This window comes from Lutra lutra, chromosome 8 (genome assembly GCF_902655055.1).
Source record: "Lutra lutra chromosome 8, mLutLut1.2, whole genome shotgun sequence".
NCBI classification, from domain to species: Eukaryota; Metazoa; Chordata; class Mammalia; order Carnivora; family Mustelidae; genus Lutra; species Lutra lutra.
Genome location: NC_062285.1, coordinates 127,763,775 through 128,010,923, shown reverse-complemented (window position 1 = coordinate 128,010,923; position 247,149 = coordinate 127,763,775). Strand labels below are relative to the sequence as shown.

The window sequence follows — 247,149 nt, the reverse complement described above, 5'->3', positions numbered from 1 at the left end:
CTAGATTCTCCAGTTTCCAGGATCCTGGAAGCACGTGTGGAAGAATTGCAGCTCCCATCAGCTTGGATCCCTAAGTCATACCAGCTTGGATCCCTAAGTCACATCCCTAAGTCACACCAAAGCATAAGGAAAAAAGGAAGTTTTGTTACGTTAAGCCACTGAGATGTTGTTGTGCTTAAGCACCAAGATGTGTCGTCCTAACATCATAACATACCATAACACCTCAACTCATTTTATGCTGGAGTCAGTTTCACAGTGGATCCTAACACAGAGGTGACAGCCACCTATGTCTGCGACGACAGACATCTTTCATGTTCATTTAATTTCAAATGCCATAAAATTAACCACTGTATTTTCTCAGAGTGATTTTTATCTCTTTCATATCTGTGGTTGTGTCCCCTTCTGCCTTCCTATACTGTTTATTTCCATATTTTCTTTCTTGTTTAGCTGTGCTATAGAGTTATCCATTTTATTGGAGTTTTGGAATCCATTTTTAATTTTTTGACCATCTTTTTGTTTTATGTTCTATTTGTTTATTTTCAGTCCTTATCTTTATTATTTTCTTCCTTCTAATTTCATTGAAATTACTCTCTTACTTATATAATTTCTTAAGTTAAACACCAAAATCATTTAAGTCCTTTCTTTCCTTCTCTCTTTCCTTCTTTCTTTTTTCCTTTCTTTCTTCCCTCCTTCCTTCCTTTATTTCCTTCTCAATACAGTTTATATTACATCCAAAATTTTGATATTTCACTAACTTCACTGTTGATCAGTGAAATTCTTTGCAACTTCTGTTACCTGTTAATCCATGAATCATTGAGAACTTTCTTGTTACCAAGTGAATTTCTTTTTTAAATGTATCCATATTTTTACCATTGATGTTGATTGTTCTTAGAGAGAGTTACCCTGAAATTAATGCTCTGAGATGTATTGGGACTTCCCCTGCCATTCTGCATGTTTAACATTTGAACATGTTTCAACACATTTTCTTCTGGCACATGCTATTATTCAGCCCACAAATGACGTTTTTCAACAGACAACATTGAATACACATAAGTTGTGTATCTCTGATTGAACTGTTAGCTCCTTGAGGACAGGGATGGTGTCCTAAACTCCCCTTCCTTACTGCACTAGGAGAGCAAGTAAATGTCTTTGTGTGTGTATAAACAGAGAGAAGTAAGAGACAGAATCATAAAAACATTTCTTAGCTCAACAACCATTATTAATCCCAGGGCTGGTTTTTCAGGACAATTTGCATCATCTTTCTGAAAACAAGAATAATGAATGTTTTGAGCTCTTCCCATGAGTCAGGCACAATGCTGACTCCTTCGATGAATTATCTCATTTAATCCTCATAAAACTTCCAGGGCTTCAGTTCTGTTGCGTGGTTTGTAGACTTACTATGAAGGCTGGGAACCACACCTGTGAGGCGGTCAGGAAGCAGGGAGACTCAGCACTGGGGACAAAGCAGCCACAATGCATGGTGCCTGTCCACCAATGCCACTGCTCCTGCCTCTACCTCTACCTGCCACTGCTGCTGTCCCAAACCCAACCCCGTCCTCACTGAACCATGGGTCCCTCTGTCAAGATCCAAAGCCCCAGGAGGAAAGATCCAAGGTCAAATGCTACGTAGGGTCAGAGATAGAAAGAAGCTGTCCTCCCTTCAGCTGAGCAAGAAGTGGGGAACTCTGCTTCCCATCATGACTAAAACAGCAGGGGATCTCCCCAAAACTTGAGAGAGGGTTCACTTCCTGGGTCATTTAAAGGCAGTTATCCACTGTAAAATGTTAAGCATTTGATTTAAGGATCCAATCAAATCCAATGCTTTCGTTAGAGAGTGAGGAAACAGGGCAGACAGACCTAGCTCCCCACTCCATTATTAGTTATCAGAGTAAGAATTTAAACCCACAGCTTTTCATTTCCTGTTCCACTCTCTCGATGAGAGTCCTGAAAGACACACTGAGCCAAGGGCATCTTCCTGACTCTCCTCCTCCCTTGCGGATTCTCCTCTTCCTTTGGGAGAAGGAGAGATTGTGGAAAGCCAATCTTTAGATGTCAAATAACCATCTAGTTTGGGAGAAGGCTTTGCCTCTGAAAATCTAGAGAGTTGGTTGAGAAGCCCAGAGTCCTGGCTGGGGAGGCAGTGGTGAAAGGTACTTAGCAGGGTGCCCCCATCCTGGGTGGGAGAGAAGGATGATCACATCTTTCCCCGGGCATGGCCTCAGGCACGTCTCCCTGGAGAGGAAGACTGGCTTCCATGGCTGCCACACCCCTGCTTTTCCATCCCGCAGCTTCCATGGCTGCCACACCCCTGCTTTTCCATCCTGCAGCTTCCATGGCTTTCTGACCTTTCTGGTTCCCTGACTCCCTCCCTTTCCCCTTCACATCAGCCAGAGTAGACCCAAGCTTCCAAAAGGAACCTTACTAGGAACCCTAGAGACAAAAGTACCTTTTCGAGCCCCGGGAAGGGTAAATTCACACCAACTCTCCTAACTAGATTAGAATTTCAGATCCCCAAAAGTACACCTTCCCAGGCAGTGGGGACCATTTCTCTCCCGCTCCACTTCAGATGCCCGCTCTGCTTGGCAGGAGTAGTTGAATCAGGAGTTCCTGTCTCTCCCACAGTCCTAAAGCAGCAGGTGGGCCTGCCCACATGGAGACTGCTTTCATGCTCCCCTAACTGCCCATCGGCCATCACCTCTTTGGGGTGTGCAAAAGCAAAACAGGAAACATTGGCTCATGCAATCAGAAAGTACATAAGCAAGGACAACTGTAGCCATGCTTTGATTAGATACAGAAAGCCAGCAGGACTCAGGTTTGCACCGTCTCTTGGCGTGGCCTCATTCTCAGGTCCCATACATCGGCCCTGGTAGCAGCCGACTGACTCTTCACTTCATGGTGGTGAGACAGTAGCAGCTGTTCCTGTGTGCTGAGGTTCAAGGCCAAAGAGAAAGCCCATCATAATTCCTGCTAAATGCCCCACAGTCACGCTGACTGAGCCAGGGTTCCCTCACCTCTCCTCCAGGAACCAGTCATTGAGGGGGATTTTCAGTAAATTTCCTAGGATTTCAGAACAAGAATGGACCCCCAGGAAATGTGGTCCAGTGCCCTTCTGGTGGGACCCAATGCTAGGACTCACACAATGTATCCACTCCCTTTTCTCTGGACTGACATCTAGTTAGTTTGCTGTTTGTTGTTTTTTTTTTTAAGATTTTTTTATTTATTAATTTGACAGACAGATCACAAGTAGGCAGAAAGGCAGGCAGAGAGAGAGGGGGAGCAGGCTCCCTGCTGAGCAGAGAGCCGGACACTGATCCTAGGACCCTGAGATCATGACCCCAGCAGAAGGCAGAGGCTCAACCCACTGAGCCACCCAGACGCCCCTAGTTTGCTGTTTTTAAAGGGAGGTGGAGGGACGGGAAGCCAAAAGTAAGCGTGTGACTTCAATTTCCTTGTGAAGCACCCTTTCCCTCACCACTCATCACTGCCAACTCTCACAACTTGATGTTATTACATTTAAAAAAAAAATGGTTTAAAATTCGCTTAGCACAAATAAACCATTTTAAACGGTTCAATTCAGTGGCATTTAGCCTTTTTATCCCCACAATCTCGTTCCAAGCTGTTCTCCTCACCCCAAAAAGAAACCTTGCACTGGTGAGCAGTGCCTCCCAGTTCCCTACCCTCACGCCCAGCCCCTGGCAACAGCTAATCTGCTTCCTGTCTCTGCGCATTTGCCTTTTCGGGATATTTCATACAAATGGAGAGGTTACTGCATTTTAAACTGGGGCTGATTCCAGAGTATTCTTACATTAGCAAAGCTTGTACCTTGTTTCGTGCTCCCGTGAACTTAGAGACGAGCTAGTTGTAACTGAGATCTAGGATAAAAGGCTTTATTCAGAAGTCAGTGGCTATTTACAATAATGAGGGGGAACAAGGAAGAGATTTACAGCAGGCAAGTGACAAACCTGTTGCTTGGTACCTAATCAGCCCTATGATGAAAGTCTAACATGTATGTGAAAAAAATAATGTCATGTCCTTTTCTCCGAAGCAAACTATTAAAATGGCCTCATTTCCTTGGGGGCAACAGAGAGCATTTTCCTTGGCTATAATAACATTCAGAATGTGAAAGACATCTATTGGCCTGTGTGGAGTGGATGATGGATTGGTGAGAGCTCAATTGGGAATTCAAACCATGAGCAGGAAATGATTTGCCTGAAATTGTCTTTTTGTATTTTTAAACAAGATTTTATTTATTTATTTGCAAGAGTGAGAGAGAGAGCGAGAGGGAAAACAGGAGCAGGGGGAGCCGTAGGCAGAGGGAGAAGCAGACTCCCCACTGAGCAGGGAGCCCAACGAGGGGCTCGATCCCAGGACCCTGGAATCATGACCTGAGCCAAAGGCAGACACTTAACTGACTGCGCCACCCAGGGGCCTCTTTGTATGTTTTTAACATATTATTTTTGAAAATTCAAAACATGGCTGAATAATCTTTGATGGCTTGAAAGAGTCTTGTAATATTACATATTCATTTACAAATTTAATGTTAAACTTGTAAATGCTCCTTCACTTGAATTATGCTGAAGATCACACATTTTAAATTATGAAATACAATCAAGTCTTAGGGAAAACCAGGAGTGATGGTTTAGATGTTTATATACGAAGTCTTCATTGCAACAGACTGTTATTTTATAAATTCAATTTTAAAAATGGGATTTTAACAATTTCATATTTGTTTCCCTCAACAGGAAAAGAAAAGGAAGCTTGATATTGAAATTCTGAAATCCACATCTTTCCTGAAAAGTTCTTTTCTTCCAAAGGAATTCCTCTCCTCTCTCGATTATTTTTTTCATAAACTGCTTTCACCGAAACCAGATGAGCTACATTTCATCCCTGTGATTGCCTTTGCCTTATACTTATATTTGAAAGCCAAAATGATGTATTCTCACACTTCAAAGAAACTTCTTTGGTTACCACACTATCATTTCCAAGTGCATTGTCAATTCATAAAGATCAGTTAAACCCTTACACTAGGATCTCAAAACTGTGGCCAACACAGCTGGACTGTCAGTATCGTGTCTAAATTTAGTTATTAATTTGTCGATCAAACAGCTTCGTTGCCATGACTAACTAAACAATACACAAGAACGGTTAAGATTAAATTGCCTGGAAAAGAGGGAGGGAACTGAAAGGTAAAAAAGGCAGCATTTAATCATTAGCTAAAGCACATGGAATTTGGACTCCTGTGTCTGGCTGGACTCAAAGGGATTTCTAAAGGAAGTGATTTCCAGAGTCAAGCTCCTTTAGTAGAGAAAATCCGCCAGGAGTCAGAGAGATAATGAGGACATCACTTTCTGATCTTAAATGCTTCAACAGATGACAAAAATTTCTTTTTATTAAACTCATATACTTGTTCCTAGCTTAAAGATCTTAAACCGTGATTTCAGACACAGTGCCTCATGCTGGAAACTTCCTAGATCCAAGCTGCATTCTGAATCCCAATTTCTTACTGACTCTCCATCCACCCACCTCGAGTCTGCCCAGCCGCCCCCACAAGTGGCTGCTTCTAATCCCACCATGAATCAGACATCTCCCTACAATGCTGTGTTTAATTCTGCAGACACTCAGTTTTCTAGGTGTCTTAGTAATGACCCCGGTGAGCACTCATATTATCTTTGCCCTGGAAGAAGGCAGAGAATTGGAGCTTTAGGACTCAGGAACCAGAGAGAGATGGGGTAATTTCCCAATGTTTATCACTGAATAGCCTGGAGCTCTCCGACTTCTTCAAACCTATGCTCTGTATGCAATCCAATCAACAGACAGCACCCAGATTCTAAAGCCAGACTTCCTGGGTCCAAATCTAATTCATCACTTACTAGCCAGTTACTTATTCACTCTCTGTCTCAGTATCCTTATTTGTAAAACAAAACAAAACAAAAACAAGGGCGGGGGGGGGGGGGGGATGGTCCCTGTATCAGAAGGTTGCTGTGAGAATCAAATGAGCTAATATATGTAACTCATAGCAGTATCTGGTATGTGGTAAGAGCCATACGTGATTTCAGCAGTAGTTGTTGTTGTTGTAGTGGTGATAAAATTAGTAGTAATAGAAATGTTATTGTCACTGTCATCAAATAATTGTATGGGAACTGAAGGAGATCACAAAATGCCTCATAAAGAGGAAGTATTCGATCAGTTGTATTTACTGTCTCTCACTGCTTCAGAAATTACCAAGGCTGGGATGCTCATTCTCCTTCATGGGACAATAAATATTTCTAGCATGCAACTGTGAGCGGCTGGGGACTGGGCTGGGTGCGGACTACACGGAGAAGCAGAGGCCGGAGGCCACTTCCCAACGACGTACAGGGGAGCAGGGAAATGAATGTGCAGTGATTCGGTGCCTCAAGTCCTGTGATCCGTGTTCCCTCCAGAGCAGGAAGATCAGGGAGGGCTCCCTGCAGGAGAGGACCCTGGAGCTGAATCCTTAAACAGGAGCAGTGCCAGCAGGATGGAGAAGTCCAGGGGCTTTCTAGGGGAGGAAGCAGCCACACCCACGGGGCCGCCAGGGGGTCTATCTGTCCCAACACACCTGACCCTGTCACTCCCTCCTTTGCATTCCATCTTGGCCCCTCACTGACAAGGAGACAAAGGGTAAGCTCTCCAGTGGGCATTTGAACAAAGCCTTTTTTATCATCTGACCCTACCTGCTTTGTTAAAGCATCTGCAGCCCCTCCTTTTCATGAGCACTGTGTTCTGAGCACTCCACTCTGGCTTTCAGCAGCTGCCCCTATATGGCACTTCTTCCTCCCTCCTCTATCCCCTGTCTTGCACCTTCGCACCCCAACTTCAAGGCCCATCAAATGTCCCCTCCTTGGCAAATCTTCTCTCTTCCCAGGAAGAAATAATTCCTCCTCCCTCTGTACCTTAGCTGCACTCTTTAACACATTGTATCATTATGTCTTGTTTATTCCCCTCCCCCCATGCCCCCACTAAAATACAAATTTGGCAAGGTCAAGGTTTTATTTGGCTTTGCATTCCCAGGGCTTAGCCAAGCACACGGTGAGCTCCTGATAAACTGGAGCTATTATTTCTCCGATGGATGCAGAGCAAATACTCACTGAGTCAGAGTTAGTTTAAGCAGCGCTTGCTGAGGAAGGAACCAGTCTACCAGACCAGAGATTGTTCACAGCAGTTTTGTGTGGGGAAGATCAGGCACCATTTCTGACCTTCTTTCTCCTTAGTCTCCCAAGTGCTTGCTTTTGAAATGTACAGCCGATAGGAAAAAAGGAATTGGAAGAAATTACCCCTCGGGAGTCTCGTGTCCCCATGAAATGTATAGTCCTCGTATCTGAGCCTCTGTGGCCATCCAGTGAGCTCTCATCAGCTGTTAGAGATCATGGTCTCGATTTCCTGCACAATAAGTTGGAAGCGATTTCCATCTATTCTTACCCTCCACAGCTTGCCAGGAACATACATGAGATCAGTTCAGACTCTACAATTAGAAGCAGGGACCTGGGGGCTCCTGGGGGGCTCAGTCAGTTAAGTGGCTGCCTTTGGCTCAGGTCATGATCCCAGGGTCCTGGAATCAAGCCCCACATTGGGCTCCCTGCTCAGGGGAAGCCTGCTTCTCCCCTACCTGCCACTTTCCCTGCTGGCGCTTGCTCTCTCCCTCTCTCTCTTTCTGTGTGTCAAATAAATAAAATCTTATTTAAAAAGAAGGAAGGGAGGAAGGGAGGGAAGAAGGGAGGAAGGGAAAGAAGAAGGAAAGGAGGAAAGAAGAAAGAACGTGAAAAAGAGGAAGGAAGGGAGGGAGGGAGGGAGGAAGGAAGGAAGGAAAGAAGGGAGAGAGGAAGGAAGGAAGAAAGGAAGGAAGCAAGCGGGGACCTGGCCCTCAGATCACACACTGCATGGTGCTGAGAGGTGGCCATGACCATGAAAAATTGAAATGGGCATTGTCAATCCCATCCCACCTTTTTTTTGCAAGTGGGTATCCCACTACCTGAATCTTAGACTCCACCCCATAGTATCAAAAAAAGACAATTCACTTTTATTCCTCTAATATCTCCCACAAGGAACATCAGTTTTCACCTCTTCTCTGGCTTTGAGAATGTAAAGATCTCTCCCAATTATAGAAATAAATTCTACTTTTTGATTCTCTCCCTGCTGCTCCTTCTAGTTGCTCTCACTTCCCCAGTGTATGGTCTGCTTCTTATCTTTCCACGATCTCCCTGTCTGTTTATCATGAGTATTTGTTGAGTATGTGTTGAGGATCTTCTGGGACCACCAACCTCTAGACTTCTTGGAAGGTGGTGAGACACCTTATACTTGTCTCACTCCTGGTCTCCCGATCACAATACTGTTAGGTTTTGCTACTTGCCACTGAACTCATCCTAACCAATACGCAGATGACAGCGGTGAACTGCTCTAGTTTTTGTTTGCTTAGCATTTCTTCCCTCTTCTTCTTGTCATAAGAATCTGACTTTCCTTTGATTACTCTCTATTTCCTATTTTATGTGGCCCTGATGGGACTGTGAGCCATGAGAGTTCATCAAGCATAAGGATTGGTGGAGAAGTAGACTTCGGCCCAAGCTGGGCCAATCCAACCCTCTCTCAGAACTCTGACCCTTGAGCAGAGTGACACAATGTAAAAAGCAGTTGAATCTGTCACCCTAATGGCAATGTCCAAAAGAGTTTGTTCATGGAATCTCCAAAGCTCTTCTGGTTACTCTTTTCCTAAGACTTACTGCTAACTAAAATATTAACTGCTATTACAGCAATTCACAAAGACCCAAGTTCAAAATAAAGATGATTTTGAAAGAAGATAATATTTCTAACCTTAAAAAAAGTTTAATTTTAATTACTTTGCCATTATTTATCTATTCATATGACAAACTCCTCCTTTGATTTTGTAGAACTATACCATCTCCTCTCAATACCTCCCATTTTTCTTAGGTTAACCTGACTTGGTTTGTGTCTATAACCAAAGGAATGTAACTGATAGAGTGACGAAGAAAAATATTAATCGATGAATGCTCCTTTGGAAATCATCTTAAAAGTACGAGCTCAAAGGTATAATATGCATTCAAATGCAGTTTGATTTCTTAAGGTGATAGTTTCCAAAAGGACAGTCCCATAGCTGATAAAATCCAAATTGGAATCTCTAACTTTGAAAGCATTTAGCTTTGGGGCACCTGGGTGACTCAGTTATTTGGGTGAGCACCTCACAGTCTCTTTCCATTCAGGTCATGATCTCATAGGCATAAGATCAAGCCCTGTGTCCCGGTCTGCATTCAACGTGAGCCTTCTTGAGATTCTCTCCTTCTCTATTTGCCCCTCCATACTCACACATGCTTTTTCTCTCTAAAATAAATAAATCTTTTAAAAAATCAACTTCTTTTCCAGTTGTTACTATATATGTGTGGCAAATTTTATATATATATATATATATATATATATATATATATATATATATATGCCTAAAAGGTCTTATGAGTTTTATTTGATTCTGTTTTTCATTTGGGAAATAGAATGTGGTTAAAATAAAGTTGAATCTTCACAAGCTAGGGAGATGTTCAAGTTGGAGGGGCAGGTCCCTTCCTCTAAGCTAAAGAATTTAATAGACCCATTGTGTCAAGTCCCCTCCCCCACACCATTTGTAATCTTTCCTAAGGGATAAAATAAACTCTAACTTGTATTACTTTAATTAGTGTTCTTGGCAAGTTTCATTTGACCAGCCAAGATTCATCCTACAGAAAAACACAGTTTACTGCTGGGGGATGACAAGCTGCTAATGCTGAGAGGCCCAGGAGAAGCTCCCTGGCAGGTTGATTGACTTGTCATTGTTTCCTAGAAGACTATTCAAAACCTCCCCCTCTCTCCCCCCATGGTTTTGGATAGCATTTTCCAAAAATGAGGTCTTTATCCCTTGATAGGGAAAAAAAAATGGTTAAGATAATTCACCAGGACTCAAGTTCAAAGTAAAGTTGATTTTGACAGAAGATAAATACTTCTAGCTTGAAAGGAGAGGGAGGGGTATTTAATTTTAACAACTTTGCCATTTTTCATCTCTTTATCTATGAGCATCAGGTGTTTATTCTGGCTCTTCCTGCAGACCTGTAAGTACCATGTTTAGGTGACTTCTTTCCGACACTCTCCCAGTAGAATTGTTGCCTTATTCTTATGATAAGTTTCACACGTTATCTTCCATACTTGCCACCAGTTACCAATGGGACTTTCCTGCCTTGTGCATAAAAGAGAATTTTATCATCTTTTAAAAAAAAATTTGTGGGCAATTGTTTATTTCTCATTCTTATCAGACAGTGGGAAGGAAAACACAGTTTCTAATCCTAATAAAGAAAAGTTCCAGCCAAACATGGAAATGGTAATTCTTAAAACATATTCTGCCACATGAGCTAAGACAGTGGTTTCTAAATGCGAGTTCAGGGACTAACTTACATCAGAAATAATGGAGGAGCTTCCTTAAAAAAGCACAAATCTCTGGGCTTCACCTGATCCAATGAATTAGTCATTTTAACGGAAAACATGTCCATTTGAAAGACTGAAGTGTAGTTGCACTTTTTACATATGAAGGTGTCCAAGAGACTGCAGCCAGGAAAAGCAAGCAATAGATCCGTAGATACAGAAATGATCACATCTGCGAAAAATAGATATAAGCATCCATATGATTGTACTACATATAAAAGGATTTGGAAGGCAATACACAAAATATGTTGATGGTGGGATTATTCTAGGAAATACAAAGAGGAGGAGACGGGATTTACTTTCCACTTTTACCCTTCGGCACACTTCTTTGAATTATTATCACACTAACGAAGAGCACGAACAACTCTTAAATTCTGAAATTAATTAATCAACAGTGAAAATATATTAAAAGCTTTCCAGAGCATTCTGATCATCAACAGTTTCAGGGACCACTGCACCAGGCAAATGAGATAAAAGTCCATTAGTTTAATTTCTCATTAAAGAAATTCCGCATTCCCTCAAGACGCAAATTCTTCCAATTATCCCGTAAATACCAGGCCTCCGAGCAATGTTGACACCTGCTAGCATTTTAGCTGCTCAGAAAGTAATAATGGAGAATAAATGATGAGGAAATAAACAACTCACATTGAAATGGGAGCGGAAACATTATAGCTCTGGGAGAAAAAAAGTCTTATGACTGCTTTTACTGGGAAGACAGACGGAGAAACTAAGCTCCTACTCATCATCGTGTATGTCCCATACATAGAATACTTCATCTCACTGCTTTCAGGGAAAAGATCCATAAGTCAAGCTAAAATTTTTACTGCTTTGTTTCCCTCCTGAAAACGTTTGATTGTCAGTGGCCAACATATTGAGTGTTATGGTTAAGAATTGTAATCATTTCAGGGGCGCCTGGGTGGCTCAGTGGGTTAAGCCTCTGCCTTCAGCTCAGATCATGATCTCAGGGTCCTGGGACCAAGCCCCGCATCGGGCTCTCTGCTCAGCAGGGACCCTGCTTCCTCCTCTCTCTCTCTCTCTTTCTCTCTGCCTGCCTCTCTGCCTACTTGTGATCTCTGTCAAATAAATAAATAAAATCTTAAAAAAAAAAAAAAGAATTGTAATCATTTCAACACAGGTCTTTTTTTTTCTAGTTAGACAATGACTTTATTGCTTAAGGATATAGACAAATTTATGCAACCAGGACAGAGACTGTCGATGACTCATATTTCCAGCTGAAGGAGAAGACTCTTTGGTCTTATAATATCAAGCCAATGGCTAATACAGTTCTCGGCCAGCATCAGTCAGATTTAGCATCCTTTCTGTTCTTCTTAGGATGCATTTCAACAGCAGCAGCTTTCTTCATCCGATGGTAGAGATCCTCGGGAAGAGCAAAGTAAGGCCTTTGGTCTTAAGAATCCTCAAGATTAGATTGCCTGTCACAAAACAGTTTTGAACAACACCATATGAGTCTCTCAGAATCACACCAGTTTTTGAGGGAGTCAGGCCCTTCCTGGCCAGTTTGTAGATCTGCTCCTTATGTCATCAGATGTCAGCTTCAGCCAGGTGGGGCAGCTGCAGTGGTAAGGTAGAGCCCACAGGGACAGGCCTTTCCCAGCAGTGTGCATGCGACCTATGATGTTACAGGTCAGGAAGCAGAAAACCATTCTGATATAGGTCTTAATGAAATAGGTTGGGTCAGCCCCAAATGGAACATTCCTTAACATTCCTCGCTAGTAATATTCCACTGCCACCGAAAGAGCAAGAATCTTCTACTGTTCAGATTATCACCTTGGGATACTAGCTCTGACACATTTTACTCTTTCTCATCCTCCTCCATGCCATTGTCTTGGCCCAACACCTTGCCATCAGCCATTTGGAGATGAAAGCAACTCAGCGGACGTGTAGATCAAATCTCAGGACAGAAAGTCCTGCAGGTTGTGAGGAAGGCATACATGATTCTCACCTCGGGTCCTCCATCAGAGCATTACTCCAGGCCAGGTCAGCCTTCAGATTCCCAGCAGCCACACCTGGAAATAAGGATTCAATAAGTTGGGTACTGGACGCAGGAATCTGAATTTTAGCCAGTGGCCCAAGTGATTTTGCTGCTCCCCGTAGGAGACCCAGTATAGAGAAGATAGTTTTGAACAAGGAGTTCAAAGTACTTAGACTCTATAGGCTGAGGTCTGGTGCTGTCTGGGTTATTTTGAAGAAGTCACATCACCTTAATCTGATTCGTTTTCTCCCTGTTGAACGAAGGATTACATTACAATGACCTCTGAGGTCTCTTCTACCTCTGAATTTCTGTGATACTATGAATTAACACAGCGATCAGGGCTTTATGGAAATTCTCCATGTTACTTCCTAGCTATCCAGTTGTAACTTCTGTCATCATTTAACGCAAGACCATTCTTTATGGGCTTTCCTGGGAAGCAAAGAGCAGGTTCCTTTGCCTTGGGTATCTCCAAGTGTTATTTTCAGGGCCAGACCAGGCTAGACCACAGCCTCGCTCCAGAGGGCGGGTCAGTAATTCTCAGTGGGCCTCCCAGCTGTGGATGTCTCCCTGAACTAATTCTCTCCTCTGGCCTCGATTGGTCACTCGGGTACATTCCAGTTATCAGCTTCTCCAACCAGGTTGCTCAAACCATCTAATCACGCTTTGACAGATGAAAGCTGTTTCACAGACATTGATCTCCACCCTTGTCCTTACCAGAAGAAACTCAGTTTTATTCAGGGCAGCTGAAAATATTTGAGTTCCCAGTTTACTTTGCAGCTGGGATGGTCATATGATATGGTTCTGTCCAATGAGATACAGGCAGAAGTTCCCAGGGTCACCGCCCCTTCCTCAATAAAAAGGCAAATGTCTTTGTCCCTTCAATCTTCACTGCCCACACCCTACTCCTCCCTTTTTGGCTTAGAATTTGAATGTGAGGACTGGAGATGCAGCAAACATATTGCAACCCCAAGATGAGAGATATGAGGATGAAGGGTTATGTGGAAGGAGAATGGAATGTTGAGAAATGCTGGGCCCCTGATGGTGCTCCTGAGCCACCATCCCAGACCTGCCCTTGCTCCCCCAGCACATGAGACAAATCAGCTTCTGGACTTAAGTGACCCAGTGGAATTTCCGGTTATTTGTAGAGTCCACTAAAATGCACATGGTAGCAGGTCAATGCGGTCCCTCCCCATCATTGAAGTGCCATGTCTGCTGGTCACCCACAAAAGCTTCTTGGGCTCCTGGGTGGCGCAGTTGGTTAAACACCTGCCTTTGGCTCAGATCATGATCCTGGGGTCCTGGGATCGAACCCCGCATTGGGCTCCCTGCTCAGTGGAGATCCTGCTTCTTCCTCTCTCTCTGCTGCTCCCCCTGCTTGTGCATAGTCTCTCCTTCTGTCAAATAAACAAAATCTTTAAATAAAATAAAATAAAATAAATGAATAAATGAAAAGCTTCTTTTTCTTTTTTTCCACCCTTGTTCCCAAAGACTCTTCACATTTTTTACTTGGGAGATCCAGCCTCTCCTAGTCCAAGAAGTTTGTCCTGCCTCTTTCCTGTCATGAATAGTTGCAAGATGTAAAGATGCCTAAACATGAGACGCCTACTTAAAGACTACTTTATTGTAAAACAAATTATAAGTTAATTCATAGTAAATCGAAACAGTTGACAGATAAACTCAAGACAGTCACTCTCATAGCAGTCATTAATTCATCCATTTATTCAATCACTTGGCAAACGCTCATTGCATATATGTTATCTGTGGGCTAATGTACTAAGCACTGAAGGATATTCAAAGAGAATAAAATCCACCTTCTCCCCTGGAACTAGGGAGCAAAACATACACAAGCCTAACACAGCTCTGTAATAATGCAAAGACAGCAAGTGACCAAGTGGTAAAAGAGAGGTTTTGCCAAAAATTTATTATCATTTTAGAGAGGATGGAAATTGGCTGAAACCATTTTCTAGACAACCTTTTTTTTCTAAATAACCTTTTTGATTCAGTGAATCAAACTTTTCTGACAATTTTTCCCCAAGGGCAAATAGTCTATTTTGGAACCAGGGGGGTTATTTATAAAAAAAGAGAAAGAGTCAGAAAGTATTTGTAGAAGAAAGCAAATGTTTCCAAGTCCAGCCCTTAGTTCTAAATATCTCCTCTTAATTTTTCCCAAGGGATCCATTAAACCCTCAAGGAAATATGAAATATAAAAATGATTCCAGATGATTCCTGTGAACTAGAATTCCGCAAGGGTGATGCAGAGGATTTCCTTGAGTACCCTGTTAGTGCACGGATGATGGAGCCCCACCTCAGAGTCTACAATCAGACGCACGCTTCCTCTACCAGATCCCCCTGGTGTGAGCCTGGTGCCTCCTCAAACATGGGGTGGCAGAAAACCTTTTGAATTAAATTATGAAGGGATCATGTATGATGTATGAAGCCATGTTAAAGGCAGAGAAATTAATGTAGAGACAAATTTGTGTAAGAGGGTAATCAAGCAGATACAGCCACTCTGGAAAACAGCATGGAGTTTCCTCAAGAAGCTAAAAATAGAGCTACTCCATGACCCAGTGGGTATTTACCACAAAGATACAGATGTAGTGATCCGAAGGGGCACCTGTGACTCAATGTTCGTAACAGCAAGTTCACAATAGCCACACTGTGGAAGGAGCCAAGATGTCCTTCAAAAGACGAATGGATAAAAAAGATATGGTTCATTTATACAATGGAACATTACTCGGCCATCAGAAAGGATGAATACTTACCATTTAAATCAACATGGATGGAAATGAAGGGTATTATACTAAGTGAAATAAGTCAGTCAGAGAAAGACAATTATCATATGGTTTCACTCATATGTGGAATTTAAGAAACAGTGCAGAGGATCATAAGAGAAGGGAGGGAAAACTGAATGGGAAGAAATCAGAGAGGGAGAGAAACCATGAGGGACTCTTAACCATGGGAAACAAACTGATGGTTGCTGAAGGGGAGGTGGGTGTAGGGATGGGGTAATTTGGTGATGGGCATTAAGGAGGACATGTGATGTGATGAGCAGTTAGTGTTATAGGGAACTGACAAATTGTTGAATACTACATCTGAAACTAATGATGTGCTGTGTGTCAGCTAACTGAATTTTAATTTTAAAAAAAGGGAGACAAATTTGTGCGATCGTTGTCAGACAAATGCAGAAATAGAACCTAATGACGTTTTTTGCCCTCTTTGTTTCACTACACGCTCTTGTATTCCCTTCAGTGTGCTGTGCAAACCAAACCTAGAAGCTGTAGGTTTAGAGTAATGGAAATGGGAAGTAATCAAGTATCAAAAAGCTACACTTTGCAAAAGGTCACTTCCCTTGAGTAGTGGAAAATATGTTGTCTATTGTTAAGTAAATGCATAAACATATATTTTTAAAAACGTATTAGCTTTACCAGATGCACTATATCATTTATCAGCCATATTTCTATCATAAAAGGATTTGGCTTGTCCCTGAAAATTTAAATCAATAAAAATGTCTATGTTGTAGGTATAATTGACAGCTTCTAGTCTTGTGCAAATGCCAATAATAAATATCCTTGAGAGCAGAAAGGCAAGGATGTTGTACCGATTTGTTTAAGGCATCTTCTGGACTTTCCAGAGCATTCCAATGTCAAATATTTTACACCATGTCTCTGTATATATTCTTGGATGCAAACCAAGTGTCTTTGTAATGGGGATCTACTGTGTTTTCTACTGACCTCTCCAGTCTCGCGAGAACTGCCCCTACCTTCACCACTTGCTGGTGGCTCCCTCCCAATTAGAATATCAGGGATAGACCCATGACCCTTAAAAATATCTAAGATTATTATATCCTCTTGAGTCGTTGACCTCTTTATCATTACGAATGACCTTTAGCCTTCTTTATCTCTGGTAATATAATCTATGCTCAGAAATCTACTTAGTAGGCTAATCATAATAATAAGCTTATAGGAAGTTTTGCACATCAGAGCTTTTCTCATTTAATGATTTCAGCATTTTGATGGAGAGTCATGTTAAGGAACAAATGCTAGATCTTTTTTTGCCTTCTATATCCTAAAACTGTGATCAATATCAAACAGCGTTTTCATGAACAATGACCAGGAATATTTTCACTGGCTCTTTTCCCCTCATTGAGAAATATAAAGGTCTCAATTTTCAGATGATCATGATATTTCAGAGCCAGACCACATATACTTACTAAACATTTGCAAGGGTTTTTATCTGGATCTTGGCTACATTCCATCAGTGAATTAAATTCTGTCTCTCAGGGGCGCCTGGGAGGCTCAGTCGGTTAAGCATCTGCCTTCAGCTTGGATCATGATCTCAGGGTTCTGGGATTGAGCCCCATGTCTCTCTGGCTCCCTGTTCAGTGGGGAGTGTGCTTCTCCCTTATCCCCTCCCTGCCCCCCACTTGTGCTCGCTCTCTCTCTCTCTCTCTCTCTGTCAAATAAATAAAAGCTTTTAAAAGAAATAAATAAATTTGCATCTTGAATTGTTAAAAAAAATCTCTTTACCTTTTTTTAACAGTGTGATAAAATACACATAACATACAATTTACCATCTTAACCATTATTAAGTGTACAGTTCAGTAGTGTTAAATATCTTCACATGTCTGTCCAACCAATATTCAAAACTTTTTTATCTTGAAAACTCTATACCCATTAAACAGTCTCCCACTTCCCCCTCCTAACCCCTAGATTTCATTCTACTTCCTGTCTCTATGAATTTATCTTCCCTTTGCTTTTTTAAGCACACTTTACCTCATCAGGATCAAAGTACTAATTTTTTTTTGCAAAAAAAAATAGACAATCTGGAAATGTACACAAGTAGAAATTGAATTTGAAATTGAGTTCTTCCCATTTCCAATCCCATAGGCCAGAGGTAACAACTATTAATAGTTCTGTACAGACAAAGCTGCATTTTTCTTCTGTGTATCTGTTGAGGAAGGGGGGGTGTGGAGGGTGGAATCACATCCCCTCTTCAGCAATCTGCCGAGCCCTGCACCTGTGCATTTCACAGTCCTCCAGCTGATCATCACGCACTGTGGCTCCACGCTCATTTTGTGCTTTTCACAGATCCTAATTCATGGACTACAACCCCTGCCTCTCCCAATCATCGGCGACTGCCATGTCCACAATCCACTCCCCTTGCAGAGACCATCAAATGCATATGAACATGGAGTTTCCCACTGGGACCTTACCATTTACTTCCCTTCTCAGTACTAACTCAGAGAAAGTAGCCGGCTTTACTAAAGGGAAGCATGAAACATTGAAAATAGCTAATAATGAATTCTGAAGACTAATCTGGCAATATCAAAGTTACAAATCCCCCTAGCCTTTGATCTAGTCGTCTTCTAAAGATTCTACAGATGTACTCATATATGTGCAAAATAACTAATGCAGAGAATTATTCATTACAAAATTGTTGGTCACTGCAAAAGACTGAGAACAGCCTGAAAGCCTATTAATAGGAATCTGGCTAAACTGGTTCTCCATGCAGTAGTATCCTACAGTTTGTTTGTTTAAGATTTTTATTTATTTATTTGACAAAGAGAGACACAGCGAGAGAGAGAGAGAGAGAGAGACTGAGCACGCGCACAAGCAGGGGAAGTGGGAGAGGGAGAAGCAGGCTTCCCACTGAGCAGGGAGCCTGACATGGGGCTCTATCCCAGGACCCTGGGATCATGACCTGAGCCGAAGGCAGACACCTAACGACTGAGCCACCCAGGCACCTCTACAGTTTGTTTTTTTTTTAAAGAATGAAGAAGAGTTTTACATATTGACCTGAAATGATTTTCAAGTTGTACTCCTAAATGTAGAAAAACAAGATGCTGAATAGAATGAATAATATACTATAATAGTAATATAATATGATGTGTTATTATAACATGATATAATAACATATAATATTCTATATGTAATATAGAATAATATAACATAATATGCTATTACATGAAAACAGAAAGTGTCAAAACAAATGGATAGAATAAGGTTGCATCAGGGTTGTTTGGCAGCATTATACCAACGATCTTAATGTCACATTCCTTGGTGTGGAGTGTGCATTACACTGAAGCCTTATCATTGCGGGAGCTGAGTGAAGTATACACAGGAGCTCTCTGTACTATTTTTGCAGCTTCTTGTGATTCATAAACTAGTTAAAAATATAAAGTTTTTCAAAGCCACTGATGTACACACCCATGTGTATACACCTTTGCGTGAGAACACATAAAGTATCCAGAGGGAAGGATACGTGACCAACTAAACACATCAGTTGACACCAGGAAAGGTAATTAAGTGGCTGAGAAGCTAAAGAAGGGTATTTGTTTACCCTTTTGTTCTTTATGAATTAAAAATCTTATTTAAAAAATTACAACTTTTCAAATAAGATTTTGAGCTGTGAAGGTACAGGATGAAAATGAAGGAAGAGAAGGAGAACTCACAAGTTGAATGTTAGGTTTCAACTGGCTTTCTCAGAAAGTGATCCCCAGCACTGAGAATAACGTTCTGCTCCCTGTTAGATGTCGGAAAAGAAACGCGCACTTTCTCTAGTGTTTGCTTTGCTCTTTCATTAAAATTGATTTCCTGAAATGAGCATTTTTACCACAATTTAGTATAAGGAAGGAGTCCGTAGAAGCAGAATAAATGTTAGAGAAATCTGCAGTCGATCGTCAGGAAAATCTAAAAATAAATTTTCTTCCTTTCCAGGAACAGTGATTTTTAAAAATTTTTCTTTTGATTTTGTCACATTATTGCAGGGAAAGCACTGATGATTATTTTAAAACTCTTTTCTAGTTTTTAAACGGAGTAAATTTCTATTCATTTCCTTTATTATATAGACTAACACATTTCAAAAGCAAAGCCTCTGTAAGTAGTTAGCAACAGGAGACACTCTTGAAATGGGCAACTTAATCTCAAGAATTTAGCGGGGGAGACCTTCTTCATATGGAAATATTTTTCAAATCAAAAATTATCATAGAGGGGCGCCTGGGTGGCTCAGCGGGTTGAGCCGCTGCCTTCAGCTCAGGTCATGATCTCAGGGTCCTGGGATCGAGCCCCGCATCGGGCTCTCTGCTCGGCGGAGAGCCTGCTTCCTCCTCTCTCTCTCTCTGCCGGCCTCTCTGCCTGCTTGTGATCTCTCTCTGTCAAATAAGTAAATAAAAAATCTTTAAAAAAAATTATCATAGAGGCTAATTTTTCCTGTTTCCGGCTGAACCTTAAAAAAACCAACTTTTATTTCATGCCTCAACTATCTTTAATAACTTAGAGAAAGTAGGTATTCCCAGGATAATTCCCACAACTGAGTCTATACATTGAAGCTAATTCATTCAAACGACTGAAAGCAGCATACGCTGATTGTTATTCTCTAAAGCAAATTAAAAGAAAGCCACTGGTAGTAGAGAGCATTTCTTAAGAAATACAAAACTGCTGCTCAAGAAGCCAGAAGTGGTACAGGACAGCCAACTTGAAAGCTAACGTTTGCTTTTCCAGATTTTAAAGACACCCCCAACTAAAACCCTGTATGGAAATTATTGGGCACTTGCATGAATTTCTTGCGAAATTCATTCATTCATTCATTCATTCATTCATTCATTCATGACCAAGTACGTTAGCCCAAGGAAGGGTTTCTTCCGTTCACACAAACTCCAAACGGTACCGTTAAGAACAAAGTGACAACACAGATGGAATTTGACCTGCGGGTTAAGCACTCTGCCTCATGCTTCATAGAAGGTTACTGCAAATTAATGCTCACAACTTCCCTGAGGGGTTGGTACCATTTTTTTAAATTGTGATGGAATATGTATAACATTGACTCTATCACTTTTAACATTTTTAACTGTACAGGTCAGTGGCATGGTGTATGTTTACTCTGTTGTACAACCATCACCACGGTCCATCTCCAGAACTTCAACTTCCCAGACTGAAACTCCATACCCATTAAACATTAACTGTCTGTGTCTCTATAAATTTCACTCTTCTGGGTACCTCACATAAGTGAAATCATAAAATATTTGTCCTTTTCTGTCTGGCGCGTTTCACTTATCATATTTTCAAGGTTTGCCCATGTCGTAGCCTATATTAGAATTTCCTTTTCGACGATGAGTAACATTTCGTTGTATGGATAGAGCCCATTCTGTTGATCCATTCATCTGTCGATAGACGCTTGGGTTTTTCCTTCCTTTTGGCGATTGTGACTAATACTGCTATGAACACGGGTGTGCAAACATCTTTTTGCCTCCTTTTTATCCTTTCAGTTCTTTTGGGTATATACCAGCTGTCAAAAATCATTTGCGTATATGAGAGTTTATTTCTGGGCTCTCTATTCTATTCCTTTGGGCTGTATGTCTGTCTTTATGCCAACACCACACTGTTTTGATAGCTGTGTCTTTGTAGTAAGTTTTGGAATGAGGAAGTGTGAGAACTTCAACTTCATTCTTCTTTTAACAATTGTTTTGGCTATTTGGGATCCCCTGAGATTGATATGAATTTTGGGATGAGTTTTCCTCCTTCTGAAAAAAAAAAAAAAATGGCATCGGTCAGGATTGCTTTGAATCAGTAGAGTACTTTGGGTAATATTGACATCTTTGCAATATTAAATCTTTTGATCCACAAATGCAGGATTTCTTTCCATTTATTTAGGTCTTCTTTAATTTCTCTCAGGAATGTCAGTGTACAAGTCTTTCACCTCCTTGGTTAAGTTTATTTTTAAGTATTTTATTCCTTTTGGTGCAATCGTAAATGAAATCATTTTCTTAAGTTCTTTTTCAGGGTGTTCATTGTTAGTGCAAAGAAACACAACTAATTTTTGTGTGTTGACTCTGGGTCCTGCAACTTTGCTGAATTTGCTATTAATTCTAACAAGGCTATTTTTGTGGACTCTCTAGGGTTTTCTACACACAAGACCATGTTATATGAAAACAGATCATTTACTTCTTTCTTTTCTGTTGGTACTATTTTTATTCTCAGTTTATAAATTAGAAACACTGAGTACATCAGATAAGAATAGATTCCACCAGGAGTAACAATATTTACTGGGGTTTGACAAATGAATTGTTTATTTTTCTCACTGAATGAAAAGTCCAAAGTTCAGAACTGAGGCAGAGGCTCCTCAAAACAGTTAAATGACTGAGCTTTTTCTCTTTCCTTCCTAAGATAGCGTGCTGACTTTCCTTTTCAAGCCCGTAAGATAGACACTACACCTTTGGGATTATGTCAGCCATCCAGGCAGGAAGAATGAGGAAGTTTCTCCTTTCAAGGATTCATCTCATATTTGGGATGGATTCTCCCCTCGACCTCACCCATCAGCCAATTTGCCCTGACATCTCTCTAGCCATAACAAGCCTACCTTTAGACCACTTCCTGGCCAAAGGGGCAGAGATTTCTATGACTATTTTGACCAACCATTATTTACATCCTGTGACTGGAATAAGATGTAGGGCCACCTGAGGTCAGGAGAGATATTGACAATATCTAAACAGATCCATGTTCCATTAGCAGGGAGCAAGGAAAAGATGGCTGTTGACAGCCAGTGGAGTTAGTGGAACAGTAACACAGAGGTTACGTGACGAGCCAAGATTCCAATCCAGGCAACCCGGCCTGGAAGCCTGTTTGCTCCTAACCAGATCAACAGGGGAACAGAAGGCCCAGTGGCCAACAAGCCAAATTGAGTCAATGATTGAGTAGGCCTTATAATTTTAGGACACTGAAAGAAATGAGAACATAAAGAGTTAGATATCAGAATGTCCTGAAGGACTTTCTCTAAACAATAGCTCTCCCCATTCATCCTGCTGTGACCTTCTAGGACATGTGGTCAAGGCCAATCCCTATTGGACTCTGTGTGTTTATGAGCCTCTGTTCCCAATGGTTTTGCTGAATTAGGGGGAAAGGTTGAGAACCTCTGTGATAAGGAATATCCAAATCATACGTATGTTCACTTTTATGCCTTTTAATTGATTTTGAGGGAACTGCTTTTATTTTTTTTACTTCGTGTTCCAATGACATCTTTTTTTTTAAGATTTTATTTATTCATTTGACAGAAAGAGAGACACGGCAAGAGAGGGAACACAAGCAGGGGGAGTAGGAAAGGGAGAAGCAGGCTGCCCACTGAGCAGGGAGCCCGATAGTAGGGCTCCATCCTAGGACCCTGGGACCATGACCTGAGCCGAATGCAGATGCTTAACGACTGAGCCACCCAGGTGCCCCTCCCATGATATTTCTTTTACAAAATTCTGAATCCTTGTTGAGTTAAGTGAGAAGGGGATTTGCTCTTACTGAGGCCAAGGTCCTGAGAAAGATTCTTTAAAGATGCAAGTTCTGAATATTAACCACTTGAAGCTATTTTTTTTGAAAAAAGATAAAGGAAAAAAATCCATTTCTACACTGAAGATGAAGTTGTGATTTGGTCTGTGTAATTCAATTCCACAAATATTTACTGTGTGCCCCATCTGAGATACAGTACTATGTACAAAATGAGTAATTCTGCAAAAAAAAACTTCAAGGAAGTCTGAAAACCCCTAAAACTTATTGCAAAACTTCAAGATGCTTATTTGAATGATATGTACATTTATAAACAGATCTTTTAAACTTTCAGTGGATTCTCAAGTGTATCAGCACGTGTTCACAACACAAAATGTTGACTCGCTGATCAGAGTGGCCCATACCCATAGGCTGGAGGAGGGATGGCCACAGTGGTTTTTAGGCGGCAAAGAGATGCATCTCAAGGTGGTGGCATTATTTTGTTTCCAGGAGGAACTTCACCAGAGATGAAGGGAAATTCCAGCCAGTGGACAAAAAAGAGAGGATGGTTCAGCAGCATCCCCCCAACCCCAGGAAAAGCATGGCAGGAGTTCTAGTCACAGGAGTCATGAGTTAGCTCGGCCTGTCAGACCAGACACACAGTGTTAGTGAAAAAGGAAGTCTCGAGTCGGTGACTGCTGTGGTACCAGGTTCAATAAATACCCATCCAGGAGAACAACAGAAAATTCCAATTCCTACTCACCATGCAAATGACATAACCATCAGAAGAGGGCAGTAGTTAAGGCATTGGAAGTATGATAACCACCAGCAGGTACTCAAGCAAGACTGCCTAGGTTCGAATCGTGACTCTGCCACCTACTGGCAGTTTGACCTTAGGCAAGTTACTTAACTACTCCGAACCTCAGCTCTTCACTTGTAAAATGAGGGCATAACAGTCCTTAGCTCATAGAATTGTTGTGATGGTTAACTGGGCTAATCATTGGAAAGAGCTGAGCACCATGTCTGACAAAACAGAGTAAAAGTAAAAGACCATCCGCTGAGTCAGGGCTGAGAACCGCCAGAAGGTCAAGGAGGGGAGTGGATTTAGGGATCTGGTGAATTAATAGATTAATAGAATTAATAGATTAATAGAATTAATATGTCCCAAGGTAGAAAGGGAAGAAGATAAAACGAGCCTTGAGGAAGGAGACGGATTTGAAGGATAAGGAAAAGGGAAAGAGGGAAAGATAGAGGAGCATAAGAAAGAGGTAGACCAACACGATGCTTTGGTAAGAGGGAAATTTCAGAATTTTAATCTTTAGAGATGGCACATTGGGAGAAATGGCAGGTCCCAAGGTGTGATAGGGACAAGTAGAGGTGGCCAAATGGACTGGAGAGAAATACTATTGGAGCATAATTGCTGGGGGTCCAGATGTGCGTGGATGGGGATGGTAGGTGACTGATCTAAGGCATGTTGAAGGTCCCAGAGACTGTAAAGGCAGGGAAACCAAAAGTCAGATGCCAAGGTTCCATGGTCCAGTTGCTTCCCCCCCACACACATGCCCTCTGTGCTTCCCCCATTTCTCAGGCACCCAAGCTTCACACATAAGATATGCTCATAGTGTGTGGGCTTTGGAGTCAGTCTCCATCCATCCCGACTCTGCCCGCCACTTACTTGCTGTTAACATTAATTTCTTCACAGCTCTCTTTTCTCACTTGTGAAATGGGACTCAGAATATCTCCCTCATAGAACTAAAGGAACTAAATGAAATAATTTGTGGGAAGCACTTAGCACATAGTTAGGGCTGAGAAAGCAGCCTTTAGTGTCTGGGCGCTGGTCTGACGCCTTCAGCCAGGCCACGTGGCTCTCCTATTGAACACTCATAATCTCACAGCACAGGCAGAGAGACAAGGTGACCCTGAGACCATGATAAAGTGAGACAAAACAAGGTTTCTGTGCAGCCCACAAAATACCAGACATGCCTCTCTCTCTGTGAAAGTGAATGACCACTACTTTACCATTAACAGCCTTTCCCTGACTCTAGTCTGCTCTCCCTGGAGGTAAGATTTACTGATATGCCCAATCTTGGGGTTGTCCTTGCTTTCTGACGATGCCCAGTGTTGATGGGCCCTTGCTTCATTAGACCCTTCCCCAAATTACCCAACCAATGCCCAAATCCTGTAAGTTTTTTCCAACACCCTCTGATTGAGATGCCACATGGTTCCCCATGGTGTGTCTTCTTCATGGCTGCAGTGAGAAATAAAGGCAGCCTGGTCAACCACAGGTGTGTTCCTAGGGTTTGAACAAGTTTCTCTGGATGAAGCACATTGATGGTGTTCAAGCAATGATGGTTTTACTTTTTACTTTAAATTCTTCTCCTCTGGAGAGATTGGAACATGCTCACAAAATATAAACATTGTATTTTTTCCTTGGTGTGAAGCTGGAAAATCTGAGATAATCCTAGCTCTGTGGTTCTGAAAGTCTGTGATTTTAAATTTGACCCCCCCCCCCATGAATGGGACTGATTCACTTACTCTGTATTATTTCATTTACAATTATATTTTAAAAATATATCATTCCTATGCCAGTTTCAGCACAGTTTTTAGATTTTTCTGTAATAAAAATAAGCTTGAGAAAAATGGCCAAAGTCATGTGTTCTCCATTAAACTGATGACGTGGCGGGTTAGTTTCATGAAAAGAAGTTTTGGTGGTATTTTTAATCTCTTCTAGGATTGCTGAGTGCTAGCTAAAAAGGAATCTTGAGGTATTACAGAATACTTTTCTCTTTATCATGCTCACTCGGCTTTTGTTAGTTCAGTATGTCCCAGATTTGAAATGATACAAAGTTTTAGCCTTGTTTGTGTAAAGAACCATTCTTGATCCAAGTACAGTGAGGCCCCGCAGGAGTATGGGGACATGTTGGTCCCTTGGAGGAGCGAGGGAGCCAGTGACCTTGGCTTTATGAAGGGACATCAGAAATGACTGTTGGTCACTGCTACCACTCCCACCTTATTTCTCCTCTCATCATAGCCCCTAGAAGATGGTTATGGTTCCTTGTAATTATGAAGTTCCAGCAGACTAATACTATATTTTAAGACCCTTGTTCTCTAACTGGCTGCCATTTTATTTTTCTTCACCCTACAATATGAAGTAAAGTCCAAAAACATTTTCTGAGCTCCCACTGTATGCAAGGCACAATTTTAGGCACTGTGGAGACTAGAAAGATGAAAAAAACATTATCTCTGTCTAAGCAAGCCAGAGAGTGGGCGATGGGGTGGGGTGATACAAGGATACAACCAAACAGGTTCATGCAGAATGTGAAAAATGAGTCTGTGAACTTCTTCTACATGGAGGTGCCTGGTTAGAAGGAACTCAAGGGAGAGAAGCTGCCCTTTAAGAGTTGCCAGATCCTTTTAAAAATGGAAATAGCAACTCATCTTGGTGCAGTTTTTCTGTTCTGGGAAGAATTATGTAGGTGGTTTCCCTTGATGCTGTAAATGGGACAAAGGTTGGTACCCATTGTCCTGGGGGAGGTCATAACAGGACTGTGATCAGACTATTTGTTGGAGGATCAAAAATATTAAATCTCTTAAAGAATATGCTCATCCACTCTCATTTACATGTAAAACAAACATTTGTCAAAAAATTTATTTAACTCATTAATTAATGAGGGACCCAGAAGAGGCTGCAATCTGTTCAAAAGAACAGTCAAAGTACCACATTTGTGGGGTGCCTGGGTGACTCAGCCAGTTAAGCATCTGCCTTAGGCTCAGGTCATGATCCCAGGGTCCTGGGATAGAGCCCCATGTTGGGCTCCCTGCTCAGCGGCAAGCTTGCTTCTTCCTTTCCCTCTATACTCCCCCTGCTTGTGTTCTCTCTCTCTCTCTCTCTCTGTCTCAATCTCTCTCTCCCTCTCTTTAAATAAATAGAATCTTAAATTTTAAAAAATAAAATACCACACTTGCATAGATCAGTCATGAGTGCTAAAGTGAATTTACCAATAAATGCAGCCCTAGAAGTGGGAAGAGAAGACACAGGCTCAACACCAGGGTCTGGGGGCTCAACACCAGGGTCTGGGGGCTCATCCCAGCATGTGGCCGAGGCCGTCCCTTTGCTCCTGACCCCCATACACAGCCCATATGCTGCAGGAGCTATGACAGACTACATGAGTACAAGCCCAGGACCAGGAATATTGGAGGCCACAAAAGAGGCATGCAGGGTTACGTAGGCAACAAGGGCGTCTTACAGAAGAGGACAAGAATTCAGTTACTGTACCAGTTGGATCATCAGTGGGTGCACTAGTAGTACTGAAAAGTGGACCCCCAGACTTCCAGTCCTTTCAGCTCTGTGAGGCATTTGGAAATAGACCCCCATAGTCTGAACATTTCAGAGGAAGCAGAACTCTGAAAAACCTTAATGTTTAAAGAGCAAATAGAGAATTGAGGTTGGCAATTTCTTAGTTACAAGTTTCAGGGGACCAACAGGTACAGAAGCCGGATTGTAAATGGCTGGGAGGTAAATAGGATATTAAAAAGTAATGGTAATGAGTAGAGATAATGTATAGGAAGTATAAGTATAGGAAGCATAGGAAGGTTATAGTAATCAGCAGATGCCATTTTCTATCTATTAAAGCAATTGAGACTAGTTATTGTGTAGTTAATTTTAAAAAAACCAGCTAGAGCATGGATTCATAAAAAAAATCCATAATACCTTAGGCATTATTTGAATTTAAAATTTAAAACATATAATTATATATACAGTCACCAATCAATTGATGCACTATAGTCAGACTTTTACTTGGGTATGGGTCTGTGATTAGAGTCCTGTTTCATGTTTCCTGAATAAACCACACTGATAAAAAGCATTTGCAGGCAGAATCCTTCTAGAGCTTTACTATTTTCCCCCAATCTTTTACATTAGCTGTGCTCATATTGTATTTTGTAATAATCCTTTTTAGCAATTCCCTTTTAACCAAGTCTTCCAAAATATCCACAGAGCACCCAAAAGAGGTCTCCACAGAAAAAACTTTCTTTTCACATTTATATGATCTTGGCTTAGTACTAATGAATATGTGTTTCTAGAGAGCACAACTGGAATAAACAGGTCTTGGACCACTTGCAAATCAGAAGGTGAGAACAAAAGTGTCCAGATAGCATACCGTAGACGTGCTGTGGGTGTCTATCTGTATGTTCCAAGAGAGCATGAAGAATGAAGTTTAATCAGATGGATGGTTTAAATGAATGGTAGTTAAAAGAGCTTCTATGGAATATAAAGCTCATTATACTCTTACTAGGCCCAAGCATCCAAATGTTGCTTTGGCTTATCTCACTTAATCTTCTCAGCAACAAATGAAATAAATGCTGTTATTATCTTTATTTTAGGCAAAGAAAACACTGAAGCACAAAGAGGTTCAGTCATTGGTCCAAGGACTCACTAAGTTAGTAAGTGGCAGTAACAGAATTTCAACACAGAATGTCTTATTCCAAAGCTGGTGCCTCTGTCAGCTTCTTTACAATATTCTCTTTTGAGAATTTTCAGAGTGAACGAGAGGAGAAAGGAGAGGGTAGCCTCAAGGGTATAAGATATATCAATTATTTTCCCCGTTGAGAATAGCATCTTGATTTTCCTTCTTTGCACTCAAGTTCACGTACATCCCTTCTTTGCACTCAAGTTCACGTACATCAAATAGGATTTACTTTCTCACCCAAGCTCCAAGAGTGAGCATGTGACCCAGAAATGTCTTATGAGAGTACTTTGTCCTGCTAACCACAGTGATTGACTGAGAGATGGGCACATGACTCAACTCTTGTTAATGGAAATCAACCCTAGAACTGTTCCCAGTAATATCAGAAGAGTATTTTTCCACACCTTAATTCTCTAACCCCAGGATCACTAGCTAAGGACCACAGAGCAGCAGGCACCACTCCTATTGGCAAAATCCTGCCTTAACACGAAGTCAAAGGACAGCAGAACCTAAAGATGGAAAGAAAGACACCAGTAACTAATCAGTCTTTGAGCTTCTGGATTCAGCCGTACCTGAATTCTGCAAGATCAGTTCCTAATGATGTTCAAAACCTAGTTCCTATCCTCAAGGAGCTAGCTGGTGGTTGAACTCAGATCTCACGGATACGTTAAACTTACATCAACCAAAGGATGTTTAAACCTGTGCTCCTTTGTTTAAATGTGCCTTGTCTGTCTGTCCTTATTCACCTCACTTTTTTCCTTATGCTTCTCATCATTCCTCCATTACATCTCTGACGCACTACAACTGGCTAATTAGATTTTTTTCCTGTTTGTAAATATATCTCTTGTGTATAAAAGCACAAACATCTTAGCTGTGGATCATTTTTGCAAGTGAAATCTTACTTGCAATTCCAGAATAAAAAATTGTAGCTACTCAGGTTGAAGGTGAAGCAGGGGCCTGAGGAGACTGACTGACAAGTCGGGCTGTAACAAAACTTCTATCTGACAAATCCTTAGATTTGTAGTATGTGATGGTAGGTCTTGACAAAGTACAGGATGGAATTTTGACAAGCTTAATGGTTTTTGAAGACTTTGTCAAATCTTGTCATATGTGACGATGCTGCATTAAAATGACAATCTGCACATTCCGCCAGCATCCTCATTTCTTTTTTTTTTTTTTTACTTTTTTAAAATTTTTTATCTTTTTTTATTAACATATAATGTATTATTAGCCCCAGGTGTACAGGTCTGTGAATCGCCAGGTTTGCACACTTCACAGCACTCACCATAGCGTATACCCTCCCCAATGTCCATAACCCAACCACCCTCTCCCTACACCCCTCCGCCCGGCAACCCTCAGTTTGTTTTATGAGATTAGGAGTCTCTTATGGTTTGTCTCCCTCCCGATCCCATCTTGTTTCATTTATTCCTTTCCTACCCCCCATGCCCCTCACTTTGCCCCTCAACTTCCTCATGTCAGGGAGCCCATATGATAATTGTCTTTCTCTGATTGACTTATTTCGCTAAGCATAATACCCTCTAGTTAGCATCCTGATTTCTTTAAGAAAAAAAAGCAGAAAACTCATTACATTAAATGAAAAAACAAAAAGTAGAAAGATACTGTCTGACTTCATCTCTCTTTCCCTTTCTCTCTGTTTAAACAATTATGTGGCTTATAAAAGAGAAGATAGATATGCAACTAACGCTGTAATTCAACTGAGCAACAGTTTCAAAAGGATTATATTAGAAAATAGAGAAGGGAATATCTTTGGAGAGCTCAGGTCATATTTTAAACCCCTGTGGCTACAGTAGCAGCAGCAACTTGAAAAACAAAATGAACAGCTGTGATACTTAAGGGCAGATAATTCTAAGCAGTAAATTAGCAAAATCACCATCATCACCATCATCATCACCACCATCATCACCGTCATCATAACCACCAGCAATCACCATAATCACCATCACCATTAATACCATAATTATCATCACTACTATCCTCACCATCATCACATCACCATCACCATCATCAGCATCACTATCATCAGCATCGCCATTATCATCACCACCACCATCACCAGCACCATCATCACTATCATTATCACCATACTGCCATCATCATCCTCATCCTCATCATCATCATCATCATTGTCTCTAATGTTCTGAGCACTGAGCCTGTGCTAAGTGTGCTGTGTATAACATCTCATTTCATCCTCACCATGGGCATCTGAAGGAAACACTGCTCTTGTCCACGAACAATTAAGTGACTTGCTCAAGGTCACATAGCTAGAAAGTGGCACAGCTGGGATCAGATCTTGAATTAATTTGTATCCAGAGTTCCTCAATGCAACCAAAGCTTGTAAGCATGGTGTGAGGAACCCAATCATTCCAAGGCAAATCCACAGCCAATGGCTGCGGAACCCTCTCTCATTTGTCCTATCTCTCTCTTATTTGCCGAAGAAGAATGAGTATATACATGAAGTTGCACAAGTCTGAGGTTCATGGCCTGACGTGTGGCATTGTTTAGTTGAAAGACCTTGAGCAAAGAGTCTCACTTTCACAGCAGCTCTGTGAGTTAAAGCTTGGCAGGTTTTTGAACTCGTAGAAACAGCAGAATGATGGTTGCCAGGGGCTGGGGTGGGGCAAATAGGAAGATGTTGGTGAAGGGCTACAAACTTTGAATTACAAGACAAATGAGTTCTGGGGATCTAATGTGCAACATGGTTAACAACTCTGTATTTTATACTTGAAAGTTGCTAAGAGAGTACATCTTAAATGTTACTACCACTTAAAAAATGGTAATTATGTGAGGTGATGGAGGTGCTAACTAACCTTATTATAGAAATCATTTCTCAATATACCTATGTATCAAATCACTACAATATATATATATATCAAACTTATACAATGTTACATGTCAATGATAGCTCAATAAAGCTGGAGGAAAAAAAAGAGAGGCGGGTTTTATTATATTTACACCTATCCTTAAAAAAAAAAAAGATTGTGACATTTTCGAGGGTCATACAAAGAATCCTTAACTAATGAGATCTCTGTTATAAACCACTGGGTATTGGGCTAGAAAGGACTTTTGGCCTGAGCCCTATCTTTCTAGTTCTAACTTGTGTAGTCCAGGGTCTAAAGGTGACTTTAGGAATATGATCATAATAGCTAGGATTTGTTGAGCTTTTACTATGTGCTTTTCATACATTATACCATTCATAACTCCTGGCAGCCCTCTACAGTGGGTAACTCGTATTTTCCCCCACATTAGAAAAGAGGAAATAGGGGCGCCTGGGTGGCTCAGTGGGTTAAGCCGCTGCCTTCGGCTCAGGTCATGATCCCAGGTCCTGGGTTCGGGCCCCACATCGGGCTCTCTGCTCGGCAGGGAGCCTGCTTCCTCCTCTCTCTCTCTGCCTGCCTCTCCGTCTACTTGTGATCTCTCTCTGTCAAATAAATAAATAAAATCTTTAAAAAAAAAAAAAAAACAATTTCTAAGGGATAGGGCCCCCGGACAGACCATAGAGGCCTGTTTATGACTGATTTTGCTCAAATTCTAGCTATTTGTAGGAAAAATTGTAGGAACAAGATGTTTCAATGATGGTAATGAAAGCAAATATAAAAGCAAATACAATAAATAAGGAATGTTTGTTTTTTAATCTTAAATATCCATGCTGGGGAACTCAAAAATGACTGGAAAAGGTAAAGGAAATAAATTTTAAAAATTTAAGATTATGAAAATATTTCCTAACCAATTTCAAGCACTTTAGAGGTGATTACTTTTGGCTGTTTATTATGAATTTCCTATTTCTTGGTCCTAACGTATAAGCAGTACTAGTCACATGCTTATAAAAAAATATAAAGATCTTTTTCCTTTTCCTTCCTCCCTCCCTTCCTTCCTTTCTTTTCTTTTCTGTTCTTCTCTTTTTCTCTTCTTTACTTTTTTTTTTCAGTTTTGCACTCAACTAGGGAGATGTGTGATACATAAAAGAAAATGCATGAACTCTGGAACCAAACGGATAAGGATTTTAAAAACTCAAAGCTCTGCCAAATAGAAAAGAAAGTAAGAAATCTCAGTCCCAATTTGGGGCTTAAATGAATTTGTAAGTGCAAAGCATTATATTTTGGGTTTTCTGGTCATTTCTCTGAACAGAATAGAATATGAAACCTTGAGTATCATATGTAATAGTTTAAGTAATCAGGTGACTAAGTAAAAAGGCCGAAATTAAGGAAAGTTAAAATTTATCGTGAGACACAGAACATGAAGCCGAAGTAAGGAGAAATTAGCGTCTAAACAAAACAAAATAAAACCAACAACTCTTTTACGAGGCTTCAAAGAAATCAGTCTATGAACAAAATGACGATACTGAAGAATGCCTAAAGGAGACCCAGGGAGCTAGTAACTTTCCAAGATGGTCTTTGCTGCCCCCAGGCCACGTGAGCACAGGCTAGGAAGAGATTGTGGAAAGTGAACCAGTGACGTTTGCTGGTTGTGGTTCAAACTGCTCTTACCTCAAACCAGAAAGCAAATCGTGTCCCAGTGCCTGAAAACATCCATAAAAGGGGCACCTGGGTGGCTCTGCTAGTTAAGTGTCCCACTGACTTTGGCTCAGGTCATGATCTCAGGGTCCTGAGCTTGAGCCCCACATTGGCTTCTGTGCTCAGCGGGGAGTCTGCTTGAAACACTGCAAAGCCTTTCTTGACAACAATTGCTAGAAATATAAAAATTTTCTATTTTTATCAAATAGTTTGTTTCTTTAGCTTATGGTCTTGCAAAGTGTGTTTTGTCTGTTGGGATATCTGTTTGACTTTAAGTACAAATCAAGTTCTCATCTTGGTGGTCTTGAGCCATCCAAATGCAGGGACTCCCTTTTTTTAATATAAAAAATATTTTAAATGCAACGGGACTTTTCTCAGCATGTCAATAATATAATAAAAAAAATCAAGATAACCCTGTAAAATATCAGTATCTTTTGTAAGACAGGCAATTTTTTTTTTTATTTATTTGACAGAGAGAGATCACAAGTAGACAGAGAGGCAAGCAGAGAGAGAGAGGAGGAAGCAGGCTCCCTGCTGAGCAGAGAGCCCGATGCGGGACTCGATCCCAGGACCCTGAGATCATGACCTGAGCCGAAGGCAGCGGCTTAACCCACTGAGCCACCCAGGCGCCCAAGACAGGCAATTTTTTAAAATATATTTATTTTTCCCTTTGAAAAATAATAAGCATACAGGTAAATCAACAATTTTTATCTGGTTCCTTTCAGAGGTTTTGCAAACAATGAAGATTTTCTCTTTGGCAGCATTCTTTCCATAAAAGAACTATTGTCTGGGCAGATTTCACTGTTTAGGAGCAGAATGACCCATGACCAAAAATTGAGATGAGTACAGTGGGGTCTTTCAGGTATCCTGAAAGACATGATTCCCTTGAACCCTGCAACACCCTCTCCAGTTTCCTTATGTTTGCTGCTTAGGGGAGGAGGCTCACATACCCAGTGGCTCAAAGACTTGAACTGGGACTTGCTTCTGGGACTAAACCACAGACTGAGGGCAGAGAGAGCCATGAAGTCATCTGCTAGGCCACAAAAGTTCTCTCATGGCACTTTTTCAAAAGTTGCTGAAAGTTCTGGGAGTAGCAATCTAGATCCCGTTTGTGTCGTATAGGCTCACTAATGGGGTGATGATCTGGGGCAACTGGGTGGCCTTGTTGGTGAAGCATTTGACACTTGATTTTGGCTCAGGTCAGGATCTTTTTTTTTTTTTTATAAAAGATTTTATTTATTTGAGAGAGAGAGCATGAAAGGGGCGAGGGGCAGAGGGAGAAGCCAGCTCCCTGATGAGCAGAGGGCCTGATGTGGGACTTGATCCTGGGACTCCAGGATCATGACCTGAGCCAAAGGCAGTTGCTTAACCAACTGAGCCACCCAAGTGCCCCAGGTCAGCATCTTATGGGTCATGAGATGGAACCCCACGTCAGGCCTCTCACTCAGTGGGGAGTCTGCTGGAGTCTCTCTCTTCCTCTTCCTCTGTCCCTCCTCCGCCAACTCTCTCTCTCTCTCAAATAAATAAGTCTTTTAAAAAGGGGGGGGAGGGGCACCTGGGTGGCTCAGTTGGTTGAGTGACCAGCTCTTGATTTCCTTTCAGTTCATGATTTTGGGGTCCTGAGATTGGGCCCCACAACAGGCTCTGTGCTCAGCACAGAGTCTACCTGAGATTCTTTGTCCCTTCCTCTACTTGCTTTGTGCTCTCTCTCTCTCTCTCAAATAAAGAATCTTAAAAATATATAATAGGATGATGACCTGACATACAAAAGAGTCTTTCCTGTCCCAACGTGGTTGGTAATACATGGCACCCCCAGATCAAACTAAGCCTTGTTAAAATCTACATTTCAGTAAGAGGGTGATTTACCCAGTGTTCCTACCCCAGAACTTCACAGATACATAAAATGTATTGAGCACCTGCTATGTGCCAGGGTTTACTTGACATGCATGTTTTTAATGCTTTCAGCAACCTCATAAGGATGGTGATAATTTTTAGGATTAAATACCGAGGCTTAAGGAAGGTGAAAATTTTGCACAGATCTTACAGTTAATGATGATAGGGCTGGGAGATGAACCAAATTAGCCTGCTTTGACTGCATGGATTACAATGGTTAATACAGCAGCTGCTACTGATGTGGGGAACAAAGGCAGAAGGAAATGTAGATAAAATTAAATTTCCTTATAACCTGCAGCCCACTGACAAATACTTGAGACAGGCAGAGTATAATATTTCTCCAGAAAATTCCCAGCTGTCTTAATGTTAACACTTTGCTAGAGGGAAAAACCACCTTAGCTTAATAATAGCTGGGACCACAGAATCCGGAGAGTCTTCTTTAACATATGAAAGTCATTTTGGAAACTTCCCTTTGTCCTTACCTCTCCCAACTCCATAGTATATAATCAGTTATTCCTCACAATCTGGAGCAGAAGCTCTTTCTGCCCATAGGTCATGTCCTTGTGCCTTAAAAAAAAAAACACCTTCTTGCACCAAAGACATTTCAAGAACTCTTTCTTGGCCATTGGCTCTGAAACCCAACACTCCAAACCACATACTACTTGTGTCCCACCTACTGCCCTCACCCAGCTCTGTAGTCAGGCTGATGGAGCTCCCAGCAAGGGCATATAGGGACCTGAAGGCTCTTTCTTGAACTATTGAAGGCATCTTAATTGGCATGGGCTTGCAGCAGGCAAGAAACACTAGGACATTATTACAGCCATGTGCCCAAGTCCCTTGTCCCTCATGAGGTGTTTGGTAAATTACACCAGTGAAGTCATCCTGTCCTGGGCCTTTTCTTCATTGTGAGGTTTTTTGGGTTTTGTTTTAGTAATCTCTATGCCCTATGAGGGGCTCAAACTCAAAATCCCAAGATCAAGAATCACATGCTCTAACAACTGAGCCAGCCAGGTGCCCCTGTGGTGATGTTTTTGTTTACTGATTTGATTTCCTTACTGGTTACAAGTCTGTTCAGATTTTATATTTCTTCATGAGTTGGTCTTGGTAAGTTGTATGTTCCTAGGAATCTGTTTGTTTCATTTAGGCTATCAAATTTGTTAGTATACAATTGTCCATAGTACTCTTTTATAATCCTTTTTCTGTAAGATCTGTAGTAATGTCTACTTTTTCTAATTTTAGTTATTTGAGCCTTCTGTTTTCTTTCTAAGTCAACAGAGCTAAAAATTTGTCTATTTTGTGGAACTTTTTGAGGAACCCGCTCTTGGTTCTGTTGATTTTTCTTGTCCTTTTCCTATTCTCTATTTTTTTTTTAATCCCTGCACTAGCCTTTATTATTTTTTTCCTTCTACTAGCTTTGGGTATATGGACTATTTGTTCTTGATGTCTACTGTGCTCTTCCAACTGAGCCAGCCAGGTGTCCCACAACCACTTATTTTTTATTACTAAGCAAATGGCTTCTCTTTCTGTTTACTTGAAGACACATCTTTGGTATTTCCCCTGAGGAGGAGAAGGGATCTAATTCCATTATGTCTGGTGGACAGTGTAACTTTCTTGGTGGGATTCAGCAAAGATTCCTCTCTGGGACCTAATTTCATGATGCCTTCAGATAATAGGATCAGCTACAGCCTGGGACCACAGGAGTTACTGCTCAGGGATTTCTTCTCATTTCATTTGCAATCCTTTCCTTGATCAATATGCCATGAAGCCCGTGGCTCTCAATTTCATTTGTCTTGGTCAATGATTTACATTTTTATAGTTGATTTTCTAATGAATTACATTTTTGTTTCTAAGTTTGAAAAAATTCAAGGTATCCTTCTAATAACTACACTTTCACTTGTCTTCTGAAGTGTTTTCCTCAGTAAGTGAAAAAGGAACAGAATGAAAGTTAAACCCAAGGCACCTAGAAATTTCTTTAGCACAGGGAGTGTCATAAGGAGACTTTGAGAACTGGGGCAAGTGCCAGTCTTCCTGGGCAATGTCAGGCATTTGGGAAAGCTGACTATGACTATGACTATGACTGACTATGACTATGACTGAGTATGAGGTGGGAGCAGGAGGTGGACATGGAAGCAGAGGCTTAAAGTTGACCAAACAACTGCTCAGTAATAATAATTTATCATGGCCAATCACTATCTTAAGAGCATTGTCTGCATTATCCCTCTGAACACTCAAAACAGGAAAAGGTAATTTTACCATCATGCCCATTTTGCAGAGTTTAAAGAACGTACCAGATGTCACACAGCAGCAGAGGTGGGAATTGAACTCAGCAAATCTGACTCCTGATTCCATGGACCTCACTACACCACATCAGTTTGATGTGGAGACTATTCTCAGAGTTTCTCAGTATAAAACACTCATTCCTGAAACCACTTCTTCCGTTAATGGCATGAAGTTAGAATGGGAGAGGAGACAGGTTTCTGTACCATTATCCTTATTTATTTATCCATTTATTCATTCATGTATTTAATTGCAAACTTTTTTATTGAGCACCAACTAATGGACCAGGTATCCTACTCAACTTGATAATATAGCAGGGAACAAAATGGATTAAGATCCCCTTCAGTATCATGGGATTCCATCCTTTGGGTTCAGAATTAACAATAAACATACAAAGAAATAAGGAAACTGTGACAGTGACACATGCTGGGAATAGATTAAATATAATCAATAGAGAGAGAATGGGAGATCTTTTAGATTCGGAGAGCAGTGGTCCTGGGCTGAGACCTGAATGGCAAGAAGAGGCTCACGAGATGATCTGGGATAAGGGAATTCCAAGCAACAGACGCCAGTTTCATGAGCCTGAAACGGGACAATAGGGTCACATTGTTGGAATGAAGTGAGTGAGGGGCAGGGGTGTAGGGAGGCAGGGTCCAAATAAAGTAGAACCTTGCAGGCTATAGGAAAGACTTTGAATTTTCCAGTGAGTGTGATGAGGAAACATCTAAGAGTTTGAACGGGTGAATAAGAGGATCTATTTCACATTTTTAAAAGATTTTCATTCCCTGATTTTTCTGCCTATAGGAGTCCCCAAGTGGTTATTGGAGACGTTCCCAGCAGTGTTAGTGTTTTCTCCAGTGGCCCCTCAAACAGGTAGATGACACTACGTTCCTTTCCCAACTGATTCTTGGAATTCCCAATCAGAGAGAATCTTAGTGGTACAACTCCCCAGTCTGTGACTTACTTTTAAGGGGCCCAGAGATCCCACAAATGGACCCCCAATTGTCAGTCCCTGAGGTTATACCCAAACTCTGGCCTGTATGTACATCAGTGTGTGGAGAGACCCCTCCACATCCACCAGTTTCTCAAAGAGACCCCTAAAACCATGGGAACATTAAATGTCACACATTTGCAATGTGGCAATGCTGAGCTTCAAACCGAGATCTTTTGACCTCAGTAACTGGAACTTCCACTGCAATAGGCATATAGGAAAGAAACTGTTAAAGAAGCATTTTCAAGAAACATTAATATCTTGTTGGGGTTTTTGACCCCAAAATGATAATAGCTAACATCTTTTTAAAAAAGATTTATCTACTTACTTTAGAGAGTGAGAGGAAAAGAGAGAGAGGGTGGGGGAGGAGGGAGGGACAGAGGGAGAGGGAGAGAGAATCTCAAGCAGATTCCTGCAGAACATGGAGGCCATCGCAGGGCTGATCCCATGACCCATGAGTTCGTGACCTGAGCAGAAATCATGAGTTGGACACTTAACTGACTGAGCCACCCAAGCGCCCCATAGCTAACATTTATTTAAGTACTCACTATGTGCTTATGTTAAAGACATGACAACTGTCCCAAAATGGAGCCACTTATGCTAAGCCCCACACTGCCAAACCAAAAGTTAATTACAGTTTCAGCCTTCTAGGAAATGGAACCTAAAGCCAGTTGATCAGGAATCACTTGACCAGCATTAGCTTGGTGATCTGCCTGATAAGACCTCTGCCATCCCTTTTAAGGAAGGTAACTTTACAATAATCAACCTGCTTTATTGTCTAGTACAACTTCCTTGTTCTAGCTTCCTTCTGCCTATAACAATCCTTGCCTTGATCAGCCCTTCAGAACTCCTTTCAACCAACAAGACTGGCTGCTGCCCAATTCATGAACCACTGAATAAAACCAATGAGGTCTTTAAAATGTACTCAGTTGAGGGGCGCCTGGGTGGCTCAGTGGGTTAAGCCGCTGCCTTCGGCTCAGGTCATGATCTCAGGGTCCTGGGATCGAGCCCCACATCGGGCTCTCTGCTCGGCAGGGGGCCTGCTTCCCTCTCTCTCTGTCTCTGCCTGCCTCTCTGTCTACTTGTGATCTCTCTCTGTCAAATAAATAAATAAATAAATAACCTTAAAAAAATTTTTTTAAAAATAAAATAAAATGTACTCAGTTGAATTGTGGGGTTTGTTTTGTTTTGTTTTGTTTTGTCTTTGTAACAGTAGGTACCGTTTAATCCTCTCAGCAACATTATGAGGTAGGAACTCTCAAGAGTCCTATTTTACAAGGAGGCAACTAAGACACAGAGAGGTTAGGCAAGCTGTCCAAAGTCACACAGCTAGACAGTGGCAGCATTCAAACCAGAAAACTGCATGCTTAACATCACACAGCCTCTCGCTCTTTGTTACCTTGCAGACAAGGTAGAGGAAAGCCCTGGTCAGGAAGTTGATGGGTTCTTAGGAATTAAAAACAGAAGTTACCAGAACACGAAGATCCAAAACAAGTGAGAGCAAAACTCCATCGTCCTCATGAAAGCCCTTCTCTCAAAAAATACAAAAACAGAAGAGAATCAAAAGTTTAAAAGTGGAAAAAACAGAATTAAGGTACCTAGAATACAAAACCACTAGGCAACAAGGAATTTTACAAGTTGAAGATGACACGTATTTATTGTCTGTGAAACTTTTATTGCATTTCCTGGACAATTATGTCATGAAATTACTTCAAAATGGGCCATTCAAATTGATTAGCATTTTAAAAAACTTCCCTAAAATGGGACAGAACAGCTTAAAGTGATTGCTATTGCTTTGTCCTTATTTTTCCTGCTGAGAGTGGCATATTTTGCTCACAGACTTCTGTCTTTCTCTTGGTTGTACTTGGATTTCTCAACGCTCTGAATGTGACCCCAGGAAGGTCTATGTCACGCTCAGTGGTGCTTTGGATGGCTAGATGTGTTTCCCTTTCTTCTCCTAGATTCTGAGGAACTTGAGTTACTCTGTGTTCTTTTAGAGAGAAGAATCTTCACATTATTTTGAATCCAGTTTTGACATGAGGTGGTCTCTACATTTATAATGGTGGCTTTGTAGCCTCAGTATCTATGCTGTTTAATTTGTTCTCTACATGCATGATGAAAGCCTTAGCAAGACATTTTTCATAGTCAACTGCAAATTTTTTCGGGTTGTACCTATGAGCTTATATTAGAATGTGTCATGCTGCAGCAAAATAGAAAGCAAACTATAATTTGAAATGTTCCGTGTATGCATCATAGAAAATAACTCGATGTCCTCAGTCAAAGTGGCTTTAGTAACAGGGGGAACCAAACATCTCGAAGAATGAGAAATTCTGAGTTCCTCCCACAATAATGCCCCATGATTTGGGAAAGCTAGTTAATAGTACACTCCATTTCTCCACTTGAGGAGATTGCTTTTACTGGAATGATTAAAGCTTTTTTCCCAGACCTCTGATCACTCTCTCAATGAGATTATTTTCTATCATTTTAGTGGAAATTTTATATCATGGATACATCAGCTAATTCTACAACATGATACTCTTAATCTGTCTCTTAAAAGGGGCTCTCTGCTCCATTCACATATTCACATATACTATATTTGTTCTTCAGCATGAAAAGTATTCAATATTTCAGGGGAAAGAACTTGGACTGAAGTAATAAGTGGTCTAGCCAAGTTTCATCATTGAAAGGAAAAAAAACAATCATTGTATCTCATGTATTTCTTTCTTCTGGTCCCTTAGGGTACACAGATTGGAGAGGGAGAGGGTTCCCCATCTCTCCCCAATTCTTTAGTTGAATCCATTTATTTGAGCCAAGAGTCTCTTGCCTACAGCTGAGAATGCTCCTGGCAGTTGATTTTTGGCTTGTGTCTGCTCATTTCTAGAAAGGTTCTCTTTATCTGCCAACATCCCAAACAAAAGCTGTTCTCTGTGAGGTGTCCTCAGACCATCCCCTATGATCTTCACTAGAAGCTTTTATCATTTCTTCCTCCCTATCTAGAAACACTTTGTAACCACCACTGGTACAGCACACAAAACATTGTAGTAATTTCATTGGAGGAGAAACTTTTTTCTTATTTATCTTTACATCCCCAGTGCCTAGATTTATGGCATGTGCATTGGTGCCAAGTATGCTGGCCTATTTATTGAATGTATTATAAAGAATCCAGTGAAGTTTTAGTAAGTTTGTTCAAAGTCCCTAAATATATGATTGTGATGAGGAGAAATGAATGGGGTCTTGTGGCAAAGACTGTTTCTAGTATTTACCTTCCCTTTTCCTCCTTTGCAATAGAGCCCCTGACATGGGGTGGGGCCCATGGCAATGCAGAAGAAAGATTGGATTTCTCAGCCTCCTTTGCAGCTAAGTAAGGCCACGTGATTCAATTCTGGCTGGACAGATATAAGTCAAAGTGTCATGTGGCAGCCTTCAGGAGTCTCCCTTAAAGAGAACTGACATGTACCACTTACTTTTTCTTCTTTGCCCCTTTTTACTTGTTATGGTCTGGAATTTAGATGTGATGGCTGGAGCCCAGCAGCCCTCTTCTATACATCACATAAAAATGAATGAAATCCTGCCATTTGTGATAGCATGGATGAACCTAGAGGATATTACGTGAAATGAAATAAGCCAGACAAAGACAAATATGGTATATTCCACTTGTTTGTGGAATCTTAAAAGAAAAAAAATCAAACTCATAGCCAAAAGAGAACAGAATGATGGTTGCCAGGGACTGGGAGGTGGGAGAAATGGGGAGATGTTGGTCCAACAGTACAAACTTATAAGACAAAGAAGTTCTGAGGATCTAATGTACAACACAGGGAGTACAGTTAATAATAATGTATTATATACTTGAAATTTACTAAGTAAGTAGAACTCAAGTATTCTTACAAAAAGAAAAGAGGTAACTGTAAGATAATGGATGCATTAATTAACTTGATTGTGGCGATTTCACAATGTATCAACCATTGAGTTGTATACTTTAAATATATGACATTTTATTTGTCAATTTTGCCTCATTAAAGCTAAGGAGGAAAAAAAAAAATCAGACACAGCCTGGCTCTCTGAGCACCTGATAGAGTAAAGCTACCATCCCAGCCCTCGCCTACCAATTCTAGATATGTAAGGAAAGACAAACTCTATATTGTTTGAAGCCTGGTTCCTCAAAGTCCCTGTTACTCCCAGCTGAACCTAATCCTGATCTTGTGTTGCTTTTCCTTGCTTCCTGGTTGACGAGTTATGTAATAGCTCATATTTAATTTAAAAAAAAAAACTTGCCCAAGAGCTTTGGATGAGTCATATCTGAAATCTCTAGACTGGAAAATTAAATTTGTTAATATCATCAGTTCTGCACACACAGACACACACACACATACCACGCACACACATTTTGGGCATCAGCTAGTAGCTTTTGTTATTGAGTGCTTACTGTCGGCCGGTAAGGAAGGAGGAAATATGCTATACATTATATGCAGTATTTTACTGAATCCTCATAAAAACCTTTTGATGTAGGGGCTTTTATTATCTTCACCTTATCAGTGAGGTAGCTGCAGATCAGAGAAGCTAAGTAAACCACCAGTAGCCAAGGCTGGCCCAAAGCCAGGGCAGTCTTCCCTCCAAGCCCATGAGTTCATCGATGCTGGAGACTTTGTGTTAATCGCTGCTGGAGACTTGTTGCAGGAGAGGTTCCGGGGAACCCTTCCTCAGCCTACCAGTGAGCTTCACTTTGCAAATCTAGTGAGTGCCAGTGCTACAAATGGCAAGTTATCCAGGAGTGGAATTGTGCTACCAGCAAAGTGACCACTGGATACACCCCAGGAAGAGATCCAGAGAACACTGGAAAATAAGGCACTCCCGAGCTGACTTCCCTGTAGAGAGCCAGGGGCCAGAGAAACTCGCCTCTTCAGGAGTCCATTGGTGATGGGGGTGGTGTGAATATAGGCATGGAATTGAATGGGGTCTTGCTGCACAGGCCAAGCCATGAACCCGAAGTCTGAAGTCACACATCATGACACAGGCACGTGGAAATCATCAAATCTGATTCACATGTAAAGACCAGAGGGTCAAACTTCTGAAATTCATATTTAGCAAGAAAAGCATTCAGAAAAAAAAATGTATACATTTTGATACTCGGATCTCAATGATAACACCCCAAACATACTGAAAGGGTAATTCATTTCCTTTCATCATCCAAGGCATGCATGCTTCTTCATGCTCATTCATCCAAGAAACACGCATTGAGGGACTGCTATGTGTCGGGGCTGTGTTCTGCAGGGACTAGGGCACACAGTGGGACACAGCTCTCCAGGATGGCTCAGTCAGGTGAGAAAACACACCTGGAAACAGAACTGTACAGTATGGGGTGTCACGTACTTTAATAGAGGTAGGTACACAGCTGTGTGGAATTGAAATGAGAAGGATCCCACCCAAGCGAAGGTTTCCCCGGGGTTTGAAGGAATGACTAGGGTATAACCCAAGAGAATGGGGATGAGGAGGGCAGGGCATGTTTCTAAGGAAGGGAGGAGCAAGTGCAAGGGCTCAAGAAAACCTGTCACCTTCCAGGAAGTATGTAAGACTAGAGCCCAGAGATAAGGAAAGCCCAGCAAGAAGAGGGTGGTTTTTAAAGTGGTCAGTTAAATGATAAGCTATAGCAAGTTGATATTTATATACATAAAGAGCCAGCTTTCACAGTCCTTCTCTTGGCTTTCATGGTAGTTGAAGAAAGGTTGTGGTTTTTAAATTCCACTCCTCCAAGGGGCAATGAGGTAAACCATTGTCAGCTACTAGCATCCCCCTTCCTTCCTCACAGGACTCATTTCCTAGTTCTTCACAGATGTCCACTCCCACCCCACCTGACTCTTCAGACGCTGATTCATCTCCAGGGTCAGGGGCAGATCCTTGTTAGTCTAGGTCAGAGGTCAGTCCGTGGCCCTATTACCTGTTTTTGTAAATAAGGTTTATTTGAAAATAACCACACCCATTATTTCTTCCAGCTGCTTTGGTGATAGGACAGTAAAGTTGAGAGGTGTGGCAAAGACTGTGTGGATCCCAAAACTGAAACCTTTCCTGCCTGGTCCTCTTTGGAAAACACTTGCTGACTTTGGGTCTAGGCCAATCCCAGCACTGAATTCCCCTGGCAGATGTTATTGGTCCAGAGATGGGCTTCTTGCTTCAACTGGCCAATCAGATTAAAGAGAAGAATTTACCTTTCATGCCTGTTGCAATGATTCTTTCATTTCCATCAGGTGATGCCTCAGTTGCTGCTAACAGCCACCTTATAACCGTGAGCGCTTCTAGAAATGGCAGAACTAAGAGATAGAAAGATGTGGGTCTCTGATAACATTGTGCTGTCATTAAATCAAGCAACCATGAAGCCTGCCTTATCTGGACCGAGCGCCCCATGAGATAATACATTTCCTTACTATATCTAAGTCATTTGGGGTAAGGCTGTCTCTTCTTTGCAAGTAAAAGCATCTATTATTGCTATGTAAGTAATGACATCTTGTCCAAAGGCCGGACTCACTGCAGGCTGAAGTACCTAAAACATGGTCACAAAACCAGAATAAAACAAAGGACATAGTGTTAAGAATAGGCAGCATCATAAGCCTGTACGCATTGCCTGCAGGAAGACCCTAGAGGCAACCACACAACCTGACCCACAGTGATGGAAGTTCTTTGAAAAATAAAGTTCCTGGGGCACCTGGGTGGCTCAGTGGGTTAAGCCGCTGCCTTCGGCTCAGGTCATGATCCCAGGTCCTGGGTTCGAGCCCCGCATTGGGCTTTCTGCTCAGCAGGGAGCCTGCTTCCTCCTCTCTCTCTGCCTGCCTCTCTGCTTACTTGTGATTTCTCTCTGTCAAATAAATAAATAAAATCTTAAAAAAAAAAAAGAAAGAAAAAGAAAGTTCCTAATTCAGTAAACTCAAGACAGCTCTCAAAGAAGAGCAGATGAGATACAGTAAATTGAGAACTGGAGAGGTACCACCAGAAGAAATTCATTGATGACACTATCTTAGACGATCGCAACTCATGCTTATGAAAAGTGGTCTTGACACACCACCAAGAGAATTAGCTACATCCACTGCACTTGCTTTCGCAAGGAAAAAAAGAAGGGAGGTTCTTTTTTCACAAGATTTTCCGACTCTCCTCAAAAAAGGTTTTCTTTTAATAACAAACTGACAAATGAGTGCTGGGGGAAACACCCCTTGTTCCTGAGTCGCCGGATGGAAGGAATCTGCAAGAGGAGGCCGGCTTCACGATGCATTTTCATGGTTCCCGGGACCAACGGGGCTGTACTTCTCTAACGTCAATTATTAATTGTGTAATATCCCAGAAAGAAGGATGCAGGTGCAAAAACACTTTTTGGATGCAAGGAGCAGTGCAGTGTAGTGAGCAAAGCACAGGCTTTGGAGTCAGATCCAAATCCCAGTTCCCCCTCCACCCTCCAAGCTAGCTTTGTAGGTCTCTATTTCCCAACACATAAGACAAAAATAATCACACACACACACACACACACACACACACACACACACACACAACCTAGCACAACATCTGGCGTGCATTAGACCTCCATTTGTGCAAGATATCTCTGTCTATTATAGTTTCTGCTATTATGATTCTCATTCTGTCCCAAGCAAAATGTTACATTTGATTAGCCAAGTTGCTATAGAACAATTCAAGCTAGAGATGGACTATCCCACCTGCCTTGTTTAAATCCTCAATGACCTCCTGCTGGTCTGCAAATTGGCCCCCATCCGTGGAGGGCAAGGAGAGATGGGAGAAAGAGAGAGACCACTCCAGGGGGGCAGATAAGCAAGAAAAGTTACTTATGAGGCTTGTTGGGGCAGCCAGGAAAGAGCAAATCCCTGTACCTGCCCACTAGCATTTATATATATGTGTGTGTGTGTGTGTGTGTGTGTGTGTGTGTGTGTGTATACACATATACATATGGCATATCTATATAAAGTGTGTGTGTATGTATATATATATATATATATATATATATATATATGCCTTAACTGGGTCCAGTCACTTATACGATCCCGCTGGTCTCGACAACACCTTAACTCTCTCAAGGCTGTGTCCTTGAACAGCTCCCACCTCCTCCAACACCTTCTGCAGAGTGAACCAAAATGCTGTGACTCACAGCTAAGTTCTCCATAACAATGCTTTCTCTAGGAACAAGAATTCTGTGAAAACCTATTCATGTATTGGGAATGATTTCAAGCAGTCATTGGATCCAGCAACCCATTGTCATTTCCCATGTGTCAGAGCTCAGCTGGAGTCATCATTTAAATCCATAATGTGCCCTGAGTGGCTGCAGCATTTGATGTGATCAGTCTAGCCCCTGACGTGCCCTGGAGGGACTTAAACTATTCGACAGTGACCAGCTCTGAATAGAGGTGTGTGGAAATTAATTATGACCTCTGGAGGCTGGGAAGTCCAAGGTCAACGTGCTGACTGATTCCGTTCCTGGTCAGAGCCTTCTTGCTGGCTTGCAGATGGACACCTCCACTGTCTCCTCACATGGGGGAAAGGGAGCATCTCTTTCTCTTCCTCTTCCTTTAATGCCACACATGAGAGACCTGCCCTGGAGACCCAGCTCACTCTAATTACTTCCCAAAGGACGCATCTCCAGACACCCTCACATTGGGGTTAGGGTTTCAGTGTATTAATTTGGGGCAGCGGAGACACAATCCGGTCCGCAGTATGACCCTTCTACCACTTCTTCACCTGAAACGTTTCTGCAATTGAATTCTCTAAGGCATAAACAGTTTCTGAAGTAAGCTTTCTCAGACTTCTCAAAATATTTCTTCTTTTAGCCATGATAAAGAATGAAAAATTCCATCTCCGCTGGGACAACACTGGGGAACATAAACTCTGTATGAGTAAGGGTGCTTTTATAAAGAAGGCTCTCATAACATTTTTCTCCACTGAACAACACTCAGAAATTACAGGATGCTAGAAGGTCAAGGGAGGGTCAGGGAGAAGCGAAGGGAGGAGGGAAAATAGCCTATGTCAGCAAGAACTCAAGCATCTGGGCCACAGTTCTGTTCCCTCTCTCTGGTTAGCCTGAGCTGAGCTCTGATGCCAACTGCATTCCAACTGAGACACATGCTGCTTTTGTGACCAGATATGGTATGTGTTACAAGGAAATACATCTCAAATTTGTGAGAGGAACACTTAGGTGAGAGGAAGAGATTGAAAACAGTCATTGGCAGGCAGAGACTTTGTTGAGCCTCAGGGAAATAACCTCTGGAATAATTTGGTGACCCCAGCTAGTATAGGGGCTACAGGGCTGGCTTCCTGTTCATTCTACAGTAACCTCTGCCGGGGCTGAAAACAAAAAAACAAAAACAAAAACAAACAGCTCTGGCATGATCAAGCATCCATCTCTTGGTACACGAGAATGTCGCAGAGAAAGGGAATCCCGAGCTGAAGGTGGAAGCTGAGAAAGTCTTAAAATATGTATGACTGATTTGGTTACCTCTTGGGAGGTGGAGGGAAGGGGTGCAATGACATTTGCGGAGAGCCAACAAGAGTATAAGGTCTTAGAAGGAAGAGGACCTGCCTGTCATGTGACCCCAGCTCCTAACGTCAATCCTGATGCGCAGGAGACACTCACTGTTTGTTGAAGGAAAGACAGATGTGAACCAGAGCCCATTATATCATGGGCACTCAGTAGACATTTTTGAATGAAACATTTCATGAATGAAGGGCTACAGTACACCAGGCGTTGTTTCATTCTTTCATTCCATTTGTAAGTGTTCTGTTGAGTGAACTCCTGCCATTTGCCAGACACCCTGCTGAACACTGAGACCTCAAGAAAAGAGACAGTTCCTGCTCCAAACAGCTTCCAGTCTTGGCAATGGCGATACCACATATCATGACCACAGCTGTGTCAGAGCACAGGGAGCTGCATGAGAAGAGCTCTGTCTTCCTGGGAGAGTCGAGGCAGTCTTCACAGAGGAGACAGCCTTTGAACAGAGACTTACGATGAGCAGAGGATCTAAGACATTTCAGGCAATCAGGATGGTGGGAGAGAAAATACTAAGCCATTCATCCTTGCAGGAGAAAACTTTCTGTGGGGCAGAGAAAGCAGGTGACAGGATAAAGAAAGGAGATGAGACTCAGTTCTCATCCTAAAAGGGCTGGCATTTCCTCTGAAACAGTTGGAACCTGCCCTATGGAAAATAGGTAGCAGAACTGCTTCGTGGGGTGTGTGACCTTGTACAGCCTGCCAGGGTCCCCCGCTCAGATGGACCCCATGCTTGGTTGACTGTTCTGCTGGAGGCCATCTTGGAATTCATAATAATGCTTTCTTTCGGCTTGTGCTTTGTAAGTGAAGTCCAGTGGGACAAAGGGGCAGGCATGTGTTTGGAGGAGAGAGATGCGGGAGGCCCGTCAGTCCTGTCTTGCTCCTTCATTCACATGTAACGTTCAGGACACTCCAAGAGCCCAAAACTCCAGAGGACCTACTCTGCATGGGAGTTCAGCAACTCAAAGCAAAGACAAGTCAAACATGTTTCTGAAGCCACAGCCTTCCACTGAGTGTTGATAGAATGTGTCCATATTAAGAAGTGAGATAAAAACAGATGGGTTAGGGTGGCTCAGCTGGTTAAGCGTCTGACTCTTGATTTTGGCTCAGAGTATGATGTCAGGGTCTTGGGTTCAAGCCCTGCGTGGGCCTCTGTGCTCAGTAGGGAATCTGCTTCAGGATTCTCCCTCTTCCTCTGCCCCTGCCCCACCAAATAAATAAATAAATCTTTTTTTTTTTTTTTAAAGCAGTTGGGTTAATTTTGTGCACTGGGCCACAAAATATGAATTGTGTCCCTTCAGTGATTCCACAAATGAGTTAAAGGCTCTTATATTTGTCTTTAAAACTGGGGCACCTGGGTGGCTCAGTGGGTTAAGCCGCTGCCTTCGGCTCAGGTCATGATCTCAGGGTCCTGGGATCGAGTCCCACATCGGGCTCTCTGCTCAGCAAGAAGCCTGCTTCCCTCTCTCTCTCTCTCTGCCTTCCTCTCCGTCTACTTGTGATCTCTCTCTGTCAAATAAATAAATAAAATCTTTAAAAAAAAACTGGCATTGTACGATATAAACATGAATAGTAAATCCCTGCTAAGAATTTATAATACGAATATTTGTTTACATAGAATAATGTTAATGGCAAATAAAAACACCATGAAAAATTGAGACAGACTACTAAAAAAAAAAAGAAGGAAAAGGAAAAATCTTCATATTTTAATACATTCAATGGCATTCCCCCCCTTGTTTTCTGAACATTTGGCACCTGGCACCAGAAATTATGGCACTGGCCTTAATGTGGGGTCATTTAAAAAAAAAAAAAACTGAGCAGGGAAGAGACACAGCAAGTGTCTCTTTTATCACTTGTATCATTTTGGAAAAATAACTGTCCCCAGAGTGTGGAAATTAGGACAGAGGGAGATACAACAAGGAGAAAGAAAACCCATTATCAATGCAGCACAGACAAAGGTGGTGAATTCTTTGCGAGAACAAGGGCAGGGGGCGGAAAGAAAAGGGTAAAAGCGTGAGGAGTTCATGGGCACAGCATGAGGGCTGGGTGATTCATTCCAACAGGAGGTAAGCAAGGGAGGAATACAGCCCGACTTCCAGATTTCCAGTCCCAGCCACGGAAGGATGCCATCCACTGAGATGTGGATTAGGAGAAAGAGTGAGTGTGACAGGTGAGGAAAATGGGATGAGTTGAAGGTGAAGCTGGGTCTGGGACATGGGCTAGACTTCTTGTGCCTGGATCTCTGCAGTATGTCCCCCTCCACCACCCTTCACCATCTCCTCCAGTCTCAGGGGCATGGCCCTGAAATGGGGCGGGGCCCACCCTTGTACCTTGTAGCCTGTGCACCTATGCGCGCCCAGCCACAGCTACTGGTCTGAGGAGGAGGATGGTAGGGGTCTGTCCTCAACCAAGACAATCAGAGTCTTTAACTAGGATTTTTCAGACTAAATCTGGGAATCAGTCCGTTCATTTCTAGTGCTACATGGGAGTCTGCGAGAGACTTGGTTCTAGCACCCTGGAGACTCAGGTCTGAGACAATGAAGCCAACAGAGACAGGATGCATGGTGGAGAGAAAGCCCAAAGGGCTTTGAGGTGCCAGCTGAGGAGGTTCCGACTCAATTTTCCCCTTCCTGGTATCACAGTCTAAGAAATGCCTTCCCTCAAACTCCTAACCAATCACTCCAGCTTTTCATGTCTTCCTTAAGCTAGATGGACTTAGGTTTCTGCCATTTGCGACTGAGTCCTGACGAATACAGGACATGTGGCGAGGTGCCCAGGGAAACAGCTTGTGATAGATGTCATTCCCATATCACAGAGAGGCAAACTGAGGCTCAGAAAGGTTAGATAGAACCTCACGGCTGGTAAACCACAATGCCAGCACTTGGATGCCGGACCAAATTCAAAGTCAGGGATGTTTTATGATGTCATGCTTTCCTTCAAATCTATTCATTATTCTTAGCATTCTTTTTTTTTTTAAGATTTTATTTATTTATTTGAGGGAGAACATGGGGAGGGGAAGGGGGCATGGAGAAACAGACTCTCCGCTGAGCAGGGAGCCTGACACCAGGCTCAATCCCAGGACTCCAGGATCCTGACCTGGGCCGAAGGCAGACACTTAACTGACTGAGCCACCCAGGAACCCCCCCTTAGCATTCTTTTCTATACATTTCCATAAATTGGAAGCAGAGCTGGAAATGACAGAGTCAGTGACATTCATGCTACTGAACTTCCAAGTTTCTTGATTAATGACCAAAATCCTCATAGGCCAATGGTTTTTCTGGAACCATTCCCAGGCTCTGACTATTCCCACTTTAAAAGTTACTGGTAGCAGAGGGCCCAGTTGCTAATTTTGCAGGAATCCAAAGTCAGTGACCTTACGAGTGAAACATTTTTTTAAACTTCATCTTCTGTTATGAGTTCAAATGGCAAGTCAAGTCCTAATTCCCAGTGAGAATCACAAGAAGGTGACAACAAACTGAGCCTGAGGCTTTGAAAATTAAGAACATCTCTCTGTGGGGGCACCTGGGTGACTCAGTGGGTTAACCCTCTGTCTTCAGCTCAGGTCATGGTGTCAGGGTCCTGGGAATCAAGCCCTGAATCGGGCTCCCTGCTTAGCAGGGAGCCTGCTTCCCTCCCTCTCTCTGCCTGCTTGTGATCTCTCTCTCTCTCTCTCTCAAATAAATAAATAAAATGTTTAAAAAAGAAGAAGAAGAAGAAGAAGAACATCTCTCTGTGACCTTTTCTCAAGACTGTTTCTCTGTTTATTGTCCCATTCTCTTCTTTATAGAACCTTATTTTCCTACTATTCCATTAGCCCAAACCTAGTCTAAAGAGAATCTCATCTGATTAACTCCTTCTACAGAATTGCGGCAGAGACTGTTGTCCCCAAATTGTTATTTTTCCTCTTTTCTTTCAATAATAGAATCCCTGATTTTTAAAAAATTATTTATTATTTTTAATTAAGATATAATTCACATATCATAGAACTCACCATTTTTAAGTGTACAATTCAATGGTTTTTTTTTTAGCACACTCACAAGTTTGTATGATTATCATTACTAAGTCCTGATCATTTCATTATTCCAAAATAAACCCCATACCTACTAGCAGTTGCTCCCCGTCCCCTCCTCCCTCCTGCTTCTCAGGCTACCATGCAACTACTTTCGATTTCTGGATTTTTGTCTTCTGAAAATTTCATGTAGTTGGAGTCATACAACATGTGGCCTTTTGTGTCTGGCCTTTTTTATTTAGTATAGTGTTTTCAAGATTCAACCACATTGTAGCATGTATAAGAACTTTATTCTTTTTACTGCCAAATTATAATGATAGCATTCCATTGGAGGGTGGCTCAGTCAGTTAGGTGTCTGACTTCAACTCAGGTCATGATCCCAGGGTCCAGTGGGGAACCTGCTTCTCCCTCGCCTTCTGCTCTCCTGCTCCTGCTCTCTCTCGTGCTCTTTATCTCAAATAAATAAAATATTAAAACAAATAATGTTCCATTGTATGAGGATATACCATAAACAGTATTTTGTTTATCTATCTATAGCTTACAGATTTCGGGTTGTTTCGATTTTTGGCTGTTATGAAGAGTGCTACTGTGAACATCCCTGTACAAGTTTTGGTGTGGACAGATGTTTTCCATCTCTTGGGTGGACACTAGGAGGGCCTTGCTGGGTCTTATGATAACTTTGTTTCCCATCTTGAGGAGCTGCCTATTTTCTGCAGATACATTCCCATCAGCAGACTCTGAGGAGAACCCTTGGTTTTTAGTTGTGCAAACGGAGCCTGGGAAAAGCTGGACTTTCCAGCTTCCCTTTGTAGCTATGTGTGGCCATATTATGACTAAGTCCTGGCTTATGGGACGGAATGTAAGCAGACGTGGTATGTGCAGTTTCTGGTGGAAACACGTCCTCTCTTGCCTTCTCCAAGTTGCTACTTGGAAAGCTGACTTAGTGACGGGAGGACCAGAAGCTGTCCTGAGCCATGGAATGACTTTGTGAAAGGAAGCCAGGACAATGATAGGACAAATCTGTGACTGGCACTCTGGAAGGCCATGTTAGGCCTGGACTGACCACCTCTTGGCTACTTATATACAGAAGAGAAATAAACTTCAGTTGTGCTTTACACACTATAATTTTTTTCTAATTAGTTATAGGCAAATCGAACTCTAGCTGAATTCCTTCACTCACTGAACAAATTCTCCCTGAAAGCCAATTGAAAGCCAGGTTCTGAGCTTGGAACTAAAGAAATAAAGATGTGTGGAACAAACCTGGTTGTTTAGGGTCTCACATTTGAGTCACATTAATAAATAAGATGTTAGCATGAGCGCTAGTAAGGGTGGGTACCAAGTCTCATAGGCAGCTGGAGGAAATCAGGGAGAACTGGCCTAAAGCAAGAAAGTCTCGGTTTAGCCTACAGGCCCCCACTCCTGTTTCCAAATTCCAGAAATCACGAATTCTTGGGAAATCTCAGAGATTCCTGATATCTTAAGCTATTCTTAAAATACTTCCAAGATTATGTACTCTTTATTGATTATTATGGTTATCTAAAATTGTTTAACAAATAGGAAAAATGAAGTTTGGTGGCATTAATAAAGAACCATTGCTTCTAGTCAATATTCAAACACTGGAGGAGAACTACCAATCAATGTTATTGGCTGATACTTGAATAATTAACATTGGCCCCTTCTAACACTGCTAATAGCACTACACTCTGTCTTTTTTTTTTTTTAAAGATTTATTTATTTGAGAGAGGGAGAGAAAGAGAGAGAACTTGAACAGGAGGAGGGGCAGAGGAGGAGGGAAAGAAACAGACTCCCTTCTCAATGGGGAGCCCAACACAGGGCTCGATCTCATGAACCTGAGATCATGACCTGAGCTGAGACCAAGAGTCAGATGCTTAACTGACTGAGCCACCCAGATGCTCCTACACTGTAACTTGTGTCCAAATTGTTAATTCTAGGATCCATTTTTCCCCCCAAAATTTGATATTTCTTGGAACACTGCTCAAAGATTTATATAAAACATACTACACAAATAAGCTTACTAATATTTAAACTTAATATTAAACTTACTAATATGTATTTTACTCACAAGAATGACTTATCGTTAGCAGCAGACAGGGCCACAAACACAGACATGGCAAAGCTACAAGCAAAAGATGGACTATACATGGTGGTCACTTTTCTGGTCCACGCTCCTCTCCTGATTCCCAGAAATGTCAACCTTAGCCTCCTACCATGTGCTCCCTTGCAGTCTGTGCCTCATCTATCAGAATGCTCATCTCTTGGGGTACTGGGCTGGCTCAGTCGGTTGGGTGCCTAACTCTTGATTTCGGCTCAGGTCATGATCTCAGGGGTTATGGGATCCAGCCCTGAGTCAAGCTCTCTGCTCAACAGGGACTCTGCGTGGGATTCTCTCTCTCTCCTTGCCCCCTGTTCTTGCTCTCTCTCTCTCAAATAAATAATAAATCTTTAAAAAAGATAAAAGGAAGGTCACATCTTAAACTACCTGCCATCAGTAGACTGAAGGTCTCTTGAAGGCAGGAAGTCTTTTTTAGAGGAAATCTCCAATATCTTGCTTGGAGTTTGGAACTAAGTACACGCTTAATTAATGGGCATTGAACTGAATTTTACTGAACACAGAACTTATATTGAAGCTGAAGTTTAGAAGGTGCATTTGTTAAGTGGTTTATGGATGGAAGGGCATTTGAGGCTGAGAGAAACACTCTTTGCAGAGACACAAGCATACTAAACTCTATTTTCAAGGACTGCAATGATCTTCCCTTGACATCTGTGCCAAGGATCATGGTAGGAGATGAAATCAGCATGGGAATCAGAGACTAGGTCATACAGGGGCCTGGGTACCTGTTAAGGACGACAGATGTGACCCTGTAGGCACAGGCTCCCCTGTAGCTGGGAGCCAACTGTTGAAGGAGGCCTCCAAGAGACTTATGCTGGAGACAGATGGCCTGAGTTTGAATCCCACTTCTGAAATTACGTACTGTGGGCAGGTTCCTTAAACTTCCTAGACCTCAGTTTCTTCATCTTTAAAATGGAGATTATAACAGCAAATACTCAAGGAGAATTTGGATGAGATGCCCCAGAAGATAATGCAGGTAGGTAATAGTACGTGGCACATACTAATAGCTCAATAAAGTGCCTTTTGGTATTATTATTATTATTGCTCGTACTATCACCAAAGGGTTTTAAATAGCAGAGTGACATGATCTGATTTGTATCTTGAGCAAAAGTCAAAGGTCAATCCCCACCATGAGATAATACTCAGAACCGATGAGGGTCTTCCCTCTTCTTTCCCCTTAATTTTTTTTTTATTTGAGAGAGGGAGAGTGTGCACACGAGCAAGAGGGGCAGAGGGAGAGGGAGAGAGAGAATCTCAAGCAGACTCTGTTGAGTACGGAGCTCGACATGGGGCTGGATCTCATGACCTGAGATCACAACCTGAGCCGAAAGCAAGATCGGTCGCTCAACTGAATGAGCCACCCAGGTGCCCCTCTTCCCCCACCTTTTCATTGTTTTCCACGGTAGTCCCTAAGACCTAAAGGACTCCAAACATCCTTGGGGTTCCTCAGATTCCTCTCCTAGCTTCCACAGACTGGTTGTCGGAAGGTAAAGCAAATGAAATCCTGAGGTCATGGGAGTCTTGGTGGAGAAAACAGGAATAGTCATTCATTCAACAACCATTTGAAAAGGATTTGCTGTATGTCAGGACACTGTGTGCGCACCTGGAAGGGAAGGGGAGAGGGATCCTGGGGCCAACTAGCCTTAGGCTTCCCGCCAAGAAGGCTTCCTTCTTTTTGGGGTATAGTGGGCAGAATCCTGGCCTTTAGAACCTCAGCTCTGTCATGTCATTTGTTTGAGCCTCAGTTGTAGTATCTGTAAAATGGGGGTATTGATACTTATGTCTCATCTTTTCATGCCCCAAGATGACTTTATCATACCCTTGCTTCTTATTCTACTGAGAAAATAAAAGCAACCAAAAACGAGTTCCTTCACCCTCCCCATTTAATCTACCAACCTACTGTCGCACGTATCAGTCTGAACACACTATCCCTGTTTCTATCCCCATCACATGTGATTTGGATCTCACTCCTTTTTTCTACTCGAGGACCATGCTCCTGCAATTGTCATAACACTTTTCATATCTTCAGTTTCCCCCACTCTTCCAGGGCATTCTCCTCAGCATACAAATAACCAAAGCAATATGGTCTCTTTCTCAGTCTCTCCCAGAGTTTTATGTTTTCTTTCAGCTAATTGGAGTTCAATTTCTGTCTTTCCAATGAAAAAAGCCCTGCTTAATACAGGAGACATAGATAGGTGTCAATGGAAACAACCAATGTCTTTTTCCCCATTCATCTTCAATGGGTAAAAGGTTTCAGCTCTGTAGAGTTCATTCTTGCTCTCCCCAGAGGATGTGGAAACTCTAAATTGTCCATCTTTGTATGTCATGTCACCAACCTCACAGCTCTCCAGGGATTTCAGACACAGTGGGAAGATGTTTGAAATTCACCTTCACAGTAGTTTAATAGGGACAGACAATTTTACATCAAACATTTAAAATTTTTCTCATGTTTGCATAAAAATTCCTCTTACATAGTTTTTCACAGATTATCTGTTGAAGAGGAGGATATTTGGCTTCAGAATTCAAATGAGAGGCATAGTAAAGACAGTAAAATATGTGGGAGGCAGAGTGCTTAATACTGAGCAGTCTATATTTAATTAAACGATTACATGAACTAATGAAGGACATAAATTAACAATTTGCAAATGTGTTGTATTCCCAGAGTTGGTTTTGTAACTCAGTTGTTTTGGATTTGGGATGCATTCTCCCAAAGAAACAATGTTATAAATGATACTTCAGTGCCAAGAAATCCCACTAGGCTGTTTACCCATGTAGCAATAGAATGTAGAAAAGTAATGGCATTGTGTAAGAACACTTAATTTTGAATAAAGGTGTTTGAGGAAAAGTAACTTTAATTAGGAGATAAGGTGGCACATGAAAAATGTTGTGGTGATTTCCAAGGAGACTTCTGAGCTCTTTCAAGGATCGTGGAGGGCACTGCATCTTTTTTAACATCTATTTTCATTTTAAAATGTATGCACTTTTTCCCCTTGGTACAATCTTACACTATTCTTATCACCACCATGATCTTTATTGTTTGGCAGGCAATAAATAACTGTTTGCTTCCCACTGGCTAGAAGGATTGGAGGGGGGGAACTTCTCTTAATTGGAAAAGGGTTGTAAGAGTGTCATAAACAGCAAACAAGTATTTGTTACTACATCTCAGTATCGAGATAAAAGGAAGATGATGTGCTATGCTCTTGAGAGGCTTACTATTTACACAGGGAGTTAGATCTACACAGAGAAGGAAAAAGCACTACCTGGTAAGCCACCTTGGGTATTAATCAAGGATCTAGCTGTTCACCGTGGGTGGTAATCTCTGGGGCCAGAGAGGGGGAAGGAAGAGCTTAAGTCTGACCTTTGGAGGAGGATTTCAGTGAGGAGAGTTGGGGGAGTTTATGAAGTGAAATTAACTGAACAGTACTCATGAAAGAGATGATAGGAAACACAGGAAAAGGAAGAAACATTGTGTAGGCATGATTCTACCCAAGAAGCATATGGCAGGGAAAAAGGATGCCTAATGATTTCCCCATGGAGGTCATACAATGGTTCAGGAAAGGTTGGTGCTGGCTACAGCCAACTGGGAATAATGCTGGCCTTGGAGTTTCCAAGTGCCCAGGAAGCCTGCCATCCTATAGCTCTGATTTCCACATTGGCTACCTCTAAGTAACACAGATGATTGTTTCTTTTTTTTTTTTTAAAGATTTTATTTATTTATTTGACAGAGAGAGATCACAAGTAGACAGAGAGGCAAGCAGAGAGAGAGAGGGAAGCAGGCCTCTTGCCGAGCAGAGAGCCCGATGCGGGACTCGATCCCAGGACCCTGAGATCATGACCTGAGCCAAAGGCAGCGGCTTAACCCACTGAGCCACCCAGGCGCCCCCAGATGATTGTTTCTATAAGTCGGTGACCTCTGCGCTCAGAGCTGTCACGGGGGCACTGGGATTTATCTGGAACGAGTGGTATGTCAAGTGTAGGCTCTTCCCTCCGTTAAAGCAGTGGCACGGGACCCAGGGGCAAAATCTGTTCGCTCCCATCCCCTTCGATTCTAAAGTCTTCTGGGCAGGCGCCAAATAGATAAAACCTTATCGTTCCCCGTTTGGGGCCTCGACCAGCATTGAGTACCCAGCTGCCTAACCGCAGACCTCGAACCCCCCCCGCGCGCACGGAGCCGCGGGACCGCTTAGACGTGCTGGGGGTATCCCCGAGGCTAGACGAGGGGAGGCGCGGCGGAAGCGGGGCCGCCACACTTCCGGTGGCCGGGCTGCACGAGCTCGCCACACTTCCTGTTGATCCGGTTCCGCGGAGGGCTGGGCTAGGAGGAGGGCTGGGCTGGGAGGAGGGCTGGGCTGGGAGGAGGGCCGGCGGGCGGGAGGCTGCGGGGGAGGCGGTCACTGGCTAGACGTGGGCGCGCTGGGGCTGCGGCAGGCACAGAGCGTTCGCCTCGTCGCTTAAGCCCGAAGCACTCTCGGCGGCCGCGCCTCCCGCCCTCCGTCCTTCTCTCCGGACCCGCGCCACTATGCCCGCGGTGGACAAGCTCCTGTTGGAGGAGGCGTTGCAGGACAGCCCCCAGGTACCTCCCGCCGCTTCGGTCCCCCCTCCCGGGGGTCTGGAGGCTGGGGTGGCCCCTCGAGCTCCGGGGGTGGAGGCCGGGTGCCCGTAGGGGCCGGGAAGGGGCACCCCTCTGGCGGGGCTGGAGCACCCGAGAAAGCCCCCCGCGGCCAGAGTCTTTGTGTCGTGACCCCTTTTCCAGAGTCAGCTGAAACTGACGCTGCCCGGCCTAAAGTCGGGCTCCACAGCTTCGCTGAGTTCCTCGGACAAATAGCCTTTCTCTGCTGCAGTTTTGTCATCTGGGAACACAGGGATAATAATTGTTCCCGCCTCACAGAGTTGTCAGAATTAAATAAGGGAACGCCTGTAAAGTTGTTAGCGGCAACGTCTGGTACAGAAGAAGTAGTCTATCTTAGTTATTAATACTGCTGCTGCTGATGATGATGCGATGGGTCCTGGCGGGTTTAGGGCCAAGATGGGAGGCGGAGAGCCCAGCTCTCTTTCCCAGCGGTACCCTTTGGCACGGTTTTCCCATTTTGTCAAGCGAAAATTACAACACCTGCCCCATTTGTCGCACGGAGGGACTTCTTTAGCACGCTCGAGATGAAAGTTAAGTCCTTGGAGCTCTGCAGATGAAAGCTGCTGTGTAAATAGAACAGATGAGTGCAGAGTGACAGGAGCTCATAATTCAGTGTCCTTTTCTTCAAGGAACTTTTTTGCTCCGCATTAGCGTTGCCCGGGCTTCGTATCTACTCTCCGGGTTCTGCATCTTCCTGAGTTTATTTGAATTAGTCTTTTTATCCCCCCCGGGTGTCTCAAGTCCTCAAAAATTCGAGTAAGATTAACCTGTTTTCCTTCTCTTTTTTTTTCCCTATCCTTTTTCTTCTTAGAACATTACACTCTGGGGGATGATCTCTTGATGGACTCTGCATCTTGCCAGTTCAGAATCAGCAGTCAAACGGCAGTGTGCTTAGTTGCCTTGTGTCCATTTCTTTGTGCTCTTCCTTAGGTAGACAAGTAAGAAACTTGAGCAAGCTGTGACTTTTTTTTTTTTTAATTGGCATCTGCTGCTCTGATGGACTTTTCAAAGACCCCTTTGAAAGCTCTAGACCTGTGGCATTTTAATGGGACTAGAGCCCATTGGAGAAGTCATTTTGTCCGTCCTCACACATAATGTGAGACATGAAGATAATAATCTAGAATTTCTAAGGATACCGTTTGGAACAGGGATTTCCGTTTGCTTTCTTGTCCGGAAGTGCAAAGCTATATTGCTTTCCTAACTGATCATGGTGATGGCTGAGCCGGGTCAGAGAGGTTGCACTAACTGATTGTCCTATGTTTCCCTCACTGAGAAGTCACATTCTGCATTTCCGACTGTCACATGAGTGAATATGCACCATTTCTGAGTGGTTTACAGGGTTTGCTCAGCTGGGAGGAAGCAGAGGGAGGACTGGCAAGCAAGCTGGGAAAACTGGATCCTAATTCTTGCTCTGCCACTGACTTATCATGTGACTGGGGCAAGTCACTTACTTATCCGCACCCTGTGGCTGGCTCAGTTTTCTCATCGGCAGAATGAGGCGTGTGGAGCAGTTGATCTTTAAGGGGCTTTAGAAGCTTAAAATTATATTGCATGGTTTTTAACTTTGAGCTTGTATGTGGAAGAGGAGGTCTGGTGGCACTGGCATTCCCATGTAATGTTCCTCTTAATGTAGGGAATTGTTACTGCTCTGGGGACTTAGGTGTCACCCGACCGGGATTCTTCATGAGGTTGGTGCAGTGGAAGCTAACTTTCAAGGTCTTTGATAAACATCAGAATATATTTATTTAGCAGTCTTATATGGGGTGTGTCCCTAAAGCGACCTTATTCTTTTTTTTTTTTTTAAAGATTTTATTTTATTTATTTGAGAGAGAGACAGTGAGAGAGAGCATGAGCGAGGAGAAGGTCAGAGAGAGAAGCGGACTCCCCGCGGAGCGGGGAGCCCGATGCGGGACTCGATCCCGGGACTCCAGGATCATGACCTGAGCCGAAGGCAGTCGTCCAACCAACTGAGCCACCCAGGCGTCCCAAAGCGACCTTATTCTTGAAGAAACCCATAGATTTGGAACTGGAGGAAAGCAAATCTGATTCCTTTCATGTGTAGAGAATAAAAACAATAGCAATCACCTATATCACATGTACATTTTCTGCACCAGACATTATTCTAAATCCTTTACCTATAATAATTCACTTTATATTTCCAACAGTCTTCTGAAGTAGGTCTCCTATGAAAATTACCAAGGAGCAGAGAAGTTAAATAACTTGCCCAATGGCAATGGCAGAGCCAGGATAGGAACCCAGCAGGCTAGCCTGTGTTGTTCAGGTACTACCTAGCACCTGGCATTTCTATCATTGGTGACCTACAGTGTTTCACTGAAAAGAAAAGATCCTAAGAAACCATCTATTGTTTGTTTCTTCTGGTTTTTTGAAGAGAACTTATGAGGGTTGCCGCAGCAACCTGCACATGATTCAGTAAGTGAACACAAACGCTTTTGTAACTGAACTCAGTGACCCAAGAAGAGCTGAATAGCGGTTGACCGCCCTTAGACACATCTATTCATTTTGTCCTTTTTTAGCACTGCACGGTGTGTGGAAGACTGGTGTGTGCGTACACATATCATTTCTGGTTACACATTTCTGGTATGTGAGAGGCAGAATGTTTTGGGGACGAGGCTACTGACTGGTCTCCGTTGCCGTTCGCGGGCCTCCGCTCCTTGCCAGGCGCCGCTAGATGCTGGGAATATTGTGACAAGGTAGGAGTGCCTGCCCTCCACGGGGCACAGTCTGTCCCGGGAGACAGATAAGGAAAGCAGTGCCAGGGCCGTGTGAATGGGCTGTGGTAGGAACACAAACGCAGCATTGAGCAGCTGCCGCGCCGACTTCTTCAGGGGCTCAGTGGCTTTTGTGTAAGTAGTCCGCTTTTGAGATAAGATGAAGACAAAAGCGGTATTGCTGACTGTTTTCTTGATCTTTGTGTGTGTGTGTTTCCTTTGCAGTTGGCATAACTGAAGCCCAGAGAAATGAAAGACTTAGTTCTGAGATCATGCAGTGAGTGGTCCAACTGGGAACGGCGCTCCTTGACCAAACCAGGCTTTCTTTACCCAAACAAGGTGCCTCAGAACAACCTGGGGTTAGGTCTTGTGGAGGATAATATGTGTATTTTATAATCAGAGTTACTAAAATTGTGCCATTATATGGTCAGATGCTATTCTGGAGAATAAAAAATGTCTAGGACTATTTTATTAGGGAACACCCCGTTTCTTTAAGATGGAGGGACGATGTGGAGCTGAGGCTGTAGCCCTAGTGTGTTTGTTTCTTCTGGCTAGGCATACTCTTAAAAGTATAGGGTAGTAGGAAAAGGATGGAGCTGAAATCCTGATTCTGCCATTGTTGCCTTAGGCAAGTTACTTGACCTCTCTGAGCTTGAGTTTCAACATGTGTACAATTAGAATAAAAATAGTTACTTAATGGGATTCTTATGAAGAATGAATAATGTGTGTAAAGTGTCTTCATGCCTGCACATCATAACAACTCCATAAATGATTGCTGTTACCTGCAAATGATAGGCAGCAGGGTCTTTCGGACTTTTAAGTAGAATCTTTGATGTCTGGTGTACCTTCAGCTGGTCTTGGTCTCATTCCTTACATTCCAGATATAGAACATTCCTGTTGTTTCAGATATAAATTCAAGCAGATATGGAGCTGATAACATAGGTATCAAAAACAGTGCCTAAGATAGCCGGGTAGGTTTATTTCAGTGGTGATCCTGGCCTACTTAGAAAGACTGGATTTTTCTTGCCAGTGTTCACAGCAGTGGGTGGTCACGGTAAATATGTCCAGAGTGTGAGCAAATGAAATACTGGTGATAAAGATTTGGCAGCTAATAGGCAAGAGCGTGACAGGATGACCGAAGGGAAGCCGGCTCCAGGCAGGACTTGGGCTGGGGGCCACAGCGCATGCCCACTGATAAAGCTCGGCCAGCTGGGTGACAGGTGCAGCCTCTTGCAGGGGAGGAAGCGTGGCCATTGGTGCCCATCAGACCGGGATTGACATCCCAGCCCTACTGCTTCCCAGCCGTGGGAGCTTAAGCAGCTTTCTTGACCTTGATGAGCCTCAGTTTTATTATCTGTAACATAGGATTAAATATCCATGTATCTACCTCATAAAGTTGTTGGAAGGATTAAATGAAGTAAATATTTAGTGCTCAGCACAGTGTCTCATAGGAGGTACAGAGTAAAAGGGAGGGTTCATTTTCTTTTCTCTTTCTGGAAGACCTTTACATAAGCCTTCTCTTTTCCTCTTCTCATTTTCCATCCTACTTTATTCCTGAGAGTTCTAAAAGCAATTAATAGGACTCGACTAAATGGAGATCAGTAGTAGTTAGAAAAATGAAATCTCAATCCAGTTGTATCATTCTTTCCTTCTCATTTTCCTAGACATGTTAGTTATAGCAAAGGAAGATACCAGAATCATAAAAACGTGAGCTCCTCCAGCACTGACACCATGAATACAAAGAGACAAAAGGTCCTTGCCTATTAGATAACATTTATAGATAACTGTACAGATAAGTTTTGCTGTGGTGTTAAAGTGAAATCATACAGAGATTCATGCTCCTTTCCTTTCTGAGTCTCCGAGAGGCCCCGTCCATATCTGCTCTCTCTGTATCTTCAGGAAGCTCTGCTCTCAGAAAAAATGAGATCATACATGTAAAGCCCTTAGTGTCCAGCATATTATAAGGAATCAGAATTCATTATTTTCATAATTAGTTTCATCTGCTACCACTGTACATCACACACTGGGAGGGACTTTGTGTTTGTTATCTTAGTAACCCTGCACATCAGCGTTAGAGCCTGAATTTGGACCCAGGACTGATATGGTCCCATGGGGATCCCAGATGCTTTGAGAGGCGCAGCGGGCTCTAAGCTCCTGGAGAGCAGAGTTGGGTCTAATCACCTCTGAATCCCAGTTCCCAGCACATTGTTTCGACAGATACTGGATGAAGGCAGAGATGTGTGCATCTGTGAATGGTTACAATCTTTTTTCTCCCCCCAAATAAAAAGTCTGTTTTAAAAAGATAGAACGAAGAGTTCGGAACTGATGTTTTCCACCTACTAGTTGACATCCATGCATCCATTATGAGAGCCAGTGGGTCACAGTCATGATTTTTGTTTACAAGTGGAAGGGAACAGAATAGAACAGGAAAAAATTGGAGTGTATACGCATACTAAAGACAAATATTGTTTGGTAACGTGTTTCGTACCATTGTTTTTAATTTTAGAAGGTTTGAAGAACTCCGCTCTGGCACACGAATGACATACTGGATGAGCTCTGATATTTTGCTGTGGTTGAGAGCTCTTGAAAACCTGTCTTATGTTTTCCATATTCATTGCATCTGGTCCCTCTGTTGATAAGGATTGATAGTGAAGAGAGTACCCTGGTCTCACAGAAGGTATTTTTAGCCTTGAAGGCCTCAGCAAAGCCAGGACAAGTGTGTTCTGCTGCAAAGTACACTGGAGTTTGGGGGACAAAATCCAGGGGAGACAGAATGATCCAAACCCCCAGGTGATTGAGGGCACTATGAAGTCCATCCCTGCTCTCTGACCTGAGATTAGAAAAAGAAAGAAGGAATTGAAATGCATATGCAGGGAGATAATGAGCCTTAACAGATTGTTTTCTGTAAAGTGCTTTGATATTATCTTATTAAAAGCATTTCTATAATTTACTATCCATTCTATGCCTAATGGGTTATTTTTGGAGACTCCATTATCACTGACATAATATTTTAATTTCCCACTGTGCTGAACACGTTAAGTAAAGTCCCTTGAGTAGATATGGTCACTTATGTGACACCTTCATACTTACTTAGACACCATCTCCCATGTAAATATTTCTTCAGTGTTCCACGTGTCCAGCTCTGTGCACAAGAGCGACAGGAAACACCTTCCCTCTAATGACCTTGCTCAGCTACTCTGGGGAACTGAGTAGATAGCCTTCCTGAAGGGACAGAGCTAGCATTCTTGTTAAGTTGCGATTTCAGTTTTGTGCCCAGACCCACTGCTGGTGGACCCAGGGTATACGAAATTTCCTGGCCACGAGCTTAAAATTAGTTGAATAAAAGATGACGAAAGTTGTGGAAATTGACTGTAGTATCTTAAGAGGAAAGAGTGACGCATTCCTCCAAGATGTCCAAGTTTGCAGAAAACCAGACCAGCAGTTAGCTGTTGGGGTGATGCACTGCTGGGCGTCCACACCCCAGGTAAACACACAGATCTGGCATCGTGTTCAGTTTATGGGCCAGAAGGAGAGGCTGTCTTTTTAACTTTTTTTTTTTTTCCAATTGGATGGACTCTCCTGGTGCTTAGGTAGGGGCTAAATCGAAACAGATAATAGCCCTCAAGTCTTACTCTTTAGAAATTGGCTTTCCTTCTCTGGCCCCAACATTCGAATTGTATTCGGTTTGCCCCTGAGTTGTAGTCTGAAGGATGAGGAAAGTAGTTTTAAATTAAAGCTTCAGAAATCAACCCTCCCTTAGTATTATCAGTAAAAGAATAAAGCCGGAGAATAGGCATCTCCCTTCCCCATTTTAGAGAGGGGTGTGTGCGCGCGCGTGTGTGTTTCTACCTCCTCTGTAACTTTTCCACTTAGGAATAAATGGACTTCTCTTCTTTCCTTGTAGACTCGCTCTTTACTGAGCGTGTTTGAAGAAGATGCTGGCACCCTCACGGATTACACCAACCAGCTTCTCCAGGCGATGCAGCGCGTCTATGGAGCCCAGGTAGCCTGCCCTGCCCTCTCCCGGGGAGGAGGGGAGTAGGCACCCCCTGCCCTCACCTTGAACTTGTCTCAAGGGACAGAGGATTTTGGGTCAGAACAATGCCACTGAAAATTTGTAAGTAAAACCAGAATCGATTCCCTCACTTCCGTTCACCTTAAAAAACTGAGGACAGTCTGTTTTCTCTGCTAAAGAAAATGGGTCATTTTCCTGTAGCTAGTAAAACCAGTAGAGAAGGACCATATCACTGGTTTTAATTCTTAAAAAAATTCGGCCCCAGAAGGGAACATTTGTGAATGAGCAGGGGTCAGTATCCTGAGACATGCTCTTTGTCTTTCTCGTAAATGGGAATCTTAGATGTCAGTGTGGGAGGGTAGAGAGGGTTTTCCACATGCTTCCTCTGAGAGGGCTTGAGTCACACTTCTGAAACTATTGGGTGGCTTCTTTGTTTTGAGGAACAAATATCTCTGACTTGCAAAACAATGGAAAATAAATTGCTGAGTAGCAAAAGTGAATTTTTTTTTTATCGAGAAGTGCCTGTGTATGTTGTTAACATTCTAAAGGAAGACTTATAAGTTACTTAAAATTCATTATGTTGCGCATTAAAATTTATGGCGGCTGGTGCTTTTGATTATTGATTCCTTGCTGACTTAAATCTGTATGTGTCAATGTTTCTTTCTCTCATTGATGATCTCTAAGGAAATACCACATTCAGTATATAATATATACTAATAATTATGTGTGTCATTTCTCATATAACTCTTAATATTCATATGTGATCATTTATTGTTATCATTGTTTTATTAGTCATTTATTCATATCGTCTATGGGACGAAGACTCAGTCCTTTCCATTAGAGTGCTTATGTTTGAGTGGGGAGACAGAGAAAACATTTATCTAGGAATGTTAGTACCGCTAAGAGAAGAGGTTGCCTAACCCAGAGAAATTGTGCTCAGCACCCAAAGGGAGGAGGATTGTGACAGTCGAGATCAACTGAATATTGCATAGCTTCTGGACATGATTTCAGGACTTTTACATCGATTTTTTTTCATTTAAATTTCCCAGAATGTGAGGTGGGCATTGTTGACACCATCCACATTTTATGGGTTAGGAGACTTAAGGATTCCAATGACAAGTGACTTGTCCAAGTCCACCCCATTACTATATGGCAGAGCAAGTCAGCTGGAACCGGAAGCCCAAACTCTCAGCTACTAAACCTGGAGCAGCTTGAACTAGGAAAGTGGCAGTAGAAATGGAAAGAAGGGGATGAATTTCAGAGGTGTTCAGGAGGCAGATTGTGACTGATTGGACCTGAAGGGGTCAGATGTGTGAAGGATGAGTCCAGAATAATGTCCAGGTCTTTGTGTTGAATGACAGGGTAGAGAGTCAGGAGCACATAGGAAGAGATGGAGGGTGTGTGTGTGTGTGTGTGTGTGTGTGTGTGTGTGATGGCAAGGATGCCAATTATAATTCTTTCTTGAAAGGCTGATTTCGAGGTGTCCACGGGACATCAAAGTGGAGAAAGAGCTTTTTAAAGGTTCAGATCTGAAGTTCAGGCTGGAGATACAGATTTGAAATCTCTAATGTATTATACAAGTGGAACTTAATTGGGACTGGTGTTAAAACCCAAACAAATGTGCTCATGTGTGATAGTTTTGGTAAGACATTCAGAAACTAGGGCCATATTATGTTGATTTTTTTAACCCTATTTATATTATATTTTTTATATTCCCTACATATTCAAAATTTAAGAAAATAAAAATTTTTTTCACTGGACTTGGACCTGAACTTACTTGCTGTTCAGTGATTTGAATATTGTCATTAAATGATTTGTCTCCCATTTAAGGTTTAGGAGACCCAAGACTTAAGGGACAGTGTCTCTGTTACTCTCAAAAGTTTCTGTTCTGCCTCTCCATGTCTGTCAGAATCATTTACTTGGAGATGTCCAGATGCGTTCTTACACGTTTTTTTCTTTTGAGCCAGAAAACTACATTTTGCCAAAATTAAGTGGGTCGTGCATTCCAAGAGTCTGTAAACTGGCTTTTTAAATTCACACCACATGATTATCACATGGGTTCTCTACTGGCCAGAAGCCCTTCCTCCTGCTTCGGCATTTCTTACAGCAGGGGCTGGCGGGAAGGGCTGCTTAGGCTGCCAGACTCAGCAACAGATTCGAGCAGTGGCCAGCAGCATCCAAATCGGCTGGGTCAGGGTCAGTTGGTCTTCAGGTTTATGTGAAGGCTTAGGTGTCTTCTTTTGTTTCTTTGTAATTAAAAAAAACAAAACAAAACTTCTTTGACTCCTCTTTGATGAATTTGTTTATATACATGTATTTATGGGTGTGTATATACTTATGTATAGTAATACTTCACCAGTGTTTTCACTCAACTTTTTCCCTCTAAGTTATTTCTTGGTTTATTTAACATTATTCCTTGAATATTTTACACCTAGACCTGTTGAATTAAATTAGTAGGGTTTTATAATCTCATTTTTAAAAACACAGGCACTTGGCAAGATGTTTTTGCATTATTGTATTTTAAAAATCAGGTATATACTGCTGGTAAGTAAGAAATGATTCACTTTGAATCAGACCGCATGGTAAATTTCTGTATTCTGATAGGGCGAAAACCATTGAACCTCAGTTTTAGAAAGAGGAAGAGTGAGGACAACTAGAGGAAAGTTCTGTGAGCAGTTTTGCTGATTGTAGCTGATTTGGGGGAAATTTTAAATTTTATTTCACATATATGCTAGAATGAAGCTACAGTCCATGAGCTGTTTTTCACATTTTACCGCGGTCCCAGAAGTCATGTCTGGTCTTTTGATTGTCACATGTGCCTTTGCAGGACATGGGAACTGAGTGCCTTGTTAGGGGTCACTTGAACGAAGGAGGCAGTACACGTTTCTCATGCACTAACGGCAGAGATGGGTTACATAAAAAGGTCTGCTGTTTTGAGGATGATTGGCTAGATAAGGTTAAAATCTCCTTAGTGTCTGAATAGATGCATCTGTGTCTATATTCGGTTAAATCTCAGATTTTGCATTTCATAGATTTTACAGAATCCCATAAATAATCAAAACATCTGCCATAATTTTGTTTCTTTCTTGGAGAGGTTAAAAAATTTTAAAAATTTAAAGAATGGTTTTATTAGGATCTTACAATGAAGTTTACTGAGTAATCTCCTTGTGAGTATTGTGGTGAGAAAACAGGGACCAGTGAAATGTCCCCAGCAATTTTAGCGAAACCCAGCAATTCTTGGAATCTGTCTCCTCCAGCAGATAATGAACTTCTATAGTCCGTGCTTTCAGTCTGGATAGAATTTTTTTCTTTTTTTTTCTTTAAGTAGATTTTGGATGGATTCTTTTGAGGTGAGAACCATTGTTAAGCCTCTTTCATTTTCCTTCAGCAAAACAGACTTACTCACCCATAGTTCTGTCTCTACAACTGTTTTTCAACCTTCTGGAATACAGAACTACACATTCTAAAAACTAAAAGCCCAAACTGGAGGTGGGAATGGTATCTTTTCAAATTGTAGGAGGTGATAGGAGTAAAATATTTTGAAGAGAAGATACACAGAAATTTGGTATTATAAAGAAAAAATTTTTCTTCTTAAGAAATGTTGATGTACAGTTGACACTTGAACAACATGACTTTGAATGGCACAGGTCCATTTATACGTGGATTTTTTTATAAATACGGTACTGTAAATGTATTTTCTCTTAAGATTTTCTTTCTTTTTTCTTTCTTCTTTTTTTGTAAAGATTTAGAGAGAGTGTGCATGCGCACAAGTTTGGGGAGGGGCAGAAAGACAAGATTCCAAGCAGACACCCCGCTGAGCCCAGAGCCCAAAGGGGCTTGATTGCACGACCCTGAGATCGTGACCTGAACCAAAACCAAGAGTGGGATGCTGAGCCAGCTGAGCTACCCAGGGACCCCTCTCTTAAGATTTTCATAATAACATTTTCTGTTCTCTGGCTTACTTTATTGTAAGAATAAAGTATATGATACATATACAGAATTTGTGTTGACTGTTGATGTTATTAGTAAGGCTTCTGGTCAACAGTATGCTGTTAAGTTCGGGGGCAGTTCAAAATTATGTACAGATTTTTGGCTGCACAAGGCAGGGCTTGCCGCCTAACCCCTGCATTGTTTAGGGGGCACCTGTATAGAGATCTCAAGCTACACAAGCTAATGCACCTATTGGGAAACAAAATGGGAGGAGTGGGCTTCCAGGAGTGGGAGCTTATAATAGGGCCGGGGGAGGATTTGGAAAGCAGATAGGGTCAGAACTGCTTACTGTAATAACAGAAATAATGGTCTCCATTTACTGGGCACAGAAACATACCACACACTAAGCTCGGCATCTCCTTTGTAGAATCTCATTTAGCTTTCACAAGAAAGGAGAGGTACTCCCATAGCACATGTTTGCAGATCAGTAAACTAAGACTCAGGTGATGTATTTTGCCTAATATCATAGTGACAGAACTAGAATTTGCACTCAGGTCTTTGACTCCAAGACCTTCACTCTCACCCTGAACCAGTACGCTCTACTCTTTTGACATACTGGCCTCCAGACGTGGCAGCAGAGGGGGTGCCTGGGTGGCAGAGTCAGTTAAGTTTCTGCCTCCGGCTCAGGTCATGATCCCAGGGTCCTGGGATCGAGCCCCACATCGGGCTCCCTACTCAGCGGGAAGCCTGCTTCTCCCTCTCCCACTCCACCTACTGTGTTTCCTCTCTCTCTGTGTTTCTCCCTATCAAATAAATAAAATCTAAAAAAAAAAAAGAAGTGGCAGCAGAGGCTGAGGAAGTAGGAGCTTTCCAAGGTTGTTCTTGTCCCTCTAGAACAATCCCCACTATTAGACAGCCAAACAGCTGTGTAGCGCAACGGTTCCACTGTGGAACTCAGTGGGCTCACTGTGGGCTCACTTTCCGACGTTCCCGTTACCCACAGCCAACTGTGGTCTAGAAGCAAGTGCTCCTTCTTCCGCTATATCTGCAGAAAGTCAGTAGTAGCCTAGAGCTGTGTCGTTCCCCTCACTTCATCTCACCACATGGGCATCTTATGGTCTCACATCATCACAAGAAGAGGGGTGAGTACAGCACAATGAGATATTTGAGACAGAGACCACATTCACATAGCTTTTATTATAGTTACAGTTGGCCCTTGAACAATGGAGGGGTTGGGACGCTGACCCCCGCACAGCTGAAAATCCTCATACAACTTTTAACTCCCCCAGAGCTTAACTAGTAATGGCCTACTGTTGACCAGAAGCCTTCCAGTAACATAGAGTTGATTAACACATATTTTGGGTGTTGTACATACTATATTCTGTACTCTTACCATAAAGTAAGCTGGAGAAAAGGTGTTATTAAGAAAATCACAAGGAGGAATACATTTACAGCTCTGTATGTATTTACTGAAAAAACTTGGCATATAAGTTGACCTTTAAACCCATGTTGTTCAAGGGTCAACTGTATTGTTGTAATTTTTCCATTTGGTTATTGTGAATCTCTCACTGTACCTAATTTATAAATTAAATTTTATCATAGGTATGTATGTGTAGGAAAAAACAGTATATGTAGAATTCCGCACTAGCTGTGATGTTGGGCATCCACTGGGGGTCTGAGAATGTGTCCCCAGGGAAGCAGGGACCCACTGTATGTGAGGGGGGGAGCCAGTTCCTTTTTGTATCCCAGAGTGACTTTCCTTGTTGAATTAGTTTTTATGCATAATTGTTTTAGTCAGTGCATTTCAGTAGCCCTGAAAACCAGCCATATTGAGGTTGATATGACAGGGACTGAGGAGAAATATGAAGCTTCAGTGAGAGCAGAGAGCCTGAGTGGTTTCTAGAAACTGCTTCAGAGACTGGGATTCCTGCTCTTGTTCTGCGTGCTGCAGGACCTACAGCTTTTCCTCACCATGGCTTTGGTGGCGTTCAGATTAGTATGGAAGAGGATTCTGGGTGAGGCTTACTCGCTTAGGTTCAGGGCTTAAGTGTATGGCCTTGAACTCACAGATCTGAGTTCCAGTGCTGGCTTTGGCCACTTGCTGTGTGGTGTTGGGAGGGTCACTTGTTTGCCTGAATTACCTTGGCAGGTAACAGAGACCGTAATCATGGCCGCCTCACTGATTGTTGCGAAGGTTAATAGAGTTTACCTGTGAAGGGTGAAGATCAGTTCCTGCACGAAGGGCTCTGGGTGTTAATCATCTTCTAAGCCTTATAATAACAATAGTTAAGATAGCACATTGTACTGGGACTGTTATTTCCGTTCAGTAGAAGCTTGGTCCTCTGATCCTGACTTTGTTGACGGAGGAGTCTGTCCTTGCTCTCTTCAATTCCTCACTGGGTGTTTGATGCCTCTCCTCAGGCCACCTCAGTCTGGCCTCCCTCCTCCATTTCACAGGGGGACAGTTTAGTTCCTGAGTCATAGCCTCTCCATCTCGGGCCCTGGGCCAGCACCTGATCCTTTAATGACACCCCCCTTGAAGCGGTCTTGCTTTGGTTCCTGTGACAAGGTCCCTTCCGGTCCCCTCCTAGTTTTCTGCCCATCCTTCTAGATCTTTCTCCTTTCTTGGCACCCTGTTGCTGCCTGCCCCTTTTAAGTCTTGGTGTTCTCCAAAACCGCACTAGAATCCTCTGCTTCATATTTTGCTTCTAGGGTTCAGATCCCTTGAGCAAGTCGGGTGGTTTCAGAATCTGTTTCTAGCCCTTGTCCCTGGGTCTTTATTCAAGACATTTTCCTCTTGGTGCTGTGTGGAGTGAGTGCTCAGCTCTTACCCGATCCAGCAGTCCCCTGATCCATCCATCGTCCTGCCTTCAGGAGGTGTCTTCCCCTTTCAATGCCTCCTCCATCCAAACCTCCCTCCCTCCCTGTCTTCACATGCTTCCCTGGCTCCCTGTGCAGTTGAGTTTGAACTCCTCAGCAAGGTACGCAAGCTCTTCATGAACTATCAGCCTGATCCTCTACCCTCTTGTTTGGCTGGTCCAGAATGTGCCAGGCCCTCCCCATGTCTTGAGACTGTGCTCTGCCGTTCCTGCTGCCAGTGATCCCCGTCAACCCCTTCCCTTGACAAATCACCTTCCCGGTGTTAAGACCTCACCTCCGAGGTGTCTCTGGCACCTTTCCTTCCTTCCTCCCCTCCCTTCCCAGCCGAAGCGCGCCCGTGTGCCCGGATGCGCCGTACACTTGTGGCTCCCAGCACTTCCGGTGCAGGAGTGCGGTTTCCCTGTCCCTTTGGGCCGGGAGATGCAGAGCAGACTCTCCGCCTCCAGTGCCCGCACCAGGCCTGGCCCCTCTGAGTGTTAGAGCTGTAGGTGTTGCAGGTGTGGGGTGAAGGACCAAGCTGGGGACATCTGCAGCTGAACGCCAGCACAGCCCAGCTGTGTGCTTTGTCGTCGTTCCCGAATCCCCGCGGGTCCTCTGCGTCCTCGCTGGGGTGCCGTCTTCCCTCAGTCATCTGACCGGAGGTCGGTTTTCCTTGATTTCTCCTCCTCGCTCACGCACTGCATGCTGTTTTTGCCTCAGAAATTCGTCACAGGTCCCCACCGCCTTCTGCGCTTTCTGCGTCAGGCTCCGACTGCTCTCTCCCCTCACCCGACCTCTCCAGGTGGTCCCGCCACCCTCCTGCCCTGGCCCCTGCAGCGCGCCTCTCCACCACAGCCGCTCTTGAGCTTTCCTCTGCTCCTGTCAGGTCTTGTCACTCTCCTGCCCACGTTGCTCAGGGCTTCCCCATTGCCTCCTGGGTAACGTCCCCGTCCCCAGTGGGCACCCCTCATGGCCACCCCTCACCCAGCACCGCATCCTGCTTCTGTTCTTCGCGCCCCTCGCTACTCCTGTGCGCGGCCCAGCCTGCGGGCTCCTGGACCCTGGCTTTGTGGTAAGCACATGGTGACTGAGACTTTCCACGATGGGCTTGAGGTGACATTGCTGGGATGGAAGCAAGCGCTTGGTGACTTTGACCCCCGGGGGGTTTCCTCTGCCCCTGCTCCCAGCCTCACCGTAGCCATCCGGCATGGATGTGCCGCCAGCAGGGGCGTTTGGGTGGTTTGGGGTGACAGTGACAGTGCCGTGGGCTCTCTGTGCCACCCCGAGATAAACAGTCCTGCTAAAACCTTGGTTTTCCTTTCGGGTTTGCTGACCACTGATGTTGCTGCCTTGGCAGGAGCCACGGAGGGGCTGTGGGATACAGGAGATGCTGTCCGCGAACACTTCATGAAGTGGTCTTTTTTAAGGATTCTTAGGAGACATTGAATAGCGTCGTTAATAGCCAGAGCGGTTCCAGAATGTCACAGAAAATCTTACTCGTGGAACTCCATTTAGAGTCGGAATTTTAGGCCACTTCTGTTGTTGAACCACAGCTAAAAAAAAGTGTGGGATTTATGTTCCTGTCCCTGGGCCCCGCGAGACATGCCCACTGAGTGCCAGCCAGATAACAGGTTTGCCCTTTAGATTGGAAATAGCATGGTGTTAAAAACGCGGTGTGTAGATTTTAGGTGCAGCAGATCTGCATTGGGTCTTTGCCTTGCTGGATATTGGTTGTGATTTTAGAAAGTTACTACCCCCTTTTTTTTTTTTTAAGATTTTATTTATTTATTTGACAGAGATCACAAGTAGGCAGAGAGGCAGGCAGAGAGAGAGGAGGAAGCAGGCTCCCTGCTGAGCAGAGAGCCCAATGCGGGGCTGGATCCCAGAAACCTGGGATCATGACCTGAGCCGAAGGCAGAGGCTTTAACCCACTGAGCCACCCAGGCGCCCCAAGTTACTACCCTTTCTGAGTCTTTGTCTCCTCATCTGTAAAATGAGGATGGCGATAGTCCTCACCTGTAGGAGCATTGAAAGGATTAAATGTGATAATATACGACAAGCACTTAACAGCTCCATCAAGTACCTAGAAAAGACTCACTGCACGTTTGCGGGTGTCTGTGTTACTGGTATTTCTTACTCTGCACCCCAGCTCCAGGGCTGCAAGCCTTGCCACAGAGATAATCGTGTGGGCCGACCTCACAGGGTGTGGGGTAATTGGCTGATGTTGGCAAAGCGTTTCATAAAACCTCTGTGTACAATAGATTAAGTGTGAGTAAGATTAGAATTGGTCTAGTTCAAAAGATTTTTCACGGCATGTACTCCGCCCAGAAGTTCACTTCTTTTCAGGGCAGGTGACAGGTCGTTTTGGACCTGTCGTTTGTTCCCAGTGAGATCACACTGGCAGAGCAGAATTGTGCAGCCGGAAATCACACACATGTGAAAAAGGCGCAGCATTTTCACAAGGGCTTTCTGGGTGAGACCTGGCAGAGTCCAGCTGTACGCAGTAGTTGCGGAAAGCAGTGGTGAATGTTGTGCCCCCTTCTTTGCTTTGAGCAGGGAGCCCCGGAGCGCCCCCCTGGGAGCCAGGGTGCAGTTCTACCCAGGCAGTGCTCTGACAGGTTTTTTTTCCATTCCATTTGGGACATTTGCCCCTAAGTGGTCAAGAAGAATTCAGGTAGCTGGTGCTTCTTGCTTAGTTTGAAGGTATGCATGGTAGGTGTCATGCCTGTTAACCAATTGCTAAAGGATACAGATATAGGGCAGTAATATTTTAGGTTTAGCTAAGATAAAGAATGACTTAACAGAGTAGAAAACAGGGGACCTCGGTGCCTCAGTTGGTTAAGTGTCTGCCTTTGGCTTAGGTCACGATCCCGGGGTCCTAGGACTGAGCCCCACATCACGCTGTTTACTCAGCTGGAGCCTGCTCTCCCTCTGCCTATGCCCACCCCTCCCCCACTTGTGCTTTCTCTCTCTCAAATAAATAAATAAAATCTTTAAAAAAATAGAATATGTTCCTTGAATTTGAAATACTGTGGCTTAATGGAGAGCATCCCGAGGGTGGGTTTCTAGAGACATTTAGTGTCTAAAGCAGGATCAACAATTTACACCCTTGGGCTGGCTTCCTGTTTTTGTAAATAATGTTTAAACAAGGAAGGCACACTCATTCATTTCTGTCTTGTTATGGCTGTTTCATGTTCCAGCAGCAGAGTGAGTAGTTGTGACAGACAATGTCCAAAAGTAATGTCTGTCCCGGCCCTTAGAGGAAAAGTTTGTCAACTTCAGGCTAAAGCATAGGCGGCCTCAGCTCTTAGCAAGACGTGGGATCCTGGAGGGTAGTGTTTAAGTGTGTAGATCTTAGAATGAAACAGACTTGGGCTCATATCCCAACCCTGCTATGAACTAGCTGTGTGACCTTCGGCAAGTGTCTTAACCTCTCTGTGCCACAGTTACTTCATCTGTAAAATTGAGTTAGTAATCAGAACCTAACCTACAGGGTTGTCAGAACTAAATGAGGTAATGCATGGAGTACACTTGGTGTGGCATCTGTCGTGGATTAAATGCTCTCCGTGTTAGCGGCTACTGTTAGGGTAAGTCTGTAGGTCTGCAAATCACAGTCCACATGGCGCTGCCCCAGGCAAAGCCAAAGTAGCTTGAGCAAATCCACCTTAAACCCTCCGTCACTAACTCTGAGAAGAGGAGCAAGGGATTTTCTGACACAACAGGCCATCAGCCCAGTGAGTGGGCCAAGACCCTCGTGCCCGTGCACTCTGTCTGACCTTCCAAAGGCGCTGCTGGAGATGATCGACAGGCACTGTCTCTTGGCAGATTGTTTCATGCGTGTCCATTCTTGGTATTTTATTGTACCTGCCCCCCCCCCATTGTGATGTCACCTTATGGGGTTAGGAGGTATTTTCCCCTGACCTCTGATTCCAAGTGTTGTGTTAAACCGGGAATTTCGATGAGTCCTCTGACCTTGTTTGCTCACTCACTCATCAACGCATTTGTTGAGAGGCTGCCATGTGCTGGGAGCCATCGCATCCCCTCCCCTGCTGTGGGGCTAGTGCTTGTGCATCTGTTCACCTGCTTCCTCTTGGCTCTGTGGCCACCAGGTCTGGTTTGTTTTGAAAGGAGGGGCACCCTGGTAGGATGCCAAAGCCGGGAACTTTTATTATATGTGCTTGTTTTATTCTGGGGAAAAAGGGAGATAGCCATGTTTCGGGGCCCATTAGTGCCTATTCCTTGGGGCCAGTGAAGGAAGCTGGGGAACAGGTTGGCTGGTTGTCAGCAAAGAAGGCTGAAAAAAGTAGGATTAGGACTCCGATGGGTCTTGCAAAGCAAAACCAAGGTAAAGAAAACAAGCCCCTGCAGAGTTCGGGCCTTGCCCCTAAAGGAACAGCAAGCCTAGAATTAGAAAGTAAGTGGGGGCGCCTGGGTGGCTCAGTGGTTAAAGCCTCTGCCTTCGGCTCAGGTCATGATCTCAGGGTCCTGGGATCAAGTCCTGCATCGGGCTCTCTGCTCAGCAGGGAGCCTGCCTCCTCCTCCTGTCTCTCTCTGCCTGCCTCTCTGCCTACTTGTGATCTGTCTGTCAAATAAATAAAAAAAAAAATCTTAAAAAAAAAAAGTAAGTGAAGGCCAAGGCCAAGGCCAGCCAGTGCCCTCCCCTCCTCTCCAGTCAGACCCTGTGGCTCTCTCCTCTGCTAGGAGTGAGTCCTGAATCTGAAGAGAAGCTTTCAGTGAGCTTTAGAGATGGAAAACACGTGTTCTAGACGGAGGGCATTGACTGTGGGAGGCTAATGGTGGAAAACTGCCCCACAGTCAGAGATTAGAGGGATAAATCGGAGAAGAGGAAGATGAACAATATGGGCCAGTGAAAAGTGGCACAAAACGGGCCTCCCAGGACAGGGCAGCTGTGCTTCTGTGTTCTATCCAGCAAGACTGACCTAGCCCTCTTGGGTGTGCTGGATCTGATCAGGTCCCAGTGCTGCTGAAATTCCCACTGCACTTAGAATCCAGGCCAGATGTGGACCCTGGAATTTGTGTGCCCTCTGCCCGCACAGCCAGCCTCGTCTCTCCTGCACACCTGCACCCCCTGCTCCAGCTACACTCTGCTCTGTCGCCGTTCAGACAGCCTGTGCTGCTTTCCACACGCGAGTCCCTCCTTCTGGAAAGCTGGTTCTCATGGCTAAGTCCTCGTCTGTCTTCAGGGGTCCACTTAGAACCTCTTCCTTAGAGACCATCTGCGTGCTCCTACCAGAGCCCTAACATGTCTGCGATTTCCTTTGCAGTTCTCATCATGCTTGTAACCATTTTTTGATGTCTGCTTCCCCAGTAAATCCTGTGAGAACAGGGACAGCGTCTTTCTTGGATGTTGGGCACAGCGTAATTGCTCACTACATTTTTGTACTGACTGACCAGAGGGAGCAGTAATTTGTAAATTGTGGTGGGGGGGTTTGCGGGGAAACAAGCTTTACCCCTTTTAATTTGTTTTGCTCTTGTTTTCCAAATAATTTCTGAACAAACTATTATTTCACAGACACACACATACATTTTTTTAGGGTGACGTTTCTCTGGTGCCTCTGTGTGTGTTGGACACATCTTACCTGCTTTTGTCCTCTCCCTGCAGAATGAGATGTGCCTGGCCACCCACCAGCTCTCGAAGCAGCTGCTGGCATACGAGAGACAGGTAACTGGGGATTCACCTGGCACGTGAGGCTGTGCTCGGGGCCCTCGTGAGTTGACGGTCTTGTAAGGAATCCTCCAAGGGCATCCTTGAGAGGCTTTGATTTCCTTCTTTCTTTTTGTTCGTGGTCCACTCCTGTTTTTTTCTCTTGTCTTGCCTTTTCCTTTCCCCTGATAAATTCTAATTGGTGATTATCCCAAAGTCTTTATGGTATATTCTAATTAGCCTACAGAAGTCACCCACTGCCTTGAGGGTTCGTGATCTGCGGAATCAAATTCCAGGAAATAACCCAGTTCCAGGAACTAAACTCAAAGATGACGTTATGTCCAGACAGAAGAAGGGCGATGGCCAACAAAGGGATAGTCAGGGAGGGGCGGCTGAGAGCATTGCGGGGCAGGACGAGGCTAGCGCACTCATTTTCTGCAGCCAGACACTGTGACACCCTGTGCGCTCGGGAGCAGAGTGGGGACTGGTGTGGAGGGCAGTGGGACGTGGGTGGGGTGGTAGCGCTGACTCCCCAAGCCTTGACACCCGGGTCTTTTATTCTCTGGTCTTAGAATTTTGCTCTTGGCAAAGGCGATGAAGAAGTAATTTCTACACTCCACTATTTTGCCAAAGTGGTAGATGAGGTAAGATCACAACATGGCAAAATTTGATTTTATTCCTTCTTGAACTTTATTTCATCTTTGTGTTGGCCCACTTTCCATTTTAGATATCTCCTTAAATATCTCAGAGTATATCTCAACTTGCTGCTCTTCCAAGGCTCATTTCATAAGACAGGTTGTATGCAATTATGTCTGTTCCTGGTGTGAGGAGAAAGGCTTTGTTATACGTGAACAATGGACCAAGAGAGATTTCTGAGAATTCAATTTCCTAAGAAGGGTGTACTGGTTTCTCTAACTGCTTGTAATAAATTACAAGTAGGTGGCTTAAAACAGTAGACATTTATTTTCTCCCAGTTCTGGAGGCCAGAAGTATGAAATCAAGTTGTTGGCAAGGCCAGGCTCCCTCCAGAGGCCCGAGGGGGAATCTTTCGTGGCCTCTTCCGGCTTCTGTTGCCCCTGACTGTCCCATGGCATGTGGCTGCATCCCTCCAGTCTCCACCTTGCCATGGCCTCCTCCCAACCCCACTTCACTCCTTCCCTCTGTGTCTTCTCTTCATATAAGGACACTTGTCATTGAATTAAGGCCTACCTGGATAACTGAGGATGGTCTCATTTGGAGGTCCGTCATCACATCTGTGAAGATCTTGTTTCTAAAGATTCACATGTTCTGCTTGGACTTTTCTTTGGGGAGGATGAGGGCGGGCAGGGTTCACCCCACCACAGAGGGTTTCATGCAACCGTTGTTGTAGCTGTACTGCATAATACATTGGGAACATTTGTGAAAAATGGGTAATTGTTAGAAGTACATAAATCCCAGTTTGTGATAAACACTGCAGCTCAGATGCTCCTGGTGCTGAGCAGAACCCTCTGCAGAACTGGGTCAGTACGAAATCGTATTTCATCGTTCAAGGAGCTTGTAGTTCTCACAGCAGAAAATGATGATGAAGCAGCAAAAGAATATGCAGGTGCCGTTTCACTGTCCAGGCGCTAGTGTAGAAGAGATACCGTCTTCAGTTTATAGAATGTGAAACTAACATTGCAGGGTCATTCAGTCAATAAGTTAACCCAACAAGCTGATACTCGTTCAGCAAACACGCACTGACCACCTGTACTGTTGTAGGCACTGGGGATATAACATATAAAAGGTTGTAAAGGGAGATATAACAGGATATAAAAGAACTATCGTCCAGTTCTTTTTCAGCTTCATACTTTCTCCACGACTCTGACTCTTTTCACAGTGTATGTTTAAAATGGATACATGTCTTTTCCAGAAGAGGAGGAGCATGAATGGAAAAAAGTAACTAGAGAGGAGTAAAAAGTAATTTTTTTGGAAGTGAGGAGACAAATGTTTCCTAATTAGCCATGAATAAGGAGCCCAGGGGGAGAAGCAGCGGACTACACCCTCTGAAGTCAGGTCTTTTCTTGACCAGAGCCAGTTGCTAAGGAAATGTGGTTAGTTGTCAGACACCCAGAACCGATATTTCCAGTTTAAGATATTTACTTAAAACCCTCCTTTCATGGGCAGGAATGATGATGCTTTTGGTGGGGAGTGAATCATTCCCAAAGGCTGGACGGCTGGGAACGTGATGTTACAGGTGGTATGACGGCGTCCCAGAAGCTTGGCCCTGTCGGGGCTTCTCAAACAAGCCTCTTGGTGTGGAGACCTATGTGCATGAAAGCCATTAGCTCAGGTGGGAGGCTTCTGAGTAGATTTTCAGGTTGTTTTCTCTACCAGGGCCTGTATCAGGTTGGAAAATTTTCAAGACAAGTAACTTGACTCAGAAAAAAACTAAAAGTAGAGATTTTGTGTGGCTTATATTTTTAATGGAATCCCTAGGAACCAGACACTCCCATGTTGTATGCATATAGAAATTTCTGTCCTTGTTGATTTCCCCAAAGGCAGGGTTCCTAGATCACTTCTGCTGAGTGCACCCGAAATAGGAATTCACCATCATTATGGATATGCCAACGAGTGTGCGTCGGGCCCTCTACTCTGAGTGTTTTCTATTCAGGTTACTGTTTTGTCGTCACAGTAACCATGCAGGGAAGGTGGTATTCTCCTTATTTTCAGGATGACAATATTGAAGTGCCAAGAGGTAATCTCTTTCCACTCTCTTGAGCTAAGGCACGGTGTTTAGAAGTGATTGTCCCATACCTCTCAAAACCCCAGGGAAAAAAGTTGGTGCCAAACCCCTTAATCCTTAAGAAATAAGGAAGACAATGAGTAGATAGGAAATTTACCATTCCAAAAGTGAATGATGCCTGGAAAGCCACCTAATCACCCTGATTTTTGATGTCTTCATCTGTAAGTGGCAGCAGCGAGAAAGCTCACCTAACTGGGCTATTGTAGAGATTAAATGAGATAATGTGTATCAGGGCATTGAACACACAGCCAGACACATAGTAGGTACACTGGTTGACTTTCATTCACTTAACTGTTAGTAAAAAAACAGTACATTTCTCACTGAAGTTATTCAGGAAAAGTAGTTAACACATTCTGTCTTGGTGTCATTTATTGGCATGTCTGTCCTCCTGTGTTCTCAGCAGAACAAAGCTGCCGTGCTTTGTCTTGATGATTGAAAGATGGGACATTAACTGCTTGGCCTCCAGCTCCCCTGCCTGGCAAATGATAGTCTGTAAGCTTTTCAGAGCAGTTCTGGAAGTACAGCCCTGAAGGACCAGATCTGTTGGTAGGAGAGCTGTGGGTACAGAGGGGCCTCGTATGTGACTGCTGTCATCGCTGAAAGAAGCTTGGCCAGATGCACACTGCCAAAAAGACTGCTGGGTGATTTCCCTTTGTTCCCCAAGCAGGAATCCCAAAACATCTTTAGTAATATGTTTTCGTTGCTGTGTCTAGACTACCAGACATTTGAAGTTTGAGCAACTTCGTGAGCATAAGACTCTCTATCCAACACGGTATAAGGGGAAAAACCTGGAGTTCGGATTCCAGTAGCCCAGGATGAAAATCCCAACCGTTCTGCCTCTTTGCTGTCTGGATGTGGAGAGTTGTTTGTCCACCTGGTACATGGGTACAGTCAGTAAGACCGGACTCTCAGAGTGGGTGAGAACCAAGGGATACAAAGCATGTAATTCTCCAGAGTAACTCCCAGGCCTGCAGCTGCTGTAGTTTTAGGGTTAATAGGCTCCCAGCGGGCCCGTCTTGCAAGTGTGACCTCAGCCCTTCTGAGAGGGAGCGCGCGCAGGGTGGCTGGTAACGTGTGACCTGAGGTGAATGCTCCCAGCGAGCTGTGCTCACTGCAAGGATATGAACGTGTTCTCCTCCAGCTGGTGTGGCTCAGCCTGGTTTGCACCATATACAGACTGTAGCCGTGGGCTCAGAGACTGCTTTAGCAAACCTAACTGAGGCCAGCTCAGAACCTTGCATTTAGTTTTGAGTACCTCTGGGCCTGTATCATTTGCAGCTTCATGAAGTGTTGTTTATTTGCCGAGGAAATGTAGCAGAACTCTTGAAACACACAGAATTGTCCAGTGTGATCCTGTGTGGAAAGCAGTGTCCTTTATAGTGGGTTAAATTTTTTTCAATAAGATTTCTCTCTCTTTTCAGCTTAATGTTCTCCATACAGAGTTGGCTAAACAGTTGGCAGACACAATGATTCTACCTATTATACAATTTCGAGAAAAGGATCTCACAGGTAAAGTTACTGAGTTCGGTGCCAGTTACCTGCAAAACATCAATTCATTTCATAATTGTTCTGACTGCATTAATTTCTTTAAATATGTGCATCATTGAGAAATGCCTTTCTTTTTCGGAGCACTTCAGTTTAGCTACCTTTCACTCAATCTCCACTATGTTCTTGGCTCCCCTAAAGGAAGGTTACAGGCTAATGAGAAAACTGACTTGGAAACAATCATAACATTATGTGATGAGGGCAGCCGGAGAGAGAGGCACAAGGAATAAAAACAGCACTCGGAAAGGTGTGATTACCCTTTTGAAGTTAGAGTGCCAGAGAGGGCTTCCTGGAGAAGGTGATCTCTGTGCTGGGTTTTGAAAGATGAGTAAGTGTTTACCAAGGAGACAAAGATGGCAAGGTTTGTATTACTGGTTTAGAGCATTTATAGGAGTCATGCTGTTTTTGGGAAGCCATGAATGCTTTGGAATGTAATGTGGGTGGCTTAGAGAGGGACAGAGGGGCAGGGACCATGCTTTACCTGTGCTAGACCCTGAGCTGCAGCCATGAACAAGGCAGACAAGCTCCCTGTTCTCCTGGAGCTCACATTTTAGTGGGTCGATAGATCTGGGACTGGTTCAGAAAGCCTGGTTGCCCTTCTGGACTATTTTTGGTTCTTCAGTGAAAAAGCAAAACAAAACTTTAGAGTAATTTTCTATCTCTTGGAAATCAAGGTAGTCAAAAAATGAATAAAAAAGAACCAAAAATCTTGAAAAAAAAGTAGTTGATAATACAAAAGGGAACCCAAACTTTCTAGTCTTTTTGTTCTTTATGTCACTGAAAATATTCACTGCTTAGAGATGGAAGAATTGTATTTTCTAGAACACCGATATAAAAATTGCTGGCCAAAGAAATCTGAACCAAGTACTCAGAGATCTGTTCAGTATAGTGCTGCCTCTTCGGGGGTGGCTGGATGGCTGAGTTGGTTAAGCGTCTGTCTTCAACTCAGGTCATGATCCTGGGGTCCTGGGATCGACCCCCACATCAGAATCCCTGCTCACTGGGAATTCAGCTTCTCCCTCTGCCTTCTTCCCCCACCTGCCTCGTGCTCACTCTCCCGCTCTCTTGCTCTGAACTGAAGTCATATTCATATATGTATATTTTTTTTTCACCTTAAATGAAATCATATACACACACACACACACACACACACACACACACACATATATATATATATCCATATATATATATACTCACCTTAAAATGTAAAATTTATTCAGGCAGGAGAGACACAGCACATCTTAAAGATGGTCTTCTCCCCACACCCACCCATATGGAGATTCCCTGTGATCACGTCACCTGAGGCTCTAGGTAGACCTGAACATTTGCCAGGGGCGGTGTGACAGCACTGAAACCTGACAAAGAACAATAAATGATAGGTCAGCTTGTGTGAGGAGAAACCTTGCTTGAGCAGGAGTTTTAGTGGTTTTGTGTGTTGCTCGTCTGTAATAGCATGCAAATCCCAAAGCTGCGTGTAGTCCCGTGCTGATTATCCAGTGAGAACTGAGAGTCTTAGTGCATTTTTTCATAAAGATTTTCTCTAAATAAAATCATAGAAATGTGTGGGGATATCGTTTTAAGAACAAACTCCAAGTCTTTTAGACAGAAAATAATCACACCCCCCCACCCCGACCTACGTTATCAGATTTGTGTCTTTCAGCTTTGTGGTGGGAGGCAGCCCGGGCCAGAGGGTCCTGGCAGTGGTAATGACCAGGCCTTGTCGGTCCTGTAGGACTCAAGTGTGGATTAGTAGTATTTGCCTAGGATGGCGATTTTTTTTTTTAAAGAGAATAAAACTATGTGGTAATAGTAAAAAGAGAAGCCTCTTCGGTATCTTTGGAAACAGTGAATCACAGTAACCTTCTCTGACGACACCAGCATGCAAGTGTGAAGCGTTTGGCCCAGGTCATGCTTGAGTCAGCTCGAGAACCAGCTTAGAATCTGGCCTCCCCTCCACGTGATGGTTTTTACCTGACGTTTCGCCTCCTTTTCCATTTATGCACCGATCCAAGTACCTATCTAAATGAAGAGAACACAAACCGATTAAGGAAGCTATTTGACCCGAGAAGGGAAAACCCCTGAGAGTGCTCCAGTAGGAAGTGAAAGGGAGAGGGGAAGAAAGGGAAATGCAGAAAGCGGCCCGATACCAGAAAGCCTAAGAATAACATGAGAGATTGGAAAGCTGGAGGCAGTTTTGAGGCAAACAGAAAAAGGCATAAAAGGTATGAAAATGCTTTCCTTTGTTTGATGAAGCAAAACTGATTGTGGCAGAGTTGTAGAAAGTATCGCTTTCTTCTAGATGTCTCTGTGTGGTTTTTTTTAACCTTGGACAGCCATCACCCTCACTGACCTCGTCGTTTTTTATTTCTCAGTCTTGGACTTTGTTATATGTCCTCACGCGTGAGGCGCGTGGCACCCACAGGAGGATATAGTGGTGTGTGTTGGCTTGTTGCAGGTACCCTGTGCTAGATGGCTTCAGACTTTGTCATTAAAACAAATACCCTGGGCGCCTGGGTGGCTCAGTTGGTTAAGTGGCTGCCGTAGGCTCAGGTCATGATCCCGGGAGTCCCTCAGCGGGGAGCCTGCTTCTCCTTCCACCTCTGCCCCCCCCCCCCCCCGCTCGTGCACTTGCTCTTGCAAATGAGCACCCCCATATTCCTTTGTTATTGGTGGCTTTGCCAGACGTTAAAAATGGCCAGCCAAAGGGCCTTTCTAGGTTCTAAGTATGGTCCAGATATTGTGAGGAAAGAGGTATTAGAACACTCTTTTGTGGGGGCAGGAGAGTCCGAGCTTAGCTGTATACTCCAGGTCTCCCTGAAGAGCACCTGTCCACCACACACTCCAGCCCACTTCCCCCGGGGACCCTCTGCTTCATGGACCCCCCAAATGCTGTCAACAAGGAGTGGGTGGTCAGGATCAGTCAGGGTCCCAAGTTTGGGATGCAGCTGAAGCCACAAACTCCAGTCACACCAGGAGGCCAAGAGCTATGTGAGGGCAGAGGCCCGGAGGAGGGGCTCACAGAGCCGTCCTCCTTCCACACATGGACTTTTGTTTCTTGGGGAAGCACAGAGCTCTGGGTTGGCATATTTTACTTTCCTTTGCTCTAAGATTTTTTTTTTCTCTCTTGTTCAGAGGTTAGCACTTTAAAGGATCTTTTTGGACTCGCCAGTAATGGTAGGCATCTTCTCCGTTCTTGGCGCGTGGGTTTAGTATGTGTGTGGGTGGAGATGCTGAATGAATGTTCTTGCCTTTCAACCCATCTGGGTGCTAAAATGCCTCTTTATTTTTAGAGCATGACCTCTCAATGGCAAAATATAGCAGGCTTCCTAAAAAAAAGGAGAATGAGAAGGTAAGACACCTGACATGGTGTTTTTCCCCTCACTTACTTAAGCTCCTTTTCTACATTTCTGCTGTGAATTCATGGCATTGAGGGTACCTTGATGAATTCTTTTTCTTCTTTCATATACGTAGATTTTTAATTATTCTGAATCTCATAAGTAGACTTCTACCTCCCTATTCTGGCTTTACAACGTGGTTTATTAGACAGCAACTTGGAACCATTGTATAATTACATTTGCACAATGATTTCAGATTAGCTCGGTACCTTGTGCTTGTCTCCCGCATACGTATTCAGGTCACTTGAATTTCTTGCCCTGGATTTTGGCTCTGCTTCTCTAACTCGTGCTTTTTTGCTGCTGTAGATGATATTGTCCATTTGAATGCATCTAAATTCCTACTTCTGTTGCATGATTTCCTTGAGCTAAATTACTTCCTTGGAATACAGTCTTAGGAGTGAACTAAAATGTTTGTGGCTCTCAGTGCAGGCCCCTGAGTTGTTCTCCTAAAGGCTCGGGGAGTACTTGGCTTCACCCCGGGGCAGCCTTATAAGCACAGAGATGCTAATACTTCAGTATTTTTAATTGGGAGTTTTTAAAACATAAAGGGGAACCTTATCTGAGTTTTATTGTATTGGTCACAGAAATGGGTCTCATGAGTAAACACACACTGTTGAAGCTTCATGCTCTTACAGAACTACCACGTCCTTCAGACAGCCTGACGTTTGCCTTCGCCTCTCACTCAGGTGAAGACGGATGTCGTGAAAGAGGTGGCAGCCGCGCGACGGAAACAGCACCTCTCTTCCCTCCAGTACTACTGCGCCCTCAATGCGCTGCAGGACAGGAAGCGCGTGGCCATGATGGAGCCCATGATAGGCTTTGCCCACGGACAGGTAGGCCATGCCCATCCCCTGAGGGCTGAGCCCTGAGCCAGCTGGGGAGAACAGCTCAGTGTGCCTGCTGAGCTAGCGTTTAGGAGAAACCGAAGCATGTTTCAGAGAAAGAAACACGAATGCACCACCTCCCTGGAACTTTCCTTAGGTTCAGCACGTGAAAAGCTTCCAGGGGGGATGGATTGTTAGGCTGGACGTGCAGGCAGTGATGGCCTCCGTCCCAAGCCTCCCACGGGGCCGGAGGGGGTGCTGGCATGGCCCTTTGTCTCTGAGCCAAGTGAGAGTCAGGGCTGGTCTAATGTTCTGAGAAGAAGAACTGCTCAGATTGGTAGAGCTGGGCCTACAGCTTAAGACCCACACACGGTCCCCTGCTGCTCTCTGTGGCGAGGCTCACCCTCAGCTGGGCTGTTCTCACTGCTGAGGTCATGGCCGGCACCTTGGCATCTGGGCCGTGGCAAAACACTGATGTAGCTTGCTGAAGTCTGTCCGGGATGTATGTAGCTTTTTCCGCCATTAGTGGTCTCCTGAACACTCGTCTGTCCGGAGTCTCCAGTGGCAGGGCGGGGCCCTGGCTGGGCAGCACCAGCCTGGCAGGGACAGGAGTGAGTGTCCATTCATGGTGAATGGCACCACCCCTCCCCTCCATCCCTGTCTTGCTGGAGCCCATTTAACACGGACTCTAGCACTGCACCCCAGCATTCAGGAAACACACCCGGGAATCTTCTCTCAGTTGACAACCTAGGAATAGAAGGGGATGTCAGGAAACAGAATTTTGAGAAGAAAACAGCAACTTTTTAAAACACCACATGTGTGAGCATCTATTCTTTTTAAATACATGTTAAAAAAAATACGTGTATTTCCGAAAACAGCATCAGTATCCTTCAGTTTGGGAAAGGGGAGCAAGGGAGGATCTTTAGGCATTCAAGCTCAGTGATCCGTCTTTTTATGTGGTTGTGACATTGAAAGGCGAGGTTACTCAAGATGGCTTCTGTCTTCAGGGGTGATATTTAAGCAGAGCGCTATAATCTGTCTGTGTCGTCTGGGTAAAGCTGGATTGAACCCAAAGCTGGCCCTGTCCAGCCCTGGGCTCCGTTCCATGGCAGACCCCTGCAGCATCCAGCTTCTCGCGGTGGGTGCTGGTGCCGCCTCTCTCCTTAGTTCTCGCACCTCTGCCCAGCGGAGGGCCTGGCCGTGCTGCCTTTGCTCTCTCATTAATGCCTCCTGTCCTGTCTGTCCTCCCTGGATTGACAGTGATGGCCTGTGGAGCACGAGTCCTGGCCTCTTAAGAACTGGGGCTCAGCTAAGTGAATGCAGCCCCCTCACTGTACCCCCCCAGGGGGACTAGCAAACCGTACCCCCCCCGCCTCCCCCCCAACCCCAGCCTGGGACACAGAGCAGAGCATGCCGCAGTCATGATGGGTGGCAGCAGCAGCTGCCTTGAGGACTGAGGACCTTGAGGACTGAGGACAGCATGTTTCCCTTTCATGTGCAAAGTACCCAAATTTCAAGACCGAGACCAGATAGTCCCTCCCGCTGCAGACTTCACATCCTGCAGAAAACTATAGCTCCTTTGCTTAGACCAGTTGTTGTCTAACCCATAAATCTTTTGGATGATCCCAAAGTATTTGCTCTCCTCCCACGTCATCAGCTGTTTTAAATCCACGTTGACTAAGCGTCCACCTTTTTGGCTGATGGCTGTCAGACCACTGTACTTCCTGCGGCTCCGAAGGCCCGAGAATCTGGGTCTCTGGATAATGCGGCACTGAGCCAGGCTTCACGGCACCACCTGCTTCACTGTGGGCTGTTTGACTTCATTTCTGCCTCCCCTGGCCCTTGTTGAACAGGTTTGCACTGAGATCACGATTCAGTCATCATGCCTGAAACAGGTTTTGCAAACTGTGTACAGGTTTACGAGATCCCAGAAATCAAGTCCAGGATAGTGGTCGCAGGGTAGATCTGATGGAAGCTGGCTAGAGAAGCCAGGATCTCATCCCTCCTGCCCTTCCATCCCTTCAGACCAGACTGCTTGAGGGATTGCAGGAACAACCCCCCCCCCACCCCCGAACGTAAAGAATAACAGAGGAGCTAAGCCATGGAATTTGGAGTATCAATTCCAGGGAGTTCAGGGAGGGGAAAAGGGGAAGGCCACTGGGGGGCTGTGTCCTCAGAACTGCAGGAGGCCCCGGAGCAGGCTTTGATGTGGCAGGTTACAGAGATTCAGAACGGCATTTGCTGTTTTCATCTCCGCATGATTAAAAGATCACGGGGCCAGAGCAGCGCCCCACGTGATTACCTTACATTAGGATAATCGTGATCATCCTGTTCTTATCCTGTGAAAACTAAGGGCGTGGGGGTGCCTCCTTCCCCAGGATGTGAGCATGCGAAGCCTGCCAGCCTCACGAGGGTGCGTGGTCGCGTTTCCTGCCCACCGCACAGGGCAGGGGCTGCTTCCAGATCAGACTCTTGACCCGGCCCAGAATGTGAGAGAAGTCCCATGTCCAAAGCTAAGCATTTTCTCCCTTTTCTCATGACTCAGGCTTGCAACTCTTACCTTTCTGTGATCAGGCACGTAAGATGGAACAGGTCACCCCCAGTATTCGGATTTTTTAAAGCCTTGGCCATGGGAAGAAATGGAGACTTGAGCTTTGGGGCGGGATGGTGACAGATGTCAGTAATCCACAGAAGCAGGCCCCTCCCTGTGCCCTGCCCGTCAGGGTTTGTGAGGCAACCTAGCCTTTCAGGAAAGTGAATACCCTGGGACCACAGGAAGTAAGGACTTCCTTTCTGTTTGTTCCCCAAAAGCCAGCAATTGAAGTTTTATTTTCAAAGAAGACGGAGCCCTCCTCGGGCCACCCTCCGCTGAGCGCAGAGAGCCCGCATCCCAGAACACTGGGGGCCGGAAGGGAGCTCACCCGGCTGAGCAGCTGTTCAGGCCCAGGGCTGTGCTGCCTCCTTCACACCCACAGTCCCCTCTGGGTTGACGTCAGGGTTGGAAGGGCAGCATCCCAGCCGCATCCTCTGTCCAGCCCGTGTTTCAAGCCGCACATGACTCGCTGACTGGGGTCACGGCAGACTCCGGGGTCTGCTCCTCTGAGCACCTCCCGCCACGCTCCACCCAGCGCTCGTCTGGTTCTGGCCGTGTACGTCAGCTGTCATATGCTGATGGAAGCCCCTGGGGATGCCAAGGTGTAGACCTGCTCCTTGCCCCCCTAGAAGCTTTCTGTCCAAAATTCACAGAATTCACAGTGAAGAGCTGACGATGAGACCATCAGAAATAATTGTCAATAGGAGCTACCGACGCACGTCATCTAGTATGTGCCAGGCAGTGAATTCACATTATCCCTGATGTCCCCCGGCCTGTCCGTAAGAGCTCCCAGTGTCCCCAGTCTGCAGTGCACTGGGTCGGGAGGAACTCCATGGGCGTGGGAGTCCAGCCAGGGACTTGGCAGGCCAGCCAGGGTCCCCCCCCAACGCTGTCAGTCCCATGCTGGATGCGTTCACTGATCACCTTTCCTAGGTGACCTTCAGAACACCATTCTGTCTTTCAGATTAACTTCTTTAAGAAGGGAGCAGAGATGTTTTCCCAAAATATGAACAGCTTTTTATCCTCAGTTGCGGACATGGTCCAGAGGTAAGGCTGCACTCCACTCTGGGTCCAGGGGCCTCTGCCTTTCCTGCCGAATCCATCCGTCTGGGAGGTGGGAGGGACGGAGCCCCGCCACCATGGGGACTCCGGGCAGTGGGCCCCTTCTTAGCTGCCGGTATTCGGGAATACTGAGGTTGGAAAGTAATGCCTTCTGCGTACTGCCCCCCAACTGTGTGGGGAGCCCAGAGCTGTGCCCACCACGTGAACAGATTATATAGCTTAAAGAAAAGATGAAGCGTCTGCGAGGGGACTTTCCCGTCAAGTCCCAGTGCCCGTGCTGAGGGAGGTCTTCCCTGTGTCACAGTGGCCTCCACAGCCCGTGGGCCCGGCGTAGGCTGGCTGTGGATTTAGACGTGGCCTCATTTCCCCTTTGGAACCAAGGGGCTCACAGCCAGAAGTGCTGTGACTCTTTAGGAAACTGGTCATCATGGCCATTTATGACCGATCATGGGGCTTTATGCCTTTTTGGAATTAATTTAACAAATCGCACTTCAGCCTCGCAAATGCTTATATTTTTTAAGATTTTATTTATTTATTTGACAGGGAGAGATCACAAGTAGGCAGAGAGGCAGGCAGAGAGAGAGGAAGGGAAGCAGGATACCCGCTGAGCAGAGAGCCCAATGTGGGGCTCCATCCCAGGACCCTGGGATCATGACCTGAGCTGAAGGCAGAGGCTTTAATCCACTGAGCCACCCAGGCGCCCCTCAAATGCTTATTTTTTAAAAATACACCATCCTCAAAAAAAAAAAAAAATACACCATCCTCTCTTCAGGCTGTCCTGCCAGGCTTGCCTCCATTGCCAGTGTGCACGACAGCGAGCCCCAAGGAGGCTTGCTTCATTCACAACGCAGATCTGGTTGCGGGAGTACTCCGTGATTTCTGGAGCATGGGCGATGCAGAGAGCAGCTGAGAAGCATATAGACAAAATGGAAGTAGGAGTGTGGGATTTTATTTCATGTGGAAAAACAGAGGAAGGTTGCTCCTTTTCTTGAGGATGTTGTATTTCAAGATACCTTTAAAATAAAATTTGTTTTAGAGCAAGTGAGCAAGTGCAGGGAGGGACAGAGGGAGGCAGAGAGTAACTTTAGCAGACTTCGCACAGAGCCCGATGCGGGGCTGGATCTCAGGACTCGACCCTGAGATCGTGACCTGAACCGAAAGGAAGAGTCAAATGCTTAGCCGGCTGAGCCACCCAGGCTCATTGGCAGGGCTGACATAAAAGGAAAAGCATTGCCTTGTCTTTGTCACTGCACTTAGGAAAATGACCAGGAGGGGGGCACTGGGTGGCTCAGAGGGTTAAAGCCTCTGCCTTTTGTTCAGGTCATGATTTCAGGGTCCTGGGATCGAGTCCCACATTGGGCTCTCTGCTCAGCAAGAAGCCTGCTTCCCTCTCTCTCTCTCTCTGCCTGCCTCTCTACCTACTTGTGATCTCTGTCAAATAAATAAATAAAATCTTAGAAAAAAAAAGAAAGAAAAGAAAAATCCAGGAGGTGGGACCAATCTCCAGTGGCCCTTTTTCACCTTAGGGGAGCCTGGGGAGTAGAAAGGAGGGCAGGAGTGACTGCTGTTTCCTTCCCTCCCTCCCACCTTCCTTCTCTTCCAGCTCTTTCGTAGGCAGCCTGCATGGCAGCCCTGAGGATGGGCTCATCAAAGCTTTTCTCCTAAAGTTTGCATCAGCATGGGGCGCCTTGGTGGCTCAGTCCGTTAAGACTCCGATTCTTGGTTTTGGCTTGGGTGGTGATTTCAGGGTGATGGGGTTGAGCCCCATGTCAGGTTCCGCCCTCCTTGTGTGTGCAGTCTCTTTCTCTCCCCCTCCTTCCCTCTCTAAAATGGATGAATGAGTCTTTTAAAAGAAAATTGCATCAACAGTTCTAAGCCTGGATACCACTTTGTCGCAGAGAAATTGTTTCGCTGGGTTCAGGCGTCATCCGGTGGTATTTATTCCTCATGTTCTGTTCTAAAACAGCGGCCATGTAGAACCACTTCTAGCAGAGCAGACTTGAATCCCACCATGTCCAGCTTCTGGGGCAGGAAGCCCCATGGGGCAGGAAGGCCTGGCACAGCTCCACCGTGGGCTGCTCCGCCGTGCTGGGTCTGCGTGAGAAGCAGCTGACCTGACGCCTTCTGTCTTAAGCATTCAGGTGGAACTAGAAGCCGAAGCAGAGAAGATGCGCGCGTCCCAGCAGGAGCTGCTCTCTGTTGATGAGTCTGTTTACGCCCCAGACTATGACGTGGCCGCGCCACAGATCAACAGAAACCTCATCCAGAAGGCTGGTTACCTTAATCTCAGAAGGTGAGAATGTCCCTGTGTGCCTCTTTTTCTGAAGTCTGTTTTCCCTCAGGTGGCTAGACAGCGTCGTCGGGAGGGTGGGTGGTGCTGGGTGGTGCTGGGGTGGTGGTGGTGGCCTCCACGCCGCCCTTCCCACCTCAGGGCCCTGGTCACCGAGAGGTGGGCCTGAACCAGTCTTAGAAGAACCCAGTGCGTCGACTCCGAGCGCTGGGCCGTCCCTGTCCCTGGTCGAGGGGACTATATGCAGATAGCCTGTTCTTAACCATCATCATCCTGGACTGTAGGGAGTTTCTGTCCCATCCCGCCCTTGGCCCCAGCCCCTGACAGGTGAGAGCCGTGTGCTCAAGCCTGCCACTGAGGCCAGAGTCCGAGGGCCAGCCAGCCTCAGGGTCCTCCAGGTTCTCACACACAGAATCACGCTGTAACACTCGGGGCCATTTGGCTTGAAGGGAGGAGGCTCAGGCTTCCTTGTGTCCAGGAGCAGACTGAGGCCGTTCGGTGTGGTGAGGGCCCTGACTTGGTTCAGTCACCCTGCCTCAGCTGGGCCTCAGTCACGTCCTGTGCAAAATGGAGCCGATCATCACACCTACTGAATAAAGTTGTTACAAGGACCAAATGAGGCCATTTCCAGTAGGTAGGAAGCACTCGGATGCTAGCTATTACCAGTTTTTGGAAATAACTAATTTTTGAGGCAGGATGCCTCATGCCTTGCACAAAGCTGCTTCTTGATAAACACTGATCAGGTAAATGTCCCGGATATTTCTCAAATGGAGGATCTATAGAGAGGAACGGCCAGCCGTTTTCTTACCAAGGTGGAGCTCCTCAAAGCTCTTCCAGCTCGTTGAGATCACAAGTTAAATATCTGTCAGTCTGTGTGGCTAGGAAACCCTACAGGGTTGGTGGTGTTTGCCAGTTACTGGATACTTCTTTTGGAAGCAGCGCACAAAACATCCAGTAAGAGGAAAACTCAGTGTGGTGGAAAACTCCAGGTGCCGGGAGCCGAGGGGATCCTGGTGACTCTCGCTGGACTCAGCAGTTCAGGTCCATGTCTTAGAGGAATGAGCATCTAGGTTTTCAGTTCCTAACGGGGATGGACTCATTCTGTTTCCAGATCCTGCAAGAAGCCAGTGTCTGGCTGCCGTTGGGCGGGTGGGGGCAGTGACTGCCGCCTGCATGCAGGGCTCGCCCCGGGCTGCATCTCCTGTGTGAGCAGAGCCCCTAACTTCCGGGTCACCCAGGCTGCATTGTGCCTCGTCTGCCCCTCTGCATTTGGATTCTTTCCAAAGCAGTTTTGCTTTGATGTAAAGAAATACTATTTCTAGAATGTCACCAGTACTCAGGGAGAGGCACCCAGACCTTGAGGTGCTGCGCGGGCTTCCTCGTACTGGCGGGTGTTCTAAAACCACAGTTCTTCCAGTAAAACAGGGCTGGTCACCACCACCTGGGAGCGGCTTTACTTCTTCACGCAAGGCGGGAACCTCATGTGTCAGCCAAGGGGCGCTGTGGCCGGAGGCCTGATCCAGGACCTGGACAACTGCTCGGTGATGGCCGTGGACTGTGAAGACCGCCGCTACTGCTTCCAGATCACCACGCCCAACGGGAAATCGTAGGCTGGGCGGGGGTCTAGTGACTCTGCCCCTGCCAGGGGCCTCCTTGGGGAGGGGGGGTGCACGGGAGGAGGGCCCCCAGACCTGCCTGCGTGGAGCTCTCTGCTCCAGCCAAAACCCGAGATGGCTGGTGCACTCAGCCCCCATACTGGCCCACAGAGCCCCATGTACTACAGGGGCCCAGAAGAGGTCACTTGGGGTCATCCGCAGGGACTGCCTGCCCTTCAGTTGTGGCTGCTCTGCTTCCATTTGCTTCCATGTGGGGCTCTGAGCTGAGCTCCTGTGTTGACAGGAGTGTGTCCAGCCAAGTCAGTACAGTGCAGACCGTCTGTTTGGTTGGCAGAGCTGTTTCAGACCTTGTCCTCCCTCCTGGGTGACAGGAGTGGCCTGGGATCCCGGTCCCGGTTACCTAACTCCTTGGTCTTCTCTGTAAAACAGGATAAGAGCCATGCTCCCCCTCCCACTGCCGTGGGGTCCCGGGATAGGGTGGAGCCCTCCCCAGAGGAAGAGCAGTGGTATTTGTGTCCAGTTCCCCTCTCCCTTCCATGGGTTTGGGGGCGGGGGGGGGGGTCTGCCAGTGCCTCTGGGCCAGACTCCTGGTGGCCCCAGTCACCTGAGAAGCCAACAGGATGTCCAGGCTTGTGAACCGCCAGCCTCGAGCTAGTAGATCTGAGCCCGGCTGCTCACTTCCCTCAGGAAGTATCTGTCCAGGATCACACAGCAAATGAGCAGGGAGCCTGAACCCCATTTTCTTCTCTTCCTGTCATCCTGCCTTCCCGGCCCTTCCCTTTGGGACCCAGCTGAGTTCAGTGTATGTGGACTAAGCCTCAGCCAGAGGCCTGGGAGTCACTGACATGGATGTGCTTTATTGCAGGGGAATCATCCTCCAGGCAGAAAGCAGAAAGGAGAATGAGGAGGTAGGGTTTGTTCTTCCACTTCTGTCCTAGTCTAGCGGTGACCGGGGTCCAGCAGATTTTGTAATGTCCTCTCTCCACAGTGGATATGTGCCATAAACAACATCTCCAGACAGATCTACCTGACCGACAACCCAGAGGTAACTCGTGCTGCCTTCCCCGGCCCTCGCTCAGTCTGAAGGGTGAGCGCCCCTCCCGGGACTGAGCCTGTCCTCCCGCGCATTTGTAGGCAGTCGCCATCAAGTTGAATCAGACGGCTCTCCAAGCAGTGACTCCCATTACAAGTTTCGGGAAAAAGCAAGAAAGCCCGTGTCCCAGGTAATTAGAGGACAGTGGGAAAGCGGCTTGCGTATACTTGTGAGTTAGGAATTGGATAGCAGTTATTTCTCTTCACGTACCACCTAGGGGTGGAGCTCAGGCTGCCGGGAGAGGTGGGGTGTTTGCGCATGGTGACACCACCTGTGAGGGGCAGAACCGGGAGCCACGGCCGCGGGACCCTGGGTGACCCTGGCACCATCCTTCCCCTGGACTGTGCAGCCACAGCCTGAGCAAACAGGACTTACATCGAGGGTCTGCTGGTCAGGGCTTCTTGCGTTTTTCTGTCAGCATCAACAAAGTTCTGGAACCAAAAGGAAAACTAAATAAGGAACAAAATTAGCTTTTCTGCATCTGTTTTACTGCCCAGGCCTTACCTGTACGTATACAGATACTTTTGCATGTATTTTGTTAAATTTTTATTTTCACATATATTTTTCATGTTTTTACATTTCTTATAATTGTTCCTTTTAGTAAGTCTACACACTCTTCCGTGATTTATTTTTATTAGCTGTTGAATATTTTGGTGGCCTCTCTTTCCTCTGCTACTATCATGTACAGTGAACACTTTCATGCACCTAGCTTCGCTCTTGTTTTGAATACAGCCTTAAGGTTTATTCCAAGAATCTCACCTTTTGTCTTAATGGGAGTTTCCAATTGGTTAACTAATAGAGAACTGCATTATTGGTCACAGCAAAGGTGGGTTACGATTATGACTGTATGTGGTGTCCGTTTTTCTGTGGCATGGTAGAAAGAACCCATTAAATAAATGTTTCACAGATATTATCTCCTGAGTCCAGACAGATGTCATCAGAAAGCTAAGAGTTCAGTTCCCGGGGCCTTGGGCCTGTGTGGCAGGTTGCCAGGGTGCATACGCGGAGACCTTGGTGTGCGGGAAGGAGCAGAAGAAAAGGCCAGAAAGTGGCCATGAGTCTGATGTCAGTGGATTGGGGACCCTGCTTAGGCTCTGGGCCATGGAGCAGAACTGCAGACTGAGGCGAGTGGCGTGTCGCAGCCGGTGTGGACAGGCTGTCCTGCAGCTCTCTGCACATAGGGCATATTGGATCTGGGGCGTGGTGGGGCGAAGGACAGGGCAGGGACGCCCGACAGGCTGCTGCTGGAGTATCTAAGACAGAACAGGAGAAGCTAAGCAGAGGTAGTAAAAATGGGCAAGGGGCAACAGGTGACACTTGAGTGCTGGGTTTCATAGTTGACACAGACATCATGTTTGTGAAGGGCAGCTCTAAGGAGGGCGCTCTCATGGAAATGGAAATACTGATCAGGCCAGAGGGCTAGGCCATGAGCCTCATCGTGGGTGAACATGCTGGCCTCCTCTCTGTAAAGCTGTGAGCTGCACAGCGAGCTGGGTACGCTGGAGAACGCTGGCCTGGAAATCTGAGAGTTTCTGGTGGCTCTGCCTTCAACGCGGCTAGATGGCCTGATGTGGCTCAGTTCTCTGGGCCTCTGTCTCCTTCAATTTGTGACACAAGCAGATGCGAAACTAGGTGACCTCCCCAGTTCCTTTGTACTTCTAACACTGTCTAGGGTGCCGATGTATCATTTGACTAGTATTAGTAATTAAAGGTGGGACTGGTTTTCTAAAAAAACTCAACCGAGACTGTATTTGGGTTTGTAGTTTGTAGCTACAAAGTTTGTAGCTGAGATTTAATTATTCAGTAACTGATTTTTCTCCCTGTTGTAGAATAAGTAAATCACACAGAAGAATCCTGAAACAAAAAAGATCTCTAGCCAGGCAGCTGAATCAACAAAGACTGGGAGGGTGATGGATGTGGCTGCCAGGCAGCCTAGAGCTGTGGAGACGGGGGGAGGGCTCCTGTCCCTCTCAGGGCCAGCTCATTAGGAATAAAGAAATGTTTTGATGACAGGAAAGCAGCAGAGAAACTGTTCGTGGGAAGAAACTGCCACTCACTCCTAAGCAAATACCATGTGTGGCCTTCCCTCACTCTGCGGATAACGCAGCTCTGATGTGCATTCTTTCCTCCAGCTGGTTCAGTGCCGGTTCGTTCGTGGAGTGTCTGCTCTGTGCCCCAGGCCCTGGGCCAGGTCAGAAAGCTGAGTCTTGTCGGTAAAGACCAGCAGAAGGTAAATACTTAGTTAAAATGGAGGAAAGCGCTCTGGTGTTAGAGGCCAAGGTGCTGTCACGGAGAGGCCTGCCTGTGGAGACAGTATCAGACTGAGAAGTGAACGATGAGAAGTGGCCACTCTTGCAAAGAGCCAGACTCATGCATTCCCAGTAGCAGTCTGGAGGCCGGAAGGCAGGAGAGAGCTTAGTGTGTTTGAGGAACTGAAAGGAGGCCACTGTAACCACAGTGTGGGCGCGGGGGGATCGCGGGGCAAGGTGGGGTTGGGGAGGGAGGGAGGCAGGCAGAACGGATCGCGAAGTCATGGTCAAGACCCTGGGGAGTTGTCAAAGGGTGCAGAGAGGCAGACGTGGGCGTGTCAGAGAGAGTGGATCCGTTGTGCGTCATCTAAGGGCAGCTCTGGCTGCGGTGGAGGACATGGGACACAGAGCTGGGCAAGCAGGTATTGAGTCAGGGACCTGTGGCAGCAGTCCAGGTGATGGCGATGGTGTCTTAAATCAGGATCGTGGCAGGGGACATAAAAAGTAGCTAGCTCAGGGACTTGTTTTGGAGGGGAAATCTACTGGACTTGTGGTATAGTGAGATGTGAGTGGAAGGGATGGGACAAATCAAACGACAGCCATAGTCTGGGTTGAGCACTTGGGCAGAAGGTGGCATATTCAGGGAGTGAAAGGAGTTGGTAGTGTTCACTTCTGGACACAAGATTGAGGGACCCGCGACATAGCCCAGCAGGTGTCACGTGGTCAACGGATGACACACTTCTGGAGCACATGGGTAATCCCAGGGCTGAGTATAGTATACGAATCAGGAACTCCACGAAACGGATGTGGCCGTGGAAGAGATCGTCGAGGGAGGGAGTGTAGAAGGAGAAGACAGGAGCCTTGGACAGATTCCTGAAGAACTGCAGCATTTGTCGTAGAAGGGAAGGAACCTACAAAGCCACCAAGAAACATCAAGGAAAGTGGTGTCAGTAGGGACCGAGAAAGGAGGAGAGCTCAACTCTGTGAGCTGCTTTGATGCGGGGTGTTTGAAGCAGGACACGCTCAGGAAGCACGTGTCCATCAGAGTGGGTGACATGGAGGTCACATGTGATGCTCCCACGTGTCTCTCCTATATTCAGGGTCTCTCGTGGCTCCCGATGCTGTAGACTCAAGGGCAGATCCCACCCCATGGGGTCACTGCCCTCCACACGTGGCCGCATGCTGTTCTCACTGTGTTCTCTCCCCGTAGACTCTCTGGGGAGCCAAAATCTTGGACTTAGTTTTCTCTCTTTAAGCTTCTACTCCTCCCTTCCTCCAGTGCTCACCACGTACGAACTCCTGCCCTGCCTTAGAGACTGAGGGAGCTGGCAGTGAGGAGCCCTCAGAATTTCTTCCCTAGAGACCGTGCTTCCCTGTCCTGGTCACCGTGAAGCAGGGTCTCTCCTTGCAGCGACGGTCTCCACACCCATGTTGTATTTCTAGCCACTTCCCGGTCCGCGTGCTCACCTGTCAGGTGGCTATTTTAAGGTCATTTCACACAGTATATTCAGTTATTGACATATTCGAGAGAAATGAACAGAGATATCAAGAGCCTTCCTGTGCTCCAAATAGCGTAAGAAATCAAAATATTTTGACATTCTTTGTCCCTCAAAGAAGCTTACCCTTGAGCTGGGGAGAAAAGATCATGAAGATGTGAAAAGCTAAATTACAAACAGCCTGACACTGAAAGGGAGGAGTCACGGTGGCACGTGACCAGTCACCGTACTGACGGTCCTCCTCTGTCCTGTCAGACGTGTCAGACGCGTGTGTGTGCACAGAGCAGAGCTCGGGGGCACGCAGATGTGCAAGACTATCCCTGGAACTCTCAGAGAAGCAGCACGGGAACACAGGGCGGGTCGGGGCTGGCTTGAAAGCCTTAGTAGAGGAATAGGAATTGGAGCTGGTGTTGGAAAGGGGGGATTGGGATGGACAAGGAAACTAGGCAAAGTGTGGGGTAGCTCCAAGGGAGGGTGCATGGAGGAGAAAGTTAGAGCCACGTTGTGAATGCTGGGTCAAGATGTATTCAGTCTGGGGGCGCCTGGGTGGCTCAGTGGGTTAAGCCGCTGCCTTTGACTCAGGTCATGATCCCAGGTCCTGGGTTCAAGCCCCACATCGGGCTTTCTGCTCAGCAGGGAGCCTGCTTCCTCCTCTCTCTCTGCCTGCCTCTCTGCCTACTTGTGATTTCTCTCTGTCAGATAAATAAATAAAATCTTTAAAAAAAAAAAAAGATGTATTCAGTCTGTTAACATTTTTGAGCGCCTTCTATGTACCATGTAATAAATGGGATTTAGCTACAGCCCCTGCTCTCAAAAACCTGTCTGACAGGAAGAAAGACCTAGAGCAGTAGGTAACGTGCTAAGTAACAGAACGTAATGCAGAATGCTGTGCGGCAGAGCTAACTGGGGGGAGGGGGTGGTCCTTAAGCTGTTTACCGAGGACTCGAATGATGTTCTGTGAAGATTTATTTGTAGAACGAGTTGAAGGATTGACTGAAATCATCCCCTTGTCCATCTGTAAAAGTCTTATCAGCATTCAACACGTGTTCACTTGATTGTAAAGGCATAAATAACGCTAAATGGGATTTGATTTTTCCCTCCCTCTTTTATACCGCAGCCAGAACCCGAGAAATGTAGAGCTGGAGAACGACAAGATTGTTCCCAAAGCAGCAGTCCATGTCCCTGACGCTGATGAGCTCATCGCACCTGGAACACCCATCCAATTCGATATCGTCCTTCCTGCCACCGAATTCCTGGATCAGAACAGAGGCAGCAGGTACGGGCTAAGGGAGGCTGTCTCTGGGAGAAATGAAGGTAAACTTGGGGTCTCTCATGTCGACACCCATCTGCCAAGACTGTTGCTGTTCTGACTTCTAGTTGGAGAGTTAGTGTCCTTTTAGCCGAAAAGGTCTTGATTGTTGGATTCTGACCATTCCCCTAGGCGCATCAACCCTTTTGGTGAGACCGAGGACGAGACATTTCCAGAAGCAGAAGGTGAGTGGCTGGTTTGGTGTTCTCACTCTTTCCCCTCAGAATGACGAGTCCTTGAAGTGAGACACGAAGTCACGTTCCAGGCAGCCAGGACTTGGACTGTGAAGCAAAATTATGACCACAGATTTGTTGCTCCCTGGAAACTCAGTAGGGCATGTGCAGCAAAGGCAGGTCTTCGATAAAAACTGAAGGGAAGTAGACAGATTTTCTACAGGTGTTGTACTGTTGGCCTCATGCACATCCTTTTGGTAGCTCTTGCGAAGAAAGCTGCTGAGGCTAAATCAGGTGTCAGGTGACTACAGAGCGGACTGATAGGGGATGAAAGGGCACAGCAAAATACAGTCCGGGTGAGTCACAAATAGGCGGTTCCATTTTAGCCAAAGACACACAATTTATTCTTGAATTTGAGGAGGACATGGGTGAATGGTATTTACTTCGTTCAAGTTCAGATATTTGTTACGTGACGTGCATTCTTACAGTGGAGCTGACGTAACCTTGTGCCCCAGAGAGCAGCACTTGGGTCCCAGCCGAGGCAACTTAGGAGCTACAGGTGCCGGCGAGACCTCGTTCTGACACCCCATGACTGGAGCCGAAGAATATCACTAGACTTGCCACTTCCTTAAATGTAAAAGTAGCACTTGAGAGTCGGTTCTCCTTACAGAATTAGGCAGAAGAGGGTTGGGGCGGGAGAGGGGAGAGGAAGGAAGCTAACAGGTCTGCTCAGATCTGCCCGCTTGTCTCTGGCTGACCTTCCGTATACTCCACACCGTAACTCTATAAAACTAAACTTTCAAACTTATAAAAAGTATCTTCATATGGGAGTAACTACTTACAGTTTTATATCAGTTATATTTTCCTAGTCTTTTGTTACTTAAGTTATTTTTAAGGGCAAAGACATTAATAAGGCAAGTGAGGAAAAAGTAGTCCTCTTCGTGTAAAATGGTGGATAAGCGAATTACTGTTCTTATAGGGAAAAAAACCCACAAACCTTTAAGCCTTGTGATCTTCCAGTTATGGCTGCAGTTACTCAGTTTGTCAGGTTACGTCCCACTATCAGGAAGCCAGTCCTGGTTATTAGAGTCAAAGGAAGTAGCGGATGGGACGTCCTCACAGCCCTTCAGTAACACATGATGTGCATGAACCGACTGAGTCCCAGCATCAGGTCTTCTGTTCTTTAGATTTTCTCCTTTAAGAGGACTTTATCAAGGGCCAAAGTACTGCATTTTCTGTTGTCTGAGTGGAGACACTCGTATTTTCAGAGAAAAGATGCATCTAGTGACACCTACGTTAGTCACCCAAGTTTTCGTGCCGGAAGGATGTTCTTGTGGTTCTGCCGTCTCATTGTGTAGATGCAGTAAGAGGTGCTTGTCTAGTCGGATGAAGCAATTCCAGAGAGACCAGATGCGGACAGCAGGAGGCTCTGGGCTTTGGCAGTGCGGGTTTGTTGAGAAGCCGGGTGGGAAGCTGTGTGTGGGAGGTTTCCAGCGGGTTCTCCGACCCGCCCCTCTGAGGGGTGCACCCAGCAGGAAGCGAGTGAGCTCCTGAGCAGAAAATGCTGTCTTGCAGATTCCCTTTTGCAACAGATGTTTATAGTTCGGTTTCTGGGATCGATGGCAGTTAAAACAGACAACACTACCGAAGTGATTTATGAAGCAATGAGACAAGTACTGGCCGCTCGGGCTATTCACAACATCTTCCGCACGACGGAGTCCCACCTGATGGTCACCAGTCAGACTCTGAGGTATGTTGTTTCGTTTCAGACTTCTCACAACTTTATCCGATTGCCCACGCAAGGCACATTTACTCATCTAGAATGTTCACACTAAGAGTATTTGATTGGAGTATGTGAGGAGGTCACTCTCGTTTCTGCCCTACTCGTTTTTACAGTTGGATTTTATAAGACACGTTGGGTAGAAGGTGCTCCCCTAAGTAACTGATCCCTTCCGAAATTTAGTGGTGACTGAATCCTACTGTTCATAAAGATGTCGTCACTCAGGAGTTGCTCCGTGTATCTCAGAGCTTGAAAAAGAAAGAGTTTGCTCCTTTCTGAATATACTGTTTATAAAAATTAACAGTGAAAACAGAAGACGAACCTGCCCAAGATGACTAGACCACCACAAATACAGTCTGATGAGTATCTGTTGGGGGGAAAATAAAGATACCAAGTGCTGTTACCAACATTACTCGGGGTCTCAGGTGGTAAGATGGATACGAGCAACAGCAGAGGACAGCCACACCATGGTTCACATCAGCTTCCACATGAGCCGCACCGTCCACTATCATGTCCACATGCAGCACTTGAAACGGAACTGAAGTTTGAGCTGAATGTTTTAAATGTAAAAAACAATAAATTTCTAAGACCTCATACAAACCCTCCCAAAATGCAAAATATCTCAACTTTTATATTAATAACATGTCTAGCTAGTATTATTTTAGACCTTGTAGATTAAATAAAGTACATTATTTCACCTGTTTCACTCTTTGATGTGGCTGTTAGAAAATTTTATATTATGTATGAAGCTTACATTTGATTTCTCTGAGACGACAGCACTGCTTTAGAGCCAGAATTTCTAGGTTTACCTCTGGCTTTGTTGTTTGTTAGTTGTATGACCTGGGCAAGTTTTCCTCTCTGTGCATTGGTTTCTTCAGCTATAAGGTGAAAATAACCATATCTATACCTCATTATGTTGTCATGAGGAGTAAATGAGTTAATACACATAAAATATTTACAACCACAACTGACATTATGGAAAGTGCTCAGTTAAATGTTAGCTTCAAAAAAGTTAACTGGGACTTTGTTAAATATCAGAATATAGTGTCTTCCATTCATTAAAATCAGTCCTTTTCATTTATTAAAAACCTTATACTGAGAATAAGTTTCTTACAAATAAAACCTTGTATTTCCTTATTTAGAACTTTTCTCTAAGTGTGTCCTGCACTTTTTATGGGCACTGGCTTACTGTTCTTATAATCTTCACCAAAAATGTCAAGAGTAAATACATGTAAAAGCATTGTGAAAAATGACAGTATATCCAAGAACACTATCAAAGTACAAGGACAATCCACAGAATGGGAGAAAATATTTGTAAGTCATGTATTTAATAGAAGTATATGTTCAGAATATATAAGGAACCCTTATAAGAATCAACAAAAAGACCAAAAAAACAAAAAATGGACAAAGGACCTGAATAGACATTTCTCCAGAGGAGATATACAAATGGCCAACAAGCACATAAAAAGATGCTCTGTGTCATTAGTTATTAGGGAAATGCAAATCAGGTCCACAAGGAGGCATCACTTCATACTCACTAGGATGGCTGTAATTTTTTTTTTTTTTAAAGGAAAATAACAGGTATTAGTAAGGATGTGAAAAAATCGGAATCTGTCGCTGGTGGGAATTGTTAAGACAGTTCAGCCATTCCGGGGAAAAGTCTGGCAGTTCCTCCATGAGTTAAACCTAGAATTCCACTCCTGGCAGATACCCAAAAGAACTGAAAACAAGTGTTCAGATAAAAATATGTATGCATGTTTGCAATTCATGATAGCTAATAAAGTAGAAACCATCCAGATGTCTGTCAACAAATTTTTACCCAAAATGTGGTATTTTACATATAGTGGAGTATGATTCAGGCTTAAAGAAGAATGAAGTCCTGACGCGTGGTACAACATTGTTGAACCCTGAAAACATTCTCCTAAGTGAAAGAAGCCAGACGTGAGCGTCAGCTGTTTTGTATGAACATTTACATGAAAGGTCCGCGGTAGGCAGATCCAAAGACAAAAAGCAGGTTACTGGTTGCCAGAAGCCGAGAGGGAAGGAATGGAGGAGAGGGACTCCTTAATGGGTTTGGAGCCCCCTCGTGAGGTGATGAAGATGGTTTAGGAGCCTGAGAGCGGTAATGGTTGTACAGTGTGGTAAACGGACGAAATGTCAACAGTGGTCACTTTTATGTCGGGTATATTTTACCGCAGTATACGCACACATATCCCTGAACTGGAATTCATGTTTTGAGACAATTTAGAAGTCCCACAGAAAATCTGATTTTTTTTTTTTAAGATTTTATTTATTTATTTCACAGAGAGAGACAGCGAGAGAGGGAACACAAGCAGGGGGAGTGGGAGAGGGAGAAGCAGGCTTCCAGCAGAGCAGGGAGCCTGATGCGGGGCTCGATCCCAGGACCCTGGGACCATGACCCAAGCTAAAGGCAGACGCTTAACGACTGAGCCACCCAGGCACCCAGAAAATCTGATATTAAGAGGCAAATCTATGTTACCTGATTTAGACAGCAATCTCTTTAAGTTACTCAGAAAATATGTTTTAAGTTTCTATTTATGAAAAAATTTTACAAAATACCTAAGTAAGGGAACTTAGCCCAATTTGAGGGAACTTGTTTATGATGTATATTTTTTAAATCTTTAAATTCATGTTCATTAATAGGGACATAAATAAAAAATAACATTTATTTAGCTTTGTAGATTACTACAAATTCCATACACATTTTCTCCTTGCCTTCACCACCTCTTGGGGGGTTCTTATCCCCATTTTACAGCTGAGGCAGTTCTGAGAAGTCAGGGTGACCTGCACAAGACCACAGCTGAGCAGCCAGGTTAGAGACCTGATTATAAAGCTGATGCTTTCACAAGTGTAACTGCTTATATTTCCGACTGTAACCAGTGGGGGAGAGAACCGCTTTGCTGAGGTAGAACTAATACAGTTCACCCATTCAGAGTGTTTTTAATATATTCAGAATTGTGCAGCCATCACCACAGTTTCGACATCTTCATTATCCCCACAGAAAACCATAGCCATTAGCACTCGTTCCCTTTACCTTGAAACCCCCCAAGCCTGCAGCAGCCATTAGCCGCTCATCTTCTATGTCTATAGATTTGCCTATTTGAAACATTTCATATAAATGGAATCGTAACTTTTTTTTAACACAATACATTTTTTTGCTTTTACCCACAGAATTTATAGCCTATTAGCAATAGATAATACCACATTTAGAAAGTAGAAATTCGTGTATATATATATATGATAGCAATAGATTCTGTAATCTAGTGTATTTTCCTAGATACATCAACCTGATTATTAGGTGCTGCAAGTGCCATTCAAGATACATCTAGAACAGCTCCATAAATAGTACTTCCCACACCCAAACTGACATAGAATAGTTTTGTTAAAATCTATTCACTATTCTCTTACCTCACCCCATATTTAAAAAAAAAAAAAAAAAAAGATGTATATCAAACACTTCAAAGGAAAACCCATAGTCAGTAAATGGCTGTTGAGCAGCCTACTGTACAGGATATGGCCCATGCATATAGGGAACTATAATGCTGCCTTTCTGGATAAGCACTGAAATGTGAAATTGTCGGGGCACCTGGGTGGCTAGTTGGTTAAGCAGATCTGCCTTCCACTCGGGTCACGATCTCAGGGTCCTGGGATCGAGTCCTGCATCAGGTCCTTGCTCAGCGGGAGCCTGCTTCTCCCTCAGTGGGAGCCTGCTTCTCCCTCTGCCTGCCGCTCCACCTGCTTGTGCTCTCTCTGAGAAATAAAATCTTTAAAAAAAAAAAAAATGGGAAATTTTCTATTATCTTCTTCCATGAAGATACACACTGAGCTTTAACTACTCAGGTTCCACAGAGCCAGGAACCATGGCACGTCCTCCCTTTGGACAGTCACATGGAGCCGTGTCGCCTTGCCCTCTTCCAGGCCTTCTGTTTTCATATTTGAAGTGTACTTGTGTGATTTCATTCTGAACATCTATAGATGCTTCTAAGACTATAAGTGTATCCAGCTTGTGTGATATGACGACTCTCTTCAAATTTCAGGTTGATAGATCCTCAGACTCAAGTAACAAGAGCCAATGTAAGTACCACGTGCTCACTGACTTTAGCAGTTATTCCTTAATTCAAAGTAGGCACTTCACCGATCTTGCCAAATTTAATGCCTGTCTTCTAGTAGTGCGCTCTTCCCATGATGTTTTCCACGGAGAACGACTGCTTTGGTTTTGCGTAACAGTTGTGCGATATTCGGTCTGTTCCTGTTATTTCCAGTTTGAACTCACCAGCATTACCCAGTTCGCGGCTCATCAAGAGAACAAGAGACTGGTTGGCTTCGTGGTCCGCACGCCTGAATCCACCGGTGGAGACGCTCTGAGCACATACGTTTTTGAAAGCAACTCAGAAGGCGAAAAGGTCTCATTTTTTTCATCTCAAGATCCCCTAATCTCTCTGTGCAGATGCTCACAGAGATTTTGGCACCGTCCCCTGGATATTCAGTTGACGGTTCCTTGTTTCCTATTGAGGTTAGAGAATACCTCTAGGAAGGCCCCAATGAAAGAAACCCAGCTAGAATACAGTTTCCCTGTGGAAAATGCATGTCGTCCTCAACAGAGTGATGAAGAATGTTAATGGTGGGATACAGTTGTTTAGAAGAGATATCAGGAAATGTTAAAAAAGCAATTGCCTTCAAGTTTGTTCTTTCTTTAAAAAAAATTAAAGCAAAAGTTACAATGGAGAAAATCTAGTCTCAGAGCAAACCAAGGAAACAGACATCAGGAAACTCTTCGCCTTTGGTATGAAAAATTTTATGACGGTATTTGCTACTTAGTATTAATCAAAATTAATCAGCTCTTCTTTCGGCAAACACCTGTCTGCTACTGTGTGCATGAACATGTGGTAGCTGAGTGTGATTTTGAGAGAAAGGAATCAAGTATTCCATTAAGAATTTTAAGCATCGGAGTGACTTCAGTTGCCACTGAACCTGGACATTTTTGTTATGCACAAATGGGCAACAGGAGACCAGGAGAGGTGGACACTAGTGTTCAGAACCCCGTGTGATGAGTCGCCTACAGCCAAGTCCTCGGTCCCCACACTGAAAGGAGCAGTGACCTCACTGTACTTCCACAGCCACATTTTCCCCCTAAAGTTTTTTTTTTTTATTTATTTGACTGACAGATCACAAGTAGGCAGAGAGGCAGGCAGAGAGAGAGAGAAAGAGAGAAAGAGAGGGGGAAGCAGGCTCCCCGCTGAGCAGAGAGCCCGATGTGGGGCTCGATCCCAGGACCCTGAGATCACGACCTGAGCTGAAGGCAGCGGCTTTAACCCACTGAGCCACCCAGGCGCCCCTCCCCCTAAAGTTCTTTATCCTTTTCTACCTTTGCCAAACACTACTCTTCTTGTCTTGCAGATATGTTATGCTATTAATTTGGGAAAAGAAATCATTGAGGTTCAGAAGGTAAGGTGCCTTTTAGTGCTGTTTTTAACAACTGCTCCAAATCTCTCTACATACTAAGATTTCTCTCAAAAAGAGCAAGGATGTTCACTAGGCAGTGTGGCCAAATTTGAGATTTCCTTTTAAGCATTCTGACCACCAGACTTGCTAGAGGTTCAATGTTACTGGTAACCCATGTGGAGTTCTTAATAATCACTGCTACAGTCCTGCTTTATATTATCAGTTTTGTGCTTGCTACTGTTGTCTAGATATTCTTTCTTTCAAATTAAGATGGTAGAAACTTTAAGTATCTACCATGTGCTCAAAGGTCTTGTCCCTGAGAGCATGGACAGACCTCACCTGAAAATGTACTAGACATGAAGATTCCCACACGTCCAAGTCTGTCAGCTACTTACAGTCTTTCATTCACCAAACAAATTTTGAGAGCCATGTTTGGACAAAAAAAACCCCTTGGAATTACAGCTGTAATTAAGACAGTTCTGGTTCCTCCCCAGAAGGCTTCTAGTTCAGCATTGTCCAGAACTTTAATAATGGAAATGACCTATACCTGCACTGTTTAATATGCAGACCGAATGTAGCTAATGTGACTGGGGAACTGGATTTTTAAGTTTTAATTTAAGCAGTAACATACAGTTAGTACTGTATGAGCAGTTCCAGTCTGTTGGGGAAGGGTAGGAAGGCCGAGGACTAACACCAATATACATGAAAGAGTAGCAAGAAGCACAAGTGAGTATTTTACGATATATTTCAGGGGTTTCTATAAAGGGCAAGATAGTAAAGCTTTTACGCTTACATCTGTTGCAGCTGCTCCTCAGCAACTGTAACACAAAAGCAACCAAATAAAGTATGTAAATGAATGGCTGTGTTCCAATAAAATTTTACTTAGAAAAACAGGCAATGAGCCCAGATGACCATAGTTTGACAACTCTTGGTATAGCGTGAAAGAGAGAGAAAAGCTAAAGACCTAGAAGACAAAGGTCTTATAAGTTCCTCTCTGGATTCTTTCTGGAAAGACAGTTATGATTTGTGTGAACAATATTTTGGCTGAAAAGAAAACCTTGCTCTAGATTCTAGAAATAATACAATTGAGTTTTTTCGGAGAAGCAAGGAGACTCACCTGAGGGTACACATAACAGAAGGAGTGAGGCTAGATTACAGGACATCACGAATGCCAAGCCCACAGGGGTTCTTAAGTGCATTTTAAGCATTTTCTTTTCTCCTTCTTAAACTCCCCTAACTTCAGGATCCAGAAGCGTTGGCTCAGTTAATGCTGTCCATACCACTAACCAATGACGGAAAATATGTTCTGTTAAACGAGCAACCAGATGATGGAAGTCCAAGTGAAAATAGAGGCGCAGAATCTGAAGCATAACTCTCTTGGGCCTTTGGGGGAAGAGCACCCAGGAAGGAGAGCTACCTCCTTAAGGGTTTTCAACTTCTCTGATACACAGGCCCATGACCTGGTTTCAGAATGCTGACAATCGCTTGTGGAATGTCCTCTGGATGCCTTGATACTGAGAGATGGGAGGGAAACAGCTCGAAATGGTTGACAGCATTCCTACCCATCTACAAATGTTATTTTAGGTGCTTTGTGGTAAGTCTTTTTCTTAGATTGTGTTGTTCAGCGCTCAGAATGAAAATTAATGAGAAAATGCATTGTTCACTTTATTCAAATGTCATCTCTTCAGTTTCCAGTACCCTTTTTTAAAATGGCAAAAACCTAGATTTATAATTTGATAAACACTAAATATTTCCTATTAATATAATCTATTTTTGTATTTTACTTAATGAGCTTTAAGTGCCTGTCACTCTGGAAATTGTGTATTTATAATCAAACTTATCTCACATTTGGACCTAATAGCATTAATTTGTGCAGTTAGGTGACATGGCCTGCTTTGAGGCCTGAGCACTAGCAAAAATGCAGGTCTAGTTTGGATAATTTTTCCAGACATGCAATAAAAAGACTAGCAGATGAGTACCACAAAAGATGTTCGATTTTACATTGGAAACTTAAGAACCAGCATTCACAAGTTTACAGGCCTTTAGATATTTTTACTGGTGGACAGAGTGAAGCTCTACCAGTTCCTGATTCCTCTGAGCCAGACCCTCCTCAAGGAAGGGACCAATTAATTTTAAAACTCACTTGAAGCATGGCTGGTTGTGGGGCTTGGTACAAAGTTCCTGTTTCCACCTCTACCTATGAAATAAGTATAATGGTCTTGAATTGGCACAGTGTGTTTAATTATAACCAAGTTCAACAGAGTATCACTGTCTTTGTAATAAATTAACCTAGCAATAAATGCTAGCAAATAAAAACTATCATTCTGTTTCTCTCTCTCTCTTTTTTTTTTCTTTGTATGGTTATTTTCTGGATTAATAGAACAATTTTTCTAATCCAAAATTGCTATAGGGTCATCTATACTGTGTATACACCATTAGAGACAAAGTGAACTGATCTAAGCCAGCAGGAGATATACCATGAAATTATTAGTTCAGTGTTAGCTAATACCTTACAAAAATTTGTATATCATAACTACATTAAATTAGTAAGTTCTCTGATAGGTGGCAAGAGGCACAGTCCCCTGAATTTTTTTCTTGTTTAGCATTATTCATGGTGGGAGGGAAGAATCTAATCGTGAACAATATTGTTAGAAACTACTTTTTCATTAACGTAACTTTTAAAAAACTTGTGGCTTAGTTAAGCCACAAAGCATGCAAATGATAAGGGGAAAAAAAAAAAAAGCCTGAAATCCAGTACATTGAAACTACTTCAAAAAACCATAGGGGGGAAAAAACATCATAGAGAATGAAAACACAAAATTAACTGAGCTTATTAAGCAAGCACAGATGACTAATAAAAAATGCTACCCAGAATATATAAAATACATTTAAAACAAAACAGAAAAAGTCAGAAAAGCATTTCATAGAATAAAAATAAAAGGGTTTCTGAACGGAAATATATTCAATTTCCTATTATAATCAAGGAAATGCATATTAAAACCACAGCAATATTATATATTCACCAGATGGTGGAAATGTGGCTGTTGGTGGGGATGGAGTGATGGGGAACCTCCTCCACTGCTGGGATGGAAGAAGCCAGGTATTGTAGCCATTGCTCTTGTACTTGGCCCTGCTACCTAGCAGATTCACTTGTGGGTACAAACATGGAGAAATTCTTAACACATATACAATAAGTTACAGTAGCCCTGTTCATAGTATACCAAATTTGGAAATGACCCACATGTATCAACCAAATACTAGAGAAGTAAAACTAAATGAACTATAGCTATTATCCATCAACATGGATGGATTTCAGAAACAAGTCCTATAAACTACACAGTAAGAATCCTTTTATATTAATTATTTAAAAACGGGCAAACCACCACCATGTTGTTTAGAAAAATACAGAGAGGTTATGACACTAGAGAAAAGGAAGGAATAGTTACCACCAAAACTCTGCATATTATGGCTTCTTCTGGAGTGGAAAGGGGAGCTGAGAGCTGAGGAGGAACAATGGGAGCATCTGAGGTGGGAGCAACTGGCTTTGAACCTACATGGTGGCTACTGAATTGTTCTGTTTTTATTGTCCATATAGTACATACATATTATATACTCTTTTGCATGTGATGTATTTTTAAGTAATTTTAAAATTTAGAAAAAGTAGATAACTTCCCCTTTCTTTAAAATTTACCAAACGAAAGCACAATGAAAAATTAAGTGTCCTGTAAATGAAACGTGGGAGGGTGGAAAAACGGGACCTTTTTCTTAGCCAGCTATTCACACCAATTTTCATTTCCCAGCATTGCCTCTGGCTGGTTAGCTACCTGTCAGACTACCTTTTTTTTAAGAAGTGCAAGACTTAGGGTACTAAATGAGAAAAATATGCAGCCAAGAATACTATATCCAGCTAGGCTGTCATTAAAAATAGAAAGAAATAAAAAGCTTTCAGAATAAACAGAAACAAAGAATTTGCAACCACCAAACCAGCCCTACAAGAAATACTGAAAGGGGTCCTCTAACCAGAGAGAGGCCCTAAAAGTAACACAGATCAGAAAGGAACAAAGACAATATACAGTAACAGTCACCTTGCAGGCAATACAGTGACACTAAATTCGTATCTTTTAATAGTTACACTGAATGTAAATGGGCTAAATGTCCCAATCAAAAGACACAGGGTATCAGAATGGATAAAAAAACAAGACATATCATTATGCTGTCTGCAAGAAACTCATTTTAAACCCAAAGACACATCCAGATTTAAAGTGAGAGGGTGGGAAAACCATTTACCATGCTAATGGACATCAAAAGGAAGCTGTGGTGGCAATCGTTTTATCAGACAAATTAGATAGGAAACCAAAGATTATAATAAGAGATGTATCATACTTAAAGGGTCTATCCAACAAGAAGATTTAACAATTATAAATATTTATGCCCCTAACATAAGAGCAGCGAATTATATAAGCCAGTTAATTTAAAAAAATCAAACATCAATAATAATAATAGGGGACTTAACAACCCCCTCACTGAAGTGGACAGATCATCAAAAAGATAACAGGGACAAGTTGGTGCAGCCACTTTGGAAAACAGTGTGGAGATTCCTTAAGAAATTAAAAATGGAGCTTCCCTATGACCCTGCAATTGCACTACTGGGTATTTACCCCAGAGATACAGATGTAGTGAAAAGAAGGGCCATCTGTACCTCAATGTTCATAGCAGCAATGGTCACAGTCACCAAACGGTGGAAAGAGCCAAGATGGCTTCAACAGACAAATGGATAAAGAAGATATGGTCCGTATATACAATGGAGTATTATGCCTCCATCAGAAAGGATGAATACCCAACTTTTGTCATCAACATGGACAGGACTGTAAGAGATTATGCTGAGTGAAATAAGTCAAGCAGAGAGAGTCAATTATATGGTTTTACCTACTTGTGGAGCATAAGGAATAACATGGAGGGCATTGGGAGATGGAGAGAAATGAGCTGGGGTAAATTGGAAGGGGAGACAAAGCATGAGAGACTGTGGACTCTGAGAAACAAACTGAGGTTTTTATGGGGGGTGAGCCTGGTGGTGGGTATCATGCGGGGCACGTATTGCATGGAGCACTGGGTGTGGTGCATAAACAATTCTGGAACACTGAAAAGAAAAAAGATCAACAAGGAAATAAGGGCTTTAAATGACACACTGGACCAGTGTTCACTGGACTGTGAAGTCTATTGACTTCACAGATATATTCAGAACATTTCATCCCAAAGCAACAGAATACACATTTTTTTCTAGTGCACATGGAACATTCTCCAGAAGAGATCACATCCTGGGTCACAAATCAGGTCTCAACCAGTACCAAAAGACTGGGATCATTTCCTGAATATTTTTGGACCAAAATGCTTTGAAACTTGAACTCAATCACAAGAGTAAAGTTGGAAAGAACTCGAATACGTAGACGCTAAAGAGCATCCTACTAAGGAATGAATGGGTCAACCAGGAAATTAAATAACTTTAAAAATTCATGTAAACAAATGAAAATGAAAACATAACTTCAAAATCTTTGGGATGCAGCAAAAATGGTCCTAAGACAAAAGTATATAGCAATACAAGCCTTTCTCAAGAAACAAGAAGTCTCAAATACGCACAACCAAACCCTACACCTAAAGGAGCTGGAGAAAGAACAGCAAATAAAGCCTAAACCCAGCAGGAGAAGAGAAATCATAAAGATCAGAGCAGAAATCAATGAAACAGAAACCAAAATAACAGTAGAACAGATCAATGAAACTAGGAGTTGGTTGTTTGAAAGAATTAATAGTAAGACTGGTAAACACCTGGCCAGACTTTATCAAAAAGAAAAGAAAGGAGAGATCACAACCAACACCAAAGAAATACAATTATACAACATTATGAACAACTATATGCCAACAAATTAGACAATCTGGAAGAAATGAATGCATTCCTAGAGACATATGAACTACCAAAACTGAACCAGGAAGAAATGAAAACCTGAACCGACCCAAAACCAGAAAGGAAATTGAAGCAATAATCAAAAATCTCCCCAAAAAACAAGAGCCCAGGGCCAGATGGCTTCCCAGTGGAATTCTACCAAACGTTTAAAGAATACCTATTCTTCTGAAACTGTTCCAAAAAAGAGAAATGGAAGGAAAACGTCCAAACTTGTTTTATGAGGCCAGGATTCCCTTGATCCCAAAACCAGATAAAGACCCCATCAAAAAGAATAGCACACCAATATCCCTGATGAACATGGATGCAAAAATTCTCACCAAAATACTAGCCAATAGGATTCAACAGTACATTAAAAGGATTATTCACCACGACCAAGTGGGATTGATTCTGTAATTCTCCTTTTGCAGCCACATGCAGCAATACTCTCAATAGATGCAGAAAAAGCATTTGACAAAGTACAGCATCCTTTCTGAATTGAAGCTCCTCACAGTGTAGGGATAGAGGATACATGCCTCAATATCATAAAAGCCATCTATGAAAAACCCACAGCGAATATCTTCTCAATGGAGAAAAACTGAGAGCTATTTCCCTAAGGTGAGGAACACGGCAGGGATGTCCACTATCACCACTGCTGTTCACATAGTACTAGAAGTCCTAACCTCAGCAGACAACAGAAAGAAATAAAAGGCATCCGAATCAGCAAAGAAGAAGTCAAACTCTCACTCTTTGCAGATTATATACTTTATGTGGAAAATGCAAGACACTCCACCCCAAAACTGCGAGAACTCATACAGGAATTCAGTAGTGTCGGGATATAAAATCAGTGCACATATGGTGAGTGCTGTGAAGTATGTAAACCTGGCGATTCACGGACCTGTACCCTGGGGCTAATACTACATTATATGTTAATAAAAAATTAAAATTTTTAAAAAAGAAATTAATAAAAATAAAATCCTGTGGTATTAAAAAAATCAATGCACAGAAATCAGGTTCATTTCTATATACCAACAATGAGAAGAAAGAGAAATTAAGGAGTCAATCCCATTTACAAATGCACCCAAAACCGTAAGATACCAAGGAATAAATCTAACCAAAGAGGCAAAGAATCTGTACTCAGAAAACTATGGAATACTCATGAAAGAAACTGAGGAAGACACAAAGAAATGGAAAAACATTCCATGCTCATGGACTAGAAGAACAAATATTGTGAAAATGTCTATGCTACCTAGAGCAATCTACACATTTAATGGAATCCCTATCAAAATACCATCAACATTTTTCAGAGAGCTGGGAGAAATAATCCTAAAATTTGTATGGAACCCCAAAAGACCCCGAATAGCCAAAGGATGCTGAAAAAGAAAAGCAAAGCTGGTGGCATCACAATTCCAGACTTCAAGCTCTATTACAAAGCTGTAATCACCAAGACAGTATGGTACTGGCACAAAAACAGACACATAGATCAGTGGAACAGAACAGAGAACACAGAAATGGACCCCTTGACCTATGGTCAACTTATCCTGGACAAAGGAGGAAAAAATATCCAGTGGAAAAAAGTGTCTTCCACAAATGGTGTTGGGAAAATTGGACAGCTATATGCAGAAGAATGAAACTGGACCATTTCCTTATACACAAAAATAGACTCAAAATGGATGAAAGACCTAAATGTGAGAAAGGAATCCATCAAAATCCTTGAGAACACAGGCAGCAACCTCTTTGACCTCAGCCACAGCAATTTCTTCCTAGATACATGGCCAAAGGCAAGAGAAGCAGGGTGAAAAATGAACTACTGGGACTTAAGATAAAAAGTTTTTGCACAGCAAAAGAAACAGTCAACAAAACCAAAAGACAACAGACAAAATGGGAGAATTGACCTATCAGATAAAAGGCTAGTATCCAAATATGAAGAACTTACCAAACTCAACACCCAAGCAACAAATAATCCAATCAAGAAATAGGCAAAAGGCATGAGCAGACATTTCTGCAAAGAAGACATCCAAATGGCCAACAGACACATGAAAAAGTGCTGAACATCACTCTGGCTTCAGGGAAATAAAAATCAAAACCATGAGACACCACCTCACAATGACCCCGCAATGCCCAAAATAGCCAAACTATGGAAAGAGCCTAGATGTCCATTAACAGATACAGAAGATGTGGGGTACACACACACACACACACACACACACACACACACACACCATGGAATATTATGCAGCCATCAAAAAAATGAAATCTTGCCATTTGCAATGAGATGGATGGAAGCAGAGGGTATTATGCTAAGCAAAATTAAGTCATTGTGGAATTTGAGAAACAAGGCAGAGGATCATAGGGGAAGGGAAGGAAAAATGAAAGAAGACAAAACCAGAGAGGGAGACAAACCATAAAAGAATCAATCTCAGGAAACAAACTGAGGGTTGCTGGAGTGGGGAAGGGTGGGAGGAATGGGGTGGCTGGATTACAGACTTTGGGGAGGGTATGTGCTATGGTCAGCACTGTGAATTGTGTAAGACTGATGAATCACAGACCTCTACCCCTGAAACAAACAATACATCATTATGTTAATGAAAAAAATTAAAAAATTAAGAAAAAAATGAAGTGTAAGACTTCCACTGGCTACACTTAGCTGGGCCATTTAAAAAGGAATAGTTTTTATGAGACCCACTCGGAGTCACATACTGTTTATCTTCAAACTTTTCCACCTAAAAGTAATAAGAGTAAAGTTAATTATATGCCAAGTGCATTTCTGTCTATGAGTAATGCTAATAGCTAGCATTTACAGTAGTTACTGTTTCCTGACCTATAAAATGCTTTACACAAATTAACTCAACTCTCAGTCTATGAGCTTTATACTATTAGGCTACTTTATGCCTTAGAAAATGAAGCACAGAGAGGCTAAGAACCTGCTGGTAGGCACCAAATCAGGATTTGAATCAGTCTGGCTCCAAAGTCTATGCTTCTATCGGTTCTGTGACATACAGCACAAACCAGAGACTGCAAGTGCTTTTCTCATCAAGTATATAAACCTTCGAAGATTATTCTGATATTCAGTAATTGTATCAACTTAAAGTTAGCATCTCTAATGCCTTGTTAACCTTTTGTGCCCATTCTGAAATGATTAAATACTATAATATAGATAGGTGTTTCTGGATATAAAAGTGTTAACCTCCCCCCCTCACCTTAATGATGAGGCATTGCTTTAAAAAAAAAAAAAGATGAGGCATTACTAAAGAATGTTTTACTACACAAAGACCTTACACAGAGAATGTATAGCCCTTTAAAATGATCCCAGAATTATGACATCACATCTACACTGATCAGAAGATAAATTTCAACTCCACTGATGAAGGTAACTCCATTAATGGGAACAACTAGACTATCAGGTAAACTGGGCTTTACAGTAAAGACAGGCAAACAGAGTAGCCATATATTTGCCCAAATCGACTTCGTATACACTATACATAAGAACTTTTTGTATAAACTAAGCATTAACTTTGCCATCACTGTCTGAGTTCACTGCATGATGGTCCTTTAATCTCTAAAGATGTCCACTTATTCTGGATTCTTTTTTTTTTAATCTGAAATCTCTAATAACATGTTTAAGTCTTCCTAACATCTAAAAACTTGAAATTGTAGTGTTAAAACTTTCTTAAAAGGAATACATCAGTATGAAACTCCAAACTTTAGCTGGAAAAAAAACATAGAATTATTAAAATTAGTTAAAATCTATCTTTTTGCATTTATCCATCAAAGAGTAACATGATATATGTGATGGTATCATCCCATCATTCCCCCAGTCTTACAGATTTATTACCTCAGAAGAGTAAAGGAGCAGCAATCAGACTTTACCAAGAACAATTTCTCCAGTGTAGTACAGCTGATCCTTGAACAACACGGAGGTGAGGGGCACCAACCCCTCAGGCAGTCAAATATCTGTATGTAACTTTTGACTCCCCAAAAACTTAACTAAGAGCCTACTGTTGATGGAAGCCTTACAATGAACACATATTGTATATGTTATCTGTATCACATCCTATGTTCATACAATAAAGCTAGAGAAAGTGCTATTAAAATATTAAGGAAGAGAATACACATTTATCATACTATCCTGTATTTTTGAAAACTGCATGTAAGCAGACCCACACAGTTTAAACCCAGACTGTTCAAGGGTCAACCGTATTTAAAAGACTTGTGTCTCCTATCTCCAGTATAATATTTAAAAGGCTCCCATTTATTATTGCCATTTCAATTCAACTCATGTTTTGCAAATGGCACTAGTTATTTCTAACATTAAACACTGTAAACCAAGGATCCCTTCCCAGGATAAGGATTTAAGATTAAACATTCATATGGGTTCTTTTTTTTTTTTGGGGGGGGGGGGGGGTTTATGTTTTTTTTAATTATTTTTTTTATTTTTTCAGCATAACAGTATTCATTATTTTTGCACCACAACCAGTGCTCCATGCAATCCGTGCCCTCTACCATACCCACCACCTGGTGCCCCCAACCTCCCACCCCCCACCCCTTCAAAATTCTCAGATCGTTTTTCAGAGTCCATAGTCTCTCATGGTTCACCTCCCCTTCCAATTTCCCTCAACTCCCTTTTCCTCTCCATCTCCCCTTGTCCTCCATGCTATTTGTTATGCTCCACAAATAAGTGAAACCATATGATAATTGACTCTCTCTGCTTGACTTATTTCACTCAGCATCATCTCTTCCAGTCCCGTCCATGTTGCTACAAAACTTGGGTATTCATCCTTTCTTTTTTTCCTTTTTTTTTTTTTACAGCTTTATAAACATATATTTTTATCCCCAGGGGTACAGGTCTGCGAATCGCCAGGTTTACACACTTCACAGCACTCACCATAGCACATACCCTCCCCAATATCCATAACCCCACCCCCCTCTCCCAACCCCCTCCCCCCATCAACCCTCAGTTTGTTTTGTGAATTAAGAGTCACTTAGGTTTGTCTCCCTCCCAATCCCATATGGGTTCTTTTTATTTGAAAATAGCAAGCACCAGAAGAATCAAAAATGTACAAAGGAAAGTATGAGTTCTTCACCTGGGATACACGAAGAGGAACCAATACCAATTTTATACTTGAAATTTCTGGCTATGTACACGCAAGGATTTTTTTTAGAAATAGATTCCCTATATTTTATTAAAGGGAACTCCAAAAAGGTTAATGTTAAGAAGTACTGGTATAAGACATTCAATTTTGAACATAAACATCCAGGGGAAGTAAATTTTTGAAATTGTATTTATTAATGTTTTATTATACATATTATATTTTCTTAGAATTAGGGGAGGGGGAAGCCCCACTCAAGTGAGGTAACAAACTTGCCATCCTTTACAAAACAATTAGAACTGACAAAGTTATGGTTAGTCCTTAATTCCTGAGAATTTGAATATTGAATTTTTTTGTGAATTTACACCAAATGTTCAAACTAATTTTAAATTACAGTATGTCTGAAGACAATATTTAACAATAATATGTTAGCAAAGAAAACCATCATCTAAATGTGTGGATTAACTGGTGTGAAACACTCAAGCCCTATTGCTCTGCACTTAAATAACATTTAAGTATGCTTAATCTTTCCAGAGATTTTACTTCAAATATGTGTAACTTATGCAGACTGCAGTGACATTATTTTGAGTGAATGGCAAAATAATTATCTATCATTTTCTTCTTAATTGTACATATCCATGGAGTTAGCATATGAACTCTATATGGTATTCATAAAATCGAAAATAACTGATATGTGGGGATAATGAATATAGACACTGGATTCTCTTCCAATGGCAATTTCTATCCATATTAAAGGAGATTATTTTAGGGAAGTCAGAGAAAAAAAAACAAAGAACAATATCGTTGCTATGAAATGGTGACGAATTTGATGCAATCAAAGCAAGATCGTTACTATAAACATTTATAATAATGAAAATATAAATTACTAATTATGCAGCATGCTTTAGGGCCATTTCTACAGTTAGTATGAATTAGAAATATTAAATGCCTTTAATCCATCCATTGTACAGAATTCTGTTAAGTCATGTTTACATAATAAACAAAAAACATTTCCTACCTATTCTGTTTCTTCTGACTCAGAACAGTGAAAGTGTTTATCTTGGGCTGGGAAAGCTACCCTGCCAGTAACCAATTAATACAGATAGGGCACTGTACACCTATTCCAAAAGCTGGAAATCAAATGCTAGAATCTTGCAGGATATACCTGAAGAAATGCTTAACAGGCAAGTGCAATGGAAAAATCAAGTTTTCCCAAATCATGTTAATATTACGTGTACTTTGTTTCCATTCTAAAAGTATCACTGTATCATATTAAAAGATTATAGGTCATGATTAACCATATAATTATTAACTGATGTAATCTTTACAAAAATAAAGCTAGTAGCCTGCCAGGAACTAAATTTATTCAAAATCTTACTGTACTTTTTAAATCAGTAAATGATTTAATTTATTAGAACTTTATTATCACAGTGGTAATTTTTTAAAAGCCTGCACAGTGCTTAATCTGGTGTCTTAGATTATGCTTGGTTTAAAGAAAAAGTCTGCCCAAACCATCACCAAGATTTCAATTCAACCTAATGTAGAAGAAACCTGAGTTTGGATGTAGAAATAAAAATCCTTATAATTCTCTCTGATATCATATGTAACGCCTTCAACCAAAATTGAAGCTTCAAGCAGGACTCTATGGCTTTCTCTGAATTTTCTTTCATTTTGAGTATTAAGTAAATCTTCCATTTAAAGCAGTTGTTGGAGGTTACCTGTTCTCAAAGCAATGTAAACTAGTTATAAAATGTCTTATCAAAGACAATAACAGCTCTTGTAAATCACATGAAATTAACAATGAATCAACTTTACACTGTACTCTGAAGGTACATAACATACTTGTGCCTCACCTCTACTATCAAAACCATCTTCAAATATTCCAACTGTAAGAATATTGGTATGTATGCTTCATAAATTTCAGACTTCATTCATTTTGTTTAAACATGTATTTGCTGGCTGTACATAGTGTATGCATTGAATTTCCAATTACTAAGACAAAAATTGATCCAAGACCTATGCAAATACAAATGAAAAACCCTCACACAGATTACAAGGGATCTGAGGCAGCCGTTCAGGAATGCAGAGTGGCCCTTCCATGGCTTCACTTCAGATAACTCTCCACAGGCACATCTGCCAGCCTAAAGTCCAGGCAAAAATCGCATTTAAAACCTCATTCTCCACTTGTGAAATGTAAAGAGAGCCTTTGGAAGAAGAATAGACTTAACTTTGGAGAACTGCTTTAAAGAGTTGCAACATCCACCGATTACCAGAAATGTGGCCCAGGAAACACTTCTTCATTAACTCATTAACATCATTTCACCGGTAACAGTACTGACACGATCCTGATGATCTCAGACGGGCAACACATACCATCAATATCATTTGACAACAGGATCTGCAGACACAGTGCTCTCGGACAGGTCTCCATTGCTTGTTTTTGTCTCTTCTGGAAGCATGGATAAAAATAACAACGGACAGATTTATGTTTTTTTTTTTAAATGAATTAAGTAAAATTGAGAAGGACTGCATTGCTAAATTTCAAAATTAAGAAAATGGGCACCTACCAAATAGTTCCCTGATAGTAGTTCCCTGAAGTATATTGAGTTATTTACCTTAATTTTTTAGAAATCTAAGGTAACTATTGCAAATGTAATGTTCTGACCAGTACTTACTAAGGGTACAGAATTGTGAGAAATCACAACTGCCTCTGGGGTGGAGTCACACACATCTGAAGGCATGCTGCCTCTTGGCTGGTTCCCCCAGTCAGGCCAACAAATCACTGTTACAGTGCACTGCTGTTACTGATAGAAACACTGCTGCAAATTCACATATAAAATTGTCCAGAATAGGGGCACCTGGGTGGCTCAGTGTAAAGCCTCTGCCTTTGGCTCAGGTCATGATCCCAGGGTCCTGGGATCAGGCCCTGCATTGGGCTCTCTGCTCAGTGGGGAGCCTACTTCCTCCTCCTCTCTCTCTCTCTGCCTGCCTCTCTGCCTACCTGTGATATCCGTCTGTCAAATAAGTAAATAATAAAAAAAAAATTGTCCAGAATAAATAACTTTCCATTTGGGTTTATAGCTTATTTTTTAAAGCAGGTTTTTACAATAATTATATAAAATGAACTCCTGGGTTTTTTTGTGCAAAATGTCACATGCATATACTTCATTAACAGAGGAAAACTATCTCATGTCTCCTGCAACTCTGAGTACACATCTGAGCAACTTTAGCTAAGACAGAGTCCTAAAACAGAAGAACACAAACATATGGGTGAAATGCATCAACCAGGATCACAGAGTTCATTAAAAATAGTCCAAAGCAAGGAGTTCCACTGAGACGGAAAGGTTTGTCTTAATGCCTGAGGCCTGAAAGTAAAGATCTAAGCCACCTGCAGAGTCTTCCCAGTAAGCTCAGCTGGAGATAAGCTTCTGGCAGGAAAACACCTAAGCAGAACCTAAGCAATAACTGACTTTCCTCAAAATTTAAATCAAGCTCACTCAAATTCTTCCAATTTACCTTAGCTTTAGAAAATGACCTAAACAGAATATATATATATATATATATTTTCATGTAAGAAATACTGAACATCTTCCAGGTACCAGCATGAAATCACTTTCAAGCACATGATTATTACTTAGTCTAGACTCCAAAAATGCTTGCATATCCTAATTATTAACAATATTTAATTTATGCAACATTATCAGGAAATACGTTAAATGATATAAATGGTCTACCCAAGAGAATCACCTCTATTTAGTGTAAAATATATACATATTTTAAAATTTAACAAAATAAGATTAATAAAACATTTTATGAAATATTAAGTTTTACGCCTTGATTTATGAAATACAAGAGAACAGGAAAAAGGGCAAACATGAAAACTCAACTCAGTTGCTGTACCTAGTTTTGAGCTTCCGAGCAAAGAGGAAAACTTAAGTTAAATAATTTCTGGAACAGAAAAGAAGAAATATCCATTCTTCAGGGAAGACAACTGTTCCTAAATTTTTTATCTGAGAGAAATGTATCATGTGAGTCCTTAAGTATGAAATAAGCAATTTACATCATCCTACAAAGAATACAATGGGTAGAATCCTTTCTGTAACGACCCAGTTCATGGATATGACAATCAGTTATCTGGACTACACTGCGCTCTGATTCTGGCTATGGTGGAGGGCGGGAGGCCTTGAACCACGACACCACACAGAGCCCCAAGTGCTTTACTACCTCCTCAGTCACCTGTCCTATCTCATTCAGTCTGTGTCTAGTTATCAACAGCTCTGCCTTCAGAAAACACTTAGTGTTCCTCCTAATCGGTTCCTTCTTGTCAGACACAAGTTGAAGGGTGAAAGAAAATCTAAACTTGCTAAATTTTATTTAAATTAGGAAAGATGAAAATGAATAAAAAGTTACCCCAGAATGAAATGTAAAAACAATGTAAATTTCTTGTTGGTTTCACAAATTATCCATGTAGGCTGTACTTTTTTTTTTTAAGGTATTTCTTATTTTCCAAAAAGAAAAGGAAGCTGGGATTCTGACTACCACATTTGTGGCTATTATTAAAGAAAGATTTACTGCCTTTCCAAATTTAAGCCACTCACTGACCTTTCTCTTTCTTTTCTTGGTTTTCTTCAGCTGCAGTCTTGTCTGCTCTGAAGAAAATTCTTGCACTGCTCAGTGAAAAATAGAGCAATTCAAATTCCTAAAAAAAAAAAAAAAGTAAAATAAAAGCTAAAAACATTATAGCAAAATATTAAAATTATTAGAGATCTATATAACTTCTAAAGAGCTTTAGTGTAAATCATAAATACAGAAACTGAGCTGGGGCGCCTGGGTGGCTCAGTTGGTTAAGCGGCTGCATTCAACTCAGGTCATGGTCTCTGGGTCTGGCACAGACCCCCAGGTCAGGCTCCCTGCTCAGCAGGGAGTCTGTTTCTCCCTCCCTCCCCCTGGCTCCTGCTCTCTTTCTCTCAAATAAAATATTAAAAAAAGAAAGAAAAAGAACTCAATGAAGTAATCCCATCCATTTTTAATATGGAATCAAATGGCTTCCAAATGCCATTTTTTAAAAAATATAATTACCACTATTCATCTCACTTGTTTAAAAGGGGGTTTAGGATTTGTTTTTTCAGATATCAAGCAGATTTGACTATTACTCTCCTCTACCTGTAGACAGACATCCAGGCGCTTCTGAGTGAGATTCATGGTCTGTAGTAGTTTTTCATCTTGACTAGCTGACTGCACATTCTGTTGCTTAGCAACTGCTCTTATCTCCTTCAGGTACTTCTCTCTAACAGACTGGAACCAGTGAAGTGAGTCAAATTCCTGGTACTGATCCAAAAGCTTCAATATGTAAGCCACACCTAAGTGATTAGCAAAATCAAAGCTAAATTATAAAGAGTTCAAAAGTTGTATTCTACTCCTTTAAAGAAAAAAAAGATACAAAAGTATAAAGAACTAAAAATAAGCCAATCAAGGAAAAAAAAAAACAAAACAGGCTATGAAGATCACTTAGAGAGAACATGGATGGAAGGTTGGGGAAAGACTTCCATTGCTAAATAGCCAGCAGCTGAGGAAGCTACAGGGAAACTCAACACAAGATGAGAAAACTCTTAAAACCACCACAACGACACAGTCTAAATATTAGGTCTAACAGACTAAGTGATTAGCAATACCAAGGGGGAAGGAATGATAGTTATAAAATAATGGAAAACAAGTACTACTAATCAGATGACCCAGTTAAAAAATAAAGAGTAAACACTGCTCAGGAAAAACAAATCTACAAAGGGCACACAGTCTTATTAAGCAAATGTTTCTAAAAATCCATTATAATAGGTGAACATAAAATTAATGGAAAAACAATTCCATTAAGCTTACCCATGGCAAAGCCATCATCAGTAAAAGCAGCTCCAATTTTATTTTTTTTATTCAATTTCTCCTTGCAGCTAATGGAATGCTCTACAAAGTTGAGGGTCTGAAAAGATATATTAGAGAAACAACTGTGCTGAAGTATCTTCAGAATTTAGTTCTTAAAACAGACATTTCAAAAATTATAAACAGGAGGGGCGCCTGGGTGGCTCAGTGGGTTAAAGCCTCTGCCTTCGGCTCAGGTCATGATCTCAGAGTCCTGGGATCGAGCCCCGAGTCAGGTTCTCTGCTCAGCAGGGAGCCTGCTTCCTCCTCTCTCTCTGCCTGCCTCTCTGCCTACTTGTAATCTCTGTCTGTCAAATAAATAAATAAAATCTTTAAAAAAAAAAAAATTATAAACAGGTTCTTTTCTAGGTCCCTGTCCTTTTGATTTTAGACATCTTCCTCATATAAATAGACTCCCGGGAGATCACAATCTGTACCAGTATCTTTTAATGGCTCTTGTTTGAGTCCTTTAACAAGCACTCCCCTAATCACCAATCACCAGGTACCCCAAGCACAGTGTCTCATATATGAGGACACTGAGGTTTAAGAGGCTGAGTAATTTGTCCAAAGTCATACTTTAAGTGAAAGCTGGAGCCACTTCATTCTAAAATACTATTTATCATATTCTTTATGGTTAAAAAGAATTAGTAGTCATTTGGATAAATGAATTCCCCCAAAAAATGCTTCCCTAAAAATTCAACTCCTACAAAATACCTTATCATCTATTCAACAAAGATTTACTAAAGATTACTATATTCCAGGCTAAATGAAGTAATTATGATTTAAAAAAATGGAAATGGAATACCATCAAAGAGTCCATCCATACTCTAGAGCAGCTTTCTCATCAATGATAGAAATACTGTGTATCTGTATTGTCCAACACAATAAGCCACTAGCCATATATGGTCACTGAGTGCTTGAAATATGGCTAGCAAAACAGGGGAACTAGATTTTTTTTATTTTATAAAATTTGAATTAATTTAAGTAGTCACTTATGGCTACATATGGATAGCACAGCTCTAGAAGGGTAAAGAGAGACATGTTTAGGAATAATTGTGATACACTGTGAAAGATACTATAATAGCCTATGCTGGAAACATAATATCAAGTCTCAGTATTTTTTGCCTGAAAAACTCACTGGGAAATTAATTAGATTTGTGAAATCTCTACCAACTATTACTTAAATCTTTTTTTGGGATAGCTCACTTATGTTTGTCTTTTTTCTGGAATTAGATGACAAACTCAAGCACAAGAACTGTGTCCTGTACTTCCCTGTAGTGCTGTCCATCCACCCATCACTGATGGAACTCGGACAGATGCCCTGCAACACTCCACTCTTCCATTAATGCCCCATTTGCTGTTTACTATTGTTTCAGTACACTGTCCTTCAACTTAAAGAAATATAATGCCAAGTCACCCTAAGTTAAATACACTGTTATAAAAGTATAACCAAGACAGATTTGCCTCCAGTTTGACACTATTTTAGGATGAAAAGATAATATTTGCTACATCACAGTTACAACATATAATTATGATAAAGCATTAACAACTATAATAGAGCATTAACAATAAACATATTAAAAAACAGTAGAAAAGAACATTTACAAAGAAAAAAGCTGTCCACAGATCATCGACTGCTTTCAAAGGACAAAAATGATAGTAATATGTAAGAAACTATGTTAACAAGTCAGGCAGCAATATGAAAATTTATTACTCTTGATCAAAGTAGATGTAATCAAAAGCTACATTAGTCTAGTGATATTTAGATTTTAGAGCTACCCATTTACAAATTTTTTAAAAAACAGTTTCATTATAGAAATCTTTAGAGAAACATTACTCTTACTGCTAGTATGCCGCTCTAATCTCTTGACTCCATTTTCCCCATTGCAACAACTCTACGATGTGATTTGGAGTAACCTGAGCTGTACTTAGACGGCAACTATATAGAATTAGAGCACTGCACACTATTATACTATGAAGCAGCACTTAAAATTTCATCTAAATGTTAGTATTTACTACTGTATAGAAAGAACTTGTCCTTAAACAGTAATATTTTTAAGAGATGTGTGAGAAATAACTTCATATTTTAACAATTAGAAATTAGTCTGCGTTCATCACTTAAAATGATTACATAGTTTAATTAGCCCAAAGATATTACGGTGTGTGTGTGTGTGTGTATATATATATATATGTAAACTGGAGTACACTCAATTTAAATAACACTAAATTTTTCCAGCAGTTACCAACAAAAGTCCATCTCAACTGTAAAATAAGTTTCATTCTGCATAGCTAGTTAAGTAAAATTCCTAGGCCGCATTCACTGAGATCACATTTAAGTAACAAAGTCTATATGCATTTCCTGCTATAAAGAAACTGGATCTATTTTCTAATTTAAAAAAAAAAAATCACTAAAAATACTCACCAGAGGGGGAACAATGATATAGAAATTTCGAAGATGTATATTCTTTGGCCTTCGAAATTCTGGAGCAAAAACATCTACAAGCATTTTGAAATACTCCGTGCCTTCAGCAGAATTTCGTGTGTGATCACTGAGGACTGAATCCAAATGCCTAAAATACAAAAAACATTATTTACTGGTTCCTTTCTCAAAAAGAAGATATGGCTGGCTGGCTGGCTGGCTGGCTATCTATCCATCTATCTGGCGAGAGACACAGAGAGAGCACATATACAAATGCGCGAGGGTGGGGAGGTGGGACAGAGGGACGAGAGAATCTTAAGCAGGCTCCACACCCAGCACAGAGCTTGACATGTGGGATGCGATCTCATAACCCTGAGATCAAGACTTGAGCAGAAATCAAGAGTCAGACCAACTGAACCACCCAGATGCCTCAAGTCTCCCAATTCTTGATTTCGGCTCAGGTCATGGTATCTTAGGGCTGTGAGATCCAGCTCCACACCTCAGGCCCCATGCTCAGCAGGGAGTCTGCTTGAGATTCTCTTCCTCTCCCACTGCTCTTCCCTCCCCACCCACACATGCATGTGCACTCTTTCTCTCTCTCTCAAATAAATAAATCTTAAAAAAAAAAAAAAAAAAAAGAGTCAGACATTTAACCAACTGAGCCACCCAGGTGTCCCAAAAAGGTAAGGCTTTTTAAATCCATCTCTTACCATCTTAGATGAGAATGCTCAAAAGTATAAAACATTATAAAAGACATTTTTAAGTCAGTTTCCTTGGAGTTCAGAATGAAATCATTTTCATATAAAAAAAGCTGATTGCTATTGCTTATTAACTTAGTCCCTAAAATAAAATACATAGGGCATCTTAGGACTTAAATAGTTTTGTATCTCTTCTTCCCACAGTTAAGTCCTATAAAATTCCATTTCATTGTAAATAAATTCCTCTTCATTTTAACTGTCTTCACTAACGCTTCATCTGTACCTCCCTACCTCAACTGGAACCTGGCCCCTTTTTAAGAACTTAGCTTCCCACTTAACATTCAGAACGATTAGCTGCTTTTTCTCCTTCATCCATCATTTATACCGACCACCACTTTCAAATTATTCCCCCACCACCAAAAGGTAGGAATCTCTCCTTTGAGACTCAAACGATCCCATTATATCCAACTACCTAACTACTCCTTCCTGAAAGCAGGCATCTACTAATTAACCTTTTAAACCACTTCCCTATCTTTCTTTATCTTAGACTACGATAAGTACTTTTGTTCTCCATTATTCTGGAAGGCTTCATTGCCCATTTAGATAATCGACTCATGATCATAATCCCACAACTTCTTGACTTCACCTGCCATGTACTCTCCTTCACGTGATGTCAGTCTTCCACTCCTTTGTACGGATCTGGACCTTACGATTACCAGACAGCTTTACCCTACACATCTTTTTTTTTTTTTTTAATGAGAATTCAGTAATATTAATTTATATATTTAAATTTCTTTTCAGTGTTCCAGAATTCATTGTTTATATACCACACCCAGTGCTCCATGCAATACGTGGCCTCCTTAATACCCGCCAGGCTCACCCATACCCCTACCCCCTTCCCGCCAAAACCCTCAGTTTCTCGGAGTCCACAGTCTCTCATGCTTTGTCTCCCTCTCTGATTTCCCCCAACTCACTTCTCCTCTCCATCTCCCCATGTCCTCAGTGTTATTCCTTATGCTCCACAAGTAAGTGAAACCATATGATACTTGACTTTCTCTGCTTGACTTATTTCACTCAGCATAATCTCCTCCGGTCCCCTCCATGTTGACACAAAAGTTGGGTAATCATCCTTTCTGATGGAGGCATAATACTCCATTATGTATATGGACTATATCTTCTTTATCCATTCCTCTATTGAAGGGCATCTTGGCTCTTTCCAGTTTGGTGACTGTGGCCATTGCTGCTATGAACATTGGGGTACAGATGGCCCTTCTTTTCACTATATCAGTATCTTTGGGGTAATACCCGGTAGTGCAATTGCAGGGTCATAGGGAAGCTCTATTTTTAATTTCTTAAGGAATCTCCACATTGTTTTCCAAAGTGGCTGTACCAACTTGCATTCCCAACAGTCTAAGTACCCTAGAGATCTTAAGACAATATCCCACCTCTCTGACCTCTTGCAACTGCTTCAAAAATATTTTTAAAAGGTCATCGATTTTTAAATGAATGACATCATTCAATAAGAGAAAACAGTCTGATTTTCTTCTTTGACATACAAGCCACAAACTAATAATTTCAGGGCACAGGACTTTAAATATATTATTAACTGTACATGACTTATTTAATTTGGCAAAAAACTAAGCTATCTAATAGACTATTTCACAATGGTTTTTTTTTTTAATTTACTTATTTGAGAGACAGAGAGAGAGCATGAGAAGGGAGGTCAGAGGGAGAAGCAGACTCCCCATGGAGCTGGGAGTCCGATGAGGGACTCGATCCCAGGACTCCGGGATCATGACCTGAGCTGAAGGCAGCTGCTTAACCAACTGAGCCACCCAGGCGCCCCTCTAATAGACTATTTAAAACCAAATCTTGTGTTGGGGCCTTATTCTCATAAATATGGACACACATTTTCCATTTCTTTTCATTTAAAAAAGTTTTAGGCCTACTGAAAAGTTAAAATATAGTGTACTAGAGACCTATTTACCCCTCACCTAGATTCACAATTTAACATCTGCCACATTTTCTTTTGCCCAAAACATTTCAGGTTGGCAGATTTCATGTCATTAAGCCCACATAAGTCTTAATACGAATCTGTTAAAAACCAAGACATTTTCTTACAAAGCCACAATGTATCATTACACCCCAAAGTAAAATACAGTATTACCTAATAATGTACACAAACTGCAATTTCCCCAATTATCCCCCAAATGTACTTTTTTTTTTTTTTCCTATCTAAGATATGACTAAGGATTAGCCACTACATTTGGTCGTCTGGTCTCTTTAGTTTCTTAATCTAGAAGAGTCTCTTGGCTTTTTTTGTCCTTTATGACATGTGATATCTTTTAAGAGTCTAGGCCAGGTGTTTCATAGAATACCCCACACTCTGAATGTCTCAGATGGTCTCCTCATAATAAATTTAGAGTAAACCTTTCTGGCAAGAACACAACATAGGTGCTTGCTATTACACTCATCAGGAGGCTCCATAATATCAGTGTGTCTTGTTAACTGGTGATGCCATGTTTGATCGCTTGGGGCAATACATCAATCTCTCTAAAGATAGTTTTCCCTTTTGTGGTTGGTTATTAAGCAATTTGTGGGATAGTCTTCTGATAGTGAATGAATACTCTGTTCTGCAACACTGTTTCATTGATGATTTTTATCTGGTTTCAAGCATTATAGTGGTGGTTGCAAAACAATGACTTCTCCCTAGATTTTCTCATCCCCTCTGCACCTATTAGCTGGCATTCTTCTGTAAAAAACGAACTTTTTTACAAAAAGTTCTGCTCTTCACCTTTCTTACTACCACTAGGGCTCATGATTTTTTTATACAATGTATTATAATCAATTTCTATCATTATTTTTTTATTAGCTTATTTTTTGAGAGACAGCATGCAAGTGCACAGGTCGGGGAGCGGCAGAGGAAGAGAGAGAATCTTACAGACTCTCCACTGAGCTCAGAGCCTGACAAGGGGCTCGATCCCACAACCCTGAGATCATAACTTGAGTCAAGAGTTGGACATTCAACTGACTAAGTCACCCAGACACCCCTGCCATTATTCTTTTTGAGATTCAAACTGTCTCCACTTTGTCCAGGGGTGCCCTTTCCTGCCTGAGTCAAAAAACTGTTATAATTATTGATAATGAAATTTACAGTTTTCTAAATAATTTCTTAATAATTCTACATGCCTCTCTCAACTTTTAAATTGAGTTCCAAACTCACTACTCAAGTGTGTAGGTCTGCACTGTCCAATAAGATAGCCATCAGTTATTTAAATTTAAATGAAATAAAATTTTAAATTCAGTTCCCTCATCCCATTAGCCCCATTTCAAGTGTTCAACAGCTATATGTGGTAGTGGCTACTGTACTGGACAACACTACTCAGGATTACATGAAATGAAGGACCGGTATTCTAGAACTGTACGGGCAAACAAATATAAAAAAAGTTAAACAGTGAAATGAATTTTATTAATGAGATATTTGCCTTTTTTTTTTTACACTAAATCCTCAAAATTAGTTATATACTTTATACTTCAAGACAGTTCGATTTGGACTAGTCACATTTCAGGTGCTCAACAGCCACAGTGGCTAGAGGCTACCATATTACCATGTTCTAGAAGATTCCTTTTTAATGAAGTTGGAAAAATCTCATAATACTGTAGTCTTAAAAAAATTGTATCTCGTAAACTGAGACCATAACTTGTATAATAAAAACACAAAAATATAAGCATATGTATATTACCGTCTAATCTTCCCTTTAAAATGTTTTTATTATAAAAATATACTTTTTAGGGGCACCTGAGTGGCTCAGTGGGTTAAGCCTCTGCCTTCAGCTTGGGCCATGATCTCAGGATCCTGGGATCAAGCCCTGCATCCGGGCTCTCTGCTCAGCAGGAAGCCTGCTTTCCCCCACCCCACCTGCCTCTCTGCTGCTTGTGATCTCTGTCAAATAAATAAATAAAATCTTAAAAAAAAATATATATATATACACGTATATATATATACGTGTATATATATATACGTGTAAAATATATATATATATACGTGTATATACTTTTTAAATCTCCAAATTTAGATTATTTCAAAATTAGAGTACCTTGCTGCTTTTAATGTTTCCTCTGCAAGACCTTCTTCTTTCACTAATTCTTCAAAATTTACAATATCTTCGAGATCAGGCACAAATCTAAGAATTTGGGAAATAATTTTATTAAGTTAAATATGTACAACTGACATAGATATGAAAGTGGTATTGTAAGACTCTAAATTTTTCAACCATATATTTGGAAAGAACTTTCCGTTTTAGTAATATTATTAATATAACCAATTTAATTCCAAAATTGACTTTCAGATATGAATAACCAAATTTTAATCCTTAAAGTCATGTAATCTTTAGAACCATTCAGAAACTGTACTGATAAGTTAATCATAACTTTAAGAGAAATAAAGATTTTCAAAGATCTGCTATAGTCTTAAAATTCAAGAAAAAAATTTAACCAGCAGAATTAATGGTTTTCTCCCATATTTTAAATCAAAATATATCAATAAGAAAAACTGCTTCACAATATCCACAATAAAGATAAATTAAAGGACATAAAATTTTTATATGGCATAAGCAAGGCAAAAGTGATGTTTGCATCCATACCTAATGGCATTGCTGCTACAGTGAAGGCCGCCAGATCTTATCATCCGTATATAGCCCATAGCATTACCTTAAAAATGACACACACATACAAATCAGGTATTTATACAAATAATTCTAAACTCCAAAAGTCAGGAATACAGTCATTCATAGCATGGCTTTACCACTCTTAAGTACCAAAGGATTCTTGTCTGTTTTACTTTAGTTCTTACTCTATAAAAGTAAAACTTAACATTATTTGTGTGCCTAAAATATAAATACATATACTTAAACACAGCTATGTCAAAAATTATATGTGAATGACATTTGATGAACAAATTCATTAAATGTTGACTACTTTTTTAAAAAACAAATGGGGCGCCTGGGTGGCTTGGTGGGTTAGGCCTCTGCCTTCAGCTCGGGTCATGATCTCGGGATCCTGGGATTGAGCCCCACATTGGGCTCTCTGCTCAGCAGGGAGCCTGCTTCTCCTTCTCTCTCTGCCTGCCTTTCTGCCTATTAGTGATCTGTCTGTCAAATAAATAAATAAATAAAATCTTTTCTAAAAAAGCCAAATAATTTGAAATTTCTATGTCAATAATTTCTTCCTCATCACACTGAGTGCCTCCCTCTCTCTTTCCGCCCTTGCCACCCCCATACATGCAAAGGGAAATGATATCAAGAAATCTTTACTTGATGCTTCCAAATTACATCTCCAAGCTTGGGCTACTCCTCCAGATTTTTTGATCCAATGCCTATGCCCACATGACTAAGAAGAATTTTTAATTTAATATGTTTAAGTCAAAATCACCCTGTTATATTTCCTATCTCAGAAACTGACATTTCCATCCTTTCAACTCCTCAGGCAAAATGTCCTGAAGTCATTCCTGACTCCTTTCTTTCTTTCATACTTCATATCTAATCAATGGGCAAATTATAATAGGTCCACTTTCAGAACGTTCATAGCTATGACCTTATTCCAAAGCACCACATCTCTTGCTTACACCTCTGTAATATGCAAAGACTCCCTGACTTCCCTCCTTCTACCTTTAGCATCCTGCTTCCTAATCTCTTATCTACATAGCAGCAGTGCTGGTGGTTCTTTTCAAACTAAGCTGGAACATATCCTTTCTTTTCTGAAAACTCTACAATGGCTTTCCGTCTCTATAAAATTCAAATTTCTTATGTGGTCAACAAAGCCCTGTGTAATCTTGCCCCTTGCTGCTGTTCTGATGTCCTGCCCTACAACCCAGGACTTTACTAACCCTTCCATTCTGGCCCCTATTTCGCAAAAATGCTAAACAGACTCAGGACTTTGGCACTTACTGTCACCTCTCTCAGATACGCTCTTTCCTTCCCTGAATATGCACATGGCTTATTCCCTGATGTTATTAAGGTCCCTGCTCAAATATCACCTCCTTAGAGCTTTCCCTGAACATCACTGAACAGCACTGTGCAGAACCATTACATCTCCTTACCCAGCACTTAACACTGACATATTCTGTATCTTTTTTTGTCCCTCCCAACTGGCATGCAAAATCCATGACACAGCTTCTGTTCTCACTGCTCCATCCCTAGAGCCAACATATCCTGGCACATGGTAGGAATTCACTAGTACAGTTGACCCTTGGACAACATGGGAGTTAGGGGCACCAAACCCCCATCCCTGCATAGCTGAAAATCTGCATTTAACTTCTGACTCCCCTAAATTTAACTACTAATAGCCTACAATTAACCAAAAGCTTTAATTAGTGACATAGTCAATTAACACATTTTTTTGTATGTTAGGTGTATTATATACTGTGTTTATATAATAAAACCAGAGAAAAGAAAATGTTATTAAGAAAATCACAAATCTCATCTGTTTAAGTTCTATAGGGCAGAAATTTTGTTCAGTGCCATATATATCACAAGTACCTAGAAACATTTGTTGTCCTCAATAAATACCTGTAGAATGAATGTGTAGAATGCCAATAGCATTGTGAGAGCACTCAGAACCCTTTGGCACACAGTAAGTGCTCAATAAATGTTAGTGGTGGGGTGATTATGTCAGCAGGCAGGTTATTAGACTAAGTGACTTTTCCTTTTGCTCCCAACTCTGAGATTTCTTACTCTTTTTCTCAAGATATTTAACAGACTCAAGATATATAACAGACTCAAAAACACATCACTATGCTTTACAAGCATTTCTATTTCTATTTATACTATATTTATATAATTATATATTATGTTATATTACAAGAATTTATATTTTCTAAGAAGAGAAGAATTTCTAAGAAGAATAATTTATATTTTCTAAGAAGAGTATAAAGAATAAAACCCTGGAACAAACTGAAAAGGATAATATTCACGATATGTTGAATGCATCCTGGTGGCAACTGAGGTGACACTATTTTATGTGAGTTGGGGGGAATTATTTTGATGTGTACTGTGGGAAAGTGACTAGCATAGTAAGCTCATAATTTAAGGACTATTTCATAAGAAAAAATTATACCTTAAAAAATATAAAAATATTAACTAAATAATAATGCAAGCAGTACATGTGGAAAAAAACCTCTGACATTGGGGCGCCTGGGTGGCTCAGTGGGTTAAAGCCTCTGCTTTCGGCTCGGGTCATGATCCCAGGGTCCTGGGATTGAACCCCGCGTCGGGCTCTCTGCTCAGCAGGGAACCTGCTTCCCTTCCTCTCTCTCTGCCTGCCTCTCTGCCTACTTATGATCTCTGTCTGTCAAATAAATAAATAAAATCTTTAAAAAAAAAAAAAACAAAAAAACCTCTGACATTGGTATGCAAGTAAATGAAGTTTTAAGCAACAGTGCTTTAGAAAAACAGCTCTTCATCTGAGGCCCATGGACTCTAACTTTAAGCACCTGAACTCTGGTATAATAATATGCAAAACTGTATGCATAGTACATGGTTCTGAGGGAAACCAAATCAGAGTTTTCATCAGATTCTCAAAAAGCATTAAGATCTATTGCTCCAGAAGTTTACAATCTAATATGATATCAAATGTCTCTATGAAGAAAACTGTACTTGTGGAATAATACCTCATTATTAAATTGTTTAAAATTTAAAAAACTACAAATGTTAAATTCTCTAAGTTCTTGTACTAATATATAATAGAAATGTCTACTATGTAAACCAATTAAATTATAAAATTTAAGCTAGTTTTCAGTGATTTCACTCCAGAACTAAATCTTTCCAGTATCTTCCCCACCAGTAAATTTAAAGCCCTGTGAGAACGAAGGCTATCTCTATTTTCGGCATCTATAAGAGCACGATTTTACCAAACTGTTGTCAATAAGAATTCACCAACTGCTTGAAATCTGTAACTGTGAAGAATATTAAACACCTTTGGATTTAAGCTAAAAAAAAACCCGGCTTAAGTCCAAGCAACACTATTTCTCTGAGCTTCTCTTTTTTCATCTTTAAAATGATGATTACATGCCTCTCACTTAGGGTTTTTGTGAGGACATTACCAGAGATAATGTGTGTGGAAAGCTCAAATAAGTATAGTTTTGTTAATCTCTGATTACTAAATGTAGTTCCTGCTTTTAAATATAATGTAACACATTTCAGAAAGACACGTTCAACCTGTGAGGCAGGACAGCTCAAATTATATACACATATGAAAGGATGTAACACAGAAAATTATAATATTTAATATTTCATCTTTAATTAAACTGATCCATAAGTAATGTGACTTACTTATATTAATTAACTTTCTATATAAATTATTTTATACCTTTGCACTTAGGCTATAACTTCAGGGAACCAATTTTTCTTTTCTTTTTTTTTTTTTAAGATTTTAGTTATTTATTTGACAGAGAGAAAGAGAGAGAGAGAGAGCACAAGCAGGGGGAGCAGGCAGAAGGAGAGGGAGAAGCAGACCCCCCACTGAGCAAGGAGACCCAATGCAGGACTTGATCCCAGGACCCTAGGATCATGACCTGAGCTGAAGGCAGCTGCTTAACCAACTGAGCCACCAAGGCACCCAGGGAACAAGTTTTTAAAGCCCAAAGCAGTGCCAATGAACAGGGTTAAGTACCTAATAAACAGTTACCGGCTGACTATTATGAGCATGATATTTGAGATAAGTTAAATATATTTTTAATTTAATTGAAGAGATTTTATTCAACATATATTAGTCCACAGTCTATCAATTATTTCTGTACCAACAGTCTAATCATACTTGAAAAACTTCTGGTAAGAACATCACTCTAGTGGGATAAAATTGATCTCAGGCACTCATATATTAAGTTGATTATTTGTATGGGATATTTAAGCAAAAAGATTCTTGGAATTTGTATTTTATTTCCCAAATCTTTTATAATAACTTACCAATCTGGCTGATGAGTTGCCTGAACTGATCAAGGTAGCTTTGTCCCTCTGGGGTAATTCCAAGTTTTCTGATGCCTCGATTGAATTTTTCTGCTCTTTCAAAAGGATACTAAAGAGATTAATTTAAAGATTACCTTTATTAATAAAGACCCCTAAAGCATAAATTACCTATAAATTCAACCACTAAAATCAACCATGCTAATACCACTTGCTTCTAATTTTTTATTTCCACTGTGCTTTAAAAAAAAAAAATCACTCAAATCTAATGACAAAAGATTTATAGCACAAAAACTACCAATATCCAAGGTCAATATAAATTAAACTTCTTTTTGCCACTAGCTAAGGAAAATAATTATTATTAAAGTCACCAAATTTAAGTTTTCCACCACCATTATTAGTCTCCCAACATCCAACTACTCTATTAGATAGTCAAAAGAAACCAATTCCCCTTAGAAACATTTCTTCAGAGATGTCCAACCAAGTTCCTGTGGGCTGAAGAGGTAATATATATATAAATACACTCCTTCCCAAATAATACACATTAGGTAAGCTAAAATATCTAGTTGCCATCACCAATAAAAAAAAAAGATTTTTCAAGTCTTAGCTGATTAAAAGTTAGGAAATTACTCATTTTATACTAATAACAAATGGACACAATTCTTACAAACAGAATGATAATTTCTCTGAATACTAGGAATTTATTCCAATAAAAAGGAGACAACTAAATTCTCCACTGATAACTGTAATCTGTAATTTTATTAGTTATTTTACTAGAAAGTAATATTTTACTGCTTTGACACTGATGAGAACTATTAACTAGTTTACTAGAAGGTTGCAATTAGATAATGCTTAAGAGTAATTAAAATAGTTCCATATGTGGCAAATCAAATATAAAACTCATCTAATAAACATGTTGGTTTTCTATCTGCATGGCTACATGCATCTATACTAGTACCACTCAGATTTTTCTTCATTATTAGAAAACTCAGCCCAGAGGGTAAAGCGGAAACAGCATTCTTATAAATTATAGATGGGAATATCAACTGTACAGTGTTTTTAGAGTATGTAGCAACATGTATCAGAATTTTAAATATTCATATTATATGCCCTAGAAATTTCTCTTCCATCAATTTACCTTTAAGAATTTTAATAGTCTCCAAATACACTGAGATAAATATGTAAGGATGTTACCTGCAGCACTGTTAATAACACTAAAAAATAAGAAAAACCTAAATATTTGTCAGTTGGGGAAGATTAAGTTATGGTATACATCTTTACTATCAACTGTTAAAAAGAATGAGGCAGATCTATATGTAAAGAACTATGATAAGCATATTGCAAAATAATCTGTGTAGTATTACACCATTTTTTTAGGAAAAAAAGTAGTACATGTAGGGGCAAATAGCTATGTTTATCACACAGACATCTAGAAGCATCACATCAAAATATTAACAGTAACTGCCTCCAGAGAATGAAAGTGGGAGAAAGAGAAATGAGGGAGATCAGTTTATGCACTCTATGTTGTTTAAATGTTTCAAAGTATGTTTTGCTTCTGCGTTATTTAAAATCAAGTAACACCTGGTTACACTGATCCTTACACTGTAGCCTACAGAGAATGCAAAAAGTAAGAAATTATAAGGGGAAATACAAGAAACTGGGGAGACCATATCTAGGAGACATTATTGTGAAAAAATAATTGAAAAAAATGAAAACCCCACTACAGAGTATCATAATGAACTTCAGCATAAACATCCGCTATATACTCAAGGGTTGAATCAAACTACCTTAAAAAGAATATGTGAAAATACCTTATGATCATTTTGGTCCTTGATTTCCCTGAAAAACCGAATATCTTTAATCAACCGAGATTTGATATGTTCATCATACATAAATTGGCTGAATATATAGAACTTCTTTTTCAAAAATTGGTAGGTGAAATTAACCTATAAAATTGAAATACAAGAAATTGGGCAAAGTTAATATAAAAATTAATCTCAAATCAATGTGACTGTATAACTGTTATCTATAACACTATATGAGTTTTCATAGTCTAATATTTACAAAGTCTAATTCACACTGGAAATAATAAATGAAGTTTTTTTATTGCCCAAGTTTACAAAACTTTCTATAAGCTCCCCTTAAATATTTTAACTACACAAAAGGGGGAAAAAAAGGAAAATATTTTCCTACCAGAAATAAGAGTTATAGTGAGAATCAAAAACTCAGATTCAACACTTTAGTTTTTAAGTCATCAACCACAATCAGAAGTTTCTGTTCCTCCATCTGCAAGACTACTTATTACTAATCTACATGTCTAGAATGATAAGAAACACGGTGCTCTTTGAACTTTTCTGAAGGAAGACTTTCAATTATTTACCCAGGAATATTCTGAGCACCTCTATGTGCACAGCACAGTCTCTCTGCTCTCATGCTATACATGGTGCTTGTCATCATGAAGTCTATATTCTAGCAGGAGTGACAGACATTTTAAGCAAGTATATGTTAAATAAATTATTAAGTATCTACTACATAATTCATACAATGAGAAGTTCCAATACTTTGAGATTGAATAATAAAAAGCCCTGACCTGGACTCAGAAAATCCTGAAAAGGTTGAATTTCAGCTGAAATTAAAGCCATAACATAGGATTACTTCTGACCTAGAAATGGAAGTCCTGTATTAATTTTCATCTCCTCCACCCTCCTCCAGCCTACTGTTTTGGCAAATATATGCCATTTTTAATAGTCTTCATTTACCCAGTTTTAGAAATAGGTGCTTTCTTGTAACCTTTCTTGTGGCTTAAACACTGCTATTTCTTTTTATCTATTTATTATTTTTTATTTAAGTTCAATTAATTAATATATAGTGTATTATTAGTTTCAGGGGTGGAGTTCAGTGATTCATCAGTCTTAATATAATACCCAGTGCTCATTACATCACATGCCCTCCTTAATGTCCATCACCCAAGTACCCCATTCCCCCACCATCTCCCTTTCTTTCAGCAACCCCTCAGTTTTTTCCTATGATTAAGAGGGTGCCTGGGTGGCTCAGTCTTTTAAGCACCTGCCTTCTGCTCAGGTCATGATCTCAGGGTCCTGGCTCCCCGCTCAGTGGGGCATATCTGCTTCTCCCTCACCCACCCCACCCCCCCCCCCCCGCTTGTGTTCTCTCTCTCACTGTCTCTCTCTCTCCTACTTTGTCAAATAAATTTTTAAAAAAAGAGTCTCTTATTGTTTGTCTCCCTCTCTGATTTCATCTCGTTTCATTTTTCCCTCCCTTCCCTATGATCCTCAAACACTGCTTTTTCTTGATCTCCTTATTACTATTCATATTAGTAGAAATAGTCTCTTTATCCTTCCCACTCTTAATAATGGGTACAGCCAGTCTCTGATCTTGTCTCTATATACTCACTTAGTCATCACCAGACATCAGGAACGTACATTCATTAGTGTGACCAACGATTAATGACTATATCCCATGCTAGAGTGTAACTGCCATGAGAGCAGGAACTGTTTTTCTCACCCTAGTGCCCAGCACAGTGCCTCAGACAGATAAAATACACACATAATTATATCTAGTACACGAATGAGTATCTGACAGATGAGGTCAAAGAAAAGTTTACTTATCCGGAAAAGTTCAGACATGACCTCTACCTGGATGACTTCTTATTTTAAATTATATACTCCATCTCATTTCTATACTGGTAACCACTAAAACAGAACTCCAATCACATCTCCTATCAGCTCAAATACTTTAATGGCTCCCCCACAGAATAATAAAATGACCCCTGTGTAATTTCCAGTTACATAACTCCTCCCTATTCCCTTACTTTCAAACATGCTTAATAATATTTTAGTATTTAAGCATTCATAGCCTTCTTCAAGGAGAAATTAAGTGTACCCTGAAAACTTGGTAAATTCGAAGACTTTTCTTGTACACAAAAGAAAAAATAGCATACAAATTCAAGAGATTCTCTCAAGTGATGATGCCAACTTCTAAGACTCAAAGTCTTTTTAGTAAATTTCTACTTTTAAATAATTAGTAAGCCCCCCCAAAAAAGAGCATGACTGATATTAAATAAAATGCTATCAATGATTCATTTGCAAAAGCAACTTTCAAAGAATATCAGACAATCCACACAGATACATATATTTATGTCAATGTGTTCAAATCTCCAATGCTATTTATAACGATGATCCTGAGAGGGTAAGATATTAAAAAATGCCTTTTGTACCACTGAGCTTCCATCACATCCAACACAATTTTAGTGCCAGATATTTTTTTAAGATTTTATTTTTAAGTAATCTCTACAGCCAACATGGAGCTCAAACTCACAACACCAAGATCAAGAGTTGCATGTTCCACCAACTAAGCCAGCCAGGTGCCCCCAGACATTTTAATTACACCAACCAGAAGAATGGAAATTCAGGTAGAATATAAATAGGCAGCAGTGTATGTTTACCAGAATATTCTATGAGAATGCTATTTGCCAAACCACCAAATTAAATAGGAGTCTATTACCCACCCAACCCCCAACAAAGTTTCTTACTGTTGTATTCATGATTCCTGTGCCATGTGTTCGAATTGAATTAGCAATATGCCGAATATTAATAGTGTTCAAATGTTTGTTATTGCTTGTTCGTTCAATAAAAATCTGCAATGAAACAAACTTATGCTAAGTAACAACACAATCCATCGCAAACACTGGCCAGTTACACAAAGAAAATTTTACAATCTATTTCATTAGAGATAATTTAATTGGAAAGTCATTCAAGAAGATAATGTAATCAATGCAAAGGAATAAGAAGATGATCTCTAAACAATTATTTTCTGCTTTATTTCACTAGTTTTCACTAATGAGAATCAATTCTTTGCCACTCAGCCTTCCTACTATACATCCACCCACATTTAAAAAGAATTCTAAAACCTACTCACCTGATTGTTGAGATTATAGAGGTACCGAGACACAAATATATGAATATTTCTCATAATTTCCAAAACATCCAGGCCCTACAAAACAACCCACACAGTTCTATTATTCTTGAAGACAGACTTGTATCAATGCAGTGACTTACTACCAAGATTTTTAAATTACTTTTAAAAACAACTATACAAACGTATGACCAAAGGCTAAGGAGCCTTCTAACTGCTACAATCAGCACTGTCTCCTTGGAGAAACCTGGCTGCCTGTTAATCTTACCCCTTTTGAAAGACAACAGTTATGTTCAGAATTTCAGAGATTCGTTACTCAATCATTTCACCATCATTCTTGAGAATATTTGTTTGTCTTCCCAAAGATCTTCTGTACATTTTACAAAATAAAATAAGGGCCAGATTCTAAAAAGTAGTCAGGATATGTGGTGATATTTATAAAATACATACTATTTTTCAGGCACCGTGCAAGGTTTTTTACATGTAAGTCTCCAAAAAACATGAGGTATTAGTCTTATAAATTCCACAACTGAGAAAAATGAAGCTAAAGGAGTTCTCCAAAGTCAAGTGGCTAGGAAGAGGCAGACCCCAGAAATTTTTAGAAAATCAAATTTCGAATCCTTATGCTTCTTTTAATTACACTAGACCACTTTTAACATCCAAGTTACCTATGAAGAATCCTTCATTTTCCAGTTAATAATCTAATGTCTAATGGCATCATATAAATTGTCCCACAGCTCTTCTAACTAGGGCTCAAAGGAGCATCACAATATCCACTAAACTTTTTATTATCGTTTTCCTCATGTTTCAACCTAAAATTCTGTTTACTCACTTTTTCTCCTACTAGGTTATAAGTACATGAGCTGAAATTGTTTCTTTTTATTTCTATATCCCAAAACATAGTTCAGTGCCTAGCATCTTTTCAGTGAATACTAAATGTATAAATGAATGAAAGGATATACAAACTGATCCTGGAAATGCAGTAGGATGTAGGAAAAATTATGATCCTAAAATTTTGGGAATGACTGTTTTTTGATAAATATGATATCTGGGTTTTCTTAGATAAAATATATGCAAATTAACTAAAAACATAAACTTTTGTACTCATGAGATACTACCTTACTGTAAATTAGCTCACTGAATTAGCAAAGCTAAATGCTTCTAGGCACTCGTCATTTTAAGAATATATTTATAATTATACACATTTAACCATTTTTTCCTAAGACATTAAGGCTTATATGTTATACCTACGTTTAAAATCCTTAGCTGTGATCTTAACTTTGTACAATTCTGCACAAGTCACCTCACAATCCAATGTTTCTGAAACACTATCTCAATCTATACAGCTTTCAGATGTTCAACAAAAGGCAGAGTGTAAACAGGAAGCCTGTGGTAAATTATTCATAAAGCAAATTAGCATCATCTAATTTTTTATTCTTGTCAAGTATGTAGTTTTTATAGCAAATATTTTCTTGAGATATAAACACATGCTAAATAAAGTAAAAAGAAAAAAAAAAGACGATTTAGAGAAACGCTGTTATGCTACAAACACACTCTGCTAAAAACACTTTATACTATACCTGTTCCAAAGTCTGACTAGGAAGATGAGCCTCTGTCATAACCAATCCATAACGCTGGGTAGCTAAATTTCTCATTTCACTGTACGTGGCCCAGTCATGAAGAGCTACTGTTGTTAGATTGTAGAAGGTCTTGTCTAGGTAGTGAGTTACGTAAGCTACCAAAAAATATATAAATAAAAAACTTTTTGATTCATGAAAATAGAAGAGAAATAAAATTTTTGGAACGTCTTTAAACATTAAATTTCTTCCTTTAAAATAAGGTACTAGGAAAATAAAAATGAAGAAACAAAAAGGAACTAAAGAAAAAATGAATAACATAAAAATACTCTCAAAGTTTTGTTTTTGTTCTTTAATAGTTAAGGGCAAACAGATATAGAACATGACTTTAAGAAGGAAAGCAGAACACTCACCTCGAATGTCAATAAAACGATTAAAAAATCGAATTGGATTCAAAGAGAAAAAAAGGGCCAGGTCTTTCATGCCAACTTTGAAAGGATTTCGGTCATCCAGCTTTAAATGAGTGTGAACAGAAAGTCGTAGATCCTTCTCTATCTCCTTGCATAATTTATCCAATAAATGCTATTCACAAAAGAATTCATATGTTAATTTTTCAAAATAATATTCCGACTGCATTGTTCCTCCAAGGCATCTATGCTTTGACCATTAGAGTTTTATAATCAGTGCAATGATGAAAAAATTTGTCAAACTGGTTTAAAAGTCTAAATAAGCTATGGTAAAATATTTTTATTGACAAGATGGAAATTACTTTGTTCTCCATTTTACTTTTTTTAAAAGCTTTTTAAGTAATCTTTACCTCAAATGTGGGGCTTGAACCCACAACACCGAAATCAAGAGTCACACATGCCACTGACTGAGCCAGGCAGGCACCCCTATTCTCCATATTAAACCAATGATTTTTGGGGATGCCTGGGCAGCTCAGTTGGTTAAGAGTCTATTTTAGGCTCCGGTCATGATCCCTGGGTCCTGGGATCAAGTCCTGCATGGGGCTCCCTTCTCAATGGGGAGTCTGCTTCTCTCTCTACCAGCTGCCCTTACTTGTACTCTCTCTCTGACAAACGAATAAATAAAAATCTTTCAAAAAATTTTTTTTAAAAAGAAAATAAACCAATGATTTTTTGACCAGGGAGCAATTAGATAAATTCTAAGTTTTTATTTTCATTAATACTTAAAACCTTTGAAAAGAACTTCAAAAGCTCTCTGATGACTTCATTACAAGGAACATGAACATACAATATAAAGTATAACATTTATGGAAACCAGTAACTAAGAAAGAAAGGTCCTGAAAACGAGCAAAAGAAATTTTTTAAAAGCTTCCTTATAGGAGTGCCTGGGTGGCTCCGTTGGGCGTCTGACTCTTGATTTTGGCTTGGGTCATGATCTTGGGGTCATGGTATCAAGTGCCATGTTGGGCTCCATGCTCAGCAGGGAGTCCGCTTGGGATCCTCTCTCTCACTTTCCATCTGTCCCTCCCACCACGCTCTCTCTCTCAAACAAAATCTTTAAAAAAAAAAAAAAGCTTCCTTATTATAATAATCATTTTTTTAAAGATCACAAAATTCATTGCCCTAAAGGTAAGGAAATTAATCATCTTTTCTAGTCTGCCATGAAGTTCTAAATACTGGCCAGACACGTATGTTATTGTTATTTTTATTGTTTTTTTTTAAAGATTTTATTTATTCATCTGACAGACAGAGATTACAAGTAGGCAGAGGGGCAGGCAGCTAGAGAGGAAGGGAAACAGGCTCCCTGCAGAGCACAGAGCCTGATGCAGTGCTCAATCCCAGGACCCTGGAATCATGACCTGAGCTGAAAGCAGAGGCTTTAACCCACTGAGCCACCCAGGTGCCCCACGTATGTTATTTTTAAATAAGAATAGTTAATACAAGAAATTATATAAAATTTTTCAGAATTTTATCAAACCTGAATATCGTTTATATTGTGAGTTCACTCATTCTTAATCTCTCCCTCCATATAATATTGCTAGATGAAAATATAAGATATCAGTGTTTATAATATGCATTCCATTAAAACAAGAAGGTATAGACTACACTGCATTTGATTTGTAACACAAGTAAATCTTTTAAATTTAGAATATTTAAATAAACAGAAAATTTTAGTCAGTGACGCTTCAAATAATTTAATAAAATCAGTTTAAGTTGCAATAACTACATTTCCATTAGCAGCACTCAATTTTCAAACCAATTTTGCATTTGCATTCTTCTAATAAACAGAATTTTAAATTCAAATCTACAGGGGTGCCTGGGTGGCTCAGAGGGTTAAAGCCTCTGCCTTTGGCTCAGGTCATGATCTCAAGGTCCTGGAATCAAGCCCCACATCGGGCTCTCTGCTCAGCAGGGAGCCTGCTTCCCCCCCTCTCTCTGTCTGCCTCTCTACCTACTTGTGATCTCTGCCTGTCAAATAAATAAATAAAAATCTTAAAAATAAATAAATTCAAATCTACTATTTACTAAAGTGAAAAAAATTTTCCAAATTCCTCGTCTGAATTTCTGTTAAAAATTAGGAATTAGGGCGCCTGGTGGCTCAGTCAGTTGAGCAGCATCTCTTGATTTTGGCTCTGGTGGTGATCCCAGGGTCTTGAGATTGAACCCTGCCTTGGGCTCCACACTCAGTGGGAAGTCTACTTGTCCCTCTCCATTCCCCTGCTTGTGTGCACTCTCTAATAAATACATAAAAAATATTTTTTAAAAAAATTAGTAAAGACCAATTTAACACAATAGTGATACTATAAAAAGAAATCTTTTGCTCTAGACAGTGATTCATAAATAATTTATGACATATATAAAAATGAATATACAGTATATATGTAAATGAAAGCCTGCTTCAATCCAGGAAGTTTTTCCAAATATTGAAAAACTTATAACATGTATTTGGAATGCAATCTCGAATAGGATGTTACCTCGTTTAAAATTTCCATAATTTCTTTGTCATAGCAATCCAGAAGTATTTCATAGGACTCTAAATGCCTTGCATGCATCATAGCAGGTACACAGTCCCGTAAAGCACTGAACATGTACTAAGAAGAAAATTAGAATGTTCATGAATTTAGAAAAACCAGAGCTCTAATTAAGAAATATCACAAAGGGGGGAAAAAAAGAAAAGGAATATCACACAGGTTAATTATCTATCTTTAAAGACAAAAATCTCAATCTAAAGACTTTTTTTTTTTGACATGTCTTACTTTCCTAAATAAAAAGAGCCAGGTTTTATTCTCTAAAGCAAATACTTTAAACTAAAAAAAATTCATATTCACTTATCCTTTCTTGTCTTGAACACTGAAATACTTATTTCCATAAGGAAACAGATCTCAGTAACATATACCTTGCAGACAGGTAAATGTCAGACTATTGTGACATAAACTAAAATCAAGTGAAATGAGAATAATCAGGAATATGAGTAAAAAAGTTAGTTCATTAACATTAATATCAAATTTAACTAGACTAAATGCTTATTAAATATGTACAGCATTATAAAAACATTAGAGTCAATTTTAAAATGATTTATTAAGTCAAATGATTGTATTTAAAACAAATTAGAATGGTTGGTATGGTGACTAAAAATGATGGATTATTTTTTACATTATTCTTCACTTACATGTAATCTGGCTGCATCAACGGCATTTTCATATACATCATCTAAATAAATTGGGAAGACAGCTCGATGCCAGTATAAAAAACAACAGTCACATTGTGTTTGGACTCTACAATGTAAAGTAGTAATTAGTGGGAGCAAAACTGAAGTACCCCCCCACCCCAAAAATAAGGAAAGGAACAACATTCTATACCATAATGGCAAGAGCTCAGTCTTACCCATTTTTTTATTCCCTGTATCATATAACCCAAAATTAGCACAGAAAAGCCACAAAATAAGTATTTTTCAATCAGAAAAATTCTAAAGCATACTTGAAAAACAATATGTATAACTTGTAAATAGTTAAAATTTTCAGTATTATTTGGTATGACTGAACTTATAATACTTGTACCACATGCACCATTTTACCTGTCCCAAAGCTGAAAAGCAGACTTTTAAAAAATTGTGACAAAATACAAAACAAAACCAAAAACCCAGTTACACTTAACCTGTCTGTCTATAATCTTTGCCAAGTGACATTTTCACACGATTCTATGGCAACAAAATGATCATTGAGTATCTTATAATGAAGTAGGGTCACTATTTCTTCCAAAGATAGAAAGTTAAATGCTACTAACTATAAAAGTCTCAGCTTCTCAGAACAGAAAACAGTAAGTTTTAAATGAGTTAAAACATTAAGTTTCAAAAATTAAGCATTAAATGAAAACTGTGCTGTAACCTTAATTCACCTGGGAATCAAATTCAGAAGACCCATTTTCCCTTCAAGAAACTTACTGCTCCCTCAATAAAAAGAAAATAATAAAGTTACAAGGGGCTTCCAAATACTAATTCATTTGAGTGAATTCCAATTCATGTATCAAAACAAAATTACAGAATGTGACATGTGACATGAATCTCTAAGACCCTCACAAATAGATGAAATCTTGTTATAAAGCAGCAATTTTAGAAGTCCACTAGGCTAGTGGACAATCACAGCAATCACAATTACATCAGGGTCTAGCAGATGCTCTAGGTATCACATGTTCTCGTGAGAGTTCTTTCAGAAGCCACCTCTTTATTGTAGAAGCAAAACTAAAATATAATCCGTAGTCATAGTCTCATTTCAGTCATGCTAAAGGACTGACAAGGAGGAACTAATGGTCTATCTAGGTTATATTTCTTCTCTTGCTATGCTGAACAGCAAATTGCTGTTTCTATTAGCCTTCTCTTTCGAATATCATTACATATCCCTACTTACCTTTCTCTAAGCTCACTGATAAGATCCAGCTTTTTCATGACTACTTGCAGTGGAAAAAGTTCTTCATCTTTAAATGTTTTCTTTCAGGAAGGGGAAAGAATGACAGAGAAGTTGCAAAAGTAAGGACAGATTTCTTAGGTCAGTAATAAGGGAACTGTGAAAGCTCAGATTTCATTTTCCCTCCAAAATAGCAATATACTTACCATCTGTGTGCCAACACTTAGTGCCAAAGAAACAATAAGTCGTCGTTGCCTTGTGCTTGGTCCATTAAGAGTGTTTTCAGCCAAAACTAGAGCAGAGAGCACATCAAGACGCTGTTCGCTGTATTTTTTGTCAGAAATTACTCTTTTCTAAAAGATAAAAGGAGAGAACAAGAAATAACAGTTTTATTTTTGAATCAATAACAAAAGATTCTGAGGAAAAACTTAAGGGTAATATTTCCATGGTTCAATTTAAGAGAGCTTAGACAAATGCTTTCCCTGTTCATCTTTTTCTGATGTTATATGCTTTATTTCTCTCTTTTTTTTTTTCTTAGATTTTTATTTATTTATTTGACAGAGAGAGATCAGAAGTAGGCAAAGAGTCAGGTAGAGAGAGAGGAGGAAGCAGGCTCCCTGCTGAGCAGAGAGCCCGATGTGGGGCTCGATCCCAGGACCCTGGGATCATGACCTGAGCGGAAGGCAGAGGCTTTAACCCACTGAGCCACCCAGGCGCCCCTATATGCTTTATTTCTATAACATTACCATTTAGTGCTGTCAGGGAAAGAAAATGTATTAAGCATCTTTTAAAATTTCCATATTAGGCTTTTTGAGAGGCAGTTCAAGATAACAGCAGAGGCCACATTCTAAAATTTTCATATTAATTTAAGAAGGAAATTATTTCTTTAAAAAGGCATATTTTAAAACTATACTCAATATTGGGACGCCTGGGTGGCTCAGTCGGTTAAGCCGCTGCCTTCAGCTCGGGTCATGATCCCAGGGTCCTGGGACTGAGTCCTGCTTTGGGCTCCTTGCTAGGAGGGAGCCTGCTTCTCTCGCTGCCTCTGCCTGCCTCTCTGCCTGCTTGCGTGTACTCTCTCTCTCTAACAAATAAATAAAATCTTAAAAAAAAAAACTATACTCAATGTAATTTTTTTAAAAAGATTTTTTATTTGAGAGAGAGAATGAGAACAAGAGAACACAAGCAAGGTAAGCAGTAGAGGGAGAAGCAGCAGCAGACTCCCTTCTGAAGCCGAACACAGGGCTCGATTCCAAGACCCTAGGATCATGATCTGAGCCAAAGGAAGACATTTAATGGACTAAGCCACCCAGGTGCTCCCACAATGTCATTTTTAAATACAGGAGTGTTAATATATTACATGCTGCAAGTTCAGAGTTAAGACAACCCTGATCACTCTAAGTAACAATCATAAAATACCACGGAGAAACGGGCCAAGAATTAATATGTTTGAAGGCATGGAGTAAACAGATTAAACTAAAAAAACACATATAAAACAACAGAATAGCAAACTAAAAAGATAATTATGTTGAATACATAATAAACTTCATACCTTGGCCACAGATATAGAATTAAGAGCCTGATGCTGAAGGTGCTGTGTTATATGTGAGACTGAATCAGCCACAACCATGCTTCTTCTGTAGAACATATGCTCTATTGCCTTAAAAGAACCACAAGGAATATTGTGAAAATCAACTTAAAGCTTTTAGGCAAATTATAGAATACCTTGAAGACCTTGGGTTAGGTAAGGAATTTGCAAATGAGATCCATAAGCACTTGATATAGGATAAGATTGATAAATTCAACTACATTAAAATTAAAGAATTTCTGTTCATCAAAAGCCACTATTAAAAAAATAAAAAGGCCTAAGTATGAGAAAATTTTTGCCACACACAAGGATTTAGTACTCAGAATAAATAAATGAATGGAACATTTTTAATGGCAAATAATTTAATAGAAAACTGAACAAAAGAACTGATTTTTCACAAAAGAAAAAACACAGTCAATAAACACTTGAAAAAGACCCCATCATCAACAATCCGGGAAATAAACACTACAAATAAAATCATTTACCTCCCACCAAAAATTTGCCTCCCACCAAAAAGGAAAAAAAAAAACAAAATCCAGATACTACCAGTGTTGGTCAGTTAGGAAACAATGGGAAATCTAGTCCATCAGAAGGTAGGTAAGCTTACAGAATATAGGGAAGAATTTGGCATCCTCTTGAAAAGCTAAACATGTACATAACACACAACCCAGCAATCCACTATAGACACATAATACTTCAGAAAAACTCTTGGCACAATTACACCAAGAAACATATGCAAGAACAACAACTTTGTTTGTAAGAGCAACAACTGGAAACCACCCAAAGGTCCACCCATAGGAAAACTACACAGCAATGAAAATGAAATGAAATGAAATGAAATGAAGTGAAAATCATCCCAACATGTTCAAATACAAAATTCTGAGTTTAAAAAAAAGCAAGTCAAAAATATATGAAGTATTACTTCATTAATATAAACTTCAAGAACATAACTGAACAATGAATGATTTATAGATTCATCCATATCTGATAAACCAAAAAGAAAAACAAGGGAAATGTAAGCATCAAATTCAAGACAAGGGTTTCCTCTGAGGGAGCAGAATAAGATGTAATCACCAAGGGATGGCACAGGGGGTTTGTAAAAATATTAATATTTCCTAAATGGGATGGTGTGTTTTTAAGTGTCTATTTTCTAATTATGTTTATTAAATACATATGTATAAACATACCTATACATACATTTCTGCATTTATAGTAAATAAATTATATCTTTAAAAAAGACTAAAAATCAGCCCCAAATTTTAATTTCTTAAGTAAATCTAAAGACATTAGCAGAAATAGCTAACAACTTTTTTTTTAAAGATTTTATTTATTTATTTGACAGAGAGACAGGCAGTGAGAGAGGGGGAAGTAGCAGGCTCCCTGCTGAGCAGAGAGCCTGATGTGGGGCTCAATCCTAGGACCTTGAAATCATGACCTGAGCCAAAGGGGCTTAACCCACTGAAGCACCCAGGCGCCCCGCTAGCAAATTTTTTAATTTCAATTTTTACAAAAGTTAAGTGGATTCTCCTGCCTAGAAGGGGTTTTATTTATTTATATAGAATATGCTAAGAAACAATTTTATCATATTTTCAAAAGTATTCAAATCACAAGATCACAGCACTTTCTCTGTATTACAAAATAATAGCCTCTGGGCACCTGGGTGGCTCAGTTGGTTAAGCAACTGTCTTGGGCTCAGGTCAGGATCCCGGAGTCCCAGGATTGAGTCCTGCATCAGGCTCCTAGCTCCATGGGGAGCCTGCTTCTCCCTCTGACCTTCTCACCTCTCATGCTCTCTCTCAGATAAATAAATAATAATAATAGCCTCATTTTGATAGCCTCATATGCATTTCAACACAAAATGGATCTCTCTTTTTTTTTTAGTATAGTTGACATACAATGTTACATTAGTTTCAGGTGTACAACCTAGTGATTTGACAAGTTTATACACTATGCTATGTTCACCACAGGTATAGCTACCAACTACCCCATTACATTTCTATTTCAGTATCACTGATTATATTGCTCAAGCTGCACCTTTTATTCCCATGACTTACTCATTCCATAACTGGAAACCTGTACTGCCCTCTCCCCTTCACCAATTTTAACCAACCTTCTACACCTACCTCACCCTGCCAATAATCATCAGTTTGTTTCCTACATTTATAGGACTGATTCTGACTTTTTATTCATTTGTTATTGTTGTTGTTAGATCCCACTTATGAATGGAATTATATGATATTTATCTTTCCATCTGACTTAATTCACTTAGCATAATGCCCTCTAGGTCCATCCATGTTGTCTCAAATCTCATCCTGTTATGGCTGTGTAATATTCCATTACATATATACCACATTTTCTTTATCCATTTGTCTACTGAAGGATACTTAGGTTGTTTCCATATCTTAGCTATTACAAATAATACTGCAATGAATATGGGGGGGCATGTATCTTTTCGAATTAGAGTTTTCAGTTTCTCTGGGTAAATATCTAGTTGTGGAATTACTGGATCATGTGATATTTATATTTTTAACTTTTGAGGAACCTCCATACTACTTTCCACAGTGGCTATACCAATTTACATTCCCACCAACAATGCATGAGTGTTCCTTTTTCTCACATCCTCGCCAATACTTGTTATTTCCTGTCATTTTGATATTAGCCATTCTAACTGATGTAAGAGGATATCTCATTGTTGGTTTGATTTGCATTTTCCTGATCAGTGATGTTGAGGATCTTTTCAACTGTCTATTGGCCATCTGTATGTCTTCTTTGGAAAAATGTCTCCTTAGATCCTCTACCCATGTTTTAATTGTGGTTGTTTTTGTTTTGTTTTGTTTTTTTGGTGTTGAGTTGTGTAAGTTCTTTATATATTTCAGATATTAACTCCAAATATCTTCAGCCATTCAGTCAGTATTTTTGTTTTGTTGATGGTTTCCTTTGCTGTGCAAAACTTTTTATTTTGACATAGTCCCAGTAGTTTATTTTTTGCTTTTGTGTCCCTTGCCTTAGGAGACATATCTAGAAAAACATTATGGCTGATACCAGAGAAATTACTGCCTGTGCTCTCTTCTAGGATTTTTACGGTTTCAGGTCTCACATTTAAGTCTTTAATCCAGTTTGAGTTTATTTTTGTGTATGGCATCAGAAAGTGGTCCAGTTTCATTCTTTACATGTAGCTGTCCAGTTTTCCCAGCACCATTTATTAAACAGACTGTTTCCTCACTGTATATTCTTGTCTCCTTTGTCATAACTGATCATATAATTGTGGGTTTATTTCTGGGGTCCCCATTTTGTTCCCTGACCTATGTATCAATTTTTGGGCCAGGTCATACTCTTTCATAATTCAGGGAACATGCTTAAAACTTGAGTAAAACTTTACTAATACTTAAGCTAACCTTGTCATTGTCCTCCTTCTCTCTCTCACTAAATGCTAATTTTTAATAAAGTTTAAATACATTGGTAATTCACAAGAAGTTACTCAGAAAATTTCTTTCAATGGCCAGTTTCTTTAGCCAACTGAGAGATAAGTACACTTTCCCATTTTTTTTTTCATTTTAAACAGTTTTATTACACGGTGTTAATATTCAGGACACTTCAGAACACCCTGTATTTCTAATAAGATTTTTGGTAACCGGCTTTAAAGTGTTACTTGGGTATTTTTCTCATACTGGCTTTCAGTCAAAAGTACTACCTGGTGATTGTTTAAAAACGTTAATTTGATTAAACAGTTTATCCTTCATAACCTGAGACATCAATCCATGGATAGCTTCTATGGTAGTTTTACAGCTGTCTCTTGTAGCTTTGGCAAGTTTGTCTTCTGACTTTCTGTCATGTGTTTCTAAACCCAACATGAAACTCCCTTGTCCCAGCTGAGCTTCTGACTGTTCTAATTTTTCAGACAAATCACAGACCTGAGCAGTGGTATAGTCTGCGTTAGTAAGCAAACTAGAGGAACTCAGTGTATTCACCCAGTATTTATTGCACAAAAGCTCAAGCAATTTGTGATCCAATTTAAGGATTTGAAATATGAGACTTCTAAGGCATAATGTTGTTTGCAATGTACACCAAAGTCTTCTATTTTATTAAGTGGGATAGTCTGGTACTCAGAAGGTCCTTCATCAGGGGGTTTGTAGCCCTTTGGGTATGTCCTAAAGGCTCCAAAATTCACTTTCCCTGCTGATACTGTTCTTTTTGGGTCAATTACTACTGCTACGAATGGTTCCTGGAACAGATGACTGAGCATCTGAGCAGTAGTATCAATCCCAGAAAGCCAGCAGCCATAGCCAGGATGGCTGTGATACCCGCCAATTGCATTTTCAAGGCAGCCGCCCTGTTTGGCATTTTCTATATACGCAGCCATGGACTCATATGCAGCAGCCTGAGCATTTACTCGGGTTTCAGTGCCCTCTACAAGCAAGCCAAACTGTCCATAATGATCATGGTTTCACCATTCACCTTTCCCAGCATTAAGCCCATCACTTCTAAGTTGCCTCCCGATCTGCCATGCATCACCATTTTCAGTAGAGCCAATGCTGAGATTTTGCAGTACTTAAAGTAATGGTGATCCTTAGTCCAGGGCTTCGCCGCCCGTTATTTCTTGCTGCTGTTTCTTGTCGTATTTGTAGATTTCGTCGATGTTCTGGGCTTCCAGCAAGTTGTTGGCCAGTTCCCAGGTTTTCTGAGCCATAGCACTTCCAGACACCACCACCGCCAAGGAATCAGAGAAGTTGTTGCCTCAACAACCAAGACGCAACTTTACCTCACTAGGTTCCCCGGTGTGGGCTTCAGACCCTTCCCACCACAGGTGCAAACTTGTACTAGTCCCTCGAGGCAGCCAAGACACTCCCACAATTTTTTACTCTCATAATCAAGAAGTCTAATATTACAAACGCACCTTAATTTAAGCACAGGTCAATTTTCAATTATAATGGCAAGTAAAATAATTTTAAACATACCTTGAGAAGTTCAACAAGCCTGCATAATGCCTTAACTGAGGTTTTGGTCATTGGCTTTTGCATTGACATGTAGAGATTCATTGTGGTTTTAATAATGGTACTAATACTGTATGCATATAAGAAGCCCTATAAAAAAATAAAACACTGATTATAATTACAATAAAAACTTTCATTTCTTGAACATTTCATTCTCTATGTAATAATTATTCCTCAACTTGCCAATAACTATTGTTTGTAAAGTTCATTTTAAAGTCTGCTCTTAAGATTTTTAAATACTTTTCCACATACAATATACACACGATGGTGAAGTTTCAAAGTAACCCTTAAAAGTGTATTTAACCCATTACATACCATAAGTTTAGTACTGTTAAAATTATGGTATGTAATTATAGTTAAAGAATCTTCCCATTAAAAACACACACAAACCCTTCAGAGAAATTATCTGAATGTCAGGAAGATATCTATTCATCCTTATCTTACCTGCCAGACAAGAGCATAAAGACTCCTATCTGCTGCAGACAAAAGCTAAGGACTCCAAGGAACTAGGAACTGAAAAATGAGAAGGAGAAGGATAGCTGCTCTCTGGCCAGCACACGTATCAAAAGGTATTTCTCACTTTCAAGCCAATTCCCCTTTTCCTTTTCACCAAAGCTGATCACCACTGTCCATCTGCTACCGTGTCCCCTGCCTATACTGGTACTAATCAGAGTTTTTCTCCTCCTGGCCCAATTAGAACAAATTTCTTCCTATCCTTGTATTCACAAAGGAAGAACACAGGTCTTGTGAGGTTTAAAAAATATTCTGAGTGCTTGCAAACCCAGGGAAATAGGATGGAATAAGAAATCAGGAAAAAGAATATTATCTCTCAGATATATTTTCATTTAGATCTAAAAAACCACACAGAAACATAATAATAAAGATTCTTTGGGTTATCAAGGACCAAAAAAAAGATACATGTTACAGTTTAGAGATGAACCTAAACTATACTACTGTGGATATATCCAAGGAGTTGGGCAGAAGTGATATGGTACTGATTCTCAACTTTCTTTCTTTTCCTCTATCATATGTGAGAGATATGCCAGAACTCTCTGGCATCAGTGTCACAATGACCCAGTAAAGGAGTGATAGTCAATACAGATGGGAGGGAGGAGTTTCTCTGAACCAATAATGGCTCTGTGATAAAGAGATGTGCTAAATTAAAGAATAAGAAACGAAAAAAAAGGTAGCATCCTAAGAAAGGTGACAGACAATAATACTAAAGCTTGGGGCATACACACAGGAAAGAGCCCCAAGTCTTACCTTGTCAGATACAGGTCTATTACACTAGACTCCGCCCTAACGCAGCACTTAGAAAAGTTAAAAAGCAGACACAAGGAACAGCAAAAGTGTAACTCTAAGGCAGGGAGAAAAAGGGAGCTTCTTCTTTGAGGGGTAATGGAGGAGAAAAAACTCATAGGTTGATATCATACCATTCAGATGGCCATTAATTTGCATCATTTAAAAGGATGTCATTTAAAAATCTAAATGGGGAGGGAAGAGATCTAGGGCCTGTTTCTGTTAATGGCAGAATAAATAAATTGGACCAGTCTTCCTACAAAGAACAACTAGCAAATCCGGGCAAAATATGTTTTTAAATTTCTTAGAAGGCATCAAAGAACTACCACAAAAATAAGGTAATATAAGGGCAAAATCTAGAAGACAGAAACCCAGAGAGGTGAGCATGGCATTTGTGGCCACTTTCCCTTAAGAGACATCTGCCCATTCCAGGGCGCCTGGGTGGCTCAGTGGGTTAAGCCGCTGCCTTCGGCTCGGGTCATGATCTCAGGGTCCTGGGATCGAGTCCCACATCGGGCTCTCTGCTCAGCAGGAGGCCTGCTTCCCTCTCTCTCTCTGCCTGCCTCTCCGTCTACTTGTGATCTCTCTCTGTCAAATAAATAAATAAAATCTTTAAAAAAAAAAAAAAGAGAGACATCTGCCCATTCCAAAAGAGAATAAAGACAGAAGCCAAATGTTATCTTTCAACATCTCACAGAAAGGAAAGGGGGATGAAAATAGGAGTTCATGGCCCATCAAAGAGGGATGGAGGTCCTGTAAACCTAGGTTCTGGATCGGGATCCTGAACAACTACCTAAAAAGTAAGGGTGAACTCAAAAAAACAGCCATCATGGAATTTAGGACCCATTTCAAATCATCACAATCCATGACTGAGTTGAGGTGATCTGGGTTGCTAGTTGTCCTAGACTAGCTGTACATCAGAAACAAAGATTATTAAATCTTCTCTGGAGAAAAAAAAAATATCCAGATCTTTCAATTATATCCACAGTTTTTCATATACAATGTGCCACACATTATAAGAAAATAACCAGGCATACAAAGCAATGAGATATATCCAAAAACCAGAGAAACAAGAGATAAGAGAAATAGCCAGATAATGAAATTATTAGACATGGGTTTCAAAATAATTATGCTGAATATGTTGAAGGAAATGAAACAAAATTTATTCAAAAGGAGAACTGGAAATTATAAAAAACAAAAAGCTAAAAAGTAAAATAAGAATTCAGTGATAGGTTTAACAGTAGATTAAAGATAGCTGAAGAGAAAATTAGAGAGAGAGAGAGAGAGAAAATAAAACAAAAAGAGCACTTGAAGACTTAATGGCTGAGAGTTTTCCATAAATCCTGGAAGCTCTACAAATCCCAAGCAGCACTGACACAAAGAAAACTACACCTAGGTACCTCAGAGTAATATTAACTAAAAACCAAAAAGATCTTACAAGCAATCAGAGAAAGACTCACATTGAGAAAGCAACAAAACTGACAGCTGACTTCTCAACAAAAATAAAAGAAGACAGAAGACAATAAAGTGGGGAGGAAGGTAAGGGATCCTGCCAACCCAGAATTCTGTATGTAGCAAAACTGCCTTCAAAAATGAAATTGAAATAAGACATATTCAGACAAAAAAATGGTGATAATTCATCATCAGAGAGACAGTTTAAATGAAATACTAACAGATATTCCACAAATAGAAGGATGGAGAGATGCAGGAAAGACAGAACAGATAAATATGTGGGTAAATCTAAATGGACTATAAAAACAGCAGCAGCAATAATACCACCTTGTGAAGTTTAATATAGAGAATAAAAATAAACAATAGCAGCAGGGGTGAGAAAGTGATAAATATGATTAAGTTGGCTTAAGATCCTTACACTGTCTAGAAAGAGATAAAACTACTCATTTATTCTGGAGTTGAAGGTTAAATGATGTATCTTAAAATCTCTACAGTAACTATTAAAAAAAACCAATAAAGGTATATAGAATTAAAAACCTAATAGTGGGAGAAATAAAATGATGAAACTAATTCAAAAGAGGAAGAAAGGAAAGGAAAAAGGGACACAGAACAAGTGAGACAAACAGAAAGCAATTAGTCAGGTGCTACTTTAAATCCAAATACATCAGCAATGACAGAAAAAATAATGAAAAGGGATGCCTGAGTGACTCAGTTGGTTAAACATCTGACTCTTGGCTTCAGCTGAGGTCATGATCTCAGGGTTGTGAGATTAAGCCCCACATCAGGCTCCGCACTTAGCACAGTCTGCTTGTTCCTCTCCCTCTGCTCCTCCCCCCACTCATGCATCTATCTCTAAATAAATACATAAAATCTTTTTAAAAAATGAAAAAACAAAGATTATCAGACTGAAGAAAAATTTATACTGCTTCAGGAGACAGACATTAAATATAAGGGTTCAAACAGATTGTGAGTAAAAGGATCAAAAAAAATACCATGTAGACCTTAACTGAAAGAAAACTGGTATAGTTATGTTACTATCACACACACAAGACCTATGACAAAGAGCACTACTAAAGATAAAAGGGACATTTCACAATGATAAAAGGTTCAATTCACCAGGAAGATAAAACAACTGTGAATGTTATACACTCACTTGGCCTAAAAAAAAACTGACAAAGAATAAACAGACAAATCCACAATGCCAGAGGAAGATTCTAAACCAATTCTCAGTAACTGATACAATATGCAGACAAAATCATTAACAAACATGACCTGCTTGACATATACAGAACACTACAACCAACAAATGCAAATTAGATATTCAAGTGCACATGAAAAGTTTACCAAAGTTGACCACAGGGCGGGCCATAATGCCAATCTCAACACATTTCAAATTACCGAAATTATCTTGTTATTTCTAGATACCGATAATAAAAAGTAACGAGGAAATCCTCATATCTTTAGAAATTAAAAAATATCTTTCAAGGTAACTCAGAGACCTAAAAAGAAATCACAATAAAATTTCTTAAATATTTTGAACTAAAGGATAATGGAAATAAAACATATCAAAACAGCAAAAAAGTCATGCTTTGAAGGGAATAAAATTGCATGTATTAGAATATACAAATTAATAAATCACACAGATCCAAACGCAATCAAATCAATTTCAGTTTTTAAAAACAAAAATATATCCTATCCTTTCCAGTTTTTTTAAAGGGTTACTTCTATACATTGGATTAACAAAGAAATGACCCCCAAAATATTCTAAGTAAGAAGATGCAACTACCTGTATAAAAACATTACATCTATTGGTGAGGTCTTCAGCAAATTTATCCATTCTCTGCTCTTTAGATAAAATAGATTCCATTTTCATCATCCATGAGCTCACAAAGACGTAGTAAGACTGTACATCTCTAACAAAGGAAAATATTGCAGTTACTCAGCACAGGAAAGAAAATTTACTTCCATTTCTTTGAACTGGTTGGGATAAAATATTTCCTTGTAGCAGCCACCTTTCCGGTTTTCAAACTATAAACATCCTACATACATCTATAATTTACTCATTCAACAAATGTTTACAGAATGCCCATATAGCTGAAGCACTCTTTCTCAGTACTAAAAACAAAAGTTAGCAGTAAACGCAATGGATATAAATTCTTGCCACAATGAAACTTACATTCTAGAAAGGAGAGTGGCTTAATAAAGAAATCAATAATTAAAATCTATAAGATGTTAGATGATATGTGCTATAGAAAAAATGTAGCAGGGAAAAGAGATAGGGACTTGAGTGGCAGATACAATTTTAAATACAGTGATCAAAGCAGGCTCATTGAAAAGATTTTGAGCCATGATTTGAAGAAGATGAATGAGTAATCCATGTTAATATATGAGAAGGGAATTCTAGGAAAGTGAATAACAAATGCAAATGCTCTAAAACAGTAAGTAAGTCTGGCATGTTCAAGTAATAACAAAGAAGTCAGTTTGGCTGGAGGTCAGAGAGCAGAGATGAGGAAACAAGGAAATCAGAGAAGTGGGAGGGGGCGGTGTGGGAAAGACGGGGAGTAGAACAGGATTTGTGTAAGAACTTTTAGGGAGGATTTCAATGGAAAGCCATCAACAGAGTGACTTAATGAACAGAGTGACTTTGAACAGAGTGACTTAATCTAACTTTGCAGAGGACCAGTATCACCTTGGCTGATATGCTAAAAATAAACTATAAAGGGAACAAGGGTAATATTGGAAAACCACTTAGGCAGCTACTGTGATAATACAGAAGAAAGGGGATAACAACTTGAACCAGAATGGGAGACTGGAAGTGGTCAAAATCTGGTCATAAAAGCTGCATTTACTGAATACTTATTATGTCAGCCACTGTTCTGAGAACCTCACACAAAGTAACTCATTCAATCCTCACATTAGCCTTAGGAGGTAGGTATTATGATCTCCATTTTACAGAAGAGGAAACTGATACTCAGGGAAGTTAATAACGTGCCCAAGATCAAACAACGGGTACATAGCTGAGCCAAGATACAAGCCCAAATCTAGAAAGATTTCCCATCCGGGAAAGACTAAATCAATAACATAATTTTCCTATGCAGCCCAATTACAAACACTGAATCACTCTATCAATGCATCTCAAATTGCTCAAGATGGGAATTTTGGGCCCAGAAGCCAAAAGTGTGGGAAAAAAATGAACAATTCCCCTTTGTGGGATCTCATGTTACCAACTCTTTCTAAAAACCTCCTTCAGGGGCACCCGGGCAGCTTAGTTGGCTAAGCCGCTGACTCTTGATTTAGTCTCAGGTCATGATCTCGGAGTCCTGGGATGGTGTCCCACATCAGGCTCTGCACTCAGTGGGGAGTCTGCTTAAGGATTCTTGCTCCCTCTCCCTCTGCACCTAACCCCACTGAAGGGGTTACTCAGGCTCACTCAAGCTTGCTCTTTCTAAAATAAGTAAATAAATCTTAAAAACAAGCAAACAAAAAATACTGCCAAGCTGTCTGACAATCTCAAGAACTCAGCCTGAAGAGGTATTACACCAAAATTTTTAATGACTGTGTTTTAAGGAGTGAAGCCTAGCATCAAATCTCAGAAAAATTTCTGCTGAGCCAGGATTCCATTAAACAAATAACAGCAACCGCTGCACTTTTGGCTTTGCCTTGAATGGTGCTAACATTATTTGACTTATGGATTATTCAACTTAAAAATGTGGAGCACAGAGAAAGAGTAAAGTCCTAGGGCAATGCCTCCACTTTTGAGGAGGCTGTGATCAGTATTCAGCAGGGACATAACATACAGGAAGGAACAGAAAAGTCACAAGCAAGGACAGAAGGAAGAGGCCTACATTACGGAGTGCTCCCTGACGATAATTGATAACATTAGGAAGAAGGCTAATAACACAGTCAAAGGCACTCTCACTCGGTTTTAGATCAGACTGTGCAAAACAAAGCAGAGGTTTGCCTATTACTCCACCCATTACTACTCCCTCCAGACACCAGATGATCTTCATCTCTTGCAAATACATAAAAATGAAACTGCTTCAAGCCTTAAAAAGCAAGTTCATTGACAAAGGGTGTCCAAAAATAGCCAAAGGTCTGTCATATGGGTCAGCTTCATTTCAAAGTATGAACAGGAAAAATACTAATGAGAAAAAATTTCCTGTCCCAATATAAAACACAAAATGGTGTCAACATTTGTATGTCAACAGAGGTTTGAAATGAAGGTTCATACCTCTATCCTTTAAAGTCAGTGTTCCCAGTATCGAAATGGTTGTGAAGGAAAAGCAAAATGTAGCAATGCATCTACAAACCTTGAACCCCAGTCAAGAACGTGGCTGGGGCACTTGGCCAGCTAGAGTCTAGTGCATAGTCGGAGGGCAGGGAAACTGTCCCCCACTGCTTCCTTCTCACTTACGTAATGAACTCTGGAACCTTACCGGGAGAGCTCTCAGTAACTCCCTCAACTTTTCCTAAAATATTAGACAAAACTCATGCTGATCACACTGTTTCCTCTCTTCCGAGGTTTCTTTGGGAGAACTGCAAGGAGACTGAAAAGGACACTATCCCTTTTAGCTCCCTGAAAGGACACTTTAGCTCCCTGGAGCTCAGTGGTGACTGTGTATCTTTAGAATCAAATAATTTAGAAACATAAAATGTTATCGGGGGGGGGGGGGGGGGGGGTGTCACTGAAAGTCAACTTTTTCAGTCTTCCGCCTGATAAGCCTCCCTTTCTACAGCATCTTGGACCACTGGTCATCTACAGTCTACCTATTCAGCTCTAGGAAAAGAGCGCATTAGCTCTCAGAGCAGCCTGTATGACTCTGCTCCAGACACGCTACAGTAGGTCTGGTACAGGTCTGCATGCCTTCTCTAACACGTACTTAGTTGTGTGATCTGGTGAAGTTCACTTCTCTAAGCCTCATTTTCTTTATCTAAAAATGGGATAAAACGAGGACTATAGAGTAGCAGGTAACAGCTTGTGCTCTAGAGTTGGGACTGTCCAGATCCGCCACCTACTAGCTGCTTAAATTTGGGTAAGTTTAATCTACTTCAATTTTCTCACCTATAAAATGGCCATAACAACAGTATCTACCTCATAAAATTCTCAGATGATTAAAAGAGATGATACATGTGAAGTTCCTGAAATATTTTAGTTATTGGCTTACAGAAAGGACCAGGTTAATATTAGATGCAACCTTTATTATTTTCCATATGAGAAGACTGCTACAGAGTTTGTATGAGACAAAGTGTTTAAAGCCTTTAGCACAATGCCTGCTACACAGAGCTCAATAATATTGGTAATTATTATGATCTGTCATCATCTTTTGGTTCTAGTTCAACCTTCTGGAGCCACAGAGATCAAATCTGTTCCCTCTTCTATCTGAACACCCCTCAAATATTTAAGGAGCATTCCTCGGATTTCTCTTTGAAAGGCCAAATTATATAGAGATTCTTCAAAGGGCATGGTAGTCAGGTCTTCTGACATATCCTGACCGCTTCTTTTAGGGTTGCTGCATTTGTGTCCCTCTTAAATGTGACACCACCAAATACTGACTATGATCTGATGAATAAAACTTCAACAAAACTACCAATTCACATGGCATAGATATAACTATCAGTTCCCATAACCCAGGTATAGTTATTAATGTAATCCAAGTATATACCGGCATTTTTAGCAACTACATCACACTGTTAAAGAACATTATGCGTCTGATAATCAAAATATCCGTTTAATTACTGCTACTAAACCTCATCCCTATCTCTCCATCTTATTGGATTCATTTCCTTAAATCCAAACTATGTCTTTTTCCCTTCTCAGTTCTGTTTTAAAATGTACGAGAGAGTTCAGGAATCTCTGCGGTGAATAATTCTGCCTAAATTGAGTAATTGTCATTTTCCACTGACTTTAATCACAGGATTTGGGAGTACTAAGAGATGCTTCAGGGGACCTCCTACATTCCTGACATAACTCCTTCTTTCCCTACTCTGCAATAGTGGCCCTATTTCCCGTTGATGGTCGAAATCAAAAGGAAGTAGATAAATTTCCCTATTATCTTTTAATCATGTGACAAAAAAACTGTCTCCAGCACAGGGCCAGTAGCACAGTCCTGGATCACCTGACTTAAAATCTTCATCCACATTCAACATGTGCTTTTGGTAGCACACTCAAGAATGTGCAGTTAATTTAAATGTTGAATCTAGGCGATGAGAACATGGGGGTCCATTATGCTGTTTTCTCTATTTTGTGCATATTTGAAATTTTACATAGTAAGACTTGGACAAAATATAAGGATGTAAATATCAGAAGAAACTGAAGTTAAAAGTGTTCTTTAAGTGACTAGGATCTGATACAGGGTGAAAGTGGGCTGGAGACAATTATTTTTCCCTTTAAACTTTTAGTACTTGACTTTTTAAATACGTACATATATTACTTTCATAAAAATAAAAATTTTAAAAAAGGAGTGAATCAAATTAAAATCAACTCCGAAAAACCGTCACTGAATCATGGACACACAATACTTTTAATGTCATCAAATGGCTCTACTACAGGAACTACACTTCACACAAAAAATATTTAATGTATCGATATAAAGTTATGTGTGCACGCATCCATGTGTGCAAATGCACGTATATTTGGGTACGTACGTATGCACACATACATCTCCATAAAGTATAGTTTTCCTATATCTTTAGCAGAGTTTAAACCTACATCATGTAAAGCAAAAAAAAAAATCCTAAAAAATAAGTCTCCTGGAGATTGTCCAACATTTTCCTCTGGTAATAAATAAATTTATTCTTATAACCAAGTGTTTTCCACATATTTTGAGTCAATATAAAATCCAAGAATATGAAGTATATAAATATATTCATTATGAGCACTTATAAAACCTACTTGGTAAGTGAGTGAGCTTTCTGCTGTAGGAAAGTATCTCTGTGTACTTTAATGGCTTGAAGACTTTTTCTGTCTAGAAGTTTGGCAGCTGCTGGTATTTTCTGGATCAAAAAATTATCAGGAAACCAAATAATATTAGCAGTTAGAGTGATGGCTGGTACCTGAAATAATAAACATAAGGAAGGGAAATTAATAAATACAGGCTAAACAATAAGCTATTTAATAGTTCTATCATATGCAATGGAAGACAATTTATAATCACTATAGATCATGAAACATATTATTGTGCTGTGGCACAATTAAGGCATCCCAGTATCTGATGTGGAGCATGAAAATAATTTTATTCTGCCTAAATATTAAATACATACACACGCGCGCGTGCGCGCGTGCGCGCACACACACACACACACACACACACACAGATTTTCAGATAAAAATATGCAAAAAGCAAACAGAAACTTGAATCCTCATGACTTTTACTTTTATTCTACATTAGTGAAAAAATAAAAGACCCAAGATGGCTGGGTACTCATAGTCATGTATCACTTGATTCTACACACAAACTAAATTTTCAATTTTGAAATCAGATGTCACATCATGGAAATAACAAAGATGTAAAACCGATTTCAATTTTTTTTCTACTTCAATAATGAAAAGGGATGGTAAGAAGAGGAGAAGAATAGAAGAAAAAGAAGAGAAAAAAGTAGTAACAGTAATAGGAATTTAATTTATAGAAAAAAACCTATATTTATAGGAAAAACCTCCACAAACAGGTATTTATACGATGTGGAATTATATAGTACTTATTTCTGGAATGCCTGGTTTTTAAAAATGAATACTATAATATTATTTTTATAATTATTATAAAATATTACAAGAATTACCACTTTTATAAGCAGGAATAAAATACATTTTAGAATATCCAATTTTATCCAAAATCTTTTTCATCTATTGAAATTGAAAAAAATAAAAATTCCAAGTTCTTACTTTCTTACAAATGTCCAATAAAGACTTATAAAACTTCTTATCAATAGTTCGAAAAATTTGAAAGTGCAGTACAAAAAGTCCACAAATTCCAACATACTTGTCTCTCTGGTCAATTTCAGAAGGTTCTCCTTATAAAAACAAAAGCATGAGAGAAAATTGAAACAAATAACATTTAAGTTCTATGTTCAAGGAAATGCAAACTTTAGCAACAAAAATTTAAAAATGCACTTTACCGAGTTTGGCTTCTACATTTGTAAAAATTGAGCGAATACTATGTGCAAATTCTTCAGCAAAAGTGCTATTTTTTGAAACAGATACTCCTCCATTCAGAGAATCAAACTGCTGTTCTATACAGGCCTAAACAGGAAACATTTAAAGAGAAATTTAGACCCTGGATAATAAACTATTAAACAGATTTAAATATAGTATGTGTGATCTACATTCATCATTCTAATTTTACTAACAATGAGGCTCAAGTTTTTACCTTAATGTCATCTAATATCTAAATCCTTTAGAATATGTATGTATGTGCATATTTGAGTACCAGTTAGTGCAATAAAACTGAACCACAAATCCGTAATTCTTTTTTTTTTAAGTTATTTTTTATTCATTTGAGAGAGAGAGGGCATGAGAGGTGCAGGGTGTGGGGAGAAGGAGAAGCAGACTCCCCACTGAGCAGGGAGCCTGACTCAGGGCTCCATCCTAGGACCCAGAGATCATGACTTGAGCTAAAGGCAAGAAGCTTAACCATCTGAGCCATCCTAGCACCCCACAAATCCATAATTCTACATGAAGAGACACACAGGAATATTCAATGATGTAAAGAAGATATGTCTGATGCAACACTGGAAAACATGTTTTATTATTTTACTTTGCACTTTTAAGAGTAAATTTTTTCTGATTACAGTTACTTTCTTAGCACTTTATTACAGAATGTATAGAAATGTCTCCTGGAGGGGCACCTGAGTGGCTCAGTCAGTTAAGTGTCTGACTTGGGCTCAGGTCATGATGCTAGGGTCCTGGGATAGAGGCCTGTGTCAGGCTGTGTGCTCAGTGGGGAGTGTGCTTGTCCTCCTCCTGCCCCTCCCCTGATTCGTGCTCTCTCAGTCAAATAAATGAATAAATAAATAAAATCTTTAAAAAAAAATCTCCTGGAAAAAGAATCAATGACAAAAAAAGACCTTCTGAATCTAATACACTAGCCATTAAACTGATATAAACAAGAGTTCAGATCGATCTGTAAAAACTGTGATCCTGAGCATAATATGATGTATAGACTTGTCAATCACTATGTTGTACACCTGAGGTTAATGTAACATTATGTGTCAACTATACATCAATTTTTTAAAAACTGTGATTATGTAAAATATATTAAAAAATAACCCTGAAGGGGCACCTGGGTGGCTCAGTGGGTTAAAGCCTCTGCCTGCGGCTCAGGTCATGATCTCAGGGTCCTGGGATCGAGCCCCGCATCGGGCTCTCTGCTCAGGAGGGAGCCTGCTTCCCCCCACCCTCTCTGCCGGCCTCTCTGCCTACTCGTGATCTCTGCCTGTCAATAAATAAATATTTAAAAAAAAAAACCCTGAAGCAGATTTTAAATATAAATATATTGCAATTTCTGATAAATATTACCCAAAGCAGTGCTAGCCAAAAGAACTTTCTGTGATCATAGAAATATTCTACATTTGTGCTAGTATGATAGCTAGCCACAAACTAATTATGGCTATTTTTCTCCCAGCTTCATTATGATATTATTGACATATATATAAGTTGAAGTGTATGGTGCAATAATTAGATTACATACAGCTAGTAAGCAGTTGAAAGTGGTGGGGAAAGTGAAATTTTATTTTCTTTCATTTTAATTAATTTAAGCTTTAAAAAGCTGCTAAATGGTAGGAAGCTATCTGACTGAACAAACCCAAATTATATTCCCTGAGCCCAGGAAGAATTAACCAGACATTTAAAAGGCAGTATAACAAACCCAGATACAGAGGTTAACAACAAACATTAACATAACTGCTTAGATCTTGATCCTTGAATAGTTTCATCCTTTTACATAATTAAAAAAAAAAACCTCACCCCAAACATAACTAGTACTATTAATTTTGTTTACTACTTGGTACTAAAATAATTATATTTTAGTACACTAACAATGGTTTAAGCCACAGCACTTTTAAAGAACACATCTTTCAACAATATGCTATGAAAGCGTCATACTGTAGTTCTAAGCTGGCTCAACTAAGGAACCCATTCAGTACAGTCTGATAAAGTGCTCATACCTGAAATATCATTCCATCAAGTAACTGCCCTTCTAGCTTCAGCAAGAACTTTTCAAATGGCTTTAGTTTTTCTTCCTGAATTCCAAATTTTGAAGGATTGTGATGAACAGATTTCAGTAACCTTATGGAAGATTAGGAGAAAGACCTTCAATTTTCCTAATAAAGTCTTCAATTGAAAATTTTTCAAGAAATCAAAATTTTATATTTGTATTTCCTGTTTGGTTCTATACATTTGAAAATCTGAATAAAAACAATGCTAATATATTTAATTTTCTAATCATATATTTTTCTATCATCCTAAACTCAGATATTCTAGATACCAGACATAAGACGCCTCAACTTAAACAGGTCTTAAGAATATACAGTGAAATAAAACCAAGTTCATGAAAAACAACGGTCACTTGAATAGAACCCTAGGAAAAAACAAACCTGAGTTCTAAGATACTCAAAATAACATTCTACTATACTTTAAGAATTAGGAGGCTTTATACAAGTATATCATACTCTCAAAAAATGGTTGCTGTATTCATAAAAACATTTAACATGAGATCCTTCTAAATACAGATCTCCAGGTCTTTTAAAAGATCTGCATTATTTACGTTTACTTCCTTTTTACTAATATATTAACTATACAAAGTAAAGACTATTTTAACCATTTTAACTGGCTCACCTTTTGTACATAGTCCAGTGCTCTTTCAATGTGACATGATTATCAATAATTTCATCCAGAGTAAGCAAAACAGTTAGCAGCTCCCCCAAGTGCTCATACATAGTCTGTCAAAAAAACCTTTAATGATTATCATTTAATCACTAATTACAGGTTAAGCTTCTTATGGATTTTTAAAGTTAAACACACTGGGCTAATTACTACTGAATTAAAGCAGTGGATGAATCAGTTTATTAATACACAGATGAAACTATTAATCCTCAGATGGAACAACAAGCCTTAAATAGAGAAACACTTTGCCCACTACTTCATCCTTAATTGTGATTTTACAGAATTGTTGAATTATTTCACTCTCTAAAGAGACCATTTAAGAGAACCTCCACTGGCCACAATTGGGGGAAAAAAAGAGTTATACTGGGGTGCCTGGGTGGCTCAGCGGGTTAAAGTCTCTGCCTTTGGCTCAGGTCATGATCTCAGGGTCCTGGGATCGAGCCCCACATCGGGCTCTCTGCTCAGCAGGGAGCCTGCTTCCCCCTCTCTCTCTGCCTGCTTCTCTGCCTATTTGTGATTTCTCTGTCAAATAAATAAATAAAATCTTAAAAAAAAAAAGAGTTATACTGATAGTGGGTCAGTTATACCTCATCAACTTCACAGATAAAATAGAAAAAAGGCAAAAAACAACAACAACAAAAAAACCTCTTTAAGAGTTTCGCTATAATTTTTTACTCCCCAATCAAATAAACTCCACAGCAAACTATACTAAAAATTATAGTTTTACAGTTCAACCTAAATTACTTTTACCTGAAAATGAACTCCAGTTGTCTCTATAATTTTGGGTGCAATCCTGTAATAAAATAACATCCAATTTAAAAAACTCCTTTTTTACCACAGTCCATTTTTATTTTAAGGAAAACACACAGCAGCAGAAGGTCTTGGGATTTTAACACCTATGTATCATTATTTAGGCTGTCATCAGCCTAAAGAGAACTAACTAACTAGAAGAGAACTAACTAACTTGTATATGCAGAGTCAAGGCTATCCCTGCCCACACCTTACTCAATGGGCACGAAAATAACAATATGTGGCCCGTGAATAACCCTAGCCATTTAAACCTAAAGGACTGAGTTTGGGATAGAGGCGGAGAAATAACAAAATTGATACTTATTTCTTTCGAAACAGTTAGAATTTCTCAATTCCCAACCAGAATCTTTGTTATCCTACCCAAACTGGCATTTGGAAACTAGTCAGATTTATTTCTGAGTTCCCATTCCTACTGAAAAACAATGCATCAAACCAACACTGTACTAAAGTCAAAAGCCCTGGGATAATTCAATTTTACTTCCTAGACATCTTCTACTCAACAGTAAATAATTTAAAGTAGTACTTGTATATCAAAGGACATATACATATTCCACAAGATAGAATATTTTTAAAATTAAATACAAAATACAAATAAATTTCATCTTTCTTGGGCGGGGTGTGGTGGTGGGGAGTACTCTCTGAATTACACATCAGGTACTGCAGGGGTTAGAGGAGCTATGCTCTCATTCCCTCCTGCCATGAGAACAGCTTCAGTGAAAGAACAGAACACAAAATAAACGCCTGACTGAGGAGAAAAACATGAAAATGAGAAGCAGTTAACACAGTCTCCCAGTTTATAAAGAGAGTTAAGATGCAGCCTGGTATATAGTAAGAACAACAATGAATGACTGGTGATCAAAGAACAGCATCTAAATTGCTGTGAAATCTCATACAATTCCTCTGGGCCTCAATTACTTCTTCTCATAATTGAGAACCCCTTGTCATGTTACTAAACAAAGTTACTGTAAGATCACAGTTAAATTGTAAGTGGGAAAATTTTTAACTATAAAGTATCAATTGAATGTGAGATATTACTTTGTGGTCATTAAGAACAGGAAGGTCTATCAAAATTTGATCATTTTTCCTGATTTAGAACAGTGGTTCCCAAACTCAGAAGATCATTTGAATAAAACCAAAATTTTTTCACCGTAGATTCCCTGGTCCCACTCCCCCAGATTCTGTAGTTTAAGGAAAGTCCCATGTGATTCTAATAAGCCAGGGAACAGTCACTGTAAAGGAGAAATATGGAGAGAGAATTTGGTACATGTTCTGATTCCATATTCGTCTTTTTCTATATAATCAAATTTAAGTATATTCTATCAACATTCTTATTCAGACAGATAACAAATCATTCACCACAGCAGAAACTGACTTATTAGCCTACATATTACACACCTAGTTTTTGAAACATTATGAGACTTCAAGGGATGGTGAATAAATGAATGAAAGAATGAATAAATAAATGAGCAAAGAGACAAAAAACTATTTCAGGTAATGCCTAGTTTTAGAAAATATTCCCTGCATCTCTATTACAAATGCAAAAATATTTATAAAATCCATTACTTGTTACTGATATAGAGAGCAGCCAGCTGATGGACTACGTTCATCACCACTTCATAGCACCTTGTAACAAAACAAGACAGTTCCTGAAATGACAAGTTGGAGTATATGTTACATAGTTGCTTTTTAAATGCCACCATTTCTCAACTTTATGGTAACATATTAAACAAAAGCAAAACAGTTTCCAGTTAGCCTGCAGCCAGAGAACTTCAAGCATCCTTCAAGCAATCCATTCTTAACTCCTCTCCTGAACGTCAAAGTAATTTCTACTGGCTTGTTCCCATAGCATTTCATTCACACTTCTATTTTAAGTCTTGTATTTTAGTTACTCATGTAATTAACAGAGATCATCTTATTCCTTCTTTAAATATCCATTGGCCAGCATGGTGGCTAACCCTCAACTGCTTCTCAATATATTTTGTCCTATTAAATGAATAAGGAAGTGAACATCTGAATGAAAAAGCTCAAAAACTGCCAATTTAGAAAGTATGATATGAGGAAAAAGGCTTTCCCAAAGTCCCTCTGAAATAACTTCAAATGTTTATTACTTTTAACTTCATCTATAAACAAGCCTGGTACAGAGAAAGGGAGATTTTAATTATTGCAGGAATATATTTGTCAATTAATTAATTCGCATCTACTATGTCCCACACCTTCGGAAAACTTCTTTCAGAAGCTCTCGATGCTTAAACCTAAAAAACCAGTTTGTATCCTAAAGTATTCAAAACATGACTAAACCTGTGGCTATTCCAGATTTTAAGTTCTACGAGGGCAAGAATTTCTGTTGGTTTTGTGCACTGCTATATACCAGCACTAAGAACAGTTGCTAACATATGCTAGGGTTATGGTTTAAAAATGGAATTTTATGCAGCTGTCAATGAGATCCAAAAACAATTGAAAATGTTTGAAAATGAAAATAATGCATTTCAATTTTACTTAAATAACTCTAGTTTTATCTTTCTTATTAAACTTCTAAAAGTTCAATAAAAGCAAAGAGTAGAAAATGCAGATAAACAGCACAAAGTAAAAAAAGGTAGAAACAAGTGCAGATATATAACAGACTATTTACATAAGATAGAAATATGGGGCGCCTGGGTGGCTCAGTAGGTTAAGCCTCTGCCTTTGGCTCAGGTCATGATCTCAGGGTCCTGGGATCAAGCACCACAGTGGGCTCTCTGCTCAGCAGGAGCCTGCTTCCACCTCTCTCTCTGCCTGCCTCTCTGCCTACTTGTGACCTCTCTCTCTATGTCAAATAAATAAATAAAATCTTTAAAAAAAAAAAACAGAATGAATTAGCCAATTAAAAGATTAAAAGATTGCATAATAAAGCAAAATCCAGACACATGTGGTTTTAAAAAAACATAACTAAAACATAATGATACTGAAAGGTTGAAATATAGAAAGATAAACCAAGAAAATGTTAACTAAAACAGAGCTGAGGCAGTGAGAATATCAGACAAAATTGTTAGCACATCACAGCTATTATATATGATATACATTTATGTAACTGCATATTATATACATAATTATAGTTGAACAGGGTCAACTGCTATAACAACATAATAAAAGATTCAATTTATAAAGAATGATGAACAATTCTAAACTTGTATGCACCAAATAGAATATCCTTAAAATAAGAAATGCAAAATTTGGTAAAACTAGAGGGAGAAACTGACACATTCACTGGGACCTGCAAATTACATTTCTTAGACTTCTGCCAGTAGGCTTCCTGTTAAGTACTGCCAACAGATGGCACTAAAAGGACACTAAAGATGGGAAAAGGACATCCTTTCTACTTCTTGGTGCTTTGGGGTTTTTTTTTTACAGGTGGTATATGATTTAATTGACAGTTAAATGATTCAAGAACCACACAGAATGATGCAGAACTCTAACCCACACTCCTGAAATCATACAGGACTGTATTTCCAACAAAGTAAAAGCATGAAACATACCTAACTCCTAGTAGGGGTGGAGAAGGAAAGGGATACAAAGACCTAAGTCTAAATTCCTTTCAGAGACTGTGGGAATTTTCTTCTCTCTTTCTGAGGTTACATTTATTAATGTGTAAAAATAAGAGAAAAATGATTACTTCACTAGGATGCTCTGAACATTAAATATGAAGCATTCCTAGTAATTCATGTGTCAATGTCATAATAAATGCCTTAATAATGTCATTAGCTAAAAGGCAGTATAGGTTTGGCCCATCTCCAAAGTGCATCAGTCAAAACAATGAGGGAAAATTTCAATATACCTTTAGTCAGAAAAACATACAAATAATATCTTCCAGACCCTACAAAGATGTTAATCATACCCCCAGTTATCTAACTCAAGACCTTATAGTTCATTTTGACACCTGGGAAATCATCAGGTCTTCTAGAAACTTCCCAAAGTTCTGGTTTGTTCCCCTTATAGCCTTAACTTCCACAATAAGTACTCGTGGTGTTTTTACCAACATAACCCAGGCAAGAGCAGTTCCACCCCAGCAAGGGCAGTTTGCTCCACCTCCAGCTTCTCTCAGAACTCCAGAACCGACGTTGTATTGCCCTCTCAGAGGTGCCAGCCAGCCAGCACTGCCTCGTTCACAAGTATAAACAATAACTCCACAGGGCTCCTGCTCCAAGCTCCCATATTCTGGTAACCCCAATCCTTCCTCTGGATGACCTCACTATCCTCTTTTCTTTCAACCCTCCAACACTTATATAACCAATCCTCTATATCAAATCACCTCTTCTGAAGCTGTGATTCGTTTTCTGGACTAGCCCCTGACTGACACATAACACAATAGAGGTCAAGTTCAACAAAATGCTCTCAATTACAACAAGGAGACAAAAAAGGGTAGTAAAGATATAAGTGAACTGAACAATATGTTAGTATGCTTGATTCCGTGAAATACATCAAGTCTTGAACTTAACAATCAGGAGGTGGGGGAGTTTTTCCTTATCTCCAATTTTTGCTTTTTTCATATGGTTTTAGCATTGTTTTTATAATGGAGAGAGAAGAAATGGGAAGTTCTTTCATTTATTTCACAAAACTAAACCAAACTAGAATAACTAACACTGCAGTGATGAAAACATCTGGTTTGAAATGTTTGAAACATCTGGTTAGAAGCATCAAGTGCTACTTTTAAAAACCTTATCATTGCTCATGTACTAGCGTAACCATCTCCACTAACAACTTTTTCTGGCATAAATTATCTTCCTACACGGCATAAAGTTTAAGTTATCTTAAAAAGCATGGTGACAAATTGTTCACAAATTAAATTATTGCAAAACAAAAAACAAAAACAAAATCAAAACCTTACTTTGAGACCTTATTTCCATAAAATGCTATGAAAACATTTCATGAATTATGACCTCTTAAACTACAATCCAATGTCTACTGAGTGTTTTACCATTCAAAGTACTTATTCTTAGTTAGCATTTGAAGGTTTCAGAAATCTTTTTCATTTTGTGTAATTTACCAAACTTAAAAAAAAAAAAAAAAAATGGAAAGTAAAAAACAGTCACCTGTAAGAATGAAATAAATCTTCCCATTTGAATTTGGCAATCACCTTCCACCATGCTGGAATCTGTAGCTTTAAAAGGCAACATGAAGAATCATATTTCAGTTTTTTAATTTAAACTTAGTCAAGACCCAAAAAGAAAAATAAATACAATTTTTATTCATTAGTATATCTTTTAATCTGCATAATATTAAAAACAGAATTTTTATATTGAAAAGAAACATAAGACAGTCATTAATCATTCAATTAAAAATAACCATCTGTTTCACTATTTAACAAATTCAAGGGAAATCCTTATCTAGTCACAGTTCTTTTTAACTTACAAAAATATCACAAATAGATTTTAGAGAATTTGCTACTGCTCCATCACTCAGGTTTATTCCACCTGCTTATCAAACAAATAAACCAACAAAAAAATTTGAATGCTTATTTTCTCAAGGTATACATTAATTAATCATGGTAGTCCTAGAACTGTCAACTTTTCATTCATTTCAATCTCAAAAAAGGCATCATGACACTATAATATGAAATTTTAAAACTTACCTCCTTCTCCATAAAACAAGAGACCATTATAAAATTTAGTTTCTGCCTGTTAAAAAAAAATTAAATAATTTTAAAGATTGCTGTCTTGTTTTTAAATTCCTAGGCTCTCTTAGTTATCTATATTTAATAATAATCAGAGGACTATATCACATATACAAACTCATTTAAATTCAAAAACTGCTTACAAAACAGGTAAATTCAAATGATCTTTAGAATACCAAAGATATCGTTGATACTCAAAGTTATTTCTCAATTTCTTTACCCCTGTTTTTGTCTTTTCTGACCTAATTGTCCTACATCTTCCCACTAGTTCATGGGAGATAGAAAGCAATCACAAAGTATCAAAAAGGTACAGAAAAAAGAGGAAGTTTACCAACTTCTACCAGAGTTTTAATGACCCGTGGCTAAGAAAATGCAAAACATATTAAAAATTCAAACCTTTTTTTAAAAAAAATCAGTTATATTTATTATATCTAGGGACACCTGGCTGGCTTAGTCAGTAGAGCATGTAACTCCTGATTGTGAGTTCAAGCTCCATGTTGGGTGTGGAGACTACTAAAAAAAAAAATGTAAAAAATCAATTATATCTAGAAAGCCAGTATATATGGCAAATAACACAGACTTGGAAGGTATATAGACCCAGGCTCAAACAGTTACTACCAGTAAAATTAAGCCTGTTTCCTCATCTATTCCTCACATTATCTGCCTCTCATTCTAAGTATGAAGAGGGTTAGTATGGTGTCTGGCACACCATTAGTACACTCAGTGAATGGTAACCACTATTATTAGTATTAAATAAAAAATTAATTCAACATGCATTAAATCTTTATGTACACTATACATATAAGCATAAATTTGCTTTTAAAATCATGTTTTTAATAACTTAAGAGTACAAATAATTACCTCATACTTTAATTTCTTGATTTCACAACAAAGTGCAGCATAAACAGTGATGACTTTGTTCAAGACCTAGTTTCATGAATAAAAACATAAAATAAAAAGATGAGTTATAGCAGATAGCTAAAGCATTTTAAAAATAGATTTTTAGGTTAAGAAATCTATACCTTGTTTTCAGTCTTTATGAGTTCCAATAGGGAAGACTGTTCATAAGGCAAAAGCTATAGAAACAAAGGGAAAAAATCATTTTTAATTTGAAAAAAATCATGGAAATTTTAAATATACAAATCGAGTCTAGCTCCATTCTATTTAAACCTGTGTTGGACCCTGTACTTAGCACTAACACACACTGGAGACTGACGGCTAATGGGCATAGGATTTCTTTTGCAGGTGGTGAAAAGACTCTTCAATTGGGTCTGGTGATGACTGCTGCACAATTCTGTCAATACACTAAAACCCAAAGAACTACATGATATGTGAATTTCAAGAATATGAGACACATGGGGCACCTGGGTGGCTCAGTGGGTTAAGCTTCTGCCCTCCGCTACCGTCATGATCTGAGTGCTGGGATGGAGCCCTGCACTGGGCTCTGCTTGGCAGGGAGCCTGCTTCCCCCTCTCTGTCTGCCTACTTGTGATCTCTCTCTGTCAAATAAATAAATAAAATCTTTAAAAAAAAAAAAAAAGAATATGAGACATGTGAATTTCAAGAAAACTGTTACTAAAAAAGTCAATATGTAACTCAGAACAGTGTCTAATACATAATAAATGTTCAGTAAATGTTAATTATTATTTAAGTGGTAACAGGCTATGGTTTCAAAGATAAAACAAGATAGAATGATCTCAAAAAAAATTTAAAAAAGATAGAATGATCTCAAAATGGAATAGAGGAGTGAATTATTTTATTTTATTAAAGATTTTATTCATTTACTTGAGACAGAGAGCATAAGCAGGGGAGGAGAGGGAGAAGCAGACTCCCTCCCAAAATGGGCAGGAAGCCCAACATGGGGCTTGATCCCAGGACCCTGGGACCATGACCTGAGCTGAAGGCAGATGCTTAACTGACCGAGCCAACCAGGCGCCCCAGGAGTGGCTTATTTTATACATTAAAAAATTACTCCTACATAAAATTCTACTACTGAAACTAGTATTACAGTACATGTTAACTAACTTGAATTTAAATAACAACTTAAAAAAAAAAAATTACTTCCACATTAAGATACCCTAAATGGCATAAGGGAAAACGATGGAAATCTTCTATATATTCATTAGAATATGAGTGATATGGATATATGTGTTTGACAAAAATTCACTGAACAGTATATTGTAAATCCATGCATTTCACTGTATGTAAAATAATCTCAATAAGGAACAAATAAAGTTTGGAATATTCTATTCCAACCTGTTTATTTTCTTGATGAAAAACAAAGGCTACCCCAGAAGTCTGTCATTCATTAAAAACAAAACAAACAAACAAACAAAAACACACACATCTGCCTGGCTTCAAGATAAGGAAATTAATAATTTTTCTCCAAGTTTCTTTTAGTTCTCCAGATTCCAAATAATGAAAATATGCAGTTGACCTTTGAACAACACAGGTTTGAATGGCGTGGGTCCACTTTGATGCAGGTTTATCTTTTTATAAATACAGTACTATAAATGTATTTCCTTTGTGATTTTATCATAACATTTTCTTTTCTCTAGCTTACTGTAAGAATATAATACATAATACATACACGAAATATGTGTTAATTGATTGTTTATGTTATTGGTAAGGCTTTTGGTCAACAGCAGCCTATAAGTTAAGTTTGGGGAGTCTCAAGTTCTACGCAGATTTTCAACTGCTTGGGAAGTCAGCACGCCTAACCCCCACATTATTCAAGGGCCAAATGTATATTCTATTTTTTAATATTATGTCTTCAAGATATAGTACATCCTGAAAATATATACGTAAATTTAAAAATATAACAAAATCAAACCTTTAATGCTATTGGATCAAGATTGAAATCCCAAACATCACCAATTGAATCATCCAGTGCATCCTCAATTCTTCTCAACTGAGATGTATACTCCTCAAGAAATTTCCCATAATTCTTAAGCTGGACTTCAGCATGAATTTCTAAATTTAAATTTTAAAACAGTATGTAAGATGTACAAGTAATAAATTGCAGGACATTTATTTCAAATAAACTCAAAAGTCACAGCAAGGTAGTTACTAAGCATTTTTAAATATACTACTCTAGTATGTCTGGACTTCTTGAAAATAAAATTTCAAAGTTAAACAATAATTCAGCTTTTAATCTCTTCCAAATAATAAAATAATTTTAAAACCTAGAGATGTTAACCATAACCATAACTTTGGTTAACCATAAACCATAACTTTAAAGCACTATGAAAAAATTAATGTCCCATTTATCCCATAAGCTGGGGCTTTTAAACAATTTGAATAATGCCTTAGATAACTCAACATCTTGATTCTATGTTTTAGTCACAAATAACTTTTTTGCAAAAATAAATAAATAAATAAGACCTGAATAAGTATAAAAATCTGTGTTGTCATAGAAGCAAAATTTAAAAACATAATCCTTAAGTCTCTATAGTGTAAACTGTCTAAAATAAATCTAAATATTGTTTTTAAAACAGTTTTAAATCTGCTTTATCATAATGAATGTTATTTCTGTAATGCCAAAAACTTACTAAGATATTTTAATTATTTAACTATCATAATAGGGTTGGAAAAGTCAGTAAAGAACACTGAGTACAGAATACTGTGCTTATGGAAAGAGCGCAGATGTCCATCAACAGATGAATGGATAAAGAAGATGTGGTGTGTATACACACATACACACACACACACACACACACACACACAAATGGAATATTACACAGCCATCAAAAAATGAAATCTTGACATCTCCAATGACATGGATAAACTAGAGGGTATTATGCTAAGCAAAATAAGTCAATCAGAGAAAGACAATTATCATATGATCTCACTGATATGTGGAATTTAAGAAATAAGGCAGAGGATCACAGGGGAGAGAGGAAAAAATGAAATAAGAGGAAACCAAGAGGGTGACAAACCATAAGAGACAAACTGAGGGTTGCTGGAGGGGAGAGGGATGGGAGGGATGAGGTAAGTGGTGATGGACACCAGGGAGGGTGTCCCTTTATGTCTTGTAATGAGCACTGGGTATTATATAAGACTGATGAATCACAGACATCTGCTTGATGTCTGAAACAAATAATACATTATATGTTAATTAATTTAAATTTTTAAAAAGAATGAAAAAAGATACTGTGCTAATATTTAACAAATTTCCACATTAAATAGATGACTCTAAGGAGTCATTGAAATAAACTAAACAATAGAAGTATGTCTAGTCATCAAAGTTAATAAAGAAAGGGAACATTATCTATATACATAAGAATTCACTATTGCAAAGGCAGCAAATCCAATTCAGCCTCTTTTATTGATATGAACAACTATTCAATCATTGTCTTAAAAAAGGTAAAATTATTGTCTCCTCAAATCAGCAATACAAAGCAATTCTTAGATAAAGTACATTCTGACTAAAGATAAAGACCTAGCTCTCCAATCACCCTTATTTTGGCACTAATGCTCCCTATCAGGTGGATCAATTATTAAAATTGCTATCTGGTTATAGCATTAATCTAAGCAATTCTGGACGACAGTCTAGATAGGATTCATAGCACAAAAATTAACAAAACCGGGCGCACTGAATGGATGGCAATTCTTCTCTTCCCTAAAGCTCAAATTAAATAACTGCTAGAGATTCTTGAAATCGCAAGTTCATGCCTAATTCTCATTTACATGGGAAATAACCAAAGCTGCATTTAATCAGCAAATGAGTTCTTAATGACAATGCCAGAAAAGCATGCTGGCACTCAGTCTGTTTGGGAAGTCACAAAATAGTAAGCAAGAGAAAACCTGCAGTAACATTAAAGTTTCTTGCTGATAAAATAATGATTAGTTGTAAAAATAGTAAAAATTACAATAAAAAGATTTGAAATAAGGAATCCACAGTGATTCTTCAAGAGTAAAATCCCAGAAACCCTATTTTCAGCTCATCTCTACATTCTTTGTTATCTTTCCATCCCTAATGCCTAGTACAGTTCCTGATAGGGTCTGTTGACTGAATCACATCATTCTACTCTCAGCTGAACCATTTTCAAACCTAGCAACTTATTTTCATTACAATTTTTTGAAGATACGGAAGTAGGAGAACTCTGTCCATAAACTCCATATACGAAAAGGTGCAGTTCACTCTGTAACAGTAAATACAGAGTCCTCTCCACAAAAAAGTTAAAGGAATTTGTTATTACCAAGATTTTTTTTTTTTTTTTAGATTTTATTTATTTGACAGAGAGAAATCACAAGTAAGCAGAGAGGCAGGCAGAGAGAGAGGAGGAAGCAGGCTCCCTGCTGAGCAGAAAGCCCGATGCCGGGCTCGAACCCAGGACCTGGGATCATGACCTGAGCCGAAGGCAGCGGCTTAACCCACTGAGCCACCCAGGTGCCCCCAAGATGTTTTTTTTTTTAATGCTGCATAAGAGCTAATACCTTATGGAATGTTTTATGAAAAACTGCAAACCATTAAAAATTAAGCTCATGCTTCTCTAAGACGCTACTAAAACCTAATTACATGTAAGTTTTTACACGATTCTTTGTAAAGTTAAGCAAAATTCACGTGGAATTTTAAAAAACTACATTCACCTTCTTAAAAAAAAATTACATTCACCTTTTGGGAAACTGCGTTTAAAAAAACAAATTCACAAGCAGTAGGTCCCAATCTCTCCTACATCACTTAAACAGAAGAGACAGATTACCAACTTGTATTAATCTTAAATAGAATTTCACTAAAATAATTATTTGCCTCTAACTTTTGCTGCATGGAACTTAATCTGGTACGGTTCTTTGACTTCTAAGTTCAAAATGAAACAATTCGATTTTGTGAAGTAAAAGTTGCTTAATTTTTGAAGCCTTTCTAGGTGCAATGGAAGCTCTATGACATCCCTGAAAAACACCACTTATCTTAAGTAAAAGGCATAGGAGGAGATAAATTGACATTCGCTGGCTAATTTTTACCGTGTGAAGAGCGCTTTCTCCCTGTCTTGTAGGTTGTATGAATATGCAGGAAAAAAAATACTCAAACTTCCAAAAGTTGATTGGAGGAAAAGTAGAAAAACAGGAAAGCGAAAACAGGAACCCGACCTCTGCCCGTTCTAGAACTGAACGCTCAGCACAGGTGGCGAAAGCGCCGTGAGGCCGTAGGCAAGGCCGGCCTCGGCTCCCTGGGCTACTGGGCCCTGGGCGCGCCCCGCCCGGCCCCGGGCTGTGGACAGCGGACGCCGCTGCTCTGGGTACCGCGGGCTCCAACTGAGAGCCGCCGCCCCAGACGCCAAGCCCTGCCTCACCCGGCCTGACGCACCGCCACCGGGACCCCAACCCCGAAAGTAACGTTCGAGAGCGCGTCCCTCTCGCACCCCAAGGGGCAGCAAGTGTCCCGGACCGGAGGGCTGCGCAGCGACCGCGACGCAGAGCCCTCCCGCAGGAGCGCTGCCGGAGCTGAGGGGGGCCGGGGAGCATCCACCCGCAGCCCTTGCCCTGCAGCTCTCTTACTCTGTGAGCCGTCGTCAACGCGGTCGAACTCCCAGTCCGGGGAAAGAGTCTCCACCGCCATCACCCCGGCACCTCCCCCAGTCACAGCCCCAACCAGCCCGGGCGACCACGGCGGCCTCACCCCGGCTGCTGTCACGGCACGTGACTTCCGGGCCCAGCCCGGGCCCCGCCCCCGCTCGCGAGGGCAGGCCGGGCTCAAGGCCCCAGCGAGCCGCGGGGGCTGCTGGGAAAGCGAGTCGGCTGGGGTGGCCAGAGGCGGCCGTTACATCTTCTGCAGCACTCGCGGCGTCCTCCCGTGGTGACTTGGGCCTCGACACCACTCACTTCACATCTCAAGCCATATCGATGCCTTTGACTTCGCCCTGTTGTCCCCAGGCCATTTTTAATACCTGGGCAGTTGTTCCATCGTCTAGCCTGGGAAGGGTAAAAGTGATGGGGTAGTGGCTCAACCGGAGGGCGTGGTCCTCGAGTGGGTCGCCGTCCAGGCGCTAAGAAGAAGCAGGAATTGCCAACGCCCTCTCCGTCACCACCAACCGAGCTCCTGCGTCGCTCCTCTTGCAAGTCCTATGCTGAATGTTCTTGAGAATAAAACGGTGTGTGAGAGGCGGAGTTACTTTACGAACACCCTAGCGAGGAATTTTACTACTCTGCTTACCTTGCCCTCACGGATCCTCCGCCCTCTCCTCTTAAAAAGGCAGAGAGGGAAGAAGAAGCGCTATTTAAGTGTATTCTAAAATGCTCGTACCTCCTAACTGGCTTTTCCGCAAGCGGGGAACTGTGTTACCCAGTAATTCTACATGTATACGGATGTTTGCACAGTAGCGTTCATTGCTGCATGGTCTTTAATACATATTACTGTATGTATACTAATGAAATGATCTTAAAAGGCATCAATAGGGAATAATAACATAAAATTTAATACATCCATATTATGAAATACGTTTGTAGAGACATGGGAAACTGACAGAAGGTGATTGCGGAGTAGTGTGTATTTGTGGTTACATTTATACTCATGTAAATGTGTTTGTGCATATGTGGGTATAATTGCATAGAAAGATAACTCAAATCTCACTAACAGGATAGTGGTCTACTGGGAGAGTATGTGTTAGAGATTAAAAAGAACCCCCATTGGGCTCCTTGCTCAGCAGGGAACTTGCTTCTCCCTCTGCCTGCTGACCACCCCCCCCCAGCTTGTGTGCTCTCTTTCTCTCTCTGACAAATCAATACATAAAGTCTTTTTTTAAAAGCATACCTTAGAAAAATCTTTTAATTAGCATGTTAAAGCAATTGACAAGAACACATCTAGAAATGGACAAGCAAAAAGTAGACAAGTAAACCTACTTGCAGTTAAAAACTAAGAGAAGTAGACAAAGTATAATAATTACTTTAAAAGATCTGAAAGAGGTGCGCCTGGGTGGCTCAGTGGGTTAAGCTTCTGCCTTCAGCTCAGGTCATGATCACAGAGACCTGGGATCGAGCCCCGCATTAGGCTCTCTGCTCAGCAGGGAGCCTGCTTCCCTCTCTCTCTGTGCCTGCCTCTCTGCCTACTTCTGATCTCTGTCAAATTTTAAAAAATAAAAACGATCTGAAAGATAATGAAGTCTGAAAAGCACAGGAAAATGATTCAGAATTCTGAGTGTACTCAGAATTTGCGGTTGAGAATTATGAGTTTGTGGTTTTCTGCCTAACAGTGTCCCCCACCCCTTCAAGTCAAGAAATGAAACACTGTCCTACCAGCTCAAGGGGGCAGCAAACCAAGTTCAGAATTGTTGGCAGAGAAACTGGAAATTCGAGGGACCCAGAGAGGAGATGAGATTCAAAACCTTAGTGTAAACATTGCGCAGATCCCTGGTTAACCATCAAACTACGTGCAGAGAGCCTACTGAAATCACAGTCAAGAGTCCTTAAAAACACCTGCACTAGCTGAGAGGCATGCTTGCTGCCCTTTGATGATGCATATATTCCCCACCAGATGTGCACCTTGGGTAGGAAAAACCTGAAGCCCTTTGGGTTCCAGACGGCAGAAAACAGAGGTTGGGCTGGCAGAGCAGCTTGAAATTTAGAAGAGAAAACTGATAATCAAGGGAATTACTAAGGAGGTGAACCCCAAAATCTGAGCAAAAACGTTGGCCAAACTGTTGTCTAAATGAATTGAACAGAAATATAAGCTGCTGCCCTCTGCAGGGTTTGAGTCCAAGCAAATTCACTCTTTTCTAAATAAAGTCCCCTGGGGCACCTGGGTGGCACAGTCGGTTAAGTGTCTGACTCTTCGTTTCGGATCAGGCCCTGATCTCAGGGTCATGAGAAGGATCACTGAGTTGGACTCTGTCTGTGCTCAGCATGGAGTCTGCTGGAGAGTCTCTCTCCCTGTTCCTCTGCCCCGCCTGCTCATTCTCCCTCTCTACCTCTCTCTCAAATAAGTAAATCATAAAAAAATAATAAATCAATCAATCAATCAATCCCCCAGTAGTTTTTTTTAAGAATGTAACAGAATCCAGACTATGAATTAACTTTTTTCCTTTCTTTTTTTTTGGGTGGGTGAACAATAAAATTTAGTTAACCAAAACCTGACAGAATAGAAAGAAACAATAGATGTAATTATAGTTGGAAATCTTAATACTTATCTCAATATTTCATATGACAAACAGAATATAAGAGAATAAACAATTGAACAATACTCAACCAACTTTCCTTAGATCATATTTACAAAACATTCTACACGACAACAGTAAAAGCAGACTTTTTTTCAAGTATACAAGGAAGGCCATTTCCTAGGTCATAAAACAAATTTCAATGCATTTGAACGGACTGAAATGTGATGATTATATTCTTTGACTGCAATGGAATCACATAGAAATCAATAACAGAAGAACCTCTTCTGTTCTGGAAAATCCCTAAACTTGAGCACAAGTCACCAGGGCATTGTGCAGAATGAAGAAAATCTACAAAGTTATACACTATGAGATTCCATTTGTTTGATAGTCTTGAAAAGATAAAACCACAGGGACAGAGAACAGACAAAGATTCTCAAGGTGAGAAGAGTGATTGGTTAGCCATGACTGCAAAGGGCCAAGGGAGTTTTGGAGTAGGGAATGGAATGTTTCTGTATCCTGACTACAGTATTATTACATGAATCTTTATGTACATTAAAACGCATAAAACCATACAGCAAAAATGAAATCAATTGTTAATTTTAAAACATGTAGTGGTGGGATAGGCCTTCACATGTGTTTGGCTTCAGGACTCAAATGATGTCAGGTCTTGGATTTTCACTATTTCTTTTCTTTCTCTTCCACAATTTTTGCTACATTCTTTAGGACGCATACGGTAGCTCTTGGTAGTTTCAGGTTCACGTTATCACAACAACAAAAGTGATGCAAATGGTACACTTAACTGAAAGTTTAAACAGAAGTCCTAGAATTAGATCTTGCTGGACTTCATTAGCCTTACTAGGATCTTGTGCATAATTTGAACCAATCATCATAATTAAGGGGATGGGAGAGATGTACTAATTGGCTTAGTGCAGGTCATATGCCCCACCCCTGAATTTCAGGGGGATAAGGGGGAAAGAAAACTTCATAGGAACCACAAGGCCTAAGACAGGGGGAGAAGCACATCCTCACATGGAAGGGAGGATAGTTATCCTGAGAAGCGGATTTTAGATGGTAGGTCGAAAAAGCAATACCTAGTTTGTATACCAGCCAGTCATTTGGTCATTTGCAGTCAAGCAGATCACACTGTTGCTATCTGCCAAGTACTAGAGCAAATAATTATTTATTACAATAGTATGATTTTTTCTTTTTAGTGTTTGGGTGGGTTTTAAAAAATCATCCTATCTGAATCTTTTTATTTTATGGCTCTCATAAGAATTTTGTTTTTGAAGCAATGACAATCTTTGCCTTTTAATTAAAGAGTTTAGCCCATTTTCATTTACTGCAATTACTGGTACATTTAAACTTAACCCTAACATTTTACTAATTTCTTTTCATTTTTTCCCCCAGCTATTCTGTTTCTTTCTCTCTCCTTTCTCGCCTTCTTTTCAACTGATTTTTAAAAATAATTCTACATATTACCTTTACAATTTTACACTCTGTTAATTTGGTAGTTTTATATTGTCATTATATACAGTCATTCGGGTTTTCTAAATATAGTATCATGTCATCTACAAATAGTGACCGTTTTACTTCTTCCTTACCAATTTGGATGCCTTTTATTTCTTCTTCTTGTCTGATTACTGCACCTTGGACTTCCAGTAGTATGTTGAATGAAAGTGAGGAGAGTGGACACCCTTGTCTTATTCCTTATCCTAGAGGAAAAGCTTAGAGTTTTTCACCATTGAGTATAATGTTTATGAGCTTTTTTATATATATGGCCTTTATTGTATTGAGGTATAGTCCCTCTAAACCCACTTTGTTGAAAGTTTTTGTCCTGAGTGGATGCTGTATTTTGTCAAATGCTTTTTCTGCATCTATTTGAGATGATTGTGTGGTTTTTATCCTTACTCCTGTTAATGTGATGTATTACATTAATTGATTTGCAAATATTGAACCGCCCTTGTAGCCCTTGAATAAAACCCACTTAACCATGCTGAATGATTTTTTTTAAGATATTGTTGAATTTGGCTTGCTAATATTTTGTTGAGGATTTTTGCATCTATGTTCATCAGAGATATTGGCCTGTGATTTTCTTCTCTTGTCATGTCTTGGTCTGGTTTTGGTATCAGGGTAATGCTAGGCTCATAGAATGAATCTGGAAGTTTTCCTGCCTCAGATTCTCTCAACTTTTTTTTAGGGAGACACAAAAATGACTTTATTTCACCTTCATTTTTGCTGTGTCTAGAAATCTAGGTTGGCAGGGCTTTTCTGTTTGTCAAACTTGAATTGCCTCTGGTCTAACCACTAGTTATCAAGAGAACAATATCTTTGGGGCGCCTCGGTGGCTCAGTGGGTTAAAGCTGCTGCCTTCGGCCCAGGTCATGATCCCAGGGTCCTGGGATCGAGCCCCACATCGGGCTGTCTGCTCCGCAGGGAGCCTGCTTCATCTTCTCTCTCTCTCTCTCTCTCTCTCTCTCTGCCTGCCTCTCTGCCTGCTTGTGATCTCTGTCTGTCAAATAAATAAATAAAATCTTTAAAAAAAAAAAGAGAACAATATCTTTAATTCTTACAGAAGAAAATCTTAGACATCATTAATATTTCATTATATGTGGATAGACATAAGGTCTACATTTCCTGAAGTTGGGAGTCGGAGAATATAACTATGGAACCCCTACTCAGAAAAAAACCACACTTCTTGCCCACCTCTCCCAGTATACACAGATCACAACAAATAAAATGATTATTAGCATTTGGAAGCTTAAAGGAAGCTAGCCAAAAGTCACAAAATGCTCTTAGGGAAATGGGCTGAATTGGCAAAGAGCAATTTTCAGAGCAAAACTCCATGTTTGCTGCCATTCTCCAGGCTTTAAGGATTTATTTTCTCTCTCCTTCTTAAACACATTCATTCATTCATTCATTCTCTCTTTCAACAAGTACTTTTTGAGCTCTGCTAAGTGCTAGATATTGTAAATCCTGATAAATTTGACATGGACTCAACCTGCGAGAAGCTTCTAGTAGAGCAGATGATAGGTACACAAACACCAATAAGAGAATGAGATGTCAGAAGAGACGCATAATCAAAAATCTTCCTCGTTTCAGAGGAGTGAAAGATTCCTTAGGGGAAATAAGGGGGTTAAGGGAGGAGAAAATCAGGAAAAATGCCTCCAGGAGGCAGCCCTTGAGTTATACCTTAAAAGAAGGAATTTGATCATGCTGAGATGGGGACAAATGACAGATGATAAGCTTTTCAGGGAATCATTGTCCAGGGAAGAATCAGCATATACTAGAGAGTTAAGCTAAATTACATGTGCAAAGGAGCAGCAAGAAAATGAGAAAGGAAAAAAAAAAAAAAAAAAAGCCAAATTGCCAATGGCCTTGAATGCCAGGCTAAGGAGTTCTGTTTGCAACTAGCGCTTAGCTAAAGCGTGTCTGAGCATTCTTTCTAGAGAGATAAGGGGAAAGGGTGGGTATCTATCTGTCTGTCATCTATTGGGGACCAGCTCTGTGCCAGGCACTTTGCCAAGTGCTTTATACACAGTCTTTCTTAAAATCCTTTTATTACAAGATAGGTACCAGGATCCTACATAGCCAAGTGTCTCCACCCTTATCTTTCATATCTTTGCCTCCTCAGGGCGATGTTATGGCCATGACTTGGGATGTCAGATCCACCATTAGTAAGGCAAATCCCTGTCTACCTCACAGGGTTTGATTAACTGGTAGAAGACCCCCAGCTGCTAAGAACCCGGGCAGAGACTGGAAGCCGCCCCTCCCGCTAGGTACTAGCGTGGCTCCGAACTGGGGCCCCGCCCAGTCGCAGGGGATTGGCCATCCGAGCCCCGCCAGCTGAGAAGGCGGGGCCGTGCCAGTCGAGGGGGCGGGCCGTAGGCGGGTCCCGAGACTCGCGGACCCTGGGAGCTGCAACTGCGGCCGCCAGGCGCTCACAGGCTGCAGGCCGCGTCCAGGCTGAGCCCTCGCTGTCGCGCGGCCCGCCCAAGGGCTCCCTTCCAGCATGCTGTGGAGAGGCAGCCAGGCGCTCCGGCGCTTCTCCACCGGCCAGGTGAGTCCGGCCCGGGCGAGCTTCCTGGCTGTCACCCGGGGCTGTTTTCCAGACCCCGGGGCCGGAGGGCCAGTCGGCGGGGCTGGGGAGCACGGTGTTGAGACTTGGCTAAAAGCCAAGACAGCGTTTTTAAAACTGGGAGACTGCAGAGAAGGATCCGGAGAGGGTCTTGGGTAAGGCTTGTCAGGCGGGTCTTTGTCTTGTTGGGGGAAGGGGCTGAGGATGCGGCTTTTGAACATCTACGGACGGTCCGGCTGGAGTTGACAGGGTGGGAACAGCCACTTGGCAGCGGAGACGGAGTCAGCTTCCTTTCTTTTTTTTTTTTTTTTTTTTTTTTTCATTTCAATCATGAGATCCCTGGTCTGGAGATGGAGCCGAAGTACAGGACCGAGGGAGAGTAGTGTTCAAATCAGCCGGCTCCTTCTGGGCGGCCTAAGAGGTGTGAGCGTTCCAGACTGGCATTCAGGGCCCATTCAGATAATGGCCCTCGGAGCTGGTGGCTGCAGGCTCATTTTTCTCGAGCTGCAGGCGGCAAGATTGCTAGGATTGCCAGGCGCTGCAGAAGCAACCACGCTGGAACACTATTTAACTGTAGCCCAAGAACGGAGCAGTGGCCCAGCCCAACGCCTTGGAATTGCATCAGCTCCTCCAGAAATGGAAAGAGAGCAGACACGTTGCATATGGCCCGGGGAGAGATGCCTCGCTGCATCTAAGCAGACTCAAAGCTGTTTAGGGAAGGAAAAACAATCCATCTCACGTACATTATCTCTTTTATAGGAAGTCGATGCTTTCTGGGCTGTGAAGGAATTTGCTTTTCGGTTCCTCTTCTTTGCAAAGGTCCCATGTGCATGTATACATATACAGATATAAAAAAATCTTGAAGGCAGGGAGAAGTCTTGAATAGCACCCAAAACCAGCTGAGTGGTGCATACATGGAAAAAGCTTTTGTTTCCCAGGCAATCCCAGATAATGAGGATTCACTTTACCCCATCCAGTCCTAGTTATTTGGGGAGTAGTCACCTTTTTTAAAAAATAAGGAAAACGAGAGCTGCTCTTAATGAACTTTTGCTTGCTCGGGACTCCTCCTTAGCTTTCTCCTGCCACGTGGCATCTGGGAATCTGGGGAGGATGGCACAGAGACAAGCGCTTGTGCTTTCCTGTTTTATTGGCCCTCCTCTATCAACATCTTTCATTGACTTGCCTTTTTTGGAGAGCAGAAGCGATTCTTGAGGAATGCAAGATGGCAATAGCGGGCTGTACATAAGATTTCAGTAACCAAAGTTGAACATGCCGGTTGGCAAATGATAGAGACAAAAACATGCATGTGGGGAAGCACCAAGCATGGTCAGGGGTCATGGGTCTGAGTCTGACTGTACCCAGGAGTTCATGTGAAGAGCAGTGACATTTGACTGGGAAGAAGACAGGTTCTCCCGTGGCCAAAAGGAAGATGTGGAATGACAAGTGGAGTACTTGGGATATTTTACTCCATAGGAAATGGGGAGCCATTCTTTGGATGGAATTCTATAAGAATTGTTCAGAATCAAAACATGGCTGGCGGGAGCATAAAATGGTACAGCCACTTTGGAAAACTGGCCATTTTTTATAAAATTAAACATACATCTATGATATGACCCAGCCATGGCACTCCTAGGTATTTACCCAAATACCTATTTATGAATGTCAACAGTAGCTTTATTCATTATTAGCAAAAACTGGAAACAACTTAAATGTCCTTCATTTAGTGACAGGATAGACAGTGGATAAATCCATCCACAAGAGGGAATCATACTCAAACAAAAGAGGAGTGAACTACTGATAAGCACAACCGCATAGATAAAACTCAAATACAGATGCTAAGTGTATGAAGACAGACTCAAAGGACTATGTATTATAGCATTCTGATTACCTGACATTTTAGAAAGAGTCAAACTATAGTGATAGAAAAAAGTGTTATCAGGAGCTGGCGCTAGAGGAAGAATTGACTATAAGAGATTATCTCGCAAAGGACATGAAGGAATTTTGGGAGGTGATGGAACTGTCCTTTGTGTTGATTGTAACAGTGGTTAGGTGACTGGGTGTCTGTCAAAACTCACAGAACTATACACTGACAAGGGTGTATTTTACTGTGTGTTAATTATACCTTCATCTTTAAAAAAGAAAAAAAATTACGCAGTATTTTTGAGTTTGGTACTAAAGCAGAATGGAAAAAAAAAAAAAAAACAAACTTCTTAGAACCTAGCAAAATCCAACAGGAAAACTAGTTTATAACACTTCCTGACAGAATCTATTTTTCCATTCCCTGTCTTAAAGAAATGGACTTAGAAATATGTAATGATTTCAGCTTAATGACGTGGCTGGATCTTTTTAACCACTGCAACTATAAATAATAAAACCCTTTGTCTATTAGTTATTACCATACACTTCCAATATCTTGCCTGATTCATCGCCTCTTGACTTCTCCCCATGGTGGGTGTTATTTGGCCTTCATACTTATTTGGCACTGTTACTCAACTTCCTCTACCAGTGTCTGGGACAAGTCTGGGTGCTGGTTCTGGGTTCGTAGCCTGGTTTCAGAACTTGAGGTTACCTTACGACCCAAATCAGGAGTCTGGACCCATCCCTGCTTCTTGGAACCAAGTACTGGCTTTATACCCTAGTTCTAGCAACCACATCCTTGTTTCTGAATTACCCAACCCCCTGCTTTGGTATCTAGTTTGTTTTTAGGACCTTCAAATTCAACTTCAAACCCTCTTTAATTGTGTATTATGTACTGAGCATTTGTTCTAAATCCTGAGGATATGATTAATAAATAAATAATTATTATTATAATAATAAATAGCATTGATAAAGCACTTAGTATGTACCAGGTGCTAATTTAAATGCTTTACATATATACTCACCTGCTTAACATCTCAATGAGGTAGGTACTATTATTATACCCACTTTACAGATAAAGTAACTGAGACCCAGAGAAGTTAAATAACCTTTTTAGAGTCTCATGACCAGAAAGGACAAAACAATAAACAAGAAAGAAACAGTCCCTGCTTTTAAAAAAAAAGTCCATAGACATCCTTATTTTAAAAATCTGTTATCCTTTTTGTGATTAAAAAAAATGTTGGCCAGATATCCCAGAAAGTCCTCATGAATACATTCTTTATATGATTATGCAATAGGAAAATCAAGTTGCACAAGTTTGCCCTTTACGGTGTGTCATGAGTTTTGTTGGAATCTTACACAGATTTACATCTGTTTCCTCTATTAGTCTGAGGGTTCGTTACAATAAGTAACATGGGCTTTTACACTATTTCAAGCTACATCCTGTCAATATATGGAAGCGGATTATTAGGTAGGCTTTTTATTTTCACTATCTGCTCAATTCTCAAACACTAGAGGGATGCCCATCCAAAGTTAATTTATGCCTCACCTGAGTGTGTGTCAACATAGAAGTAAGACAATGTCATTCTCCTGCTTAAAGTCGTTCAGTAGATCTCACTGTCTTCACAATAAGGTCCAAATTATTTGGTATAGACAAGACTTTCCCCAGTTGGTCTTTTGACTGTCTCTAGAGTGTCACTTGTCGTCACTCTCCACTTTCCAGTATTGAACCCACTTTGCTCACTTACTCATCTTTTTCTAAATGCTGCCCCCTCTGCCTGAAGTTTCCCAAGGACCTCCCATAATCCCCACCGTTCTCTTGGCCAACCCCTAAATGAGTGCTCTAAGATTCCGTTATGGAGTTCTCTTCTTGGGAAGTCTACTAGGCTTCCACACCCACACTATGCTCTCCTGTCCTAGCACTATGATGTCAGTATGTCCTTATTTGTGTGTCTTTCGTGCTAACTGGTAATCTCCTGAGGACAGGGACCAGTCTTCTTTGTGCTTTGACTGTTGCAAAAGAAAATGCCCAAAGAAAAATGCCCACAGAAGCCAAACAGGGGAAACAAATGAAGGATTTGATCCAGATAGAAGGAAAGGTCATGTCCAGCCAGAGGAATGGGGGTAGCCTCTGCTCAGCTCTAGCTCACTGTTGCTACGTGGAAATGTAGACCATGGTTGACAAACCTCCTGATTTCTAAAAAGAAGTCAGAAATTCAGCCTGCTAAGTGAAGCTTCCAAAACATTATCACAGCTTTTTGACAAATGCTCTGTGGGCCAAATAAAACATTCTTGCTGGGCACCTGATTTGCAGTACCCCCCATGCTCTGGGCCCAGAGTATGCTAAATACTCAAAACATGCTTGTTGAGTACCTCCTACACACTGTCAGGCAGGATTTGGGGCACCGTGTGCCAAAGGCTCCTCGCCTTTCTCTGAAGTGTTAGGCACCTCGCTTTCTCTGAAAAATTGACTTTGTTTTATTTTTTTATAGAAAGGCTCTTCATGTAAAATTGTCCGGTCTCACAATTCCTGATGGGGATTATACCCCCTACTGTTCTATTATGGTAGCATTTGCTTCACAAAAGCACTTTGGATCAGGGCAAACTAGTAGCACTGAGTCTTTAAGTTTTCTACAGAAAATCATGTTTGGATTTTAATCTTTGGAGCATAATCAGAGTCCCCTTAGTTTGCTTCCTAAAGGATTCCACCAGGGTGTGGATAGCCTGGGAATGAAACATTGAATAGTTTTAAAAAAACAAAATCTGGGGGTGCCTAAGTAGCTCAGTCCATAGAGCCTTGACTCTTGATCTCTGGGTTGTGAGTTCAAGCCCCATGTTGGGTGTAGAGATTACTTAAAAATAAAGTCTTTTTTAAAAAAGGAAAAGTTCTGTTGCATGCCATAGGCTCTTCCAAGGCAGAATGTTATCAGCAGAGAACCCCAAGATAATAGCACTTACCACCCAGATTTAGAAATGCTGTGGGTCATTTTATGCCCCACCCTGTTCTTGCTCACCAATATAACAGGCACTTAAGTGTGCCTCAAAGAATGTTCTCTGTCACCAGACCCACTCCACAAATGAATGGTGCCATCCCTCCTGTCAGGACCATCAGGGTATTTCTTTAGAAAGTCTAAAGATGGAACTATTTGCCACAATTCACCATCAACCTGTTGCCATATTTTTCTTTAATAAGCGGGGGCGGGACAGACCTTCAACATAGGAAAGCCATAGAAGCTAATCTACCGAAGTGAGACAGATCTGGGTTTGACTTCTGTCTCTGCCCCTCGTTAGCAGTTTACTTGACTCCTTGGAGCCTTGTGTATTCTCATCAGCAAAAACAATTCCTGTGAGTCCTAGAGACATATGATAACTAGTTGATATGTTTTTTAAAATTAATGTACAGAACTCAGTGCTGTGCTGGGCTTATAGCACATTTCTTTTTTTTTTTTAATTTTTTTTTAATTTTTTTATTTTTTTCAGCATAACAGTATTCATTATTTTTGCACCACACCCAGTGCTCCATGCAATCCGTGCCCTCCACCACCTGGTGCTCCCAACCTCCCACCCCCCACCCCTTCAAAATTCTCAGATCGTTTTTCAGAGTCCATAGTCTCTCATGGTTCACCTCCCCTTCCAATTTCCCTCAACTCCCTTCTCCTCTCCATCTCCCCTTGTCCTCCATGCTATTTGTTATGCTCCACAAATAAGTGAAACCATATGATAATTGACTCTCTCTTTATAGCACATTTCTAACAAGAGAGATCCATCATCACCATTTTTTTTATTTACTCAGGTATTACCTATGGTATTATTATGAATAATAATTATAGTTAACATTTGTTGAGCATTCCCTACTGCTACACATTGCCCAAATGCATTACCTGCTTTATCCTGATAAACCCTTATAGCAACCTTATGAAATAGATACTTTTATTTTTCAGATTTAAATTGATGAGACCCAGCTCAAAATCAAAGAATCTGTGTTATGAGAAAATAATGGATACTAATAACGGGGTTGAATCTGAAGGCTGTCATTTAGTAGCTGTTTGACTCCAGGCTGTGTCTTAACTTCTCTCTGTTTTAATTTCTCCATTTACAAAGTGGCTTCGGAATGCTTGTCTCAGCAGTCATTGGGCAATCAAAATGAGGAAATATATATGAAATGCCTGGCACATACTAGGGTCTCGTTTAAATGTTTGCTACCACTTCCAGCCCTGCTTCCTGACCCAGACTCCCCAGTGCAGAATCTTTTAGTGTAGCGGATAGGCACACGATCTCCGTGCATCAGAGAGTCTCTGACTCAAGTGTCCTTCTGAGTCAGTGGGAAGCTTGTTAAAACACAACTTCCTAGGCCCAGGATGCCTCAGTAGATCTGGGACAGGGCCCAGGGACCCACACTTTCAGCACATCCTCCCTGCTGATTCCACCAGCATTGCAATCAGTCCTAATAAGATCATAGCTGGAGAAATAACACCAAGGTAGAGTATCCCAGTCTGGTCTTCTGGAATTAGGCTAACTCACTGAAAACACACTTATAATCCTAAAATCTGAGCGTTTCTGTGTTGGACACTCACCTCTGTAGCTTAGCTTTAGCATGAAGCTCAGAAAGTGTCTCAATGAATGTAGCATTTCCAAAGATACTGACATTTCTCCAAATGCTGTCTTTCTAAGGGAGTGTTGAATCTGGAATTGAACTCTTTGTAACATTTCCTTTGAGTCAGCCCAGCCTCTTAGCTCTTTTGCATCCTAAGAGTAGTATTTTAGAGGTCTTAAAATATCTGGTGTTGGTCGCAGTGTGAGGTAAAGCCAGATTTTTAAGATAGCCAACAGGTCAGTTCTGTTTCAAACAACAACATTAATGATAAGATTTGGAGGTAGAATATTTATGGCACATTTTGATGTTTTGATAAGAACAGGTGAAATAATCATGTATTATCTATAGGCAAGCTGTGCTATTGTTACAGAGTTAATCTGTTTCCTTAAAAATATTTGTTAGATGTTGAGGCTCTAGGCTCTTTGAGGATAGAAACTTTGGCCCTGGAAAAGAATTTTTTTAACTAAAACCTTAATTGTTTGGTTATGCCCAAGTTTTCGCAACCGAGAGACCACCAAGGAGCCAAGCACCAATGCAATCACACAAGGGTTTATTTGACAAGCTTAAGCTTGGGCCCAAGCATACCCGGCACAGCAGAGTAGGGACTTGGACCCCGAACCAGATTACAGTCAGAGTTTTTAAAGGCAGAGTAGGGGTGGACTCGGCAGTGGGTGAGGACAAAGGGGTTGATGTTAGTCTCTAAGGAATTTTGGAAGCAAGGTCTCCAGGACCTTGAGGGGCTAGCTATTATTGGGAGAAAGGTTATTTATTACCAATAATAAAAATCTTCTCGTGAGACCCTTTAGATGTATATCAGTGGGCCATATGCTTGGGAATGATTCTCGACACTCTCTTGGAGATTTAGAGATAAAAGTTTCCTAAAGGAATTGTTAAAGTAGACTTACAGGATCCTGGTTGGACCTGTTGGAGTAGGGGGTCAGTCAGGCTAGGATTGTCCTTAGCAAAACCTCAAGGTGAGGACAGTTGAGTCCCTAGGGGAGAGCCACTCTGTCTGTTTCAAGGGCTTGTCAGTAGGTAAGGAATTTTAATGATTTTCTTCTGCCTCTGTTTCCCACATCAGCTAAACTTGAGGTGGGATGGCCTTAATTTTCTCGGCCTCCACATTTCCCCCTGAACAATTTTGACCCTTAAATCTTTAAGGTTGTTGAAGGTGGAAGGTCTCATCTTCTGTAACTTCTTCCTGCTGAATAGGGGTGTAGAGTTGTCCCTACCTACTCGGGTCAACACTGGTCAGTTGGGGAATGTGTAGGGGAGTTATGAAAGACAGAGGCAGCTGAGTCCAAGGCAGACTGCTCAGGTGATCTTCCCAAATGGAAGGATCATTTGTGGAAGTTATGACAGCGGAGGAGTTGAAGTCAGGTGAGGAGACATGGGAGAAAATAGCAAAACATGATTAGTGTAACAAAAAGAAAATGAAGCTCAAATAAGTTTTTTGCTATTTGACAAAAAAAAACCTTTTTCCAGTCTAGGAGTTTAAATCAATCATTAAAGGAGAGAGGGACTTTTTAAATTTATTTATTTATTTTAATAAACATATAATGTATTTTTATCCCTAGGGGTACAGGTCTGTGAATCGCCAGGTTTACACATTTCACAGCATTCCTCATAGCACATACCCTCCCCAATGTCCATATCCCCACCACCCTCTCCTGTCCCCCCTCCCCACAGCAACCCTCAGTTTGTTTTGTGAGATTAAGAGTCACTTATAGTTTGTCTCCCTCCCAATCCCATCTTCTTTCATTTTTTCTTTTCCTACCCCCCAACACCCCCACATTGCATCTCCACTTCCTCATATCAGGGAGATCATATGACAGTTGGCTTTCTCCGATTGGCTTATTTCGCTAAGCATAATATCCTCTAGTTCCATCCACATCCTCGCAAATGGCAAGATTTCATTTCTTTTGATGGCTGCATAGTATTCCATTGTGTATATATATACCACATCTTCTTTATCCATTCATCTGTTGATGGACATCTAGGTTCTTTCCATAGTTATGGCTATTGTGGAATTGCTGCTGTAAACATTCGGGTGCACGTGCCCCTTCGGAGCACCATGTTTGTAACTTCAGGATATATACACAGTAGTGCAATCGCTGGGCCATAGGGTAGCTCTATTTTCAGTTTTTTGAGGAACCTCCACACTGTTTTCCAGAGTGGTTGCACAAGCTTGCATTCCGACCAACAGTGCAGGAGGGTTCCCCTTTCTCTGCATCCTCGCCAGCATCTGTCATTTCTTGACTTGTTAATTTTAGCCATTCTGGCTGGTGTGAGGTGGTATCTCATTGTGGTTTTGATTTGTATTTCCCTGATGCCGAGTGATGTGGAGCATTTTTTCATGTGTCTGTTGGCCATGTGGATGTCTTCTTTGCAGAAATGTCTGTTCATGTCCTCTGCCCATTTCTTGATTGGATTATTTATTCTTTGGGTGTTGAGTTTGCTAAGCTCTTTATAGATTTTGGACACTAGCCCTTTATCTGATATGTCGTTTGCAAATATCTTCTCCCATTCTGTCAGTTGTCTTTTGGTTTTGTTAACTGTTTCCTTTGCTGTGCAAAAGCTTTTGATCTTGATGAAATCCCAATAGTTCATTTTTGCCCTTGCTTCTGTTGTCTTTGGCGATGTTCCTAGGAAGAAGTTGCTGCGGTTGAGGTCAAAGAGGTTGCTGCCTGTGTTCTCCTCAAGGATTTTGATGGATTCCTTTCTCACATTGAGGTCATTCATCCATTTTGAGTCTATTTTTGTCTGTGGTGTAAGGAAATAGTCCAATTTCATTTTTCGCATGTGGCTGTCCAATTTTCCCAGCACCACTTGTTGAAGAGAGAGGGACTTTTTAAAGTGCTAATCTGTATAGGTCAGAACCCAAGAAATATTTTGTGATAATCTGGAACATCAAGATGGCTGCACTTCTGTCAGGGCTAGACTTGAGGTGGGTACAGCCTTGTTTTTCTTGGCCTCCACAGTTTAATTATCAGCTCAATTACAGGGAACATGTGAACACGTATGCCTTTTTTAAAAAAATTTTTATTTATTTATTTGACAGAGAGAGAGATCACGAGTGGGCAGAGAGGCAGGCAGAGAGAGGGGAGGGGGCAGGCTTCCCCCTGAGCAGAGAGCCCGATGCGGGGCTCGATCCCAGGACCCTGGGATCATGATCTGAGCCGAAGGCAGAGGCTTTAACCCACTGAGCCACCCAGGAGCCCCAACACGTATGCTTTTATGTTCATACCTAAAAGGGGATGCTGTCTACACCCTTAATAAAGTAGGAAATAAGGGAAAATTGTTTCCTCATAATCAACTTTTCACAGTGAGGCTTGACTAATTTAGAATGACTTTCTAGAACATTAAAGAATCCCATTTAGAGTGAAGGGGGGAAAAACTCCAACTCCAGGGGCACCTGGGTGGCTCAGTGGGTTAACCCTCTGCCTTCAGCTCAGGTCATGATATCAGGTCCTGGGATCAACCCCACATTAGGCTCTCTGCTTAGCAGGGAGCCTGCTTCCCCGTCTCTCTCTGCCTGCCTCTCAGCCTACTTGTGATCTCTCTCTCTCTCTGTCAAATAAATAAATAAAATCTTTGAAAAAAAATATCCCAACTCTGAATCCTGTGGAGCCATGTTCTACCAGGGAGGAATGTGCATATGAAGTCATGACCCTCTGATGACTGTCTCTACACCTGCAATCCTGCATCTAGACTGTTCCACCTGTGGCTTTTCATTTCTGTCTTAACAATCATCATGTCAACTTATTACCCTACCTTCGTGAAAGGGTCCTATTTAAGGAGAATTTACAAGAGGTAAAGTTGCTTAAAGAGTGTTCTTTAAGACTATACCCCTTAGTGCTACTCTTGTCTATATGGTATCTGTATTTTTTGATAATCAATGTACTTTCATGCATCAGTGTTAATCTTCTAACAGGGAGAAAAAAGGGATGGGTGATGGTGGTAACTCAATCTATCTTTTTTTAAAGATTTTATTTATTTATTTGACAGAGAGAGATCACAAGTGGGGGGGGCAGGCTTCCTGCTGAGCAGAGAGCCTGATGTGGGGCTCGATCCCAGGACCCTGAGATCATGACCTGAGCCAAAGGCAGAGGGTTAACACACTGAGCCACCCAGGTACCCCTTAATTATCTTATTTTTAAGTACATTTGTAGGCTGTAGAGCCAGACAAATCTGGATTTAAATCCCACCTCTCCTTCCTTTTGCTAGTATGACCGTGGAGATATAGTTGACGTTTCTAAGCCTTGGTTTATTCATTCATAAAACAGTGTAAAGTGGGAGATAATAAAACGTGATAGTTGCAGTGATTAAATGAAATGAAATGATGTGCAGGCCTTAATTCTGTATCGGAAACCTGTGGGACCAAATATGTTTTAGGGTTCAGAATTATCCACATGTTAAAAACTTAACATGATACATAGATAGTACATTCCATACAACTCACTGTAGGGTCTGGAACAGCATCTGTAACCAAACACTTGATCTTTCTGTAGCAATACATATAAATATTCATATAGTCCTTATAAATACTATAAATAAAGACTATAAACAGCAGTATGTCGGTCCAGGTCAAGTTTGAAGCCAAAGGACTCTGCACAAACTTACAAGAAACCTATAAGGACGATAAAGAACATCCTGTTAGAGCATTCCAGGTTTTGAGGGTGAATGGATTTGGGCCACTTATCAAGGATTTTGGAATTCTGGACCATACGAAGAAACACAAAACTGTGGCAAAACCTCTAAGACATTATTGAAGCTTTTACTTAAACAGTACTTTGTGTCAGACACTGCACTAAACTTATTATTGCCTAATAAGTCCTCTACTTCAATCAAGATTGTGTGAGGTTGGCGTTATTATTCCCACTTTATGGGTGAGGGAAAAAAGGCAACAGAAATTGGTCACTTGCTTAAAGCCACATGACTAAACAAGAATGGCACTAGATTTTAACTTCAGGTAGTCTAGCTCTAGGGTCTGCTCTTGACCCCTGTGTTCTAGACCACATGTTAGCTCTTGGCCTCCTTTGGAAGTTAAGAGATGAGTTTAGCTCATAAAATCATCGTCATGTTGATGCAGATCTTGCTCAGAGTTAAACTCCTTTTAACTATGAGACTTACACTTGCTAACATCTGGCTTCATTTCAGCAAGGAGTTGGAATGACTTGTAAAATATATGCCATCCCAATGATTACAATGAATAACTGGGAGAATTAGAGCAAAGGGGAAAAGAGGAATTCTTCCATGTGAAATTATTTTCACTACTAACTACGTATAATCCAGCCTGGGTCCAGTGTATGTCAATGCAAATTTTATTTTGTAGATCTTTGAGGGTTTTTTGGTCCTCAAGTCATCTCGTCTGGTTGGGAAAAGAGTGTTTATCATCCATATGTCTTCTATCCATGCCAATATCTGCCGTTGTTGGATTGTTTCATAGGTTTATCTCAAAAACAAGCTGAAGTTGGCACTTATTGGTCAGAGCCTCTTTGGACAGGAAGTCTACAACCACCTCTGCAAAGAGGGCCACCGTGTTGTAGGCGTGTTCACTGTTCCAGACAAGGATGGAAAAGCTGACCCGCTGGGTGAGTATATCTTAGAACTACTGAACCAGGTACTCTGCACCAACCCAGCCAGCACAGGCCCCAGTTCAGACCCCTTACCCCTCATTAGCATTTCTACACTTCGCCACAGGCTCCAAAGACCCAGACTACCGACCTCCCCTCTGGGTTCTGCCACATCCACTCCACCTGTTGAAAGCCTTCTCAAGCTAAGTCTATTTGCATGATAGAATAGACTCAATTCTCCCTTCTCCATGGACCCCAAGAAAAGATGCATGGCCCCATTATATTAAGAGTTTCTCCACTTACTTCCAAGGTAATCACCAGGTCCATCAGAGGAATTTCCACGCATCTGTTTTTTCTGAACTACACTTGCAACTTTACAAGGGTGTTATGGAACATCTAGAACATCAGAACATCATGGAACATCAGAATAATGTCTGATTCAGGGGTGCCAGTGGAAATGAAGGGAGGGCCACATCTAAGAACAGAAATTGATGTGGGGTCATAAAGAATGCATTTATGTCAGAACAAATTAGAGCTGTGGCTGCTTGGCTGTTAAGGTAAGGTTAAAGAAGATAGCCACCCTCAAAGCAAATCTGCAGTGGGATTCTGATTTGCAAGCTAAACAGTTGACCCTTGAACAATGCAGGGGTTTGAGGCAATGACCTCCTACACAGTCTAAAATCCACATATAACTCTTCGCTCCCCCGAAACTTAACTACTAATAGCCTACTGTTGACCAGAGGATAGTCTTACCAATAACATAAGCAATTTATTACCACATTTTTGTATGTTATATGTATTACATAGTGTATTCTTACAAGAAAGTAAGTTAGAGAAAAGAAAATGTTATTTTAAAAATCATAAGGAAGAGAAAATACATTTACAGTACTATATCAAAAAAATTTTCACATGTAAGTGGACCCACATTGTTCAAACCTGTATTTTTCAAGAATCAACTATAGTTATGTTGAGAATACGTGTAAGACACAGAGATAGAAACAGTCTACAAACTGTATGGACAGGGAATAAGTGAGCAACCAGACATCTTGGCTTTTGAATGAGATCTTCATAAATCACTGGCATAATGTGACAGATTGGTTGTAAAACAGTGATCTGTGATATCCCTTAAATTTTATCCTTTTTTTTTTCCTCAGAAGCAGCAGTTCTGAGGTTTATTCTAACTCTTACTATTTTATTTTATTTTTTTAAGATTTTATTTATTTATTTGACAGAGAGAGAGATCACAAGTAGGCAGAGAGGCAGGCAGAGAGAGAGGGAAAGCAGGCTCCCTGCTGAGCAGAGAATCCAATGCGGGGCTCGATCCCAGGATCCTGAGATCATGACCCGAGCCAAAGGCAGAGGCTCAACCCACTGAGGTACCCAGGTGCCCCTCTTGTTACTATTTTTATAACTATTGTATTTTAACACTGTTTTTCAAGATTCAAGCTAAAAAAGTTGGGTCAAGAGCACATACGCACATATGAACCTAATCACTTGATTTAGAAATTACCCTTGTTTCAGAAAAAGGTTATCCCAACCAGGGGAATTCTGAGGGAATCTGCCTCATCAATTTAGACCTGGCTCCAAGGGCTGAAGGGGACAGGTTCCTATTACTGAGATTATCTGTGCTATTATTATCTATTCCCATCAGCTTTGTACGGGGATATTTGGGAGGACTTATATTTGGGATATCAGATTGGCTATCGAATCAGGGAAACCCCAAATAAAATTAGCTTAAGTAACACAGAAGTCCATTTCTCATGTCTGAGTTGGCCATTAGTGCTGTTGTGACCGCTTTATGTTCATCACAATGCAGGATCCTGCCCTTTTTGTTTTGTCCTTATCAACACTGGACTTCCATCTCATGGTCCAAGGTAGCTGCTTTAGCCCCAACTAACAAGTCTGCATTCTGGCAAGTGGCAAGGAAAGAGGGGAAGCAGAGGGCAAGCCTTTATTTGGGATATCATCCAGAAGTTGCACATATTTGTCCCACTTGTATCCCGCTGACTAGAACTCGGTCACAGGCCAAATCTCTTTGCTTAATAAACTGAGAAATGTAGATTTTTATTCAGAGCGTCTATGTGCTCTGCCAAAGTACAGGAATCTTTGCTAAAGAATGAAGGGGAACAATTAGCAGTCTCTGCCCTGTGTATGACTTTCAGAAGAAATGCAAGCTTGTGACTCATAAAGTTCCTTCCAAAGGATGTCCGGGGAAACTAACTTTCCCTAGTGTCTGGTCCCAGGGCTGGGACCTCCTTTCCATTGGTCATGGCCATCTGGCTGCTGGCATAACATAGGTAAGAAAAAAATACCAATCTGTTTTGTAGAGCAGCCTGGGATGTGGTACAGCATATAGTTAACAGTGTTTATTTTGGAGTCAAGGAACTAATTCTGCCTCTGCCACTTACTTGCTGCATGATGATGGGCAAGCTACTAAAACTCACTAACCGCAGTTCAACAACACCCATCTTAAACAGATTAGTTGAAATAATGATATAGTGTGCTCAGCCCTGTGCCTAATTGATGAAATGGGGTCAAGATGACAGTGGTTAACTATTCTTGTTGTCAGAATAGTCAACTAGAACAGCCAAAAATAGCCACAAATCAGTACGGAAGGTGAACGCCACAAGCCTATCTCCGTGGTGTAGAGTTTTAAAACAAAGACTTCTAAGTTTCTCAACCCATTTTTTTTTCCAGTCTAAACTTATACAATTTTCTCCCAATTTCACCTTTTTTTTTTACCATTTATTAATTTTCCTATCATCTGAAAATGAGTTGTTTATAGTTTTTTAAACATTTTATGAACATTCACATTTTGTACACATTATTTTTCCAGTATCTCCCATTGATCAAGGCATTGGCTTGATGGCAAGATTCCTTCAGGACTCATTTAGGATTTGGAATTTAGGCTTTCTTGTGGAGATTTAGGAATTTTGGAATTTAGATTAGATTTTGGAATTTAGGCTTTCTAGTGGCTTTCTAGTGCAGCCATCATCCCATCTAAAGTCAGTGAAGGTTGATGATCCAATGGGGGAGAAAGGAAAGGGAGCCCAAAAATACAGATTAAAAAGCCTTACTTAAAGCTCTTAAAAATTGCCTAAAATATACTTGCTTTGTGTTGTTGGTAGAAAAATAAATATATATGCTTAATATTCATAAGGTATATAGTTAGTAGAAGTAATATCTTATTATGGAAAAAAATGAGCTAGTGCTGTCTGCACTTGGGAGGGCCATTCCTTTTCCACACAGAAGCAGATGGAGCCCTTCCTTTGGAAAGGACATTTTTTGTGGGAAAGAGCCTTGGACCTTCTCCAGTATGGCAAAACCCTCACAAGGAGCATGTATTCTCCATTCTTGGCTTCTTTTGTCCACTAACTTATCTCATTGGTGAATTTGGGAGAAGGAACTAGACAAGCCCAGCTCAGCTCAAAAACTTTCTCTCTTTATTTTTGGGGATCTATCTGTTTGGCAGGGAGAATGTGTTCGGATCTATAGTTTGCCTTGTTTTCAAAGAGACTTCCCTCTAGGAAATAGGCTTGGGAAGGGGCTCATGGTTTTCCATCTGTGCCAGAGCCCAAATGCTCATGTGCCAACACTTGGCTCCAAATATAACAATATTCTTTATATGGCTATATCTGTAATAATAGTATAATTTTTTTACCTATAAAACAAAAAAGCTTCAGTTAAAATTTTAAAATGTTATCTAGCTACAAACTTCTGAGTATGAATATATTATGTCTCAAATCTATAGATAAAAGTCACATTAGGAAAATGGATGGATCATGATAAAATTATAACAGGTCAAATTCTGATCTCAATCTAAATTGCCCTTCACCATGTTTTATTTGTAAATGTTTCTTGAAGCTGTAAAACTGTAATGTGTGAATCCATAGCCATATTAACTTATGGCCATTTTTTATTTTAATAAAAATAACTTTCTCTTTCATGCCCAGCTCTAGCTGCAGAGAAAGATGGGACCCCTGTTTTCAAGTTCCCCAGATGGAGAGTCAAGGGCAAGACCATCAAGGAGGTGGCGGAAGCCTACAAATCTGTGGGTGCTGAGCTCAATGTGCTACCCTTCTGCACACAGTTTATCCCCATGGATATAATTGACAGTCCAAAGCACGGTTCTATCATATATCACCCTTCCATCCTTCCCAGGCACAGAGGAGCCTCTGCTATCAACTGGTGAGAATTTTCTTAATTATAGAGAAGATAGGCCTATTTCTATGGCTTTTAATCCTTCTGTTTTCAATGTAGGGGATCAAGAAAATAGGTATGCTTGAGCAATTGTGAGGCCCTGACTGATTGCTACTCCTGCATGAACTCCCCCTGAGACTTAGCAGTACTCCATGGGCTAGACAGCATTTTCAAGGTCAGTCTATGGAGTACTGGCTCCATTGGAGATAGCTAGGTAATTCAGACAGGTTTGGTTTATGCTGGATTTCTTGATCACAGGACTTCTGAGAACCTTTTAGATGTGCTTTAGTGAGAGCATCATAATATCCAAGAGGGAATCTGAGTACAAAGCATTCCCAAACTTATTTGATCTTAGAACTTTTTTTGCCTAGAGCATCTCAAGTACATTTCAAGGAATGCCAAGCTACCTGAAATTATCTTCGTTCTGTCTTATCCTCTTCAACTTTAAGGTTCTTGAGGGAAGCGACTATGGTCTAACATTTTTATTGCTGCAGGTACACTGTAAGTCCTAAATACACAGGTATGCTTTTCTACCTTCTCTCCTTTCCCTATACATCACCCTGATATGGCTCAGTGTCAAGTTGTTAAATGGGCAGAAAATTACACTTAGTTTAAATGTGGTGAATGACATTTCGTTGTATTTGGCATGAATCAATTTCTTTTTTGCCCCTGTAATGGTACTGTATGGCTATCTTTACACTTAAACTTGTGTGTTTTTTTTTCTCATTTCACATTGTTTCCACATACAGAGTCACTGGATCAAAGTGTATGAATGTTTTGGGGCACGTGGGTGGCTCAGTCATTTAAGTGTCTGCCTGTGGCTCAGGTCATGATCCCAGGGTATCAAGCCCCACATCTGGCTCCTTGCTCAGAGGGGAGCCTGTTTCTCCCTCTCCCTTTACCCCTCATCCCTGCTCATACTCTCTCTCTCACACACACTTTCTCGCTCAAATAAATAAATAAAATCTAAAACAAAGAACAAAGTATATGAATGTTTTCAAGCCTCTTGATAACATAATGCCAATAAATTTCTCAATATTTCTGAAAAGAGTGATTGATTAATAGGTCTTGCTAGATTAGTAGCTCCAAGATTTAAAAGTTATTTAGGTCATGAGCATGTATGATGTATTACTTCATACTCTCTTGATACTACCTGAGCCTCTGATATGCTTTTATCTGATATGTCTACATATTCAGCTCATTGTTTGTATTATAAGCTCTTATGGGGAAACATTTTCTCTTAGGCTAAGCTTTTTTCCCCCCAAGATTTTATTTATTTACTTATTTATTTGTTTGAGAGAGAGAGTGTGTGTGCATATACCCTTGGGGGTGGGGAAGGAGGCGGCAGAGCGGGGAGAGAGGAACAGGAGAAGGGAGAGAGAAGAGAGAGGATCTCAGATCTCAAGCAGACTCCTGGTTGAGCACTGAGCCCTCTACCTGGGCTCGATCTCAGGACCCTGAGATCATGACCAGAGCCAAAAATCGAAATCAGATGTTCAACCAACTGAGCTACCCAGGCACCCCTAGGCAAAGCTTTATAAAGCACGAATACAAAGAACATAATATACAAAGACTAATTCAACCATCTTTTACTATAATTTACCTAGACGATCTAGAGCTAATTCTAGCTCTGAATTACATCCAAATGACATAACCTAGATAAATAGTTATGAGAACTAATAAGTTCTCCTCCACTGAGCATCCTCTCTTTTATCTTCCATTATCTCATTCTGCCTAACATAGGGTCAAGTACAATGTAGGAATTGGTCCCAGGTGGGCAAAATTGCTTGATGCCACAGCAGAAAGCTGACAACTGGAAGATAATGAGTGGCAGTAATGACAGATTCTAGTGCCCTTTTGAGTAGACTAGAAGTTGTTAGTGTGTATTAACAAGAAAGACTATAGCTATGTATAAAATAGCGGTACCATCAAGTAGTGCTTTTTATGAATACTGACATCTCTTGGCTATACTGCTCATTTCTCACAGTAGTTCCCTCACTGTCTACTTTCCACTAGAACTACCTTGCACTTTATTTATTTATTTTTTTTAAGAGAGAGAGGGAGAGAGAGCACACATGAGCTTGGGGAGGGGGGAGTTGGAAGGTGGGGGGAAGGAGCAGAGGGAGAGGGTGAGAGGAAAATCTCAAGCAGGTTCCAAGCTCAGTGAGCCCGACATGGAGCTCAGTCTCCTGACCCTGAGATCATGACCTGAGCTAAAATCAAGAGTTGGCCACGTAGCTCACTGAGATACCCAGAGGCCCCACTCCCTTGCACTTTAATATCACTAATTCATCACTTTGTGATATGTTAAATCACCATTGTAAGTTGAAGCTCTTCTTTTCACAGGACTCTAATTATGGGAGATAAGAGAGCTGGGTTTTCTGTTTTCTGGGCTGATGATGGTTTAGACACAGGACCCATCCTTCTTCAGAGGTCATGTGACGTCGAACCCAACGATACAGTGGATGCTCTTTATAATCGGTTTCTTTTTCCTGAAGGAATCAAGGCCATGGTTAGTATATCTACACCATCCAGAAGAATTTAGTAAAGCTTTAATATTTTAGAAATACTTTTCTATTATTGAGAATTTTCTCATGTTGATTTACAAAAAGTATAAAACTGAAAACAAAATTAGATTTTATATTTGCCAATAGGATGGTATATTTAGGGTGGAAATCCAAACATTAAAATTTCCTAGCCTGGGGCTCTTGGGTGGCTCAGTGGGTTAAGCCTCTGCCTTCGGCTCAGGTCGTGATCTCACGGTCCTGGAATCGAGTCCCACTTCCGGGCTCTCTGCTCAGGAGGAGGCCTGCTTCCTCCTCTTTCTCTCTGCCTGCCTCTCTGCCTGCTTGTGATCTCTCTCTGTCAAATAAATAAATAAAATCTTTTAAAAAAATTTCTTAGCCTGTGAAGCTTGTTTTTCTGAGAACAGTGATCAGATGGATGAAGTTGGTTCATTTCTTGAAATGAACCAATAATGAAACCGGTTGATTTCTTTTGCCAAATACTTGAATTGCCAACCCAGTTTGTATTGACTAATGGTAAAGAAGTGTACAGAATCTCAAGAAATTTTTCTGTGGATGTTGGGCTTCAAAAGTATTTGAACTCAGTCTGCATAACAGGGTGAAATTTGGCATTGCTTTATTTATTCAGATGTGCTCTGGGCAAAAAGCTCAAAGCGTGTGCACCACAAAGTAAAAATATATTTTTAGCCTGTAAAAATATGGAAAGATAATTTCAGCATCATTTAATGTTTTCTGAATTGGATATGGAAGAAGTAGCGACATGGAGATAGATGCTAAGATGGTATAAAGAAGCAGCTATTAATTCTGGAGAGAGGAGAGCCGTCTGGTTTGCGTCATTTAAAGGTTTTGAGAGTAAGGCTTTGATGTCAGAAAGAGATCAGAGTTCTCATTCTACTGTTTATCTGTTCTATGACAACAGACAAGTCACTTGCCTTCTTTAGCCTTGGTTTCCTTCTGTGGATAATACCCGACTTATAAGGGCTGCTGAGAAATTAAGTAGCATTTGTGTAAAGCACTTGGCACATGGTAGGTGCTCAAAAATGATCATGACAATCAAAATTGTATTATGTGTGTTCAGTGGCATTTGCTCAAGCCCAGATCATGCACCTGATGATATCACAGCCTGAAGTGGGTGAATGAAGGAGCTATGAACTGACCCTGTGCTTAGGTTGCCCCTAAGCTCTTAGAGAGGTTGGTCAGCAGCCATAAATACTGAGAGGTCCGAGAACTCAAGCTCACGTAGGCCTCCCTGTGAAAGAGAGAGGCTCTCAACTCCAGGCAAACATGAATCTGGCACAGAAAGAGTTCAGGACACATCCCAAAGGCAATTAAACTCATGCGTAGATTTAACTGTTTTGTCATTCCAGGTGTCCTGAGCCAGAAAGCAAGTTGAATTATTTAAATATAACAATGCATCACTTTCTAGAATCATCTTGATGAGTAGAAATCACTCACACGGACTTACCTTACAATCCGATTACTGAAATTCCCACTAGGTCACCAAGGGGAAGTTGAAATTTGTTTCAACAAGGGAGTCATTTTTAAGAGTAACAGCTCAGTACTGGCAGTAGGTAAACTCGGATGCAGATTTTGCTTCTGACACCCAGTAGCTACCTCTGTGATCTTGAGCTAGTTGCTTCACTTTTCGAAGAATCAGTTTCCTCATCTGGAAAGCTGGAATAATAATATCCACCTGGCAGGATTGGTGTGATGTCTGCAAAGGATATTTTATATAAAGTAACTACCACATTGCCTGGGACACAGATGGAACTGAAGAAAAGGTAGTTATTGTCATAGTCTGATTCTCTGGACAAATTTATTTATTTATTTATTTATTTATTAAAGTTTTATTTATTTAAGTAATCTCTACGCCCAGTGTGGGGCTTGAACTCACAACCCTGAGATCAAGAGTCACATGCTCTTCCGCCTGAGCCAGCCAGGAGCCCCGGACAGATTTAAATGTAGCAATTCTGTTTAGCGTAAGCTTCAGTTAAACAAACGATGCCATTATTGACCACTGGGCTGCGACACAGATCATGTTTTTGACTTTAGGTGGAAGCTGTCCAACTCATAGCTGATGGGAAAGCTCCTCGGATTCCCCAGCTGGAAGAAGGGGCAACATATGAAGGTATCCAGAAAAAGGAAAATGCTGAGGTATTTATATCAACTCAATAACATACCTTAATGTTCTTGGCCCTTTACTTTTAAGTAGTTCCCAATGTACCATTTCTTGGCCAAAAGGTAGATCTCCAAGCCTCCCTGTCCTATTCTGCCCCAACCCTACTTCTACCACTGATGGGGAGAAATGTTTCTATTACCTTTGACATTCATAGCATTAGGAGTGCAGCCTGTGCTTTGTGCTGTCCTAGATTTCTTGGGATCAGTCGGCTGAGGTTTTACATAACTGGATCCGAGGTCATGATAAAGTCCCTGGAGCTTGGACAGAGATAAATGGACAGGTACGTTCTAGGGACCAATTCTGTGTGTGTGTGTGTGTGTGTGTGTGTGTGTGTGTGTGTGTGTTACCTTTCTAAGAGGTATTACACATAGATCCACTTTTGCTAGGTAACCTGGGGCAGGTTACTTACCCATCGGGTTTCCTTATTGTAAATGGGACTAATAATAGTGCCTCTTTTATTGGTTATAGGTCACTGTGAAAACTAAATGGGTCAATACATGTTAATTCATTGAAGTACTTAGTCTCTGCAATAAGTACTCAATAAATGTTAACTATCATAGTGCTCAATAAATGATAGCTAATTGCCATAGAATTATAATCACAAATCAATTAGCATCACATTCTCTTGATTAGTCTGAATCCAGTCCTGTTTCCACTAACTGACCCACAGACCACCCTATATTTCCCACCAGTAAACGCACTGGATGGCAACAGTCCAGTGTTGGTCCCCATATCTGCTCTCGCTGACTCCCCAGCACCACCTCCACACCGCTCTGAAAACCCTTGCTTCAGGCTCTGAAGTCTGCGAGAACTCTTTGTCCCATTCACTTTTGAATCGATGTGAATAAATGATAAAAGTCATCCGGATGTGAGGCATTCTTAAATTTCTTCAGTCACATCTTCATAAATTATCTCTTAATTGTGTCATCCCTACAGATGCTTGATACCATTTCCCACATTGAGGTATTCCAATTTTATCATAAATGATAATCCCCGCTTGAGGTTGCTTAGAAGGCGTGCTGCTGGCACATGCCCCTGTCTGTAGGTGTAACTCCCTCCTCTCACAGTCTGGGTTTGGTCTCTCTCTTAGATGGTCACGTTCTACGGCTCATCATTACTGAAAAGCTCTGTCCCTCCTGGAGAACCACTGGAAATTAAAGGTGCCAAGAAGCCTGGTCTTGTTACCAAAAATGGACTTGTTCTTTTTGGTAATGATGGAAAAGCAGTGAGTGTCAATACTGTCACCTACAAAGTAACATTTTTGGTTTCCTTCTATAACCCCAGCTGCTAAGGGAGTATCTTTCACAAGATAATCTGGTTTCACAGTGTGATATGGGGAGCTCAAGATATCTGTGCCCTGTTTCTGAGGCAGCTCAGGGTGCCAGGATGAGAAGGAAGCTCCCCGGGATATGCCTCAAGGATGTGCATGGTCTGTTTTGTGATATAGTAGAAAGAGCTTGGAATTTAGTCAAGAAACATGATGAGAACCTTCCTCTGCCACTTACCAGTTGAGGGGAGTGTGCTTCTCCCCTCTGAGTCTTCATTTCCCGGTCTATAAAACAGAGTGTGGTCTCATAGGTTTGCCTTACCACTAGAGTCTGGCAGGATAAATAGGATGGATATGGGACTCTTCAGAGGCTAGTTGCCTTTCCCCTCATGCAGGCCCCCTCACACTGCCTGTGCTTGAGAGCAGGGGCTCTTGGCTTCAGTGAACTCTTTGAAGAAAGCAAAGGGGGATTTGCAGCTTGCACATATATTCTGGCAGCGTGCAGGCCTGATCAATAATTAAAATTGTAGGCTGCACAGTCCAGCTAGTTCTGGGTTGTAACCCCAGCTCTGTGACTAACTAGCTGTGTGGCATTGAGCAAATTCCTTAACCTCATTGAGCCTCCATTTCCTTATCAGGAACATGGGAATAATAATGGTACCTGCTTCCACCAGGATTTATGAGATTAAATAAGACACCTATGTATGCACATACCTATAGCACTGTGCCTGCAGCCGAGGATGGCCATAAGAGAAAGAGAACAGATCATTGTAGTAGTGGGAGGAGAAAGAGGAGTTATAATAGGCTTTAGTCTAAATATATACATCCAAGTGTCCATTTTTTCAGGAGCTAATTATCCATTTCGAGATGTGTATCTACCCCTAGACTTCACTTTCTCCTTTCTGCTGTCATTAGTAAAATGCCATTTCCATCCTTTTACACATAATGGTGAGTGCTTTCAATCCACATTTTTGTATTTGCCAAATACGCTGATCTTTGTATTCCTAAAATATGTGACACTCCTTCTCCCACCGACCTCACTTTTGAATTGTCCTAATCTTCCATCCTTTGGCTTATTGTGTTGCTATTTTGTAGCTGATGGTGAGAAATCTGCAGTTTGAAGATGGAAGAATGATTCCTGCTTCTCAGTACTTTTCAGCCGGGGAGACATCCGTGGTAGAACTTACCCCCGAAGAGATGAAAGTGGCAGGGACCATCAAGGTGAACATGTGATGTCTTTAATGTTGCTCTGACCTTGAAACTGCAGCAGTTATGTAACTGAACCCTCAGTCTTCAGAATAGTGAGCACACACTGTCTTGCCTCTTTTTTGTATTAGCTGCAGTAGGAAATCAACTCCAAAATTTGTATGCAAATTTATTTCTCATTCACAAAATGTTGTAAGGCAGTTCTAGGTCGACATGAGGTTGAAGGGTAAAGCTGGAATGTAAGGATTAGGAGTGGAGTCATTCGGGGACCCAAGCTCTGCTATCTTCAAGGTCACCATACGGGTCATCTACTTCCCAGACAGCTAAGAAGGGCAAAAGAGCAGACTAGAATAGTGTGAAGGAGGTTTTTCATGGGTCAAGACTAGGAGTCAAGTTTACTTCTGCTCACATTCATTGGCTTGAAGTTGGTCATACGGCTACATCTAACTTGAAGAGATGCTGAAAAATGTAGTTAAGCCATGTATCCAAGATGAAAAAAAGTAGGTTCGTTTGAGGATCTGGCCAGTCTCTGCCTCTGTGTTCTTCATGGCACATCCTTCATTAAAATTACCCTTGCTGTATAGGTCATCTGGGCTGGAATTTTAAGCAATGTCCCTGTTATTGAAGACTCAACAGACTTCTTTAAATCTGGAGCGAGCTCAATGGATGTTGTCAGGTAAAACAGTCACCCTATTGATTCACACCCCTCCTCTAGGGATTTTGACTTTGACTTTGAAACTCAAATCCAATCCTTTGTTCTAGATGTTATTGCTGTACCATAACCACTATACTCTGTTTCTCTTTTCTTCATCCTTTTCGGATTGCTTTTTTCCATGGTCAAACACATATATTTGCTCCTTCCTCTTTGTTGCTAGCCAGAAGTTGTTTTTCATATCTCCTATATACCTAGAAAACCAATGCTTGTAATTGTTTGTTTCTTTTAAAAATCTGTCCTCACAATTCTTAGCTAATTTTCCTCCCATACAGCATTGGAATGGGAAGTTCTAGATGAGAACATTTATCAGTAATTACCTACATAGTCTGATTCAGAAGGAGACCCAACATCGATTATGCTTCCCCCAATATCTTTTTTTTTCCTATACCCCAGAATTACCCAGTAAGATATATCTAGAATAAGGACTATCAGGATACTTGCAAGAGGAAGAATAATTACCCTGTAGTTAAAATTTCTCTACAGAGGTTTATGGCAAATTGAAAGAGCTAGAGTCCCAGAAGGCTCTATTCTATGGTTAAAAAAAAAAAAAAAAGTAAGTCTGTGAGGATCCTAATAGCGAAGAGTCTCTCAGAGGTATTTTTTTCATTGAGGGCCACACTATGGCCATTCATTAATTTAATAAGTTAAAGAATGCCACTCCTGATGTTTAAAAAAAAAAAAGTGAGTGTTCTTGATGGCTGTTCTGTTTATTTGTTTATTCACTCAGTTATTCCACAAAATTCATTTAGTATGTACTACATATTAGGAACAGTTTTTGCCCTGGGAATACAGACAGTCATGAACGGGAAAAAGTTCCTTCATTCATGGAATTTTTATTCCACTAATCCAAATAGTCATCTCCAGAGCAAACAGCATTATCAAAGTCAAGAGTTTTGGTTCTTCAAATTACAAATTTCTCAGCTATGGTTCATCAGTTTCCCAAAACTTCTAATTTCTCAACTAAAGATTTCAATACTATATATTTTTCACCAGCAAGATGCTCCTGTACAAATTGCCCATTTTCCGCTTGAGTATCTGAATAATCACCTGATACTATTATCTTGAACTGCCAAAGCACCTCATCTTTTTTGCAGAAGAAATGACTGAGCAACAACCATGGGGGTCTTTCTGTCTTGCATCTAGCACACCGGTGCTATTCCACAAATGCAAATAGCAGCAGTAATTTGAAAAATGAACAGCAAAAAATCAAAGGGTTGGAAGAGACTTCAAAAATTATCTTGACCTACTGCCTGATTCTACTTAGTAGCTACACTAACCATGTAATGCAAGGACATGTTTGTTTCATTCTTTTTTTTTTTTAAAGATTTTATTTATTTATTTGAGAGAGAGACAGTGAGAGAGAGCATGAGCGAGGAGAAGGTCAGAGAGAGAAGGAGACTCCCCATGGAGCTGGGAGCCCGATGCAGGACTCGATCCCGGGACTCTAGGATCATGACCTGAGCCGAAGGCAGTCGTCCAACCAACTGAGCCACCCAGGCGTCCCTGTTTGTTTCATTCTTATACAAGATCTAGAGACAATATTATACAATATGACTTTTGTTTCATAATCTTTACAGTGAGGGACTTTCCTTTATTTCTCATTCCTTGCTTACCTTTGAAACGAAGGGAATGGATTTTATGTGATCCTTATAATCTTGCTTGCAATAGGTAAAATATTTTTGCCTTGGTTTCTTTTCATTTTAGCCATATAAAAAGTTAAAAAACAAAGAATAGCCACTGTCCTTCAAGACAGCTTTTTAATTTTATTCTCCCGTTCTTACCCAATTTCTCCAGGTATTATCACGGATGATCTCATAGGCTATAAATAGGCATGTGACATGTCTTAATCTCAAAGCAACTTGACAAACGTAATAATATGGTTCCCCTAAACCCTTTTAAAAATGTAAGTAATATGAATTGCTTCTTAACTTTAAGGCTGGTTGAAGAGATCAGACAGAAGTGTGGTGGGCTTCAGCTACAGAACGAAGATGTCTACATGGCCACCAAGTTTGCAGACTTCATCCAAAAAGTTGTGAGGAAACTGAGAGGAGAAGATCAAGAAGTGGAGCTAGTGGTGGATTATGTAAGCTTCTCCATGCTGCCTGAAATCTCCATCACTAAGACTCAAAAGCTATAAGGAAAGGCTATGCCTTTTGTTCATTTGTTTTTACATCTATGACCTTTTTGAGATAGGTATTTTATTGAGATAAAATTCAGACACTGTAAAATTCACCCTTGAATTTTTTAAAATATTTATTTATTTTAGAGAAAGAGAGAGTGAGCGAGCAGGGGGAGGGCATAGGGGGAGGGAGAGAGAGAATCTCAAGCAGACATCCCACAGAGTGCGGAGTCTGACCCGGGGCTCAATCCCAGGACCCTGAGATCATGACCTGAACTGAAATCAAGAGTAGGCCAACTGAGCCATCCAGGCACCCCCAAATTCACCCTTTACAATGTACAGTTCAGTGGTTCAGGTTCATCACGTCTGTCTGATTATGGAACATTTGTATCACCCCATAAAGGAACCCTGAATCCACTGATAGTCATCCTCTGTTCTCTCCCCGCTACCCCTGGCCCCCAGAAACCACTAATCTCCTTTTTGTCTCCATGGATTTGCCTCTTGTAGATATTTCCTATACATGGAATCACATAATTTGTGATCGGCTCCTTTCACTTGAGCACCATGTGGTCAAGGTTCATCTATGTTGTCGTGTGTGTTGTGTACGTCACTCCTTCTTCTGGCCAGATAGTATTCCGTGGTATGGATATACCACATGTTGTTTATCCATCTCTCATTGAATGGACATTCAGGTTGTTTTCATGTCTGCCTATTATAAATAATGCTGCTATGAAAATTCATGTGTAAGTTTTTGTGTGAACACTTGTTTTCTGTTCCCTGGGGTGTATACCTAGGAGTACCACTGATGAGTCATATGGTAACTCTGTTTAACTGTTGGAGGAACTACCAAGCTCTTTGCCAGAGTGGCTACACCATTTCACAATCCCACTAGCAATATAGAAAGGTTCTAATTTATCCACGTCCTTGCCAATATTTGCTATTGTCTGCCTTTCCTATTTTAGCTGCAGGTATGAAATGGTATCTCATCGTAGCTTTCACTTACCTTTCCCTGATGACTAATGAGAAGCCCCTTTTCACATGCTTATTGGTCATTTGTATATCTTCCTTGGGAAAATGTCCACCCAAATCCTTTACTCATTTTCTAATTAGGATTTTTCTGATTGTGTCTGTTTAATGTTGAGTTGTAAGGGGCTTTTTTATATTTTGGATACTAGAGCTTAATCAGGTATATGATTTGTAAATATTTTCTCCCATTCTGTGGGCTTTTATTTTTTTCACTTTTTTGTCAGTGTCCTTTGACACACAGAAGTTTTTTATTTGATTAAGGTGAATTTATCTATTCTTTTCCACTGCCACTACAAATACCTTGCTTTATTGCTTTTTGCTTTACTGTGCTTCACAGGTAGTACATTTTCCACAAATTAAATGCTTGTGGCAGCCGTACATCGAGTAACTCTACTGGCACCCTCTTTCCAACAGCATTTGTTCATGCCTTGTCTCTGTATCACATTCTGGTAATTCCCATAATATTTCGAACTTTTTCATTTGCTATTATATTTGTTAGAGTTTGGGATCAGTGTTAATCTGTGATCAGTGATCATGACCCACTGAAAGCTCAGATGGTGGTTAATTTTTTTGCAATAAAATATTTTTTAATTGAAGTATAGTTGATAAAGTACTTTTTAAAAAAGATTTTATTTATTTATTTGACAGAGATCACAAGTAGGCAGAGAGACAGGCAGGGGGGGGGGAAGCAGGCTCCCTGCTGAGCAGAGAGCCCAATGTGGGGTTTGATCCCAGGACTCTGGGATCATGATCTGAGCTGAAGGCAGAGGCTTTAACCCGCCGAGCCACCCAGGTGCCCTAATAAAGTACTTTGTAAACATGTTATTTATTTATTTGTGTACTTGCTTATTTACATACTTTCTTATTTATTTAATTTATTTGAGAGAGAGAGAGAGAGCCCAAGCAGGGGAACAACAGAGGGAGAGAGAGCAGGGAGCCCCATGTGGGGCTCAATCCCAGGACCCTAAGATCATGACCTGAGTCAGAGGCAGACGTTTAACTAAGACACCTAGGTGCCACTATTGCTAAAGTATTTTGAATTAAAGCATAGGCATTGATTTTTTAGACATAATGCTATTGCGTACCTAATAAACTACAGTATAGTGTAAACGTGGCTTTTATATGCACTGGGAAACCAATCATTCATTTGACTCACTTTATTGCAATATTCTCTTTATTGCAATAGTCTGGAACTGAACCTTCAGTGTCTCTGAGGGGAAGCCTGTGTACGTCTTGTCTTGCCCTTTTTGCTCCTCTATTTTTCTTTCCCTCCATTTTGTTTGTATTAAAGACAGTCTAGTATGCCATTTTAATCCCTTATTGTTTCTTTTACTATATTTTGTTAGTTAGTTTCTTAGTGGTTGCCTTGAGGAGTATAAGGAACATTTTTGTTTAAAACATTTCCAGTTCAGATTAAGGTCAACCTAATAACAATAGTAAAGAAAAACTTTGTTGTAATTTAGTTCTGCTTCCTATCCCCACATTTGTGATACTATTGCCATACAAATTACATCTCTATACATTGTAAGGCCACCAACAAACTTTATAATTATTGCTTTATGCAGTTGTCTTTTAAATCAGATAGGAGAAGAGTTAAAAACAAAATACATGTATACTGACATATATTTCCTTTTATCAGTGTGCTTTATTTCTTCATGTGGATTCAAGAACTGTGTAGGATCCTTTCATGTTAGCCTGAAGGACCCCGTCTAGAACTTTCTGAAGAGCAGTGTGTTAGCAGTGAATTCTCTCAGTCTTTGTTCGTTTGGGAATGACTTAATTTCTCCTTTGTTTTTGAAGGCTGTTTTTGTTATGTATGGAATTGTTGGTTGGCAGTCTTTTCCTTTCAGCACTCTGGATATGCCATTATATTGTCTTCTGGCCTCCATGGTTTCTGAGCATTAGTCATCTGTTAATTTTATTAAGGATCCATTTTATGTGACAGGTTACTTCTCTCCTGCTGCTTTCAAGATTCCCTCGTTATCTCTGGCGTTTAACCATTTCATTATGTTTCTAAAATGGATCTCTTTGAGTTTATCCTGCCTGAACTTCTTGGACGTATGGCTTAATGTTCTTCATCAAAGTTGGGACATTTTCATTCATTATTTCTTCAAATATTCTTCCTGCCTCTATCCTCCTCTCCTCTCCTTCTGGAACTCCCTTTACGCATGTGTTGGTACATTCAGTGGTGTCCCATAGGTCTTCTTTTGTCTTCCTGGTTTCAGAATGGATAATCTCTATCGACCTATTGTCCAGTTTGCTAGTTCTTTGTTCCGCTTGCTTGAATCTACTGCCGAGCCCATATAGTGAATTTTTAAAAAAATGTTAGTCATTGCACTTTCCAGCTCCAGCATTTCTCTTTGGTTCTTTTTTTTTTTTTTAAGAATTCTTATCTCTTTATTGATATTCTCTATTTGGTGAGGCATTGTTCTTTCACATTCCTTTAATTTTTTAGATGTAGTTTCCTTTCGTTATCTGAACATATTTGTAAAAACTTATTTAAAATGTTTCTCTGATAAATCCAGCATCTAGGTCTTTTCCAGGATGGTTTCTATTGGCTGTAGTCTGTCCTATGTATTGGCCACTCTTTATTCTTTCATGTTTCTTCACGTATCTTGTGATCTTTTGTCGAAAACCAGCCATTTTAAATAACAGAATGTGGCAACTCTGGAAATAAGACCCCTCTTTTCCCAGGGATTATTGTTGTTGCCTTTTCTTTGTTTAGGGACTTTCTCAGACTAATCCTGTAAAGCCTGTATCCTTTGTTGTTTGCTGCCACCGAAGTCTCTACTTAGTGCTAACTTAGTCATCAGCTAATAATCAGACATCAATTTCCTTAAATTTTTGGAACTGGTAAGTCTCTGAGCCTTTACTGAAGGTCTCAGGTAGTTTGTGTAGAGCAAGCTCTGGGTCAGGTCACATAAAGACAAACATGGAGTATAGAGCTTGACATTGGGAAGCTCTGTGGAGATAAGACCTCTGGGGAGCTTCTGGGCACCACTTGTCCCCCTCTGGTGACTAACAGACGGCTGGTTTTCATAGCCACTGTGGTTATAAGGATTTTGTTTTTCAAGTTACTGCGGAGCTGTCGAGAAAGATAGGAAAGAGTAGGGCCATTAATACACCATAGAACTCACTGAGCTTACAGAGATTCAGCTGTTCTTCTTGAATAAATGGATTCTTTCAAGCTTTTGGTTAATTTCCAGAGTCTTAAGAAACATGATTTTGACAATAGTTTCTAATGTTCTTGTGGCTTTTATGAAGGAGCAGATTTTTAATGGTCCATAGTCTATTATTCCAGAAATAATTCACCCATGTGTTTTTAATAAAATTTAGGTAAATTTGGGAAGCAGTTAAGCATCCTCTGGTTAAGAACATCAATTTGGTGTAAACATTGAATCCATGCAGCATTGCTTACCAGCCGTGTGACCTGTGGCAAGTTACTTCACTTCTCTAAGCCTTGGTTTCCTCATATTGGATATGACAATAGTAATATCTACCTCACAGAGTAGTTGGGAGAATCAAATTAGATAATATATGTAAGGGGCGCCTGGGTGGCTCAGTCACTTAAGCATCTGTCTTCAGCCCGGGTCCTGATCCCAGCGTCCTGGGATCAAGTTGGGCTCCCTGCTCTATGGGAAGCCTTCTTCTCCCTCTCCTTCTGCCTGCCACTCTCCCGCTTGTGCTTGCTCTCTCTGTCCCTTTCTGCCAAATAAATAAATAAAATCTTAAAAAAAAAAAAAAGACAATACATGTAAGACCCTTAACATAGTTCCAGAATGATGACTTTACAGAAGTGAACTATATGCAGAGACTAGACACATCAAGTCAGATGAAGATTCCTTCATTATATCCTACATAAACACAATGGAAATTTTTCACAGAAATATTTCTTACCTGTGGGATAAGAGTAGGTACCATCTTGATATTTTTTATTTCTTCTTTAAGTATTACCAATTTCTCTACATGAAATTGTTTGAAAATCATTATATTTACTGTTTATACCTCTCATTGTTATGAAATTTTATTCTAATAATGCTCTTTTACCTGTTTTTTCACTTATTCTTCATAAATGTATGTAGTAGGTAGCATTATCCCCTTTTAATTTTTTTTGAAGATTTTATTTATTTGTTTTAGAGAGAGAACAGAGAGAGAGAGAAAGTGCACACGTGCAGGTTGGGGGAAGATGGAGAGAATCTCAAGCTGATTCCCTGCTAAATGGGGTACCCACCGGGCCTGATCTCACAGTCCTGAGATCATGACCTGAGCCAAAATCAAGAGTCAGTCCCTTAGTCCACTGAGCCACCCAGGCACCCCTCTCCTTTGCACGGTTGAAAAAACTGAAGCTCATAGTAGTTAATGGACTAACCTAAATTCATTTGCTAAGGAACGGTCGAGAATAGAATTAAGGCAACACATTTGTAAGAGAGAGAGAAAGTGAAAAATGAAGAGGAACTTAAGGAAACAAAACTTAAAACAGCACCATTCTAAAAGGAAACTTAATCCACAAAGGCAATTTCAAGGATTCAAATGAAAGCAATGGCTGTGCCTCCATAGATGTTGCCACTAGAGGTGATGTTTCCATTATCTGGAGGTCTTTCGAGTTCTTTCATTTGCGTAAGGAAGAAAATCTGCGGTGTTTTTAAGGCTGAACCTCGGGCACTTTGGTCATCAGAGATGGTAGCCTCCTGGCTCAGTGGCCAATCTGAGCATCATAAGGCCCAAATCTTACATATGCTTGTCTCTTCTGGAGAGTAGGAACTAAAATCCTATCAACATAACATCTGCTGCATTAGTGAGTAAGTAAACTTCTTTATTGCTATTTGGCATCAAATGGATAAGCAGAGAAATCCATTGAATCTATAAATATAATTCTCTATCTTAGATTTTGAAGGAGGTCAATGAAATGACAGTGAAAATGCCGTATCAGTGTTTCATAAATGGACAGTTCACAGATGCTGAGGACGGAAAGACCTATGATACTATCAACCCAACAGATGGATCTGTGAGTAATTCCTTAGTGTGTGCAGTGACCACTGGTCATGAATTTTTAATTTATGCACAGTTGTAAAATTGACAGTCTTAAGAAGTTACTTTATCCTATCACTTTGCCTCTCTGAACACTTACTCTATATGCTCTCTGTGTATTTCTTTCAACTCTTCAATTCTGGTATTGGTTGCTAGCTATAATAACCTATTTTATTGAGTGACTATTTATGTTGAATTTAGACAGATAACTATACCTAGACACATCAGAGGCACACCCTCAATAAAACTACATGCAGAAAAGAGTTTTCAGATTCCGCAAGCTCGTGGCAAGAAATTCAGCTTCCCTAAGCACCAGAAGAAATAGACATAGTCTTCCTAAATGTGCCTTTCCACAGTGTAGTGTGACATGAGGAGTCCCAAATTTCAGGCTAACAATTTCCGTGTTAAATTTTGTCTTTACTATATTACTGAGTGTATTGATTTTCTGTTGTTAATTCTTTGGATTTTATAAGTAACACCCTATTTTTCCTATTAATATGATATTAATTTTAAGAGGCATATTTATATATCTCTAAATAAATGACCTATTACCCTATTTTTATCTTGAAACAGACAATAGGCAAAGTAGCCTATGCTTCTTTGGTGGATGTCGATAAAGCTGTAGCAGCTGCAAAAGATGCCTTTGAAAAAGGCGAATGGGGAAGAATGAATGCAAGAGAAAGAGGAAGATTGATGTACAGGTGTGGTTTTTAAAAACACAGATCTGGGGCACCTGGGTGGCTCAGTGGGTTAAAGCCTCTGCCTTCACCTTGGGTCATGATCCCAGGGTCCTGGAATCGAGCCCCATATTGGGCTCGCTGCTCAGCGGGGAGACTGCTTCCTCCTCTCTCTGTGCCTGCCTCTCTGCCTACTTGTGATCTCTGTCTGTCAAATAAATAAATAAAATCTTTAAAAAAATAAAAAAAAATAAAAACACAGATCTGCTATCTTGGGATATTGGCTAACATTGCCAAGATTTTTAAAATTTCACCCAAAAATTCTCATACGCACCTACTATATGCCTTCTGTTACACACATCATATAAAGTTCCATATATGTGAGTTCCTGATTTTTGTGTTATTGTTTGTAACAGTCAGGGTTCCAGTAGGCAGAAAAGTTCAGTAAAGAACCATTTAAAAGATGTGGGTAAGTTCGAGGGGTAATGAAGTACCCAGTTAGGGGCAGCAACAGGGGGAAGCTATTCGTACCCTAAGGTCTGGGACAGAGGAAGGGGCTATTGCTGGAACCTGGCAAGATCTGTAGCTGTGGAAGACCACGGTCTAGTGGTTTTTGATGGAGGGACCCAGCAGCGGCTGAACCACAACCTATCTGTGAGGGAGCTGAGGAATGGAATCCCTGATCTCTTTCTCTCTCTGAGGATACTACCCACTGGCTTCTCATTTGTCAAGCCCAGTGACAGAGCATGGGATCCAGGGGATGGAATCTATAAAGGTCATCCTCCCAGGTCACAGAGAGGTGTGGAGGGTGGATACAGAACAGCAAACAGGGAATATGTAGCACTTTTGTTGTTTTCAAAGACAAATCTCAAATCTGCTTGACCTGTAGGGAGTAGGAGTGAGAAGGAAAAATACTAAGGCCTGAAAAGCGTATTATAAATCCTTAACCGAGTATGCCACGATTGATTAGATGCGAGCATAAACTCACTTTTCTCCTTACCCAGAGCCAAATCATTGACCTTAGTAGGATCTGGAAGAAACACTGAGGCTTTACTGGAAGAAACACTGAGGGGGTGGCGGCTTCCGAGCCCAACTTTAGAATGGTCCAAAAGAACAACTCAGAGAACCACTGAAGGATGAAAAGAAAACCAATGGTTGAGGGGAGCACAAAGGATGAATTTTGACTCTTTCAGAGCCATTAGACAATCCTTGACTTATCTTGCCCCAGAATCTAGACACCTAACAGAAATCTGTTGTGGTGTCTCTAATTCACCCCATGTATTTATCTATCTTGTCCTCATCAGTTAGTGCTGGAAACATTCCCGTACCAACCAGAAATCCTCGTGTTCATGGATTCTTATGGGTTTTACTCACTAACATCTCCTTATATATTCATGAACTGGCCACATTCCCACTGTTTTCTGTCATCGATCTCCTTGCATTACTGTGGCTCAGTCACTGTTCTACTTCTTATACGTGTATGGGGCAAATGGTAGAGGCTTCCCACACTTCTTTTTTGTAACTCTTGAAACAAATTTATGAGATGATTTGTTTCCTGTCTTCCCTGCCGGACCATATTCACCATGAGGACAGAGACCTCGTGCATGTGTGTTCATCTCTGAATTCTCAGCCCTTAGGAGGGTGCCCGGTACCTAGTAGGAGCTCAGTCAGTATTTGTTGAATGAATTTCTTTCCCTGACCATACAGACTTGCAGACCTACTGGAAGAGAACCAAGAAGAGTTGGCAACCATTGAAGCCCTTGATTCGGGTGCTGTCTACACCCTGGCTCTGAAGACTCACATCGGAATGTCTGTGCAAACATTCAGATACTTTGCTGGCTGGTGTGACAAGATTCAGGTAAGCACAAAGGTTACCTGTCACCTTGGAGATCATTCCAAAAGGAAAAGGGCCAAACATTAATCATTCTTAAAGGCACTGTTTTAGAACCACCTACTGGGTTTTCTCATCTCATCTTTCTAACAGTCGTCTGTGTTAGGTAGATAGCTGTTATCCCTTATTGCAGGTAAGGAAACAGATGCTTTAGTACAACGAATGACTTGTATACGGTCACATTGTTAGTAAGTAAACCATAGAGCCTAGGATTTGAACTCAATATTTTCTGAAACAAAGTTTAATGATGTTTCTTATACTTTCACATCTCTAAAGGCATCTCACAGTCTTCTAGACAGAGGGTGTCAGGGAGAGATTGAAAACTGAAATGCCAACAGAAGCCAGAGAGCCAACGTACATGGTGTAAGTCAGCTGGGTATAAGAAAAATAATTTTCTAAGATTTAGGTACAACAAAAATTTCATTTCCCTTCTTACTATAAGAAAGTAAATAGAAGGGCGCCTGGGTGGCTCAGTTGGTTAAGTGTCTGCCTTCGGCTCAGGTCATGGTCTCAGGGTCCTGGGATGGAGCCCTGCATTGGCTCTCTGCTCAGCAGGGAGCCTGCTTTCCTCTCTCTCTCTCTCTCTGCCTGCCACTCTGCCTACTTGTGATCTCTCTCTCTCGTCAAATAAATAAATAAAAACTTTTTGAAAAAAAAGAAAGTAAATAGAACATGTATGATGATAAGTGGCAACTACACTTGATCTCAGAACTGGGGATATAAGAGTTAAAGGAAAGGTTCATAACAAAGAAAAGCATGTATGCTACTCATAGATTCATGATAACCACAGTGGCACCCGGTCACAGCCACCCTCCCAGCAGAGAAGAGGAAGTGGAGCAGGGAGAGAGAGACAAAGGAGCTTTAAAAAGCAATCCCACCCTCCCTTGTGCTTATATCTCCCATTGACCTTCTTTGTCTGCTAAGAAGACTGGGAAACAATATTTTATTTGGATAAGTTGCTGTCAGCACTGTTAATATATAGAGTCAGAGAGACCTGGGTCCAAGTGTCAGCTTTGCCACTTACCAGCTAACGTCGTTAAGTTATTTTATTTCTCTAAACCTCACTTTCCCCTTCCATACAATGTTCACACTAATACAAATGCTGCATGTTATGTAGTGAGTCTTAGCGTCAAGTTTGCAACAGACGAAGCCTTGCACTTGAACGTGGGTTTTATGATTCTTCCGTCACAAAGTCATACATATTAAACATTTAGTAGTGGTGGGTTGGGTCCATCCTTTATCCTCAATCATGGAATCCAAACAGCTCCAAACCTGAACATTAATTGGTTTGGGTGATTCAAACTCATTTGTTGCCAAAAACTGACCTGAACCAACATGGATCTGTTGATAATTTGTGTTTCTATCACTTAGAGGGAATATCCATATGTTTCGCTAAATAAATATCCCAATAATCATAAATTGGATTATGAGGGGCTGCTCCAGACCCTACTGGGCGTCACCGATAATGTAACGTAAGGTATATGTGTTATATTACGTTTCCATTGTCCAAATCATTCTGAATCCCAAAACACACTTGACCCCAAGGATATCGGGTAAGAGATGGACACATGTAATTAGTAACAGCTTACTCTTTCTTGTGGCAGAACAAATGAATAGCTTCATTTAAAGACTACCGTTGTGAATTAGCTGGGATTATGTCTGGCTGCATGTAACAGAAACTCAAGCAGGACTTTGTTTTTACCTAATTTTCAAGGAGCACAAGGCAAGTAGTCAGCGCTGGTATATGACACATAGTTTCCCTCTCTTCCTGCCAGACCATCCTTAGCACTGGCGACTGGCGCCCTCAAGGCTGTGACATGGTCTCCTGATAAACACTGCACTTACCAGCCATTTCAGGGATGTTCTGAGCAGAAAGAAGGCCCAAGAGAGTGTGGGGGTTTATGGTAAAAGAGCACGGGTCAGAGTGAGTCAGCCTACTGTAAAGAGTGTTCCCTTTCCGATGCCTTGTACTTTTATCTTCCATTGGCCATCCCTGTCTGCTGGAAACTGGAAAACAGAATTTTATCTGGGCACATGGCTGTTACCATTATTAATATAGGGTTTCTGTTACTAAGGACAGAGGGAAGAATGGATACTGGGCAGGCAGTTAACATTCTCTGCCATGTCAAGAAATTAGGAATGGAGGTAATTAAATTAGAGTTACGTTTGATATATAGGAGTACCTGGGTGGCTCAGTCAGCTGGGTGTCTGCGTTCTGCAGATCATGATGTTGGGATCCTGCCATCAAGTCCCATGGCTGGCTTCCTGCTCAGTGGGGAGTCTGCTTTTCCCTCTCCCTCTGCCCCTTCCCCCCAACCTCATGCTCTCTCTCTCTCTCAAACAAAATCTTAAGAAAAAGAACTATGTTTAGTATTTAGAGATAGATAGATAGATAGATAGATAGATAGATAGATATAAGGATGTTTATTCTCCTGTGTCTTACTTCCCTCCAGAAAGAAATAGCAGTTCCTTTTCTTGGGGTGGATGTATTTCTTATAAACTAAACACTGCCTTTTTCATACCAGCTACGAAAAGTTAAGACAGGTGGGGAGAAAATGGATTCCTTGAGATTAGATTTACTCATTTGAATTAGTAAAATAGAAATCACCCCCCCCTTTTTTTTTTTACTTTTTTAGGGTTCTACCATTCCAATCAACCAGGCCCGTCCAAACCACAATCTGACCTTCACCAAGAAGGAGCCACTTGGGTAAGACAAGGAGAGTGCCCTGGGTGACCGGTGTGAGTTGTGTTGGTTGGAGACAACTAAGGATGCTGTCTTTCTACCCCTGCAGCGTCTGTGCCATTATCATACCCTGGAATTACCCGCTGATGATGCTGGCGTGGAAGAGCGCGGCATGCTTGGCAGCAGGCAATACCTTAGTGCTCAAGCCAGCGCAGGTGAGATGCAAGGGGCCGGGGGCAGGATCTCCTTCTCACCTATCCACTTGAAAACAGAGACACACGTTTATAAACGTTATCTCTTTAAAACAAACAGGGTCATAGGGAAGCTCTATTTTTAATTTCTTGAGGAATCTCCATACTGTTCTCCAAAGTGGCTGCACCAACTTGCATTCCCACCAACAGTGGAAGAGGGTTCCCCTTTCTCCACATCCTCTCCAACACACGTTGTTTCCTGTCTTGCTAATTGTGGCCATTCTAACTGGTATAAGGTGGTATCTCAATGTGGTTTTAATTTGAATCTCCCTGATGACTAGTGATGATGAACATTTTTTCATGCGTCTGATAGCCATTTGTATGTATTCATTGGAGAAGCATCTGTTCATATCTTCTGCCCATTTTTTGATATGATTATCTGTTTTGTGTGTGTTGAGTTTGAGGAGTTCTTTACAGATCCTGGATATCAACCTTTTGTCTGTACTGTCATTTGCAAATATCTTCTCCCATTCCGTAGGTTGCCTCTTTGTTTTGTTGACTGTTTCCTTTGCTGTGCAGAAGCTTTTGATCTTGATGAAGTCCCAAAAGTTCATCTTCGCTTTTATTTCCTTTGTCTTTGGAGACATATCTTGAAAGAAGTTGCTGTGGCTGATATTGAAGAGGTTACTGCCTATGTTCTCCTCTAGGATTCTGATGGATTCCTGTCTCACATTGAGGTCTTTTATCCATTTTGAGTTTATCTTTGTGTACAGTGTAAGAGAATGGTTGAGTTTCATTCTTCTACATATAGCTGTCCAGTTTTCCCAGCACCATTTATTGAAGAGACTGTCTTTTTTCCACTGTATATTTTTTCCTGTTTTGTCGAAGATTATTTGACCATAGAGTTGAGGGTCCATAAAAAAATAAATAAATAAAATAAAATAAAAAATAAAAACAAACAGGCTTGTATATTATGACATCTTTAAAGATATCATAGGCACCTTTTCATATTAAATGTTCTTTTTTTAATAGCTGCCTAATGCACCCCATATATATCCCACAATTTAAATTTCCATGATAAGGGAAGCAAGCATAGGATGCTCTGGTGAAATCCACTGCATTTCTACAAGCCAATTCAATTCTTACAAAGTGCCAAATGCCCAATAATTGGGTACTTATTTAGAGTAACGATGAGACATCAAAAGAAAAAGTATTATATAGGCATTCAAGTTTTAATTATTAAAAGTATTTTAAAGATAGGGAAGATGAGGGAAAAGGATACAAAAGAATGTACATAATTGTGGCAACTATGTAAGAATATGTACATGTGGATAATAAGGAAATAATAATTACTAATAAAAATAATTCCAATGATAGAGTTCTCAAAAAAATTTTTAATGCTACAGGAGCTTTTCAGGAAAAAGCATACGTTGGCCAACTTTTATACCTGACTGAGTATTGACTGTATACGTCAACATTCGTAGACATTCTAAGGTGCACACGTCCTGGAGAAAACTTGGTCTCTAATCTAGAAGAGTTACATTACCTGTCACATCTCCTTTATTTCTTCTTTTAGAACTTAAGAAATTACAGTTTCATTTGTTATTGCTACTTAGTCATACTGACCAGAGGCATCTTGTTTTACTCGTCAGAAACACTTTCATTTTAAAAAATAATTATACATTAAAAATTTTCTAAATAGAAATGTACAGAGAGGTGGATGGTAAAAAAAATCTCCCTCCTATTCTTAATCCCCCAACCAGCCAATTTACCTCCCCAGGGGCAACTGCTGTTATTAATTATTATTTATTAGGTTCTTCGGTAATTCCAGAGATACTCTATGCATGTACAAATATGTGTATATGCAAACAACTTATATATATAACATGCAATAAAAATACGATATGCAATAAATATATATATATATTTTTTAAGATTTTATTTATTTATTTGTCAGAGAGAGAGTGAGCACAGTCAGACAGAGTGGCAGAGGGAGAAGCAGGCTCTCTGCGGAGCAAGGAGCCCGATGCGGGACTCGATCCCAGGATGCTGGGATCATGACCTGAGCCTAAGGCAGCTGCTTAACCAACTGAGCCACCCAGGTGTCCCTATATATATTTTTTTTAACCCATTAAAAAATCACAGAGAGGGGAGAGGGGGATACGGGAAATTGCCAATCAATAGGTATAAAGTTTCAATTATGCAAGAATAAGTTCTAGAGATCTGCTGTGTATCGTTTTGCTTGCAGTTAACAATATTATATCATACACTTAAAATTTGGTAAGAGGGTAAATGTTGTGTTAAGTGTTTTTACAACACAATATCATAGTAGCATTCTATACATACTTAGCAAAAGGGAAAAAAATCTTCCTTTTTTATTAAACAATTTCCATTATGTAAATAAATAATGTCCTATAATATTCCCTTGTATAGCTAAACCATATTTTATTTAACCAATCCCTAATTAATGGATATTTAGATTTTCCTGCCCTTTTGCAATTATAAACAATGCTATAGTTAATACCCTTGTAAATATGACATCATGCACATATGCACGTGTATTTAAAGGAAATGTTTCTAATAGCACCATCACTTAGTTACAAGACACATATATTTGTGGGACACCTGGGTGGCCCAGTCAGCTGGGTATCTGACTCTTGACTTCTGCTCAGATCATGATCTCAGGGTCATGAGACTGAGCCCCGCCATGGAGTTTGCTTAAGATTTTCTCTCCCTTTCCCTGTCTTCCCCCTGCTCACACAATCTTACCTCTTTCTCTCTCTCTAAAAGGAAAGAAAAGGTGTTGGCGGGCGGGGGAGGGGTTTCCTGTGTGGCATAGTCAGTTGGGCGTTGACTCTTGGTTTCAGCTTAGGTCATGATCTCAGGGTCCTGAAATCAAGCCCATGTCCTGCTCTGGGTTCTGCAGGAGTCTGCTTGTCCCTCACCCTCCCCTTCCCCACCTCCCCTGTGTGTCCGCCTCCCCCACCCCACACATGTGTGCTCTTTCTCTCTCAAATAAATAAGTCTTTAAAAGATAGATAGCTAGATAAATAGATATTGACAAATCCTTCCATGGCAATGGTACCAGTTCAGCAACTTTCTATAGAAGTGCTGTTTCCCCATTAAATAGCAGGAAGCCGGTAGAGTGAAGAGAAGAGGCAGATAACCTAGGCTTGGGGTGCTCAACCTGGCCACACATTAGAATCATCTGGAGTTCTTATTTTAAAATACTGGGGGGCGCCTGGGTGGCTCAGTGGGTTAAGCCGCTGCCTTCGGCTCAGGTCATGATCTCAGGGTCCTGGGATCGAGTCCCACATCGGGCTCTCTGCTCAGCAAGAAGCCTGCTTCCCTCTCTCTCTCTCTCTGCCTGCCTCTCCATCTACTCGTGATCTCTCTCTGTCAAATAAATAAATAAAATCTTTAAAAAATAAAAAAATAAAAAAAAATAAAATACTGGTATCTCTTGGCAGAGACACTGATGTAATTGGTCTAGGTCAGAGCCCAGGCACTGGTATTACTTGAAAGCTTCACATTTGTTTCTAAGACAGAGTTGAGAGTCATTAAATGATACCCAATGAGAGTGCTAAGCATTGAAGAACTCCAGTGATTATATATTATGTTCAAAAATTAAGGATACTTATTGAGGGCGTACTACTTGCCAAGCATCTATCAGCGACAAAGACACACATAGTTTCTGTCACCACATGCAATTTAAAATGAAGAGTTTAGGGCACCTGGGTGACTCAGTCAGTTAAGCGTCTGCCTTCGGCTCAGGTCATGATCTCAGGGTCCTGGGATGGAGCCCCACATCAGGCTCCCTGCTCAGCAGGGAGTCTGCTTCTTCCTCTGCCCCTCCCCCGTGCTCGTGCACGCTCTCTCTCTCTCTCTCTCTCTGTGTCGAATAAATAAATAAAATATTTTAAAATACATAAAAAAGTAAAACTGACAGTTAAATGATTGATGATACTTTTAATCCTGAAAATGAAAGGCCCAAAGTTGTTATTGTTCTATTGTAGATATCTTTTTACTTTGTTGCATAATATTACGTGATGATGGTATGCAACCATTTCCCACATGAAGTCCTCATGTGACTGTCCAAAGGTCTGAATCAGGAAGCTCTTTCCCATGGCCTAGACTGGTCCAGGTCTGAAGGGTTCTGACCACTTCATCAAACCTAATAATAACATTAGCAATGACCTACTCTTGCCCAGAACACTGCTAATTGCTTTCCTAGATATCATTTAAAGCAATAGTCCTGCTGGGAGAACTAAGTGGCCAAATGGAAGAAAACCAATAGAAATGATAAGGGCTGAGATAAAGATGAAACAATTTGTTTTATTGTATTTATTAATAATATAAAAATATTTTTTGTTCTTACTTGAAAAGAACTATCATTAATTCAGGGTAGTTAGTTTTCAAATGTTTTTCTGATCATGATTTCGTATCAAGGCATAATAATATACACTTTGCACTAGGATCATCTGTAACGGTAGTAGATGTAAAACCACCGTGTTGGATATCTTTTTGATAACTTCAAGTGTTTGAGGCCAATTTCTCATCAAGTCTAACTAGACTGCCATTTTGAAAATCTCACAGTGTTACTGCAGTGGACCTGTTACCAGAAGCGGGGGGAAGTGTTAGTCTTGCCTCTTTCTTGCTGTTTGCTTGTTGCCTTGGAAGTATTATTTTTATTATGCAGTTTCCGTAGAGATTCTTTTTCAGCCACCTGTCCATTTAATGAAGGCTGGGTGAGTAAAAGTAACAATATAGTCTGCAGATCCACGCAACCAGGCCTATAAACTTCGACACATGGCAATATCCTGACAGCAAATGAGCAAGTGAAGAAACCACTGTCGTTCCCTTGGCCTTGTGAGCTCTTGTTCTGCCCTAGGACATCCCTTTATGACCCATGACCTTCTGCCCTTCATGCAGACGGAGTGAGAGCATCCTTAGCCAGCCACATAATAAATGTCATGTTTGACTTGTTGCCTATCTCTGTCAGTTAAAATATGTGCGTAGAAGTTCCACTGTTCTCTTTCCACGCCTCCACGGAACTTCTTGCACATCCCATTTATTGAGACCACACTGAAAAAGTGCTAATTTAAGACTTAATCAGCATTGGTTTTTTAACAGTGTGAAAATATGACTTTCATTTTGCTTCTGAGTTACGCATCACCGTAATAGGTGTTAAAAATGAGATCGTATTATGTCATCTTTGTGTAAGAAGGGAGGGAAAATAAGAAGATATATATATGCTCATTTGAGCAAAAGAAACAGGAAGGAGACCCTACTGTAGACTAATGAGGCTGATTATTCCTCATAGTCCATGGGGAGACGGGGTACAAGAGATAGAGGGAAAGAAGGCAGAGAACACCACTTCTCTGAATGTACGTTTTGTCTGTTCCTCACTCTTGAAAGCATGTTTCCCATGCTCACCAATGACAACAAACAAAAGAAATAGAATCAACGCAGATGGGGCAAAAGCCCTAAAGTTGAATGCAAATAAAACCAAATTAAGCCATATTTCAAATGAATATCATGATCCCATTGAAGAAAGCAAGGAAACATTAATCCAAGTAACTTTTGACAGACATTTGGACTGAATGCTCTCAGACGAATGGCAAAAGTGCTGCAAATAAGTATTGGACTCTAGTTAGTAGCTTCCTCTTCATAAGGACATGGCTTAATAATTCCTAAATTATTTTCTATACATTTTTGAATTGAGCAAATCAGTGAATGTTCTGTGGGTATTGAAAGCCATGTTTCTCACTGTTGGGGAAGAGAGTTACAGCCATGAAAAAGGGAAAAGATTATTGAATGAACTCTAAGATACTGGATTGCAGTATTTGACAACTCATGGGTTTTAATATATTTAGACAGCTGGATAAAGAAATGGGTATAAGTACACGTGGGTATACATGATAGGTAGGAAGATAGATAGACAGATGTATGGGTGTATAAGCACATGTACCACTATTCCCCAGCTCTGTCTCCTGAGAGCAGAAGCAACATTTCAATAGTGTCCAGATCTTGGTTTCTAAAACTCCAAAATTTTGTTACTCATAACCCTTTCGACACCAAATGTCTGGGGTTCTCTCCCCCATTCCTACCTATTCTCTAACTCTCTGGGCACCAACAAGGTGTCCTACAATTCAAGTCAATTGTGGCACTAACTGACCAGAGCTTTAGTACAAACCCCATAGGTGAAGGGCTTAGTCAGTCTCACAAGACTGCCTCCACTGCCGATGCAAATTTTGAGCCCTGGCCCTCCTGCACTTCTGACCAATGGCTGTAAATCAGATGTTTCTATGACCCCTCCTCAGGTGGGATTTGCTAGAATGGCTCACAGAACTCAGGAAAGTACCTTATTTACTATGACTCTATTATAAAGGATCCAAATCAACAGTCAGGTGAAAAGGTACATAGGATGAGGTCTGGAAGGACCGTGAACATAGGAACCCAGTCCGTGTGGAGTTCAGGTGCACCAACCTCCCATAACAAGGATGCCTTAGCCATCTGAAGCTCTCTGAACCCCATGGGCTTGGCGTCCTTAAGGAAGCTTAATTACACAGGCAAGATTGATTAAATCATTGCCCTTGATGATTGAACTCAACCTCCAGCTACTCCCAATTCCTCAGGGTCAGGCTGAAAATTCCAACCTTCTCACCGTGGCCGGGTCTTTCTGGTGACCAGAGTCCATCCAGAGTCCTACCTCAGAGCCCCCAGCTCCCAGTCCCATCATAAGTACACAAAAGACACTTTTTACATGAGATTCCAAGTGTTTTAGAAACTGTGTGCCAGGAACCAGAGACAAAGACCAAATATATATTTCCCATTATATCATAATTGTTAAATATCATTCTTCACTGAAAGAAATCTAGGTTCCTTGAAGAAAGAGCTGGAACAGGAAAAATACAAGAATGCTCGGAACATCTTATTAAGGCAAAATGCATGTAAATGCTCAAAGAATGATAGGGACATGTTAGAAAGACACAACAGCTATCCTAAAGGGTCTTCCATCAGCCAAATCTGGAACACTTGGAACACCACAGAAGTAACAATAGTAAAACATTATAACCTATTGAATAAAGTAAGAATCCATGAGTTCTCATGGATTAATTAGTTAATTAACTGAAGAGAAGGGGAAGCTCTTAGAGAGGAAAGCCAACTTATACATGTGGAAGGAATGATAGAAAATCACCATCTGGCAGCCGTCCTCATAATAATTGATTCAGGAAGAATTAGCAATGTATTCTAACGCTAGGGGATGGAAGCTGAAGGAGTAATGGGACATTTAAATAATTTTGAGGTATCCTCCTACAAAATATTAATTGATTACAAAGCATAAAATAGTAACTCACAGTGATGAAACCCGGTCACCCCCCTTTACCAAATGATCAAAATTAATATTTCCCAATATTGGGGCTATTTGATAGCATGTGTTCTGAGAGGGTGCCCTGAGGGACTCAGCATCGTCCCTGGGGTGTTCTTGCCAAAGTGTTATTAAGTTAAATCATGAGGAATTAATTCATGAGGAATTAAATTAAACCATGAGGAATTAAATCATGAGGAAACAGCAGACAAATCCAGACAAAGGAACGTTGTCCAAAATTATTAGCCTGTGCTTATCTAGAATGTCAGCATCATGAACAAAACATAAAAGAAAAACTCAGAAACTCTCCCAGATTGAAGGAGACTACAGACATGATAATGCAATGTATGAGCTTGGATTTCCTTTTTCTGTAATGCACATTATTGAGACAGTTGGTAAAAACGGAATGTCCGTAAATTAGGTTTTGTAATGTGTTGTTAATTTCCTGATTTTGATCGTTGTATGTGGTTATATCATACAAGAAACTGTTTGTTTTTAGAAAATGCACCCCAAATTATTTACAGGTAACAAGGCATGTCCGTATCTTACTCTTACACAGTTCAGAGAAAGACAAAGAGATAAGAGGATAAAGCAAATGTAACAAAACGTTAACATGTGAGAAATCTGGGCGGCGGATATATAAGAATTCTTTGTACTATTTTTGCAACTGTGCTGTAAGTCTGAAATTACGTCCGAATAAAAGAAAAATTAAAATGAACTGCAGTGCGACCAGAAGGGAAAAGTAGGGTACTGATCTAAAGGACAAGACAGGGTCTGAAGAAGTTAATTGTGGGCTGCTTCTGCTCAGGTCACACCCTTGACTGCTTTGAAGTTTGCTGAGCTCTCTGTGAAAGCAGGCTTTCCGAAGGGGGTAATCAACATCATTCCAGGCTCAGGTAAGCCATCTAAGGACTCACTTGGCTGCAACTAATGAATGGTACAGGAGAAGCTGAGTAGCTATTTTCCCACTGGAATCTTGTCCTGACTTATAACTAGTTATAAAAACTTGAAGTTAAGTTATTAAAGCTAAATACAGTTCACCAAAGTTAACTTAAGGATAAATGTATTTGCCATGTGCTAAAATTCTTAAAGTAGAAGTATAATGATGGGTGAGTAGGGTGAGAGGAGCAAAAATTGTACAACATTATAAAACTACCATAATGAGGCCTGTTTCAACTCTTTTAAATTACTCTGGAAGATGAAAAACCAAGACTTACCCATCTTTTGGGGGGCTGATAATTGCATGGAGGACATCATCTAGACTTTTGTCAAGTTTGTAATTAAGAGAGAAAATGCAAAACTCAGAAAGTTTGGAAATCCATTTCAGTGAATTCAAAGCCACTCATACCATAAAGGCTTGTGGAATGTTTTAATTCATGTTTTCTTCCCTAATTCTGCAGGTGGCATAGCAGGGCAACGCCTTTCTGAACATCCTGATATCCGCAAACTTGGTTTCACCGGGTCCACTGCTATCGGCAAACAGATCATGAAGAGGTATTGGTTTTAATGTGTTGATTTGCTGCAGATCCTAGTAACCTCAGTTTTCGTTGTGTTTTTTGCTTTCTTATACAGAGTGTGTTTGGAGGGAGAAAACCCACATCTGATTTAGAAGAGAAATCTACTTATCACTGCTGGGTGTTGAACTATTGTCATATAATAAAATATTTCCAAAGCATAAAGCCCATAATCAGTAAAAACCAGAGCCGTATTGGAATTCTACCCCATTGGTAGCTATGACAATGCAGCACAAAAAAAATTTCTGTACTAAAGCTGTGGCCCAGAGTGGTTTTGGAGCATAAGTAAGAAACCAAGATATAAATGACAAATATGAATTATTTATAAAATGAATTCCTAAAAAGCAGTAACATTCTTTTTTTTTTTTTTAATTATGTCCAAATGTCCAAAATAAGGCAGTGGTTGAAGCATGCCAGTGTAGTGGAGTGCTGTGTAATCATGGTCATGGAGAATTTGTAGTAACACTGAAAAATGTTGTTAAAAGGTAAATAGAAAGAAAAGTAAGGCACACAATTTTATATATTGGGTGATCCCAACCATGTTGAATAAGGCAAAGGCCATGGTTGGACACAGATCAGAAATAAGAATGTCAAAATGGTAAAAAAAAAAAAAAAAAAACAAAAAAACAAAACAAAAAAAAAAAAAACAATGGGCATTGAAACATGAATAGAATTTTGTGATTTTTCTTTCTTCTTTCTGAATTTTTGGGGGTATTTTTTAATGTTTTCAGTATCAATGCTTTTGCGAGTAGGGGGAAATAAATAAGATGCTTCTAAAAATTGATATTTTGTTTCCCTAATGCTCCAGGAATCTGGTTAGAGGTTAAATTCCTTGCCAGGCCTTATGTAACCAAAATTCTTACACCTCAAGAATCCAAATTTACCTATGAGGATCTCTATTTATTCGTCCACAGAATTAAAAAGAAAAAAAATTTTATTATGGAAAATTTCTAATACATACCAAGCACACAGAATAGTGTCATGAATTCCCATGTGCTCATCACCAAGCTTCAGCAGCTCTCACCATTCTACCACTCCTGTTTTGTCTTTGAATACGTTTCTTAATATTTCTGAGGTTCAGTTGTGTTTTGCACGCTCGGTGGTAATTTGTAGCTAAAAAGGTGAGACAGAGGATGCTCATTTCCCATTTATTTTTTCTAGCTGTGCTGTGAGCAACTTGAAGAAAGTTTCCCTGGAACTTGGTGGCAAATCCCCACTTATAATATTCAATGACTGTGAGCTTGACAAGGCCGTGAGAATGGTAAGAGGGGGTCAGATCCCGTCAAATAGATGCCTACTGCTAAAACGTGTCTCATCTCCCTTTTTATCAGAAATCTCAACATGATGGGGTGCCTGGGTGGCCCAGTGGGTTAAGCCTCTGCCTTCAGCTCAGGTCATGATCTCCGGGTCCTGGGATTGAGCACCCCCCTCCACATCACATCAGGCTCTCTGCTCATAGCAGGGAGCCCGCTTCCCCCACTCTCTCTGCCTGCTACTCTGCTTACCTGTGATCTCTCTCTCTCTCTGTCAAATAAATAAATAAAATCTTAAAAAAAAGAGTTTATACAAAATCTTTTTATAAAAGATAAAAGATTTTATAAGATAAAAAAATTCTATAAGATTTAAAAGATAAAAGATTTTATACAAAATCTTTGGATAAAAGATTTTTATACAAAATCTTTTTAAAAAAGATTTTATACAAACAAAACAAAACAAAATCTTTTAAAAAAAGATTTTATTTATTTGATAGAGAGAGAGAGAGATCACAAATAGTCTGAGAAGCAGGCAGAGGAGGAGGGGGGAAGCAAGCCCCCTGCTGAGCAGGGAGCTTGATGTGGGGCTCCGTCCCAGGACTCTGGGATCATGACCTGAGCCAAAGGCAGAGGCTTAACCCACTGAGCCACCCAGGCACCCCTAAATAAAATCTTCAAAAACAAAAAAATCTCAACGTGAGATTTGATTTCGTTTGGTCATAAATAGAAACTGTTCTCTTGATGCTTAAATTTGGGACTGCCCAAAGCACTTAATTTTAAAAAGAGTATCTTTACAATTTGGATCATTAAGGTGTTTTTAAAACTTGAGGGGCAGGAGACTCTAAACATTCATAATTTATACAAACTGATGTCAAGATTTTAAAAGCAAAATTTGGTATACATATATTACATTTAAATGTATAGAACAATGCAGATTTTCTTACAACACAAAATTTGTCCTCAGTAGTGTGTCCTTATGATCACCCACATTTTTTTTAAGTGCTCCTGGACCAAAAAGGGTAAAGGAGAAACAAAATTCTTGAAAATATGCTAAGTCAAAACTCTAAGTGTCTCTAAGCAGTTCTCCTTACTAGCTATAGGCCACGGCATTGCCTCTTTCTATGATTTCTCTGTTTGTCTGCTGTCTTCCAAAAACATCTAATTCTCGGGGTGTGCGACATTAATATTTTCTCTTCTGCTGCTGAAGGGCATGGGGGCAGTATTTTTCAACAAAGGAGAGAATTGCATTGCCGCCGGACGGTTGTTTGTGGAAGAATCCATCCACGATGAATTTGTGACGAGAGTGGTAAGACATCTTCACATTGGCTCTAGGAGTTGTACAGAAACTGCTTTTACCTGAAAAGGATTTCTGGCGTTATTGATGAATTTCTAGGTGTGATATTAGTACTGTGGCATATAGATATATTTGAAACAACATAGTCCTTACCTTTTAGAGCTACTTTCTGACATAGTTCCAGAAGAAATTATATGATGTCTAGGCTTTGCTTCAAAATAACCCAGGAGAGGAGGAAGTAAGTTATCGGGGGAGTAAATTGACCATGAGTGGTAGTTGTTGAGCTGGGTGATAAGTACATTGCATTTCACTATATCATCTACTTTTATATGTATTCATAACTTTTCATAGTAAAAAGGTATAGGTCTCTACAAACAAAACAAAACAAAAAAAAACCTTAAGAGCTTTTATTACCTATACCTTGCTCTGCATTTTTAGTAAATTTTATCCTTGATGCTTACGGGACATATACTCCTAGATTTTTGTAAATTCCTAAATTGACTAAGAGAGATATACCACTAGATCCTTGCAAATCCTCAGTACATAGTTACTAGGACAGAATATCATTTCCTCCACTAACATTATACAGATAGATACATAGATAGATAATATACATACACACACATCCATACCTACCCCCTATAGATTGGTCATGATTCTATAAACATGAGACCAACAGCCTCATTAACTATTAAGATAAATTCTGTGGCTAATATAAACTAAACTATAATAAACTATGTCATTATTATGGAAACAGTAATTACGAACTTGTTTATGTTCGAAAAACCAGCACCCAGCTTCTTTTTTTCAGTCAGTTCCCCCTCCCAATGCCAAGAAGCAAAGACTTTCTTTCTTTGTGAGAATGGAAAACACAGAAGACATACGGAGGGGCAGATGGTGGGTGGTGTCTCCCTCTAGAACATCCCTCTAACTCAATTTTGTGCTTCAATAAAATACATGTTACAGGGCTCTCACGATTTCAGTGTGTGGATATTTCAAATGCTGAGACCTAAAGTGTCAAGAGCCGACCTCATCAGTCCATCAGTAAACATGTTTTGCACACGTGCAATTGGCATTCGTTCACTCATTCAGCAGCTCTGTCTTGAGCATTTACTGGGGGAACTCTTGCCCTACCCAAATTCAAATTCATGGCCCTGCTGGGTTGTGGTAACTCTCATTCTTTCTTCTTATTAGAGTTGGACTTAACATTAGAAAATGCACAGGTAGATTAAGATAAATGAGGGGCACAGGGACAACCACGGAGAGATGTCAGGGATGAACACTGCACAATAAAGATCGAAACATTCTAGCAGTTCCACTGACAGAGGCTATGCCATGAACATTTCACAAGAGCAGGTTGCTACATCAGGGGAGAGAAATGAAGATAACCATGCGGCCATTTTAGAAATTCTTCTGCCCTGAAGAGTACAAGGGTGCTGTATTAACAAATCTTCCAGAACCTCAGGTTTGCTATTTTAATGGATTAACACTCAGGATAATTTGAATGTAACATCCGTACTCTACAGTCTGTTAGAACTGAGTGGTTAACAGCGTGGGCTTTCAAGTCAGGAAGACTCTACTGTCTTTCGTGGTTGTGTGTGTTAAGTCAGTGAACCTGTCTAAGGTTCTCCACCTGTAAGATGGAAATAATAAATACCCACCTCCAGTGCTTCTGTGAAGACTAAAAAACAACACATCCTTTGACAGCTTAGTATGACACCCACCGCATGGTAGAAGCTAGCCAAGGGTGTCTATTACTATTATTAACTGACAATTGTGTTTTGTGAACTGGGTGACAAACAGGTGGAAGAAATTAAAAAGATGAAAATTGGTGATCCACTTGACAGATCTACTGACCACGGGCCCCAAAACCATCAGGCCCATCTGGAGAAACTTCTGCAATACTGTGAAGCTGGTGTGAAAGAGGGGGCCACCTTGGTGTACGGGGGAAGACAAGTACACAGGCCAGGTAAGAACACCTCCAAGCCAGGCACTGGCTTCTGAAGCTGGAATGGATGGTAACGGTTTTCACTGCAGCTCCATCTTGCCTCAAAAGACTAGCATTTGTGTTATGATCACAATAATTATTTTTTGGATACTACTTATATACTGGGTACCTTGGACTTGACAATTGTTCTGAGCCTCAGTTTCCTCCTGTGTAACAAGGGATGAGATGTGCACACCTGCTTTACAAGGCTGTGGAAATCAAATCACAAAATGGACATGACAGACCCTTGGCGGTCCAGTAAGCAGGTGTGATGGGCAACTGTGTCATTGTGGTGCTGGCGACCTTGACTCCTGGAACTGTGAGATTTAATCTCAGCCAGGATAGCCTGGGAAGGATTTATGCCTATTGTCTAAAGCCATACCTGTTACTGAAATATGTGAATGGCTCCATGTCATGATACCCCAGAGGAGAGAAAGACAACAACTTCAAAACCCCATTCTTCACTTTTATAGGGGAATTGTGCTGCAGCACCTTACTCTGAAAATTGATAATTAGAAGGGGAAACTTTAACATGTACCTGTGTTTCTTGTATGAACTGAATTTCTGGGTAAGCTGCATAGCTGATAAAGGAAACTGTTTTTTAACAGAAGAATTCCTGCTAATTAATGTAGAAAAAAATGATGGAATAGAAAAATCATCACTCTGTACCCCTAATTGAATGAAATGGTTGGTTCAGGCAGTTATCATCAAGGGAGGGCCGCAGGGATCCGGAGAGAGGTTGATGGGGACCTGAGAATGTACAAGGTACCAAAGTTTCTCCACCAAGATCGCTTACCGGTCTCAAGGAGGAAAACACAGTTTTACAAGGGAGAGGTGAAGTTGTCGTCACCTGGAACCACACTGGTCAGTTGGAGCAAGAGCAAAAGCAGGACAGCTGGGTATGACGTGTCTCCTGAGGGAGACAGCGTGTACCACGCAGCATCACCCCTGCAAGTGTTCTCGCCAAAAATGTTTAACCTGAATCCAATTGTGTCTTAAGGTCAAACTTCCCAATTACGAGACATAAAGGGACTAGAGGAACATATTGAATGTCATCCCAAGAAAACAAACACAAAACTAAACGCAACATATTCTGCAGGACGACTGACTCATTCTGTTAAAAAGCGGCATGAAAAATGAGGGGTGAAATGTTCTAGATGAGAGAACACTTAAGAGATCTAACAGGTGGATGCAATGTGTAGAATTTATTGGAAGCCTGAATCAACCACATCCATTGAGAAAAGATACTTTCGAGAAAAAAGTGGAAATGTAAAGCATGAAGAAGGAATTAGCACTTATTTTGTTAGATGTGATAACGTTGTGGTAGGCAAGAAAATGCCTTATTTTTTTACAGATTTGTCCTGAAGTACATGAAGGTGAAAGTTATAAACTCTGGAATTGGCTTTCAATTATTTCAGTAAGGAAAAAGAATGAATCAAAGGTAGCAAAATATGAGTAGATATTTATCGTACAATTCATGATACTACTTTCTCTATATTGACATGTGTTTGAAATTTTTGTAATAAATAGCTAAAAAAAACCCCCAAGAACCTAGGAATGCTAATACCAGATAGGAAAAGGAAAGTCTGCTTGGTTTTATGGACCCAAAAGGGAAGGGAAAAAATTATAAGTAATTAAATGAGAGAACTATTAATTTAAAATTATCCTATAATTGATTATCTTTTCTATTCTTCAAATAGGCTTTTTTATGGAACCAACTGTTTTCACAGATGTGGAAGACCACATGTATCTTGCCAAAGAGGAATCATTTGGGCCTATTATGGTCATTTCTAAATTCCAGAATGGGTATGTTCTTCAGGCACAATTTAACAGTTTTAAACTAGATAAGTGTTTTTTTCTTCTGTCATTGTCCTATATACAGATCATGAAATCAATGATCATGTAATGCTCAATTATATAACAATAACTGACTCAAATAATTAGAAGAGAAGGCTAACCAATGTAAATCGTTATATATTCTTGCTTCTTAGCTGAAATTAATAGCTGACAGTATGGAATTTTAACTGACTAAATTTAGTTTTTGTATAACCAATACTTGAAATGTCTCTCAAATAAGATAAATAACTAAGAAAAACAGAACTAGTTTTTACATTTACATTCCTAGGGAAGGCAACTTCTGTGAAATGTAGTTTTCCCAAGGAAAGAGTGTTGCCTTCGTAGGGATTATGCCCCCAAGACCTAAAACTCAACTTTTTATTAAATGTCCACAATTACCATATAATCAACTATCAGTGATGGTCCATTATAGTGCAGGAAACTTTCCAAAGTGTTTAGCATGTCAGAGAGAGGCATATGGTACCTGATCTCATATAAGAATATTTAGTACAATCGACATGGTATGCTGGGCAAAATTCCTCAGAATTCTGGCTTGAATTTTCCTTCAACCAATGAGAAGGTAGAAAAAAACAGAACTCAGAGTTCAGAGGACTTCTTCGTCTTTGATAGGCATATTGTAAGACATATTTGGGGACACTAAGCTATAGTTAGCAACCTTTTGACACACTGATCCTGTTGGGTCCCCAATGTTGGGTTCCCCAATAATGGGTCCGTGATTAAAGGAGCGAGACTGATACAAAGTGAAGGTCAAGCAAAGCTTTATTTCGCACCAAGCATCAAGAATCAAACCGATCATCAAACGAACTGGCTGGGGCCACCCCTTACAGAGAGGGCGACTTCTCTCTCCCTCACAGACTAACTTTTATAGAGCAAAGGCCATGTGGTTGGGCCTGGCCACGCACAGTTGGCCGATGAAATTGTAACACACAGAGTAAGCTGCACAGCATGTTAGGTCACACATAAGTGACCAATTGAATTACAATTTACCCTAGTAGACATTTGAACCAGCCTATCACCTTGGTCAGAATTGGCACCCAAAAGGTGCCCAAAGGGCGGGGCCCATACACCTTGGTAACTAGGGAGACAGTATGCCCCCCCCACCACTGATCGGATGTCTCTACTTGGCCTGACCCACCCTTGTATTTGGGCTTTGTTACCTGGGACTGGTTTCCAGGACTTGTTTTTTTTGTGTTTTTTTTTTCCAGGACTTGTTTTTAAGTAAGTTCCCCTGGAGGGGTGGGCAGAGTCAATTTAAGTTTTACTGCATAAACAACAAAATGGCAGTTCAACCGTGGTGGGGCCACTCTGGCTGAATAGGCCCTTACAATCCAGGGATGCCCCATTAATCTTCTTTTCCAAAAAGTCTCCCCATAGGAAAGTCTTTGTGTTAAACATGCAGATTTTAGAAGGCATATTTGGGGGATATCAACTGAGATAACTTTGAGGAATTTACCAGCTAATGGGGGAGACAGACAAGGAGTTGGGCAATTAACCACAGAGGGCCAGAGGCAGCCACAGTGGGTGGAGTATGCCCAGCACTCTGCCACTGCACCTGACTACCTCTGTGGGCCAACCTGACCCTTGGTTTCTTTATTTGAGAAGTTTGGTGATTAATAGCATCTATCCTTTGGTGTCATTCTAAGAATTACATAAGTTATGTCTGTTAATAGTGCTATTGCCATTGCTATGCTCATTATTCTCTTCCATCTCCTAGAAGTAGGCAAAGTGTCCTGGAAAGCTGTGTCATCTCAATAGTCCCCAACAAGTAATGACATAAAGGCATCTTTCCTGTAGTCAATAAATATTTGGGTCCCTACCAGGTGCAATGCATCAAGAAGCGTGAGAGTTTTAGCAGAGACTCAATTCACTCTAGGTTGAGTTCCAAATTTCCTGTACAAGCTTCCAATTATGTATAGTCTACTTGGAAAATCCCTTCAGAGGCCACCACATTGAATGCACTGTCTATCTCTCGGATTAATTTTTCCTCCCATCTGGGGACGGATCCTCTTTCTTTGCCAGATGAAACACTTGGCTTGCGTTCACCAGCCATGCTGTAGAACATTCATGCAGTTTTAAACATTAGAATGACACTCATAAAGATGAGATACTCATACCATGACAGACACGTTGGAACCAGACCCAACCAAAAGATGAACGGGGTCACGTTTCCACTTACTCATGAGTGCACACATACGGAGCCAAAAGGCAGGGAAATCATGATTGAAGGGATAATTTGTATTTCCTTTTATTGAATTGTATCAACTGAATTCACTCTCACAGGATGATCTAACGCCATGGTATAAAGAAGAAGAGATAACCCCTGTCCTCAGGGCCCTACCACAAATACAGAGTTAAAGCAAAATACTGATTATGGTTGACGTTTTTTTTTTTTTAAGATTTTATTTATTTATCTGACAGACAGAGATCACAAGCAGACAGAGAGGCAGGCAGAGAGAGAGAGGGAAGCAGGCTCCCTGCTGAGCAGAGAGCCCGATGTGGGACTCGATCCCAGGACCCCGAGATCATGACCTGAGCCGAAGGCAGTGGCTTAACCCACTGAGCCACCCAGGCGCCCCTGATTATGGTTGACTTTTATTGAGCATTATACTGTGTTCCAGGCACTATTAGCTCATTTAATCCTCATGACAACAAGAAAGGTCCTTTTCTTATTACTGCTATGTTTTGCAATAAACACAGTCATGTGGAGGTGAAGCTGTTTGCCCGTCACCCAGGCAGCCTGGCTGCAGAACCCTCTCATTGAGCCACTATATCCTACTGCCTCCCCCATGGCACTGGTGGGAGCTGAGAAGGCTTCAGGGCAAGGGACTGAATGAATGGGCCTGGAACTGTGTGCAAAATCTGGGCGGATGGAGGGGAAGGGGGGTGCTCTGAGAATACATCTAGAAGTGGGACTCAAGGCAGAGGGGGAGGAGGTGAGAAGTCATAAAGGAGAACCAAGAAGAAAATGGAAAAGATGACTTCAGATCAGATTTTAAAAGGTGTTGCATGATATACATGAAAAATATAATACTGAGCTATAGGGGCTCATTGGGAGTTTCTTTTGGTGTAAGACTGGAATATTTCACTTATAAATATTTAAGCGAGTTAGCATTTTTCTGTTTCTAGCATTCCGGGGGGAGATGTTAGAACATAAAATGCAAGTGACTTGTTTGCATTCAGTGAAGTTTTATCTTCCTGAAAATATCTTGTAGGGACATCGATGGAGTGTTGCAGCGAGCGAACAATACAGAGTACGGTCTGGCCTCCGGGGTTTTTACAAGAGACATAAGTAAAGCCTTTTATGTGAGCGAAAAACTAGAAGCGGGAACTGTTTTTGTTAACACATACAACAAGACGGATGTGGCAGCCCCTTTCGGGGGAGTCAAACAGTCTGGCTTTGGGAAAGACTTAGGTATGCTCTGCTTTTCTCCTCCATGTTCCCTTTGTTTGCCTGTCACAGGGCAGTCTGTTTGACGTTTCCTGCAAAACTCTTGTCTTGTTTTGAAGGACATATCCTGAACGGGAGTTGGATCCGAGTTTATATGGGTACTAACTGTGTCCTAATGTCAAACATTTTTAGGTAATGTACATACAGAAAAGTACCCAAATTGCGTGGAAAAGTGTTTTTCAAAGAACAAGGTTAATGCTGAAAGGAAAAAGAAACACTGGCAATATGTCTTAGCTAAAGTATGCTCGGTTTTCTTACCTGACATTCAGCATGCCCTTCGTTTAGCTCTTGTGGGACTAAGTGAAACCAACAAAGGGAATTCAGTGGAGGGTAATCCGCAGCTAGTTCCAAGGAGAAATCCTGTTATAAGCTGCCTGGCAGTCTTTCAGAATCAATACTACAATTGGCAAGGGTATCTGGAAGTCTGGGATTTAGAGTTGCAGAAAGTCCAAAAGATAATTCTTTGTAGGCAATGACCCCATCACATTTCAAGTAACAACTTACTTTGAACACTAAGTATGGACTAGATCTTCTGCTAACTGCTTTACCTGTAATAGCACAAGCAATCCTCACAATAGCCCTGGGAAGGGAAGTTTTATTATTATCCTTATTTAATAATGGGGAAACTGGGGCTCAGAGAGGTTGAGTAACTCGCCCAAAGTTACACAGCTGGCCACTGTTTGGAAAGAGAATTTCAAGCCAGGCAGACTGGCTGCCAAGCCCATGTTCCGACTCTGCACAGTCTGGAGTGTTGTTTCAAAAATGGAAATATTTGTAATTTACTGATTTATTAGTCCGCTAATATAAGTTTGGTTAATATGGGGTATTTTTACATTTTCTCTTTCCTGGTGACTTATGGTAATATATTTGCCACAATAAAAGTAGCTCTCATTTTAAATTCCATTGAGTTGAAGGTAAATGGTGTTTATTATAAAATAACAGAATTTACCCAAATAGTTTCTTTCTTTCCCAATTTTAAACTCCCTAAGCCCAGGGGGTCCCCAGCCTTAGCCACACATTGGAGTCACCTGGGAACTTAAAAAATACAAAGATACTGATTCAGTTGGTCCAGGGTGTGACCTGGGATTGGGAGTTTTAAAAGCTTCCCAAGGCAATCCTTCATTAAGGTTAAGAACCCTTGTTTTAGCTCAACTTCCAAGATCATATGTTCATTACTTGTCTCTGTGCTATTTGTGCCCTTTCAATGCCATAGAAATCAATGATTTTTTTAAAAGATTTTATTTATTTACTTGACAGAGAGAGTGAGAGAGCAGGAACACAAGCAGGGGGAGTGAGAGAGGGAGAAGGCTTCCCACCAAGCAAGGAGCCCTATGTGGGGCTCGATCCCAGAACACTGGGATCATGACCTGAACAGACTCAACAACTAAGCCACCCAGGCACCCCAGAAACCAATGATTTGTGTGAGCTCAAAGTAGAATTGAAACAGAAAGGCAAACCTACTGATTTTCTAGCCTGGCTATACTCTATACTATATAAATCAGGAAAACTGTATTATCTTTAAATAACATTACACCAAAGGATCTCAAACTTTCTTTCTTCTGCTCAGTTCTGCTCCATTTAACATAATCTGAAGGACAGAGTGTTGGTCACTTCCATTCAGCCTAAATGAGGAAAGGATAGAGATGAGGAGTTGGTCATCAGGCAGGGAAATAAGGGAGCATGTTTTCTGGTGGGGACTGACCAAGTCAGCACTGTTCCTCCAAAGACCTGATCAGTGGTCTAAGGCCTTACTTACTCCTCGGAGTGTGGTCCATGGACCACGAGCACCGCATCATCGGGTGGATGGGCACAAATGCAGAATCTTGGGGACTTCGCTGGATTTAATCAGAATCTGCTGCTTCACAAGGTGACTCACATGAACTTTACAGTTTGGGAAGCCCTGGCTTCGGCCACATTCTAGTTGCTTAGTGACCGACGCACCTATATCTGTGTCCGAAGTCTGATGACATCACACCCCCTTGCCCATGACCTGCTTTTCTCTTCCCCAGGGGAGGAAGCTCTAAACGAATACCTCAAAACCAAGACAGTGACGCTGGAGTACTAGAGCGGAGCCATCACCAGGAGCCCTTAGCGGACCACAGCCCCTCCTGACCCCTCCACGCGCTTTGGGAGCCCATGTGTGCTGAGGGAAGAGGTACCGGCCACGAGCCGAAACACGCACCCGAGGACCATAAAGAGGGTCCAGGCCACACGTCCAAGCATTTACATCTGTGCCTGAATATTTTCTGCTACACCTTTTATACCTGAAACCAATTTGTCGTTGTTGGGGTTTGACTCTGTTGTCTGTCCCACGTGTTTCTAAACTGCCACGTGGCTTTTCCTCCCCACCCAGACTCATCTAACCATTGTTGTTCATCTTGGAAAATGTCAGTATCAGGCAGTTATAATGCACAAGGTGCATTTGGGGGAAACTTTGCATGATACATGCAGGTTTTAACCTCTGAACTATATCTATGGGGCTATTAAAAAGATTTTCCATAATTTTGCTCTCAAGAAACAGTATATCCTGTAAAGGATGTGAAGTCAATTCCTTTTTTTTTTCATATTTGGAAATAAGATACATCTTTGTGCCTTTTGATGTTCTATTTTTCAACCCACTGTGACAGACAACCAACCCCAAATGGTGCTTCAGTACTTACTAGGTATGGGCACTCTGTAATGTTCTGAGGAGTAGACAGAATTTAATGACATCATCTCTGGCCCCACATAGCTTAAATTCTAATAAATAGCTTTTTAAAAGTTAATTTTACAGTATGACATAGAGTGTAAATAGCCTTTGGAGGCTATTGTTTGGAGGTCTTGGTTCATGTCTGCCATGTGACTTGGGGAAGCTTCCTTAACTACTCCCAGCCTCAGTTTCCTTATCTGTCAAATAGGGATAATAATGCCTTCCTCTGGAGCTTTATTTTGAGGAGTCAACACATAGTATAAGTAACTTGGATTGTGCTATGTTCATGGTACTCAAGAAAAAAATTAACTTTGTTTCCCCATCACTATTTTAAAAATATATTGAGATAAACTAAACTAGATGACCTAATTTCCCTACAGTCCTTTTCAGGAGTCATTGATTTCTATACTTCATTGTTCTGACACGGTACTTAGTGCAGCAGCACTGGAAAATACCATATAATGAAAAATGGCAATGGTACGAGGAAATGCACTGCTTTTCTTTCCACAGCTCATTTGTTCTTCATTAAACATCTCGTTTTCCACTTTTCTACCTACTGGATCTGCTGTGTGACCACTGGTTGGGTGATCTTAGGCAAGTTAGTTACCTACTATCTCAGAGTCTTAGTATCTATAAATGGGGATAAAGTCTCTGTCTCATTAGGTGTTGGAAGGATTCAGTGGGTTGATGTGCATAACGCACGTGGCAAGCTGTGTAGATCATAGTCCACACCCAAGGAATGGGAATTAGTACAGTCCATGCAGGACTC

The 247,149-nt window shown here is 40.8% G+C and overlaps 3 protein-coding genes and 1 pseudogene across 6 annotated transcripts; 2 read left to right on the top strand and 2 right to left on the bottom strand.

The window, feature by feature from the left end:
- Positions 1-57,885: 57,885 nt before the first annotated feature.
- On the top strand, positions 57,886-109,353 carry APPL2 (adaptor protein, phosphotyrosine interacting with PH domain and leucine zipper 2). Of its 3 annotated transcripts, none has more exons than XM_047739677.1 (21): positions 57,886-58,110; positions 64,801-64,899; positions 77,324-77,383; positions 77,938-78,009; positions 81,551-81,638; positions 84,807-84,848; positions 84,965-85,023; positions 85,756-85,902; positions 89,451-89,533; positions 91,683-91,841; positions 93,256-93,444; positions 94,320-94,362; positions 94,443-94,499; positions 94,589-94,677; positions 99,410-99,568; positions 99,734-99,786; positions 101,350-101,524; positions 105,613-105,649; positions 105,838-105,978; positions 106,973-107,020; positions 108,469-109,353. In XM_047739677.1, exons 1-21 carry the CDS (start codon positions 58,057-58,059, stop codon positions 108,493-108,495), a joined length of 1,881 nt encoding a protein of 626 aa, XP_047595633.1. In that variant the 5' UTR covers positions 57,886-58,056; the 3' UTR covers positions 108,496-109,353. The 3 variants fall into 3 exon arrangements, with proteins under 3 accessions (XP_047595633.1, XP_047595632.1, XP_047595634.1); XM_047739676.1 differs by having other exon boundaries at positions 108,261-109,353; XM_047739678.1 differs by lacking the exons at positions 105,613-105,649; positions 105,838-105,978; positions 106,973-107,020; positions 108,469-109,353 and adding an exon at positions 101,980-103,109.
- Positions 109,354-118,213: 8,860 nt separating this feature from the next.
- Positions 118,214-180,718, bottom strand: WASHC4 (WASH complex subunit 4). Of its 2 annotated transcripts, XM_047739674.1 has the most exons (33): positions 180,564-180,718; positions 176,899-177,038; positions 175,088-175,141; positions 174,927-174,992; positions 174,024-174,069; positions 173,485-173,552; positions 169,982-170,064; positions 168,359-168,401; positions 167,561-167,664; positions 166,891-167,011; positions 164,845-164,968; positions 164,612-164,739; positions 163,625-163,785; positions 158,519-158,645; positions 153,946-154,071; positions 148,955-149,062; positions 147,609-147,755; positions 147,406-147,485; positions 146,172-146,277; positions 145,477-145,593; positions 142,949-143,117; positions 142,539-142,693; positions 140,962-141,036; positions 140,576-140,680; positions 137,835-137,969; positions 136,027-136,135; positions 131,710-131,776; positions 131,164-131,250; positions 126,372-126,519; positions 123,914-124,010; positions 123,203-123,399; positions 122,642-122,738; positions 118,214-120,488 (listed from the first exon to the last, which is right to left on the bottom strand). In XM_047739674.1, exons 1-33 carry the CDS (start codon positions 180,622-180,624, stop codon positions 120,421-120,423), a joined length of 3,519 nt encoding a protein of 1,172 aa, XP_047595630.1. In that variant the 5' UTR covers positions 180,625-180,718; the 3' UTR covers positions 118,214-120,420. The 2 variants fall into 2 exon arrangements, with proteins under 2 accessions (XP_047595630.1, XP_047595631.1); XM_047739675.1 differs by lacking the exons at positions 118,214-120,488; positions 122,642-122,738; positions 123,203-123,399; positions 123,914-124,010 and adding an exon at positions 125,146-125,340.
- On the bottom strand, positions 152,217-153,855 carry LOC125106294 (COP9 signalosome complex subunit 5-like; annotated as a pseudogene).
- Positions 180,719-187,061: 6,343 nt separating the features above from the next.
- Positions 187,062-246,932, top strand: ALDH1L2 (aldehyde dehydrogenase 1 family member L2). The gene is made up of 23 exons (XM_047740922.1): positions 187,062-187,214; positions 199,133-199,277; positions 203,213-203,447; positions 205,806-205,971; positions 208,037-208,138; positions 208,354-208,443; positions 209,254-209,388; positions 210,526-210,651; positions 211,221-211,312; positions 213,287-213,434; positions 219,382-219,501; positions 220,098-220,225; positions 221,909-222,059; positions 224,729-224,799; positions 224,885-224,990; positions 233,147-233,234; positions 233,739-233,832; positions 235,014-235,113; positions 236,313-236,411; positions 238,203-238,368; positions 240,087-240,192; positions 243,456-243,655; positions 245,701-246,932. Exons 1-23 carry the CDS (start codon positions 187,167-187,169, stop codon positions 245,754-245,756), a joined length of 2,772 nt encoding a protein of 923 aa, XP_047596878.1. The 5' UTR covers positions 187,062-187,166; the 3' UTR covers positions 245,757-246,932.
- Positions 246,933-247,149: the final 217 nt, after the last annotated feature.

Coding starts and splice junctions, on each gene's coding strand:
- APPL2 (XM_047739676.1), top strand. CDS start 58,057: ATGCCCGCGGTGGACAAGCTCCTGTTGGAGGAGGCGTTGCAGGACAGC. Junction 78,010..81,550: donor TTGCCAAAGTGGTAGATGAG/GTAAGATCACAA, acceptor CTCTCTTTTCAG/CTTAATGTTCTCCATACAGA. Junction 91,842..93,255: donor GGTTACCTTAATCTCAGAAG/GTGAGAATGTCC, acceptor CAGTTCTTCCAG/TAAAACAGGGCTGGTCACCA.
- ALDH1L2 (XM_047740922.1), top strand. CDS start 187,167: ATGCTGTGGAGAGGCAGCCAGGCGCTCCGGCGCTTCTCCACCGGCCAG. Junction 199,278..203,212: donor TGGAAAAGCTGACCCGCTGG/GTGAGTATATCT, acceptor TTTCATGCCCAG/CTCTAGCTGCAGAGAAAGAT. Junction 210,652..211,220: donor AAGTGGCAGGGACCATCAAG/GTGAACATGTGA, acceptor CTTGCTGTATAG/GTCATCTGGGCTGGAATTTT.
- WASHC4 (XM_047739674.1), bottom strand. CDS start 180,624: ATGGCGGTGGAGACTCTTTCCCCGGACTGGGAGTTCGACCGCGTTGAC. Junction 147,486..147,608: donor TAAGTGTTGGCACACAGATG/GTAAGTATATTG, acceptor CCTTCCTGAAAG/AAAACATTTAAAGATGAAGA. Junction 120,489..122,641: donor CCAAGAAAAGAAAGAGAAAG/GTCAGTGAGTGG, acceptor CCATGCTTCCAG/AAGAGACAAAAACAAGCAAT.